Raw genomic sequence first — 280731 nt, forward strand, 5'->3', positions numbered from 1 at the left:
TGTCATTTTGTAGTGCTGGCAGCCATGGTGGGTGGGGAGTGCAGTGTCAAAAAATGGGTTCCAGGTACCGGTAAATTATCCCTTGTGCCTTTTCCAGAGTTTGAATATACAAAGCAGATACACCTTTAGTAAGGCTTGAACACTGGTGCTTGCATGGTTGTCTGGGGTGAACAAGAATTGTTTACTAGGAATGGAAACTATTATAAATTAGAAGGGAGTTTGTACTGCCCCCCCCCCACATTCCTTGGTGGTGCTGTGGTCTAAACCACTGAGCTTACCGATCAGAAGGTCGGCAGTTCAAATCCCCGCGACAGGGTGAGCTCCCGTTGTTCGGTCTCAGCTCCTGCCCACCTAGCAGTTCGAAAGCACGTCAAAGTGCAAGTAGATAAATAGGTACCGCTCTGGTGGGATGGTAAACAGCATTTCCATGCGCTGCTCTGGTTCACCAGAAGCGGCTTAGTCATGCTGGCCACATGACCCAGAAGCTGTCTGCGGACAAATGCCGGCTCCCTCGGCCTATAGAGCAAGATGAGTGTGCAATCCCAGTGGTCCGCGACTGGACCTAATGGTTAGGGGTCCCTTTACTTTTACCTTTATGTCCCTTTAACTGTTATTAGTATTTTTTGTATATTATTATTATTGTAGTTTTCTTCTTTCCATCTTCTTCTTCTTCTTCTTCTTCTTCTTCTTCTTCTTCTTCTTCTTCTTCTTCTTCTTCTTCTTCTTCTTCTTTCTTTAATCTAAATTTCTTTAATCTTTTTCTCCCCTCCCCCTTGTTAAATTAAAAACAGATGAATACAACTCCGATGAGGGTGAGGCAATATATTTTCAGGCTAGCATCTTTGGTTACTTATTTTGCACCTTAGCCGTAAGTAGCATGAAACACTTGTTAGAGAAAATGAGAAATCAACAGATCAGGCCTGCATTAGAACCCACCCAGAGTCTGAAAGCAGATTCCAGCACTATCCCATGGCTCAAATGAAGTTTCGATCCGGCAGATTTGGCAGCCCTTGGCCACAAGTGGTACAACACAACACTTCATGTTTAGGTGAGGCAAAGTTTATTTCACCAAAGGCTGATACAGTTAGGGATGAAGGTGCAGCTGCAGAGGTTGGAGGGCTGGAGTGGGATAAAGGGCAGGAGCTGCAGCAGCTTCAGGAAGGCAGCCACGCATCACACCAATAGAGGATCAGCAGCTTCATCTGTCCCTCAGCGAATCTGTGGGAAGGAAGAAGAGGGTGGGAGTTGTTCCAGTACCAGGAAGCACTGGGCACTGCTTGTAAAAACCACATGAACTGGGGCACCACTCCATAGCTAGGTCAGGTACCACAGTGGCATCTCTTTGTGCTTAGGGTGACTACAGAACAGCAGTGCCTCGTTCATTCACGATGGAATAATGCTAATGACCTAACAGACCACAGTGATAAACCACGAGTGAGGAAATTTGATGATGCAAAGGACAAGGCTATGGCCTTGTGGGTTAAGAATCATCTTTTTTGCTAGCTGCTGGGAAAGCAACATGGCAGGGAACAGATTGTGTACGAGTCATCAGTTGGATGAATCTGCAAGAGGAGGAGCTTGAATTTTAAGAATCTTTGACGCAAATATCACAGCCATACACACAAAAGAGGATGTTAAAAGCACCAAACAGCTGTCTCCTCTATTATTTGGGTACAGACAAATTAATGTTGTTTATCATCTTTTCTTGATGCTATCTTAGTACTTGCCATGCTATATTCTCCTTTAAAATTATTTGCTTGTTTGTTAATTAAATTTACATATTGCCCTTCATCCGACAATCTCAGGGCAGTTCACACATTAATAATAATAATAATAATAATAATAATAATAATAATAATAATAATAATTTATTTATACCCTGCCTATCTGGCTGGGTTTCCCCAGCCAATTTGGGCGGCTTCCAACAGAACACTAAAATGCAATAATCTATTAAACATTAAAAGCCTCCCTAAACAGGGCTGCCTTCAGATGTCTTCTAAACATCTGGTAGTTGCTTTTCTCTTTGACATCTGGTGGGAGGGCGTTCCACAGGGCGGGCGCCACTACCGAGAAGGCCCTCTGCCTGGTTCCCTGTAACTTGGCTTCTCATGGTGAGGGAGCCACCAGAAGGCACTTGGCACTGGACCTCAGTGTCCGGGCAGAACGATGGGGGTGGAGATGCTCCTTCAGGTATACTGCACTGAGGCCATTTAGGGCTTTAAAGGTCAGCACCAACACTTTGAATTGTGCTCGGAAACGTACTGGGAGCCAATGTAGGTCTTACAAGACCGGTGTTATGTGGTCTCGGCGGCCGCTCCCAGTCACCAGTCTAGCTGCCGCATTCTGGATTAGTTGTAGTTTCCGGGTCACCTTCAAAGGTAGCCCCACATAGAGCACATTGCAGTAATCAAAGTGAGAGATAACTAGAGTATGCACCACTCTGGCGAGACAGTCCACAGGAAGGTAGGGTCTCGGCCTGCGTACCAGATGGAGCTAATAGACAGCTGCCCTGGATACAGAATTAACCTGCGCCTCCATGGGCAGCTGTGAGTCCAAAATGACTCCCAGGCTATGCACCTGGTCCTTCAGGGGCACAGTTACCCCATTCAGGACCAGGGAGTCCTCCACACCTGCCCACCTCCTGTCCCCGAAAAACAGTACTTCTGTCTTGTCAGGATTCAACTTCAATCTGTTAGCTGCCATCCATCCTCCAACCGCCTCCAGACACTCACACAGGAGCTTCACTGGTTCCGATTTGAAAGAGAGGTAGAGCTGGGTACCATCCGCATACTGATGAACACCCAGCCCAAACCCCCTGATGATCTCTCCCAGCGGCTGCATGTAGATGTTGAAAAGCATGGGGGAGAGGACATAACCCTAAGGTACCCCACAAGTGAGAGCCCAGGGGTCTGAACACTCATCCCCCACCACCACTTTCTGAACACAGCCCAGGAGGAAGGAGCGGAACCACTCTATAACACTGCCCCCAGATCCCAACCCCTCTAGACTTGTGCTTGGAAACGTACTGGAAGTCAGTCCAGAAGGATGTTATGGTCGATGGTGTCAAAAGCCACCGAGAGATCCAACAGAACTAGGAAACAGCTCTCACCTTTGTCCCTAGCCCGCCGGAGATCATCGACCAGTGCGACCAAGGCAGTTTCAGTCCCATGATGAGGTCTGAATCCCGACTGGAAGGGATCCAAATGGTCCGCTTCTTCCAGGCGTGCCTGGAGTTGTTCAGCAACCACTCGCTCAATCACCTTGCCCAAGAATGGAAGATTTGAGACTGGGCGATAGTTGGCCATGTTGGCTGCATCCAAAGATGGTTTTTTTAAGAAGCGGTTTAATAACCGCCTCTTAGTGGGTCTGGGAAGGCTCCCTCGCAGAGAGAAGCATTCACCACCCCGCGAAGCCCATTGCCGAGCCCTTCCCGGCTAGCTTTTATAAGCCAGGATGGGCAAGGATCAAGGAGGCAGGTGGTTGGTTTCACATGTCCAAGCAGCCTGTCCATATCCTCGGAGGTAACAGATTGGAATTGATCCCACACAACTAGACTAGACAGGACTCTAGCACTCTCCCGCCCCAGCCCTGCTCCCACAGTGAAGTCTACGTCTTCCCAAATCTGAGTGACTTTATCTGCAAAAACCTTTGCAAAATCATGCAGATCATGTGGAACGTACTGGGCCCTGATGAAGCAGGTGGTGATCAAACCTGATCGCTTTGCAGATGTGCTAAATAACTGCAGCACAGGGTGCTCAAGATTCCAGAATGAAGGAGTGAGCAATTCGAATGGAGCACATTAGGCCAAGCTACACATTACACACAATATTGCAGCTGGTGAACCTGTGGTGGACTTCCATTTCCCATTATCCCTGACCATTTGCTATGTTGACTGGGGCTTATGGGAGTTGGGGTTTCAACAACTTCTTAAGGTCCACAGGTTCCCATTTCTGCTCTAAAGGCACTGAAACATTCTGCCCTCCTGCTTCTTCAAAACTTGAGGTGACTTATGACTATTAAAACACAATAAACAGCCCAATCCCAGCAAAAACCACTTCACAGCTATAAAAGACTGCTGCCAAAATGCCTCAAGGAATGGTGAGTTTAAAACGTTGTCTTCAACCACAAAGCAATTGCTTGGAAACTACAACTAATCGAGAACATGGCAGCTAAACTGGGAGTGGCTGCTATGACCATAGAAGACTGGTCCTGAAAGATCTACACTGACTTCCAGTACATTTCCAAGCACAATTCAAAGTGTTGGTGCTGACCTTTAAAGCCCTAAACAGCTTCAGCCCAATATATCTGAAGGAGCGCCTCCACCTCCATCGTCCAGCCTGGACACTGATGTCCACCTCTGTGGTCTTTCTGGTAGTTCCCTCACTTCGAGAAGTGGGGTTACAGAGAACCAGGCAGAAAGCCTTCTCAGCAGTGGAACGCCCTCCCACCAGATGTCAAACAGTTGACTTTTTAGAGCCTTCCAGAGTGGCTAGGGCAACCCAGTCAATTAGGCGCATAGAAATAATAAAAGTTGTTGTTATTGTTGTGGTTGTCATCATCATCATCACCAAGCAAAACCTCTCAGGTTCAGTTAGACAGAGAAGATGAAGCAGAAGATAAGATCAGAGAGCACCATCAAGAATTCCTTGGCAAGAGAGTTCCAGCAAGGGAGAACTTGTGAAGACAGACAATGTTGAGTGCTGTGTTTGTTAAGGGAATGGGGTCATGAGCTACAACATTCCCAGTTCAAATATCACCTCAGCTATATAAACTTGCTGCAAAGGTTTATGCAAGCCACTATCTCTCAATGATCCATTAGTAACAAAGGGATACTGATCGATCCTGGCCTACCTTACAGGGCAAGACATCACAGACATAGCATTTAGAGTACTCTGAAAAAAGCCCAATATAATTTCACAGGGATATACTCAAACTGCCGTAAATTAGCAAGGCAAGTCATCTGACGCTCCCAGTATCTGAGACGCCTCTCCCCTGCCGAACGCTCCCTCCTTCAGAGCTCCCCCGTCCTTATCACACCCCTCCCCCCAGCTCCCCCCACTCCCTACCGTGTATTTGTCCCACTTCTTCTCGGGGTCGTAGGGCTCCCACCGGCTTGCAGGGAAAATATGCTTGTTCTTTTCATACCAGCTGCGAAGCACCACCTTGCCGGCGTGGGACTGGAGATGGCGGACAAGAGGGGAATTGGGGTGGGGGGAGACTGTGGTCAGAAAAGCCCAACGAGCTCAGAATGGGGGTGGAAGCTTTATCGGATGACAAAGATTGTTTGAGCACGTCCCCTCCTTTCCCAATGCAGACAGCAGAGTCGGTGGGAAGGGGCTCTTTGCATCAGCCGTTCCCCAATCAAGTGTTGTCCATGTATTCTGGAGTGAAATGTACTCTATGTGGGGCTTCCCTTGCACTTGATCCAGAAGCAGCAGATGGTGCAGAATGCTGCAGCAGGATTGCCCTTCGCTTCGGAACAGTTTACCTATGAGATAGCCTGTCCCCGCATGAGCCCACCCGACCACTTCAATCAGCAGAATTGGCACTACTATAGGTGCCACCTAATACAGAACTTGATCGTTCAGTGTGGCAGCGGCTACACTTTGGAACTCCCTGCCTATTAAGACCAAGCAGACGCCTTCACTGTGTTCTTTTCAGCGCTTGCTAAAAACATCCCTGTTTAGGCAAGCCAACCATAATGCTTAGGAAGCAGAGGTAACTTAAATCTGTCTTGGTATTTTAACTTTTGTTTGTTTTAAAGTAGGGCAGTGAATTTCTTCTGATTTTACTGTTTTATCTTTTGTAAACTGCTTTGGGGTTTTTTTTTTTTGCAACCAAGCAGTGCATATATGCTATGAAATAAATAGCTCCCATCAGCCCCAGCCAGCATGGGAGGATGCTGGGAGCTGGAAGTCCATCAGCATCTGGAGGGGGCCGGGCTGGGGAAAAGAAGGAGAGGTGGGCGGGCTGCTGTGCAGGAAGCTGAGAGCCTGCGGTAAGAGACAACTGTGCTGGCTCTTATGTCAGGTGCAAGGATTTCTCAGTTGGGAGGCCTGTAAAGACCATGGACTTGGCAGTGCTGGGCCAGGTTCCCTCCTCCTCCCCCTCCTCCTTCTCACCTCATCTTTTTCCACCGTTGCATCACTCAGAAGCCGAACATCATCGTGCACATCAAAATTGAAGAGCGGCCCTGGAATGGGGAGCACCCCATGGGAGAGAAAAAAGGCTCATACTGGAGCTTATCACTCCTACCCCCACAGCCCAAACCCCTCTCTTGAACCTTCAACCTCAGCCAAGTACTTTATAACCCACAGGAAAGTCTACACCCCCTTTTCAGCCTCCCCCTTTCCGATGCTCCAGTCGCTACCCCTTTGATTGTCACCATGTCACAGGGGACAGTCTCATTGCGATTTGCCCATTGCTTCTATGTTTATGCCCCTTTGCCTATTCTCTTAGCCCAAGCAACCTTCTCTCTGCCAGCAAGCAACTGCAGCCCAACCTGACTCTGACGACCATCACATCTGTGCCACAGTAACTAGAACAGAACCTGCCCCCCGCATCTGCTTCCCCAGGTAAGACTCAGAATGGAGGAAGGCTGGCAATGGAGGGCAAAAAAACTCACCGCTTTTCCCCCGGGCCTTGGTGACAATGAAGTCATAGAAGCTGTGGTGCTAGACAGGCAGGAAGAAATGGGTTCAGGAAGGGATGTCTCAAAAATATTCCCAGCCCACACAGAGGAACCCAGCCAATGCACTTACTTTATTTGTGGCAGATGGGAACTGGGATGGAAACAAAGGGCAGTGTCCCCCACAAGAAGGAAGTGTTAACGGGGGTTTGTTTCAGTGCTTGAAGAAGAATGGGGTACCACCCCACTCAGACAGACCTATAGCTATTCCACTTCTTTCCAGGGGGGACCTAATTGAATCTGGCTTAACCATCCTACTTCACATACTGATTGAGTCAAAGGAAGATCCCATGGGACTACTGGGGGTGATGGAAGTTGGGGTCTCTTTAAATATTTCTCAAAGCCGGAAGTGGACTTCCCTAAAAGCAAGCACTGGCAGTCCCTATGTACAACAAGTAAAGTGTTTTCTCAAAACTAAGAGAAAACACTTGGCTTGTTGTACATAGGGAACTTTTGTTGGGGACGGGAGGTAGGGAGAATCCTGCTTCACACACCCCTCTAATACTCTGGAAAGTAAGTAAGGAAGTTCAGATCTTCTGACTTTTAGATCACTAGGACAAGGATGAATTAGGTACAATTTGGATTCTTTCTCCCCATGCATAAAGGGGGCAGGGTGCTGACAAGCAAAACAGGCTGGCCCAGGGCCATCCACTCACGTGTGGGATGATCAGATCCTCCTTGATGTACATAAGTTGCTCCACACCAGCTGACCTGCAAGGGGAGGGAAGGAGAGACATACTCAAAGTCTAAACCCAGCATCTTGCCCCTGCCCAATAAGCCTCATACCCTCATCAGCCAGTAACTGACTGAAACATGCTATAGAAAAGCATCCACTTTTCTCCTGCGCTCTGCTTGCTCTGTGTTTGTGTACGTGTGTATGCTGGCTGCATTACAAAGTCTGTGCTGTCAGCTCCTACTGTGACTTTCCATATTACAGATCAAGATCTAAGGCCAAGAGGTAGTGACTTTTAACTCAAATCTACCATGGCCAGATCTTACACTCCCTACTAGACCACGATGACTTGGACTCTATGATCTCTCTCTTACGCTTTGGCCTTACCATTCCCACCACCCTGGGTGAGCTACCTCAACTCTGCCAAGTCCTTTACCGGAGTTCACTGAAGTCCTTACGCAAGATCTCCAGGGCCTTTTGCAGGAACTGCTGGATGGTGTTGCCCTTCTTCATCTGCACTGCGGAGAAATGAAAGTCAGTCTGAAATGGATCTGCCTCATTTACATGCCCCAGCCCAAAAAATATAACCTGCAGAATCCTCAGAGGTTACACACACGGCTAGTATGTGTGTGTGGTGGGGGGTATTTATTACATTTACATCCTGTAATTCCTTCAAGGAGCTCAAGCCAGCACATGTGATTCTCTATGCTTTTATCCTCACCATAATCCTGTACAGGTTGAGATAGGGACTGGTTCCAAGTCACTCAGCAAGTAAGCTTCATGGCGATTTTAACCAAAAACATACACTGAGGCTCTAAACACTACAGCACACTGGTGCATGCACACCTTCTCACACTCAGTCACTCCACTATGCGTGTGTGAATATGAATGAGAGGGGATTATTTTACATATAAGATTAATGGCTTCAGGCCTTAATTGGTAGATTAGTAAACTAAAGCTGTGGGTATTTTGGTGCAAGTAGCTTTTAATTCATGGGTTAGAGAGCTAAGGGCAACATTATCAGTCCATAGGTGGTCATACACTGTGGGTCCATGCTCTGCAGGGGTGAGGATCCTCCAGCCTGTCTGCCAGCCTTTGCCTGCCAGGGGGTCCAATGTGGCCCACAAGGCCAATTTCCCCAAACTATGCTCCCCTGCCCCCCATCAGATGACATCACTGTTGACAGCAGCTGATGGGCAGGAGGACATGGTTTAATCCTGTATTGGTTGTGTGTCCTGTTCCCATTTGGGATGTTAGCTGACAGGCAGGTGTCCCCCGCCCTAGTCAGATTTGGCGTGCAGGACAAAAAGGCTCCCCACCACTGAATGGAAAAAGCCAACCATCTGGGCTCCTACCACCCCACACACTAAACCACCAACTCCTTTTCCAAAGCTAAGAACTGAGCCCAATGTCGCATGGAGCAAAGCTCACCTTGACAGTCCGGCGGTGCCCAGAGCCATCCCAGTAGCTGAAGGTGATTTCAATTTCTTCACCTGGTGGGAGAGGAAAATCGCAGAGGAGTCAAGAGAAGGACAGAATAAAAACCTCTCTCATCAGAAGAAATATGAAAAGCTACAGCATCTTCCTGTAAACAATACCCCTCCCCTGCTATGACCACATGCCAGGCCACCGAAACCACATTCCTCCACTCACTCTTTATTTTCTCCTGTTTGGCTTCCCACTCCTGGCGAAGTTCTTCTCGCAGGCGGTTTTCTTCCTCCTGGAAACCGGAGATGGGGAGGGCAAAAGCTGTCAAGGTGGTGCCTTGGTGGGGCTGGGGAAACCCAGCACCTTCCCAATGTTTTTGGACTCAAACTCCCATCAGCCCCCAGCCAACAGGGCCAGTGGGTCAAGGATGATGGGAGCTGGAGTCAGTCCAGTAACTTCAGAAGTGGCCACATGATCCTTGCTCCTGCCTTAGAGCAGAAGGGAACAATCCACAGAGGGAAAGATGGGAGCAAAGTGCCTTGCAAGATGGAGCTGGCAAGGGGCACTGGGGACCCTTCCAGGGCACTTAAGGATGGAGGTGGATGGGCGCCACAGAAGGCAGATAAGCAGCATACCTCACGGTCACGGTCAGGCAGGAAGCTGGTGTCCACATCTGGGTTCTTCCCCAGTTTCTTCTTCTTGGGGGCCAGCTCTGAGGGAGGTGGTGCAATCAGACAAGAGTGAGGAGCTACCCTGGAAACTTCACAGCCATCCCTTCATGGCCCCACCTTGCTTCCAGCATCACCACTATCCAGGCCCACCTGGGCTTCCCTCTCCACCTGGGAGCACCCAGCCTTCCAGTCCTCACCTTCCCGCTCCAGCTCCGCCTCTTCCTCTTCTTCCTCGGTGCCATCATCTTCCTCCTCCTCATCCAGGGTGAAGGACAAGCTTGAGATCTTGCGCTTCTGCTCCTGCTTGCGTTCCCGCTCCCGCATGCGCTCCAGCTTCCTATGAGGAACAAGCCAACATCAGCTTCACAGGGCATGTCCCCTCACAGGGAGGGGGAAACAAAGCATTCCAGAGGTGGCTGAGGAAAGCAGAGAGTTGAAAAACAGCAAGTGACCTGGTAGAATATCCCCAGATTGGCCATACTTCTCAGATTAGGGAGATGGGCAGGAAGGGAACTTAAGATTCACCAAGCTGCTATACTAGAAGGAAGCGATTAACATGTCCTTATTTATTTAGGATTATTTATGTTCTGCCTTTCTTTCATCTTGGAACTTAAGGCAACCTTCATGGGGTTGTCAGATCAGACCCAGACCCAGTGAGTGGCTGCATCATAAACCTTCAGGCAATACCTGTGCTTAACAATGCTCAACGTGTTTCACAAGCATTACTGCAGTAATCTTCACAACCCTGTAAGTTTGGCCAGTATTATGCTGCCTGTACTGCAGAAGGGGGCACTGAGGCTGAGAGAAAATAGTGGCTTGCTCAAGGCCCTGCTGGATCAGAGCAAGCACCCACATAGCCCAGCACCCATAGCCAGTGGTTGCCTTGGGAAGCTCACAAGAAAGGCATGAAGGCAATATTCTTCCTTGGTTTAGCTCCAGTTCTTTTTCTTAGTTTTGTGCAGATATAATGCCTCTGGACATAGAAGTTCCATTTGGTTAGCTGACCGGCTAATTACCAGACAACAGATTTATCCCTCACAAAGGCTTAGTGGATTTCAAAATTACGCAATGAATGAAGAAGCTCCTTATTCTACCTCTTCTGAACATAACTGATTACATGTCTTAGTGTTCTATGGTTTAAAATGGGATGCTCTCACTGCACAGACTACATCTGAATAGCCACCCACCAGGGATGCTGAAGGTACATTGGGCCAAGGGATAGGACCAGGTGACCTCCATGGCCCATCCAACTCTACGGTCTTAACCATTACGGTACTCCAGATCTCATACACCACCCTATAGTACAGGGGGAACATTCATGAAGGAGAGAAAAGGTATTCCCCATCCCAGTCTACCCACGACTCACAGCTGCAGCTCTTTGGACTGCTCCTTCTTTGCCAGCTGCTTCTCCCGTTCCTTTACGAGAGCCTCTTGCTTGGCCTTCATGTCGTTGAGGGTCACCAGGCCTATCAGAAGAAAATGTGCTGGGAATGAGGCCTCCCATGTGATGATTACCCAGCTCTGTGCAGGGAAGTAGAGTCTATTCATCCATTCAAGTCAAAGAATGGAGACTAGGACTCCTGCAGCTTCATGCCCCAGCACTGGGCTCCCTTCCCACACTCACCCACAGTGCTTGATTTCAGCTCAGCTTCCACTGCATCATAGTGAGCCGAGAATTTCTTGTCAATGTTTGACTTCATGATGTTCTCCTGCCGTGGGAAAGAGGAGGTAAGTTTGCTGCCGCAAGAAGCTAGAGGCTCAGCGATATTCCAGTTACTACTTCCAGCCCACCTTCTTAGACTAAATCTACAAAGATGTACAACTACCCCAAGAGGAGGAGGAACACAGATTAGGGGACATCAACCCATGTGCTATTTGGGGGAAGGGCAGCCATAGGAAAACTTCACATGCCCTTAGTGTTCTCATCTCATCCTGCCCTTGGTTAAGATAAGCACTCACACTCTGTATCCCAACTATTTTAGATTCATAAAGATAAAGGTACCCCTGACCATTAGGTCCAGTCACGGGCGACTCTGGGGTTGTGGCGCTCATCTCGCTTTATTGGCCAAGGGAGCAGGCGTACAGCTTCCGGGTCATGTGGCCAGCATGACTAAGCCACTTCTGGCGAACCAGAGCAGCACACGAAAATGCCGTTTACCTTCCCGCTGGAGTGGTACCTATTTATCTACTTGCACTTTGATGTGCTTTCGAACTGCTAGGTGGGCAGGAGCTGGGACCAAGCAACAGGAGCTCACCTTGTCGCAGGGATTTGAACCGCTGACCTTCTGATCGGCAAGCCCTAGGCTCTGTGGTTTTAACCCACAGCGCCACCTGCATGAATTTTAGATTCATAGCCCACCTTAACCCAAAGACTTGGGACAGATTATGTAAATTTTCTACTGATTTTGATTGAAAGAAGTAAAGAAAAAGAAGAAAACCCTTTTCACCAAGGAAAGAAGTCTAGTTGGGCATGGAAAAGTCCTCAACCAGAATGCTTCGCTTCACAGCCAGTGCTGCCAGGAGGAATTCAGTGTCTTTGAGGCTGAGAAGTCGGGCTCCACAAGAAAGGGCCAACACCCCAAACTGTATTTATTTTATCAACACCTTCAGCCATTGCCTTGTCAATCCAATAAGTGATCTACAGCACACCCACTACCCCAGTGTTTTTCAACCTTTTTTGGGCAAAGGCACACTTGTTTCATGAAAAAAATCACGAGGCACACCACCATTAGATAACAATAATAGTAGTAGTAGTAATAATAAAAATGATAATTCTTCTCATGTCTGAATTGAGCATGTGAAGATGGCGCACCTTGCCCCGGCCCCACCAGGCTAATAATAATAAATAACAACTATAGTACTAGTCAGGACTCTCCCCCCAGCCACAGGAACTCAGTTCTGGCACCTCTCAGGTGGGCGCCTTCGCCATTATAAGAGAACGAGGGAAGGCGTCCGTGATGAGTTCCAGGCTCCAGCACCTCTTTTTCTAGAAAAATAGCATTGGTAGCAGCAGATGCCCCAATGCTAGGTAGGCAGCAGAGGTAGGAGGCGGTGTCGTAGCGGCGGCCGCCTCGCCCCGCACGGCGCACGGGGGTCAGCCAGTTGCTCCACTCGCGCAGTGCCCAGATGTTGGGCACGCAGCTCAGGTGTCGGCACAGCTGCAAGAAGCTGCCGGGCTGCCGCTGCACCCGCAGCCGCCACTCAGCCAGTCCCGAGGACGGCGGGAGGTGCTCGGCTGGCAGCAGGCGGGCCGGGCCCGCGGTGGTAGCGGCGGCGGCGGCATCAGCCACCGGCCCGGGCAGTACCAAGAGGACTCCGGCTTCTTCGAAGGCCTCGCGGATGGCGCAGAGGCGGAAGGCCACGTCTCCCGGCAGCGGCGAGCCCAGCTCCGGGCGCTCAGCAGCGAAGAGCGGCGCCCTCGGGCACTCGCCCCGCACTGAGCCCAGTCCGCAGCGCGGCCCGCCTGCCAGCAGCTGCAGCCAGTCGGACGAGAAGTCGGCCGCGTCCGCCACGCCGCCCGCGAAGACGTGAGCACTGGGCAGGAAGGCGCTCCGCGGGCTCCGCCGCAGGAGGAGCAGCTCATAGTCAAAGGCGCCCGCCGCCGCCGTGGGCCGAGGGGGAGACGCGCCCAGCCCACCTGCCGCTAGCAGCAGCGTCGCCACCTCCCGCCAGTGCCGCAACCGCCTGCCCATGTTTTCCCACGGAACACCAGGCAACATCTCGCGGCACACTAGTGTGCCGCGGAACAGTGGTTGAAAAACACTGCACTACCCTATCTCTCTGGCGTCCTCCAGATGTTTTGGACTCCAGCTCCCACCTGTCCCAGTCAGCATGGCCAACGGTCAAGAGTGATGGAAGTTGTAATTCAAAACATCTGAAAAGTAACACACCGGGAAGGCTGATCTAAATGGTTGGGAGATGTGAGCCCAGAGAACAAAGTCCAAGGAGGAGGATCTGTAATTTTTGGAAGGAACAAGTGCCCTGCAGAAGCACAGAAAGGTCCAAGGCAAGAAGAGAGCTCAGCTGAGACTTTCAAGCACACAGCATTTTTGTATACTAAGAGGGAACCCAGGGGAAGCAAGCAAGGTGAGCTAAACATTGTCAGAAGCAGTGGTACTGTTGGCAAGACTTGTTGGGAAAAGCTCTCAAGACTGAAGTGTCATTATTATTCAGGGGGTATAGCTTGTTATAAAAACACAGGGAAAGGGAGAAAGTAGTCTATAAACTCAATGCATTGCAGAAAAAGTATACGGTCACCCATGTCCAAGATGAAGGGAATGGCAATACCTGTGAATGTATCTGGATGAAGACAGGAAAAAAGATAACACTGTGAATGTCTGCTTAGAGACCCACAAAATCAATCAGAGCCGTTGAATGAGGAATTCTCCAATAAAGAATTAGATTGTTCTCTGGCACTAAATACACACTGCACAATCTAAGCTCCACTGCTTCTAGGGAAACAGCTTTCTGTTTTGTGAGCTTAACACTACAGAAAAAAGTAGTGTTGCAGTCAAGGCACTTCATAAAAAACTTTAAATCTCCTAAAAGCAGAAGAAAAGAAGTTGTGTCTGCTCCTTCACTGGTCCTGTCATCCCTCCCCCCTCAGGTACAGCACACTTGGGATTCTTGCTTGTGACAGCAGGTAGAGGTAGGGAGATGCCAAGACTGGAGTAGGTAGAAGCAGCTATGTCATGCCCTGCTGCTCGGAGGATAGGAGGATTTCAAAGGCATGTGCTTGGTCTTCAAGTTGCAAAATGGCAAACCAATATTCAAGATCAGGTGTTTGGCCCTCCAAATGCTGCTGAACTACAACTACCAACATCCTTGGCCATTTGCCATACTGATGGGAATTGCAGTTCACTGACATCTGGAGGCCCCAATGTTTCCCACACCTGTTCAATATAATAAGGGACTAACTCGGGACTGGAAATATTTCATGTTTTGAGGCACATTTCTGAGCACCTATAATTTTTTCTAAATTTGCTGCAATGACCATATTTGTTGGAGACAGAACCTATTTAACTATGCAAGGGACCTTACACGCATTTGAGATTATTCTTTCTCTTTCAGCAGGTTAATAGACTGGTCAGAGTCTCAATTCATTTAAGGTAAATCTTAGTTCACTTTGACAGAGCAATACTAACAGACAATGTGATGGTGATGATCCTAACATGAAAGATGTGATTAGTCAAATAAAAGGAAAGAGAAAGGATAACAAAGTCAAGGTTTTAAAAGAGGTGGGGTGGAGGGAATGTACTTCACCATACTCAGACAGTTAGAAAAGTATTTTGGAAAGATATGTTATGTGACAGACAAGTTGAGGAAGATGGGCAATTTCTGACAGTAATAAAAGAAGTAAACTGCAAACCACAGTCATGCAGAAAACGAATATTCACAAAAAGGGATACAACGACACAGGAATTTTTTAATCTGGTAGCCAAAACTTACAAGAGGTGATTGAAAAGGAGTGGTTGAAAAGGATTGAAAAGGAGACGAGAATATACAGAATACATTAAGCCAGAAGAATAAAAACCTCTAAGAGAAATCTGGTGATAGAGAGATGGGGAACCTGTGACCCTCCAATTGCTTTTGGACTACCATCATTGGACTACAATCATTTCATCCCCGATCATTGGCTATGCTAGCTAGGCTGATGGGAGCTGAAGGTCAACATTTGGAAGAACAGATTTTCTCCATCCCTATGGTAAAACAACAAGTTCTGAAATCTTCCTAGAGAGGTTTGCAAGGAAAAACATTTAAGGTTGCTTAGGGCAGGGACTGAACTGACCCATAGTACCCCTTCAAATTTATAACGGAAAAGAACAGTGAGGTTAAACAAAAAACAAAAAACCATGCCAAGGGCCAACTGAAATGTAGTGGGGGAAGGAATCATGAGGAAACTATTATCCATAACTATTGCCAAAAGATAATTACATTGGTTTAAAGTATTTTTTTATTCATCATGCTCAGCTTCACCATGGGCAAAGTTTGGCTTTTATACTGTATGAACACTACAAATTGCAGAAAAATGGCTTAAAGGTGCATTTGAAAAGCATCACATATGAAAAGCATTGCAACTTTTTAGATGACTCTCGTGGTCACTTCCAACTCTACAAAATTCTATGATCATTTTGAAAATACCTTTCCTTACTGGCTCTTCCTGACAGCCTGGCAACAAAGAACAAACAATTCCATGCTGCTGCCTTCTTTCCCATTCCTTGCGTTCAGAGTCCTCCAATGCTTCTGCACCACACCTTCATGGTAATACCCCTCTCAGCAACCAAATACCCCCCCCCCAGCTTGCCCATTGGGACCTTCTGCTTCCTATCACCTCAGCAATCCGTTGCCTCATCTGTTCCATATGTTCCCGCTGCCTCTCCCTCTTCTTCATCAGCTGGAGTGCCCGGCCAGCCTCGCTGGCAGCTCCTTTGTATTGCGCCATGGCTGTAGATGGACCTGTGAGGCAAAAATAAAAATCCCCACATATACATGAATGTATGAAGCAGCAGCTTTATAACAGGCAACCATTGGCCCATCTGGCTCAGTACTGTCTGCTCTTGACTATTTATATATTATTTATTCATTTCATAAGATTTATACACCGCTTGCTTGTAAAACCAAACCAAACCAACAACCTCAAAGCGGTTTACAGGAAGACAAAACAATACAATTAAGAAAATTTTACAACACTACTTTAAAACCTACTTACGTTTAAATACCAAGAGATTAAAACTACTTTAGCCTGACTCTCCTTCCTTGAAGGTTTTTAAACAGAGGCTGGTTGACCCTCTGACATGGATGCTTTAGCTGAGATTCCTGCATTGCAGGGGGTTGGACTAGATTAGGGGTGGCCAACTCCCAAGAGACTGCTATCTACTCAGAGTTAAAAAACTGGCAGTGATCTACCCCTTTTTTGGGGTTCAGGTCAAAGTTGAGCATTTTTAGGGGAGCCAAAGTTGTTGAGCTTTTTTGGGGGGAGCCAGTGATCTACGAGTGATCTACCACAGATGTCCAGTGATCTACCAGTAGATCACAATCTACCTGTTGGACGTGCCTGGACTAGATAATAGTCCTTCCTAACTCTAAGATTCTATGGATAGCTCAGTTGGTTAGAGGGTGGAGCTGATAACGCCAAGGTTGCAGGTTCGATCCCCGTATGGGACTGCTGCACAGGAGGTTGGACTAGATGCTACTGTCTACAATATGATTCTGCTTCAACTTTCTAGCCATCTGGGCAGGGTTAGGGGATGTTTCTAAGCAGGCGCCGAAGAGAGTGCAGCGAAGGCGCCTGCTTGATCAATCGGCAGGGAGTTCCAAAGTGCAGGCGCTGCCCGCACTAACCGGCCGGGTTGTTGCGACTGCGGGCTCGCAGGGTCCCTCCTCCCGGCTCACAGGCAGGCAGAGAGATTTCCCGGCCTCATCAGCCAGAATCCTTTCAAGGGGGCTTGTGCGCTGAGGGCCCCCGCGCGCAGGGCGTGGTGGGCTGGCTCTCCCACAGACCCCCCAGCTGTGTCCCTGAAGCAGCCGCTGCACCCAGTACGGCAAAGGCTGCTGCCCGGAGAGCAGGAGCAGGCAAGGGGGATGAACCTGGACGGGCCTCGGATCTGGCCAGGGAAACAGGGGCGCGCAAATGGACGGACCCGGTGCGAGGAAGCTCTGCGGCCTTGCCTGGTCAGAAGGCAGGCAGGGGGTGATTCCGCCTCTCCTTTCTCCAGCCGCAGATCCCACCAGCTGCCTTATCTACGTCACTCGCGAGCGGAACTTCCGGCAGTGGAAAAAATGGAGCCGCCCGCTATTGGCTAAGTTCCGCTCTGGCCCGTGGCATCACTATGGTGGAAGCCCTGGGTAAACTGTCGCGATGAAGCGTCTTCCGGAAACTCTCTCGGGGAGGAGTCAGTGCGTAGGACCCATTTCCGGTTCCGTGATTCGCGACGACGCGGAGTCAGCGCCCCCTAGAGGGCCGTCGCCGAGCGGACGGAAATAGTGTGGGTTATTGATCCCTTATGTATCTCTGGAGGACTCGGAGGGAAGGAAAGCGCTTGAGACAAAGTCGTACAGTGCGAGCCTGTAAATACATCTACTCAGAAGTAAGCCCCATGGAACTCAGTGAGGCTTACTCCCAGGTGTATAAGATCGTAGCCTATATAGTCTTCCCCCACCCCACCCCCATCATCCCTGATCACTGGTCCGGCTGGCTAGGGATGAGAGAAGTTGTCCAACAACAGCTGGAACATCCTCCCTCCCCAAGGTTGGGAAAGGCTGGTTTAGGCAGTCAGCCTGCTAAAAGCCCCGTTTTCTTTTTTAGTTTGCGGGGGGGGGGGAATACAGCATCCCCCTCTCCTTGCATCTTTGTCCCCACCACCTGCAGTTATTTTATGCCCTTCAAAGTTGTCACACTATCTGTTAAACGCTTTTCTTGCTAAGATGGAAGTGACTAATATAAAAATCAATGAAAATCAACAATAAAAACACAACTCGGGACAAGCTTTCCGGGGTGTGGGGGAAGGCAACACAATGCTTCCAGTTCTTCCAGAGTACTACAGGAAAGAGGACTTGCAAATCCTGTGCAGTCAAAACGTATTACATGGTGTAGAAATTAAACAAGTTAAATCTTTCCCTGCGCATCTCAAGTCTGTTGAATTTTTGTCTTTTAAAGGTACAAACATCCCAACAGAAAAGGGATTTGAACCCTGCAGGATGTGTTATCTTACCTTCATAAAAAATAACAAAAAATGGAATGTACTTTTCAGAGTACTGCAATGAAATACTGTACCTGGAAACTATACCCTTCAGAGACTATTTCCAGCAGCACCCTAAAACTTCTGAGGATTCTTTCAGGGAAGCCATGTGCTTTAAATGTATGCTGTAGATGTGATCAGTTTTATTTAAATGTTCTGATTGCATTTAGTGATTCCTGCGTACTTCTACCACACTTGCCCAGATGTGGAGAATTCTGCAATTGGCAGCTGGGAGTGAGAGCTGTGTGGATTTCCTTTTTAAAAGATCCTAGTTTGAAACCTCTTCTGTTAAGAATTTCCCACCTTTCTAAATATTGTAAACAATATTTTCATTCTACTTGAGTTGGCTCTGCAGCTCAACAGGAAATAAATGGTGCCCTCTAAATTCTTCAGTATGTAAATTTCACAGTACCTGCCCAAAAGGTTTATCCATATATGAACTGACCCAGACCCTGCAATCATCATCTGATGAGGCTCTTTTTCATGTGCCTGCTCCACAAGAGTCAACTAGAGATTTCTTCTAGAGCCTTTAATGATCATTGCTCTAGAGGGAGAATAAAAACCAGCACTCTTACTGTAAAGAGAGGCTCTCTGAGAGCAGAATTGCAGAGAAGGCCTAAGAACTCTTCACTAATTCTCCCCTGCACGTACTGCTCCTGCCCCCATATTATCTTGGCAAACAGGGTTTCTGCTCCAAGAGGAAAGGGTCATAAACTAACTGGGCCAAAAGGTCTTAGCCCAAGGTAGATGAGAGAGAAATGCATTACACCCAACTATGCGCCACACTTCTAGATACATATTAAGGGTAGTATTTTGCTAATCCCTGCACTTATCTGCTTTCAGATCTTGGTGACACACAGGGAGACTGGGGAAAGTTTGAATAATCTGATCAATTCCAACAGTTGGCTCCCTAAAACAGCAATTCTTCATTTCCTTGCTTAACTCTAAATTCTTGAAAAAATGACACTGAGCAGTAGAAAAAAGATGTGATGAAAGTCTGTAACCAGAGTTAAGCTGTGTAGGTTAAAACAAAATTCAAGTTTCATGGTTCACATGGCACTGGGCTCTCTACATTGGAATTATTTTCCAAAAAGATTTAAGCCACCAAGGCCAGGCTGTGGGGCTTCTCCAACATTCTCATTATGCCATGCCTTACATGAGATTTTTCATCCATCTCCTGAGTTTAACATGGTCTTTCTCTAGAAAAGCCTCCCTTCTCTACTTAGGAGACAGCATAAACGTGACCTCCCCATCCCTCTCATTCCCTTGGTGGTGGTACCAGACAAGAGCCAGAGCTAGACTAAGTGAATTTATTACTTTGAGACAATTGAGCAGCTGTGGGGTGGAGGGAGGTGACCCCTCATATCCCCCTAGAGTTACAGACAGATTGTTAACCATAAAGCCAGCTTTGGCAGGAAGGAAGCCTCTGACACAAAACAGACCCCAGGCCTTTTTGCTCATGCCAGGGCCTAACCGCCCCCATCCAAACCTCGTTAATTATCAGGTGTGTCAACAAAAGTTTGACCTGCTTCATTAATAAGTTACAATAAGTTACAGCAGGTGGCAGCAAGTGGAAGGGGACAGAACCACCACCCTGTCCCTATGTCCAGCACACGAGAGAGACATACACACACACACACACGCACACACACACAAATCTTCCCCCACTTTAGGCTAAAGTAACTAAGAGGGAATTGAGGTGACAAAATGGACACAAGACAAACGGAGGCCTGTGAGAACCTGAAGTGGCAAGGTGGGGGAGGGAAGGGACTGGCCAGAGGGACAACGTGTGGAAAGAGGCGGTTCAGAGGGGCCCTTCATGCCCCGCCATCCTGTAGTGCTAGTCATTCCAGCCTCTTCTCAGCATACAGAAATGAAGATTCACACTATTATCATGATAAATATGGAAAGGAAGGAGGGCTGCATTATATGTAAGCGAGGGGACGAATGTCACAAGTGAAGCAACCAAGCCAATTCACTGGGATCAGAACTGGGGGGAAAGGGGGGGGGAAATTGTGAGGCACAGAAAATAACATGGGAGCTGAGAGTAGAGAGGAGGGCAAAGTGGAAGAGATGAGGAAAGTTTGAGATTAGCAGCAGGAACAAAGGCCAAACTGCATGCTCTACGCAATTACATGCCTTTAAACCCCTGGTGTCTGCTTCTTCTAGGAACAGATTTGTGATGGGGCAACTGGAAGTGGAAAAGTGACTAGTGTGCTTACTTCTGCCCGCTTTCAGATGTGTGTTTATCCTTACATACATGCAGAGGGAAGGAGCTGCAGCAGAAGAGTGTGCCAAATCACCCCTGCCCAAGCCTGCTTTTTCCTAGAAGTTGGTAGCCAGCAGAGGTTAAATGCATGCAATTGAATATAATACAAATCCCTGTTCTATAAGAGAATGAGTCTCCAAAGAATTTCAGTTGCACCAACTCTGATGCAAACTCAGTTGTTGGGGGACGGGGAGGGGTCTTTCTCTTGTGAGCAGAAAGATAGGGAGATGCGAGTGGAAAAATAAACTAGGAATGTCTTTTCTCTCTGCGGGTTAAGGGGATTGGTCGCAATTAGGAGAAATCAATCATAGCTGAATGAATATCTGGAAGAGCCAGTCTCAGATGAGGTGTGGGGTAAAGCCAGTCCCTAGTGGGAGTATGGTCCCTTGCATGGGGAAAACCGGGGGGGGGGGGAGGATGGGGATGGGGGGAGAGAAAGAGAAGGGGAGTAGTCACTGCTCATCCTCGCCGAAGACATCATTCTGGCGCCGTTTCATGCTCTCAAAGTCAAAGGGAGCCCCTGCCATGCGCCGGTAAATGTCTTTGATGTCATCACATGTTGTCTCAAAGTGGGTGGTGGCATCATACGACCGTGAGCAGAATACCTGCGGGGGAAACAGGCAAGAAAAACCACAGGTGCATGAGATGGGCAATGGAAGATAAAGAAGCCAGGAAGAAGAAGAAGAGTTTGGATTTGATATCCCGCTTTATCACTACCCGAAGGAGTCTCAAAGCGGCTCACATTCTCCTTTCCCTTCCTCCCCCACAACAAACACTCTGTGAGGTGAGTGGGGCTGAGAGACTTCAGAGAAGTGTGACTAGCCCAAGGTCACCCAGCAGCTGCATGTGGAGGAGCGGAGATGCGAACCCAGTTCACCAGATTACGAGTCTGCTGCTCTTAACCACTACACCACACTGGATCTTCTTTAAAGCCAGCTATGGACCATGCAGTAATGCTCTCCCTTCTCTAAAACACTTCGGAATACCAAATATATTGCGGAATCTCACCTGACTTTCAGTTCCATCATCGGTAGGCTCATATATGTCACTGATGGCCACAAACCTATTAAAAAGGAAATATGCTTATGAAAATCTTAAGGGTTTGAAATATGTTTGAGACAAGCTTCACTCCCCACACATTGGTTTTGCCATTTCTGGTCAAACAGGCTTTGAAAGTTTTTGAAATAATACAGAGTAACCTGCAAACTCTGTTTACCACAGGCAAAAATGAGATTCACACATACACCAGCAGTGATCCCTCTCTCAAAGCCGTTTCTCTGTTCCTTGCTACTGAGTTGCTGACTCAACCTTGCAGCTTGAAGAGCCATGAATTGGAGGGCCTAGTTAGCCCAAGGTCTCTACCCCCAAAGTCTTTGTTTCCAGTCTCAGCATCTTTCAGCAGGCCCTCTTCTATTAATTTATTTGAGCTTTTATCCAGCATAAACCTGTTTTAAACTTTCTATGTAATCTTGCATCTCCCTGTCTTGTTTCCTTCTATCTCATCATAGCCTCATTTATTTTTCTTTTGTTAAACTGTTTTCTTATTCTATTCTAGTGTCTTGATTGTACCATTTCAGACTGCAAGTTGGGCTTGCATGAGGGAACATGCTCATAGAAAACTAGCATGTTAGGGAGTGACTAGGCTAGAATCTTCCTGCCATCATTTTTAAGAATCTGGAACAGCAGTCACTCACCCACAGTCCAGATATTAGTGATTGCTGCATCTCTTGTCCTTGGATTTTCCTTCTTTACCCTATGTGGAAAATCTCCTAAATAACCATCTTTAGCTACCTTGAATGAAATGCAGCTGTGCCCAAGTATCTGAAGCCCCTTGTTATGTGTGTCCCCATTCCCTATCCTTTTCGATTGTGAACTGTAGGCAGGAAGTTCTGTGTCCTAAAGCAGAAATTGTGTCCTACGGCAATAATAATCCTAATCCTAATCCTAGAGACTAGTTCTGTTCCTCATGTTTTCCCCTGGCCCACTCACTTTTGGTCGACAGGCTCAAGAAGTTCGAGGGCTGGCTGCACTTCATTCTCAGGAGAATCCGTCTCCACAGTAGTGCTGACAATGGCAATGTACTTGCCCTGCGCAGCCACATTGTGGGCAGAGGAGATCAGGCAGACATAGATATCTGGGTAGGGAGGCAAAGGAAAGGGTCACAAGCCTGGTGGAAAACAGCCCAAGCTAAGCAGCCCCCCACCCCAACACATACACCGTACCAACATTATCTTATACAGGATGCCAGAGGATAAGAGTATGTGTTTTTGTAACAAAGGAAAGGACGGTAGCTCAGTGGCTGTAAAGTCCTCTGCCTGAAACCCTGGAGAGTTAGCATTAGTCATTGTTGTAATCCCGGGCCACCATGAAGTTCACTTGGACCACCCTAGTCCACAGAATTGTTACAAGATACAGAACTGGAAAAAATGTGAGCATTATAATGATCTTGGTACACTTCATATTGGGGATAGGGCAGGGGTTGGCAAAGGAAGGGCCGCAGGCCGGATCTGGCCCAATTGTCCTCTGGATCCAGCCCGCAAATGGTTCTGCAATCGCCACTTGGATCGGCACGATCACCATTTCCCCCCATTTTTTTTCGGGCGCCATTTTTTGTGATTTCCCCCCTCCCTCCCCCACTGCAGCGGCTTCTCCTCCCTCCACCCTCCCTCTTCCTGGCTTCTCCCCACCCTGTGGAGGAAGGGGGCTGGGCTGTGATAGGAAGTCTTGCCGCCCGCCCACCAGCCTCTCCCCATTGCCGGCTGTGGGCTGGAGATTGACACACCTGCTGGCCCCACGCCTGGCACCCGGGAAAGCTGGCACAAAAAGGAGAGGCGCCGCTGCCACCGCCAACTCCCAAACACAGGCAAATCGACGGAGGAGGTAGGCAGGGGGAGGGGAGGGGCTGGGGGAGAGAGGGAAGCCCCCTCCGTTGCGTGTGTACTCCCCTGTGCACAGTCCGGCCCGTCACTAGGTCTGGGGGACGGTGAACTGGTCCCCTCAAAAAAGAAAAAAAGTTTGCTGAGTCTGTGGCCCTCAAAGATGTCGCTGGACTCCCCACTCCCATCAATCCCAAATATCATGGCCAATGGTCAGGGATAATGGGCCACTGGTGCTGAAGAGCCACTGGTCCTGTCCCAACTGCATATGACACTGTGGAAGAAGCCCCCAAACATTAAATCCTGCCTCCCCTTGCCCCAACTCTACCCAGAGCCCCATATCCGCCTGTACTCACCAGATTTGCGCCCCACTTGGTTCTGGGGGATGATGATTTGACAGGAGTTAGAGTCATTGGTGCCACGGATAGGGTGGCTCAGGATGCAGATGACACGCACCACCTTCCCTGCCGGGCGCACCCGATCTGGCACATAGCTGGGGTCGCAGATCAACTGCTTGCAGCGTGCCACCTGGAGTGGGGGAGTAAACATTATGTAGAGGGACACTGGCAGCGCACAAGACCTCCTTGGATGTTACTCCATGCAGTTACAGGTTCGAAAGGCCCAAGTGTATAACTAAGAAGCTTGGCAGAAAGATGGTATATAAATTCAAAATAAATAAATAAAACAGAACAAAATGCTCCCTCCCCAAATTATACTCCTGAAATGAAAGGGGGCGGGGAACTTGAGAAGCCAGAACTGGATTTTTGTATGAAATGACTTTAAGATCAGTTCTGATGCTGAAAATAAATTCCAAGGTGCATCTTGTACGCTCACCTCTGAGGCACTATTTTGCACAGCTAGCTCTGTTTGGTGGATCTCTGGGATTCCGGTAATCTTCCAGAAACCTTATGTTTTCCCATCTCTGCCCTTGCCCATATTGCTTGTCCTGATTCGAGCTGGCAAAGTATGCAACAGAATTGCCATGCAGCACAAGTGCTTGCTAGGTTGTGCTGCCTTAGACTGCATTGGGAGGAATCACTTGTTTGAATTTGTCCCCGTATCAAAAGCAACCAGCCAAAGATAGACTAGGTTTACCTCACAAGCCACATGCTCAGGCAGGAGAAAGGATGATTCCCCATTCCAATTGCTGCCAATCCACATGGACTAACAGAATCAGCTTGCAGACAGAGAAGGTGGGGGGAAAGTGGACCCTGGATGCAGATGAACAACGGTAACTCAAGCCTCTTGAAACAGGCAGTACCTCTTTAAAAGCCAGGTACTTCACTTACGGAACAGTCTTCCGAGCACCATTGCTCCCAGGGTGTAACTTGAGACATCCCCTTCCCAGCCTTTCTACCATAGAGGGGTGAAAGGTCACCTTCCCAGTCTCACCTCGCCTTCAGATTTGACCCCGATGACCTTGCCACCTTCCATGACAATCTCATCCACTGGCTTGTTGAGCATGTAGGTGCCACCATAGATGGCGCTGAGCCTGAGGACATGAGACGGGTGGGTGAAGGGCACTGACCAAAACAGACCACGCCCTCCTCAACCCCAACACACACCTCATGCAGTTGTCCCTTATGCTTGTGAAAGCATGCAGGTGTGATCTATCAAAAAGCGATCAAGGGGTTCAAGTTTCTGTGCTCATCACATACATTTGTTTCTCCCTTGGAGTAACATTCATGTTTCCTTGTACAGAATGTAAATGGGTCCATCACCCCAGAAAACTAGAGAACTCTGCAAAATCTTAGATACCAAGTTCAGAATAAAGCATATACATTTATGCAGATTTTGCATATAACCTATTTGAACAGCTCACATGTAAGAGCTCAGAGTCTCAATATCTTGGAACAGAACTGGGTGGTGGTGGTGGTGGCGGAAATAATAACTGTGACTGGACTCCATGCCGTTTCTTTCCACTGGTCTAAGGATGAGAAGTGGATCCAAGGCAGGAGTTGCCCCACGTACTTGGTGCCCTAGGAGATGGCATACCTGGCAAAGCCCTGGGGTAGTTCACCCAGACCATAAAGTGGGTAGAGATAGGGACTCTTCCCATAGCGGGCCAGGGATTCACTGTACAGTTTGATGCGGTTGATGGTCTCCAAGCAGGGCTGATCCAAGTAGCTGTGAAAAGAGGAAACAACCTGCCTCAGTCCCACCAAGAATGAACAACAGGCAGCAGAGGACAAGACAATAAGGGAAAGATCAGGGCTGTCTTGTGGGCCTGAGGGAGCCAATGGCCACTTCCCCGTTTCTGCAGGGGAAGGGGAGAGTCCATAATTTTTCATAGGAGTTTTCCTTGGGCATCTCCCCTGGCCTGCCCTGTTTCTAACAGGCCAATGTTGGACACCAGACTGTCCTCCAGGTCACTCTCAGCTGACAAGAAGCTACTAAAATAACTACAGGACGTGGCACAGCTACATAGCCAGGGGGCATGGGAAAAGCTGCACTCCCTGTTAGCATCAGCTACTCACTCATCGGTGCGGTAGAGTGCCAGCGCATGGCCTGTGAAGTCAATGACATCCTGGCCCAGGTCAAAACGTCGATAGACCTCGCGCATTGTGGTGCCGTGAGGATCCACCCCTTCCAATGTCTTTGAGTCATTCTCATCAAAGTTTGCCACAAACACCAGGAACTTACGGAAGCGCCGCTTCTCAAACATGCCCATGAGATCTAAAGGAGGGAGATGGGTTGGAATAGAGGCAGCACACTGGAGAGTCAACATTGAATTACGAGGGCCCTGGCTCAATGGAAGAGCATGTTTTGCACTAGGAAGGTACCAAGTTGAATCCCAGGCATCTCCAGCTAAAAGGATCTCAGGTGACAGGGTGCCACCAACAGAGTACAAGTTCAACATCTTCAAGGAAGGAGAGAGGGAGAGGGTGCTTCCAAACTTGGAGAAGAGTGGTGTAAAGGTTGGCATCATGTCACTCCCTGGGCTCCAAAATTTTAGGTAACACTTAGAATGAATAAATTGTGGCAAAAATGTTCCAATTTAGGGCAAGCAATCCCATCTTGTAAACTGCATGCCAATAAATAAAGGTAAAGGTAAAGGTAAAGAGACCCCTGACCATTAGGTCCAGTCGTGTCTGACTCTGGGGTTGCGGCACTCATCTCGTATTAATGGCCGAGGGAGCTGGCATACAGCTTCTGGGTCATGTGGCCAGCATGACTAAGCCGCTTCTGGCGAACCAGAGCAACACACAGAAACGCCATTTGCCTTCCCGCCGGAGCGGTACCTATTTATCTACTTGTACTTTGACATGCTTTCGAATGGCAATAAATAATGTGGGTCAAATAATCAAAAGGCACCTGTGAGCTCAAGTCCTCACCCACAGAGAAGGCTGCCCAATAGAAATCCCTCTGCACCCTTCCTTCCTCTCAGCCTCTTCTGGGGGTGGGTAGTCCTGTTGTGTCTCTACACCGGGCGTGATTAAGATCAGTCAGTCACTCCTGATGTGGTGACGTGGTGATGCAGCAGAATTACCTGCCCCTCAAAGGATGCATGTCCATAGCAGTGACTCAGACACACAGGGCACAGGCCCCTCCAAGAGCAGGCCGTTCTCAAAGAGCAAAGTTTTTCAGGTGCAAAGACTGAACCATACCTCCAACTTTAGGGGTTTTTTGGGGGGGGGGGGCTCAGTTATTAGAAGTTTTTAAAACTCTAGAATTATCTTGCCAATGTCCTTATTATGGATTCCTTTAAATTATTTTATAGTCATTTAGCACCATAGGTGGAATTCAGCACCGACGTAAGTAATCATTCCGTCAGCACAAGCATTTTGGCTTGCTAGGTGGAATGATCCCCGCTCTTCTCCCCAGATATGCTGTTTGAAGGGTTCTCTGAAGCCCAGGGGAAGGAGATCAGGGGAAGCCCTGGTGCACAAGTGGAAGTCCTTCCACGTAGCTTTTGCTTGTGGGACTCATTAGTTCAACCCTGCCCAAAATGCTTTGTCTGCTTCCTTGAGATTCCATTATCTACTATATAGTTTGAAAAGTTGTTTGTCTGTTTGCTATGTGTTTAGATATCTCTCATGGTATTGTAACTAAATTTTGCACGATGGTTCCTGAGATCAAGGAGCAGGTTCTTGTTAGTGTCTGACTATAACTGGATGCCATTTTTAATCAAGATGGTGGACGGAAGTTTTCAAAACTACACCAATCCTTTAGTTTCTTAAATTTCTGAGCAGTATTGGCAACGAGGCTGCTAGTTGCATTATAAAGCAATTTATTTTAAAATAAAATTAATGCAGATAAGTATAGATATGAAGGTAAATGCAAACACTGAGGATCTGAGTTTGTCTCTTAATGAATGTTTCATTGCATGTTACTTTTTTGTACACCAGTAATATATATTTACCACAAAAGGAATACAAAGGTCCCTGTGAGCCAGACACAGTAGAGTTTTGCAATAAATAGGCTCACTTACTGGATGCCAGAGCCTCTGTCTCGGTCGACGGCACTTTGTAGATCTTTCCTGCCTTGTAGACAAAGCTGCCTTCCACCACTTTGAAGTCTAGATAGCGTGTCACTTCCGTATACAGCAGCATTTTCACCAGCTGGCCTGCGTTGGGGAAGGAAAGCCTCATTTAGAGCCCTTCTACCTGCCACCATAGATAAGGGATGCATTATATAGAGAGGCAGGATGAAGGTACATGAGACCCGCCACTTTCTTGATGGTAAAGAGGTTTGGGTCTGACCAGTGTTTGGACAGGGAACCTCCGAGGACTATTTGTATACCACCTTAGGTTCCATAATGAAAGAAATCCGGGACAGAAAAGTAAATAAAATGCATCCAGTACAAATGTTCACAGCAAATGATAGGTGAATAAGAGGGGAAAATGCTTGCCAGATAAATGTGTGTAGAGCATACAGGCAGAGCTGTGGGGTGTGAAGGACAGAGCTCCATCAACTGCAGAAGGCCACTTTTGGCTGCTTGTTCTTCAGTGCCCGCCAATGATATGCAAAGTCCAGGCCCATTTCAATGAGCCCAGACATCTCTCGATACTATTATGTGGGCCTGTCCTGTGCCACTATGGATTGTCCTTCTAAAGTGATTCTTCAAGCTCATCTCACCCCTTTTTGAGTAAAACAAATGACATCTCTGGCAAATAGACCAATGAGACAACAAGGGCATGGACTTACCATTGGCCATGAGGAATTTGGGGATAAGGTCAACATTCCAGTCCCGGCCACGCCCCATAGATTCAGGGGGGCCATCACAAATCTCAAAGCGCTTGTAGAGCTGGTAGTTGAGGAAAAACAGTACATCACACAAACTCATTCAGACAGGGCACTTCAATTAGAATAGACGTATTAGCCTAACATAAATGTATCAGCGCAACCAAAATGCAGGAGGAGAATCTATCTCAGCTGTATCAGTCAGAGAGGAGTAGATTCAAAAACGAGACCAGGATACTGCAGGAAGTAGCCCATCACCCCAAACCACTTCTCCTATCTTCCAGGCTCCCTAGTGCAAGTTATCAATGAAACACTAGAACTGGCATGCAAACATTTACTTTGCCTTTTCACGCAGGTGAAAGGTGTGTGGCTGGAAGGATTCTGGGATGTGAAAAGATGCCGAATAGAATAACAATGTTACTACATATTTATATCACACTTTTCCTGAGCACTGTTCAGGGTGGATTTGATTTAAATCACAATTTAAATAACAATTTAAATCACTAGTCAGTAAGACTTGATTTAAATCATTTTTTAAAAAAAGAAAGACTCATTCTTGCTGGTACAATCTTAATCTTTATAACCAGATGAAGGTTTCATTTTTGGAATAATGAATTTTCAGAGAAGTTTTCACAGTTATATCAAAAAATTACTGATTTGGTTATACTATTAGAAATACATTGACAGATAATTATGAAATTATGGTGAGGTTTAATAAGTTAACTGTTTATATTTGGACAACTTTTCTGCTGTACTTTATTGGAAGGAGAAAAATAATCATTTCCCTAACAACAACATTTTATTTAACTAAAACAATAACATTATAACATATGCATCGATGTTTGTTAACTAATGTGGTTAAACAATTTTTTAAAAAAACAACAACCTTAGACTGAGTTTTAGCACACATGAAAAACTTAAAACAAATCCTTATTTCCTGATGAATAGTCTTTGGACTATAATGTAACTTAAATAGAAAACTATCTTTATAAAGATTTTTCCTCCAAAAGCATTTTATTTTAAAAATCCAATTTACATTTAAAAAAATCTTATTTAAATCAAAAAAATTAAAAAAAATCTGATTTAAATTTTAAAATCAGATTATTTCTTTAAAAATAATAATTGATTTTTATCCACCCTGGAATTGTTCAAAGCACTTTGCATACATTATCACAGAAAGCCTTACAAGAAAGGGGGAATTACACCCTTACCACAGGTAAGGGAGTGGGATCAACAGGGAATGCCTTGGTTCAAGCTTGAGTTCAGGGCTGAAGAGAGATTTTAAATGGGAGATTTCCCACCTTAGCCATCAGAGCACACGTTCTCTTAGAACTACTCCAACAGAGGTATAAACATGCCCTATGTTCCTGGTTCCTTACCTCTTCCAAGGGAGTAATTGATGAGCTCTCGCCCCCGTAGTATGGATTCCGGTCCATGTGCAGGACCTTCTTGCCGTTCACAGACATGATTCCAGAAAGGATACATTCCTAGGACAGAAGGTGAGCAGGGTTATAGATGCCCTACAACATTTGTTCAAAGTATGTCCCCACAGCATGGTGGGGTTTCACAGTGCAGGGTTGGGGAACCTGTGGCTCTTCCAATGCTGTTGCACTCCAACTCTCAACAGCCGTAGCCAGCGCAAAAAAAAAATGTCCCAACCACACCCGGACCAAAGAGGACAAGCAACCAGATTTTATTTCTTTATTGGTGAACAGTAGGTTACATCAGCAAGAGATATCCAGGAACACTCCCTGCTAACTAGATGTCTAGGGAACCTACGACTGCAGACCTATGCTCTGTCTCAGATAGATAGCTCTTTCTTGAGCAACGGAGGGGGGGGGGGATTCCATGTGATTTCGAAGCCACGACCCCCTCTGGGAGCTTTGCAGGCTCTCTAGGCTCCAGGACCTCCTTTGGCTGTTCTCTTGTCTCCTGCTCCTTTCCCCCTTGCTCTGGGTGCCCAGTCTCCTGCTCCTGACCCCCTTCTTTCTCTTCTGCTGGCAGCTGCCTCACAGGTGCTACAGAACCCCACAACCCACTAGTCCCTTCCCCCTGGATCCTCCTCCTCCCACTCTGTCTTCTGCCTGCACATCCCCCCCCCACTCCAGTACCCATTCCTGCCACCAATGCTCAGGGATACTGGGAGATGTCCCAGAACACCAGGAGGACCACAGATTTCTCCACCCGTTTTACATATAGTCCTGGTGGATCAAAATCAACACAAAAAGCAGGTTAAGAAGTACACACGTTTATGTCAAGAAGGGGAATAAGCCTGAGGTTGTTATTTCACCATGCTGTGCCACTGTGGGCTCCAAACCAGTATTCAGGGGTGCTCAATTACAAACAGAGGAGCTGACACCAGGCAGAAACTGGTCTCAAGGAAGTTTGGGGAAATGACAAGGGTTTCTGCACAAACAGAATCCATGGCAAGACTTGTACTGGGATTTTAGGGGTAGACAGCTACGGTGAAACTTACAAGGGCTTAGGAGCCAAAGCTAAGTTCTGTAGAATGCTCTTGTTGGTTTCACCTCAGCAGCTTACAGCTGTAATAAATACTCAAGGCAAAGTCTAGTTAGTGTCTAGCTGCTGTTGGGTGGGTAGATTTATGGATGGGCGAGAGAGAACGGGAAGCTCAAAAGGGAGATTATCTACTCTCCCTGGCTGGATTCCACACCACCGCGGTAACACATGGATACCTGAATTCACCAATTCCTTTGTGAAGCACATAGGTAAAGGTAAAGGGACCCCTGATGGTTAGGTCCAGTCGCGGACGACTCTGGGGTTGCTTGGCTCATCTCGCTTTACTGGCTGAGGGAGCTGGCGTACAGCTTCCGGGTCATGTGGCCAGCATAACTAAGCTGCTTTCTGGCAAACCAGAGCAACGCACGGAAACGCCGTTTACCTTCCCGCCAGAGCAATACCTATTTATCTACTTGCACTTTGATGTGCTTTCGAACTGCTAGGTTGGAAGGAGCAGGGACCGAGCAATAGGAGCTCACCCCGTCGCGGGGATTCGAACTGCCAACCTTCTGATCGGCAAGCCCTAGGCTCTGTGGTTTAACCCACAGCGCCACCCGCGTCCCTGTGAAGCACATAGCAACATGCAAATTCCTATATAATCCATCCCACACGCATAATTTCAACCAATTAAAGTTATTTGTTTTCAGTTTTCAGAGTGGCAGGATATTTGGCCACAAGAAGGTAGCAATCATGCTGTTCCTGCCATGCAGGTGGTAGACAATCTGTGCCCTAATTTCATGCAGTAACTGGACCCTCCCCCAGCAGCCTACTGGAAGGGGGAGGGGAGAGAAAGAGAGGGGTGGGGTGGCAGAGAGGGAAAGACTGTAATGCAAGCACAAGCCTTATTATTTCAGCTCTGTGAAAGTTCCCAAAGCAATTGCATAATGCATTATGCACTATTCAATAGGCTCCTGGGAAATACATGCAACTCCATTCCACAATCATCTCTACTAGCTGTAGAAGAAATTACATTTCATTATAAGACTGAAATTCAGTGCAAGGGAAATAGTGGATGATCCCTAAAACAGAAATGCTTCCATAAATAGGATATCTGGATACCACTTCACAGATGAATACTAACTGCATGTTTGCTGTATTCTGAACTCGTCATTTGAAAATGTGCTTCTGTATTACAGACTTAAAACTGGCTGAATAGTTATTCTCTCCCTTTCAGGAAACCATAGTTCTACCAGGAGGACTAGAGACTAGTCAACAGAGAATACTTTAGGAAACACTCTCACTTAAGCTACAGCTCCATGGCAGTTAAAATAAGTTTGTGTGAATGTTAATGCATTACAAGTGGTGAAAGAGAGCAGCTTGCTTGCTACAAGAGGATGAACAGTTTCTCATGGGATATCAATTCGGATCCATCTAAGGACAAGCCTGGTTTGGGAGGCTAAGGTTGGGAGGAGGAGCGGAAAACATTTTTTCCTTAACAGATTCTGTCTTAATTGCAGCTCCATAACACAAGATAGGCTGGTTTTTTCCATAGTGAAGGCTCAGAGTTCAATGGAAGAGCATTCTTTTGCATACAAGAGGTTCTGGATTCAATCCCTGGCATCTCCACTTAAGAGCTAGAAACTAGAACTAGACAATCCAATGGTCAGGCCCATTATAGGGCTGTTTCCTATGTTCCAGAAACATGGGAAATTCAGTTTAGCCCCTACCAGATAGGGCTGCATGCAGAAGATTGAGAAAAAGCTGTGCGTGTGATGAATCAGAAAACATCATCCTTCTAAATTATAATTTCAGGGGGGAATGGAGCATGAACAGGGCAGAGCAGACAGTGCTCTCCACACTAAGGCCAGGAAATCACAAGAAAAAGAAGGGAGGGAGCTTGGAAAGACGCCAAACTGAGAGCTGCATCCCTTTGACGTTCCTGGGGAGAGGAGAGATAGAACAGAAATTAAGTTCTGCAAAACGCAATTAATCTGCAGAAATGTAGTTATTTCTGTAATTACACTGTAATGTGTAAAGAGGGACAGGTCAGTATTGGGGTGGTGATGGTTAACATTCCCCTGTCAGGAGTAGGAGCAGGGAGAAAGTTTCTTTTAACTCTGGGGAGAGAGAAAAGTTCGTTCAGTTCTACTGAAAACCATAGATGGCCCAAAGCCAAGCTGATATAGTAAGAAGACACAGGGCTGCTAAGGAGCCTTGAAAGAAAAAAGACCAGGAAAGAAACCTTAACATCATGGAGACTGCAAGCGAGAAACAATACAGTACGTGCTTCCTAGACTGCAAGGAATTGCAAGGGGAGATGCAGACTAACTACCTAAGAAAAGAAGGAGAAGCATTTCCTTTAGTGGAGCAGATTTCTTCTTTATAAATAAGCTTAAAAGTTCAGAATGGGGAAAACACTGGCAGGGGGCTGCATCCATGAAAAAAACTAGGAAACTGCATACAGTAGATGCAACGTTTACCTCTGCACTTTGACCACATCTGCAGTAGGTACAGGGGCGCTCAGGACCAGGCGTAGAACACCCTGCGCTTTAGACCCTTCAACCTTGGGCACTGAAGGGGCAGACGGTTCACATTGGGACTGCAGGATTTGGAAGTACTGTACAGTGAAAGGGCTGCACTGGAAGAGCTCGAAGGGATGCTGCTGAAGGGTTGTGGGGGGCATAAGGAGCACAGGAACTGCAGCAGCAGCACCCTCCCCCTATTGAGATGTAAAAGAGGAAAGGGTTGCTAACCGACCAGAAAACACACACAACTGGCCTGCCCCTTTGAACACCCTGTAGCTCGATCTGAACAAGTCGCAATAAATACGGTTTTCCTGCATTGTCACAAGGCACTGCTAGGTGCACAGCAGCCGAAACGAGCTGATGGCTTGGCAACCCCAGAATGAAGGAGGGGCGCTGGGTGGGATGAAGGGCCGGGAAAGGGTGCGAGCAAATGGGCGCCCATCGCTTTCACGCGTTCAGAGGGCGGCTGATGGCGACGCGTTGCATCAGATGAGTTGCAAGCGGGGGCTAAAACGCGCCTGCCGTCCAAGGCGGAGGGGATGCCGGGGGAAACGGAGCGGTGCAAAGAAGCAGCAGCAGCACGGAAGCAGAGAGAAAAGGCGCAATTATGTGCGGAAGGGGTCGGCTGCTTCTGCTTCTGGAGCTGCGTTGCTGCAACGAGAAAGGCCTCGTGGGCTGCGGGGAATTGCAAACCCCGCCCGGACATGGCAGGGATGCTGTTGCTGCTGATGGAGAGGGAGGGATGCAGGAGGCTGCAGCAGCGGGAGAGCACGGGATGCAGGAGCAGCAAGGCGAACGCGGCTGCTGCTGCTGCTGAGCGACGGCGGGGCGGGAAGGGTTGCAAAGGCGGGGGGCGGGCGGGGTGGACACTCACTGTCAGGCCGGTGCCCAGCACGATCACGTCGTAGGCCTCGTCCATGGTGCCGGGTGCGGAGCCGCCGCCGCCGCCGCCGCCCGACCCCCCCGCCCCGAGCGGAGCCAAGATGGGGCCGCAGCACTGGCAGCCCGGAGAAGGATCCCTCCGCCGAAAACGAGTTCCGGCAGAGGGATCCCTCCGCCACCGGGAACCGCCCCGCCGAGGTCCTTCTCCAAAAGCTCTATGTGTCGCGAACGGCGGGTGGGCGGGAGGGAGAGGAGTGGAGAGGCGAAAGCACCTCTCCTTTCTCAGTCCCGATAGTGCCTCCGCGAGAGAGAGGATGCACACAACAAAACGAGATCCGGCTCTGCTGCTGCTCTTTCTTTTTCTGTCATTGCAGGTGGGGGGGGGAGGAAGGAGAAGCGCGCAAACCCAGCGGACCCCCCCAATCTCTCGTCCCCATGGCAACCGTTACAGCACCATCAGGTTCTTGCATCCGCCTCAGATAAACAAAACCCCTATTGCTGAGAGGAAGCGAAAAGGAAAACTCCCTCAGTCCGCCCAGCCAGTGGAGAGTTTGTCAGTCGCGGCGTGAAAAGTCATCCTCCTCGCCCTCCCCCCGCGAAACAAGCGCCCCCCCCCGCCCTGAAACGGCCCCAGATAAAAGGAAATCCCTTCGAAACTTATTCTCGGGGCTTGGAGGGGTTACTCCCGCTAAGGCAAAGGTTGGTCAAGGTGGGAGCCCATTGCTGAGGGGGATGAAGAAGGTGCCAACTTGAGGGGGTGCCAACTTGAATAAAATATGGGGGGGGGCAGGTAAGCCTCGCCCAGTCGATCACATGACGCAATGCACGCACACTATTTGAATGGCAATGCCCATCAACTTGGGGAGGGTAAAAGGCCCCCTCAAATATTTTTTGGGGGGGCCGAGGGTCGACGCCCCTGGACCCTAGGAGTTGACTCCTATGGGTGCTATTTCAGTGTCTTATCGCTGCTATCCCTTATGATTAGGTCTAGGGAAAATCCTGTTATTAAAACGGGCCCAGCTGCTCTACTTTCCTCGCTTTGAAGGCCCGCAACCCCCCCCCCCGCCCCCGCCTCATGACGTGTGCAATGGAGAATAGAGATCTTGTTACTTTTCCACTGTATTGCTAAAAAAGGAATTTAGGGCAGGGTAGTTAGCATCGTCTCACAGCTTTGCAAAAGCGAGGAGAGTTATATTGTCATAATTCTTCCATCCGAATCAACACAAACAGAAAGGGACAACAGCCCATTCTCCTTGTCATTCAATCATTTTCTTCGTAGCCAAGTCCATCTTCAAATAAGCATCCTGGGGGCTCCAGCCCTCTACTCCCTGCCAACAGAGGCTATCACAGAGGTATTAGATAAGTGGACCTTCCTTGTAGCTCACCATGCCGTTTATTATACTGTGGAATCTTTCATTTGGAAAATAGTAAGGTACATAGACCACTTACATACCCAAAATATATTTAGGGTTACAATGATAATGATTCATAAGTCTTATGTCAATGTTGGCATTGCTTGTAAAACTGATATAGGGTTGCATTTAAATAATAATAATACACAACACTCCACTGTATATAATGAGGAGTAAACTTTATCCTTTTTTAAGATTCAGAAGATTTTGGTTTTATTCCTTAATTTTTTGTAACTTTATCCTTTCTATACTGGTAAGGAAGCTAACTTTTTCCTACCTTCTGTAAAAGCCCCCAGTCATACCTAAAGGAGCTTGCCTTGTTAGTCTAGTTCTTTACATTTATTGATACCAGTTGGGTATCATTACGATGCAAAAGTTTAGAGGCACCAAGCTTATGCTAGTTGCTGAATAATATATTTATACTTTTGAAGATCTGAAACATAGAAGATGCACACATTCTTACTGTGTGTTTGTTTGTGTGTATGCACACAAGTATGTATATATCTTAAAGTACCCCCAAAATCACTATGCCAGTGTGCCTGCCCAGTAATGTTGATCATTTATCACTGGACTACGACACTGGTTGCAGGAAGGGAGAGAAAACAGAGGAAGATTACACACTGAGTAGCAAGACATTTCTAGTGGTCAACCCCAAAAGAAAGCTGCTTCGGGATCTCTTCACTTGCAGAGTTTCCTAGAGGAGCTAGACACAGACAGACAGACACACCCACACACCAGAACTCTCATTTTTATTCACATCGTTCAAGGTGACTTAACAGCAAGGGGTCACAGGAAGGAAGCCCCCACCCACCCTGATCATGGAGTCCTAAATACTGAGTCACTGTAAACAGAATTAATCACAGATACCACATAAATAAATAAGGAGGGGAGCACTTATAATACAGCTGGAAACAAGGACTCGGGAAAGGGGGGAAGGTAAGGAAACTTTTTAACACCACCACAATGAACTTAGAGGATGTACATCAGAAAGCAAGCCTGATTCTGTCCCGCTGGACAGAACTGAAGGGGAATGGCAGTGCATCCTTGAAGATATTTACCTTCAAGCAAAGTTCAGTGCAGACAGCCATGATGCTGCAATAGACATAGGATATGCACTTCCATACAATAGTAAAACTACACCTCCCCTCTTGTTTACATCATGTCCCTTGGGATGTTTTAGGCTGGAGAAGCTAGAAAGAATCAAAGGAGAGAAAAGAAGTAACCAAGGAATGTCAGTGGAGAAGCAGTTATTGGGCAAAAGGAAGAAAGGCTAAGGGACTGGGACCAATAGGGTTTAATGCATTGTGCTGGGCAGGTGCGGGGGAAGGAGATGTGACAACAGATGGAATGAACAGAACAAACCCAGCCCTGTAAGGAAGATCCCAGGGCAGGGAGTACATGAACTGGCCCCTACTCCGTCTGGGGCACAGATATGGTAGGTCCCTTGGGGTCATCAAAACGGTCCATAGTCTTGAGACTCATGACCATGTGGAGGCCATAGGTGAAAATGGCAACAAGAAGCAGGGAGGTCAGCAACCCCATCCAGATTCCAGGAGAGAAGAAGCCGGCACAGTCACTGGCGTAAGAAAATCTTTCACCTGTCACATTATAGCTCTGGATCTAAAAGGAAAAAGATTTCATGCGTTAGTGATGGAGGCTGATTTGTGGTGTCCCCCCTCACTCAACACATTCTGTTAACACAGCATAGGACGAAACCTAGTTCTACTTTAGAGGCTGTAAGAGGGCTGTGGGAGGGGGTGTAAGAGTCCCTTAAGGTTTGCTCAGAGAAAGGAAGTGATACCCATACACCTCCCACTGCTAGAAGAGCTTGTAAAAGCCTTGATCCAAGTTTGGGATCACAAAACAGTACATCAGAAGGAGACTGTCAATGAACTGTCTTCCTAAAAAATATAAAACAGAGGGCAGTGGAAAAAACTATTGACAAAGCCTACTACAAAGCAAAGTATACGCTCCCACTGTGACATACCTGAAAATTCATCATGAAAACCCTCCACTGGCTAGCAAAACTGTTGTTGGGTATTAACATGGCTTCTGAAGAGGTTGGATGACTGGTCACATAGGTGCAGGCAAAAGAATAATCGCTGGGTGCCACAATTTGGGTGGCATTGAAGAGAGCTGGGGGGTTCTGAGGCCTGACCAGCTCCACACTGTGGAGGGTAAACCAGTACCGTGCAGAAACTGGGTACAGGATGTTCGTCATGCGGAACCTGAGGGGAGAACAGGGGTGCAAAGAAAGTGAAGACCAACAGCTGGTAAGGTCACCTGGAGCAGATCTCTAAAATCCAGTTAGACTTCCCCATCACCCCACCCCAAATCATGAAGTATTTCTCAAACCTCAATTGCAGAATCTCTTTGGAATGGCAGGGCTCTGTCATCTTACTCCCTGAAATAGTTCCCATCTCCTTTTACTGGAGACTTCTAAGACCCTCTTAAAGTTTTGACTAAATGTTGCCCACCTGGCTGCTTATGGACTTAAGACTCAAAAAGGGAGGTATAAATTGCCAAGTGATTATATACGATGTCATAAAAACAAAACTCTGAGGAGCTGTGTCCAACATACTTACGTGATTTTCAGTGGAACCCCGCCCACATTTGAGTATTTCAGTACCAACCTACAATGCAGAAAGAAAACAGAAGTGTTAAAACCCAGAATATACCCTCCCACCCATCATTTCTGTAGCCTTGCCTCAGCCCTTAACCAATTTCGTGAGAAGAGGGAGTATTTTAAGCCCAGTTTCCTAGTTTGTAAGACCACAGAGAGTCAAGTTGCAGGGAAATGCAGGCATTCTGAGATCTCATCTAGGAACCCAGAGACAGTGGTGAGCAGGACTCCTCATGGTTTAGAGACAGGGCTTCCACCCCTGCCCTCCCCGCCCCCCCCCCCCCCGGCCTCCCAACATGGCTGGAGATGCAAAACTGCACCAATCAGTAATTATATGGAGATTTGTTTGCAAGCCACCATCTGGCTGTTTGTGCAAACTGCACGTTGTCTTGTCTCTGTGTTTTATTGGCGTAACACAGAAGACAAGCCATTTTTGGCTTACAACACGCACACACTTTTGGTCCTCTTCAGTACCACTGGCAGCCAACATCCTTACTGCATCCCACACGCTTTCCCCAACTGTCCCAGCTTCTGCTTTTGCCTCAAGCCCTCTCTTCCTCATTCCTACCATCCATCATGCACCTGATCTCAGATCCCTTGCCCAGCCCTCAACTCACTCAGAAGCATTAGGCGTCCACTTGGACTCGTCCACATTGACAGAGCGTCGCTCTCCAAATGTGAGGTTAGTAAGATCATGCCATGTTGTGCCATTAAAAGCCACGGAGAAGTTGCTGGCCCAGAAGAGTATCTGTGGGGTCCCAGTGACAGGGTACCGAAGTGGTGCAGCTCCAGTTTCCTTCTGGAGCAGCTGCCGACCCAGCCTCTCAGGAACCATATCAGAGATATCTCGAACAACCTGGAAGGCACAAGGGGAGTAAAATGGGATCGAAAGGCTTCAGAGAACTGCCGGTGCTGCAACTTTAAGTGCCTCCCCCAAATGAGCCTCTCTTCCCCAGTACCTCTCGCTTTGCTACAGGGAACTAGGCAGAGGGCCTTCTCGGTAGTGGCACCCGCCCTGTGGAACGCCCTCCCATCAGGGGTCAGAGATAACTACCTGTCATTTAGAAAACACCTGAAGGCAGCCCTGTTTAGGGAAGTTTTTAATCTGTGACTTTGTATTGTATTTTGATATTTGTTGGAAGCCACCAAGAGTGGCCGGGGAGACCCAGCCAAATGAACAGGGTATAAATAAATATTATTATTATTATTATTATTATTATTATTATTATTATTATTATTATTGCTTAGACAAGCTTAGGATGCGTTGCTTTAAGAGCCATGGCTATCCGTAGCCAAACACAGCAGGGCCCACTCAATAATGGCACTAGTTCCCTGAAAAACTTGCCCCAAAATCTTACCAAGCTCCTATAGCAGGCTTCCTCAACCTCAGCCCTCCAGATGTTTTTGGCCTACAACTCCCATGATCCCTAGCTAGCAGTACCATTGTAGTCTCAAAACATCTGGAGGGCCAAGAGTGAGGAAGTCTGTCCTACAGCGCTGGCTTTCTTAGCAAAAATCATAAAACAAAACACACTTTGTTTTTAAAGAGTGTTTGGATAATCCTGCTGGTTTATCTACCTTAATGTATTTTTAGTTTACTGTGTTTTAATTGTTCTTAAATGCTTGCATCCCATGAATGTGGTGTCTGCCTTGGGAACAATGTTTGGGCAGGGCATAAATGGAAGTTAATGAGGTGAAAGGACATTCCCGGGAATGGAGGAACACTCAGAGCAGGTATCTAACCAAGGTAGGATAGGAATCTAAAGAGCCATGTACCCGTGAGGGCTGCAAAGCAGTCAGGATGGCCGTGTAGGGGATGTCCTCCGACTGAAGAGCACTCAAAACCTGACCAAGGATTTCATCTGCAAAGAAAATCTTGTTTTAGAAACTCTCTAAAGGCTAGAGACTCCAACTTACGAAAGCAGAAGCCCATGAAAAAACTTCAGTCCTAAGCTTATATCCTAAGAATCCAGCCTCATTTATAATTGCACCTAACTTCCTGGCTTTCCTATAAGACTGGTGTCCTTTCTCAGAGAACAGCAGTCACTTTACAGCTATGGCTCATTTGCATGCATTAATTCACAGAGAAATATGCAGATTGTAGTTGCTCCCCCACTCCCTATTTACTGAACTTATATCCTGCCCTTCTTCCTGAAGGAGCCCAAGACCTCCAACTGCGAGGCAACAAATACCCACCTAGAAAACTAAATGCAAAGCCAACCTTGGTGCCAGTATACCCTCTAGACGTTCCAAGTAGCAAACTCTCAACCCAAGCTCAGCCCCATCCTAAAAGCTTCCAAACAACCCTGCTCCACAATGCTCACCATTGCTGGTTAGAACTTCCTTTGGGGCCATGAGACTAGAGCTGGAAGGTGGAGGATGAGGAAAGAGAGAGAGAGAAGTAAGTTCTGTTATCTTCTGTATATAGGAAATGTCATCAATGCCATCCTAGTTGGTGGGACAGGTTTTTGTCATTGGTTCAATGGCATCTGTGACCATGTTGCCTCTCCATGTACAATAATCTGGGACAGAAGACTCCCCACAACTCTGGCAACTGAACGTACATTTTAAGACCATGCAGCAGCACTGATGGGTTTGTTTGGAACACCAGGGCAGCCATCCTTGGCTTGGTGCCCTCCAGATGTTTTAGGCTACAATCCCCATCAGCCCCAGCCAGCATGGCCAACCATCAGGCACGGTGGGAGTTGTAGTACAACAACTTCTGGAGGGCAGCAGGTTGGGGAAGGCTGTGCTAAGGGAAGTATAATATACACTTGGGAACGGGGAATTTTGAAGCAGAAAATGAGGGTTGCGTCCATATACCCTATAAGAACAGGAAAGTACAAGTGCCAAGACACAATGGCAGGCTGGAAGGACCAGGTACAGCAGAACAGGTTGAAGACATTAAGATCTTGGGGTGCCAAGGGGTGTCAACCATGAGAGCTGGAAACTTGCTTTTTCAAAGTTAAAATAAGTTAAGTTTCTCAGAATGTTAAATTTCATGCTAAATAGCATGCTCCGTTCTTTGGAAGTTAACCTCATGAATACACCAGGGCAGCTCATGCATTAGGGGAGGTAAAGCAATTTGCTTCATGGAGAGCCAGTGTGGTGTAGTGGTTAAGAGCGGTAGACTTGTAATCTGGTGAACCGGGTTCGCGTCCCCGCTCTTCCACATGCAGCTGCTGGGTGACCTTGGGCTAGTCACACTTCTCTGAAGTCTCTCAGCCCCACTCACTTCACAGAGTGTTTGTTGTGGGAGAGGAAGGGAAAGGAGAATGTTAGCCGCTTTGAGACTCCTTCGGGTGGTGATAAAGTGGGATATCAAATCCAAACTCCTCCTCCTCCTCCTCCTCTTCTTCTTCTTCTTCTTCAGTCGTAAGATCCACCCACAATGCTGTGCTGCTGCCAGCCCCACCAAGGCTTCATCTGCACTGCTAACATGGCCCCAATGCCTTCACTATTGCACCCTTACCGCTGCTGTTGCATTGTGGGAGCAACGCAGCCACGGGTACAGTTGTGGTGATGGGGCTGGCAGTAGCGCAGGCATGATAGTGGGGGCATGGAGGGGGCCCAGACCTGCGGAGGGGGGCATTGTCGTGGGGCTGGGCAGAAGATTCCACTTTGCACCCAGTGCCACGGGGCCCCTTGGCAATGTAAGGAAATGTACCATGGAGCTGGTTACAAACCCAGTGGCATATGGCAGTCGTATCAACAGCAGGGCTGGCAGGCTGGCGTTGAGCCGCAGCTCTTGCAGGGTGTTCTGATCTACGTGAAGAGGAGATATGCCCAGCTTGGCCTTCAAGAAGGCGGGGACAGCACTGGCTGCAAACCAATCCACAGATGGAAGCACCAAGGACGACGGAGCGGCACCAAGCGCATTCTGTCAGAAAGACAGGGTTAAGAGTTAGAGCCAGAGCTACAGGCACAGGATTTCCTAAGGCAAACAGCATGCCTCCCCCAGCCTGGTGCTTTCCAGATAATGTCGGACAACAACACGCATCATCAATTGTCACATGGCTGTGGTTGGAATTCAGAGCTCATTCCGAGACATGCAACTTTCGGAAAATGTACAATGTGTTGAACAAGAAAGTTGTGTGTTGAGAAGGCTTACTGTCAATGCCCCCCACTTGCAAGGCATCTAAAATTCTGTGTGGCCACTAATGAACCACAGATAGTTTGCAGTAAAGACACAGATATACGTTTGTATTGCATAAGAAATCCAGCAGCAGTTTAAATGCAGACATGTCCATCTTGCTTGATGAAAAGGGTTGGAATTTCCAGAATGAACTTAGTCCATTTCTGAACATATATAGTGGAAAGCATACACACTGCTTCTCCTTTGATCAAGCTTATGCACCCTTCTAAGAATGCTTCCAGGTGGCTTCTTCCTCCAGCAAACATAAAAACAGCAGGCAGGTTGGTAAGGGAGACAGAGGTGTTATTTCATAGAAGTAGTACATGTAGGATGAGAATTTGGCACTAACACTGCTGGCATTACATTGCAGATTTACAGTATTTTTATCCTTCTCTCCATCATAAAGGAAAAGGAAAAGAATGCTAGGGGGGCTTACATATCTCAATAATAAGACAGCCCCTGCCTTCAGGCTTACAATTTAGAAGTCACAACACAAATGGAAAAAGGGATTGGCGAGTGGGGGAAGCAAATTTAGGCACTAGTTCTTAGTTACATAATTTTTGAAACAACTAGCTAGACTGGAACGAGTTCAAGGAGAGAAGGAGCCAGAAACTACTAAGTCTTTCAGCCGAGTCAATGGAGAGGCCCTGCATTCCCATCTCTCCCTCTGCTATTGTCTGACAGAATGGCTGCTGCTAGGTAACAGTGGAGACAGGAGGCAGGTGAACTACTAAAGGCCAGCATGACAATCTACTGATTCCTAGCATAAAGTAATTTTTAAAATTGTCTCTAAGAAGAAGGTAGTGTTTGCCTGACCAATGCATGTGATGCTCAGTTCATGCACTGGCTGTTTCACTCTTTCCAAGGACATCATTCCATACGACAGTGAATCATTTCCATCTCTAGAAAGAACTTCTCTAAAGCCAGGAGTTAGGTTTTGTGCAACACACTTTTGAAGCATTTCAGAATCCTACCCTGATGAAAAATATTTAGCATCTTCAGCGGGGTATTCTATGTTTCTTTTATATTTCAATTTGTAATTTCTTTTCCAAAAATATAATTTATTTAGGTTCTCACACACCTTGGGTTCTTTGGAAGAGCCAATATCCAGCAAAGCCTCTGACAGCTTAGAAACAAGTTATTGTTGCTTTATCTTTTATTTAATTCAGAAGAGAGGTGAATGGTTCACAGAGGAAATGTACATGTACTTAATTTTTTGCCAGACCTACACCCAACTGCTGGCATCTTCCAATTCTAGCCAAGACAAAACTTGGCTTGTTAAGGTTGTAGCTAGAATAAAGTATAATCAAAGTTTCATTCCACACTTTGTCCAAGGATGCAAGTTTCTCCCCCATCCCCCAGCTCAAGTTATTTTTCTTCACTTTATCCTCTAATCCAGCCTTTCTCAACCTTGGATCCCAAGGTACTACAACCCCCATCTTCCCTGACCACTGGTCCTGCTGGCTAGGGGCGATGAGAGTTGTAGTTGGGGACCCAAGGTTGATAAAGATTGCTGCAACCCAAGGAAGTGGAACCTGCGTTCCTTAACATGTTGATGGGCTACAAAGCCCATTATCCCTCATTATTGGCCATGCTGGCTGGAGCTGATGGCACCTGGAGCCTAACGATATCTGAAGGGCCCCTATACCAACAGAGGATCAAAGAGCAGGAGTAAGATGCTCCATCTTACACTGTAGACCATGGAAAGAATGGGAAAAGCACAACCCTAGTTAGCTATACCAGAACTTGAATTTACAATTGCTCTTAAAGTTCCTCTTTTTTTTTTATTCTTGACACAGCACTGCACTGCAGTGGCCCATCAAAAGTATAGTCGTATACAGTGATACCTCGGGTTAAGAACTTAATTCATTCTGGAGGTCCATTCTTAACCTGAAACTGTTCTTAACTTGAGGTACCACTTTAGCTAATGGGGCCTCCCGCTGCTGCTGCTGCGCCAGAGCACGATTTCTGTTCTCATCCTGAAGCAAAGTTCTTAACCCAAGGTACTATTTCTGGGTTAGCGGAGTCTGTAACCTGAAGCATCTGTAACCTGAAGTGTCTGTAACCTGAGGTACCACTGTATATAAAAGCAGGGGGAGACTCCCCAAAGTATAGCTCCCCAATTCTCACTTACCTCCAGATTGGGGAAGGCACTGTCTGGCTTGTTTCCAAAAACCCCTCCATAGGCTGTGAAATCCTCAACACTGAGCTGGGAGAGAAGAATGATTTTTTTAAACTTTTTAAAAGTACAATTTTTAATGTTTCACAGTGATGCTTTTGTATTGTGTTTAAAAATATTTTTTTCATTCTGATTGCAGTTCAAACACACAGAATAAAGAAAAAACTAGGGACAGGGGAAAGCTTTTGACAGCAAGCACTGTGCAGGCTCCCAAACCCTCCAGATTAGAAGCAGCCTAGCTTCTCCAGCCTCCATCTTATATTTTCCCTCAATCATGTTAACAAACTGTAGATGCAAAAAACAGCCTAGCCACAATTAGACTTAATCATCAGAGGAACTAGCAAAGAGGGGGGGGGTGATAAATGGAATGAGGAAGTGATAAATAGAGAGTCATGAGACACCCAATTCACATGACCAGCAGAAAAAAAGTTTCTTCTTCTTTATGCTGTACAAGCTCTAAAAAGACTACAAGCACCTCTTTCTGCTCAAGCCCCAAATGGATGAAATGGATTAAAACAGCCCTTTGGACAATTATTGAATTATGCAGTTGAAAAAAAAATGCCATTTCCAGAAGATAATTCTGACCTCTGAAATGAGAACTAGATTAAGTGGGGGAGAGGGGGCTGAAGGGTATGCCTGAAGTAAAAAGTGAATAATTGAAAACTGCCAAGCCAGTTAATGGCTCCCAACCATAAAAGAGCCAAGTGTGTTTAGCTTGGAGAAGGGGCGATTAAGGGGAAACATGACAGTGGTCTCCAAATATCTGAAGGTGTGTCATGCAGAAGAAGAAGCAAACTTGTCCTCTGCTGTCAAGAGAACAGGACTAGAAGATAGGGGCGGAAATTGCAGGGAAGCAGATTTTGACTAAATAGTGGAAGAAATTTCCTATTGGTGAGAGCTATTTAGGCAGAAGCTGGACGGCCATCTGCCAGGGATGCTGCCATTGCCTCCTGCACTGCACAGCCTACACTGAGCATAGGTTTGACCTAAATGACCTCCATAATTCTACAAACTCTCAGCACTGTCACAACAAACCCCAGGGTTCCTTAGGAAGGAAAACTTTTCACTGAAGATCTGCATCCGTGGTGCATTTGTGTCCTCAGCAAAGAGCTCTGCCAGGGGCCACACTCACTTTCTCCTGAAGGAACAACAGCACATTGTGAGGTCCGCCGTCTAGTGCAGAGTCCAGTAAAGCTGCAAGCTGAGTTTCTGTCACCACATGGCCCTCATGTGGTGCTGCCAAGGGAGACCATAAGGAGCTGTATTCACAAAAGGAAGACACACACACAGTGAGAAAGGGATAGACACAGAAACAGAGGCATAAAAAGAGCAGTTGTGATTACGTAGATTGTCTTGTATTTCACAGGTGCCATCTCCCAACTCTTAGACTAGCAGATAGGAATACAGTCATACCTTGGACTTCCAAAACGTTCGAAAACCAAATCATGGCTTCTGATTGGCTGCAGGAAGCTCCTGCAGCCAATCAGAAGCAGTGGAAGCCCCATTGGACATTTGGATTCCAAAAGAATGTTCACAAACCAGAACAATCACTTCCGGGTTTGCAGCCAAAACATCCGAGTTTGGAGCCAAAACATCCAAGTTCCAGGGCGTTCGGGATCCAAGCTACGACTGTATATTTCTCTGTTTCATGAGGACTCAAGGGCTACTTCACCCATTACAAAATAAAGGGCAGAGAAACCCAATGAAGGTTTGTGTTCACTATATGGCTGCTGATGAGGCCAACTCAGGCCCCATCTACACTCTGCTATACATTTAAAGCAATATCATACTGCTTTAAACAGTCATGGCTTCCTGGCCTAAAGCATCCTAGGAAATGTTTACAGAGTTCTCTGAAAAGAGGGATTGACTACTAAACCCCTTTGAGAATTGGAGCTCTGCAAAAGAAATGGGTGTATGTGTGTGTCTCAGCATGCTTTACAAACTGCAGCTCCCAGGATGCTTCATGAGAAGCCCCAATGGTTTTGATGATGCTTGAAATGTATAGTGCAGATGGGGCCTTAGTGTTCAAAGTTATGTGCCACGTGCAGGCTGGATTCAAACCCCCAACTCAACCGTATTCTCAGTGGGGAAATCACCATTGTTGGCGTCTACAACTGAAAAATGAGAACAAACTACACAATTCTGAGGAGGAGCAAAACAGTGCAGTATCAAATATCATCTCTAAAACCTGAATTCTACTTAAACAAAAAGGGGTGGTGGTGGTGGTAGGAAAACCAAATGCCAATCCTTCTCACACCCACACCAGGTTGGTTACTAAATGTTTCAAGGACACAAACACTTCTGCATTTGCACAGTCTTAATCAGACTCTGGTCAACTGACCATGGGTTGCTCATCCCCATCCAAGTCTATTGGCTAAGGCAGCCTTCCACAGTCTAGTGCCCTCCAAATGATTTGGAGTACAATACCCATGCTGGCTGGGGCTGATAGGAGTTGTAGTCCACAATGTCTGGAGAGCACCAGACTGAGTTCAGGGCAGTCCAAAGAAGCCCTTTTAAATTCCCAATTCCACCTCCAGTACAATTTCTCACTTTAGAACTGTAGCTCCCCCTCCCCAGGGAAAAGAGAAAAGTAAAAAGTCAGAAAATATAAAATATATAGGGGTCAGAAGGAAAAAATGAAGCAAAACAGGGAGATATTAAATCAGCATAGTGTGAGATGAGGAGGGACACCAAGGAAAACAAATTTACCTTTAGGTGCTAAGTAAGAGTATTATACCAAAGCTGTAGTCCTATACCCACTTATCTGCAACTAAGCCGCACTCCACTCAATGGGACTTGCTTTCAAGTATATATAAAGCTTAGCTGTATAGTACAATTTTGGGGGAGCAAACACATCACACATGAATCAATACCCTGCCCATCCAGTGTCAAAGATGCCACAGCTCAGGCAGCCTCTTTGCCACCTTTGATGTAAGACATGATTTATGAATGACTTTCCCCAAAGATGGAATCCTGCCATTATTTCCACCTGTATGTTGCTCTTTGACAAGAAGAAATCTTTGAAATAACAAAAATCATCATCATCATCATTGTGAGCCTGCAGTGCCAAATGAAGACCAAACTGCTGCTGTTTTTCTAACTATGAGTAGCTCAATTGCCCCATTTTATAAAGCATTTGCTATATTATGCTTTTGGATTGTGTGAGGGAATAGCAATATGCTCAAGTACAATTATGATTCTTAATTACAAATGTGCTTAGAGACATTAAAAGGTGAGATTCGCTACAATCCCTGGCTACACATATTTAGAACTGGCAAACATTTTTGCCACTATAAAGCTGTTGTGAGACTGACAGCCTTCTCTAGATGGCCAAAGGATGAACTAGGGAGCAAATTAGAATTAGCTCTTTCCCCTTTTAGCATTTAATCCTTGCTTGTCCCTGTGGCTGGGCTGATAAGAACAAGGTAAAGGCAACCCAAATGGGCCACCCAAGTCCCTCACTGCCATGCCAAGAGCCCTAGAACCAGCCTTCCACCCTACCATAGGAGTGTGCATTTTTACTCTTACTCTCCAGTAGACATCACAGTACCTAGCAACCCACTGACCTCACTATACTGCTGGGCTAGTTCCATAACCCACCACATACACAGAAGAAAGCCCCACCCTGTCATTCTTGAGTTACAAACTCACACATCAACCACCCCTCTCTGTGATGAGAACTGAAGAATGTTTCATGCTGTCCAGTACCAGAAACTTTATTGTTGGCTAACTCTGGTTTTGCAATGTATTTATGTACTTAAACCTAGATTTGGGTGCAGCTCATTATGGGAAAGCGGCATATAAGTGAACCAATCCATCAGAAAAGCCACCAAACTCTGCATTCAATGCAGCTCATGAACAAACCTGCCACACAACAACACCCTTGCAAACATGCATTTGTGTTGTGTTTCTAAGTGCAGTGCAGCACACTTTCAATACCCGAAGTGTGAACAAGGGCAACCCAGAGCAACTGAAGAGACATTGGGTCTGTGGTTCTCAAGCTTTTCTTGTCTGGGCCATACTTTCAGAATAAAAATTTGCTTGTGGCACACCGAATACATTGGAAAAACAAAAGGAAACAACTCCTGGCAGTGCTTGATTTATCACACAGAACACAACTGCTTTATAAAATGACCATGGGACATCTAGAGAGTACAAAACAATACAGCTACATAAGAACAAGAATCATTACATTCAGTAGAGTATGAGGCGCTTCATCTCAGGGTTTGTGGGCTCGAGCCCCACGTTGGGCAAGAGATTCCTGCACTGCAGGAGGCTAGACTAGATTACCCTCGCGGTCCCTTCCAACTCTACAGTTCTATGATTCCCAAAATACAGTGGTTGCCCTTGATTCTCCTCCCCCCGCCCCGGAGAACCACTGCATTCAGAGGAAGAGGCTAGTTGCCCCTGCGCTTCAAGCCGTCTGCGGGTCTGCCCCCAGGCCGAGGCCAGCCTCACCGCACACCCCCCAGCCCAGGGCTACCCACGTACCTGCGGCTGGACCAAGCCACCAAGGGCACCTGCCCTGTCTGCGCGGACACCAGACCCAGCAGCGCCAGCAGAAGAAACCCAGCCGCCTCCCGCAACGCCATCTTGCCTTCCCTTCTTCCTTGCTCCTTCCAGCTGCGACCCTTCCCCTGCGCGCCCCAGCCAATCAGGACGCTTGGGGAAGCGACGCCCGGAGAGGCGGCCAGTCAGGGCGCGAGGCGGGACCAGCGGCAGCCAATGGGAGCCTCCTGCTCCGCGCTGTTTCCTCCTCCGCCACCCGGCCTCCGACTTCCTGCCCTTCTTGCCCCTGTTCTGGAAAACCCGTTCTGTTCTTCTTGCCCCTGTTCTGGAATTCCCGTCCGCTGTCGCGCGTTTGGCTCGGCGAGAGTCCCGGCCCGGCCCGCCTTCAGGCCGGCGCAGCCGCGGGGTTTCGCAGCCGGGGGAAGCCGAGCGTCGTCGCGCTTCGCCAGCTTTGGCCACAGTGACGCAGGCCTCGGCTACGGCCCATGTTAACTACTGCAGCGCACTCGATGTGGGGCTGCCCTTGGAAAGTGGGCTGGTTATCTAGGGATGCTTGGCACCTTCATTACATATATTGGGCTCATTAACATCCTATCACCTTTAATTGTCTGTGGGAGGGGGGTAGTAGAGTTGTTATTTTTTACTTCCGCTTTTTTGTATTGTTTTTTGTGTTTCCATCTGTATGAACTGTGAAATTCATTGAATCATTAAAATAATAACAATAATAGAACAGCTCCACTGCCTACTGATCTGTTTCCACTTATAATTCAAAGTGCTGGTTATGACCTATAGAGCCCCATAGCAGCTTGAAGTCCAGACTATCTGAAAGGCCGTATTCCCTCATACAAACCTGCCTAGGTTCTGAGATCTTCGGGGCAGGCCCTTCACTCTGTCCCACCACCCTCACAGACACACTTGGTGGGAATGCAGGTCCTAACCTTCTTGGTGGTGGCTGATACCGCAAGCTGACCACCGCTCCACCCACCCTTATAAAAGGAACAGTTTGCTTCTGTGGATGGGATGGCTGTTGTTAGCCAAAATGCAGCACCATATGGAAACAAGCCCACACTTCAGCAGAAAAAGAAATAAAGACTGCACTGGATTGGAAAGAGACAAAGATTTTCCAGAATCAGCCGACAAAACAGTAGTGGTACCTAAAGTGGCCACGTCATTGAGGTGCATGAGGCCAAGGGAGCTGTCTAACTGCACGAGTCTTCTGGGCAAGAATTGGTGCAGATTTTTCCAGCACTTCATGTATTAGGCCACAAATATCTGAAAGACTGTCTCCTTCCCTACAAACCCTCTCAGGTGTTAAGGTCAGCAGAGGGTCATCATGCTCAGAAGTTGTGGACTGGGTGGCGACCCGGAAGAGAGCAGTCTTTTTAGGCTGTGGAATCCCCTCCCCAGAGAGCTGCATCTGGCAGATTTCATTACAACACAGCTCTTTATCCTGGCCTTTTGACACCCGAGATATTTTTCAGGACCGGCTCTAATTGCATTTTTAAAAACTAGTTTCAATAGATTTACATTGTTGTAACCTGCCCTGAGACCTGATGGTGAAGGTCAGGTAAGAAATATTCTTATTATTACTGCTGAAAAGGGAAGGTCCATCCTGGCCAGTGTCATCAGAGTCATCTTCCCTCACTCTCCACTGCCCACAGTGCAATGGGTATGTTCCGTGTGGCACTTAAATCGCCAGAGAGAGAGAGAGATGCAAGTGAAGAGAGAAGTCCTGACAACTTTCTAGCACAATGTTTCCTCTGGTCAGCAGGAGGGAGGCATTTTCCTTGACACTGTAAACCACAGCCTTCCTCAGCCTGGCATCCTCTAAATGTTTTGCACTACAAATCCCATCAGCCACCTCGCTAGGAAAGGCTCCTATAAACAGAGGCAAACTGATATAAACAGATGAGGCATCCTTCGCATGTGTCTCTCTTTCTGAACAAAGAACAGCATGTGCAGAGAGCCAATGCCAGTCCTCCCCTCCCCCCCAGCCACCAGAAGAACTCAGCACAGGCTGCAGCAGGGTTTAAAATCATTTACTGGAAAAATTTCCAAGTATAAAATCCACATTGGGGCCAATATTCTACAAAAAAGGAGAGAACTGATGGAATCAATCACCGATCCTTTCCAGCCCCCACTAAGCAATGCAGGCTGGTGCAAAAAGGGATCACTGCAAGGAGGGGCGGAGCCTGCTTTACCGCCCCCTCCCCAACTCCTCCCCTTGGTCCTGTACATCCATCACCAATAGCTGCCAGTCTGGGCCCAAGCTCCTTCCAGCACCTGGTCACAGGGAACTCCACATTCAATAGTCTTTCTGCGTTTCTTCCCTCCCTTTGGGAGACAAGCACAACAACAGAGCGTGAGGCACACGGGTGGGGGGTGGGGCTCCATGAGGTATGTAGGGAGCCTTCATCCATCTCTACATGCAATGCCAGTCCACTTGTGGCGCGTGGCATGGGCAACAGGTGGCAAAGTGGGAACGTCAGAGGTAGTCCATGCATTGTGCCGCACAGTACTGCACAATCCATGCTTTGGTGGAAGAGCCTCTGGTGCTCATCCTGTTCACATCGCTAGCCCTGAAGCTTGAAAGTCTGATGCAGTCTCTCGGCCTGGTCCTTCAGTGCCTGGATCTCCTCCTGAATGAAATCGGTCAGTGCTTTCCGCATCTCCATCTGCAAACACAAGGAGCCATAGTCAGCAGGTCAATGAAACACACGCCGGCTCTCTGCCTATGTGCGGATGGGTACATCAAGAGCAGGTGTATCCCAAGAACTATTCCCCACCTCCATTTCAAACAAATGCACAAGCCTGGGGCCCAACCCAAGCCATCATTTGGGATCTCAAAGACTCCTGACGCATAAATCATAAAATCATCATGCAGCTAAGGTGGACCAATTTATAAATCAGCCAGGCAGGCAAAGCTTGAGCCCCCACTCCCCAGTCTCTCCCATCCCCATCAATGCCAGCCTGAACTCATCATACCTTCAACAGCTGATAAATACTTCTGCTTCTCTTAACAGATCAGTCTTACTTATTCTCATCATCGTTCTCCCACATCTAGAAACATGGCTGTCGGTTTCCAATTGTATTATAAAAAGGAATAGTCCCATGTTTCAGGGAATTATATGAGAGCCACAGTGGCTGTGTTTTGCTTCCACTGCCAGAGGTATGATGCCTCTGAATACCAGTTGCTGAGAATGGCAGGTGGGCAGAGTCCTGTTGCACTTATGGCATCTGGCCACCCACTGTGAGAACGGAATGGTGCCCTAGAAGGGCCACTGGGCTCTTTTCATGTTCTTATGAAAGGCTAACATAAGAAGCAGGCTTGGCACACAGTCTTCCCTCATTGGGGGGAAATTTGTAACTGCTCATCCCTGCAATGCCCCCTGTTTTACTAGTGACCAACTCTGTAGAGAATGAACCTTAAGTATGAATCCAGCTCTGAACCCATCAGTGAAGTATGTCAAGCCCTTAATGATCAGCCATCCTATTTCTTCCCTACTTTGCGCTCACCGCTGATTTGTTCTCTGCCCGCAGGTGCTCCAGCAGGGGACGGGCACTGAATGGCTTCCCAATTAGCACGGTGACCTTCTGTAACAAAAAGAAAAGGCAGCATGAGCAAACCGGTAACAAGGGAGGCAAATTGCTTCACCTGCACAAGTCCTCAACTTGCTGGTGACTGAGAATCCCCTGCCACTCCCGTCTGCAATGCTAGGAGCGCCTCCTTCCCATCTCCAACACTCACCTGCCCAGCACGGGGCACGTATGGGGGTGTATTGGGGAGTACATCATTCATTCCTAGGGAGATGGGAGGGGGGAGAAACAACAACACAAACAGTTATCGTTTTGATCCCAGCCCCACCAAAAGCCATATATATATTAAAAAATGACAAAATGGAATAGGATTCCTGTGTATTTAATAGCTGTACAGAAGGGATCATTTTAGCAGGAACTGAAAAAAAGCCTCCACTACTAAATTCATAGCATTCCATGTGGATTATGCAAGTAGGTTAGACATACAGCTAAAAGTAGAAATTGGCATGTGTTTTAATTATATTTTGATTTTAAAAAATACCTGGCTTTAACAGTTTTAATGTTTGTAAGATTTTACCAAAAATAAAAATCAAGTGCTAGATAAATGTTGGAATTGTGTGTGGAGCCCCAGCTCACTCAGCAGCGGCAGAGCAGAAAATTGGGAGAGGCTCCTCCCACTTCAGAGAACAAGGTTTAAATAGAGCTACCTCTGGAAGCAGAAGGGAGGAGTTACTTGTTCCAGGGTACCCTCCAGCATCAAGTGAGAAGAAGAGGTCATGCTGGTTTTTCCAAAACTCATTACTGCATCCTGAATCTCAATATTCTCACTAAATTACTTCTGAAATACAAAATGTTGGTTTGGAAAGGAAGATGGAGTGTTAGTTTGTGTCACATTCTGCCAGCCTTCCTTGTGCACACTTTGGGCATTGCCTTTGGAAGCACCCTTGGGTGGGAAATCTGGTCCCTGCCAAAATCAACCTTTCTACACAGATCTTAAATGAAGACAAGTGTCCTGTTCCACCAGAAATCTGAGAACCCTTATATCTTCTACCTATGCCATTGCCACCTGCCTAATGTCAGACCTTGTCCCTCTCCTGATTCAGGTCTCACCTACATGCCAGAGTGGCAGTATAATGGGGTGAAGGCGGCATTCAGCCAGAAGACGCCCAATGCCTGGAAGAAATAAGAGGAAGGGCAGTTAGAGAGGATGAAATGGCCCCAGAATGCTCCTCTCCTGCTAAAAAATACCTACCCCATTTGAAGCGCATGAATTCCTGAGTCATGTTTACTTTGCCTGGAAGAGGAAGATGGAGAACAGTTAGGGCAATTGGTGGGCAGTGTAGGTTAGCCTCTGAAGCAGACAATATCACCACCACACCTATATCTATCTACCTGCCACCCCCCAGCCCAGTATGCTCACAGAACCACTTCCAAGCATTGCTACCTACCTTCTGGGAACATGTGAACCCAGTCTCCATGGTTGAGCTTCTCAAGAATGTAGTCCATGCCTTTCTGATAGACTCCATCTCCTGCAGGGAGAATGAACAGATTAATGGCAGTTCAATCCCGCATGGAGGGCTTATGCAGCCCTAACCAAAACATTCTCTCACTATGCCTAGACAAGTCATACGCATTAAAAAGAAAGCAGATTTTTGCCTTTAAGAGTGATGCTTAATTAGAACCCTTTTCATTTGTAAAGTGATTAAAAATCTCTTCACAGCATCCTTGTTGATAAGCCACTATTATTCCCATTTTACAGATGTCAGCTGGAAAATAGAGGCGGGGAGAAATGGAGGCACAAGGCTTCAAACTGAGTAAGTGAATTACTTCTCAGGCGTGGATTCGGTACAGAAGTCCATGGCCCAAGCCTTGTCTGGGCAACCACCCCATTTATAACCCAAGAGCTGTTTGCCTGCCCCATGTCTATTAAGCAAACCATCCGCTTACCACGACAGACAGGTACACATCGCCCAAGGCTGAAGAAACGGGAATGCAGCTCCTTGGTGAAGCAGATGTCTGCAGCTGTTGGAGTCCTGGGAGAGCACAGAGGCTGTTAAAACCACGTGACAACATGCTCAGCCAGGTTTTCATCTGGGCTCTCCAAAACCTTGGAAGCTCAAACTGAATGTGATGGGCAGCCCTACAGACACCCAGGAGCTTTTATTTTTATTATTTCAATTTGTATACCTCCCTATCCCTGTAGATCTCAGCTCATTCCTTTCCCAATACTTACCAGCGCATTTTCTGCAAGTTCCAGACGTGCCGTAATTTCAGGATCCCTGGGGGAGGCACAACTACATTAATACAGGGAACAATCCAAATTAAATCTACCAAAGCTAATGCAGGAAAATGCTGCATGCACAGGAGTCAGGCTTGGGGTTCATCCTTAAGAAAGACAAGTCTCTTTCATGAAGGTTGCTGTGTATTGAGGTTCTCACCCTAGGCCACTAGGGGTGTGTGTATATAGTTCATTCTGCTGCTGTTTTCACTCAGGTCTGCACATGCAAATGAAGGATTGAAAAGTGACGTTCAGGGATTGGGTAACTACAGAAAGTTGTTACTGTTGCTTGTAGCTGAGTTCTATATAAGCAGGCTGCTGAGCTCTTCAACTCACTTTTGTTCCAGCCTGAGAATAAACAAGAGCTGCTTGGAAATCACTGTGTCGTCTGCTGTGTCCACCCACAACTTAACACAGGTCCTAAGGGATTGGGGTGGAGCACCCATTCTTGCCCACTGTGCTCCAGACCTCAAGAAGGTGATTGGCCTGGTCTCTCAAAAAAGAAGAAAAGAGCAATACCTTCCCCTTCCCACCCACCAGGTGGCAGCACTTCCCTTCTAGTACCCTACCCCACAGATGTGGATCATCCATGCAGGACTGGTGGTTGCAGACCGTCAAAAGAGGGGTGCCTTCCTGGCGCTTCTCAATAAGCTCATACAGCACTTCTTCGTTATGGACATTCAGCTGGTTCATATACCCTGAAAGGGGGGAGCGCAAAATGACAGCTCAGTGACAGCAAAGGTACAAAGAGAGTATAGAGAGAAAGGTTGAGGAGTCCCTAGGCTCGAATTCAGACTGGAGCAAGATAGATCGCTCTGTCTAGGTTTCCAGTGCTCTGTCTAGTCATTAATAACAATGGATAGCTGCAATAATTTGTGGCTTTCCATATTTAGCAGTCATATGGCAGTTTTGAGCAAAGCATTAGGTAAATGTAAAGGTCAAGGACCCTGGGACGGTTAAGCCCGGCCAAAGCATTACACACAGTTCACATAGGAAGCTGCCTTGGTATTGGCTACACTGACTGGCAGCGGAACGGTCTGGGTCCTGGGTTCAGGGGTCTTTCCCAGACATGCCTGGAGATGCCAAGGATTGAACGTAGAACACTCTGCATTCAAAGTGCAAGCTGCCCCACTGAGATGCACACATTGTTTTGCTGCAACCCTTGAAACAACCTTGCAAGGCCCATATTGTTACGTCCACCACTGCCAGAGTGCTAGTAGTGAATGGGTTGCCTAAAGATACCTAGCGAACTCTTGGCAGAGATGAGCTACAAGAGCTCTCATTAGGGGCATGGGATGGGGAGAAATGGGGAAAACAGGAGACCTAGCTTTATACAAGGCCTGGCTCCTGGGTTCTGGTGGCCCTCAGGCAAGACTGAGTGGCTATAAAGCAGAGGGAGAGGCCAAGATATGTAAACCAATGGAGCACATGGACAGCTCCCTCCCTCACTGGCTTTGCATTCACCAGGTCCTCTCTCTTCTCCCATAACAAGTCCAGGGCCAGATTGTGGCCTTCCAGGTCTCTCTATCTGGCCTCAAAACTCTCCTCTGGCTGCATCACTTCTTAGCCCTGCTTTTCACCCTGCTTCCTGAGAGATTTTGTCTCTTGCTTGCCTGAATGGAGAGATGCTTGTGTAGGAGCCTTTGGCTTCTGCTCAGGTGAAATGTAACCTATTACACAAAGGCAAGAGTCCTTTCTCTTGTTCCACCCACTTTTGCTTCTGGCTCCACCCACCACTGGCATATGGCCCCCAGAAGTTTCCCCAAGAGTCAATTTGGCCCTCAGGTGGAAATCGGTTCCCCCACCCACCCCTATGCCCAACCCTGTCACTAATCTAGTTCTGACCCCAAGAGCTCAGTCTCCATTTCCCTGCCCAGCAGAAGTGAGTCAAAACCTCGGGATCCCTTCCACTTCTGCATATTAAGATTCTAAGGAATCTCCACATGTCTTCCTGAGCTCCAGGCAAAGCATGAGTCTCTTGTACTGCTGCAGTCTTCCAGGGAGCCTAAATGGCAATGCCATCAAGCATTTCTGCACACCCTGCCATGAACTCTTTTTGTCCCTTTTGTGACACTAGCTGTGTAGGGGCAGAAGTTACAGGTACCGGTACTCACTGGTCCAGAAGCAGCTGTAGGTGCCCACCAAGCCCATGACCACCCTGCTGGCCAAGGTCCAGGGCAGATGCGGGGACCGGGGAAAGGGCCATTTCACCTCAAGGGGCATCTTCCCATCCCTGGCAATCCTTGAGGTAAGAGTGTCAGCTGTCCCTGCCAAAGAGAACAGCAGAATGTTTTGCAACCTATCACATTTGCCTATGGCTCTTGGTATGTAGTCCTCTCCCCTGCCAAGAAGGTTCTGTTGCAACTTGCAGGTGGCACCACCACATTCTGCCGTCTCACCTCTGCCTGAGGGCTGTCACAACATTTAAAAAAAGAAAAAAATATATGACTAGGCTAAACAACAGGATTAAGCAAAACAGTGCAATGGTGAGAAACAGGTTGTAACTGAAGTTACGTAAGCCAACCCTATAGAAATGGAGAAACTGTTGCAAGTCCACACCCAGCAAAAACTATTGCCAAAGCACCTCTGTTGCCTTGATTTACCCCAGATCATGGGTAGGCAAACTAAGGCCCGGGGGCCGGATCCGGCACAACCGCCTTCTAAATCTGGCCTGCGGACGGTCCCGGAATCAGCATGTTTTTACATGAGTAGTTTGTGCCCTTTTATTTAAAATGCATCTCTGGGTTATTTGTGGGGCCTGCCTGGTGCTTTTACATGAGTAGAATATGTGCTTTTATTTAAAACTAGTGCTTTAAACCCATTAAATTAATGGGCGCTAGAACATATGTGGTGAAACATTTTTAAAAACAGACTGCTCGCCCGCCGCCACTTGTAACGGCCGCTGCCGCTTAGAAGTACGTCCACGCGAGCGCGCACCCGCCGCATGCCCGCACACACCCGCCGCTTCAACAGCTTCGCCCGGCTGCCCAAAGTCTCTGTGTTCCAAGTCCCAACAGCTGTCCGTGGGGCACATGCGCAGTAGCACAATCCCACGGACACAGGGACTGGACGCAGAGACACTTGCACTTTATTATATGTGATGCATCTCTGGGTTATTTGTGGGGCATTGGATTTCTTTCTTTCCCCAAAATATAGTCCAGCCCCCCACAAGGACAGTGGACTGGCCCCCTGCTGAAAAAGTTTGCTGACCCCTGCCTGAGATCTAGAAAAATTAGTTTTGAGGTGGAGGTGTGAAAGGGTAGCAAAGACCACTAGTTAGTGGTGCAGGGATTTTACTAAACACATTAAATACAAATATACTGTGAATGAAAGCTTGAAGAGAAGTGGTAATTTTGAGAAGTATTTTGAGGGTATGCCTTCTTTCCACCCGTCATCCCTGATGCATCCCATTCTTTTTTAGATTGGTCCTCTAATCAGAGGAGCACTCTGAGCAACACAACAACACAAATTCAAGAAGTGGCTCTCAAATGTTTTAGGTGGATATTTATTGCACTTTTGTCTGTATTTATTTATTTCACTTCTTGGTTGTAGAAAAACCTCGAAGTGGTTTACAAAAAGAACAGTACAATAACTTTTTAAAAATAAATTAAAAAAAATAAAACATTCAAAAAATAAAAACCAGGAATAAACTAAAAACACATTAAGAATTCTAGAAATCTGGGTACAATAATTTCTTTTGTGAGCCAAATCTTCGTCCCATATGCACATACAGAGGTGTAAGGAAAGATGCGGCGAATCCCTCAGTCCTCCTCTCCCTTCCCTACTGTAATAACCTTCACCTCCTTCTCTCACAGCAAGCAGGCAGCCAGCCACCTGGTGCTCTCCATCCCCAAGCCCACCGCTCCCCACCTGCGCCCCGATACCCTGCCACATCTCTCCCATGAAAAGAGGGAAATCCTAAAGCAGGCATGTCCCAAATCTGTTTCGGGGGCCTAATGCGGCCCGCCGGTCGGTTTAATCCGGCCCCTGTGACAGTTTATCTCCTGGGGTAAAATCCTAAAAAAAAAAAAAAAGCTGAACAACTTTGGTCGGCCCTCACAATTAATCAAATCTGGCCCTCTTTGGAAAAAAGTTTGGGCACCCCTGTCCTGAGGGAACATTCCTATGGGACGTTCCGGGATGAAATCAGAAGCCCAGGCCGGCTTCTCACAACCAGGGGCGCCCCTGGAGAAGAGGGAGGGTCCCTTTCCGACCTTTGCCTTGGCGCCTCTCCCTCTCTCTCTGCCTGGGGGTGTGGGAGACCCTTTCCCTCGCCCTTCTCTGCCAAGCAGCCTCTGCCGGCTGCCGCCTGTTCTCCCCATTCAACCCCACTCACCTCCTGCTCCTGCTAGCTGCCTTCAAACTCCTCTGCTTTCTTATCGCGGCGAGAAAGAAGCAGCTCGGCCCAAAAGCGACCCAGTTTTGCAAACTCTCTTCTTCCCACGTAAATATCTTTATTTATTTATTTTAATTTTAATAGAGAGACGTAATCAGAAACAGGGAGTCGTAAAGCGTTCTCGGACACTTAGCGGGCGTGAACTGTCGCAAAAGGACACTCGAGTGACTCGCGCTTTCTGGCAAGGCCTCGGAGCCGGATGGTGGATCGTGACGCGCACGATCGGAGCTTCCGCTAAATGTTGAAGGCATTGGGCAGCAATGTCGCTCTACCCCGTGGCATCTCTATGGTGGAATCCCTATTCGCCTCGCCTTGGGAGTTAAAAGTGGGAGGTATCCTGCTTTAATTTAGTGAGGAATAATCACGAATAGTGAACCTCCTCCCGGCATTTTGAAAGACAATCAGAAACAGAAAAAGGCTTTTGTTCTTAGATTAGGAACTTACTTATGGGTTAAAAAAAAGAGAGCTGGCTGAGTTTGCTTAAAACATGCTGTCCCCCTGTCATATAAGCATATTGTATTCCTTATCTCTCTGTGTGTGATGCACATATATTTTAAACGGGAGCAAACAATATTACAAGTGCAATGTCCCTGTATTTGGCGCCCTTTAACAGCGCGATCCTATACAGCACATGTTACTCAAAGGGACTTGCTTTGTTTCAGGAGACTCACGGCGCATCCTGGTGCACGTTTTCAAAGAAGTCCTACTGAGTTTCTCCCAGAAAAGCGTGCATAGAATTGCAACCTTTATTTAATGTAATAGATCACTGAATATTACTTTGTTTTGTAAGTTGCTTATTTCAAGTCATAACTTTGACTTACTTGTATCGGGTCGGATTGTTAACAAGATGTGCGTTATGTGTTGTTGTTGTTGCTTCTTCAGCTTGTAAAGCCCCTTGATGGCGATTTTAACTGAATCTCATCTCGCCACATGCGAATCCTTTTCCCCATGGAAACGCGTTGAAGCCGAAAGCGTGACTGGATGTAGCTCGTGAGCATCCAAACGATAGCCAGTCCTAAAGCAAAGAATGGTCTCTCTTATTGTGAAGGAGAAAAACAAACGCACCGGCGTGAAACGTTTGGCAAAGGACTACATTTCCCAGCAGCCGCTTTAGGGTTGGCGCATGCCCCCGCGGGGCTAGAAGCCGTCTCCAGCTGGCCGAAGGCTCCCCCGCGCCCCGGTTCCCATTCATCAGTCCCGGAGCCGTGCACGACCTCGGGAGCCGCCGGCATGTCTTCTTCTGCAGCGGCGGAACCCGAGAGCAAAGCGCTGCCCATCGTCGTGAGGACGTACTTCTCCGAGGTCGTGGAAGACGACGGGAACTTCATCCAGGCAGTTTGCAGCCTGTGCAGGCACAAGAGGAAGACCATCCGAGGGCAGCACAAGGCGCCATCCAATTTCACCAAGCACGTGCAGGTACAGAATGGCAGCAAAGGGCCAATACGCATTCGCATGTTAGCCAGCCCGATTTGCAGATAGGTTTAAGATTAGCGATCCGGGGGCCCCGGGGGCACGACCGGCATGCAAACTCCCCGTGCAATCGTGCAAAGGGGCCGGCGGTTCAGGTGCTCCGTGTGCTTCTACGCGGCAGGGCGGCTTATTACGCTCAGGATCGCTGTGCCGTTATTAGCCACCCACCCGCGCGGTAGCATCTTGTTTCGGACCTCGATGTTGCCTGGTTCTAGTGCGCGCGCGTGTTCCAGCAACCTTGGCCTCCTCAATAGATCAGATTCAGGCCACGAGCCTCCTGCAGTTGCTAATCTCCACCCTTAGGGCTGGAACAGGGATGTGGCTCTCCAGGTGTTGTTGGTCTACTCTTTCATCTGCCCCAAGCCAACATGACCAGTGAGTGGTCAGGCATGGTGGGAGCTGTAATCCAGCAAGATCTGAAGAGCCACAAGTTTCCTACCCCCGGGCTAACTAAAGAGTACTCTGCATTGCAAGGAGTGCAGTTTGGACTCTTACATCACCTGATTCCACAAATTGTGGTTGACCTCTCCAGTCCTCAAGGATCCTAGTCTTGGACTGGAGAAGGGATAGCACGTCACGTTGGAGAACCACATCAAAATATTTTCAATGCATATTTTCATACAAATGCCAAAACTACAGCAGATAAATTTATTGCCTTTAGGATGATCTTACTTTAAAATAATAACCATGAAATAGGAGATGCTTAGAACATAAGAAGAATCTGCAGGGACAGGGAAGCTGTGGAACTCCAAGTGTTGTTGAACTATAGCTCCCATCATCCCTGACCATGATGGCTGAGGGTGATGGGAGTCCGACATCCTCTGGAGGGTCACCGGTCCCATCGGTGGCTCCAACCAAAGGTCCATAGGAAACCATCATTCTGTTTGGGAAGGCCTGCCGGGTGCTTCAGGAAAGGTCATAAGATGAGTGGGAAAGTACCCACCTCCAATTTTTTATGCCCAGCATTTGGTATTCAAAGATATACTGCCTCTGAATATGCTGGTTCTAATCGGTTGTCATAACTAAGAGACTTTGCAAAAAGCATTCCTTAAAATCAGAGGTATTATAAAAAGAATTTATTTTTACTTAAAATTAATTTTTAGCAAGGTTAGTGGATCCTTTTGCTTCTTTGCTTTTTCCGTTTAGCAATTTGGCAGCACTCCTGCAAATTTCTTTGTAAGGTTATGGAGACTGAATATTTTAAAATAAAAATAAAGGGGATGGATTCAGCTAATGAGTGGACATCCATGTAAGGACTTCTGCTAGTGCAGTGGCACTTTCCTCCCCACTGCAACCCCCATTGGCTTAGGTTGGGATTGGGAGAATCCCCAGAACAGCACATGGGGTGTGGTGGGAGGAGAGGGGAGCTGATTCCATCAAGCAAGCAGAAATGTTTGTGCTGATGAAGCAATCTCTTTAGTGCTATGTTGAATTCCTCCCAATATCTGTGAGATCCTGACTCCACAGGCCACTGAGCAATTCATCAGGTCTGTCAGTACTTTTGCATGTGACAAGCATTTTTCTATTTCTGTATGATTCCCACAATAATTTCTATATCCTATAGCACTGACTGAAATAGTTCTCCTCTGTTGTAGAGAATCCATGGAGAAAAATATCTGAAGCTGATGCACAAAAGGAAAAATATCCATTGCAAACAAAATGGTAGTGGCACGTTAAAGGTTTCTGAGAAAATTCCAAAATACTGTGAGCCTCATTGGGACCCTTACTCACAGTATCAGCTCTGTGATCGGTCTTTATCCAAAGAAAACCTGGATCAACTAATTCTCAATTTTCTCATCACTGATATGCTTCCCTTGTCGATTGTTGACGGAAGTGGCTTCCACAATTTGATTAAAGGGATTATTCCCAGTGCTGCTGTCACTTCTACAGAAACCTTACGGAACGACCTTGCAAGACAGTATGGCTTGGTTCTTGAAAAAATTAAAAGGAAATTGGACTCAGTTTCTTATGTTTGTACAACTGCAGATGTGTGGATGCATCAGGGGCAAAGTTATGTGGGTGTCACATGCCACTGGATCAATTCAGCTAACTTGACAAGAGAATCTGTTGCCTTAAGCTTCCGACGTTTTACTGGGCCATGTTCATACAGCAAGCTTGCTTCTGTGCTGACTGACATCCATTCTCAGTATGATTTGGACTCCACAAAAATAACACACATTGTCACGGACAACAGGAACCATTTCCAGAAAACCTTTCAGCTGTTCTCTGGATCCAAAGAGCAGCTGGAGGATAGCTTGGACCAGCAAGAGAAGAATGATGTGGAGAAGCAAGCAGATCCCCCAGGTGCTGATGCCTGTGTCAACGTGCGCATTTATGAAACCTTGTCAAGTGACACCATTGATTCTTCTGACCTCTTCTACCTGCCACCCCGTGTGGCCTGCTTTTCCTGCACACTCAGCTTTGTGGCTGCGACAGCTGCTTCCAGAGCGCTGGCCACCAACCCTCCATACAGGCACCTTTTCCAAAGCGTGGCAAGCAAATGCTGTGCTTTAAGGAATGTTTCCCAAGATAGCTTGAAAAATGCAGAGCTTGTTAATTACGCCCTCGGAAAGTCTCTCCCCAAACCGGCCTCCGTATGGAATTCTGAGTTTGACAGTTTTTGCCGCATATACGACATGCGTGGCACAGTGAATCTCATAATGGCCTGCCTCCAGCTTCCAAAATTTACCAACCTGGAGCTGGAGTTCTTAGGGGAATGGTTGGAGGTGATGTCTCCGATTGCTACAGCACTTGACAAACTTCAGACAGAAGAGGCCATCGAGTCTTTCTGCGGTGCTGTCCTGCCCATGGTGCTTGTGTTAAACAGCCGACTTGAGTCGGTGTCTCTAAAATACACCTCTTGCCTGGCAGATGCACTGAAGGGGGAGCTTCAGAAGCAGTTTGGGCACATGCTGACCTTTGACACAGCCGTAAATAGTAAAAATACAAAGGCACTAGTCATTGCTTCTGTGTCACATCCATTTTTTAAATTGCGTTGGCTGCAAAGTCAAGATGATAAGAAGATTGCTCAGGAGCTTTTCTTACGGGAGCTGCTCCGCTGTGACACTCTGTCGCCGAAGGCTGACAGTCAAGCAGCAGCAATGAAAGCTGCCGACGATTTTTATGGCTTTGATGATCAGGGGGTGGCGGCGGCGGCTGAGTCTGCATTAAGGAATATTGGGGTGCAGTTCCTCAACGATCCATCGCATGAGCTGAGGCAACTGAAAAGATACCCAGCCATCGCCAAGCTTTTTATCAAGTTCAACACCACTCTGCCAAATTCTGCTCCTGTAGAGAAACTGTTCTGCCACAATGGACAAATCCTGGGGCCCAAAATGGCCTCCCTTCAGGATGATGTGTTAGAGATGATGATGTTGTTGCAGAAAAATTCCCAGTTTCTTGTATGATATATGTCCATAGAGCAGTGGCCTAGAGTCAACATGGTGCCCTCCATATGTCGTTGGACGGCAACTCCCACAATCATCTCTAACCATTGGTCATACTGGCTGGAGCTGAAGGAGTCCCAACAATGTCTGGAGTGTCACAGGCCCCCATACCACTGCTCTGTATGCCAGTTTTCCCACATGTTCCACCTTCAGAAAAACTCTTTCCATGTTGCTCCTTCTGTTGAGGCACCAATGAAACTGCCACAACCTTCCTGTGCATTGCAGAGTGTTTTGGGGCATGTTCTAGGGCACATACTCAGGGATGGCTCAAGAAAGGTGCTGTCGTTGCTGCTGCTGCTGTTGCTGTATTAAGCAGCGTAGGTGTGATGGGATGCAGGGACTCACCAGTAACTTGCCAGTACCTTGCCCTTAAGTAGACCACAGTCCCTACCACCAAGCAACGACAGGGCAATGAATCCTGAGGAGGCTATGTTTGCTCTCCTTGCCTGGACGCTCCACTTGTGCTAGAAGGGGCATGGTAGCTCTCATTCACTTGCTTGATGGGAGAGAAGGAGTACCTGGAGTACCCAAAACCACAGGGAGAGGCAGTGGAAGGCCAAAGAACATGCTGGACTACCTAGGCATCTAAGAGGGCTCTCCACACAAATAAGGGTGGCTTGGCCCATACTCCCCTGCCAGATGCCATCTGAAATCTTCTGCAGTCTTGCCAAGTTTGCCCCAGACAGTTGCCCAGTGCACCTGCATGGTGAGGGTCAGACCTGTGTTCACTTAATTCATACGGAGCACTGGACAAGTTTGTTGGCTTTCATATAAACTTGGTTTGAAATTTGCTGCTTTCAACTGTATTCTTTTAATAAATACTTTACACTCTGTTTTATGTAAAGTGTCGCATTGATTAAGTGACATACATATTGTTAAAATAAAGGAAAACATTTCCATGGTCATGAACTGACAGTGCACCCCGAAGTCCCCTCTGACTGTATATTGCACAGGAAGATCATCAGCAATAAGGAAGTTACAGGTGGGTAGCCATGTTGGTCTGCCATAGTCGAAACAAAATAGAAAATTCTTTCCAGTAGCACCTTAGAGACCAACTGAGTTGGTTCTTGGTATGAAGAACACACATGCACACGAAAGCTCATACCAAGAACAAACTCAGTTGGTCTCTAAGGTGCTACTGGAAAGAATTTTCTATTTTGTTTCAGCAATAAGGAAGTTGCCTTTCACGGCAGCTTTTCCACCCTTCCTGATCTTACCAAGGACCCCTTCTGAGTGGAACTCAGAAGCTTGAGACTGTCATACAGGAGTCTGGGGGGGAATGAACGAATTCCTATGCCCCACAAATAACCCAGAGATGCATTTTAAATAAAAGGACACGTTCTACTCATGTAAAAACATGCTGATTCCCAGACCATCCGTGGGCCGGATTGAGAAGACGGTTGGGCCGCATCCAGCCCCCGGGCCTTAGGTTGTCTACCCCTGATACAGAATCTTGCCTAAGAAAGTGAGCTGGCAAATCCCCTGGTTCAAATCTTCCCTCAGTTAAGACCCCATTAGATTGCCTCAGGCAAGTCACTCTGGTAGCTCAGTTGAAGACTGCCTCTTTGCATGCAGAAGGACCCAGGTTCAATTCTTGGCCTCTCCAATTTAAAAAGCGCATTGAGTAGCAGTTACTTAATTGGAGCAGTATCCAACTAACTTGTTCCATAAGTGCAAAGATTTCACTTATCCTCTGGCACACATCTGCAGTAAAGAGGTAATAATGGTGGCCTACCTCACAGAACTGTTGTAAGGAGTATTGAGAGAATATATATCAAGAGCTTTCAACAGTTGGGTTAAGCACTCTATAAATGCTAGATATTATTGTTGGATGGTTTATATAATGTAGCAGACATGTCAGAATAACACCCACATTTTCATGGTTCGCTCTACTTTTTTTCTGTCAAAATGCGTTTATAACATTTAAATTTCAGAAAGCCACTATATATGATACTTTTTAAAAGTGCAAATGAAAAAACTGATCATTGAAATTCTTCATAACTCAATAAGCAACAGCCGAAAACCAAACTGTTTCATGTGGAGAAAGACTGTACTCAGAGCTGGCCCACCCATGAAGCAAGTTGAGGCGACTGCCTCAGGTGGCAGGATTCATCACCTGAATTAGCAGCAGATCCTAATGTTGATCTTCCTTCCCCCTCCCCTTGTTCCTGAGGGGGAGCAGGGCACCATTTTGTGGTGTGCCGCAGGTGCCAAAATGTCTTGGGCCGGCCCTGCCTATACTCAGTGAAAATCCTGCAGCATTGCACCTTCTAGCTAGGAAGTTTTGATTAAAACAATGTAAGGATGTTTAAGATTCTTTTGTGGTGTTTGCTTATCAGATTTTCCACAGAAATTGTAAATTTGGATTAAATGGAGAAATAACATGTGGTGGCATTTTGACAAGGGTGGTGTCTGAGTGCACAATAAACTGCTGTAGAAGCGCCCACAACGTGCTTCTTCAAGTATACATGGAACAGACTACTGAGGGCTGGGGTAGGTAAAAGTATATATAACTAGCATGTATGTACAGTATAACTAGCAGACCTAGAAGTTAACTGGCAACCATGAGTTTAAGCTGTCATGGTTCTTGGTGTCTGCCCCTCAACCCCCGCCATGTATATGATCTCGACCTGTTATCCTGGTATGTCCAACAAGCAGTAACACACATTGCATTGAAAATGCTTTTGCTTTCTCACATGTTGTGCTTGATACTTAATGAACTTTGATTAGTGCTGGTGAAGACATATTGCATAATGGATTGCCGTAGTATTACCACATCAGTTTTAAGCAAGTTGCCCCACACTTTCAGTGAATGTGATGACATTGTGGTTGGATGTATATTCAGCTGTTGCTGGATATAGTTTCACACATGGGCATAGCCAGGATTTTTGTTGGTGGGAGGCAGGCCTTTGTTGGGGGGGGGGCAGAACCTCAGTTAGCTATGTATTTTTATTTCATTGAATCAGAGAATCATAGAGTTGGAAGAGACCACAAGGGCCATCCAGTCCAACCCCCTGCCAAGCAGGAAACACCATCAAAGCATTCCTGACAGATGGCTGTCAAGCCTCCGCTTAAAGACCTCCAAAGAAGGAGACTCCACCACACTCCTTGGCAGCAAATTCCACTGTTGAACAGCCCTTACTGTCAGGAAGTTCTTCCTCATGTTTAGGTGGAATCTTCTTTAGGATTTATTTTTATTTGGGGGGACAGCTGCCCCTTCCTGCCCCCCTGGCTACGCCCATGGTTGCACTGACCATACATGGTTGTGATGACAAAACCAGGTGGAAGCACACTTTACTCTTCCATAAGCATGGTTTTATGAAAGCAAGTGTCTTTCTGACATTTATTTCTAAGGCACCTCTTGGTACACATTAGTGCTTAGAGCTGTGTCCTTTTTGCCTATGTGCTGAGTTGCTGTGTTCAAATGTCTATTGATTTTTTATTTCAGTGTGCTAATGTAGGCTACACGTGTTTGATTTTGAGACACTTGAGATAGGGGAATGTGCTAGGATGCCCTGGGGAACAGTGAAACCTGTGGGATTTCTGAAACAAAGAAATGTGGGGGCGGATGGAGATAGGAGTGTGGTGAGTAGTCAGTTGAACAAGAATTGCACTTGTTTTACTGGTTTGGGATCTGATCAGAGAGAGGGAGGAGAGAATGAATATGGGAATTCCTGTTTGAATTGCAAACTAGTTGCAATATAGGGCATGGGATAAGAAAGGCAAATCCTGCACCTTTCCAGACAAAAAATAATACTCGAAACTATTATTAAACTATATCCATTTTGTGCAGTATCCATCCTATCACCATTGATAGTTCGAGTTAATATGCTTGCAGGGATTATTGCTCTCTCTCTCCCTTTAGTAACAAGAAAGGGTAGTAGATGTACACCACTGTGCTAAAGGATAGGACTGCACATGTTTCAAGTGAAAAAATAATAAAATAAAAGTTTATTTAAATAAAATATTTAAATAGTTTTTCTAGATATTGCAACAGATCAACACAATATTGCCAAGCAATAGTGTTCACTATCTCTCCTGAACGAAGTGCGCAGAAGCTTTACATACATTAATTAGTGTGATGTATCTGTCCTTCCACCACAAACATGCCTTGATCATGAGAAGGAGGTGGCCCGCCCTGTGACTGCCATATGTTGTATCATAACATCATACAGTAAATAATGTTTGCTCTCTTGGTTGTTTAGATACGTGGCTAGTTTTTCTAGTAAAGTTACCAGTGCATACCGGTGTTCTAGGAATGATTTGTCTTTCCAAAATCCGACAATTACCATGCAGGCAGCAAGGTTCTGAAAACTTAAAAGTACAGAAATAAGGTGGGTCCTAAAAATATGCACCTCAAGTGGCAAAAGCCAGGGCAAAGTGGTGTCAACTTAATTTTGTTTAACTGTTTCTCTTGGCCAGCGTGGAGGAGAGATCCGGCACAAGGCAGAACCAGTGCAGAACCTGGTAGGTTGGTATGGGCGAAGCCTGACAAATAATAGAGCAGTCTGGCATAATTTTGAGCTTACTGGTTTATCAGGCTCATTTAACTGGTATGTCATGATGCAAATACTGGCAAGCAGCAACCATTTGGTTCCTTTTTAACATATCTAGGTCTGGTTCATACATTTGGAAACCTGTTTGACCACCTTAAGGAAAGGAAGCACCCAGGAGACTCATGGTCCAGGCCAGGGAGAATCAAGTGGCACCAGTCGCCTCTACTGACACCTTAATGTGGCAGCTACACAAGCCACATGATCTATGTATATCTCGGGCCAAACTAGGCATGATTCACACCAGGGGTAAGTCATGGAGTTCTGTAAGCATATTTCCACAGAAGCCCCATCACATTGAAATGCACTCAGTATATGTGTGGAATATATTAGCCATGCCAGCCACCTGCCCCTCATTGGCACGCAAACGCAGCACCCAAATGGGCTGATTTGTGGGGTACCCCGAGATGGGAGCCCATGAGTGGGTGCCCTACGAGGACGGGGAGTGGGGGGGGGAGGCAGGCAGAAAGAAGCCAGCCTCCTTTGTCCGTTTTATCCCTCTTAAAAAAGTTCTGCCCCGTTTCCTGAGGAACTTCCTCCACAAAGCGGCTTAGTTTTATTTAAAACAGAAGAGTTGCACACAACGCAATGACCAATATAGGCCAGGCGTGTTCGCAAGGGAGGCCCCCTCCCTCGAAAGCGGGCTCGGGGAGAGGTGGCGACTGGCAAGGGGGCCAAGAGCTCCCTTCTCCCGCCCAGCTGCGCCTCCGCCCTCCTCGGAGCCCGCCGGCTAGACCCGGGAGCGGGGCGGACTCGGAGGAGGCTCGCTCCCCGAGCGGCGCCTCCTTCAAGCGCGGGACTTGACTGTCCCGCCCGCTCCGTCTGGCTGTTCTGCTGTTGCCGCTCGACGGGCGGACGGAGGGGCAACGGCGCAAGGAACCGGGCACGGCGCTTTCCAGCCCGCCGCGATGCGGGTGAGAGAGGAGCGAGGCGAGGCCGTGTGGTCGGAGGGCGGGGAAGTGGGGGGGGGCTGGGGGGCGACTGAAGGGCAAATGCGGGAAACAGCCGGCCTAAGTTGCAAGGCAGGAACGGGCGCAGCGGGAGTAGCAGCAGCCGCTCCATCGGATCCGCCCTTCCCTTTTTGCGTTGACCGTGGCGGACGCGCGCCCATATGTTCGGCTGCTGGATGGCTCCTCAGCGGAGTGTCTCAGGATCGGGAGCACCCCGGCCCTTCCCGACAAATTAAAGGACAGCCCGAGACTGGGGAGGAAACTTCCTGTTCCTTGGAAATAGACACCGCATGCAGTTCTAACAGGTTAACTTGGAATTAACCCGTTTCCGGATAAGCAGGGTTGAGTGCATCAGAGCTCTCTGCCAGGCACACACCAGATCTGATTACTGATGCGGATGATGATGATGATTGAGCAGGAAGGTTGTTCTGTCAATAGATTTTGGTACCTACCTTGCACATCGCATGAATCAGGAGTAGTGGCTGGACTCAAACTCCCATCAGCCGTAGCCAACCTAGCCAACACACACCTGCCATAAACAACCGTGCAGATCTGGTTTAACTGAGAAAAATAATTTACACACAGTGGGTTCCACACCTGTTATTAATTTATGCAAATTAAAGCTTTTTCTGGTACAGTCAAACCAATTGGAAGCCGCACCTCGGTTGTTTAACATTTCGGAAGCCAAACGGGCTTCCAGAATGGGTTACGTTTGACAACCAAGGTCTGGCTGTACTAATAATTCTGCATGACATTATAACAGCTAGGAATACAGACAACTGGGTTTCTGTGTTTTTGCTTATTGCAGTAATTCTTACTCTGCATTTTGGTCCACACAATTACAGGCTGGTCCTTCTGATGTCGCAGCACACACACACTGGGCACCCACAGTTCAGCTTGTGGTCTACTAGGGACGCAGGTGGCACTGTGGTCTAAACCATTGAGCCTCTTGGGCTTGCCAATCAGAAGGTCAGCGGTTCAAATCCACGCAACGGAGTGAGCTCCCGTTGCTTGGTCCCAGCTCCTACCAACCTAGCAGTTTGAAAGCACGCCAAAAAAAATAAAATGCAAATAGATAAATAAGTACCGCTCCGGGGGGAAGGTAAACGGCGTTTCTGTGTGCCGCTGTGGTTTTGGTGTTCCATTGCACCAGAAGCGGCTTAGTCATGCTGGCCACATCACCTGGAAAAACTGAAGACAAACCCCGGCTCCCTCAGCCTGGACTTAACTGTCAGGGGTCCTTTACCTTTACCTTTTTGTGGTCTACTAAGACAAGCCAGGTGTCCTCCATCTTATATTTGTACTGCTGGTTCTTACTGCCTAAGTGTAGAACCTTACATTTGTCCCTACTGAAATTCATTTTGTTGGTTTGGGCCCAGTTTTCCAATCTGTTAAGGTCCTCTTGAATCCTAATTACCGGTATGTCTTCTGTAGCATTAGACACCCTCCCAGTTTGTTGTCATCTGCAAATATGATGAGCATCCCCTCAGTTCCTTCATGCAAGTTGTTTTTAAAGACAGTGAACAACAACAGGCCCACGACAAAACCCTGCGGTACCCCACTTGTCACTCCCCCCCCCCGAACTACAATTCCCATAATCTCCAGTCATTGGTTATGCTTGCTGGGGCTGATGAAAGTTGTAGTTTAACAGCATCTGGAGTGCCAAAGTTTCCCCACCCCAGTTGTAGACATCATGAAAGAGGAACTTAGATGTGCAGTTGCTGCTCTGGGCAGCACCCACGCAACAAGTGTGGTACTCCTGTGGTCAGACTTAGGACTGAGGAGATCCGAGTTCAAATCCCCACTCAGCCATGAAGCTTGCTGGGTGCCTATGGGGCAGTTAGGGGCAGTTAGTATCTCTCAGTCAAACCTATCTCATCAAGTTGTTGTATAGATAAAATGGGGGAAAGAAGATGAGAGAACCATAGACTAACCTGAGCAATTTAGATATCAATGTAATAATACTGTCCAAATGTAATGTCTAATTTAACCCTTAATGCAACTTGTGAAAATGCTGTTGGTCTATTCTTGGTCTGTATGAATACCTTTCATATTTCTTTGCTTGGCACTGGAGAATGAGACATTAAAAACTGAATGTATGATATCTTCTGTAAAAGCTGGGTCACTGGAAAGAAAGATAAGAGTGTGAGAAGCCTCTGTGGGCCAGTGTGGCATAGTGATTAGAGGTCCTAGGAGTCCTAGGAGGAGGAGTCTGTTGGCATAAGAATCATGAACTAACACGCTGCTGCTTTCTGCTCTTTAGTTTGTGTTGGTCTTTATTTAGTAGCACTCATCTCTATATTTAGACTCGTCCCAGAAGATTCATGAGTGGCCACTATTGTAGGACTGATTACCTCTACAGGCTCCCAGCCATTGCCACCTCCTCCATCGGCCTGCTTTTCCGTCTTTCTCTGATTCACTTTTATCTTGCACAGAATCCATCTGTAGAAGGAACCTGACTGGATTCCCAAGGATGGAGCCCTCCTGCTTTCTGCGCTTCCTGCCACTCTTGTTGCTGTGCCCAGCAGGAGCCCCCTTCCGGATCTGTGCCTTCAACACTCAGCGCTTTGCCCAAGGGAAGGCAAGCAAGGCCAGCGTCATGGACACACTTGTCAAGGTGGGGACTTCAAGGGAACCCCTGGCGGGTGCCCTGATTCTTCTGGATGCATGTACTGTAGCTTCTGTGGGTTGAATTCCTTCTTTAAACAGGATTTGCTCACATGAACACCGTGTATTGACAAGTTCTAATGAGTGTGGAAGGAGTAGGAAGGACAGGTTAGGAAGAGAAGCCACTAAAGTTAGGTGTAGGAATGGATCTGCTATGAAACCAATGAAGCTTAAGCTTCAGAGCACCTATAATTCCAGAGGAGCCCCAGAAGTGACTTTAGTCTACAATGCTTTAAAAAATTGGGTCCAGTAGACCCAATTTGAGTTGCATGACTCAAATTGATTAATTTTTTGTTGTATATATTTCGATAATCCCGAAGTTTTTGAGTAAAGCTGCTGTAAAAGTGTGGCAATCTGTTGTGGAACAACCCCACCGAAGAAGATAACAGTGGTTGGTTACCCAGACCTTTTTGCTGGTTGTGAATGGGCCCCCATGGCTGTTCAGGTTTCAGGGCCCCCAAAACTGTCTGTCACTGGTTAGGAGCTCCAGGGGAGAGCCAAAGTTCAGTGGTAAGAACACATGCTTTGCAGGCAGAAGGCTCACCTTTAAATGTGAACTGAATCAGAATTCTCCCCCATTCCCTGGGTACAGCCCAGACACAGATTTGCCACCTTGTTTAGGACTAATATGTTGGAGTCCAACAACATTTGGGCTCTCTACCCCTGATATACAGGCTAATGTGTCTTCGTCCCCCGTCCCCCCACAGATCCTCTCTCGTTGTGATATCGCTGTCCTACAAGAGGTGATGGATGCAAAGGGGAAAGCAGTTCCTGCCTTGGTAGCTGCCCTGAATCGGTGAGTGTGAGTAATATGGGAGAAATCCAACCAGAGGGAGAGGAATCCATGAAGAGATAGTGGAGCAGGAGACAACAGGGCCTTTGGAATGAATATGGATTGGGAAAGAGAAATGAATGGGAGGAAAGCCGGACAATTGCATGATGGGAGCAGAGCTGGCCCATATATTTTGGTGCTTGAGGTGGAAAAACCCTTCCCCCTAAATTGTGTCGGGCATAATTCCCCAGGCTGTTCTGCATGAGTCTCATAGGAATGAGAGTGAAATCTGTGCAAAATTAGCAATACCATTTATTTCAATGAGGCATGTGCAGGAAAATTGCCAATGTGCTGTGCTTCGTCTTATGGCAGGACTGTGTCAGAATGGGGAGGAATGTTGGATATGGTGATGGGGTGTGTGTGTATGTGTGTGTGTGTGTGTGTGTGTGTAAACTAACCCCCAGAGCCAGGCAGTCAACAGAATACAGTACAGTGGTACCTCTGATTACAAACTTAATTTGTTCTGGAGGTCCGTTCTTAACCTGAAACCGTTCTTAACCTGAGGTACCACTTTAGGTAATGGGGCCTCCTGCTGCCACCCCGCTGCTGGTGCGCGATTTCTGTTCTCATCCTGAGGTAAAGTTCTTAACCCGAGGTACTACTTCCAGGTTAGCGGAGTCTGTAACCCGAGGTGTTTGTAACCCGAGGTTCCACTGTATCAGCTAAGGAGCCCCACTGGGTTCATAGCTCTGAGGCTCGTGCTGGTAGTCAGGGGAACTATTGAACCCAACGCCAGCCAGCAGAAGCTCACTGAACCTGATGCACAGCACCAGGGCACATAAAACCAGCACCAGGACTCTCACAGGTGCCTTCCTGTGGGCCCAAAAAACAGAGTGCATCGCACAGTACCTCACCAGTCCACAGCCCAGGGAATGCATCAGGTGGGAGGCTATGGAACATGGGAGCGTGCTTGTCTTCAGAGGGGAGGATTGGCCCTTTAAGAGGGTCTTCTTTTCCATAAGGGGGCAGAGCCTAGGAGAGATGGACTAGACAGAAGACAGGTTCACTTCCAGCCTTTGTTGGAACAAGTTGCTTCCTAGAAGCTCTCCTTGGTGTTGCCCTGCTCCAAACTATGATGTGGTGAGAATAGTAAGTGCCTACCTTTTCTCATGGAAGGTAAGGCTTTCAGTGGCTACAAGCCATGGTAGCTATGTTCTTCCTCCATGGCTGGAGGCAGCAGTTTTTTTCCTGAATACCAGCTGCAGGAAGCCACAGGTTCTGCTTCTGGACTTCCCATAGGCATCTGGTTGGTCATTGTGGGGAAAGGATGCTAGACTAGACGGGCCTTTGACCTGATCCAGCTTGGTTCTTGTGTTCTCCCCTTCCAGTAGCTCCTGGAGTATCAAGGGACTGAGGTCCAAGAGTTGACACATACCTTAGGTGGTTGTAGAGGAGCAAGTCACACAGGCTAGTTGTTCTCCACAGCAGCACAGTGACCATACTGAGGGAGAACACTGGCTCTGGGAGCTTTATTGTTTGCAGCAGCAAAGGATTGGTTCTCCTGAATCACCCTACTCCCAGAACCAAGAGGATTCTGGACTGTAATGATGGTGTCCTGGCCTGAACTGCCTGAAGCTCCCTCGTCTGACCTGGGTGGTGCAGGAAGCGAGTGTCTGACTTACAAAACTCCCACATTTGACCCCCACATTGTCTTATAGTAGGGCTGGAGAACCTGTGGTCCTCCAGAAGTTGTTGGAATTAACTCCCATCAGCCCCAATCAACAAAGGCCAATGATCAGGGATGGTAGTTGTAGTTCAGTAACTGGAGGAACACAGGTTTTCCATTCCTACTTTACAGTGAGACATTTTCTCTATTGATCCACTCACTGGCTGAAGTGCTTTTTATATATCCACATTTATTTTCAATGCAACTGAATACTCTTTTCCTGTCAGGTATCATAGTTCTAGTCCCTATACCTACCTCACCAGCCCTCTGCTGGGCCGGAACAACTACCAAGAGCGCTATGTATTCATATACAGGTGAGTGTCATGAGTGTGAGTGTGCATTTAGATGATGATGGTGATGAATTAATGTTTATATAGTGATTTTTAGTACATATGATAGAGCTTTTAACTACATTATCTCAGATATCCTTTACAATGCTATAAGATATGGAGAAAATAATACTGACCTGTAAGGTCCTTGGATGGTTGCTCATGAGAAATCAGGCAAAACTCCAGCCGTTTCTTTAGTAGTTTTATTGTGCATACAGTACTATGTACAGTGCAGAGTTTAAAAGTTCATGTCTGTATTAACCGCCTGCAGAATCCGGGAGTGGCCCCTTCCGGTTCTGACCCCAACAGAAGAGTTTCAGTATATGAAATCTCCGCCTCCCCTCTTTTCATTTCACCCCTCTGCATAATTGGGGCGACGGAAATAGCGTGTCTCCCTCCTCGCCCGCTGAGCAAGAGGAGAGCAGGGTCTCTCCAACATCCCCAAGAGCCTCGGCTCTCCAGCTTCTGAGCTGCCTGCCCCTCCCCACTGGAGACCTCGCTGCTCCCTCCACTGGACAGGTGGGGCTGAGGCTCTCTGTAGCATCCTGCTGAGCCGGGGACAGTTCCCTGACATGACCTATTACAAATGTGAGATTGGAGGCTGATAGAATAAAAGCTTGGGGTATGTCACACTTTTACATTGTGTCTTACTCCCCATCTTCAGAGGATGAGGCTGTGGGTTCAGAGGAGATACCAGACTGCCCTGGAAGCTCTGGCTCAAGAGGAGCCTGTTTTTGCCAGCACCTTTCTTGCCATTATTGCCTTGTTCTACTGTGACTTACCATACCTTCCTTTGCTTTGCCACAGCCTGGACTTTGCTTTATCTTGCCTTGCTTTGCTTGACTCTGTGCTGCTTTGGCCGAACCCCGGACTTTGCCCTGCTCTGCTGGACCTTGAACTCTTGTCCTGCTTCTGCCAGAACTTTCATGCTGCTGTGGCCATCACTCGGAACAGAACCAGGTTATTTGAGGGAGTGCCTTCTCCTGTACAAACCACCCAGGTCACTGTGGTCTGTGGATGGGGCTTTCGTGAATGTGCCACATTTTTAAAATGCAGAAATAATGAGACCCTTTTATTGTGAGAAAAAAGCAATTGTTGGTGCTCTGCATCAATTTCCTGCCCCACATATTGTCCTTAATTGTAATCCCCGCAGATGCAAGGAGTCAAGTTTCTCTCTTAGCAAATATCCACTGCTTATTTCATCCTTATTAGCTAGACCACAGATAATGTGAAATAAATTGTTCTTTTTGTTGCTCACACAGCACTGTCTCTGTACAGTAGGTGCAATCTAGCCTTCAGCTTCACCCTGGGCGCTTCCAAACTGTTGTTGGGTAGGATTCAATCACATATCGGCCACTTCAAGTTGCACAGTTGCCGTTGATTGGAAAGTGTTGTACAACAAACCCACATTCCTAAAATATTTGACTCTGTGATCAGAAAACTGATATGGAAATGTACTGGAAAGTGTGCTTTAACACAATGTCATCTAATCTCCCTGTAAACAAATCAGGCTCAATTTAAAGGTCATTTGGAAGCAGCCCATGTGTTATCCCTGCTGCAAGCCTGTGTTAGGAGCCTTGCTGGCGGGTGGTGGTAACTACTACTACTACTACTGCTACTACTACTAATATTTATATTTATATGAGTACCTACTGAGACAATCCACACAAATAAAATTGTATCATAATGAATTATTGTGAAAACAAGAAATAATAATAATTTATTTATACCCTGCCCATCTGGCTGGGTTTCCCCAGCCACTCTGGACAGCTCCCAACCGAATATTAAAAACACAATACAGCATTAAGCATTAAAAACTTCCCTAAACAGGGCTGCCTTCAGATGTCTCTTAAAAGTCAGATAGTTGTTTATTTCCTTGACATCTGAGGGGAGGGCGTTCCACAGGGCGGGTGCCATTACCGAGAAGGCCCTCTGCCTTGCTCCCTGTAACTTCACTTCTCGCAGTGAGGGAACTGCCAGAAGGCCCTCAGAGCTGGACCTCGCGCGGGGTGTGTGTGTGGCCAAATGGCCAAATGTCTTTGCTCAGGGCACCACATTATTAAAGTCCACCCCTGTATACTTTCACCTCTTCCCTGGGACCAGAGTCTGCATTTTTTCTGTGTTCTCCCCTTCCCTCAGGGAACAGAAGACTCGGGTGCTGGACTCCTATTCCTATGAGGACAGTCATCCAGACCGGCCTGATGTCTTTGCTCGCGAGCCCTTCATTGCCCGCTTCAGCATTCCAAACAAAAGTAAGGGGCCCAGGACATCTTTCTGCATGTGGGAGAGTGGGGAGCTTGAACTTCGAGAGGGTGATATCTGGGTTTGAAGACTGAAAAAAATGTTGTTTTATGGAAAGTAGAAGAGTTGGATGCTATTCTGGAGCAAGAGTTTTGCATAAGTCTATGAAGCTGATTAGGTGCAGACTCAGAAGTCTTTCTTCTTTTTTTCTTTATTTCCTCTCTTTTAGTTTTTAATATTAAAAATGCTTGGTATTTGATGTTAACTTTGGTGTATTATTTTTCTCTTTTTTCCAAGCTTTAATAAAAAAACATAATAATAAAAAGAGGGCTGAGTTATTAGGAGACTCCTATTCCCCTTACAGAGCTACAGTGTTCAGAGTTCCCTGGAAAAAGAAGTGTGCATGCACACGAAAGCTCATACCAGGAACAAACTCAGTTGGTCTCTAAGGTGCTACTAGAAAGAATTTTCGATTTTGTTTTCACTCTGAGAATTGTAGCTCTGCAAGGATAATAGGGGGGGGGGTCTCCTTTCAGCACCCTTAGCAGATTACAGTTCCCAGGATGATGGCGGGGGGGGGGGGGAGTTTGAAAGCCATGACTATTTAAAGTGGCATGATACTGCTTTAAACCTATAGTGTAGATGCAGTCTAAGAGACCACTTACTTTCCTCCTGCATTTTCTCAGATCATCCAAGCTAACATCTATTGACAGTAGCATTCATACAGCACGACTAGTTTGAACATAATAGAAAACCATGGGTTTTTGTTATGTGAACAAGCTGCAGCAAACCTTGTTTTTGTGTACTCCAGAGTAGGAAATCAGAAGTATCCAAACAAATCATAGTTCCTGTGATGTATGAACTCAGGGAAATGTGATTTCTTCAAATTATGTTTAGTGAGAACAAGCCAGAATCAAAATGGTGGTTTCAGATCTTGTTTTGTTTTCAAACCATAGGGGCTATATTGAGTTGGAATTCCAAGTTGCCTAGATTACTCTGTACCTTGTGGTTACCGTTTTCTCCATTTCCATTCTCGAGAACTCAAGGAGCTGGTGTTGATCCCACAGCACACAATGCCCAAGGCAGCTGAAACTGAAATAGATGCTCTCTATGATGTTTTCCTGAGTGTGAAGGAACGCTGGGGCACAGAGGTAAGGGATGGGGACTTGCAAGGGAGCTGAGGTTTAAGAGAATGCCAGGGGAATTGCTGTCTCACCGTGCATCTACATGTGAAATTTTTCTGTTGCTTCACTGCTGCAGCTACTACTGACCATGTCCAGCCATTGTAATGTTTGCAATCTTGTTGACCATTGGTAGATATTATGGACTGTCTGGAAGCAGAGGAGTCGTAGGAGGCACCAGCTTGGGAACCCCAAGGGGAAGAAGGCTCAGAGCCAGGGGAGTGGGATGACGATTAGGGGTCAGAGGGAGCAGTCTGGGAGGTCACAGGGTTTAGTGAGCAGGAAGAGGCTGTGGCAGAGAGCAGTCCAGAATCAGAGGTATGAGTGGAAGTTGGGGAGTGGGGAGAGGCAGAGTTCAGGCAGGCTGCTGAAGAAGCCAAGGAGTTCCCCCCTCAAACTACAACCAGCCCCCCTTTCCCCTGGGAAAAAGGGCAGAGCAAAGACAGACAAGGGAAAGAAGTATCAGATTGCTTGGGAAAGATGGGGGAGGGAGGAGAGACTTAGAGAGCAGTGGGAAGGCAGGGATCTTCAGTCCTCACAACTGCCCCATTTGGGCAAGACCTAGTTGGAAGAATTGCTGTGCTCATTAGGCCTGAGGTGTTTTGTTTCTTTGAATAAAGAGTTAACTTCAATGACATCTTGTAAGTTATTGCTGACTGGCAAACGGCTTCCACCTTGACAGTAGATTCTGCCATATTGGAAATATGTCTGGATGAAGCCTGTGATGCCACCACAACCAATACAGCTTGCTTCTGAGACAGAGCACTAGGCAAGTTTTCTGATGTTGAGCCAAGTATATGGGATGGCACATATTGGAGAAGCTGGTCCTTTAGGTAACCAGGCCCCAGGCGGTTAGGTTTCCTGTCCTGTTCCTTGAAATAAAAAGTTCCTCTCCCCTAATTTGAAGGTTGAGAACCTGGCAACTGCTTATTTTCCAACCAGCGTCTCTTTTCTGCTCTCACTAATCCTGTTGCTCACTTAATGAATCTCGGCAAGCTGATTTTTTCTCTTTCTTATTCCTCCCCAGGACATGATTTTCTTGGGTGATTTCAATGCAGACTGTGGCTATGTGGCAAAGAAACGCTGGGGACAAATCCGCCTACGCCAAGACCCTGGCTTTCATTGGCTCATCGGTGACAATGCCGACACCACCGTTCGGGACACAACCCACTGTGCCTATGACAGGTGAGATCCTGGAACCAGCCTTACTGGTCAGGTGATGAATTGCATGATCCACTCTACTTTAACCCATGCCCCACTCTTCCTTACACCTAAACAGGATTGTGGTGCATGGAGAACGCTGCCTGGCTGCTGTGGTGCCTGGATCTGCTCAGCCATTCAACTTTGCCAAAGAATTTGGGCTCTCAGAAGCAGAGGTAGTTGGAAATTCCTGTTGGGAGAGGGAAATTGCTTGCTAATAAGCACATAGTACTGTATGTTTCCACATGCACTGGGCTGGTGACATGTTGGGACAGCCCCATGTTCATCTGAGGAGCTCAAGGGGCCATATACAGGTGAAACTCGAAAAATTAGAATATCATGGAAAGGTTCATTTCTTTCAGTAATTCAACTTAAAAGGTGAAACTAATATATGAGATAGACTCATGACATGCAAAGCAAGATGTGTCAAGCCTTTGTTTGTTATAATTGTGATGATTATGGCGTACAGCTGATGAGAACCCCAAATTAACAATCTCAACTTTGGGGTTTTCATCAGCTGTACGCCATAATCATCACAATTATAACAAACAAAGGCTTGACATGTCTCGCTTTGCATGTCATGAGTCTATCTCATATATTAAACTCCAGTAGCTAATGAAAACAATTGCTTACATAAATGGACTTTTCCATGATATTCTAATTTTTCGAGTTTCACCTGTATAGTTCTCCCTCTCAATCCCCTCAACATCCCTGTGAGGTCGGTTAGGCTAAGAGGCAGTGACTGACCCAGGGTCACCCAGTGAGTTTCATGGCCAAGTGGGGATTTGAACCCTGGTCTCCCAGCTCCTCGTCCGACCCTCCGTACACCACCACACCATACTAGCTATTAGTTGCTCCTCCCACTTCTGCTTCTGTCCCCACCCAGCAGCCCTCAAGCTGAAGAAGGTTCCCCACTCCTGATATAGAGGGTTGCAGGGTTGCCCATGCCTGCATTAAAGCACTGGAATCTGCTATGGAAAGGAACCCTTTTTTTGTACAGGGAATAGAACCCAGATCTCTTGTTTCCCAGCTCCTCATTTTCTCTTTATCTGCTGTTTCAGGCTTTGGAGATCAGCGACCATTATCCTGTAGAGGTGGAACTGAACAGAGCCCATTGGAGATGCCAGCAAGCCAGTCCAGCTGGCCTTGTGCTGCTGGCCTTAGTCATGCTGGCTGGCTCAGGATATGGCATCTGAAGCTGTTATGATACCAGGGGTCCAAATGCTGGTGGCTGCCTTGACCCTACAGTGACAGAAGTGTAGAACTGCCAAGAGGATTCCCTTTTTTTACATGAAGATGGATGGCTTGCCTGGGGTCAACCATGGAGTGAGCTTTGATGTGGGACTTACACAGTTCACACTTGGTCAGCCAGCATATTAGATTTTTGTTGCCCCTGCAGTCTAGTACAAGCAGATTTTAAACACTGAAGGAAGCAATATATTGATGCAGTCGGAGCACCCTCTGCAGCAGAAGGGAGCGTGGATCTTTCAGCACAACAGGACCACTTATAGGAAGGTGAATTCTCAGTGAGAGATTTTACTCTCTTGGGATCCATGATCACTGCAGATGGTGACAGCAGTCACGAACTTAAAAGATGCCTGCTTCTTGGGAGGAAAACAATGACAAACCTAGACAGCATCTTAAAAAGCAGAGACATCACCTTGCCAACAAAGGTCCATATAGTTAAAGCTATCGTTTTCCCAGTAGTGATGTATGGAAGTGAGAGCTGGACCATAAAGAAGACTGGCAACTGCACCAAAGAAGATTTGCATGGATTTCCAGTCACCCTCATTCTCTTGAAGAGTCCAGGCTTCCCAGGACCAGATCTGGTTACTGTTTCAGGCTGCTTCAGACATTCGCAAAAAGGGAATCAGCTGGAAGTCTGTGTCACTGCTCAGTTACAATCAAAGAATTGGAATGGACCTTGAAAAGGGCCAACGAATCATCTGACCTTTTGCCAGAAGGACCTATCTCTACACACAGTACAGACATGGGACTGTACCATTCTGGACTACAGGTGGGGTTCATTGAAACTGAATGCTGCTCTGTGTCAAAAACTGTCTCTCTGTGAAAAGCTGGCATATCAGAAGGAGGCCCCATCTGCACCATTTAAAGCAGGATCATAGCACCTTAATCAGCCATGGTTCCCCCCAAAGCATCCTAAGGAGAGTATTAAGTTAAGGGTGTTGAGAGTTGCTAGGAAGCTACAATTCCCAGAGTTCCCTGGGCAGAGGGATTGACTGTTAAACTACATTACTCTGAAAATTGTAGCTCTGGAAGGAGAATTCTCAGCACCCTTAAGAAACTGGAGCTCCCAGGATTATTTGAGGGAAGCCACAGTTGTTTCAAGTGGAACGATACTACTTTAAATGGGTAGTGCAGCCAGAGCCAGAAGCTGCTATCATTCTCCCTGTTGTGTTGATTCCCAGGGTGCAGGAAGGGCTTTTTTTTTTAGGAGGTGGAGCCTACCTGCATTTTGAAGTAGCACAATCCCAATAAAGCTTCACAGAGGACTTTTTCCACATGAGTAAATCTCAATACCCAACCTAAAAAAAAGTTCCAAGCAGAGGCATAGGAAGGGGGGGCGGTGGGGGCAGACCACCCCGTGTTCCATCACTGGGGGGTGACATTTGGCGCGCCGCCCGCCCACGACTCCCAAGCCTACCCTAGCCAATCGTGGTAAGGGGGGAGCTGCACTGCTTTTCCGGGGGCATTCCCCCCTCCCCCCTTCGTTTGGGAGTCATGGGCGGGCGACGTGCTGAATGTCCACCATGGACAGCTTGCTCCACCCCCATGAGTGGTTCGCTCTGCCCCTAGCTGCAGGACATGCGCACCGCTCTGGGCACCCTCCACGCCACACCCTCCTCGAGAGCGCACCCGCCCTGGGCAGCGCAGGCATATGCTCCGCCGCTGCTTCCAAGCCACAAAACATACAGCAGAACTTCGGCACCTTTCTAATCCTCCTCCTACTGCTGAAGTGCTCTTTAGGAAGTGCAGCCTAGATCTACCTCTCAGTCGTTTAAATAATTTACCGCTTGTACTTCTTCCTCACCCACAATTGATAGGGTGATCTGTCAGCAGGTGAGCGTGCTCACTGATCAGGCTTTTCCCTCCCTGACTTTTTAAAAAAATAAAAACAGGTCATATGTCCTATTCTTCCTGAAAAACAGGGCAGCCTAGGTGAAAGAGAAAATGGTAAAGGACATACAAAGAGGAACCGTGTTCTCAGAATGGGAAGTGGCACTGAAACTTCTTGCCATTTTTGACTCAGGGAACATTCTCCTAGGCAACAATATGACAAAGCTCTGAAGCTCTCTCTCTCTCTCTCTCTCTCTCTCTCTCTCTCTCTCTCTCTCTCTCTCTCTCTCTCTCTCGTGTGTGTGTGTGTGAGAGAGAGAGAGAGAGTGCATTGTTTGTGTAATCTCATCCTCTTACACTTAGGAATCAGTAGGTGCCTATTTTCTCTTGTATAAAGAGGTGCACAGTAACATAGCAAGATGATTTAATGATTACTCAAACCACTTGTCTTTCAGTCTTCTCTACATTGACTGGTTGTGGCTCTGTAGGGCTCCAGGCAGGGGTCTGTCCCAGTCCCACCTGGAGATGCTGGGGATTGAACATGGGAATTTTGCGTGTAAAGCATGTGCTCTGCCACTGAGCCACAGCCCTCCCCTATCATTCTGATTTCTGAGATGCATTAAAGGACAACTTTGAAGCTGACAAGACCAAACACGCAGTTTAGAAGGCTGTGTGTGCTATGGATATTTCTGTTGCTTTGTTTTTGGCTGTGGGTCAGTTCCTTCTCTTTCTAGGAAGAGACATATAAGGAGGGTTGGATGTGGGTTATACATGTTAGTAGAATTTTCATGCAGTAGAAACTCTAAAAGGTAAAGATAAAGTGACCCCTGACCATTAGGTCCAGTTGCGGACGACTCTGGGGTTGTGGTGCTCATCTCGCTTTACTGGCCGAGGGAGCCAGTGTACAGCTTCCGGGTCATGTGGCCAGCATGACTAAGCCGCTTCTGGCGAACCAGAGCAGTGCACGGAAATGCCGTTTACCTTCCCGCCAGAGTGGTACCTATTTATCCTATTTATCTACTTGCACTTTGACGTGTTTTCGAACTGCTAGTTTGGCAGGAGCAGGGACCGAGCAACGGGAGCTCACCCAGTCGCAGGGATTCGAACCACCGACCTTCTGATTGGCAAGCCCTAGGCTCTGTGATTTAACCCACAGCGCCACCCGCGTCCCAGCAGAAACTCTAAACTCAATGATAAAAAAGCAAATGCTTTTTGTGGTGTTCTATAATGGTTTTCTGTAACCTATAAAATCTTGCGTCACGATTCAACTAAACTTCTGAAGATAATTGGTTTAAATAAGGAACATTTTCCAGGGGGGTAGTCATGTTAGTCTGCTGCTGCAGCAGCAACAACAAAAAGACTTGTGGCACCTTAAAGATGTAATACCTTTTATTACAGCAAAACCTTTCATGGGGTGTAATCTTCAGGTATATATACACATGGGCAACAAATGTAAGGATGGAAGTGAACTGCAATGGAATACAAAAAGTACAGCCTGACAATTCCACTAGAGCTTGAATGTATGCAAAATGAGGAGCATTTAATCCATGCCAAAATGATGCAGCTTGGTTTCAGTGGTCCTCAGCAAGGTTCTTGGTTCGTAATGAGAAGCACAGGGTCTTCAGCAAAACAACTTTATGCTCTCTCCCATTCACTATTGCTCCTGTTATTATTTGTGGGTTAGCTCTCACTGCCATACTTTTTTTTAAAGCTGATTGTATTTCCTCTACCCTTTAATGCTTAGATTTGTTCAAAAAATCCATCAACAGATCAACCTTCTCACCTTGACTATTTCCAATGAAGACCCTCCAAAGGATTTGTCCTGATAGGACAATATAAAATTTAAAAGTGTATATACACATAGCAGTGCGACCTCTGTATGTCATGCACCTGTGCTTCAGTTATACCAACAGAAAAATCTGAAATGATCAATAAAATAATTAATTAATAAAAGATAACTGCTAGATGTGATTTAATCAGAGAGAAAGTACAAAAAGCAGGTATCCGGGGTTGGTCAGCAATAGATCACACGGAATAAGTGAAATCTTTCTTAGAAGAAACAAGGTCTGCTCAGGAGTTCCAGGCCCAATGGGCATAGCAAATCTTGGTAGAGCTTTCCTCTATGAGGCAGTTGTGGGACTGAAGGTCCTTGCCTCCCCCCAGCTGCCTAAGTCTCTTCCTCTCCCACAATTTGAGACTGTGCTGGCGTGCCTGCCTTTGCTTCTCCCCCTTCATCCGTCTTCTAGTCCTGGGAGGTCAGAGGAGAAGGTAGCTTGTCACACCAAGAGCAGGAGACCTCCTGGCTTCTTCACCAGTCTGACTCATCTCTGCCTCTCTGGCCTCCCCTCTTGCTTCCACTTCTGATTCTGCACTTCTCTCTGCCACGTTCTCCCTGCTCATGAAACCCTGTTACATCTTCAGCTTCAGACACATCCTCTTCCCAGGCTTCTCCCTCTGACTACTCATCATCATCCCACCACCAAACCCTAGGCTCTGAACCTTAGTTCATTGGGGGTTTCCTAGCTGGTACCTTCCACCATTCCTCTGTGTCCAGCCAATCCATGACACAGAGAGACAGGAGAGAGAGATGGGGTCATTTATGGACAATCCCTGAGGCTGCATATACTGTTCAGCTTATTCTGAATGATTGCTGGTTCCGGAAGGACAGTGGCAGCAAGTGAGGAGCGGGGAGGAGAAAGTGGGAAAATGACTTCTGGGATGCCCTTCTCTCTCAGCAAGTAATCATGCTGGTGTGGCCCAGCACTTTCTCTGCTAGGTTATCATATGTGAAAAGCAACAGTCAGTAAAAAGGCCTTTTCTCTCCCCTGCCTGGATGCTGAGGCAGCAATACAGTCCTCTGGGCTATCATCACCCTCCTGCATCAGCTCGATACATACATGAAGGAACACCAGGACTATGGGACAGAGCTTCACCCTTCTGCTCATCTTTCTGGGCGTGCAGGTTGTGGCAGGAGCCTTCAAAATCTGTGCTTTCAACATACGCAGTTTTGGGAGAGCCAAGGCAGCAAACCGGAGGGTCATGGGAGCTCTTGTCCAGGTGAGTTTGTGATTGATTTGGACCAAGGGCAATGGTGGTAACGGTGCTTCATTAGTTTAATGAGCAATTCTTGCTCTCAGCCCTGCTTGGAAACCATGAACTGTATCCCTAGCCCTAGAGATCTGGGGGCAGCTGCGGTTATGGCAGAGGTAAAAACATTGTGGGTTACAGGCTGCAAATGTATTCCTGATACAGCAATAAGCAAATAGAATCATAGAATTATAAGGGACCTGAAGGGTAGTTAGTGCAACCCTCTCCAATGCAGGAATCTCAACTAAAGCATCCATGGCAGGTGGCCATGAACAAAGAGCAGGGAGAAAAATGTACCAGCTACTCCACAAGATGGGAGATTTAAGACCATGTAACAAAAATGAATTCTGAGCAAGAGCTCTTTCAGTTGAGGCAGTCTGACAAGCAGCTAAGTTCAAAGGCCTGCTCTTGCATGTATTAAAGTTGGGTTTAATTGCAAACATAGGAGTTTTAAGAGCATGTATCTCATAACGATAGCAGTGTTAAGAAAAGGGCTCAAGCTCAGTGACAGAGCATCTGGTTTGCATGCAAAAGGTCCCATGTTCAAATCTTGGCATTGCTAAGTACAGACTGTTGTCTGAAAGCTGGAAAGCTGCTGCCAGTCAGTGTAGATACTAAGCAAGATGGTTCAGTGTCTGGCTTGGTATAAGGCATCTGTTTTGTAAGGACGTTCGGTGGTTGCTCATGAGAAATCAGCCGAACGCAGAACTTCTAAAAACTAAGTTCTTTATTGTGCAGATATTTACAGTGGAGCAAAAGTTCAAACGTCCATCTCATCCCTCTGCAGAGTCCAGGAATGAACCCTTCTAGTTCTTGGTCCAGCAGAAGAGGCGCTGGATCCTGAACCCCCGCCTCCCCCTTCCACGTCTTTCCTGTCTGCGAACTCGGGGTGCGGGAAACTGTCCCTGTTCCCCGCTTTCCCCTTGGTGCTCAGGCTCTGCCATCCCTTCACAGCCCCTGCACCGACTTCCTGCCTCTAACTCCCCCTCCCCACTGGAGGAATGGTCGCTTCCTGCAGAGGAGGGGGATGACGAACTGGTGAACAAAGGGGGCGGTTCCCTGTACTGCAAACGCTCCCGGGATGCTACCTGCCGTGGGGAGGGGGGTTTCCTGACATGTTTAATGCAAGTCATACAGCCACCCCTTGTTTTTAAGCAAAGGGATGTGTGCTTTTGACAAACATTGGCCCACTTGATTTTTTCTAATGGCAATGAAATGTGTAGAAACCACACATTGGTCAGCTTCACACTGACTGGAGTGCTTAAGCAATTCCTAATTCATCTCTAGGCAAGTCCTGAAAACCTTTGCATGGAATCTTAGAGACAGAATTGTAGAGTTGGAAGGGATCGTGATCTAGTCCAACCCTCTGCAATGCAGAAATCTCAGCTAAAGCCCTGTGCTTAAAAACCTCCAAGGAAGGAGAATTCAACACCTTCTTATGGAGTCCATTCCACTGAAAAACAGCTCTTACTGTCAGAAAGTTATTTTTGATGTTTTTTGTTCCATCTTCTATGTGACATCCCTTTCACATCCCTTTAGAGTCGGCTGTCATACCCTCCTCTTTTCCAGTCTAAACATACCCAACTCCCACAACCGTTCCACATAAGTCTTGGTTTCCAGGGCCTTGTCCATCTCCACCATGTCAACGTCCCCGGGTGTGTGCACAAACAAAAATGAATCTGATGCTAATTAATAGCTGCTGATGCAAAGCATTAGAAAGGAAAGAGGTGTGAAACACAACGGGTGGGAATAACTTCACTGCATGCTAAGGCAGTGATATGAACAAATGCTTCATGTGGTTACCTTTGATCATTCTTTCCAATCTGTTTACTTAAGAGTTTGGCGAGCTGGCAGAGGTGGCCTGGTGCCTACGTTCCTTTCTGTTACTAATTAATTCATCCCACATGTCAATGAATTTCTCCATCACTTCCTGCACCACAAACAGTCTGGTTACTGTTGTTTTTAAAAAGCGGGCGACAAAGCACTCTAATCCACTATGAAGTTCTGCAGAACAGTGACAATGTGGAAGCAACCAGGGCCAAGAGAAAGGGGGAAATATGTGTGGCAGTGACAATCCCCAGAGAACCTCATTGCCCTGACCACCCCCTCTTCTTCCGCTGCCAGATCCTCTCTCGCTGCGATATTTCTGCCATCCAAGAGGTGCGAGACTCCAAGGGTGCAGCTATTCAGACATTGCTGCGGGAGCTAAACAGGTAGTACCAGCAGAGGCTACTAATCATATACCTAGTCAAAACATGCAGAAGGCGGGGATATAATTTGAATGGTACCATTTAAGGTTACAGGTGTGTGGGGAGATTGCAGAGTTAGTTTATTTTTATTCACAGGGAGATTTTTTTTATTGTGGGGGAGCATTCTAACAAGGCTTTCCCGCCCCATCGCTCCATTCTTCATCTGAGGATCATGTATCACCCCATTCTTCTACATAAGTAGATGATCAACCCCCCCCCCAAAAAAAATCCTTCCAGTAGCACCTTAGAGACCAACTAAGTTTGTTCTTGGTATGAGGTTTTGTGTGCATGCACACTTCTTCAAATACCTTCAGATATCTGAAGTAGTGTGCATGCACACAAAACCTCATACCAAGAACAAACTTAGTTGGTCTCTAAGGTTTTAAGTGCTTATGCTCACAATGTTAAGTAAATAAACCAGAAAACAACACTTGCAACTGTAAGTATCTTATATTTCCTTCTTTTAAAAATTTCAATGTTGGGGGGGGGAGGTGACAATAAATTTTCTGCACCGGCTACTACCTGACCTTGCTACACCACTAAAAATAGGGACACTTGGAGTGGCTGTTATTAAGCAAAGTGGCATCTTGAACTCTTTCTCCCTGGCAGGTATGATCCCTCTCATCACTACAGCCGCCTGGAGAGCAAGAGGCTGGGGCGAGCCAGCTACAAGGAGCAGAATGTCTTTGTGTATCGGTAATGTCTGGGGGAGCTGGGAAGATGACTAAATCAGATACAGTGGTGCCTCGCAAGACGAAAATAATTCGTTCTGTGAGTGTTGTCGTATAGCGAATTTTTCGTCTTGCGAAGCACCAACGGGAAAATAGCGGTTTGATGGGGGGGAAAAAAATTCCGTCTTGCGAGGCAAGCCCACTGACAAATTCGTCTTGCGAGACAGCCTTCCGCTAGCAAATGCCTTTCGTCTAGCGAGTTTTTCGTCTAGCGAGGCACCACTGTAGTGCTTTACAGGGGTGGCCATTTTAAGATAAGATAAGGTAAGATTTCTTTGTTGTCATTGTAAATACAATGAAATTGGATGCTTTCCCTTAAAAACAACACAAAACATTACTTGTGCAGCGATTGATATAGCATAGAACTGAATGGTTGAAAATATCTCAATTGGTTCTCTCCTCCATTTAAAGCACCAAAGCTGAGCAGTTTGAGAATTTACCACTTAACACCCAAGTCACTAGGCAGTAAGGCTAAAAAGATAGTAAATAAGAAATCAGTTAAAACTAACCAAAAAATCAGAAAATGTAGCTAAAATGCCTGCTGGATTTTTTTAAAAAAGAAAACGTTTTCATTAGATGTCAAAACTTCAACAGGGGGAGGGGGCTATCTGATCTCAGCTGTGGGTTCCACAGAAATGGATCCACAGTACTGAACATACAATATGTCCTGAGGATATAAACCTGTGTTTGTGCTGAGACTTTGGCCTGCTGAAAGAGGCTTACCTGATTTAATCATAATAATGACCCCTTCACAAAGCAAGATTGCAAATCGGGGTGAAGGGGAGTATCAGGGTGCTGACATCTGGCTTGCTATATGTATAATTTTTTTTAAAAAAAAGGATGGAGGAACATTCACTTGTGAGAGCTTCCGCTTGCAGGCTCTGTATTGGTACAAACCCAGATACAGGTTTACTTGGATAAGAACTAGACCTGAGTTGAACTCACTCAAAGACACTGACCCAAATCTCCCAGATCCAAGTTCACCTTCATATTCAACAGTCCCGAGAGAAATTATGCATACTTAACCTTTTGAGGAATGAAGGCTCCTCTGAGGCCTACTTTTTCCCCCTTGACAGAATGGATGTTGTGTCAGTTACTGATTGGTGCCAGTTTGGGGATGAGGATGCCAGCGAATACAAGGCATTTGCCCGGGGTCCCTTTGCTGCTCGCTTTCACTCTCCATACACAGGTAACACCCGGTTTCTCCACACAGAGGTCTAAATTGTTCTGGATACTTGTCCACAGATTCTTGGCGATCCGGGAACTGTTTCCTCCAAGGCAATTATGGAAGATTACCTCGGTTTTAGGGCTGAAAGCCTGGTATTTCTTATGGACACTGCTTTCCTGCTTTCTGAAGTTGTATGAATAGTAAGGAAGAAAATAATTCACTAAATATGTGGGGAAATGTTCCTGCCATTTTGGCCAATTGCTCTCTCTTTAGAGCACCAGTTGTAGGGATCCAGTTGTAGGCAAGACTATGCATACTCTGTATTAAAAAAATTACAATTCTAAACTAAGGAAGTTCACCAACCCATATAATATATGCAAGTCAACAACATATGGGCCATTTATATTGTTTTGCTAGTTGTGGGAAGCTCATTCAGCTTCTGAAATTTCAAGAAGCATTTCTTACATGCATTTTGAGCATATATTTGCAGCCATAAGGACTAGTTCTATACTAATTGCTGCATTTTGTTGTTTTTCAGTGCTCCCGTGGCGTATGTATAGCCCTGGTTGGATGGTTCAGTGGTGCTTAGGGTAGACGAGGAAAAAGAGGAAATTAAATTTATTGAGAAGCTGAAGAAAAGGAGCTAGCTCTTGTTAAGTGTGCATGTGTGTGTGAAAACAGCCACTAAGAAAGATTAGGGAGATCAGTAGTGAAACCTCTCCCATTATCTGAACTGCTGTCATCCACCCCACAGTTATTCTAGACTTTGTGCTACTTTTACACCACACCAGTCCTCGGGAAGCTGCCCATGAGCTTGATCTGCTGTTTGGAGTGTGCACAGAACTGATGCAACGGTGGAAAACTGAGGTATATTATGGGGGCAGGAGATGTTGTAAACTCAGCAAGTCACTAAGAACATAAAAGCCCTGCTGGATCAGAAGACCCATCTAGTCCAGCATCCTGTTCACACAGTGGCTGACCAGATGCGTATAGGACATTCTCCTGCTCCTGATTCCCAGCAACTAGCTTTCAGAGGCATGTCACATCCCCTAGTGGAGAGGATACTCACATACAACCCTTTCCTTATTTATGATCTGAATAGAATGTGATGCTGTTGGGAGATCTGAATGCTGCTGGTGCCTACATCCCAGCAAGTGCTTGGGCTGGGATCCGCCTGCGCAATCACCTTGCTTTCCACTGGCTCATTGGTGACACAGAGGACACCACAGTCAGCCACCGGACCTGCTGTGCCTATGACAGGTACCAGAGGGCTTTTCAGCTCCACTCACCCATTCTAAACATGCTTCCCCCTACTCCCAAAATCAATCCAGTATTTGCCAGCCTTTCAAGCAAGCATGCCAGACAGAAAACAAGCAAGCCCTGAGGAGATTGTATCACTTACAGTATATGCCCTTTTTTGGTGTGGTTTTGCTTCTGGTCTGTTGAACTGGAAAGCAGACAGCACTAAAGGCATAGACTACTCCTGATCTGTGCCATAGCCAGGCCAAGAGCTAACCTGGCACACTAGACTCCTGCTTTGGGTCACGCAAATTGGCCATGCTCTTTTTTTGTTGGGGGCAGAGAGCAGAGACCCATCACACTCCACTTTTGTACTCTGTCCTCCCATGCTAGGATTATAGTCCATGGAGAAGAGCTGCTTGGCGCCATTGTACCCAGATCTGCCAAGCCTTTCAACTTCACACAAGCACTTGGACTATCGGAGGAAGAGGTGGGTGTAATTGGGCTCCTTTCTTAACTGGCTGCTAGTCTGAATGTGATGTAGAGACCTGAATAATCCGCACCATCTCCTTCCTACAGGCCCTAGCAGTCAGCGACCACTATCCTGTAGAGGTGAATCTTCGGCTTGCTCCTAAAGCCCAGCGAGAGCTCTAAACCGTCAACCATCCTTCTGGCTATAGAAGCAAGGGCAATGGAAGGGCAAAAAGAGACTAGCAGCAGTGGAATTCCCATACAGTAAAAGCACTCTAATGCACATACACTTCCTTCCCCTCTGCACCTTGCCTCCAGCATGAAAATCAAGGTGACAGAAGAGCTCCATCTACGTTGTATCTAGGACTTGCAAGCCTTCATGCAGGCCTATCCAGTGTGCCACAAAATTCACCACCTAAGCTTAGAGCTGGGTGAATTTAAATATCCTACATGGGTTGTAGGCATTAGGTGAAGCATTCAGCTTCCTTAGAAACTACATTTTTTATATCCCATCCTTTATCTCCAGAAACTCCCAACATTGTTTATCCTGGATAATCCCATATTTGTTTCAGTTGAACCAACCAACCCTGATGAAGCAGGATACTGCCTCAGTAAGCCATACATCTATAATGCACACACAACACAACTGTGGATGTGCAGTGCTGGGCAAGATTAGTAATAGAGGATAAGCTGTCTGAAATGGCCCCCTTCCCAATCTGCTCTGAATTACAGGGCAACCTTTTCCTGCTTACTTTGCCCTGGAAGTCTTGCAGGTTTTTTTGCCCCATCCTTAGGAATGCTTACGGGAGACCAGCCTGAGGGATTCACTACTGTGATATTCAAATTTATTACCATGTTCACTTGTTTCCAGAAGAGGGTGAACGTATGTTTGATGTTATATCAAACCCACAGTAACATTAACGTGATAGTAAACACAGCAGCTCAATAGACATTTTTTTATTTCCATTCATCTTCCTTCAAGAATTTTTGGAAAGCAGCTTGTGGATACACACCAAGCACTTATGCTGCATGCAATGCACGCCACTTGTCCAGAGGGCCTCTGTTGGGGATGTATTTCACTCCACAGCCATCAGGAATAAGGCGCTTCTCAGCCACCATGTCCTCAAACTCATCAGCATTGAATTTGGTGAAGCCCCATTTCTTGGAAATGTGGATCTGGGGGAAGATAGAAGACATCAGAAGCTTGCCTCAGACTTCCCAGCTGTTATGCATCTACTACTGAGTACCAGCCTGTCTTTGTTGAGCTGAGAAGCAACACCACAGGTCAACTGGCCTGTCCCTCTATACCAACTTACAGTCAGTCACTGTAGATGAAAGTCATATGACAAAGTTCATTCTGGGCAAAAGGTTATAAGAGCAGCAAACTAAAGCTTATAATCTCACCAGCTATACTGAGAGATTTACCGGTATCTCGTTTTGCACCCTATCTTTAGTGGTGCAATGCCTGTATACTTCTGCACTGACAGTATTCTTCCCCCACCAACACACACATTACCTTCTGGCGACCAGGGAACTTGAACTTGGCTCTGCGCAGTGCTTCAATGACATGTTCCTTGTTCTGCACCTTGGTACGGATGGACATGATGACCTGGCCGATATGCACACGGGCCACAGTGCCCTGAGGCTTACCAAAGGCTCCACGCATCCCTGTCTGGAGTCTAATAAGAAACCAAAACCAAATCATAGGGTGTTATCCTCAAGGACTATACCATGCTGTTACACCCATCACCAGTCTTGGCAAATGTAGAAGCCAAGAGCTTCAGCCAGTCATGCACCTCACCAGGACTCAAGTGTTCCCAGGGTCCCTTAAGGTGCACTGTACAAGGAACAGAGCACGTACACAACCAAGGGAGTTACTGTGCGCAGTCAGTGCACACCACCCCCCGATAGCAGCAGGGGCTGGTCGGCTTAATTGACTGCAAGGTCAATTTTAACACCAGTACTGGGTCTCTAGCCCATTCCTCACCTATCAGCTCCAGCACATGACAACATCTTGTTGATGCGGATGACATGGAAGGGGTGCAGGCGCACACGAATGTGAAAGCCATCCTTGCCACAACTTTTCACCATGTATTTGTTGGCACAGATACGGGCGGCCTCTAGAGCTGCAGAGAGAGAGACAGGGTGAATGAGGCAGACCGTAGAAGCACAGCAAAGTGAGTGGTTTGAGTGATCTGTTGGTGCTCTGTACCTTCTGATGAAAGCTGCTCATATTCATCTGACACCATGTGCCCACAGAGTGGGAACTCATCAACCTTGGCCTTCTTCCTGCCCAGGTCAAAAATCCTGATCTTGGGATCTGAAGAATAGAAAGTAATTTTATCAGCCAGTTTCATGGGGATACAGGGAAGCTCACTAAAACTCGGATTTCCTAACAGGCCAAATTAGGTGCAATCCACTCTGTCCAGGCAATTAAGTCTCATCAGGCTATCCCCTCTTGGATTAAATCCTACATTCCTATCTGAATGCCTGCAGTTCAATTTAACAGTTCCTCAGGCAAAAATATGGCATTTGTGTCAATATCTTACTTACCAGGAACACCTCTACAGAAACGGGACTTGGGGTAAGGCTTATTCTTGCAGTATCGATAACTAAAGAAAAAGACAGATAAAGTAGTCAAAAACAATTTTTTGAAATTAAAGTCACAATTGCTGAATGTTAAACCAGAAATGGGGAACCTACAGCCTTGCATAGGTTGTTGAACTACAGCTCCCATCAACCCCTGCCTTTGGCTATTCACATCTGATTGGGGGTTGGTGGGTTAGAAACTGGTCCAAGATGCAGTCCCAGATATTAGCCTTTTAAACCAATTTACTAGCCTAATGGAGTTTAGCAGTGGAAGGATGAAGAGCTCCAACCTTTCTTCAGCAGCTCATTGCATGTCTATGCTGGGCAAACATAAGGAACAGAATCCTTCTTCTATGTTGCTAGTTTGCTCACTTGCCACATTCAATTTCTTGCTGCTCTATGGCTACCAAGCAAGTGATAAATAAAAAATATGTCTTATATAATTAATAAAGAGCATGTAGACACCTATCTGTATTTATTGGCTTTTATTTTCATTCTAGTAGCGTTTCTTAACAGTAAGTGAAGTTCTGTGAACCCAAGAACTTCTACTTTCCCTATCGAATGAAAGATGATTAACAGGAATTTACATTTGTGGAAGGGGGAGAATGGAGAGAATCAAGTGTTTGGCCCAAAGAGCATTTGCTGGCTGACAGACCTGGCTCCCTTCCCAAGATCAGTAGCAATTTCTGGAGCAATGTTTACCTCAAAGTTACACTTGTCCCTAAACCTGGTATAATAGACTGATATATAAATCAGGACATCCAAGGTTTTTAGCTAAACAGCATGGTTTGGAGAATTGTTTTTTGTTCAAAACACCATGGCTTTTGAAACTTGGAATGGGCACTTGTGAGAATTATGTTTCCTATTCCTCATCAGTTTCTATGCAAAGATCTTTGCTTGTATTAAGACACAACCAGGAAATCTGGCTTTATGCTGGCCTGCTGGAGATGGTGTGTGACAGAATGGCAAAACAGGGGAATGCTCAGCCCCAATGGTACTGCCTGGCTTCATAAAAGTTTATGAGGCCTTGAATGAAAGTCTGAACCAGGCCATTAGGTTGTCTCAGACAAAGCCACTCTCAGTCTCAATTCTTTAAGCTTAGTATCTAATGCTTAGGATTGTAAGAATAAAATAAAGAATACTTATGTGAAGCACTCTGAAGACACTCACACATATTAATATCATACTGTACTCAACTACATCCAACTAAAGAGTGCATTCACGGAAATTAGTGAAGCTGTTAGTCATTCCTGCTTGCTTCAGTGGGCTTACTCTGAGTACAACTAGAAGTGACTACCCACCCAAATTAGGATATTAGGGACAAAGAACATAGGGAGGCTTTAGCCTTCATGTCCCGCTTAAGGGTTTCTGATGCATGCATGCAGCTGGCCACAGCTAGGAGGCAGGATGCAAAATTAGGCAGGCAGCCCCTTGCTCAAATCTGGCAGAAATCTCATGTTTTTACGCTAAACTCACGGGGGGATGTGCGTGTGTGTGCGGGGTGCGTGCTTGGGGTCTAATAGCCATCCCACGAAAACAACCTTGCTGCTAAGAACCACCACAAGCGGCAACGTACAAGGGTCCATGGGCCACAAGCAGGCCGTGAAAGCCAAGAGCCCCCAACGCGGGGCCCGTTTTGGTCGGCCACCCTCGTCCCCGCCAGAAGAGGAGAGCGGGAGATGCGGCTGCCAGGAGAGACCCCTTTAAGCCTCCGCCCTCTCCACTCCCGTTCCTGGCAGAGCCGCCTCACCGCGCCCTCGCCAGCCCCCAACGAAGCCGGCCACGCGGCCTCCTCCAGGCCTTGCCCGTCCTTTGGCGGACCAACTCACCAGCGCGCGGGTCGGCGGCCCATGGCTGCAGGTCTGAGAGGCAAAGAGAGAGAGAGAGAGTCAGTCAGTCAGGGGCCGCAAAGGGAAGAGGGCCGAGCGCAGGGCCTGCTTCTCGCTCTCAGGCCCAAGCCGCGCCGCAGCCGCCTCACCCGCGTACTCACCTCGCCGAGCGGAAAGAGAGGGGAGAGCGCGCCTGCGCGCTGCTTATCAACGCTGCCGCTCTAGGACGGCTGCGGACACAGAGGTTGGGCCTTGTATGGACAGGAAGCAGCGGAAGCTTAACGTATCAGGAAGGTCGGAGCGAGACATTAGCTTCCGGGTTGATTTTAGGGAAAACGTTCTTCTTACTCCATATGAGTGGACGTTTAAGCCTTTAACTGAGGGATAGAAGGGCGAAGGAGGTGCCCGTGCAATTGAACATACATTTGCGGCCGAAATTTTTTAGATGGGAGAACTTAAAAACAACAACAACCCTCATGTCAGTGCTGATCGTTATAATAGCCTCAGTATTTTGAACAGTATAACGTGTGGAATTGCCCGTGGCTTTTGAATTAGGATGGTGATAGTTTTCAAGGTCTTTATTCATGGGAAGGCGCTGCAAAGTCTCTATCGACCTCCGCTCTTACTTGGCACTTCGAAATACAGTAACATAGTTGTTCTTTTTATACATCTATATATCTTTACTGTATACTATTTTTGTTATCATTGTACACATAAATAATAAAACATGTATTGTACATGAGTGACAAAAAAATGGGTCACCGGGAGTTTAAAATGCTAAACATATTATTTTACAGTACTATAATGAGGTGATTACAGTAAACCAGTTCAATGAATTCTTCAAAAAAAATCAACTTGGGAAACACAGAGTAATAGTTGTTTTATTAAAGTGGCAGTAATAAGCAGTTGTCGAAAGTTTACAGAAAAACAAAACAAAGACTTAGTTCACATTGATGCCCAAATATGTATCATTTAACTTGGGACTTTCCGTATAGTCTCCCTCCCATCAACCCCGAAAGGAGGAGCAATTTTAAGACCTCCTTGCTTACATAGATCTACTCTTACTAAGGATGCATTGCAGCTATCGTTGCATTCAGTTGAGATCATAAATAAGTAAAAGCAATACTAAATGAAGAGCAGAATACGTTAATTAAACGAATTTCTATTAGATAACCGTTGGCGCCTACTGTGAGCCCTGCTTCCTTTGGACAATACGACCTGCTGGGTTAATAACAGCTGTGAGTTATTTATGGTTGCAAAGTACGAATGAGGATGCTAGGAATCCCGGAGAATATCCACCGGGAATTATAAGGATCTCAAGCTCTGTCGGAAGAGACAGGCTAAAGCAACTTTACTGCGCATGCGCTCCTCCCGCCGCTTGTGCAGGAAGACGCGGTTTCTTACGGGATTTCGTCACAGGTCTCGCGGTATCTGGATAAGACTCCACTTAATTCGCCCCCCTCAGAAGATTCAAGGATGGCAGCTTCGGCAATTTTGTACACTGGCAGGCAGCTTTGGAGACCAGCCTTGTTAGCGTCCCGCTCGGTAAGACGACGGTTTCGACTGCAGTTGTGGACATTGACCTTGTCCGGAGGTGGAGAAACCGGCGCCGCTACCTTGGTTTCCTCTCATGGGAGGGGGTGGGCGGGCTTGGGGGGGGCAACCGTTGCCATGTTTCCGATTGGTTAAGGAGGCAGACGGTGGGTGGTACAAAAGGAGAATGGTGCTTTCGCATTGGCTGGCCGTCCTGACGAGGGCACTTATGGAAATGTTTTTTATTGGGCGCTTCCTTTGGGACTCGTTGCATAGCAAATTTTGATTGGGCCATAGATATGAGACTAGCAGAGAAGAATTAAAGGGCTAAAAGCACAACCAAGGAAATTAAAGGAAAGGAAACAGCCCTGTTTGCACGAGATTATTATTACCGTAGTAACAGATAGGTAGCCGTGTTGGTTTGCCATAGTCAAAACAAAATAAAAAATAAAAAAATCCTTCCAGTAGCACCTTAGAGACCAACTAAGTTTGTTATTGGTATGAGCACACGAAACGCACACCAAGAGCAAACTTAGTTGGTCTCTAAGGTGCTACTGGAAGGATTTTTTATTTATTTATTTATTTATTTTATTATTATTATTAGTAGTAGTAGTAGTAAAAGGTAAAGGGACCCCTGACCATTAGATCCAGTTGCGGACGACTCTGGGATTGCGGCGCTCATCTCGTAGTAACCTCCATAGTAATGAGTCTGGAATAACTGCCACCCATTGCTTTCATACAGACTTATTTATTATGTAATTGCATTTATATCCCACCTTTCATCCAGGGAGCTCAAGGTGGTTCACACTTTTCCTGTTGTTCCCCATTTATCCTCACAACAACAACCCTGTGAGTTAGATTAGGTTGAGAGGCTGGCCCACAGTCACCCAGTGAGCTTCATGGCTGAATGTGGATTTGAACCTTTCACCGGCATTAAATACTTGATCATATTTCATGGGACAGTTGACCAAGAACGCTTTGAGAGATCAGATATCCATCTCTAGCTTCTGGCAAAGGGGAGTAAATGAAAGATCTCGCTCAAACCTGGAATTTCATGGAGCCAGGCAGGACACCTAGTGTTTCATTCCTGTCTTGTAAGAATCCTTTATTTCTGGATTCTCCAAATCACCTTCCTTAGCCTATACTGTTTTTCTCTCTCCCTCACAGGTGCAGGCTCTAACAGATGGCAGTCGCAGGAATGTGGCCTCGGTTTGTATTGCTTGTGCTTGCCATCCTTCGTCACAGAGAGATGTTAAGGGAGGCACACTTGTGTTCTATTGTACATTATTTCCCCCACAAATTCACTGACAGCTATCTATGGATAGATGGGGGATGTAAATGGTCCTGATGTGACATCTGTTTCTGTTCTCTTTACTGATTGGGCACCCGAGGAGTTGGGATTAAATCTGGTATGCAAACAAAATGTTGCAATCTAGGATAGTTTCTCCTCTTGGAGGAAGATATTCTAATGGGCACTGTCATATTGACCTGCCTTTTCCCTGTCTTCTCTCTGTTAAATTGGAGTAATAATTCTGACTTACTTAACTGTGTAGGGAAATTACAAGGTACTAACGGCCTTGTACCTTTTAAAATCAATGGTTAAAATCATTGCAGTTTTCAAAGGTTCAGTCCATTATCTTGATTCAAAATGGCATCCAACTTTATCCCAACCTAGATGAAAACCTGCTTCTTGATTCGGGAACTGTTGTGCAAAATTTGGTTATGATATCTTAAATAGGTATCCAAATGCATAGCAAACAACTAACTTTCCAAAATACATGGAAAAATTAAAAAGATCAGTGGATAACATTTCAAAGGCACCAGATATACTTTCTGGACCCCCATAAGTTTGGTCTTGTGGTCCTTAATACACTCTGGCTTCCCTGTTCACAAAAGCTGGTGTCCATGAGGGTTAGAATCATGGTCATATTTGTTTAAAAATGAAAGTTGGGAGTCCCAGAAATCCTTGACTATTGCAGCACACAGAGGAAGTCACACTCTGTAATTCGCAGTACTATAATGGCTCTAAGGACATAAGAGATTGTAAAGCACTCTGCTGGTTAATATGCTTGATGAAGGATCTTGGCAAATGTTTGGTTAACAATTTTTTTTTTTTTACACTGTGAAACTCCTGTTCTTTTTTTCCCCTTTCCCATCTCCCCGATATCTGTTCCTGATACATTGCCTACAGCAACAGACTATTGTAAGTAGTTTTCCTACCATTTCAATTTTAAACTTGGAGTTACAGCCAATGGGTTTAAGTCTCCTATTCCAATTATCAAGTAATCATCAGGCTTCAAATGTCCCAAGCTGGATGGTAACTGGCAAAGGGTGGTTGCTAAGACTGACACTACTGAGCTAGAATATATGGACCATTAGTCCTAAGTTGTTCTTTAGCCTCCTCTCCCAAGTTGGCTTAAACCTTTCTTCAATTTGGTTTTGGAAACACTGTCTCCCGAATGGGGTTTGATAAGCTAGGGTTGGGAATACTGGTGTCTATACCACTGGAAACAAGAGGTCAGAGTGGCTAAAATTCAAGGCAATTGAGAATATCATGACAATCCTTAGTGCTGGTTGAATGTATTGTAGCAAGCTAAAAGAATGAGGTGAGAACGGGGTGGTCTACTGGTTAGAACAGAGCAGCTGGTATTACCTGGCTGGGATCTAGGACTCTTGGGGTTTCATTCTTCACTTTGAACAAATAATCTATACCCTTGTTGTTTTTAAACTATCCTGATCATCAGAAGCTTGTCAGGGTTTCCTCATAGGGAAGGAAGATCCATAAGGGTGAACCAGCTTGTTTGCCTTCCACTTCCAATTTTTCCATGCTTTGTGTAGGCATAGGGAAGTGCTGAGCATGTTCTAGGATGCTCCCCCTAGTTAGCAACGGGTGACAGTGAAGCCCAGTAGGCCTGACTAAGCACTCCATGCAAACGTGAGTGGGTGACTTAGAAAATGCCCCAGAACCCTCTGCAGTAAGTGGGGTGGGGGGCATTTCATGGCAGACTCTGCATGTCAGTCAGTGTGGAAAGGGTTCTTTGGAGACTTGTCTGAAAGGCTTTGGCCCAGATGAACATGGCAGGGATGTGTAGTGACTGAGAACAAAGGCCTCCTAATATTCCTGGGCAGGGGCGTGGCCTAGCCGAAAGGATTACAATTTGCAAGATTTTGTTCTAAACTGCCTATACCTGCACCTCTTTCTCCACAGCCTCCACCAGCCAAATATGGGGGACGCCATACTGTGACAATGATTCCTGGAGATGGGATTGGGCCGGAGCTTATGCTTCATGTCAAGGAGGTGTTCAGGTACAAATTTCCTCTCTGTGTTCCTCTCCAGAGCTGTGCATAAGACCCAGAAGGCCTGCTTGTGTGCACTGACCTGTACTACTAACTAGTAGACACTTTTTGCCTCTCAAAGCCATGGCTGGAATTCACCTTGACTGCCCCACCTTTCTCTTCTCTCTACCCCAGGCATGCCTGTGTGCCTGTGGACTTTGAGGAAGTTCTGGTGAGCGCAGAGGGATCTGAAGAGGACATGAAGAATGCTCTCATGGCCATCCGGCGCAACCGTGTGGCCCTCAAAGGTGATCCTCTTTCCTTTTCACAGCATGCAGAATTGTGCCAAATTCTGCATAAAGTGAAGTCGAAAGGAGGAGAAAGGGGTGTCCTGTGTATCCTTTCAGGGGGCGGTTGGAAAGGGCAGATTTGTTATACTGGGCTGCATGGGCTTAGTAAAGGCCAGTATTTATTTTCCAAAGCCACATTTTGGATTCATCTGGTCACCTTTCCTCCTTCCCTTCTTTCTTCTTCAGTCCAAAATGAGTCTATTCTAGGTTTCTCCTTAACAGTATTTGAAGATGCTTATTTTTATTTATTTATTCCATTTATATACCACCTCTGTCTTCCAAGGAGCTCAAGATGGTGTACATGGTTCTCCTCCTCCTCCCCATTTCATCCTCACAACAACCCTGTGAGGTAGGTTAGGCTAAGAGATGGTGACTGGCCCAAGGTCACCCATTGAGCTTCATTGCTGAGTGAGGATTTGAACCCTGGTCTTTCAGGTCATAGTCCAATACTCTGCTGCATTTAAGCCTATTGCATCCTTGTGATAGCTCTGGAAAACTGGTGCTGCTTATTCCCATTTTTATGGATGGAGGAACTGAAACTAACAGCCTCTCAGTACATGTCTGACTGCTGTGGAATCTGAATCCAGATTTCCCAGGCTTGATATTTTATCCACATTTGTTTCTAACCCATCAGGAAAGAGGGCAATTTATATAGCTGCAATTTTCAGATTGCCCCATATTGGTGTGTTATGTTTACTAAGGCCAGGGAGTGGATCCTCTTATTAACTGGTTCTCTTTTCCTGGCTTTATAGGAAATATCGAGACGAACCATAACTTACCACCTTCTCACATTTCCCGGAACAACATAATGCGGTGAGTTGAGAGAGAGGCTTAGCCCACTTGCCAGGCAGAGCCTAAGAGTTGGGAGTGTGGTTTAGTCCATATACAAGCATTCATTTCCATTTCCTACCCCTGCCTAGATGCTTAAAAAAATAGCGGAAGTGGAAGAAAGTATGTAAATGAGGCCAATAGTCTTAATTTCTTTATTGCTTACCATGGTGATGCCACAAGTCACAGGACTGACGTGTTACTCTAGCATGCTACCCACACATTATATGCAGTTCTGCCCTCTGTTCCTCAGTGTGGTGGTGCTTCTGGTCTGCTGAGCTGGGAAGCACATTGGAAAAGCAATCGGCAGCATTCTTGCTGGTTGGGTGTGACCCTGCATCACAGCCAGACCCATCAGCCCTCCTGCTCGCATCCAGGTGTGCCACAGAATCTCATTTCCAATGATGTGGGTTGCTCATCATCCATAGCATATGAGGTTCATCTCTAATAGCAACACAATACTCTTGTTAAGGCAACTGGCGAAACTAGGGAGAAGGTGGATCTTGGGCAGAAGGATCAATTGTGCTTTTTGAAGTACACAGAATCACAACAATTGTTATTCTGAGTAGAATCTGTGCCGTGTGACCTTTCCCTTTCCCTCTCCGATTCCACAGCACAAATCTGGATCTGTTTGCTAATGTGATTCACTGCAAGAGCCTTCGAGGAGTGGCAACCAGGCACCATGACATCGACATACTCATAGTCCGAGAGAACACAGAGGGAGAATACAGCAGCCTGGAGCATGAGGTGCCAATTAGGAGAGGCAACCACTTTTGCTCTCTTTATTTCTCCCCATATTCCTCTCCCTCCTCAACCCTATTTGCATTGGGGCAGTGCTGTTCCTCTCCAGGTGGGCTTTTTCCCTTTCCTTCTAAAGCATACTAACTCTGCTTGTGGCATATCATGATCAGGATTGAGTGTTGATGGGATAGTCTTGCTATACGGCAAGTGACCTTTTAGTGAGGTGTCAAAGATGGTATAATGGTGGCCAGCAACTGGCTCTCATCCTTCAACTCCAGGGATTCCTTCCTGTGATTGCATACTTCCAAATGGTTCCTCCTGCACAAAAACCAAGATGCTGGCAAGTGGCTTTTTAACCCTTTCTTCCTCACCATGACCTGTCACAGGGACCAGCTCTGTAAAAGATCCTCCATACTAGAATACACACACACACACGCTTTGTCTCATATGAGTGTGATACAAACAGGCAAAGCCTGCAGCTCTTGCTCAGTTAAATACATGGCCTCTAACCAGGGTTCTATGATAAATCATAGGGGAAAACCACAAGCAGAAAGTTGGTTTCCTAAAACTGGCAACCCCTCCAAGTCAAGGAGTGCAGCAGGGGCGTAGCAAGGTAAATTGGTACCCGGGGGCAAAAACTTTTTTGTCCCCCCCCCCCGAGGCATGGGAAGGTCAGGTGGTACCCGGTGCGGAAAATTCATTGCCAACCCCCCCATTGATTCCCCCCCCCAAAAAAAACAGTTTTACGTTATTTCATATTTTCTTACAAAGGAATAATAACAAGTAATAATAATAATAAACTTTTATTTATATCCCACCCTCCCCGGCCGAAGTCGGGCTCAGGGTGGCTAACATCAGATACATAACATTGGTATAAAATCAAACAATAATTAAATTACCTCCTAAAAACATCTCAAAATCAAATTAAAGTCTAATTAGATGGCTTTCCACAGGGTTAGGGTTGGGAACAGTAAGTGTTCTCTGAACTGAAATTTCAGCCTTCATGACATAGGAAAACAGCCAAGCGAACAGCTATTTTGGTGGAAGAGGGTCAAGATATTAACCGATATGCATGAAATTTCATATATAGCTATATAATCCCTAGTATAGTAAGATAAGACCTTCGGAGCAGGCATTTTCAAAAAAAAATTCAACTTTTTTTTCAAAAAAAATTTTCCTTGGTAATTTGTCACCCCCTCCATTATGGAACACGGGGCGGCCCGCCCCGCCCCCCCCCCACTACACCCCTGGATTGCAGTAATCTTTCCGAGTAGGACATCATTTTCCACCCAGTCCCAACTGAGCTAGAGATAGAACCTAGGAGTTTTGATTTTGCCTGTTCTGCCCCTGCCCCCTCCAGAGCGTCCCTGGTGTAGTGGAGAGCCTGAAGATCATCACAAGGACCAAGTCGCTGCGCATCGCAGAATACGCCTTCAAGCTGGCGCATGAAGCTGGGCGCAAGAAGGTGACCGCCGTCCACAAGGCAAACATCATGTACGTTTGGGGACATGTAGGCCTTTCTTCAGCGTACGTGTGTGGGAGCAGGGATGGGTGTAGCTGGGGGTGATGGTTTTCTGGCTCAGTGGTGTAAAGTGTGCCACAACTTGTGCCCAGTAGGAGATGGCCTCATTCTTATTTATGAACCCTGCAAATCAGGCCATTGTGCTGTGATATTTTATTCCTAGGCTGCCAAGTCAGGGATCAGGTTTCAGTTCTGTGTGGAAGAGGTAGGCAGTACAGGCCTGATTGTACGCTAGCATCAGACACCTTTCTGCTCTGGTTCAGGAATACCACAAACTTTTGCTGCCTCTACAGTTTATGGTGCCTTTGCTGCAGCTCTGGCTGATATTTCCCCTCTTTTTCTCCCATATTAGGAAACTGGGTGATGGCCTTTTCCTGCAGTGCTGCAAAGAGGTGGCAGCTGGCTTCCCAGACATCACATTTGAGAGCATGATTGTTGACAACACTACTATGCAGGTACTTGGATGTTCTAGTTTTATGTCTAGCTGCCATTTCAAACACAGGACACCTGAGTCTTCTTTGTAGACAACTCAAATCTTTGTGTTCTTTATTCTCTTTGGCAGTGCTGTTCAGGGATTCCCACCGTAAATCCCTTTCAGATTCCCACCTTAATCCATTCACATGGATTAAACATGCACAGGAGTCAGGCCCAGTGTTTTGTGCCCACAAGCATAATTTTGGGGTTTTTTGTTTTGTTTGTTTTTTAAAATAGAATCACGAGAACTGGAAATGTCAAGTTTTGCAATAGTCAAAGCAATTGTTATAAAGGAAACGGAAGACATTTCTCAGGTTTTTCTTTGGACGGAAAAACAGGTTGGCTAATAATGTAACCTTCTGTTTAGACTTTTGCAGATCATTCAGAGAAATTGTTTAAATTAGGAGTGCTTTTATGTCAGCTTCCAGGCACACCTGAAACTACATCACCATTCTGTTGTGACTGGGATGGGTGGGGAGAGGTGGGAACATGAATCATTACTCTCACCTTTACACTCACTGCTTTCTGTGATTTTCCCAGTTGGTGTCTCGCCCACAGCAGTTTGATGTCATGGTTATGCCTAACCTCTACGGCAACATCGTCAACAACGTTTGTGCTGGACTGGTTGGGGGCCCGGGCCTGGTGCCAGGTGCCAATTACGGGCGTGATTATGCAGTTTTTGAAACGGTGAGTTTTTGAGAGTGTGGTGGATGTCAGGCTCTGGTAAAGTGGGGTTGTGACGAAGAAGCACCGAGGACAGGAACGCTACTCGACTGAATGAGAAAGGGCTTCTAAGGCAGAGGCTATGGCTTCCAGATGGGCCTGAGCACCAGGATCTCTCCAATAAGCATTGCCTGGAAGAAAACTGAGGGGGATGGAAGAGAGCAGAACACACCAGCAAAAAGAGAGGCCACTTGTATCTTTGCCTCTCCATTATTCTATGTTGGTTTCTTTCATTTTGGAAACCCTCTTGCTCCCTCAGACAATATAGCCTGCTCTCTTAATGCCTTATTTCTCTCTTCTCCCTCTTCAGGCCACGCGCAATACTGGCAAGAGCATTGCTGGCAAGAACATTGCCAACCCCACAGCCATGCTGCTCGCCAGCTGCATGATGCTGGACCACCTCAAGTACGTGCGCATACCCCTTTCCCTGTCTCAGCCGCTGCCACCTAATACAACTGCCGCAATTGTTTCCCCATTTCCCAACTATGGGAGCCAACCTGGCATAGTGGGTTAGCCTCTAGGATGGGTGTGTGGAACCTTTGGCCCTCCAGATGTTGCCCTCATCATCCCTGATGGTGCTTGCTATGGCTGATGGGAGTTGTAGTTCAGCAACATCGGGGGGGAGCGACGACACAAAGATTCTCTTCACCTGCTCTAGGCATTCCCAAGTTCAAATATCTGCTCAGCCACTAAATTATTGGGTGATACTAGGTGGAGAGATGTATCTAAAATGTGGGAGCTACTGTACTGCACTTACCTGATCTTCTTAGGGAAAGTGTGAGACAAAAATGAAATGTTTGTCTCAGTGGCAGATTCTTCCATCATAATAGGGGAGGGTGGGAGAAGAGAGACTGCATTTCTGCTGCAGTTTCTCACCACTTCACTCTGTTGTTCATTGCAGACTGCACAACCATGCATCAATTATCCGCAAGGCAGTTCTGACCTCTATGGACGTAGCAGAAGTGAGTTGCTTTTTCCCTTCCCAGGCCAATGGCCTATCAAGAGAATTAGGGATATGGGCTCTTAGCTAAGGTCACTGGGTGTTCTTCTTGGGTCTGTACATACCAGCAGAGAACTTAAAATCCATTGTAAAATATCTCAGATTGATTTCTTGTTTGTTTTGGGGGGAACCCAAAATGTGACTTGCCATTCCAAGCCATGCTTTTAGGGGGCAGGTCTAAATGATTCCTAGAGCAAGTGTGAAGGATGCAGCCATTGGGCCCATGAGTCTCTAAAGATCCCCAAGGCAAAACAAAGACGGCTTAGCAGCTACTAGTCCGTGTGCCCTACTGGAGGTGCAGTTGGATCAGAGAACATGGCCATGACTTGTACAGCAACGCAGGGACTTGTAGTGAGAAGTAAATGAAGAAGCTTGTGTCAGTTGGTACAGTGGGGGAGCAGAAGTATCAAGTTGGCGGCATTGTGGAAAGAGAGTTGGGTGGAGTAGTAGTCTATCCCTTCAATTGGTCAAGATCCACAGGTATCCAAGAGTGCACAATCATACATACACACCCACAGCATGTGGGTCTCCCTTGGTCACTGTCCTTACACTTTGAGTAGGTAGCCCATCTTCACTACAAACATCTGTTGCCTTTTTGGCATTTGTGGATCCCATGGGAAATAGTTTTTAACTTGGTGATATCTCTAGCTCTTTGGGAACTGCAGTTTCCAGTGTTTTGCTGGGACAAAGGGATGATTGCAGTGTATATACACCAAGTGCCTTTCAACAGTGTTTACAGATAAATTAACTAGTAACAAAATGAAGGTCCCAAAATGCATGTTTGGGCTGAAGGGGATTCTTGGCTCCCAAAAGTTTGAAGACTGACTGCTAGTTAACTAAATTGAGTACTGTGAAGGGGTGGTTGTGGGTGAAGGTGACTTAATACAGCTTTTTCTTTCTTTTTCCTCTCCAGACTCACACACCAGATATTGGGGGCCAGGGTACAACCTCTGTGGCTGTTCAGTCCATCCTGCAACAGATCAAAAAATCTAACCCGAACCTGGCACAGGTGAGTTGGGTAGGAAGGTGACAGGTTTGCAGCTCTCAAAAGGTGCAGGGGGGGGGGAGGGTTGAAGTGGAAGGTGAGGAAGGGAAGTGCATTCTGATGAAGTGCAGACTTCTTGAAACCTTTTTCCAAGGTTTCAAGAAATGTCATCATACCAATGTTTTTGTATGATTGTACTTGCTTGTCCTTACTGAGCAGTTCATAGCTTCTGTCTTTAGGGATTGGATGTAGGGCAAGAGAAGGAAGGGCAGCGGCTTAGTGGGCACTGGTAGCAGCAGAATTTAGGGGCTGCATGCACACGAAGGATCCTCCTGGAACTGAAGCCAAGCAGTTTTAAACTTCACTTGTCCCTGCCTTAGCCTTTGCCTCTTTGCAAAATGGGAATTTTAGTGATAAACCATAGAGTGAGGTTGGGCAGAATGGCATATAATTATTCTTAGCCTGTGTACAGTAATACCTCTGTGAACGTCCGCCCTGTCAACCGTCCATTTTGGCAAACATCCGCGGCAAACCCAGAAGTACAGGAACGGGTTACTTCCGGGTTTGCCGCTCGCGCATGCGCAGAAGCACAAACTGCTCCACGTGCATACGCAGAGCGGCGCTTTGTCGAGTGTCCCTTTCACCGAGCGTCCAGGGCTCTGGAACGGATCCTGGACTCAAAAGAAGGTACCACTGTAGATAGCTTTGCTAAGGACCATTCAATTCTTTTTACCTTTGCCTGTTGTTTTTTAGTGACATTCTGAAGCCAAAGAACCAGCCTCAATTGCCGTTTGAGCTGCAACTGAAACAGATACCCCTCCTGTCTGCCTAAAGGAGGCTGGAGCAACTCTGCTGCCTGTGACTAGAACAGACTGTTCCATTGCGAACTAGCTAAGCACAAACTCCCATCTTCTGTATATAGTGTGTAAGATGGCAATTCATATCCACCTCACTAAAGGGAAATAAATGGAAATGTGAGGCCTATCATGTATCTGTCTCCTGCTTTTAGGCTGACTAGTAGATAAGCACAGCTAAGTGGATTAATGGTGTGGTGAGAGCAGCAGGGGAGAGGGAAGTTTGGGGCTATGGAGCATGGTTTTTATCGTCGGTAAGGATCCTGGTGATTTGCACTGAAGGAACTTGCAATCAAGGACTGGCTAAAGCAGCAGCCAAATGCAAGGGCCAGACTTCCCTAGTTAGGGAAGGGAGCTGGCTGCTTCCTGTAGTATAACCTACCACCACAGCACCTGCAGATTGGAATCTAAGATTGTGCCTATTTTTAAAGAAGCAGGTTTTCCTATGGCTACAGCAGCACATCCCTTTGTTGCAACACAGTACAGAAAGACACACTTAATTTTGTGAATGCCAAAGAATGGTGACATAAAAGCTAAACTCTGCAAGCAGCATGACTTCTGCTGCTGCTAGCAATGGGGAGCACTAAAGAGCTGCAGCACACTAATTCTTTGCCCCCAATCAAGCACTGCCTAGGCTTAAAATCCTGTCTTTACAGTCAGGGTCTAGAAACATGCACTCCAGGGCAGGAGAGGCCTATACAGAAAGCAGCCTCCTGGTAAATGGTTAGATTCATGCAGACCTTGCTGAGCTGTCTTAGGTGTGTCTCATAATCTATATGATAGGAGTGGTAAATTTCAGGCCCACAGGCTGGATGTGGCACTCTAGTCCTCCAGAACTCTTCGCCAGTCTGCATCCCCTACTGGACCTGCTCTCTGTCCTTGAGTGCTTTTGCCCAGCTGGAATGTGTCCTTGGAACTGCAATAATGGCTCGTGTGTCTGGCTGTAGAGAGGTGTGTATGCAGAAACCTCTGACTTCACACAGGTGCAGTAGGTGACAGTCCAACTAAGGTAAGAGTTTGCCTCAGACTCCTTGCGCTGCTGCCAGCCCAGCCCTTGGAAGTGTGTGTGGCCCTGGGCTGGGAGAGGCTCCCCACCCCTGGTGTATTGGGGACCTTGGGGCAGGTATTTCTCAAGGTGAGTTGCGTTCTGAACTTCCATTCCATTCTGTGGCAGTGTGAACTTTTACCACCACCCTCCCTCCATAGCACTGCACACCCAAGGTATCAATCCCAGAAAGGAAGTAGAAGAACAACTTACCTTAGAGGGACTAACCCTAACCCCCTTTCCCTCGCAGACATTGAGAACCTGATCCTCAAGAGGTTCTCCTCTAGTGTCTAGTCTTCCTAAACCCAACTTTGCCCTTAGAAAGGAGGAGGAGGCAGAGGCTATTGCAAACGTTTTAATGAAAAGTCTTGAATTTAAATCCCTGGAACAGCACAAGGGCCTTCAAAACACACACTCACTCTAACACACACACACACACACACACACTCCAACATGGGCAACACCCTAAAGCAAGGGCAGGTTTCTTGTTCCAGAGACTGGAGTGCAAGGCAACAGTATTGCTTCCCTCTCCCTATGCCGTTCTCTTGCACCACAACTTTGGTTTAAAGACACCAGTCTTGGGCAGCACTGTGACCAGTTGTCTGCCATACCTAGGAGGCTTCCCCAACACCACCTCCCCATTTATAGTATGAGGCTGCAGTATGCAAGAGCCAACCACAACTTCTGGGTTCCAGTGCTATAGCCATGGGACAGGCATCAGAGCTTCGGACTTTGGGATTAAGCCTAGCTCCACACATCTTTTCCCTCCTCCTGTTCTGTGTCTTTCCTCTGGTTGTGGTTCCTCCTTTTCCGAACCCAAAATGTTTTTGGGAAATGCTACAGGGGCACTCCCACACCATTCAACCTTTCATCACGAACAGTAGATAAGCTTCTTCCTAAAGGCACAAAAGTAGCTTGGAACAGTGTCAAGCTTTTTGGAGCAGCTACACTCTGCCTTATAATAATGAAAACTGACCACAGGTAGCAAAAATGTCAGGAAACATTAAGGGGGGGGAGGGGAAGCGGGAGCTGTAGTAGCAGTTTGAGAGAGCAACAATGCCAGCCATTCCAAAATATGCATCGTGGGGAGTAGTTTGTGGGTAAAGACACACACACACACACACACACACACACACACACACAGCTAGCTTGCTTTCTCCCACCAGGTAGGGTAGTGGGTGAAATTCAGTATGATTCCCATTCACCTCAAACTGGAGTGAAAAAGGAAACTGAGGCAAAATAGGACTAAAAGACCATTAGAAATGGGGGAGAAGAGATGTCACAACATACAAAAAATCCCAGCTATTGAAAGCTGCCCAGAGACTTTCCCTTTCCCTTTGCAAAAACCTTTCCTTAGCAATGACAAGGGTTAGAAACTTGTTTAAAAAACTTCTGAGCTTCTTAGAATACCAAATTTATGAGCAACTCCTGGCTAAAGTAAAGCACGTTAAGGGCCATGATCCATGCCTAGGCAGCAGGGAAAAGGACTCTGGGGCCCATTTATTCAGCTCTTAACCACAAAGTTGCTGGCAGAAACCTGCCTGCAAATGCCTGTGAAGTGCAGAGACATCAGGTGCTGACAGCCAAGCCAGAAAAACAAATTCTTTCACCCCCACTGCCTATACATTTCTACTGCTTCCTGCATCAGCTACCTTGTCTCATTCCCTCCACACAGTGCCACTGCTAGACCTCCAGGCCACGGTAATGTCACTTTGCACACATTCATTGTCACTTTTCCTGCAATTCATTGGCATGGAAATTTGGACAGGGTAGGGGCACCAGCCAGGACCTGCAGCGTCTCTCTGCCACCACACAAAGAGCTGCCCTTCCCAGCTTTCTTTCCCATGCACTTCTTCCTTTTCATCATTCACACTCTGCTCACATATTGAGCCTCTCGCAAATCCACACATGCTGGGAGCTTCACAGCCACTCTCTTTGCCCACAAGTTAGGAACGATGGGGAGCAGGGAGAGGGGGAGAAACTGGCAAGGAAGTACCACAATGATTTTTTTAAAAGTCAAACCGCATCAGTCAAGGGTACATGGAGATGGTGGCCATGGAGACCTCCCAAGAAGGCAACTTCTAGGAAAAGAGTCAGCAAGGGATTGTGGGAATCTTCTGGCTGTGCTTCAGAAATGACCACAGAGTGAACTTGGCTCCTGGGTTCCAGTCCTGCTTTAGTTCCCTCTTCCCCACTGTGATCAGCCAGAGAGAAAAGCCTCTTCCCTCCAGTCCTGCAATGCAGTCCACTTAGGGGGGAGGAGCTGGGGGAGACAGCCTTTCCCCCTGCCCGTCAACTCCAGTGATAGGACCAGGTTCGTGCCAGGGAAATCTTGTGCAGGCTAGAAGACTGCTTCCTTCAAGCTACCTGTCCATCTGGACTTCTGCCTGGCCTTAAGAGTTGAGCCACGGATGTTCCAGGCACTGGGAGGCTGTAGTGCGTTCTTCTGGGATGTATTCCATCATGGGCAAGAGGAAGTCCGTGAACTGGGCTGCTTGCTCGAGGGGCCACTCATATTTCTCCACCAGGACCTCGTACAGGCCCCAGTGCTTGAGATTCTTAATGTGGCGCAGTTCTCCTGGGGAAGGAAGGAGGACAAAAAGGGCAAGGTTGGTGGAGATGCCCCATCTAGGGCGGTGTGTACTTTGCACTGGAGGAAAGTGAAATGAATTGAAAATTCTGCACCAAGGAAAACCAAACTTGGGCCTGGTTTATCTCTTACTTTGTGAAATTAATTCTGGGCCAGGCAAGGAGTTATTGAACACTGGGCATCATATTGAACAGGCATTGCATAAGCCCCAATCATCACATTTTACCTGTTCATATATTGTCATAGTGATGCTTGGTATGGGAAAGATTGCCCAGAGTGGTGGTAGTTATGCTATTAATCCCACCCTGCTGCCGTATAACTGACAGCACACCCATACTGCATCTCTTGGGGGGTGGCCCAGCCTCCCAGAAGTGAAAGCATCAATATGATCAAAACGGGCATTTATTATGCAATAAACTGAGAGCGTGCAGTAAACCTCTAGATTCCTTTGCGGGCCTTCATGGTGTTTCTGTGGAGCAGGAAAGGTCTGTCATTAGTAGAAGCTGGCTAACTGTAGGAGCTCCCTCCGATGTAGTGCCCATTCATTTTCCCACAGCTGCTAAAAAAAGGTGCCCCAAAGCAGGGCATGAAGGTAGCAGCCCTCTTGACTCAGCATCTTGTCCTCTGAGGTAAAGGAATCTCCATTTAGCTACTACTGATAGACCTCTCCCATCTAATGGTCGTCAACATCATCAGTGGCTGGATTCATTTAATGAGCAGCAATTGGGCAAAGAGAGAAAAAGAACAGACAGGTGGACACAGCAAAAAAGGCATGCAGAGACAACAACAGTCCCAAACCACTACCCAGACACTCTTAGTACTGATGACAAAGGTTGAGGGACCACACAGTTTCTGCAATGCAGAAAACACTGTCTTGTACCTGAATGAAGGACAAAAGACGAGCTGTTCATGACTGTTTGTAGGTGCCCCCCTGAAACCTGTGAACCTTGTCTAGCTAAAGCAGACGAGGTGAAGGGGCTGCCAGAAGTGGAAGGTGTGGGTGACAGACAGACTGAGAGTGCAGAGTACAACCCACTGAAAAGTTGGGTAAGCCCAAATGAACAAAAGTTGTTCTACATTACTTGGAACGGAGAATGTGGGCTGCAATTAAACGACCACCCACTTGTGCATGCAGGTAGCCCGATTCTGGACACCCCAGACAACAAATGCTGTGACCTTTATGACATTTACCACAGGCAGGGTAGGCAGAACCTATTAATGACCCCCCAGAAATGTTGACACGTTCCCAGCCTTAGGTTTCACCACAAACCTGGTTTTTTCCTGGCCCAAATCTCAGCTGCCTGAACGGCTTCTTTCCTTCCAGTGGTCACGATCACACAGTTCCTTCAGGTTCTTGTTGTCAACTTCTCTTAGACACATGCTCTCCCCACCCCTCACAATTCCTCCTGACAGCCTCTGAGCATGATACGGATGTGTTGTGGAAGCATCCGCTTGGAACAACATCCCCTCAACCCAGAGAGGCTACATTCCCTAACTTACCTCTCCTGTTGAAGTACTCGCGCGAATAGCGCCCGGAAAGAGCAAAGTGCGGAGGGATATCGCCTAGTAACTCAACAATGTGGGCAATATGATCTGAAAAGGAAGAGAGGAGGGAACATCAGGGCCCTGTCTCTCCCCACTCCGCACCCTTCCATCCCCTTTTTTCTTGTTGTGAAATTCTGGCATCAACAATGTCTCCATTGTTAGAGCTGAGAGAGGGATTGAAGCCCAGCCGGCTAGGCAGGCCTCATACACAGCATCCTCATTTGGCTCAACCAGCGAGAGCTCTTTACCTTCATCCCTGGTATAGTCCTCGCCCGAGTGTGGTTCAAAGAGGTAATCGCCAGTAGCCAGCTCAAATGCCTGTCAAAGAAAGAGAATCATCAGGTTATGCAGTTAAGGCAGGGGTGGCCCATCCCATTTCACCACACGAATGGGTTGCCCTCTGCCAGACCCACAAGCCCTTGCTGCTCGAGTTCTCTACCCCAAGGGGGGGGGGGAGACAAGTGGCAATGCTGTGCATGTGAACACCTCCCTCTCGTTGAAACTTGGTGAGGGGGGTGTTCCAGTGGTGACGGAAGTGGTGGGGTGGGCGAGGTGCTGCCTCTTGCGCCTTTGCCACCTAAGGCAGGTGCTGGCTCTCAGTTAAGAAATCTCTCCTCTTCCCCGTGGCCCGTTGTGACTTTTCAGATCAGTTAAATGTCAGGACCTAGGTGGTTCTGCATGCCAGTGCCAACCTCTGGCCAAAGGTGGGAACTACATGGAAGCCAGTCAGGCCAGCAAGGAAGGCCAAGCCAAAGGCCTGAAATGCTCGTGTGGCATTGCCTGACCCTCTCGTGAAGTTTTCTGAGCTGGCGTACTCACTGGTCTAAGAAGCAAAGGGAATCATCTGCTGTGCGTGCGCACACCCACCCATCCACCCACACCCCGCCATGAAAACTTGGCAGAACCAATGACTGATGTCTGAATATTTGTTCCATCATGCATCAGACTCAGGCAGGCAGAACAGAGAAGGAGCCATTCCTAGAGTGAGGATCTTGCTGGGCTGGCTTGTTCGTCACACAGAGTCATGTAGAATCTGCTTTATCAGCTTTTACCGCATGCTGATATTAAGATGTTGGTGCAAAGAAATTGTGGATTATATATATTATATAGGGATGTGGGTGGTGCTGTGGTCTAAACCACAGATCCTAGGGCTTGCCGATCGGAAGGTTGGCAGTTCAAATCCCTGCGATGGGGTGAGCTCCCGTTGCTCGGTCCCTGCTCCTGCCAACCTAGCATGTCAAGTGCAAGTAGATAAATAGGTACCACTCCGGCAGGAAGGTAAACGGCATTTTTGTGCGCTGCTGTGGTTCACCAGAAGCGGCTTTGTCATGCTGGCCACATGACCCGGAAGCTGTCTGCGGACAAATGCCGGCTCCTCGGCCTATAGAGTGAGATGAGTGCTGCGACCGCGACTGGACCTAATGGTCAGGGGTCCCTTTACCTTTACATATTATATATGTGTATATGTCTGTATACCTCAAGCAGCTTAAACTTTTTCTTTTCCGGCAATTGCACCAGCTCTGGAGGAAACTTCATTGAAAGCAATTGCACAGGAATGACTTAACTGCATGACAAAAACATCACAAGGAGCCATTTTAAAGAAGCCTCAGGGTGGATGATCTGTGAGACGGGCAAGCTGGACTTCTCCCCAAGCCTTGTCCCCCTGCCTACACTAGATGGGTTCCTCTCAGGAGCCCCAGAGCTGCTGGGTGGAGCCTGGTCCCTGCCAAAAGCCGCGCTTGAGGCCACCACTTCCTTTGCCCAGGCAGAATGATTTCAAAAGAAGCATAAAATGGCAAAGCACAGGAAGAACTTGTTTTGTGTTAGGATTTTAAATGTGCGGCTATTAGACTATAAATAGGGTTGGCAACAAAGGAAGTATATTTATAGCTCATTAACCACCTAACATTCAGCTCATCCTGGCACACAGCCACACAAGCAAAGCCTGCAAAGGAAGCGTGAGGTATCTTGACAAATAACAGTCACTACACTGACAAAAGGGAAGGCCTGCTTTTTAGTAGGGTAGGAGAGCTAAAAATAAAGCCAAAATATTTCACATCTGGCAACCTTTGGTTTCAGATAGTACCGGTACGTAGGTAGATGAGTCTAAAAAGCCTGGGACATAATTTTCATGGCCCTCTTGCGGCTATGGTGGCTCATTTACCAGAAGTAATGTATTTATAGTTAACTCTGGAAGTGTATACTCAATTCCGACAAAACAAAGCCTCGTAGAGCCAAACCAGGAGGCTGAGTTTGGTCCGAACCCAGAAAGCCACAGGGAAGAACCTTGCTGCTTTTCAGTAAAAGAGTGTGAGAAGAGCCTTGCTGGATCACACCAAAGACCCATCTGGTTCGGCATCCAGTCTCCCGCAGCAGCCCTTCAGATACCTCTGAGAAGCCCGCAAGAAGGGCATGAGTGCAGCAGCTCCCTCAGCAGCTCCCTCCTTGCTTTAGCTCCCTGGCCACAGGTATTAATTTGAGGCATGCTGCCTCTGAAGCTGGAAGTTCCATATGAACATTGTGCCTGACAGTCAAGTGGCTTTGAGATTCAGCAAGACCCCGCCAGAATAAAAGAATGTGCTTTTTTTTTTATAATGGCGAGATGGTGACCACATTTGTGGACACGTTTTTTAGTTGAAAACCCTAACCGACATCGAGCTCCGCCGCCACCACCACCACCACATGGCACAAGAAGCAGAAGGAGCCCCATGAACCTACCATGCATGCTGTGCTCCAGATATCAGCAGGAGTGCTGTAGATGGCACCAATTAGTACCTCCAGTGCCCGGTATTGGCGAGTCTGAATGTCCTCCGTGAAATGTTTGTGCTGAGGAAATTGAGAGTGTGAGGAACATCCCTGTGACATACCTATGTACGTACGGACATGCTCTCTTGCGCATATGTACACACATAGAGCCCACATCCCATGCTCTCTACAATAGCTGCCCTGTGGGCCAATCCAGTGTGTGTCTCCCACCGTGACAACCATTTCCTAAGCCTGAGCATATATGCGCTGCTCACTAAAAGCAGAGCCCTACTTAACCCCACATGTACCTTCCAAAAGGCAGACCACTGCCACCATCGCCACTCCTTACTAAATCCCATGTAATTCTTGCTCCTTGGCAGCTTCCCCCAAGATACCAATCCATGTACTCCCTATATGGAGCCCTCATTTAATTTAAGAACCTTAAAAGCTGGACATGTTGAAATGATAAACACATCAATATGTTTGCTGCCTTCCCACTGAAGCTTGAGATGCTCAGAATCTTTTCAATTGAAGAAAAGAAGGGTGTGTGTGTGGGGGGGGGAGCTCTTCTCTTTTAAATTTCCACAGCACAATAAGTAAAAATTGAAGCAAAAACTGTGTAGTGTGTAAATGCAGAAATACACATTACGTGGGAAATACAGGGTGCCCATAGCTTCAAGTCCCCGAACAGCCCACATGCTCCCAGTCTCTTCTGTGCAGCCACCACATTCCATTCCCCATGCAACAGACAGCCCCACCAGATCTGCTCCCTTCAGGTGCGAGCAACATGCGCTCCAGTAACTCACCACCCAGCAGGCGTTTCCCAGATCTGCTATCTTCACTCTGATTTTGTCTGCATTTTGAGGTTCCAAGGGGTTCACCAGGAATTCAGAGGTACCAAAAGCTGCAGAGGCAGACCAGGGCAGGGAATCAGGTGAAAAACAAACAAAACAGTCCTTCAAAGGCCACTTTTATGGGGCATCCACAGATGCTGAAAGGGGAGTAAGTAATTGGTTTAACCTAACAGCTGCGCTATTCAAATTTAACCACTTGACTGGCCAGCTAAACCAGGTGAGGGTAGTCGATGCGTCTCAAACCCCTGGTGAGTTAGGAACTTCCCCTGCATGCAAACTCAGGCTCTGGCAGATTGAGTGGACGAGACCAAGAGTGGGTCCAGTAGTCAATAAGGCAGTTTCTGCACATGCTGAAGAGGGAAGTGAGGGGCAGATGGGGCTCGTCAACATAAGAAGGTAGCCTATCTAGAAGGAATCTCTGATCCTAAACTTTCACCGGCTTGCAGGATATTTTCGGGAGAAGAAAAAGCTAAGGAGTAAAACCTACACAAATCTGGAATGGAGTCTCTAAGGTGGCTGGATGGCACCCTATACACCTCCTTCCAGCAACTCCTGCAGCCACGCTGGTGCCAAACATAGTGCTCTGCTTTCCTTTGAATCTCATCAGTGAGGCTGAGCGCAGGGTCTTGACATCTGGGCAGCCCAGGACCTCCATACATACTGTCCTGTCTTCCACCATGGAGGGGTCACTTCAGTGCTGCTAACGCAGTGTGGCAGGCAGCTTTTAAGAGTTACTGGTCTCTGCAGCCACAGCAGACTGTCAGGAGTCGGTGTCAGGAGCAGGTCAGCAATAAAACACCTGGTGTCAGTGAAGTTACCGTATTGGCCTGAATATAAGCCGCACCTTTAAAATTGATTTGGGGGGGGGGAGAGAAAAAATACCCAAATATAAGCCGCTCCATTCCTCGCTGCTCCTGGCTGCATATTGGGGGGGGGGGAGCCTCACTGCATTGCCAGCAGCCTTTCCCCTTCCTCTCTCTCTCCCTTCCTGGACTTAGGGGAGAGGGCGGGGAACTATGCATGGGGCGGGTGCTGCTTTGCCGTGCTCCTGGCGCTGTTTGCCCCGTGCTCCTGTCTGCATACCGTTAAGGTCGGAATTTGAGAAAAAAGTGAGGCTTATATTCAGGCCAATACAGTAACACTTTATTCAAAGAAACCAAAACAGCTCAGGCCTAGTGATCAGAGCCACTCTTCCCAGTAGGTCTTGCCCCAATGAGGCAGTTGAGAGGACTGAAGATCTCTGCCTTCCCACTGCTCTCTGACTCCTCCCCCAGCAACGTGAACCACCTCCATCTTGTCTCTCTTTGCTTTGCCCTCTTCCTTCCTCTTTGTGTTCTGGGAGACCAGGGGGAGGAGAGCTGGTCACAGCAGGAGGGGGAGCCCCCCTGGCTTCTTCAGCAGCCTGCCTCCACTTTGCTTCTTGACCTGCCTCTGCTTCTGGACTGCTCTCTGCCACAGCCTCTTCCTGCTCACTAAACTGTGTTGCCTCTTCAGCTCCCGACACCACCTCCTCTCAGTCTGCTCCCTCTTATCCCTCTGACCCCTCCACCACTCCCCTGGCTCTCAGCCTTCTTCCCCTGGGTGCCTCCTCTGCTTCTGGCTAGTCCCTGACACAGGCATAGTGATTCTCCAGCAGTCTGACTTCACCCCCAGAAGCACACTCCATTGTCTTGAGACAGACAGGTGCCAACAAACAAAAAAGAAGGTCCACCTGAACACCTAACTCCTGTCCACTCACTAAACCAAAAATCCTATAAGTAGCACAACTATTGCTTGAAAAATGCCAGCCCAAACATGATGAATTTATCATTTCGGTCACAGACCAGATCCAGCTCAGATACAAAATCAGGGAAGTCATGAAACACAATAGGGATACATTTAAATTAGCAGTTTGGTATAACAGGGACAGTACAGATATAGCAGCAGTTAAAATATATAAATTAGATCTTACTCATTAAATATAACCTGAAGCTGTCATTTAAAACCTTAAACATGTTGATATCACAGCTTGTTCCCTAAGTTTTATGGCAATCACACAGAATTTGGCCACCTTTAACGTGATCTCTGGATCTCTGTCCTCTACCAGAGATTTTAAACATTGGAGTTCGGACCCAATGGAAGATTTTTGCATAGCAGGGGTGATAAGTGCTGCGCATATGTCCCCGTAGAAATGACATCGTAACAAGGCAAGAGAGACAGTTTCTACCTCCATCAAGGCGCAGGGACAGACTCGTTCCACATATGGTTTACCCTCGAATCTGCCCTGCAATAAGGCAGATGGCAGAACGTTGAATCTAGCGAGGGTGAACGAACCAGCCCAAACACTTTGGTGCTCGAGGGAGAAAATACTGTATTTCACCGCATAATAGTCACATTTTATGGTAGAGCTCCCACTATAAATTCTGTGATGTCTCTTTATCAGTCTTTCAGTTACTTCCAAAGTCAGAATGACCTGAGCTCAGGAGGAGGATACGCAACAGTGACTAATACAGAAACACAGGTGATTCTCCTTAAAAGAAATTCTTTGGAGTGATAAGACGGAAGGATGCCTCCAATTTTAATTAAGAATAATGGTTTGCCTCTGCTATCACAACTTTAGAGAACTCTGGCCAAAGGGAGAGTCGGCTTTTGGGCGTTTAGGCCTACATGGCTCCTTTGTCATCCTGCCCTGTAAACTCATGAGACAAGATACTCACTGCTGGGGGAGAGCAGCCCTCCACGCTCCCGCTGGTTAGAGACACCTGACATGGCTGAGCCAGAGAAGAGGGACCCTGAGAAGCCGGAGGTTGCCGAGTCAGGGCTGAAATGGCGGCTGGCTGCGCCTGGTGGAGAGTGCCCGTTGCAGCTGTCATAGGCATTGTGTGTGTAGAAACCAGAAGACGATGTCAGACTCTGGGGGCTGCAAGCGAGAGAGCCCCCTGAGGGCTCTGTCCCCCCAGCTGTGGAGACCATGATGGGGGCTCCGCCAGGCAGGTCTACAGAAGAAGGAAGGAGAGGGTCAGGGTTTCCTGGTATCATAAAAAAGTGTGCTGTGAACGGCACTGATTGAAAAGGAGAGAGAGATGCATTATATGCTTCTGAAGGGAGAGGCATGGGTGAAAGGGCACCAAAAAGGTAAGAATCAGGAGGTGACTACATCCCATTTCAAGAGTCAGGATGTAAAATGTTCAAAAATAAACCTATCTATTGCAAGGCAGTTGGGTCCACTTTGCTGCTTCTTGCTAGCATTGGGGAGAAACAAACCATCACCCCTGGGCTTAACATTACATTTCAACCAGGGACTGAGTTGTCATTTGTTGTGCTCCAAACAAACCACCATGATAAACCAATATTTGTTCCTAGCTTACTAGTCATGGGCTGCTTAGAGTAAGATCCCTGGTTCAGACAGAACGCTAAGCCAGGGGCCTTCATTTCCTCCGTGCGCTAGGAGGGAGGAGAAAAACAGCCTAGACAGGTACATTCACAACAAAATGTTAACTATGGTTTATTCTGATGGCACATGAAATGGACCAATTTAAATGCCAGGGACAAACATCAGGCAATGTAAATGCAAGCATACAAGTGTCCAGAGGAGGGCAACCAAAATGGTCAAAGGCCTGGAAATGATGCCTTATGAGGAACGGCTTAGGGAGCTGAGTATGTTTAGCCTGGAGAAGAGAAGGTTAAGGGGTGATATGATAGCCATGTTCAAATATATAAAAGGATGTCATATAGAGGAGTTTTCTGCTGCTCCAGAGAAGCGGACACGGGGCAATGGATTCAAACTACAAGAAAGAAGATTCCACCTAAACATTAGGAAGAACTTCCTGACAGTGAGAGCTGTTGGACAGTGGAATTTGCTGCCAAGGAGTGTGGTGGAGTCTCCTTCTTTGGAGGTCTTTAAGCGGAGGCTTGACAGCCATCTGTCAGGAATGCTTTGATGGTGTTTCCTGCTTGGCAGGGGGTTGAACTGGATGGCCCTTGGGGTCTCTTCCAACTCTATGATTCTAAGTGTAGGGGAGGCAGTGAAGGGGCACAAGCTCAAATATTTTAAGCTGCACAAAAGGGTGTGAGAGCAAGTATGTAAACTGAGGGTGCCGGGGATGGGGGGGGCGCGTTGTCAAGCCTCCAGACCTGACCACACAAGAGAACCAGCTGCACCCAACAGCAGCCGACTTCCCTCTCCCAACCTCACCTGGATCTGCTGTTGGCTCGCTGGCATCTCCTGCTGCCAGGGTCGCCAGTTCCTCCAGCTGCTGAAGGTCCCGGAGCCGTTCTGCGAGGAGCTGACTTTGTCGTTTCTGCTTCCTCTTCAGTTTCTTCCGCTTGTTCTTCGAAAGCTTCCCATTCTGGGAGATGAGATGACCCCATGTCACAGCCCTGCTACTTACAATTCCAGGGCTGCATGGGAAAGTAAGCGGGGGGGAGGAAAGCATGCAAAGGAGCCACATGGCAGGTCCTGAGGTTTAGGGGAGAGAAGCGGAGGAGGAACAAACCAAGGGAATCACCAGGAAGCAACTCAAAGTGTCAGTGGGCAGCGCCAGTACCCCAAAACAGTGGGGTGCAATTTCACAGCAAAACACACAGCTTGCAAGAGAGTAATTGTGTGCAAACAGATGGGGGCGGGCAAGGGGTGAATGAGGAGAAAGATGTAGCAAAAAGAAGAGGAAAGGCATTACATATCTGTAAGAGCAGGTGCAAGAGCAAGTGAGGCCTAGTCGTCGGCCTGTTTCTGGGCTTCCCACTTCGGATTACAAATGGGGATTCTCCGAACTGAAATGCTACCCCAAACAAAACAATTTCTGCCACACAAAAACTAGCATGTCGAGGAAGAAGGCAAGATGGACAAGGCTCTCCCCCCCAAAAAAACATTAAGTTTTCTATGTGCAGTTATTTATTTGTGCAGGAACATTTTAATCAAGTGAGCACCCACCTCAGTGGTACAGCCCAAACACCTCACTGAACACTAGGCCAAAGCTACAGATATCCTACAAGGAAACAAGGACTTGTGTAAAGGCACAAGCCAAATGTTGGAGTGAGGAGGGGCTGAGGCCTGCAAGGGCTGAACCTACAAAAAAGCTGGGCCAGACCAACTGCAGAAGAGAGTGGTCCCTCACTGAATATATTTAGGGGTGTCAAGAAAATTGTGCACAATTCAAATATTGGGGCCCAACATCTGCTGTGATGCTGCAAAGCACTGGGGTGTGGGTGGGTGTGGTTGTGGCTGTGTGTGAAGGCACACTGCCTGGAGCTGCTGCTTAAGGGAGTAAGCCAGGGGTGGCTGACAGCAAACAGCCCATCAAGAGATTCTGGGTGGCTTGCAGGCATTTTGGCTCTTAAACCCCAACACCCCACCACCACCAATCAGAATCATAGAATTATAGTGTTGGAAGGGACCCTGAGGGTCATCTAGTCCAACCCCCTGCAATGCAGGAATCTCAACTAAAGCATCCATAACAGATGGCCACCCAGCCTCTACAAACCTTAACTTGACTTGGGCATTTACAACTGGGCTTCTCCAAGCACCTCACTGCTTTCTAAAGCAGTGTTTCTAGGAGCATCATTAACAGCCCTACCCACTAACAACCAATTCTCTTCTCTTCTGCGCATGGCTGATTGCATTGTTTATCCCACTGTGATGACTTCAGAAGCCAATGACTAATGATATCTCAATGTGGGAATCAATATGGGAGAAATACTGTAATACGGCCAGAAGTGAATAGAAACAACAGAAATGAAAGAAAGTCAGTGCCACCTATTAATTGCAAATGAGATGCATCTGGGAGGGAAAAGAGGGACTCTGAAGGAATAATAAGGGGGAATAAATAAACCAAACAGAATGAGTTTGGAGATTAAGGAATGGAACTGCCTGACTTTGGATGGAACACATCATCAGTTAAAAAATAAATGGAAGAAAATAAAGAAACTAGCAATGGAATGAATTTGTGAGAATAAAGGAAGGGAACAGCGTTACTCCGGATGGAAAGAAATGATTTGGCCATGCCCATTTTACCATGCAGCCCTCAGAGGGTGGCCATGGGCCACTCTGGACTTTAGCCCCCAAAGGCTTAGCCAGCCCTGTAGTAAAATGTCTTGGGTTAGGCCTGGCTGGGTTAAAGCAAAAGCAGGTGCGGGAACAAATAAATGACGTACAGAAACAAGGGTGTGCTCGGTGGCAGAAGCATGAACTCCGGAGAACACACACAAGGCATGAAGGGCGTGCAACTGGGAACGAGAAGACAAAGAAACCATAATGGGTGTGCGAGAGGACACCATCTTGCACTTCCACAAGCAAAAAGGGACGCAAATATCTCTCTCTCTCTCTCTCTCTCTCTCTGTGTGTGTGTGTGTGTGTGATGATATATGCACACTGGTGTTTTTAAGGTGGAAAAGTAAAGCAGGCAGATGGGTGGGCAAAATAAACAACTAAATGCTATGGGATGAGGATATGAATTATGACCTTCGTCTTTCCAGCAAAGCTGAGCAACAACCAATTACCTATCCAGCACTAACACAACAGAACAGCAGGGATAACACTGGGGAAGCAGCAACAGCAAGAACTGAGTCAGGAATTATGCAATCTTAAGGGAAGATTTTTACCTACATGCAAGCCCATAAACCTGTATTACCATCACATATCCTTTTAAAAGTGTTTGTTTGTTATGTTCTTGTTTTTATTATGTTTTTAATGTTTTTATCTTTTATTTTTATGCTGTGAACTCCCCTGAGATCTTTGGATGAAGAGTGGTATAAAAATTTAATAAATAATAAATTGAACAATAATTTTCTATCCCCTTCACATGTGCACATAGAAGTCATGTTACAAAATACTGGCATCATGGCACTTGGGATATGGACCAATCTGTACAGAAAATGCAAGGAGGGAACAAGTCAAAATAGGCTCTGCTGCATTAACCAAAGAACCTCTGTCTTGTAGCAGCTTTGTGTCTTGTAAGGAAGCAAGTGGTCAAGCTGCTTGCATGTCCTCTTGTCTGGCTTCTGGTGGGCTATAAAAAAAAGAACTGGCTTGGTTGATTTCTCTGTAAGATGTGGTTTCCCTGGTCCAAAACTCTCTCCTTTTTTGTGTTCACACTTGCATGGCTTCTTGTCCCCCTTACTTACAATGGCACAGGCAGAAACGAGAGGGCATTATCCCTGCTTGGGATTTGCTACATAAATGCCAAAGAGAAAAACCCAAAGAAGTGAGACAGGCAGCGCAGGCAGGCAAAGAGTGTCCACAGAAGAGAGTGCAAAGTCTCTGGAAATCATCAGATGGCTTTAAAAGTTGAAGTGCAATCTTGGAAAAGTGGACAAGACCCAGTCCTCAGCCAGTCCCAACAAGGGGACATTTCAGAAATGAGGAAATCAAATCTGGCACACTTTTCTGGGATAATCTATCTGTCTGTCTATCAAATGTGTGTGCTACATTAAAATGAAAAATGAATTTGCAATGCTGTCTCTGCCTTATTTGTGTACGTTATGTTTCCCATGAACATTTCTGCCCTTCTTTGAAGTGATACAACTTGAACCACGCAGGCACAATGACTGGAACACAGGGAGCTGCCTTGGAGCAGGTCGGACTATTTTGTGCTTCTAGCTCAGTATCAACTTTTCCGCTTGGCAGCAGCTCCCTAAACCTTTTCCATCATCTGCTAAACATTCCGTTTAATGGGAGATGCCAGGGACTGAACTGTGAGCCCTCCCAGAGAGAGGCTTAGGCCAATTCACAGGGGCATTTTCACACTGCAGGGCAGTGCCACAGTTAATTAACTGTGTGCCACACAGAACGAAGGGTACAACCCACACAACGCTGTGAAGCTCTTGCCTCTTTCTGCACTTGGTTTTTGTATCCAGTAAAGGCTGCAGACATCTTTGGCACATGTGAAAAATTGTCTGTGGCTGGGTTCTGTTCAGCCTGGACTGTTGGCAAATAGAGGTGTGACCATGAGAACCTTGTATGCGAATTGCAAAACAGGGGGCAGGGGGAGGCCCATCCATCCACACAAGGCCACAGAATACAGCAACAATAATAATAATAATTACCAATTCTAAACTTAGTTTTTCCACCACCTCTGAAAGGGGTAGTGGCACCAAGAGGAGGACTTACCAGGCTCTCCTGGGGTGCAGAGCTGACTGAGGGAAGAGGTGCACAGATGGAGTGAGGAGAGAAAAGAGGGAGAGAAAGAGACAGAAATGATTCCCAGAATCCAACAGCCAGGAAGTCTAAGGCAAACAAACAACAATCAGTAATGCTGTGAAGATAAATAGGGGAGAGGATGTGGGAGGCAGCCAAGCTCCCTAGTGAAGGTGGAATGACATTCTAGGCCATGGCTGGCAGTAAATGGCCCACAGTGACGTTGTGATTCTTGCTCTCTCCTTTCTTTCTTTCCTTCCATCAAACATCGTACTGTACAAGTCTACCCTGCTTGGCCTTGAATGTGCAGTCAGCACTTCTGGAGATCCTTAGCACAGTCTGAGTTCCTGTGCAAATACTCATTAGCACTGCTCCCTAAACCTCCGCCTCTAACCATTAGCCATGCCGAATGCGGTTGATGGGAGCTGGTGTCCAACATTATCTGGAGGGTCACAGGTTCCTCACCCATGGACTGGAGTGACACACAGCCGTGGCCATCTGTGACAAGTAGGGAGACTGGGGAGAGCTGCTCTACTCAATTATGTGCATGCACACATGCACTCTTCCTGCACTATGTTTAAGGCTGCTGTCTGGAGATCAGCAACTGCACCAGCCGGGTCCTCCATCTGCTGAGTCAGAGAGGCAAGAGTCTGGGTGGGAAAAGTGATGGCAATTCAGTTGCAAAGGGAGAGTGCAGGTTCTATCCAACTCAGTTATATTAACAGAGCTATGCTTCAGTTAGGGTCATTATTTTCAGTGGATCTACTCTTGAGTAGGATTAACATTTGAAGCAACCCTGTGCGTATGCCTGCAATCTCCGTATTAAAGTAGTAATTAAACAGTAAATAGTTGCCAACTAGGGGCCTAGTCTTTCATGAATCATTGTAGCTTCAGTTTTTCTGCACATCTCACCAGTTGACTCTCCTCTATCCCACTCCACAATTCAGTCAAACTTTTTCCTGTTTTATGCTTTGCCAAGGATTCCCTGGACAATTTGATTTATTTATCACCGCTGTGCTTGTGCTATTAGCTCTCTTCCTACTACTCTGATTCCTGCAATCAAACTTCACCCATATGTCTTGTAGGGTTGGGCAATACCTGGTTGTCAACACTGCGATATATCACCAGCCAAACATCGCAATGGACCAATAATAATCATGATGTCTGTAATAAGGTTGGAACTATGTAGAGGTGTCTTGTGTATTCACTGGGTATTTAAAATTTAGTCACAGTTCAGTAAACGCAAGCACAGGCACCACTACACTAAAATTAGTTATTAAGTCAATTGGAAAGAGATGCTTCTTTCCTTATAATAAAAATATCAATAAAAAAAGGAAAGAGATGCTTCCTTGACTTCTTGCTAAAGTCTCCAACTTTCCACTTGCCAACCCCTGGTCTTGCCTGTCTAACGTAGACGGGAGAATGGAGCCAGGGATTATCCTCTCCCTTCTAAATAAGAGATGCCACTATAAAGATTAAAAGAACATGGGGAGGATGTGACTATTTACCTGCAGAGCCAGAGGGGGGCGGGCCCCCACCTTGCTGCCAGACAGTGGCCTCAGCTGCCAGGCGCCGCACGTAACTCTCATCTACACACAGCAGGATGTTCTCTGGCTTTATGTCTGTGTGGATTATTTTGCACTTCGTGTGGAGGTAGTCGAGGCCCTGCAATACCTGGGAAGGGAAGTGCATGATCAAATGGGAGAATTCTTTTTTAAAATTTTTTTAATTGATTATTATAATTTAACACAGGGAAAAACATCGCAGTCCAACTGTTACTGTATGACATTACAAAGTAAAAATTTACATACGTTATCTTGTCTGTATTTTTTCTTTTGTATCTTAATTAATCCCCTTTCAACAAAAAAGGAAGAAAAAAAAAGAGAAAGAAAAGAAAAAGAAAAAAAGGGGGGAAGGAGAAAAAAAAACCCAGAAAAAACACCTCTCTCTATATAAACTTGCATACCTTCATATACACAAAAAAATCATTCCACGAGTCCGAATTCCTGTTAAATCCCTTTGCATCTACCTCGCTTATCCAAACAGTAAAACCTTCATATATAAATTTTCCAGTACATTCTTGACCATTATACATCCGAAATTTCCAGCACATATCTTTCATTTAACACTCAAAAGCTGGCATGGAAGCAAAGCTGTTGTTATATTTTTGCACATATCTCATATATATATCCCATTTTCCCACAAATTTCTGCTTGGAATTTCCTCTTAGGCTGTTGGTTAATAAGGCCATCTCAGCGTATTCTTGTAATTTACTCTGCCATTCTGAAATTTTTGGGAGTTCCTGGTCTTTCCAACCTTTTGCAACCAATATTCGGGCCGCTGCAATTGCATATAAAAACACTTCTTTTGACTTGGTTGGGATTTCTTGATCCACCATGCTTAATAAGAATACCTCTGGGTTTTTTTTTAATCAAATGGGAGAATTCAAGGGTTTCCGAGTACAGAGGTTGCGGTATCAGGAACTGCAGAGCTTATACTGGGAACCTCAGAGCCTGGAACTTTGTTAACTACCACGGACCGTGTGCATGTGCTCAAGATACAGACCCCTCTTCAAGAGCAGAAGGACGTGTGTGCAATATCAGCCCCTAGAGAGAGATTTGGGAATGACTGCCTTAAGCCCCAGCCTCTCTTCAACAAGTAGACTCATGCTCCTCTGTTCACCTGAATCCCCTTCCATCAAGATGGATGATTTTAGTCTAGCCTTCTCCGCAATGGTCCAGCTCAGTGCTTCCCAAACCGAGGGTTCCAGCTGTTTGTGGACTACAACTCCCATCATCCCTAACTAGCAGGACCAGCCGTCAGGGATGATGGGAATTATAGTTAGTTCAAAAACAGCTGGAGACCCAAGTTTGGGAAACACTGGTCTAGCTTTCCATATGCAGAGACTGGAGTTTTCTTTTCTTTCATGGAAAGCAATACAACATGCAATATCCCACTGGTGGTCTAAAACTATACTCCAGAAAGAACTCAACGATATGATACTCCCACCCCCAACATACAGACACCTTCACTCCTGCCCAAGTTGTGTGGCTTGCTTGATTCAACCTCCCAGTGATTTTGAATATAAGTAACCTAAATCTGAGCAGCCTAAATAAAGAAGGGTTGAAATGACCCTGATGTTACAAACAAATCCCCCCAACTGGATTTAAAACAAATCCACTTTTTACCTGGCGTAGGATGCTCTTGACGCAGGGTATAGGAAGTCCCTGGTAGTTGGACTTGATGATCCATTTCAATAGCTGGTGTCCTAAAACCTCAAGGACCATGCAGACATCTGGGCAGAGGTCGAGTCAAGGAGACACAGTAAGCTAAAATGATTTTCCTAGGTCTGAGCGATGTATCAGAACACTATGGCCACCCTCATTTCCCCCATATTACTAATGTGGTGTTTTTTTAATGTCTTAAAATCAGATTATGGGAGAGAAACTGTGCCAGTGTTCAACAAAGAGAAGAACACTGAATACAGATGTCTTGAGACATTCGCCTATTGACAACTGGCCACTGTGTGAAAACCATGCAACTTTCCAGATGACCACAAAACTGGCATTCTTTTCCGGAGCATCTCATTCAATAGCAGGAGTAGCATTATCTGCAGGGAATGACTGCATGCTTGCTGCTTTGTGTCTAATTAAATAAGGTAGATGTTGTGGACTGAAACTCCCACCATCCTTGACATGCCGGCTGAGGCTTGTGGAAGCACACAGCCAGAACACAGAAACAGAACTATTCATTAAATGGGGCAGGGAATTGTAGAGGACAGGTAGCCTTGCTGGCTTTTCCCATGTCCTTACCTATTTACCATTTATTTTTTAAGAGGCTACATGAGAACTCCTACGAAAAATGGAATAGCAAGGAGCACAGCCACCAATTTTTATTTTTAAGCTCTCAAAAAGTCAGTGTGTTCCTTCGACGCTGCACAGCTACAGTAAATGCAACATTCCAAACACCCATCATGGGGGGAGGAAAAACACCTCCCCAGCAAAAATAAATTGCAATTCATCTCAGGCCAATGTATGATTCCTTTCTGACAGTGACATGACCTAGGGGGAGGGGTAGGCTCTGCAGCCTAACAACAGTTGTGCCTCTGTTCAACAATAAAACAATCCTCTGAAGCAGACTGCAACTGTTTATGCCCATCCTCATAGGCCAGATCCAAACAGAAAGTTCATTGCTTGCTCCAACTGTCTCTGGACTGTATCACGTCACATAGCAGGAGGCAGAATGCAGGACTGAATGCTCCCCCACAGAAAAAACATTCCTGAGCATACAAAACCAGAAGTTGGGAAGAAGGTTGCAAGGTCAAATTTCGTGTGAATATGCTAACTTTTTATCTGTGTGAAGAATTTGGTACGGCTCTTTGAATGTTTCCCCAAGAAAACAACCACACCATTCTGGTCTATGAAGTAGCAGAGAAAGCTTTGTCCCGACCAAGACATTCACCCAAGAGATACTTTCAGAAACCATACTTTTGGAAGTCAATAGTGGCTCCGAACAATCTGAACAGGAGCACCTATGGTTTTCTGGCCTGCTTGTGGAAGGATACGGACACCATTGATTCCCGAGATCTTGAAGTCATCAATCAATTGGACAATGTTCTCACGCTTGGGGTCACAGGGATCAGAGTCTCGCACCTGGAGAGTAAAAAAAAGGGGGGAGGGAATGACACATCCTAGATCAGAGTCATCAACAGAAGCCCATGGGTCAAAACAGCCCACCCTCCCCAGTTGCCAACCTAGAGATAAAAAAAAATGCAGAGATGTAGCATCTGTGGTAAATAACTTGTTAGCAGGACACTCTAGCAGGCGGGTCCTTCCAAGAAACCTTGATATTGGCCAGGCTTCTGATCCAACCAGATCCCTCTAACTGAAATCCCACCACCCACCTTGAAGGAAGATGTGTGGGGCCTATGTGGCTGGAGGTGAAGTATGGCATGCTTAAATGCTCCCTAGAAATAAAAAGGCCCCACGTGTCGACCGGCACATTAGGAGAATGGGTAGGTTACAACAGAATCTCTGCTAGTACTCAAAGCATAGTGAGCTTTGAGTACTAGCAGAGAGCATAGTGGCAAGGGCTAGCAGAGCATAGTGGCAAGGGCTCCCCTACAGCCGGGCATCAGAAGTTGAACCAAATTGTCAAACCCATTATTATTTCCAAACAATATTCCACAAAGAAACACTGTTTAGAATAGGGAAATAGTGTCTTTGTGTGGGATGGGGAAGAAGAAATGTTTATTAGGAATCTGCTTGAAATGTCAGAGTAGCAAACCAAACTCTCTGCTCCGGGTAGCTGCGAGTTGGCTCTCCTGTAGACTCGCACTTTTCACCTTCCTCTAAGGCAGCCTTTCTCAACAGTGTTAGAAACTGAGATATGAAAGCTAGGAGCTAAATGGCACCTTAAACCTAAGTTATGGATGCAACAACAAAATGTCTAGGCATGCTTTTTTTAGAACAAGAATACAAAGCTGAAAATGAATGAACTGCAGCCAAAATACTATGTTCCTTTTTCACATGGTCTAGTCCTTCCCTTGCCCATCCCCTGTAATATTCTTAAGAGGATCTCTTCTCCAGTCTTCAGAGAGTAGCTGGAAGTGGGGAGGCAGAAAAAGCTCCTCCTTTCCTTCCACTCTGCAGTTTTAATCTGAAATCTTAGATGCAGTACTGCGCCCGGAGCTCAGAAAGAAGAAGAGTTTAGATTTGATATCCCGCTTTTCACTACCCGAAGGAGTCACAAAGCGGCTAACATTCTCCTTTCCCTTCCTCCCCCACAACAAACACTCTGTGAGGTGAGTGGAGCTGAGAAACTTCAGAGAAGTGTGACTAACCCAAGGTCACCCAGCAGCTGCATGTGGAGGAGCGGAGACGCAAACCCGGTTCACCAGATTACGAGACTACCGCTCTTAACCACTACACCACACTGGCTCTCTGCTTACGCTAATGAAATTCCCTGTTGCAAAATGTGCCTAGAACAATGAGAGTTTTGAACACTGTTTCCCAATCCGGGATGCCCTCCAGACATATTGGACTACAATAGGAGTCCTTACCAGCAGCCAGTGTTTGCTGGGGCTGATGGAAGTTGTGGTCCAGGTCATATGGAGAGCATCAGATTAGATTGGCTAAGGGAACAGAAGACACTGTGTCTGACAGCAAAGGGTGGGATCTAGATGGCAACCAGAGCAAACGCATCCAGGGCAGGGGTGCCTCACCTACTCAATTACTTATCCGAGCCTAGGCTCTCCAAGGGATCTGATAAAATAATAGAGTGCCGTGTTCTCCCTGTGTGCTCACATACACATGGGCACCGGTACTTTATGGCTCAGGGCCCCCAAGCAGAAGGGGTCCCAAGTATGCCAAAATCTCACAAGCTTCCTCTCCTTCTAATTAATCACTGCTCCTCAAGAGGGGACAGGGCCTCCAGAACTGGGGAACGGGGTGGGCAAGGAGGACAACTCACACATTTCAGCAGCTTTATCTCATCCACGGCCGTCTCTGTATAGTGCACAGCGCTCTTCACCACTTTGAGGGCCACAAAACGCTTCCGCCTTGCGGGGGGAGGGGGGAGACAGAGAAGGAAGGGACTGGTTAGTCCTGGCTCCCGCTTTCCACTTCTTGTTTTAAAATCCCCCCCACTTTGTCATCTCCAAAGGAGCATCAAGGCTTCTCAAAATAAAACAAGTTAGACATAGTAGTGTTTAAAAAATAATAATAACAAATTCATAAAAGCAAAGTGGGAATACTTAACAATTTACACAGTAGGAAACAGCAACTTCCTCTGCTATTAAAGACACTTGACTACCATGCCAACGCTCTCCTTGTCCCACACATACTCAGGGACACCCCCCCCCCCAATCTTCATGGGTCTTCCCAAGATCTGTGGACACAGATTAGGCAATCCCTTACACCCATCAATTATTTTGTATGTAACAATCAGCAGCCTGTTTAGAAAGGCTGAGTTTCTGCCCCCACCCCTTTGCCTCTTACTGAAGGCGCTGGCTACTTTGGAATATCTTAATTACAGGTAAAAAGCTACAATCCTGTGAATACACTCTGGATTTGTATTTCCAGACTTATTAGTCCTCCTGCTAAGGACCTAGACTGGGTAAAATGCACACAATGTGTGGTTCCAAAGGCTCAAATGGGCTTTTGTGCAAACTAATAACCACAATGACAACAAGTTTAAATTTAAGCAAGCTTCTAGCCCTCAGAGCATCAGAACAATCATGATCATATAAGCCCTCAGCGCATTCCTCTCTTTTTCTTCTCCTTGCTATGAATCTACATGGTATAAAAATCACTTCCTGAGTAATTCCATTCCCCTTAATTCTTCCTCCCTTATTTCTCGCTTCACATAGCCTCCCTTTGTTGCTCCATAATCTGACCAGTCAGAAAACACTGCCTTTTATTTTTCCATTTTTCAGGAAAGTAAAGTCCATTGTACTAGCCTTTACTCACTCCTTAATTCTCTGGTAGGGGACAGAAACTAAGCATGCCCCCTGCCTCCCCACCCCGCCATACTCACTGAATGTCCCAACAAAGCCAGACAGTCGAAAAGTGCCCCCAGCCGAGTTTCCGCACCACATGGTAGCGCCCGTTGAACAGGTCCCCAATCTTTACCGGGTAATACCCACCTAGCAAGGCAACAAGGGGAAGATAGGTTAATTATACCAGTTGCCAGAGTCACAGAGAACACCCCCGTCCTGGCCCAGCACAATTGCCACCCTGGACCATGGTGCAACTAGCGCTGGGGTGGGTTACTTCTGGCCCAACAGCATTTGGAGGACTACAGATCCCATCAGCCTCAGCCATCCTGGCCAGAGGTCAGGATCATGGGAGCTGTAGTTCAACAGCACTGGAAGGCCCACAGGTTTCTCACCCATGTTCTAGTACTGCACGTGGGCAATTTCTAAAGACATTAAACAGTTTTGTTGTTATTCTTTAGGTTCATAAAAGAGTGCTCTGCTGGACCAGACCAAGAGTCTAGCTCTCTGGGTTGTCTTGCTGGAAACAAGAGCAACTTTAGAAGCTCAACAAGCAGAGGGTACAAAGGCAATGCAGTCTTCCTTTGTTTATCTGCTCTCAGCATCTGGTACTGCCCACCTTGCTTACAATTCCCAACAGAAAGCCCCTAATCTGCCCCAGCTTGGGGGAAGAATAGCCTGCCCCACTCCCCACATCACCCAAATACCTCGGCAGTAATCTCGGGGGTCCTCTTGTTCCTCATCATCAGATCCCAGCTGCCCTCCTCCGATCACAGCAGGGAAAGGCAGGGGGGGTACCGGAGGGGTGCTTGGAGCGTCATCTGAGCAGGAGGGACTCAGTGGCCTGGAAGAGTTGGGGGGGGGCATGGGGAGAAAGAGAGACTTGTCAGGAGCATCTCAATTCCCAATGATGTCATTTACTTTTTAATTCATGTTTATCCGGCTTCTGTAAGCAGCTGTTTATGCAGACATCCCTTTGCCTGCTTCCAACCTGAGAGTCACCTCTGGAGAGGACGAACCACACGGCCATTAATTCTCACACACACCACCCCAACAGAAAGTGTAAGGAACTGTAACTTTTATTTGCTCATATTCTTAAACCTCCCATCTCCCACTCAAGTCAAAATTCAGAGAGCAAGCCCCTCAGGGCAGGGACCTCTCTTTTAGGTTTATATCATTTTGTAAAACGCCATGCACATCAATGGCACAATAAAATAAAATAACACCACCATCACCCTTTCACAATAATTTTAGACATACCTACTGCTTCCTAGTCCCTCTTGCATTGTTTCCCCCATCTCCAAAGATACACAGGGAAGCGGTTCGGAATGGCCAAGCATAAAATGAAATTAACTGGCACCCTTTTCTCTGCTGATCTTCCAGTTGTTGTCAAAGGAAGGTGTGTATTGGGGGGGAGGGCAAGGGGAGAAGACCTGCTCTGTTCCTGACGCCTTCCCCAGGGAGAAGATATTCCTCAGAGCAAAGTTCCCAGATCTGGGCGGCAGCTGCCGATTCTGGCGTGAAAGCCAGGCTGGAGTGACAGGCCCTGGGATGGAGGCCGAAGACTGCCTCAGCAAAGCATGCCGGCAGCTGAGCACCTTATCTGTCCACATGCTCCCCTCCTTAGTAAAAGAGGAATTAATACTTTGTGAGCTCAGAACCCTCCTCCCCGCCAGGGCCCAAATGTGCACAGAGACACCAGAGGCAGACGGGGGCCTAAAAATAGCCCCATGGCCCCCGGCAGCTGCCACCCAGGATGGGAATGGAATCTGGGCGAGGGGAGCGGGATGAGACCAGCCAGGGGAAGCGGGCAGCCCTGCATGGCCTGGGCCTAGCTCACCATAAGGCGACAGGCCTGAGGTCCAGGACCAAACTGCTGCAGGTGCTCTCTCTCTCTCTCTCTCTCAAGGCTGGGTGCTCTCCCATAGAAAAGAAACTAAAAACTCCCTATAAAGGGAGGAGAGTTTTAGAGGCACAGTTTTGCCGTAGCTTGCTAGCTTCCTATGTGGATATAGGCCTACTTTCTTATTTATTTATTTAATCGTGTGATCGCCGTCTGCAATCTAAATCAGCACAGCATGATGATCTAGGCCGTGGGTTCAGCATGTTCCCCACAGAACCAAACAGCTTATTTTTCTTCTTCTTCGTGGCATCTGACTCAGATTCAGAGCCAACCTTCTCCAAAGGCACCAAGAAAAAGAAACATCCACCCAGTAACCTGCAACACCATTTCCATCACCCATGGATGGGGTTTCCAGGTAGCCTCATTCCTCTAAAAAGGCCTCAGCACCACCTCTACTCCTTTAGCAGTCACACTTTTAAATGGCACTCTCCTTAAAAAGGGAAGACAATAAACTCAATTTCACAGGCATGCTTGGTGAGGACGTGGGAGAGGGCCTTGAATTCCCTCCCTAGAGAAGCTAGACTGGCTCCCTCCTTGTTGTCCTTGCATTGCCAGGTGAAGACCTCCTTGTTTCAACAGGATTTTGGGAACTGCTGTGATGTTTTTTATTGTAGTTATCTATATTTTTAAATAAATCTGTCATATAAATTGTTTTACTTTTATTAATGTTTAATAAGTTTCCCCCATATTTTTTAGCTGTTTCTATTTTATCCGTAAGTGACCTTGGGTCCCGGTTTGGGGAAAAGGCAGGATATAAATAGAATTAATAATAATAATAATAATTTCAGATGATGGCAGAAATTACCTTATCTCAGGGGAGCTTTCCCTATCCTGGTGCCCTCCAGATGTTGTTGCACTCGTAACTCCCATCAGTCCCAGCCAGTGGTAAGGGATGATGGAAGTGGAAGCCCAACAACATATTGAGGGATGGATCTAGCTTGGTTCACTTGTTTGAGTCATCTGGATTTACTAGTCTGTCATAGCCATCCTTCCTGGTGCAAAAGGCACCCAATCCACATTCATGAACTGAGTCCTCTTAAAACCCTAACACATTTATCATAGCACAGGCTTTTGTAGGCCTTAGCTCATCTGCACAGCATTCAATCTAGGCAACAACAACGAGCAACAACAGAAGCTCCTTACTCCCGGAAGCTCACAATAAAACCGTTGTTGATGGGAAGAGGTAAAGGTCCTGAAGTGAGCAAACACAGCCACTCCTACTCAGGCTTTGCCTTGAAGACTGCTGATTGAGCCTTCATCCTCAGAAAGTTTCATTACTTTCTCGACCAACTCTCCTGACTGCTTTACACATCAATGAAGTAATGTAGAAGCGCTCAGGCTGCAATCAATGTTTTAAGTTGCAACAGAAGCTTTATCATCACTCTTCCTCTTGCCAGAGAACTGGAAATCATAACCACGATTTGGTCTTCTCAACACGCAAATTACTTGTAGTCAAACTGCCTCCACTTAATTACATTTCAGATTATATATAGCATTATACCTGTGATGGACACTCACACATGCAAACTATGCCATCTTCCAGAGACAAATGTGTATTATGAAACTGACCGATTTTCTGAAATTTCCACCCTCCAAACACTGACAGTCACTTCCCACGTGCACACATGCCACTGGCGTTCTTGCAGCTTGAAGGCTGGCAGCGGAGAGCCTGAATGGGCTCCCCCGAAAAGCAGGGCGCTTTAGGCATTTATACCTGTGATGGCCCGCCCACTCAAGCCACGATTCCGAACATGCACGTGTGAATCTGCCCCGGGGAGAACCCCCCCCCCCCAATCCGAGAGCTTGCAGTTTACAGGAACAGGACCTATCATCGCCCGCATTCATTCGCACGCGCCTACCCCCGACGGGGCAGGGTTGCTCCAGCCGCTGCCCTCCCACCAAGGTAAGATGCACTCGGCGCCCCACTCACCCCGTGGGGGTCTCGCTCTCTGCCTGCGGGTGGGGGGGCGCCTTCTCTTTCTTATGCTTCTTCTTTTTGCCGCGGCCGTTGCCCGGGCCTGATGGATGCGAGGGAGAAGAATTAGCGCTCGGCCGGCGGAGGGACCGCGGCTCCGCCTGCAAAAGTTTCCTAGGCAAGCTTGCAAATGGCAGCAGCAGCAGCAGGGACCGTCCGTGCAAGAGGCAACCCCCCCCCCCTGCCGCCGCCGCCGCCTCTGCACCTGCCGCAGCCCCCTCTTTTCTCCCAATGCAACTTCCTCCCCCACCCAGAGTTTATCGGCAGCCCCCACGCACGCACCCCCAATACTTTAAGGGCAGCCGCGCGCCCCCCGCTTTACCTTTCTTGCTGCTCATGGCCCCCCCAGCCCCTGTGAGCTCCATACAAGCTCAGGGATCCCCCTTGCGCCTGCGTAGCCCGTCCCCTTCCCAACCGCACCAGCTGCTTCTGCTCCACCACGTGAGGCTGGGAGGGAGGAGACTGAGCGCCCCCTCGGCCTTCCCCTCCCCAGAAGGCGGAGAAAGACGGGGCAAATGGCAGTTAGAGAGAGAGATAAAACAAAATAAAACAAAAAAAATTCCTTCCAGTAGCACCTTAGAGACGAACTAAGTTTGTTCTTGGTATGAGCTTTCGTGTGCATGCACACTTCTTCAGATGCACTGAAACAGAAGTCACCAGACCCTTAAATATAGTGAGAGAGTGGAGATAGATAGATAAGAGTGGGTCACTATATGAATCCCACCCTGCAGATGGGAGAACGTGAAAGTTAGTTGTTCTCACAAAGCATTGAAAAAACTGCAATCCTATGTCCATTGCAGGGGGTTGGACTTGATGGCTCTTGTGATCCACTCCACAATTCCGCGATCCTATGGTTATGGGCGCGGCGATTCGAACCACCGCTACCCTGATCGGCAGGTCCTAGGCTCAGTGGTTTCGACCACTGCACCACCAGTGCCCTATGACTTACTGGAAAGCAATTCCTTGTTATGGCTTAAATCAGCATCATAATGCAGCAGCTCCGTGATTTGCATGCAGAAGTTCCCGAGTTTCAACACCTGACCGTTCCAGGAATGCTTCCCATTCGAAACCCTGGAGAGTGGCAGCTGCCAGTCAGTGCACAACACTGAGCTAGCTAGAGGTGCCTGCCATCTGGCTTGGCATAAGGCAGGTTCTGATGCTTCGTTTTTATAGCGTTCAAGATAAAGCTTGTGAAGTGCTTTGTAGTCCTGTAAGACTATAAGAATGTAGATCAGTTCTGTATTATTATCCCTTACCCTATTTTGCAGATGTGAGGGAAGGAGGCTGAGGGTCAGGGCAGGTCTAGATTTGAACCAGGGGGTTCCCATTTTAGGATGCAATCTTAACCCCAACTGAAGCCCCATTGAACTCAGTTGTGCTCACTTCTGGTTAGTATCACACTGTCCTGGTTCATTCTCTTGGCCATTGGACCTGGGCACCTTGAAAAGTGTCAGTCATTTGGGGATGTCCCAAGAAGTTACGGTAGTTAAGCAACAGGATTAGGGCAAAACAATTGGCAAAAACACATAGAAGATCATCTTGCAAGAGGTGGGTGAATTCAGGTTCTCTGCCTTGCACAGTTGCTCTGTCCCCTGATCTTCACACCCCTTGAATGCACTTCCTAAAGATGCTGCCCCATGACGACAGTTTCCCCCTGCACAGATTTGGTTTCTCTCCCTGTGTGGGGAAGATTGGTTATATGCATGACTGAATGCACATGTTAAAGCCATTGTCGCATTCTTTGAGGAGACACTGAAACTGGGACTCTAGGCATATTTATGTTCAATCTGCATTGACGGCTTCAGTTATATCTTGACAGCAGCAGTTGAACTCGCACTGCTACTTCACCAGCAAAAGATTTCAAGTCAGCAGCAATTTTGATTATTTGTATATTCTTAAGGTAACACAGATAACCCTGGTGTGTGTTTTAAACTTCCTGCTCTTCTTTTGACCCACTTTGGGCCTTCAGGGCAACTTACAAAAAATAACAGTATAGTTAACAGCAGGTTACAACAAGTAGTTTAACCACATAGACCACACAACTTAAGACTTCTGAGCAATTGCAACAGAGCAGAGCACATTAGCAGAAACTGGATTTTGAAAAATGAAGCAACCGCATAGAGTGATGTGCACCCATGATGTGCAGGGTCAAGCATACCCAATACCATGCAGTGGTACCTTGGTTCTCAAACACCTTGGTTCCCAAACGGCAAAAACCCGGAAGTAAGTGTTCCAGTTTTTGAACATTTTTCAGAAGCCAAACGTTTGATGCGGCTGTCGGCTGTTGTTTCTGGGGCACCTGCTCCAATCAGAAGCTGCGCCTTGGTTTTTGAACATTTCAGAAGTCAAACAGACTTCTGGAATGGATTAAGTTTGGCGCTTTTGTTTTTGCTATTTATTTTGTGTTTTTGTTTTCGAGGCTTTTTCGGTTAATTTGTTTTTGTGACTGTGTGGAACCCAGTTCAGCTATTTATTGATTGTGTGACTGCGGAAATGGATAAAAGCCCCCATCCAAACAATGATTATCATCAATGCAGGTAAAAAAAATATTTTTAATTTTTATCATCTACAATACTGTTTTATTTATTTTATAGTACAGTACATTGATTATTGCTTTTATTTTATGGATCAGTGGTCTCGTTAGATAGTAAAATTAATGCTAAATTGCTGTTTCAGGGGTTGTTTTTAAAAGTCTGGAACGGATCAATCCAATTTGCATTAATTTCTATGGGAAAGCGCACCTTGGTTTTGGAACGCTTTGGTTTTGGAATAGACTTCTGGAATGGATTAAGTTTGAGAACCAAGGTACCACTGTATTCCATGTATGTGTGGAATCACAGAATGCACAGCAACTTGGGTTTGGAACTCATGCAGTTTCTAATCAACTAATTCTGTGAGAAAGAGCCTGACCAAAGGAAACAAGTTCCACCCCACCTTAACTCGTGTACCGTCTTCCCAGTTTTTACTCCTTAGTTACCAAGTGGGAGTCAACTAGTAACTTGTTTAAGGCAAACCTTTCCATTCCCTTCTTCTCTTAGGTTGTGTGAATAAACCAGACAACAGTACTTTTCTGAAAAGTGTTGTTTTTTTTATTCTTCAAAATCTCATTAAAATAAATACAATCCTGGAGCAGGGAGCTCCCATATATACATAAAATGGGGGTAGGGGGAGAGAGATGGGGAAAGTTAAAAGAAAGACTAGTAGAGTCTGTTCAGAGGAAGGTGGCGTTTCCACCCCAATATTAGTGCATTACCAGCCAGGAAACTGGGGTCATAAGGGGTAGATTCCCAAAATCCCAGAGACTGCAGTGGTCAGCAGGGACCTGCCACAACCCCACTGGGAGACAATAGCTGGTACCCTTTTCAGAGAGCCACAGAAATAAATACACCCTTTTATTTACAAATCCAGTGTATTGGACTTGGAAGATTCTCTTTGCAGCTAGTTTAAAAAAAAGAGAGAGAAAGAGCACCGAGTGCGAGAGGCCCTGGCAGCTTCTATGCAGTTAAGGCACTGACTGGAGGCATGGTGTGCGCACAGACCCATGCACACAGACGGCAGGGAACTTTCAGTATGAATCAACCTTGCCCCCTTAAAAGGCTGCAACCCTAAATAGCACAGTTGCTAGGGAATTAAGCCCCATTGTACTCAGTGGGATTTTCTGCTGAGTCCACCTGTTTAGGATTGTACAGTTCCTCATGTGTGCTGAATCCGAGCAGGTAGTGGATCCAGGAGTGTCACAAGTCAGTAACTTTGTTCTCTACGAGAGCTGCAATCTGTTGCAGTCGATATGCCAGTTGCATCTTCTGACCCAGCGGGTCCTCTTCTAGTGCACTGATTATCTGCAAAGAGGCGCACAAAGTCAATATTTTGCATACCTATCCTAGCAGAAGCCTTTCTACAGCAGGGTTGGCTAACTTGTGCCAGAGCCCTCCTGATGTTGCCAGACTACAACACCCATAACCCCTGACCACTAGCCATACCGGCTGGGCCTGGTGGGAGTTGGAGTCCAACAATATCTGGAGGGCCACACGCTTCCCATCCTGGTCCTACAGGCCTTCCCTTCCCAGCAACCAACCCCTCTGCAGGGAATGGTTTAGAATAGATGGGTGCACTCCCACCCCACCCTCTCCCGCAGAAATTGGTCTGTTTATGTCCCTCCGTGTCACCCCCACCAACAGTTGGATTTATCATACCTGATCATAGTACTTGTTAATATAATTATAAAGTTCTTGCAGGGCCACCAGGCAGTTGAGGTCAGAGCAATATTTCTGCCAAAACAGGAGGGTGGAAAATGAAATGTTAGATGTTTTAATTACACATTTTCACTACAACTACATGTGGACATAGGAAGCTGCCTTATCTAGTCAGGCCATTGGTCTATCCAGCTCAGTACTGTCAACACTGACAGGCAGAGTCTCTCCAGGTTTCAGACAAGGGAGGGCTCAACCAGACCTACCAGGAATTGAATGTGGGACGTTTTGCAGGCAAAGCACACTCTCTGCCACTGAACTACGGTCCTTGTATTTTTGCATATTTCTACACATTATGCTATGTATGTATCATACTCATTGATACCCCTTCTCACCCTTCCTTATAACAATCCTAAAACAACAATTAAGACAACTTCAGAAAGGGAGCAATAATTGATGGAGGGACACTGTGTGATTGCAGACCTTGCTGATGGGATCCCAACAAGGGAGAACAATGCATGCCTGTGCACAGAGAGGTGCCCTGCCCCAGTTTTAGTGGACTGGTATATGAGGAAGTGATCTGGTAAATACAAGCAACCCCCCATTGACACATGTTCAATATGTGTGCATCTGCTTATAAAACTGCAGGTTATTACAGTGATCCTGCCAATGTTCTTATTTGTTTACAGTTTGTTTGTACATATTCAATAAACCATTTCCATTCTTTTATTTTAAAAAATTGTTATCTTCATTTATTATTTTTCCAGTAAGTTTCATCATTTCTGCATATGCCATAAGTTTTTGTTGTTATCCATTCTTCTTTTGCTGGGACTTCTTCCCAATGGTGGTTCAAATATACAGGATTTCACATACTGTATGTGCGCTGTGCCTCGGAACGTAACCCCCTCGTAAATGGGGAGTTGCTTATATAAACAATCCAAGTTTGGGCCAAGCTGCAGCAAGCAGCCCTTGTTCAACCTGTGATTTAAAGACTTTCCAAGATCTCTTGCAACATATCCTCAACATAACTTGGAATGGCACAATTGTATAACTTTTAGAAGACACCCGAAGACAGCATTGTATAGGGAAGTTTTTCATGTTTGTTGCTTTACTGTGTTATTTTGCTGGAAGTTGCTCAGAGTAGCTGGGGCAACCCAGTCACATGGACTGCATATAAATGTAATAGTACTACTACTAGTAGGGACGTGGGTGGCGCTTTGGGTTAAACCACAGAGCCTAGGGCTTGTTGATCCGAAGGTTGGCGGTTTGAATCCCCATGATGGGGTGAGCTCCCATTGCTTGGTCCCTGCTCCTGCCAACCTGGCAGTTCGAAAGCACGTCAAAGTGCAAGTAGATAAATAGGTATCTCTCTAGCGGGAAGGTAAACAGTGTTTCCGTGCGCTGCTCTGGTTCACCAGAAGTGGCTTAGTCATGCTGGCCACATGACCCGGAAGCTGTACGCCGGCTCCCTCAGCCAGTAACGTGAGATGAGTGCCGCAACCCCAGAGTCGGACACGACTGGACCTAATGGTCAGGGGTCTCTCTACCTTTTTACTAGTAGTAGTAGTAATCATCATGATCATGAAAATCCACTGAATATGTCAACTGATTTGACTTCACTATGTCGGTGGGTGGAGGGGGAGTGGCTGCTGCACAGTCCCTTGATTTTGAGGCATTTATTTGCTCTGCCACGCAACCTTTCCTTGTTTGAAAGTGGCAGATTAAATCAGTATGGGAGAGTTTTAACATTAGTGAGGCGGAGAGAGTGCTGTTTTTGAATACTATTTTTGGTTCTGGAATCATGGTAGGATTCCCTTACCCCCGAGAGTTCAGTCAGGGCTGAGTTCATCTCTTGGTAGCTGGCAGGAACAGTCTGTCGAATATCAGCATAATACCTAACCGTGGAGGAGGGTGGGGAGAGAAGAGAAACGTTAGTGGAGAGGTGCCACACTGCAATGTAAGTCTCCTTTGCTTGCCCTAAAAATGACATTCTCAAGCCAGCCAGCAACATTCATAACATCCAACACTGTCTACAACACCCTCTCCTCATTCTGTAGTATGCTGGAAGGTGTCGTTGTTTTAATGTTGTTAAGCAATACTGGGAGAAGACCACTAAGCATTTCTCTCATTCACATTGGGTAACAAAAATGGTGGGCCTTTTCATCCTTTCAATGCATTTTTGGATGTGAAATCTTTGAGCAATGTTGGTTAAGTGGGTGTGATTTTGCAGCTGTGCAGAAAACATGCAGGATTCAGTTCCCTTAGAATATCTTCATTAAATAAAAGAAATTTATGAATCTGGAATTTATGAAGATATGCTCACAAGTTTGTGGGTGCTGACTGAGAAATCTCCAAAGCCACGGAGGAAGCTAATAAGATTCCCATTAAAGATGGGCTTCAAAGCCGTGCCTAGCTCCTTACTCTTCCATCTCACTGGCAGAAGCAGAATTATGTAAAATAAGGGGGGAAATGTAAATCTGTTCTATTTGCATAATTTAGAACTCTAGCAAAATTAATCTTTCCTTTTGCATATTTTTAAACAAACGTAGAATATATGCAATCAGCACCCAGGACTCCTGGCTTCCCCAACCATGCCCACAACCTCTCATTTTCTGCAGGGCTCGGTATTCTTCTACCACAAACACCTTTATTATGTTTTTCACACTTACTTCTCCACCATCTGTTTGTAGTGTGGGATTTCCCTGGCATAGAGTAGTTTGTTGACTGGTGAATCCTGAGGAAGGAGAGAGAGAGAGAGAGAGAGAGAGAGAACAAAAGGTGATGTAAGATTTGAAGAAGTTTTGGAAATGGGACAGAAGTCAGACTCAAGAATTATGTCTCCACCTGTAGATATGGTATGGGGTGCAACTGGTTAAATTTCAGGCTGTCCAGACTGCATTTGAAAAGAGACGGAAAATGTTTATAAGACCAATTCAGCATTTAAATAGGAGCCCATTCCAAAGCATGCTCACAATGCAGTACTCTGCAAAGCTAATAGAGAGAAGGGGAAGTTCCTCTGAGCATGTGAAGAGTCAAAGCCTGCCCCCTCATCTCTGATCCATCAAGGCTGATCCATGAAAGGGTGTGACTTCCAGAGGCCTTCAGCCGTGCTGCCCCTGAAGTTTGACAAATGTAACAGCAGGGTTGCCATATGTCCTCTTTTTGCAGGCCATGTCCTCTTTTTCATGGGTAGAGTCGTCATAACAATCCATAGTTAAAAGTAAAACTCGGCAAATGTGTCCTCTTTTTCTCTTCAAAATATGGCAACCCTATTTAACTGACTTGTCATTTAGATATCTAGCAGGCTTTAAATCCAAACACATTATTTAGCAGCATTTTAAAAAAAGTTTCCTAACCACGAGGAAACAGATTGTTGCTTGTGCAAGGCCACTGGCTTACTGCCATGGATATTCTGCTGCAAGGAGGAAAAAGAGGCAAGGGAAAAAGTCTTTGCAGAGCCATGAAGCTCACTGGGTAACCACCGTGTGTCAGTCACTCATTCTCAGCCTAACCTACCTCACAGGGGTGTTGTAAGGATAAAATTGGAGTGGGGAGGAGAACTATGCATACCACCTTGAACTCCTCTGAGGTGGGGTGTAAGTGTAATAAAATAAACAGTTCTAACAGATATGGAAACCTGGCTCTGGGTTGTATTGCTTCAGACAGCACATGGCGGTTCACGTGCAGCTGGGGAAATTCTCCTATACCAAAAAAATCCTGCATCCATAAATAATAATAATAAAAAGATATTAGAGAGAAGAGTTACAGCATAGCTTTTTCTCTGACATAGTTTTCTGCATGCATAAATCTCTAATTTTCTCTGAAACCTTCTTGCAGCATAGGCAGATTTACCTCAGTAAAGCCCTCTTCAAGGACATTACTATCACGTATTAAGGAAAAAACATGGAGGGGAGAGGGGGAGAAGAGTAAAAGAACAATCAATCAATCAATCAATCAATCAATAAAATAAAATAAAATAATACACACACAAACACACACACCATACACACACACACCCTTTCATAAAACCCAAAATCAGATGCCTAATGTGATCACCTGGCTGTGTCCAATGGCAGGGCCAGCCCTGATAGGTAGATGGAACTTTCATGAACAGAGGCAGTATACATACCACCCGAGTTCCAGATTCTGGGAACAATTGGGATGGCCATCCCCTCAGTGCCCTGCTTTTGAGATTCCCAAAGGCATATGGCTGACTGCTGTTGGGAACTGATGCTGGATGAAATGAACCTTGGGCTTGATCCAGTCAGCCAGCTTCATTAATGCAGACCAGAAAACACGGAAGTGCTAATTCTAAATCCCAGCATACTTTCTATGCCAACCTATTTTTGCATCCAAACATAAATAATGATCTGTTATTTCTGAATGTGGCTTAAGGGTGAAAAGCACCAACCTCCCTACCTACTGTGCTGCTTGAAACTTCATGGCTTCCCTTCCCACCTGATCTCACAACCCTCTTTCTTTAGCAAATCTAGAATTCCAAACAAGATCTCACGAGCTGGGCATTTCTGAAAGGGCCTCCTGGCAACACACAATAGAGAGGCATGATAAGCTGCTGAGTAAGGTGGCTGAACTAAACCCCAAATTAAACATGGAAATGCCTATATTTTAAAAAACATAATCAAGTGAGCTCTTGGTCATGAAAAAAAATGATTTGAGAGAACCACCAGTCCTTGGGAATGATGCCTGAGAGGTGGCAAAAGCAGGTCTCAGTCAGGTCTGACCAGTTTGACTGGCTGTTACGAGAGATTGAGAGAGATCAACTTCTACAGGACATGCAGAAACAATCCTCCTTGTCCCCAATACTACAGGATGTTCTCCCTGCCCCCACCCTCATCTTCTAGAATTGCTGGGTTTTGCGTGGAAATGACAAAAATAAGCTGTACCTGTATTTTATTTTTAAAGGAAAGAAAAACGTGCCCTAATATATCTAAGCCACTATTTCATGTGCAACATGTTTCAGCCCTAAACGGCCTCGGTCCTGTATACCTGAAGGAGCGTCTCCACCCCCATCGTTCAGCCCGGACACTGAGATCCAGCGCTGAGGGCCTTCTGGCGGTTCTCTCACTGCGAGAAGCAAAGCTACAGGGAACCAGGCAGAGGGCCTTCTCGGTAGTGGCACCCACCCTGTGGAACGCCCTCCCATCAGAGTCCAAGGACAACTACCTGACAATCGGAAAATACCTGAAGGCAGCCCTGTTTAGGGAAGTTTTTAATCTGTGATAGTTTAATGTATTTTAATATTTGTTGGAAGCCACCCAGAGTGGCTGGGGAGACCCAGCCAGATGGGCGGGGTACAAATAATAAATTATTATTATATTATATTCAGGCCCAGCAAACCTTCTCTCAAGAAAAAAAAAAAAACAACAACCCCTGAAAATTGTTTTCAGAAATTCTGGAAAACAAAGCTGAGACCCTCAACCCATATGTTTCCAGAGAGTGACCAGAATGTGGGAAAGGCACTTGGGGCCATAAACTGGGTGTTATATATGAGCCAAAGTTCAGGTCTAGAACATATGGTGATGTGTCTAAATCTCTCTCTCTCTCTCTCTCTCTCTCTCTCTGTGTGTGTGGGTGTGTGGGTGTGTGTGAGAGAGAGAGAGAGATAAAAAAAGAAAATGCTCTTAAACTTATATCATATACATAACTTATACACCATTCTGTATATTATATATACACTAATACTTATTACTTTTGCATTTACATAACTTACACACAACTTATACAAATAAAAGAGGGGGGGGGAATCCCAAAAACATAATCCCCCCTTCGCTTCCCCCCATACTTCTTCTGTTTTATTTTGTCATCTGCTTCCACGGTTTTACACTTCTTTATTGTATTTGTCATCTGCCATCTGTTATACTCAAGTCCTATATTGTAAAACCCCCCTTCCACTTTATTTCTGTACATCTTTCCTTTCATTAATAACAATTTTCCTTTATACATAGCCGTATTGAATAGTATAATCGTGTTCTATTTGTACCCTTTAAATCTTAATCTTTTTATTCCTATATTGTATATTATTGTTTAAATTTTATGAGAAATTTAATAAAAATTATTAAAGAAAAAAGAGAGAGAGACTAAGCATGGCAGAGCATCACTCATTCACTGTTGTACAAACAAACAGGGAAAACTCCAACATTTCTATGATGAGGGTGGAGATAAGACTTTTGGATCAAAAAGGCTCTATAAGTCAAGGCTCCCTTTACATTTCACACAAACATCCTTGCAGTCTCAGATTTCATTTTAAAACACCTAAAGGCTTGATTGTGTGGGCAACACTGGGTGAATTATCACAGGGCATTAAACAGCTGAGAATTTCCAGTTTAACAGGGCAGTATTTCAATGCTCTACATAGCTCCTTGCACATCCCCAAAGGAAATACCGGTAGCTCAAGTTGAGGAAGTAGAGAGGAGCCCAGAAAAACAGGGACCAGGTGCAGCTCCCAAAATTCTGACTGACAACCGAAGTGTATGCTGGCATGCCAGAATATGGACTGCTTGTAACCACAATTTTGAACATTGTAATAATCTATGTACCCAGAAGGAGAAAATGTTAAGGTGCGGGAAATGATATGTTTTGCAGTACAGAATGTTAAGTGGAGTGATGCAACGTAATTAAATAGTTTTGACTGTTAAATGGCCTACATGGGAGAAAAGTCATTCTCACACAATCAGCAATAAGCATCTTGAAATCAGTACTTCTGGGCAAGTGTTTGAAACAGGCCAAAACCACAACAGACATATTGAAATCGAGATGATAGTTTGGTGGATTATAAGATACCACTGAACTAAGAATGGGACTCTCGCTCTTATGTCAAGACTCTTGCACTAATGAATGACTTTATATGCAAGAAGACATGAACAGCCATGCTCATACTTGCAACCAGTGATTTGTGGTGCTGGGTTTGCTCCCCCTTTGTCCAATATCTTGAAAGTTTGCTCTCCACTTCCTCTGGGACGTCAGAAATGGTCCTCAGTAGAGATGGGACAAGGTGGTTTCTGCTAGTTAGACAGACAGCTTTGCTCCCATGAAAGCCTGGTTTCATGGAGGATTTGTTTTTCAAAAAGTGTCACTTGTTTCCATTCCTTGAGCCAATATGGAGAGTTTTATTCAGCTGTTCTTTAAACAAACAGTCTGATTAAGGTCCCTCTGGTGTGTGCCATCCATTTTGTTCCTGTTCTGTTTATGGCAATATGCTAACAGTGAGGGTTAAAATATTGGCAATTATAAGATGTAGGACAAGAGATTTTGGTGCCTCAGGCAGGAAATCCAAATGGCTAATTAACATGGGAATCCCATGGGAATCTTCCACATTAAAATGAATCGGAGAGTCCCAAGGGTACTTTCCCAGTGGACTGTCTCACACATACCGGTAGGTCCTCTCTCTGTCTCCAAACCTGCTTCCCAAATGGCATCTAAAATCCATAGTTGAACAGCAGGGCACCTCCAGTGGCGCGACATGCCCCCCACATTGAGGGGGCGCAGTCATGTGACATGTCACACAACATGTCACATGATGCCACCGGGCGGAGGCGGAACATGTGGAGGGCGATCTCCATGCTTGTTTGTCCCAGCCCTCGCCCGGCTTCTGGGCTGCCAGGCTGCAGCTGGGATGAGCAAAGCAAAGATTGCCTGCGCTTGTCACAGCCGAGGCTGGGGCTGGGGCACTTGGAGGGTGACTGGTGACTGGTGACTGCGGGGGTGGCGGCCCCCTCAGTACTGGGGTGGCACTGCCCCCTGCTCAAAAATATTGGGGGAAATGAAGCCCCCTCCCCCCCTTTATCCAGTGCAACTGGCTACCTCTGTCAGTGGCAATGGGATTCATATTCAAGTTAAATGCCTGGAGTATCCCATTTCAGAACAGAGGGCAGGCCATGGTTAATCACCTGACTTCATCATTTAGGGAGATGGATCAAGGCAAGCACTACCTGTCCTCTTTTGATCCTGGTCTGATAAGGGTGTGACCTTTAGACATGTGCAGATGTATAAACTTACCCTGCCAACTTTGTGCTCAGCAGTTGTACAGGCATCAATGAATGTCTGAGCAATGACAGTCAAGTTGGCATCCACATTGTCAGAGACACGCACATCAAAAATGAACTGTGGGTTCTTGAGTGTGTTCACCCAGAAGCGCAGCAACAAACTAAGGAGGAAGGGGAAAGGCAGAAACCAAGTTAGCAACTGGCTGTCTTTAGCCCTTCTAATTGAAAATGTTTAGTCTCCACCACCCACTGTCCCAGTCTCAGCTCCTACTGCCACCATCCATTCCCAGCCATTGCTGCCTCAGCAATCCCGTGTCCACCCCACCTGTTTGTTTTCCAGATGTGCAGTGTCTCTGGCTCAGTGACCCCGTGCCGCACTGCTAGCTCATCCAACAGGTCAAACAGATACTTGACAGCGATTGGTACTGGGCGGTTCACACTCAGGACAGCCTGGAACACATCATCCACAAACTTCTGTAGCGTCCCCTTTGGAGAATAAATGGAAGAAAGAGGGGATTAGAGACTCATAGGTGCACTGCTGAGACAGCCAGGAATCAGCCACATAAATAACAGCAGCATGTTTCTACAGCATCCTGCATTGGCAACAGAGCAATCTGGTGTCCAAGTACCTTTTTTAAAAAAACAGACTGACAGAAACTGCTCCTGAAATCATAACACGGGGAGTCCCTTTTTCTTCCCTTGAAAGAACTTTAAACCAATAGCTAAGCCTATAGATCTGGGATCTCATCTCCAGTAGACCCCTCCTGCCCATTCCATTCTCAAAACAACAGCTGTCATGCTCTCAGGAGCATCTAGTCTTAAATACATTTCCAACATTACTGTACCTCTGCATTATAGCCCCAAATTGAATAGAGCATCTAGTCTTAAATACATTTCCAACATTACTGTACCTCTGCATTATAGCCCCAAATTGAATATGGATGGAAAAGTTTGACTTAAATGGAATGGAACTTGCCAAGGACAAAATAAACCCATCTGCCACCATACTAGTTTCAAAATTGTCAAATAAATTATCCTTCAGTTTAGAGGGCTGTACGAAGTATCTTTGGCAACTGCCTTAGGCTAAGAATCATCACACCCCAAACAAAGAAGATTTAACCTGTTCAACTGTTAATGTGACAAAAAATTCCTAGAGTGGTCAATATACACTTAACCCTATTCTAACCTCTTAATTTAAATTGTATGGGGTCCTTTACCTTTACCTTTTTAACTGGACCTGAGACCTCATAGTGAAAGGCAGGAAAGAAATAAAACAGCAGCAGCAGCAGCAACAAGAAGCACGACCAGAACACAGTTCTATTCTATATTGTATTACAGTAAGTATTAATCTGGGGGTACTTCCAAGAACAGTGTCTAAAACAGATCCCCTCCAGATATTGTTGGACTCCAACTCCCATCGGCTCCAGCCAGCAGTGCCAATAGTTGAGATGATGGGATTTGGAGTCCAACAGCATCTGCAGGGAAAGCCTAGTCTACAGGAACTGCAAAATACTGTATGCCTATAACCAGTGCTTTTTTTCAGAGGTGATTCAAGGGTACACAGTACCAGCACCTCTTTGTTCTTGTTGTTAAAAAGTGTGGCACTTACTGTAACAACTTTATGGTATCGGAGCCTCTTTTTTGTTGTTGTTAAAAAGTGTGATACTGTTAAAAAAACCTGTAAAAAAACTATTTTTATTTCTTCTTTTGCTTCTCCAATTGTATTTTATTGTGTTACAACTTGAACTCCGCAGAATCAATACGGAAAATCAATACAATATTGAATGTGGACATAGCACAGACCACCTGAATGAAGCTCAGAGACCACTGGTAGTCCATGGACCATGGTTTGGGAAGCACTGAGTCATGTTCACGCAGGGAAATCAGTCTGCCATTATTGATCCACTCACTGAGGAAATCCTGATTAGGCTCCGAAGAATCCCACTGCTCTAAAAGGGCTGGTATAATTGGAGAATAGCTGAGAGGGGGGGGGAATGCTTTCCCTCTTACCTTCATGGAAAGCAAGCGGGTGAGGTAGATCTCAGGAATGGCCTTGGCACGCTCCCGAAGGCTGCTGCGCCGCTCTTGCTGCTGTTTTGTGAGTTCAGGCTCTTCAGATGGCTTTACCAGGTGCCAGAGGCGAAGCCCCCCCTCCTCACCATCCTCTAGCATTGGGGTGTCTGCAATGGGTGCAATAGGATTCATTACAATGGAAAATGGGGCAGTCCACCACTTACTAGGCAGCCCTCGGGGCGCCTGCCTGTCCTGTGGACAGCTGAGACAACTGCGAGGGCCCCAGTCCTGGCTACCACCACCACCAGCAGCAGCAGCAGCAGCAGCAGCAGCAGCAGCAGCAAACAAAGGTGTGAGATAAATGATGATGCCTGCAAGAAGGAAGGAGACAGGGGCCCAGTGGGAGGCTTGGTGGAACTGACATGGCCCGTACACCCACACACCCAAGGAATAAAGGAAGCAGCGCAGAAGTTTGGGAACTTTTTATCATGGCCAAGTGCAGAATATTCTTCTGTAATGCAGAATTTAAATGGCTCCCACAAAAACTATGCTATCATTTGAAGTTTTTTTTTTTGGGGGGGGGTAAAGGGAAACCAAAGAAGTATCTAATCCTCCAGGTGACAAAGAAACCTCTAAAAAATGTTTAGTTTCTGTTAAAGGTCTACAAAAACAACAAACACACAGAGGCCTTTCCCCAACCAATGTGGCACCTCACTCTCTTAATTCCAGTACCTCCCTAAAAAGTTTCCAGTTTGTCTGCCTCTGGCCCTATGCACCTCTTGTTGCCACTCCCAGAGCATTTATAACAAATGCCAATCTGTACTCTTCTTTCCTAGACTAAAAGAAGACTAGAAAAAACTTGACTCCCTTGTTTGCAAAACAAAAGGCCTCTATATACTATACAGAAATAAAACAGGCTTATTCCCATGTGATAACTTGAATTACCATTATGTACAAAAGGAGAAGGAAGAATCATCAAAATTAGGAATCTGCAGGCAAGTAATTTTAGAGTCTCCTGGTCTGGAGCTTTTCCATGACTTTTTCAGGCTAGATAATTAAGGAACTCTTCACACACACATTACAAAAAGGGCTAAGGTGCTGTATCCTTCCCCCCACCCCATGAACAAGCAAGAGACTCCCCCACCCACCCTATGACACACACACTGCAATTGAGCTGCCCTGCTCACCATCTGTGCCCATAGTGAAAACCACATCTCTTTGCAATGTACCAGTTGCTGCCAGCTGCAGAGAGGAGGGGGAAAAGGAGGTTGCTCTACTGCATGAGAGAGCAATGGCTCAAGGAAGAGACAGACAAACAGACTCACTTTCACCAGAGAAGAAGTTCTGGCTGGTGCCTTGGGAGATGTCATTGTGAAGGCGGGGAATGAGGCCAACTGTGGCCCCATCTGGAACCTGGGGAAAATAGGAAGGACAGTAAACAAGTGAAACACCTACAAGAAGGTGAGAAATTGTTCAGGTGAGAGACGGATTCCCAGCTCCATGAATCTCCTGCCAGAAGAAAAGCGTGGAAGCCCAGCATTGCAGACACGGTCAGGGTAGCCAATGTGATGCCCTCCAGATGCTGCTGGACTACAACTCCCATCAACCCAGACCACTTGCCATTCTGTCTGGTGCTAATGGGAACTGGAGTCTGGAGGGCACCACGCTGGCTACCCGACTCCATATTCCCTCCCTCCCAACTTCTACCACTCAGCTGCATCCCACCCAACCCCATACCTTGTAATGTTGTAGAGTGTTGAGTCTCTTCCATTGGTTCTGCGTGATTGAGGTCAGATCTTCATCAGAAAGCGTCAGGTGGCCAGCAACGCCTGAGCGCCACTCTGAGGAAAGGAAGAGTGGCAGGTGAGGGTCTCCTACTTCCACCCCCTGCCCCCAAATCTCCACAGCAAGCCTAGGACAACTTCATGTGGTCCTCACTCAAAATGAACTAAACATCCTCAACAGGTTTTGGTCCTTCCTTATCCAAAGGAAGACCCACAGATTGGGGTGGGGGTGGGGAGTGGGGAATGGAGGAGACTCCTTACCCAAGTCAAGGGAGTGCACCGAGGGGCGCTGGGAGAAAGGGGTGCCTTTGTAGACCTGGTCCAAGATTTTCTCCTTCACTTGGGTGATGGTGTCTGTGTCAAGGACGCGGGCTGGGATGCGCTGAGTCTCCCCCGCACCACCTGGGCCGCCCCCCCGCACCAGGACAGTCAGGTTGAGGGGCCGATACTCCACATCTTCTCTCAGCAGCCGCCCATCGTTCAGTGTCCGTTTGGCCTTGCCTGTCACAGCATCCACTGGGCCCTTGTCCACCTGGTACTTAATGGCACGGAAGAGCATGTACAGGGGCTCACCAGCCACCTCCTTCATTGGGAAACAGAGGAGGAGGGGGGGAAGGAATGAGAAGGAAGCCTGGGTCACTACAGTCCCTGCACGGCTACCCACTTAACCCCACACCTGCACAGCTAGAAGTAGGAGCCTCAAAATCATACACCTTTCTACCGGACCCACCATCAGGGCAGTGTACATTTTTGGAAATTCCAATCAAGGTACCAAAAAAGCACAGTTAGTGGTGCTGGCCACTTAATTCAGTTCTCAAGTGAAGCTTGAGAGAAAGATCCAATCCACTGAGATGTTTTCCTATGAAAGCTGATGTAGCGTCATGGCTAGAGTGTCACACAAGACTTAATAAGACCCAGATTCCTATTTATCCACAGGCATTTACAGACTGGCCTCGGGCCAGTCACTCTCTTGCTCGGCCCAACCTCCCTCACAGGGCTGCTGAGAAGATAAAAGGGGGCAGGGAAACCACATGTGCCTTTTCAAGCAGCATAAAAATGCAGTAAATAAACATAATCACTCGCACAAGGTGGATTGCACTCCACTCTGAATTTAAGTATGTTTGGATAGGGTACTCTGCATTGTTCTGCCTTCAGCATCAAAATATCTTAGGCATGCCCTGGACTGGCTGTGGGACACGAGAGCATGGGGAAAAAAGTGTGCCCCTATGAAGCCTCAACAAGCCACAAGAACAGTAAGCAGGAGAGTGAGCACTCGTGGGAAAATGTCCCCCCACCTTCAACCAGACCTCCTCCTCCACCTCAGACGCAGAAGGCATAATCCAGACAGGCTTTACAACTTACCCTGAGATAGGAGTAGAGGCAGATGGACATCCAGTTGGTCAGCAGTTTCTCTACCATGGTCTCTGTCCTGCAGGACAGTTGAGGAGCTAAGTAGAGTTGCTAGCTCCCCCCCTCCCCCCTCATGCCAAGGTATGCTACCAGCTGCAGCATAAGATGGTGACAGCAATCCTTTGCCCACAGTTTTAAATTCAAAACTCTGTTCTGCAGAACAAATGTAGGGTTAAGTAGAGGGGTTTTGAAATAAAAACTTGTGGTACCTTAAGATGAATGCTTTTTTAAAAAACAGGTACTGAAGGCCCTTCTGATGGAAAGTGAGTTTAAGTGTTGCTCTTTATAAGAACATCAGGACAGTCTCTCAACATATAAAGAATGCTTAAACCTAGTTCAAGGAACTGCTTTCTGTTTGTAAGTATAAAAAACTTGCTGTTTTAATATAAAGCAGCAAAATTAGAGTTTTTAAAATGCTCCTCATCTCTAATTCATTTCAGCACATTTGTGGTTTGAGGCATTCCAGTTTAAGCATTAATTACCTTGTGGACGTACAACACCAGCAAAATATAACAGGTTTTTTTGGGGGGCGGGGCATTGCATTCTTCAGTTCAGCCAGGGGGATTAATTCTGGCCAGGCAAATAAAAATTCTTGCCAGTTGGCAACCCTCACCAATTGTGAAAGCATCCACCCCCCCCTCCCAGGGGAAGGAGTGGGGACTTCTTGGAACAAGGACATCTTTCCACACCTCCACAATGCCATATCCTGAACACAGCGCGGCTCTCTGCCACACCAGGGCTTACCTGCGAAGCATGAGCTTGGCATTGCGGGTGACGCAGTGGGCAGCAAGATCACTCAGCAGAGTCTGCATGATGTCTGTAAGATACTCCAGGCGACCATGAAGAGCCAATGAGAGCAGTGATGCTGCATGACATCGATCCCGCTGGGAGAAGGTAGGCTGGGCCTCCAGAGTTCGGATTAACTGGGAAAAGCAAGGGAAGACTCTCGTCACCTCTGCCAGAATCCTCACACTACAGTACAACCCATCCAGTCCTATTCCTTCCCCAGAGCAGGAAACAGAACTCGGGGCAGATGTTTTGTGTCTTCTTCATGCATTCATACAGCAAAACAAAACCCCTAAAGCATGCACAGGTACACACACCCACACACCCACACACCCACACACACCCTATGGTACTGGTAAAGTGTGGCCCTACAGGTGCTGCTGGACTACAGCTCCCATCCTTCCTGACCATTGGTCCATGCTGGCTGTGGATGATGGGAGTTGAAATCTAGTACCACTTGGAGAGTGCCAGGTTCCCCATCCCTGAACAAGGAGGTGCCAGACTGCAACCCCCAGAAGTTATCAGCGCACATTTACATGGTCTAAATGCAGGAGGAGACTTTCAGAAGCAGCTCCTCTCCATACTGTATCTCCACCTACAGTTCAGTACAACTAGAGTTGTGCTCCTTAAGGCACTTTCTCTCTCTCTCAATTTATCTGGAAATTTAAAAAGGTACACTGCTGATCTCCCATGCAATAATAATGCATTCATATGCATTCACACACACAGAAAACCCCAAAAAAACTCCACTTACAAGCAACCTCTCCCCCCCCACTCTCTATCCAAGTATGGCATGGGACTGACCCTCTAGCTCAGCCACTGTCTAGAACCTCCCCCTTATTCCCCCAGATCACCCACCGTCAGCAGGAAGACTTTGCTGTTCAGCAGATTGGAGAGCTGCCCCAGGCCCTGCTCCACTGTGGCACGGCGCCCCTCGGGCAGATCCAGCACACGCCGCAATGGCACATCCCCCTGAGCCGGGAAGAAGACGCGCTGGGTGTAGGTGTTGTAGTCCAGGAATGGGATCCCTGAACCCTCCAGCTCCCCACTCAGGTCAGTCATTTCCGTCATCAGGTCTGAAGCAAGAAGGGGGTTGTGTTGAGAGACGGGTGGGAAGGCAAGAATGGGGTGGAGAGAGGGGTGGAGAAGAAAAGAGTGAGCAACACACAGCCATTACATTAGGAGAAAAGATCCCCGTTTGACTGAATTATTTACCCAAATACGTAGCTGTTAGCGATTCTCAGCAAACATCCTTCTGCAATTCATCTCAAAACAGCTTCCTTTATGAAATTCTGGAAATGTATCCCTTCAGGAAATGCCGTTCTAACTCCCTCTCACTTAGGCTCTGTTCTTGTGCATCATCATCAATCAATCATTATACAGCCACAGACTCATTAAATCCTGCACATTTAAACTAGGGACGGGAAACCTGTGGCTTTTGGGGTGTCGTTGGTCTCCAATGCACATCAGTCCCAGCCAGCACAACCAACGGGTCAGAGATGAAGGGAGATGAAGTTCAACAACATCTGAAGGGGTACTGGCTCCCCAACTCCTGGCTTGAAACAGCCCAGCACTCAGAAATTAGGCAAGTGAAATTTGTCTCACCACCTCCCTCCATGTCACCTGCTTAATTTCTGTGCCCCAGGCTGCTGCTTATAATTACGAGTGTAGGGTTATTACAAGGGGGTGGAGGGAGTGACAACACAACCTTATTCCTAGCCCTCCGTATCATTCAGGTATCATTCAGAAAAGCATAGTTTCACTTCCCCCACCCTCCTTGAGCTGCTCCTTCATCTATTTCATGCCACTCCTCTCCTGCCTGTGGCTCAAACTCACCTCCTCCCTCCTCCATACTTGCTCCCCCCCACCATCCCATACCAGTGAATTCCTTGCGGCACTGGTCCCCAACGCTGATCTCCATGTTCTCAAGCTGCACCAGCACTTTCTTGTAGTCCCGTAGGGCTTGCTTGCTCTTTCGCCTGCCAGGATAAGGGGAGGAGCAACACAGTTTTTACAGAAGCAAGGATTTGGGGGGGGGGTTTGAAGGAAACAAGGCAACTTTTCATTCCCCCCCTTGCACACCCCTCCCCCCGAAACATCGTAATGTTGATACCTATACATGAGGATGAGCAGCAGCACTACAAAAGCCAGCACAGCTGCCCCCACCCCCAGCCCAATTTGGGCTTCCGGCGGGAAACGGGAGGGTGGCTCAGTGTCGTAGCGAACTCGGCCAAGATCCAGGCGCAAGTTTCCCATCTGCACCTGTAAAGTGACAACGACAACACAGAAAGATGAGAGGTGGCAGGATTTGTCCGTATCAGCAAAACAGCAAAGTCTTGCAAATATACTGGGGCATAAGTCTTTGTGAATCAAAGTCCAGTTGAAATGATCACCTGAAATCATTATAGAATTTGAAGACTCCTGTCTCCTTTGCTCTGTTCATCCTCCTCCTGCCAGATGTGTTTAATACTCCCCCCCCCCATCATCCGTGACCACTGGGCATGCTGACTGGGCTGATGGGAGTTGGGAGTCCAACAATATATAAGGAAGGGCCATTCCAAGCCTGCAGATCTATACAGCAGGAGATTCCATACTTTTCAAAGACAAAAAAGGTAAAGGTAAAGGGGCCCCTGACCATCAGGTCCAGTCGTGTCCGACTCTGGGGTTGCGGCGCTCATCTCGCTCTATAGGCCGAGGGAGCCAGCGTTTGTCCGCAGACAGCTTCCGGGTCATGTGGCCAGCATGACAAAGCCGTTTCTGGTGAACCAGAGCAGCGCACGGAAACGCCGTTTACCTTCCCGCTGGAGCGGTCCCTATTTATCTACTTGCACTTTGACGTGCTTTCGAACTGCTAGGTGGGCAGGAGCTGGGACCAAGCAACGGGAGCTCACCCCGTGGCAGGGATTCGAACCGCCGACCTTCTGATTGGCAAGCCCTAGACTCTGTGGTTTAACCCACAGCGCCACCTGGGTTCAAAGACAAAACCTAACCCTAAAACAGTTGCTCCTACTACTGTGAGGAAACCTCAGCTTGCACTGGTAGTTCTCTCCTTTTCATTTCCTGACAAGTCTCCCGCAATCTACTGAAAAGTTCTGACCTACTATTTAATCCAGAGGCACAGTGAAGCATAAAATTGGGGCATGATAGCCAGCAAGTTGCCACAAACTTTTAGCCTACTTAAGGGGAATGTGTTTGCTTCAGTGTGTTTTGACGTGCTAAATCCAAATCTGTCTGTATCTGACCAATGCATTTTGCTCTCTGCCCAGGGTAGCCACAAAGAGTGTAGACACCAACTCTTGCTGTTGCTGCCACACTGCTTAACCTGTTTTCATGACATTTTGAAGGCAACCCTAATCATTAACACAAAGCTTTTTAGATGCCTAAGTTTGGGGGGAGGGGTGGAATCACAAAATGGCAGCCACTTAAAAAATTACTTTGGGCAACACCAAAACTATTTACAAAATATGATATGAAACCAATTGTAGGACATTAAACGAGGCACAGTTTGGTGTGTAAACCAACTTTCTGTGACACTGAGATGTTGAGAAAATAGACATTTAAAATCCCATATGGCAGCCAAAAGCCTTACATCTAAAATAAAATTGAAATATACAGTATACTCTATTTTGTAATCTGAACAAGGAAAGGTAAAGAGCTACAAAAAACAGTGCATGATGTTACATTAAACAATTCCTTGCTGTTTTTTGTATCTGCTTTACATCAGCATGTTAAATTTTTTGAAGATATAGGAGAGCCAAAAATAAAAGGATTCCATGACCTTTTTTATAGCAACAAAAACTGTTAAGTTCCTTGAAGTTTTCAGATAATTTAAACCAGCCAAAGGGGGGTGGGAACTGAAGGTATGTTACATGCACATAAAAAATGGACAGAAACAGGTAAAAAAAATGCATTTCTGAGCACTGCTCCCACACAGGGCGTGGCCTGCAAGTGTGGGAAAGCAGCCACCGCCTCTGGGTCAGGGTTTAGCAATCCTGATCCCAATCATCAACCAAGTGACTTTTGGTTGGAGCAGGAAAAGGAAGGAGGCATAAGCAGGACCTCACAACTCCATTCACTATCTCCTTAATACCTTTGCACTCACAGTAAAGCCACATGAAGGATTTGATCTTGATCACTAAGTACATATTTACACTACATAAACCAGTTTAAGCCACTCCCTCTCCTCAGGGAATTGTTTGTTATGGGGAAGGGATCTCCAACACAGGCATAAAACCAATATAGCATTACTGTGCAGGCCTTTGATTCCTGTACACACTCTATGGGTGGAGTGGGAAACTTGACTCTGGTAGCTACTAATTTGTCATTATGCAAACTACGAGGGTGTGAGATAAACATGCACTTTAAACAAGTTACATTCTTAGTAAGAGAGAGAGGTTTGCCTGATCAAATCTAGGCCACACAGGAGGTCTTTCCAAAGTTTCAAGGGAGGAAGAACTTTCCCCATTACATGGGGAATCACAAAGAGGTTAATTCCCTGCAACCTACTCACAATGAACTCTGGGAGCACAGAGGAAGCATTAAGTGGCTGTGGGGGCTGCAGTGGGGGTTCACAGTACAAATGGGTCAGTGTTAGGGTCTTGACGGTGCAGATGCTGTTGCCAATGATGACCCTCACTTCATTCTTGCTGATGCCAAGGGTCAAGCCTTCTCCCTGCAGGGCAGCAGAAAGAGAGAAAGAGGCAAAAGGTGAATTTCCCTGGATGTACACACAAGCTGAAGCAGTGCTGCGGTCCAGCATAACCCCATATCCCCTATGCTTCCAAGTCGGACAGTGTAATACAAGCCCAATACTTTCTGATCTCAGCATCAGACATAAAGACAGACCCAGCCAATTGCCCAATAGCAGGAGAAAACAAGGCAATAGCTTCACATGCTAATAGCTAAAGAAACAACACTAGGCATTCACAATTTGTGACCCATCAAGCCAAATGCAGCCATCCAGTGATGCCATAAATCTACCCGTTTTGCTGTCTGCATAAGACTGGCCACCCCCGCCACACAAACACCATCAAAAGGAGGGGGGCTGAGCGGACAGCTGGCCACCAAGGTAGGGCTGTTGGGCTGTGCTCAATAGGTAGACTGCAGGTTGTGAATGCATGAATTGCACTAACGTTTTCTAAACTTTTGATACCTAGGGCACAATTATTTTCCAAATCAGTATAAGTAATACTTATTTATACTATATTTATAGTAATTCAGAAAATAATTGTGCCCCAGGTATCAAAAGTTTAGAAAACGTTAGTGCAATTCATGCATTCACAACCTGCAGTCTACAGGTATTAATTAGTATTAAAAATACGTATTATCCATATCTACCATACAGCAGTACCTCTGGTTATGAACGGGATCCGTTCTGGAGCCCTGTTCGTAACCCGTGATGTCCGTAACCTGAAGTGCCGCGTCTGCGCATGTGCGCGACACGATTTGGTGCTTCTGAGCATGACGTCATTTGACACATCTGCGCATGCGCGAACCACCAAACCCAGAAGTAACGTGTTCCGTTATTTCCGGGTTCGGCGCATTCGTAACCCGTGTTGTACGCATCCTGAAGCATTCGTAACAAGAAGTACGACTGTGTATACACACACATGTACACACACAAACATATACTGTACTGTACACACACACACACATATTTCTTGAACAGTTCCCATAGCAATTATTATTATTTTACTTATCAAATTTCTATACCACCCTTCATCTGAGGATCACAGGGTGGTTTACAATTTAAAAACACAATTGTACATAACACATAGGGTTGTTATATTTCAAAAAGCTGGGTTTTTAAAAAAGTTTTGCCCAAAGTTGTTGAGCCTTTTTTGGGGCAAAATCAGGTACAAAAATGAAGTTTTTGAACTTCTTTAAACGAAATTCACCAAAATCTACACTTGCCATGTGTCCGGATTTTCCCGGACATTTCAGCAATTTACACCCCAACGCTGTTTCCGACAAGTGAATCTCGGCTATGTCCGGGAAATTGCAGCTGTATGGCAACCCTATAACCGAGTAACAAAAGAACCCAATAACCCCCACCTTCATTGGAGCGGCAGAACAGCCCTATTAATGTACTGCCTCCTGGCATCCTGACTTTCTAGTCAGCTGGAGGTTGGGGATTCTAGGGCAGCATATTGATAGTTAACTTACTATACAGTGGTACCTCTGGTTATGAAATTAATTCATTCCGGAGGTCTGTTCTTAAGCTGAAACCGTTCTTATCCTGAGGCACACTTTCACTAATGGGGCCTCCGGCACACGATTTCTGTTCGCATCCTGGGGCAAAGTTTGCAACCAGGAGCAGCTACTTCCGGGTTAGCAGAGCTCGTAACGTGAAGCGTTCATAATCAGAAGCGTTCGTAACCAGAGGTACCACTGTATTGTATTTTTACTGCCGGTGGGGGGGAGAAGTCCTTGTGCAATCTTCAGCCTCAAGTGCCCTTGGGTGCGATGACCATTGACTTGGGGGGCAAGGTCACCACTTGCTGCTCTGCCTGAGATAGCAAAATACCTCGAGTGGGCCTTGATATTTGCAGACGGTGGCTTAGCTTTTCCAAGATGCAGTTCAGATCTCTCTTCTGGCACGCAGTCAATGCAAGACTGCTTCAAATCAAGACCACTCCACTGCAATTTGTGTGTTCAATAAATCCACATGAGGATTTGCAGGCCTTGGCAGCAGCAGAAAAGGGCACCAATAGCTGAGCGAGTTTTAGGGTAGGGTTTAACCCACAGTGCCACCAGGGGACCCAGGTGGCACTGTGGGTTAAACCACAGAGTCTAGGGCTAGCTGATCAGAAGGTCGGCGGTTCGAATCCCTGCCACGGGGTGAGCTCCCGTTGCTCGGTCCCAGCTCCTGCCCACCTAGCAGTTCGAAAGCACGTCAAAGTGCAAGTAGATAAATAGGGACCGCTCCGGCGGGAAGGTAAACGGCATTTCCGTGCGCTGCTCTGGTTCACCAGAAGCGGCTTTGTCATGCTGGCCACATGACCCGGAAGCTGTCTGCGGACAAACGCCGGCTCCCTCGGCCTATAGAGCGAGATGAGCGCCGCAACCCCAGAGTCGGACACGACTGGACCTGATGGTCAGGGGTCCCTTTACCTTTTTAAGAAACGTCCCACTCAGGATCACTGTGCTAGGAGGCAAAGGAGTGATTATTGCATCCTAGGGACTCCACTCCCCACTTCCAGGGCCTTCCCCCACCTTAATATGGCCACTCACCTCTATGTCCAAGACATTGCCAGGTTTAAGACTGAAAGGACGTCCAGGGGAATCCCGCCCAGGCCAGCGCAGGTGGGGATTAGGCTTGTAGGAGAAATTCTGGCCCCCACTGGCATTGCTGAAGGGGACATGGAGTCCATCCAGCTCAAAACGAAGATGTCGGAAGCGGGCATTGGGTGGCACAGCAGGTGATGGGCAGAGGAGAAGGGTGGACGAATTGGCGCAACAAGGCTCCCAGCACTGTGGAGATGTAAGAAGGGAGAGGCAGGGAGTGAGAGACCCCTGAATTGTAATTCACAAGCCAAAGCATTCCTTTCCTCCCTGCACTCACCTCCAACATGTCTCCCACCTCAGCACAGGGGTGGGGTGGAGCTGGGGTCAGTGGGATGTGGGGGCCCTGCAAGGAGTCGCAGGCTCTTTTCTCCCGGCTGCTTCCACTTGCCATCGCCTCTGGCTCCAGGATGGCTTTGATGAGTGGCTGCTGCACCACATCCAAATTAGTCCCTTTCACATAGATGATCCGTCCGCCCCTGGAGAAACACAGCATCCAGGAAGGTGAGAAGTGGCTCAAGCAGTGGAGGGTATGCCACCCATGAGTTTGACACAGGCACTACAGTCACAGGAACGTAAGAGCAGCCCTGCTGGTTCAGACCAGAGGTCCAAACAGATTCCCATGGGAAGTTCATAGCTGCAGGGGTCCACGTGTGACCCTATTTTTGCTTTGCCTCCATTTCCTCTTCAGGTGCCTGGCTCCCTTAAACATCTCTGTCCTTCCCCCTGCTGCTCCTTATGCATAATAATAAGGCTTCCAACAGAGATTAAAAATACATTAAAACAGGTCAGCAACCTTTTTCAGCCACGGACCGGTCCACCGTCCCTCAGACCATGTGGGGGGCCGGAACATATTTTGAAAAAAATTAATGAACGAATTCCTATGCCACACAAATAACCCAGAGGTGCATTTTAAATAAAAGCACATATTCTACTCATGTAAAAACACCAGGCAGGCCCTACAAATAACACAGAGATGCATTTTAAATAAAAGGACACATTCTGCTCATGTAAAAACATGCTGATTCCCAGAACGTCCGCGGGCCAGATTGAGAAGGCGATTGGGCCTTTGGTTGCCTACCCCTGCATTAAAACATCAAACTTTAAAAACTTCCCTAAACAGGGCTGCCTTCAGATGTCTTCTAAACATCAGGTGGTTGTTTATCTCTTTGACATCTGATGGGAGGGCGTTCCACAGGGTGGGCGCCACCACCGAGAAGGCCCTCAGTGCTGGATCTCAGTGTCCGGGTAGAACGATGGTATGGTATGTCACTCCCAAAACCTCTACTCACATCCAAATTTCACTCCCTTCAAAACTTAACCTTTGAGTTATTCCTTTACTGATTCCCCTCAAGTTAAAGGAAGCCCAGGGACGCATAGCAACATTTGCAAACATTCAGCCTGAAACCCCCGAAACCTCTTTCAGAATTTAGCACCAAACCAGACGGAACATCATTCACGTTTTAGCCCTTGCTTAGCTGATTACAAATAAAAAATAGCCAGCACATTCATTCATTCATGCATGCATGCATATTGATTTGCACTGGGACTGTAATGTCTCTCCCCACACTCCAATTCAATACATTTGGTTATAAAAATGAAGATGGCAAGGCCAATCACCCATCTCTCCTTGTAGAAGGGGAAGTCTTAAAGAAAAACACAGATATATGCATTGTGGTATATGCATACATCATTTAAAAACAAAGTAAGCTTGGTCTTTTTGCAGAACTACAGTTTCTAACTGCAGCAAACTCATGTAGATTTAATTGACTGATGAATCAATATTTTCTTTAACCGGGTGACAGCCCTGATCATTCCCGCTCCCCTACATTCTTTTTACCCATGGAAGCTGGTGAGTGGGGAAGCCGCAGTGAGTTGGGGGTTGGGTGCGTAATGGAAGGTCTTGCCCCGCAGCTGGCGCTCAGCCCCTTCATACTGGACCCGGACAGACACCTCTTGTGGCTTGAGGCTAGCACTGGTACGACAAACGATGGCTCCTGGTTGCACAGGCTCCTCGCTGTTGAGAGAGCAAAGATGTTAAGTGAAGGCTTGAGGCAAGACTAGTGGAGAAAAGAGGAGGAGGAGGAGGAGGAGGGTAAAGTCAGGGGGCGATGAGAAAAGCCACACCACTTACAGGATACAGGGCAGCGCCCCTATGTAGGCAGCAATCTCAGTGCCTGTCAAAAGTTCCTCCCCAGTGATGGTGACTCGAGTTCCCCCAGCCATGGGGCCGAGCTGGGGGTGCAAATCAAGAAGGGTGGGGTCCTGAGGAAAGAAGCACCCATTAGGCCTGTGGACACGGGTTAGGTTCACATATCATACTTAACTTTATGCATACAGGCAGGAAGTTGCTGCCACAAGCCTCCCCTTCACCTCCCCCCCCAAAGTGACCTGGAGGAAGACTTCAGCAGCTTTCAGTTTTGCTCTTCCAAGGCATTGTCTTGTTGCCTGAACAAGGGGACATGACTTATGACCAGCTCTGGTCAGTTTCAAAACAAGCTAACTCCCAGTTGTGATTTCTGAAGCTGGCTTGTTAAAACTAGCCAGAGTCTGGCAGGGGTGCCAACCTGAATAAAACACAGGGGGGGGGCAGGTAAGCCCCACCTCGCATAATCAATCACAAGACATGGTTCATGCACACCATTTGAATGGCAATGCCCATCCACTTTGTGGGGGCCTGGCTCCCTCAAATATTTTATTGGGGGGTGGCAAAGGGACCTAGGGCCCCCAGGAGCCAGTTCCTAAGAACCAGAGTCCTGGGTTTGGGCAACATGACAAGTCAAGATTCAGTGAAAATGGGAGAGGGGGTGGGAAGCTGCCATAATCTGCCTTCCAGCTGCAAGGGGAGAAAGGGAAGTGGGAGAGAAGCACCTGAGCTCAAGGCTCACAGGGGCCCCTTCCTGCTCATGTACATCTTGCTAAACCATGGCTTAAATGGGACATGCTTGTGTGTGTTCCCAACATGTGACTTCTCCCTCCCATTTCCCTCCGAAGTAGTTAGTGACATGGAGGAAGTTTGCACTGTTATGGAACCGCTAGAAGCAAATACGCTTATCTCTGCCCTGGTCCCCCAGTTCCAAGCTAGAGTATTTCCTTAGACCCACCCCTTGGGCATCCACCAGTCCTCTGTAAGATACTGACCTGATAAGTAAAGTGAGTCTCAGAAACCCCTGGCGGACGGTCTCCTACAGTGACCTGAACAGGGCCAGATAAGCCTCGCTTTCCAGGAGAAACTTGACATACAATCCTGTAGAGAACGGCAGAGAGGCCCTGTCATGAAGGAGCCTGCCAAAGTCCACGGCAGACATTTTGAAGAGCAAGGACAAAAGTGATAGACCCGGTGGGCCAGAAGAGGAAGAAGAAGCAAAACACGGCACTAAGGAGATCATCCCATAAACTCAACCATTTCTGCTTGCCTGATGGAATGATCTCCCCTTTTCTCCCCTATGTGATGTTCTGGGGGGTTCTCCCGACCCTGCAGAGTGAATTTGGGGGAGGTGTGGGAGAAGCCCCGTTGTGTTAGCTAGAGTCCTTGTACAGTGGATGCTCGGGTTGCGGACGTAATCCGTGACGGAGGCACGTCCGCAACCCACAGTATTCGTATCCCGCATTGCCGCTTCTGCGCATGCACAAGCGCCGAAACCTGGAAGTAACCCCTTCCGGGTTCAGCGCGGAGCGCAACCTGAAAAGACACAACCCGCAGTGTTTGCAACCTGAGGTATGACTGTACAGTGGAATGCCGGGTTACGCACACCCCGGGTTGCGGACATTCGAGTTAAGAACGCCCGCAACCTGGAAGCGTTTCCAGAGTGCGCGTGACCCCCGGATGCGCAGAACACTTCTATGCACTTCGCGCATGTGCAGAAGTGCTCAAATCGCGCTACTTCCCCCCCCCCGCCGAAAAATAGCCGCTGGAAGGGGGAAAAGGCAACATGCCCCCCCCTTCGGGTCCGCCCGGCGGGGCGGGGCAAAAGGAGCCGGGGCAAAAGTGTCACCCCCCTCCCCTTGACCTAGGGGCGGCCCCCCCCCGGTGACACCCCTGATATGAAGGCTTAAAAAGATATAGATTAGGTCAGTGTTTTTCAACCTTTTTTGGGCAAAGGCACACTTGTTTCATGAAAAAAATCACGAGGCACACCACCATTAGAAAATGTTAAAAAAAATTAACTCTGTGCCTATATTGACTATATATAAAGTAATTTTCCCACGGCACACCAGGCAACATCTCGCGGCACACTAGTGTGCCACGGAACAGTGGTTGAAAAACACTGGATTAAGTAAGGAATGTGAGCAGATAAATTTCCTCCAGCTCCCTTGTAACACTAGAATTCAGTGCCTTCCAATAAAAGTGACAGGCAACAAGTTCAGGACAGGCAACAAAATGTAAATTAATTTATGGAATTTGCTGCCACAAGATGCACTGATGGCACTACCTTGGTAGGAATTACAAGAGGATTAGAAAAAAAAAATCATAGGAGGATAGATGAATAAAGGCCTCTGTTTGAAAGCTCCCAATCCAAAAGTATCAAACCAACATGTGTCAGTTGCTAGGGAAAGGGCTCCTGCCTACATACCCTCCTGGCTGCTGTGGGAAGAAACAAGGTGCTAGACCTTGTGTTGAATTATGCTGTGTAATAAGTTGGCTTGATTCACTTTTGTACACTGTCCTGAATAAGGAAAGGAGGCTAAGAAATATTTTAAACAGATAAAGCAGGCTACTGGCTCAGACTTCTCACATTTAATGAAAATCAGTAGAATGCTACACAGTAAACATTCAATAACACATGCAACCGATATAGCTTGCCATGCATCATAGCAAATAAAACTGATATGCAAACCAGCGAAACAAAATAGGTTCCTCAACTGCAACTCTCTTGGTTGGGATTGGTCGCTCTCTGTGGCTCTTAACAAAAAGCTGCTTTTCAATGGAGAGCCATGCCCTTCTCCCAGGCCTCCTTACCTAGTAGAAACCAGATACTGAGCTCGATCAGGGATGCATGGCAATCCAGCCACAGTCACAGTTTTGGCCACATCCTCAAAGCGGCGGCCGAGGTTGGATCCCGTCACTGTGAGAGTCAGGCCCCCTTCCAAGGGTGCAGTGATGGGGTGAATCTAGATAACAGGAATATTTTATTAGCAGCATTTATGTATTGCCCAGTTCTCTGGGCAGCTTATAAATAATAAAAACCACGAGGATAAAAAACAACCAACAGATTCCAGTTTTTTACAATTCAGCATAAAAACATCTAAAAAAATAATAAAGAAAAACACAGCGCCATTATAAGTATAAAACTGACCTAAAATTCAGCGGATTCAGCAACTTACAACTGAAAAGCCTGGGGTGGAGGCTATGGGAAAGTCTTCACCCAGCACCAAAAACACCACAAGGCCTGGCAAACCTGTGTGGGGAGGGCATTTTGAGAAGGCCCCTTTTCCAGTGGTCACCCATTACACCTCATTTAGTAGTAGCACCCAGACTGGGCAGTATAGCACCAAACCAAGTCCTCCCTGCTCCAGATTGGACTAAAAGATACAAAAAGCACTGGCAGCAGACTAGAGACTAATTGGTTTACTGCAAGAATTCTCTCAGTCCAATAACTTAGTCTACCAGATATATGACAGACTGGGAAGGAAGTAGATTACACACACAAAGTACAGGCTGAGGCCTAGTTTCCGTTGAGCTGGTATTAAGTGGACAACTTCAGACTGCAGGCCAAGGGTCACATATCCGAATACTCACAGCACACACACTCTTGCTCACAGAAAACTAGATGTCAGGATAAAAGCTATACCGGAACCTTTCTCCCTGACATGTCAGTTTTCTACATTTAGAAAAAACTTTTTCTATAGAGAAGCATTCAGTGGTGTGCGCTATCAGCAATCTGAACAGGACAAGCACTGGTGCTATTTATTTCATAAATTTTATATACTGCTTGACCGTGGAAAAACAAAAACCTCAGAGTCATTTACAAAATGGTCTCAGTTTTTTGTCCAAGTTGGCAGAAGTGGGTCCTAGTCAGCTTCCTAGCTCAAGTTCTATACAAAAAACTTCCCAAGAAATGGAGCAGCAGTTAACCAGAGTAGCAGCAGGCCTAACTGTGCTGATTCTCACCGAGTGGATGACGGGGGATGGGCAAGCAGCTACGTCAGTTCTGGACGGGCACAGGTCCTCATAGATGCAGCTGGGCACCTCTCCTAGCTGGCACCAAATGCAGCGGAAATGCTGGGGAGCAGCCTTGCAGCGGCTGCAGTCAGAACGGCCGGCAGAACAGTTGTACAAAGTCACTGGAGAAGGAGGCAAGAAGGTAAGCAGTGAAGATCAGATTCAAGTCATACTGTTAATACTGCCCCTCCCAGACCAGCAACAGATCATTCCTAACCCAGGGAAGGCAAGAAAGTACAAGACTGCAGGGCCTTGAGCAACTCAAGGGTAGTGGTGCGACATATCCAGGGTTTAGTATACCCTGTGCTGATTTTTTTAAAAAAGAAATTGCACCAAGAAAACCTGAATTACGCAGCCAGTATCAACTATGCAATTTATTTGCTTGTTCTGCATAATCATTTACACTGCGTTTACTATTTTGCCTAATTTCTTCTGGTTTTGTTATGGTGAGGAAGGGCACAGTGTTGCACAGGGCACTGAAGGTGCATCTCCAACCACTGAAAATCTTACCATCCGCAGGTCAAGCTTTCAAGGCTCTGTGCATAATTGCCTAAGCATCTTTCTGCAGCTGTAAGGGTTAGAAGCCTGCATTCATGCTTTTGAAATTTAAAAAACAGGGGATTTCATGAAACTGAATCCTGTACCCAGTACCACATTCTGCACTCCCAGTTGAATTGTGGCACACACAAAGGCACAACCACAACATTATATATATATATACATATAAAATCCAACCTCCACAGGTCATGATCCCTTACCATGCAGGTCTCCATGGCTGTCAAGGCGCCGGTCTTCCCCTATCATGATGTAGAGAGGGACATGTAGCTCAGGGGCAGGCTGTGTGTAGTTATATGCCTGGGGCAGGCACTGCACACGACGGGATGTTCCCCTGTCCCCTTCTTCCAGGGATGCTGGAACCACAACTAGGGTTCCCTCCACTTCCAGTACACAGGAGAGTGTCACTGGGGCCTGAGGATGAGGACAGGGTGAGACAGGGCCCTGCACGCCACACCTGCCCCCTCCTTCCCCAGTCCTGCCACAAAGTCTGCTCACTCAGTCCTGTTCTCCCTGCCCTTTCGTTTGCCAGTCCTAACACAGAGGGGCAATGCCAACCACATTTGTCATCACAAGCTGAAGCCCCTCAGAGGACAGCGAAGGCATCACTTGCATACAAATAACTGGTACAGTATGAATGTTGCTGCAGCTACTTTTATTTTTTTATTTATTGCATTTACAGTATACCCCACCTTTTCCCTCTAAGCAGCTTCAGGTGGCATACAGAGTTCTCCCCCTCCTCATTTAATCCCCACAACAACCCTGTGAGGCAGGCCAGGCTTAAAATATTAAAATAGCACTCAAGCACACATGTCTTCAAATTCCTAGCTCATTTGCAAGACCAATCTGAGACATGTTCAAACTTCCACAGTTCCCCACAAAATCTTGGGAATAACATTCTGCAGAGGAGCTGGGGGAACAAGTGAGCCTCCAGATGTGGCTGGACTGCAGCTCCCATCATGCCTGACTATTGTCTGTGATGGCTGCAGATGATGGGAATTGTAGTGGAACAACATCTAGAAGGCCCCAGTTCCTCATCCCTGGGGTATGGGTTCCCCTAGAAGTTATGAACATGCATACAAAAATGACAATTCCTTGGGTACTTGGATGTGGCAGATTCAAGTGCATTTTAACTTTGAAATGAAGAGCCCCTTGTGTCCCAAGAGGTCTTCTCAAGCCCTGTTTTCTTTCACACAGAGACACACCAGTAGCTTCTAGGACTTTTAATCTCTTCACTTACCATCAACAAGTGCAGATTCCAGGCTACGAGGTTCAGTGGCATTTTTACACCAACAGGAATCAGGTGGGTCTCACCAACACCCCCCACACTGGGGCAGGCAGCTGGACCACGGGGCTCTTCAGAAGATAACTAGGAGACACAGAGGGCTTAGATGCAGAGACATTTCTCCCATTCTTCCCCCCCCCCCCCAACATAATTTATTCTGGAAAGTAAGGAGGGACCTGCCATACAGTTACTCACCTTCTGGTTGTACACAAGCCCCTCTCCTCCATCTGGGCAGGGCCCTCCAGGGACACAGCGGTGACTAGATGGGCACCAATGACACACCCAGGGGCTGTCCACACATGTCCCACACCTATGGGAGAAGGGGGGGGGGGTTCAAAGGAAAAGGACCTTTAACCAGGACTGTATGTGGACAGCAAGTTCAGAAAGGGAGATGAAACATATTTTTTTTTAAACAAACAAGCGAGATTCTAGCTTAAGGCAGCAAGAATGTGCTTCAAAGTGTCAGGTGAGATCTTCAAAGCTAGGGGAGAAGTTCAGTGAGACTGTTTTCAACAGAGAATGGGGCATTAGATCTCTGCTTTGCTCAGAAACAGAATAATTTATGTAAAACAAGCAATTATATGCGTGTGCTTAATTTGCATAATTCATAGGAAAGTTCCAGAATTCAGTTTTCCTTAGTGCAGAATTTCAACCTTTTAGTACAAAGAGTGAACACAGTTTTGTTTTCAACATAAAAGCTTCTTGCTAGCTATGGCAAGTTCTACTATACTGCCTCCAGCCTCCCACCCTCACAAAAAATCATACAGATGCTTCTCGATATCCAACCTGCAGCCCCTTCCACCCCACCCCACCCCAAATGCCCTCATCCCCACTCAACATTCGCTCACGGGGTGGCATCAGCAAGTTGGCTCACAGCATTACAGTCATAGAAGGAAAATCCCACGGACGTCACCACTACATCCTGGAACATCAAGGCTAACGCCACAGTCACATGATCTGAGGAGGGAAAAAGCACAGTAAGAAACTTTCCTCCCACTTACACATAATGCAAGATGAGTGGCTAACTCCATACACCCTCTGGACAGCATCAGCATGCATGCACACCAATGGCCTCTTGACTTTTCCTACTATTTAGGCGATTCTGGTGAAGACCCTTCGGAGATTATCTCTTGGTTTAGTCCAGAAGCATTCCACAGTTGGTTTTATAGTTTTGAGAATAGGCAAAGGCAACTGAAGCTAAAAAAAAAAAACCCATCAAAGGGCATGTGGCTGTGGCTGCCTTCCACTACAGTGATAAAAATATAATCAATGAACAAGTCAGAGTTCTTATCAAGATGGCAAACCTGTGTCTGGGGTGCACCACTTCGGTCAGCAAGTTGAGATTCCGTAGGAAAAAAACCCTCCACAGAGAAAACTAGAATGTCAGGGACTAGCACACTGGTCCCTGAGTTTTCTACGTGGAGCTTCTTTTGCTCCAACCTGTAGCCTGAAGTAGTAGATCCAGGCACAAGGTTACCACCTCATGTGATAACTAGGCCTTGGTCTAGGCATAAGAACTAGTCCCATGTTTGCCAAAAGGTTTTTGGGGTTGTTTTAAGCATCTAAAACTTTTTTTGGGGGGAGGGGATAGTTAATACCTATTGGATTGGTTTATAAGCCTCCATGTGAGTCCATGGATGATCCAGAAGAAGTGGAGTTTGGATTTGATATCCTGCTTTATCACTACCCGGGGGAGTCTCGAAGTGGCTAACATTCTCCTTTCCCTTCATCCCTGTCAGGGAACTGTCCCCGGCTCAGCGCAGGGTGGTGGAAGGGCTCTCGGGATGCTACAGAGAGCCCTGGCCCCACCTGACCAGCAGCACCTCCTCTTCCAGTGGAGGTGGCAGCAATGTCTCCAGCAGGGAGGGGCAGGCAGCCCCGGGTCTTGAGAGCAGAGGCTCTGGGGATGTTGGAGAGACCCTGCACTCCCCTCGCTCAGCGGGCGAGGAGGGAGACACGCCATTTCCGACGCCCCAAGTGCGCAGAGGGGTGAAACGCAAAGAGGGGAGGCGGAGATTTCGGATACCGAAACTGAACGTTGGGGTCACAGCTGGAAGGGGCCACTCCCGGATTCTGTGAGTGACTGATACAGACATGAACTTGTAGCTCTGCACTGTAAATAGCATGCACAATAAACCTCTTAAAAGACGGTTTGGAATCTTGCCTGGTTACTCACGAGCAACCACCCTACGGACCTTACACTCCCCCACAACAAACACTCTGTGAGGTGAGTGAGGCTGAGAGACTTCAAAGAAGTGTGACTAGCCCAAGGTCACCCAGCAGCTGCATGTGGAGGAGCGGGGAATCGAACCCAGTTCACCAGATTACGAGTCCACTGCTCCTAACCACTACACCACACTGGCTCTGTATGCGGAATGTGGGGCACTGTAAATACATTCACACAAGGGGAGACGCACTTCCTCCCTACAACCCCCTGGCAAAAGCAACAGGACTGGCTTTGAAGCATGGCGCTCATGGCAAAGCCTCCACATGCCTCTGGGCATGAACTCCCAGAGGTTTATTAAGGCCTTGCCAAAAGAATCAACAGTTGGGCTTGATACTTTGCAAAAGCGCAGCTCCCCCACTGCCTGCTGGAAAACAGAATAGCGCCAGGAAATAATTCCCCACAGTAATCCTACTATGACTCCTAGAGCACATGTTCAAGGTCAGTCCACATAGATTAATTACTTAAGATATTTTAGTGCACACACCCTTTTTTGCATATGAAGATACTTTTTTCTTTTTTAAAAAGGAGGGATATCAAGCAATTTCTTTCTCAGTTTTACACATGTGTGTAACTTCATAATTCTACTCTACTTTAATGATTGTCAACGCTAAGCCAAAGTAGAAACACCAAACAATAAACAAATTGCCAACTTTTCAAGTGGGGGCTACTGCTATGTTTTTAAGAGGAACTTGATCAGCAGACATTCAGCAAGTTTATCTACATACTTCAAAAAGCTTCACCTGCTAGTTGCTGAAGATCAAGCTGCTGTTTTACAGGCACAGAAGCAGGGATTGCTTGAAATGTTGACAACTCTAGTGATAGCTATTCTGGAGAAATCAGGGACAAGCTACATATTAAGCATGCTTTCCACCAAATTGGGTCAATTTTATTTTCAAAGGAAGAATAGCCACACGGGGCCCTCCCTGATCAAGGGCATGCCCTTCATCTCCATCGCAGTACTGTTATTGTTCATTAAATTTATATGCCACCCTTCATCTGAAGATGCTGTCCCACTGAAAACCATCCCTCTTCTGGGGGAAGTAATAGCTGTAAGGGGGAAGTAATAGATGTAAGCTCTTCTGGGGGAAGTAATGTATTGCAAGGTTAGAGGTCAGACATACTTTCCTGGCTCACCTTTGCCCTCTTGGGTGGGTGGCACCTGCTGGGGAACAGGTGAGAGGCAGCGAACCCAGGAGTCTTGCAGGTGTGCTTGGCTGTCTTGGCTCCCGAAGGCACAGTGGTATTGCTCTCCCTCTGCCAGTGCAGGGAGACGTGGGACCAACATGGAGACCTGGGTAAAGCAGGAGACACATCGTTTTATAGGAATGTAGCTTAACTGGCTGGGCCACTTTTCGTGGTTTAATTTTTTCTGGTCTTAATATTATATTTTCCTTAAGTTACCGGTACTTTTAGGACTGTATGAGCAGCTTTGAAAATAAAAGCAGATCACTGATCTTAAGTAAATTAATGTTTGGTGAGCCCTCTCAGTCACGGAGCGAGTGTGGTAGCAGCTAGGGATCAATCTTTGCCAGAACTTGATGAACACAAGGAAAGGAATCTCCAGGCATCATACAGGCTATGAGCAATGTGTGTTTGAGAAAAACCTGGATATAACGCAGAGATGCTTCATTCGCACATATGCTTATTAAGAGGGTAACATGTGAATAACCACCTGATCCAAATCACAATCAACCCAGGTTTCAACCTCTGACCCTCCAACATTCACCTCTGTTTGTTCTTCTCGGCTCTGATTGGCTGGTGACATCTGTTCCACTCTCAAACATTGGCTCTCAGCTCCATAGCTCCAGAGCCAGTGATTGGCCATCTCATGGCGCTCACACTCCAACTTCCGGGTACACCTGCCAATCAGCCAATTATATTAGAGACAGAGAAAAAGAGGGTGTGTCCTTTTAATTTGAAATAAAGCACACACTGCTAGCTCTCAGAGACCCACCTACTCTGCAGAACACACCAACCACAGAAGGGGTCTTGGGCACGCAGGCAGGAGGCACAGTCCTGGAAGTGAGGGCATTCAGAGACTGGGACCTTGGAGACCTGGGTTGGAAAAAGGCAAGTCATACACCATACAGTATACTCAAAAACCACCACCATCAGTAGAATCTAGGCTACTTTGCATCCATTTTTGCATCGGCCTCTATAAATGTCAGATATACTCAGAACGGAACACTTTTAGGCCAAGGGCAAGGGGGATGGTAGAGAAAAGGTATCAATAAGGAAAAAAGATGGTTAAAACAGGAGTGGAGTTTGAGGGGGCAGGATGTTTGGCACTACAGGTCACCCTTGCTGTCCTATCTTACTACTCCAGACAACAACAATGGACTAAGCTAAATATGATAAAGGAAACTAAATATCTTGTAAGTTAAAATTTCTTTCAGAGTAGCACGCAACTTTGTACTATGTGATCTGAAGAAAAACCAGAGTATGTCACCATAGGTCCTAAAAGCATAGCTGTCAACTTTCGGATCTGAAAATAAGGGATCAGCAGCCTCACCTGACAGTCACGTGGCAGTGGTGGGCGGAGCCAGAAGCAAAAGTGGGCGGAGCAGCTAGAACGCGCCTCGGCCGTCGCAACTAAACTGGTGTCGTTCCTGCATTGCAGCGGGGCGGACTAAATGACCCTTCTGCGATTCCTCCTCCGCCACGCCGGCAATTCACACACAGGCCTAAACACACGCGCTCAGTTCCTCCTCCTCCCCGCCCCATCTCAGCCTTCATTGGCGGCCTCCAAACAGGGCTGGCTCAGCCTGCGGGCAGTTGGATGCTGCTACTCCGCCCAAGACCCGGCGCGCCGTTTCCCCGCGTGCGCTCGCCGCCAGCCGCCACAGCAAGTAGCCGAGAGGCGGCAGGGCGGAGGCGGCGGAGTCCGGGTCCCTCTAGTCCCGGTTCCCGTGCTGGGGCTCGGCGCAGCGCTGGAGGAAGAGGCGGTCTGAAAGCGCTGGGCAGTCGTTGCCCGGCGAGACCGGGAGTTCGCCTCCTGCCCCCTGCACGGGCTGCAGAACAACAAGCAAGGAGGAGGCTGCTCCCGAGCAACTCCTGCCGCGCGAAGTGGGCGAGCGCTGGGGACGCCGCATTGCTTTTCCGCCACGGCGGTGGCCGCTTGAATAGCGCGGGAGGGCGAGCGCGAGGCGCCTCAGCAGCAAGTGGCGCTTTGCGTCCCCCCACCCTCACCCCCGCTGGCTGCACAGAGAGAGAGACGCCATTATTTGTGTGAGGGCGCGCAAGCGCGCGTCCGGCCTCCACTTTTGCGCCGAGGGTCGTTCGCTCTCCCTGTTGCAGAAAGAGGCACCTTTCCCAGTGGGCGGGCTGGCGGGGGTGCGCCGATGCACGAGCAAAAGGGGCTGCCCCCGCCCTAGCCGCTGGCCGCGCACCCTCCACAAACACACCCGCCTGCAGCGTGGGCCCGGGAACGGAGGGAATCCAAGGCGCTCTCCTTCACTGGGACTTTTTTTGCTGCTTGGTCTCGCCCCGCCGGCCCTCCTCCAAGGGTGAGGAAGAGGAGCGGTTTGCCAGCCAGCGAGCCGCGCCGCACACCCTTTTGTTTCCCCAGGCCCGGCAAGAAGAGTTTATGCGCTGAGAAGGGGCTGGCTCTGCCGGGCGGGAACGCCCAAGGGCCTGGCCAGCGTGCCGCGCCCCGCCCACAACCCGGGAAAATACGGGATTTTGATCCATCCGGGATAAAAGCGGGAAACGCGTATAAAAACGGGAGAATCCCGGCCAATACGGGATACTTGACAGCTATGCCTAAAAGCCATTTTCATACCTCACAATGTCCGGAGAGTTTTATCCTAAAGTATCTCCTACTATATTTTGTTAACTGTGTTGTGTTCTGATCCATGCATACGATGCACTTTTTCTATGCCAGTAAAGGAGATTGATTGTTATAAACTCTGTACCATCTCATAATCTAGTAACAGGGGCTTAGATTACCTCTGAGCACATAACAAAGTTTTTTTTTTTTTTTTGACAAGGCAGCACAGCAATGCTGCAAGTTTTCAACATGAAAAGAACTTATTGGGGGGGGGGTCTATGAAAACTCAACAATAGCAGATACAATGCAGAATTTTCCTGCATCCAAACTGAGGATGACAAACAGCAGTTCTGAACAAGTAAAGGGAGAAGGGGATTGTGCCCCATGACCACTCACACACCTGGGAGGCCGTCATCACATACAGGTGGGCCCCACTGCCATCCAGTAGCAGGTCTGGATTGACTGGGGAACGCTGGCCAGTGGGAACGGTGCTGTAGACTTCTGCCATGGTGCCATTCAGGTAAACCTAGACAAATGAGTAAAGGCTATCAGTGCCTATTAAAAAGTTGTTTAGGAAGCACCTCTGGAAATAGTTACATAGGTTAACACCCTGTGTAGGTCCTTGTATTTACATATTCTTCCTCCTCAAATTCCACCGCTGACAACAGTCAGTAAAAAAGGACCCTGTATTGGATCAACCCTCTTCACACTTTGGGGAAGTGGTTTCCAATGGGGTGTCCTACAAGTATCGCTCCCCCCACCCCGACTATTAGGCAATTAGGGAATTCGGAGTTCAGCGACATCTGGAGGGCCAGGGGTTCCCCAAAGCAGCATGTTATAAGCAACATGGGGTTACCACTGAAAACAGAAGCGCCAGGTAGAGGCTCTGGATCTTTCATGGCTGGAGAAGAGGGGGAGGGCAGCACCATGTTGCTCATCCTACGTAGCTCTGCTTTGGGTTCTGTGTGGCTTTGCTTTTTTTCTTCTATCGGTCCTGATTCCATATGCCAAGTAAGGGCATTTTGATAAGTATGGCTAACTGGAAGAAGAGATTTTATCCTGTTCTCTGGGACTAAGATGCTCTGGGGAAATGGGACAATAAACCTTTAAAATAAAAGCCATTTAAGGCAAAAATGTTCCAATGCTTATCCAAAAAGCTACTTATGCAAAACTATTTATGCACAGGTAGTTCTTTTGCATTCATTGCCTTTGTTTTCAAGGCTTGTTTTGCAGCCAGTAGCCTACCTGCTTCTGTGTTTGTGTACATAACTTAGATGTCGTAGGGAAATGGTAGAAGGGCACCTTAGAAAGGAACTGGTAGGCAGATATGAACTAAGTACAAATCCAGTTGATGCCCCTGCCCTATCCCATGGTAACAAAACCTATAAACTAAATAAAAGTTTGCTTCCCTTTAATGGCACCCCAACATCTAATGCCTCAGGCAGTTGCCTCATCCCAGGTTAGTGGGAAGACCAGTCCTTCTGGTAGCATGTGAAAGACAAAAAGCTCCACCACCACCCAGAAAGAAAGAAAGAAAGAAAGAAAGAAAGAAAGAAAGAGAAAGAAAGAAAGAAAGAAAGAAAGAAAACATGTTGTCTCTGCCTGCAGGCTTTTAAAGAGAAAGGTAAAAGTGATACCTGGAATCCAGTACTCTTAACAGAAAAAGAGGGAGCACTTGCTGGATAACATCTAATAACCAACAAAAGAACATTTAAAGGCTGTAATCTTAAATACACCTAACTAGGAATAATGCCCATTGAACACGGTTGACTTACTTCTGGGTAAACTTGCATAGGATTGACCACTAAACAAATACTAGATAGGAACGCCATGGAAAAGTCATTTATTTATTTAAAGCACTTTTCACTCTTCAGCTTGAAAGGCTCCCAGAGTTGTTTACATAAGATTGCTAACAAAAGAGACCCTGCCCTCTGACTCACAACCTAAGAGACACTGCACAAAAGAAAAGGGGAGGAGGAGGGAGGAGGAAAAAGCATATTCAGGCACTAGTTCTTTGCAAATTTCTACAAAATCAGCAATTATTATCCATCTTTTGAGTGGAAACACATTTCCACTGGAAGTGGCTTTCTAAGTCCTCCAGGATCCTTTTAACTGGTGACAGCAAAGACTGAACCCAGGAACTTAAGCATACAAGAGATTTCCATGCATAAATCCCTGGGTTCAGCTCTACTATGGAGCTACAGCCCTTCACACATTCATAGAATCATAGAATCATAGAGTTGGAAGAGACCACAAGGGCCATCCATTCTATGTCTTCATCTGGCTGCAGCCTTGCTATGGTGTAGGAATGGGGAACCTGTGTGGCCCTCCAGATGTTGTTGTCCAACCCCATCACTCAGCCAGTGTGACTCTTGATCGGGGATTATGGAACTTGCAGTAGTACAGCAACAATCTGAAGGAACACAGGTTCCCAGGGGCGTTCTTAGCCCCTTGGCTGCCGGGGGCGGGAAGCCAAGAGACACCCCTGGGGGGCGGGGCGTGCGTGCGTCATGACGTCATGATGCATGCGACGCCCCGCCCCCGGGGGTGCCGGGCGGCGGATTCAGGAGTCTTTGCGCACTGCAAAAACTCCTGAAGAAGCCTCCGCCCGGCGGCAGGCACGAGCAGCCGCGGCAAGAAGGGGTGTTGCCGCCGGGCGGAGGCTTCTTCAGGAGTTTTTGCAGCGCGCAAAGACTCCTGAATCTGCCGCCCGGGCTCCCTTGGCGCAGCGCAAGTCAGGGCAGGGAGAGGGACGGGCCACCTCGCTGGCCCGCCCCTTGCTTCCAAGCCGAGCTGCGCCGCTGCAAGGGGGGGCTATTTTCGGCGCTGCTGGGGCGGAGCCGCAGGGGCGGCCAGCGAGGGGGGGTGACACCCCTCCTCGCTGGCCGCCCCTGCGGCTCCCCCCCCCCGCAGTGCCGAAAATAACCTAATTTTTTTTATTTTTATTTTTTTAAAAAATAAAAAATCCCAGTGGGCGGGGCTGGCCCCCCATGTGTCCCCCCAACAGGGGTGCTGCCCGGGGGCCCCCCGCCCCCTCCGCCCCCCCATGCAACGCCCCTGCAGGTTCCCCAATTCTGAAGTTAGTCTGACAAATTTAGATTTACCTGCTGCAGAGTTATAGGGCTAATCATCCAGGATTCTGATCTGCAGACACTTCAAGATACAGGCGGCAAGCCCAGACGGTGGCCATAAATACAGGCTGAAGCTGAATTGGTAGGCAAATGTTGGCTATTGCTCAGCTCTGGGTCCCCACACACATTCCTGACCATAAATTTCCAGCTGTGTTAAGCATGGCAGGTGTTTCTCTTTGATTTCCAAAGAATGCTAAAGGTGTGTAGCAAGAGATACAATTGCGGAGTAATGGCTGATTTCACAGAGGTGGCAATAGTTTATAAAAGCACTGATACTCCCTGTTAATGGAGTTCTTTGAAGGAAGTGTCCTTCTGGGGTGTAAAATGGCAAATGTCAACTACTACCTTCTCCTCCCACTCAGCTTCAAGTGATAGTAATCTTACCCAAAGAGGGTTTTTTTTTTGCAGAAGGCAAACAGATTAGCAGAGATGTGGGCCATGGTTATGCAAGATGGGCCTTTGTGTAGGAAACTACGCAGCCAAGAGCTCAGGAAAGCCTATGGAGCCACAAATGTAGGCACCCCAAGCCAAGTCATATCCACTATTGACATTTGAAAGACTAACATACCAAGAGATCCCAGCAAAATTATGTTTTTTAAAAATAAATACCACGTGGAACATTAATCTTTATGTGACAGCTAACTAAGCACAGTGTGGTGGCTACAGAGTTGGACTTTGGGCTCCAGTTACCAATGAAGATCATGGTGTCCCTTCAGGTCAACCTTTCTCCACCTAACCGACTTCACAGGGTCATTATGGGATAGCTCCTTGGAGGGCAGGTGGGATAAAAATGCAATAAAATAATTTTAAGACACTTTAGAGTAATTTAGCAAAATGAAGGGTTAGATTCCACACAAGCCCAATTCAGGCTACAGCAGAATTATGCATATTCTTGTACTAAAAAGATCAAATAACCTCCAAGCTTGGCACAAAGAAACATTAGTCAGGTACTGGAATAAATCTTTACTGTATTATTATTTCTTTACTTTGCAAAACGTGTCCTACTCCTTTCAGTTATGGGGAATAATGTATTTATTTAAACAAAAGGATTTCTATACTACTCTCACAAAACATCAGCAACATAAAAAATACAATATAATCATTCAAATGACTGGCTACTCGAGATAAATTTTGAACAATTGCATTGGCCTGTTGACATAAAATAATAATGATGTGTTTATGGTGATAATTATAGACAGTAGGCACTGTAGAATAATGAAGGTTAGGAGAACAAAGACAGGCCCCTGAGGGGCTTACAATCTCAAACCAAACACAAAAACAGAACTATAAAGAAAGGAACACCAAAGAAGATTGAGAAGAGGCAGAGATCAGATGTTAAAGCCGGGTTGCATTTAAGCAATAGCTGGTAGCGTTGGTGACAAAGAACTGCATGCAGAGGAGTACATGGAATGCTGTGCAGTTGAGTGAGCAGGCTGGCAGAGGAGGGGATGGAGCAGCGCAGAAATAAAGAGGGTGAAAGAGGAGAGCGCAAAATATGTTCAACAAAAAAAAAACCCTAAGATCATGGCCACTGGTCCCATCACCTCCTGGCAAATAGAAGGGGAAGAAATGGAGGCAGTGAGAGATTCTACTTTCTTGGGCTCCATGATCACTGCAGATGGTGACAGCAGTCACAAAAGTAAAAGACACCAGCTTCTTGGGAGGAAAAAGCAATGACAAACCTAGACAGCATCTTAAAAAGCAGAGACATCACCTTGCCAACAAAAGGTCCGTATAGTTAAAGCTATGGTTTTCCAAGTAGTAATGTATGAAAGTGAGAACTGGACCATAAAGAAGACTAATCGCCAAAGAATTGATGCTTTTGAATTATGGTGCTGGAGGAGACTCTTGAGAGTCCCATGGACTGCAAAAAGATCAAATTTATCCCTCCTTAAAGAAATCAGCCCTGAGTGCTCACTGGAAGGGCAGATCCTGAAGTTGAGGCTCCAGTACTTTGGCCACCTCATGTGAAGAGAAGACTCCCTTGCCGACAATAGTTAAAGCTATGGTTTTCCGAGTAGTAATGTATGAAAGTGAGTACTGGACCATAAAGAAGACTAATCGCCGAAGAATTGATGCTTTTGAATTATGGTGCTAGAGGAGACTCTTGCAAACCTATCCATCCTTAAAGAAATCAGCCCTGAGTGCTCCCTGGAAGGACAGATCCTGAAGTTGAGGCTCCAGTATTTTGGCCACCTCATGAGAAGAGAAGACTCCCTAGAAAAGACCCTGATGTGGGGAAAGATGGAGGGCACAAGGAGAAGGGGACGACAGAGGATGAGATGGTTGGACAGTGTTCTCGAAGCTACTAACATGAGTTTGGCCAAACTGCGAGAGGCAGTGGAGGATAGGGGTGCCTGGTGTGCTCTGGTCCATGGGGTCACGAAGAGTCGGACACGAATGAACGACAACAAGCCCTTCCCAGCACACCAAGCCTAGAAATGCAGCAAGCTGCTGGAGTGAACAGAGTTCTCCATCCCTCATCTGCCAGCCCCTCGGCAGGCTAGTAATTTTTATGGGCTTATTTGCAAGGCTGGATTAAAGGCTCAGCAGAGGAGATCAGACACTTGCAAGGAGGGGGGCACAGGGAGTTCCAGAAAAAGGGGCCGGAAAGAGGGAGAAAAGGACACCAGCATGAAGTAAAAACAAGTAGCCCAGATCTGTAGAGCAAAGACAATTAAGAGGCAAATAAGGAGAGGGAAGGTAGATAAGAAAGAGCCAAAGAGCCAAACTTTTTTCTTTTTTTTAAGAAAAAACTGAATGCCACATTCAAACTGATCCATTGAGGAAACAGAAGCCGGTGAAGAGGGGGATGTAAAAAAGGAGAAACAAGGGCAAAACAGATAATGAGAAGGGGTGAGGGGTGGGGAGAAGAATGGGCGCCAGAACTGAGAATAACGGGAGAGTGAGAGGATGAAACCAGAAAAAGACAAAACAGAGAGATGAGGATCAGTCATCAAGCCAAGAAAGTCTAAGAGAATAGACAAATGTGGTTGTTGTGGACAGAGGGAGAGAAAACAAAGGGTAGCACTATTAGGAAGCGCGAGTCCAGACGTTTTTGGGAAACTTGGGTAGCCATCCAAACTCTGTGCCTGCCAGAAACCTCTTTCTGCCTCCAAGCGAGAGAGATCTTGTCTGGGAGGGTCTTGGCTGACATCATGCTACCCTGGACAGCCAGTGTGGTGTAGTGACTGATGGGGAGATCTAGGTTCAAATTCCCTGTCAGCTATGAAGTTCACTGGGTAACCTTGGGTCTGTTACTATGGTCTCTCAGCTAACTTTACCTCATTGGTTCATTGCAATGAAAAAACAGGAGATTCTTGAAGGAAGGGGAAAGGAGAAGGAGAAGGAGAAGGAGAAGAAGAAGAAGAAGAAGAAGAAGAAGAAGAAGAAGATGATTTAGTAAATTTGCACACCGCCCTTCATTCAAAAACTCCAGGGTGGTTCACAACAGAAAAAGACACCGGACACATTCTTAGGGACCCTTCAGATGTTTGCTGGGTCTATTCCACAACATGCAGAACAGTGCATTAGTGACGGATGTATGCAGGTAACAAGCACCGTACTCTGCTTTCACTTACATGATTTCAGCTTTGCACAGGTAGAGGAAAAATAAGTAAATAAATGGAGAGCAGGGTAAGCCCACCATTCCCCACCTTCCATTTATTTATTTCCCCCCAACCCAGGCACCCAGCAGGTTTTCCTTTCTTACCAAGCTTTGGGAAGGCAGTGTGAGGGCCCTGGCAGCAGCCTAGATTCCCCTCAAGGCTCCTACCCAAAACCTGATAACCAAGACGCCTCACTTACTGGGTTCTGAGAAGGTCACGGGAGGGCGCTGGTAACTGCCCTTCCCAGAGCCCAGGAAGCAGCCCCCCCCCCACCCTGCAGGGGGACAATGGCTCCTTGGCTACCTGCAATTTTACATTTACACATGGACCCCAGAACCTAACCCTCGCATAAGATAAAGTTACCTGTACTGGACCACCCACATTATTGCCATCTAGAAAGGCAGTCTTACACTGCAGCACAATTACAGTGGGACAAAACCCCTGAAACATTTGTGGTATGAGTTACAGGATTTCAGCAGGAAGCTGAAACTTTTACCAGCGCAAACAATATTGACAGCAGGATCATGTATAATTGCCCCGATAGGACAAGCTCAAGCACAAGCTAACATGAATGCACTACCAAAAGGACGTCTGGAAGAGCCTTTAGTGAAGAGCTTTCCAAACTGTGTGTTGCGACACGTTAGTGTGTCGGCTGCAATGTGTAGGGGTGTCACACGAACATTCCCCACACTTTTCCCGTGGCTGGAAAGGGGTTAGTTCAACCTCCGGTTTGCTAGTAAAACTGTTTTACAGTACTGTGTCGTGAAATGATGCATGTCTAAAAAGTGTGTCACCGACATGAAAGGTCTGGAAAGCTCTGCTTTAGTGCCTGAGAACCATGGAACAACCATAGCAACAATCCATTGCCACTACCTTCTCCTGCAGCTCAGGCTTCAGAGAGAGATACTGATGAGAAAGTTTGTGGTTCCCTTAAAAACAAGTATTTGCAGTGGCTCCAACAAAAGAAGAAAAAAGTGAAAAGGAGAACCTGTGCCCCCCACCCAATGTTGCTGGACAGCCTTCCAATGGTCCAGGATGATGGGAGTTGTAGCGCAGCAATATGTGGAGGGCCCAAGGTTCCCTACCCCCAAGTTAAAGCCCAGAAGCACTACCCAGAGTAAATAAAAAAGGGGGGGGGAACTACAGCACAACCCCTGAGCTTCAAGCAATTAATTTTAACAAAATTATAAAACACACGGTCACAAATAGCAACAAGACAGTCAGAGAGGCAGAAACCCAACAAAAGGCAGAGATAGTCACCTCTGCTTTTCATCTTCTGAGCTAACAGGCAAAAGAGAAACAGATAAAGAGAAGAGGGCCCAGCCAAGAGCCTTGAGGATCTCTTCTGAAAAGAAAAGAAGGCAACCTGCCCTGCATCCATGCTTGGTAGTCAAGCAGAGTGCCTGGGGCAGGTGTCCTGGGAGCCTACAGAGTAGGAGAGGGTCTCTACTCAAAGACAAGAGACTATCCCTTTCCCTCCCATACATTTCACCCTAAACTACTCCAGAAAAACTTATATGAGAGAAGAAAGGTGTGACAGAGGAGCAAGAACTTCATCCATACTACATGGGACCGTGAAATAGCATGAATGAAAGCTGGGGGAACAAATGGGACAGCAGGAAATAATAATAATAATAATATTTATTATTTGTACCCCACCCATCTGGCTGGATTTCCCCAGCCACTCTGGGCGGCTTCCAACAGAAATCAAATACAAAAATATCAAATATTGGGGTGGAGGACGCACCCATCACCCCTTGGCATCATCCTCACCCCAAACTGGCAGCAGGCTACTCATGTGTAGGACCCTCATGTTCCTGGAGAATATGCCCAGCAATAGCGAACGTTGTGTGGGTGCTACGCCCCTGGTCAGCTAGGACAGAGTGGTGCAGTGTAGCCAATGGCTGACTCCCTTTACTTCACTTCAGCCTCAGGAAATGGATATGGCGAACATGCACAATCTGTGCCCTGTTCTTGAGCCGCGCACACACACACACACCTTGGTACGACAAGAAGGACTGCTCCTTTGCTGCTTAGCACACAAGCAAATTCTCTTCTCCCAGCCATGGGTTTTCACAGGACCCAACCTTTGTACAGAAAAAGAACAGTCTGAAACCACTCCACAGGGCAAGGCAGGGAGGGCAAAGCATAACTGACAGGATTCTGGAAATCCTACTCAGCGTCAGGCTGACTTTGGAGACCTTCACCAGATAAATTTGTAACTATGTGGATGGCTACTTCCAGAGCTGGAACACATAATGCTGCTGCCTTATTCACTGGTCCATCTAGTAGTCAGTGGCTATTATAACGGTCAAGGCCTCAAGTCAGAAGACTTTCCTAGTATTTGCCACCCAAGTGCTACAGAGGATTGAGCCCCCAACATGCAGGGAGGTCCGCCCCTCAAACACAGGTCTGTTCCAACCTAGAAACCTGCTTTAACAAATGAAAGTTGAGATTTTCAGGATACTAAATTCTGCCAAAGTCTGTCCCTGGGCAGTGCAAAGTTATGCACTCTAGCCGAAACCTGAATAAACTGCAGTGTGGGAAAACCAACCAATGTTACTGATGCAGTTTCTCACCTGGACAGAAAACACTAGCGCACTGGGCGCCATTGATTCTAGGTTGAAGGCACATGTGTGTGTGTTTTGGGATATGAGGAGAGGTTCTACTAGAGAGGAAGAGATTGGGAACCTTGGACTACAAGCTTCAATTGGTATGAAGAGTGGATCAATCACTGCCCTAGGGCCTTATGGTGAGCAGAATTAGTAACCACAATTAATTAATTAGTTAAATCAGCAATATTAGAACAGTGGAGCTGAGAATAAAGCGTGCTCATGTTTTCAGGTTATTACTGAAAGGATCTGTCCTCACTCCTCTTCAGTGTTCAATCAGGACAAACAGCAATTTGGGTTTCCTCCAGAAACTGAATTGAAAATTGTTCTGATTTAGAGCTAACAGTGGGTTTTCCCTGAGAAAAGTGTGGAGCAAGGAGGAAACAGCATGGACCCCTGCTTTCTAAGCACAGGACAAGCAAAAGTGGAGACGACCCCTAAGAGATTATGCGTTTTCCTTCAAGAAATAAATGGCTGCCTTTGTTTACTAAAGGTAAAGTTCTGTCTAACTTTTCCTTCGTTATCCCGCCCCCCAATATGATTATACTAGGTTTGTTTTAACATACAACCTTAGGTAATAGTTTAAATCAGAAAACTGGTTAAAAGACAGATCGAGCAACTAAACATTATTTAATAAGTGGCCAGTCCTCAGGGAAAACCACATGACAGAATATGGCAAAGTCACAGACGGCAAAAACTCTAAAAGGCCGACAAGCCCTCTTAAGTCTCCAGATTCTCCTCGAATCAGTTCCAGGAATCAAGAGCAATTTTTCCAGAGCTGAAAGAGTTGCAGTAAGTACTTTATGCCTCAAAAGGATCTCCTCTCACTTTCCTTCTTAGTGAGAGAATTTTTATGGGGCTTCCTGCTCTGTGACACATTTGGAGAAACTGCTTATTATACACTTAGTTTAATTTTAAAAAATCCTCCACACTTAGCTCTTCCTCGTCACATGGCAAAAGAGAAGCAGCAATCATCCCGATGCAAGAAAATTTACAATATGCTTCCAGCATAAGCAGCACAACAGCCTTCACTCTGTGCAGTGTAGTAGGTCTCAGGTACAGACTAAGAGGGAGGGAGGGAAGGACAGCCTGTTTGGCAACAGGTGCTGGCGCAGCACACATGAAACATGCTATTTTAAATGGCTTGAAACATGCAATTAAAAGTCAAAATCAAACCCAGTCCTACCCCTACAGGCAGGATGTGCCAAATCAGCCCTCTCTGTAGAATACTCTTTTGGTCTTTAATTTGTGGGAAAGTGGAATCACAGACTCAGGAGGAGAAGGAAATATGCCAGACACACCTTGCATTTTTTTAAAAGCTAAATTTCTGCTCCAGGGTGAACTAATTCTGCACTCCAAACAGCTATACTCCATAATCTGAAAGGAATTACACAACTTAAGCCAATCTGCATGTGCTTCATTTGCCTGTACAGGTTTACAATTTGAGTCCATTACTCATGGAGAAGAGCAGTGATCAATCCTTACACTAGTTTGGTCTCCTCTCTGGTTTCAGAAGCATCACTAGGCATCAACCACCTACTGGTACTTAGGCAATTATTTCTGCACCAATATAGCTAGAGACTTGCTCTGAAGAGAGGGAGAGAGAAGGAGATTCTCAGGATGCTGAATTAGTGACCAATACCAAATTTTGCGGCTTGCAAACAGCACGAGCGGTTCCACATTTTATCTCACACATGTAGCAGGTATCTCCCAAGCCTATGCAAATAAATTATGCTGTGGTACTAAGACACAAAGATGCTAACTTATTCAGAGTCTCAAACTCGGAGCGCTTTGGAGCAAAAGAGGTCCAGACCTTGTAGAAATTATACCAAGTTCTGCACACATGTGGACCAGAGGCATAATTAGAGGTCTGAAAACTCCAAACTCCGGAAATGTATCTACTTCTGGTATGGAGTTGCCTTCCCCCTACACCTCACCCTTCTAGGATATTGAAGAAGTTAAAGACCAAAAGGCACACACAGTTTTGGGTCTAACTCTTGATTCGCTTACAGACTTAGGGACATACAGGTGAAACTCGAAAAATTAGAATATCGTGGAAAGGTTAATTTCTTTCAGTAATTCAACTTAAACGGTGAAACTAATATATGAGATAGACTTATGACATGCAAAGCGAGATATATCAAGCCTTTATTTGTTATAATGGTGGTGATTATGGCGTACAGCTGATGAGAACCCCAAATTAACAATTTCAACTTTGGGGTTTTCATCAGCTGTACGCCATAGTCATCACAATTATAACAAACAAAGGCTTGACATATCTCGCTTTGCATGTCATGAGTCTATTTCATATATTAAACTCCAGTAGCTAATGAAAACAATTGCTTACATAAATGGACTTTTCCACAATATTCTAATTTTTCGAGTTTCACCTGTAGGTCAGTAGTATAGCAACTGCTTTGCATGCAGAAGGTCTCAGGTTCAACCCTCAGCATCTCCAGCTGGGGCTGGGAGACAACCTTGCCTGAAATCCTCAAGATCAAGGCCAGTCAATGTAGAGAACATGGATCTAGATGGACCAAAGGGCCGACTCTGCATAAGGCAGTTGCCTACATTGAAGTGAGCGACCAATAAGTCAAACATGAATGAAAACATGTGAACACAAGCACACGAGTTCCCTTTTAATTTTAATTGAAGAACAGCTTTGGGAAGCAGTGATTTGGAGCACAGAAGCAGCTGCAGGTACACTTGCTCCCCACTGCTGCTGCTACTCCACTCCAAATCATCCTACGGATCCTGCCACACACAGGATGAACCCAAAATAAAAACAAAACCACCTATGCAGAAATATGGGTATAAATTTAAACAAATATATAAGGGGGGAGGAGGAAAACAGTAACACAAACACCCATTTAGCAGGTGCACACCTTGGTGGAAGCTGTCAGCGGCACAGCAGGAATACAGCACACAGCTCAGATTATTGTCACTGCATCGCCCGTTACCTTATGCAGCTGCCCAACCCCATCTCCAAGGAAGGCGATGGTATGACCTGCTTCTATCATGGCTGCCACGGCTGTCAGTCTTGGCATGGTAGTTAGAAGAGCCTCGGCCACCAGCGGCTTCCGGCTAGCAATGGGACTAGGTGTGTGCTCATCCCCACAAGGGTAAGACTCTGGCGACTCCTGGAAATCAAGAGAAAGGTTGGAATGCAGCCACCTCTGGGCTAGGGAAGCCTTTCCACTGCCCCCTGCCTCTTCCCCCATGGAAAGAAGGCAATCACTTCCATCCTCTCTCTCTCACCTTAGGCAAAAAACTGCAGCGAGAGGTCACCCCATATTCAATGGCAGCCTCCTGCTCATTTGTGGCACCCATTCCAGCCGAAGTGTAACACAGCCGCCGTGTCTGCTCCATGGCTGCGTTCACTTCGCCCAAGCTGTAGGAGCACAAAGCTGTCTGTGCTGTCGGGGAAGAAGTGGAGCCCTGCCCAGCGGCTGAAACGACAAAGAGGGTTGCCTCGTCTCCAGGGAAGCCGGATGCCAGGTGCCCAGCTTGAGCCAGATTGTAAACATGCCCTTTTGCGTCCCGGCACTCGAGGGGCAGCTCGACGTAGGAGTAGAGGTTAGTGTCGTCCACGCAGCTCCGCGATAGGTAGGGGCGATACTCCATTTGTGCCTTTGCTCCGCGCCGAGAGAACAGGAAGTAGACATAGCCCCCAGAGGCAAAGGCCGCCACGTAGCTGTTGTTGTAGTCCGAGAAGTCCCCCACCACCAGCTTGCCCATCCCTTCGTTGGAGAACGCCTGGGGTCCTTCCAGCTGCCGGATCGTGAACGGTGGGATACCCCCGGAGAGCTTTGCGGTTAGCCCACGACCCACAAAGAGCAGGTCGCGGCCATCGTGTTGCCCCACCAAGCCCACGGTCGAAACCCGCGGCTCGTTAGCTGCCACAAACTGGTTGTCACCGGGGTCCTCGGGACGGTACAGCACTTTGTTGATGTCCGCTAGGGCTCTCTTCTCGCACACTCCCTGGAAGAGCTGCCCACAGACCACCAGCTCCCCGGCCCGCTCATTGGCCAACAGCAGCTTGTTGGAGTTGTCCGTTAGCCGGGCCTGGGGGCAGTCGCGTGCATCGCGGAAAGGAAGACACTCGGGGCTGTCTTGCGCGGGCCCCGTTCGCACACGCCCTGCCAGCCTCAGCTCGGGGCTCAGCTGGTACAAGGCATTGACGGCACCCACATACAGGGCCCCTGTGTCCCGGGCTCGGGCTAGGTGGTTGAAAGTAGTGTTGGGGGCCAAGAAGGATGGGTAGGAAGGGGGCCGAGCAGCTGGGTATGACGGCAGCAGGAGTGTCAGGGCAACCACCGAGGGCAGCAGCAAGTGGCCTAGGAACATGGCCAAATCCTGGATGAAAGGAGAAAGAGAAGGCATGATTAGCACTCAGAGACACAGCAGGCAGCCTCTTTCTGTGGAAACTCCAGGCTCAAAGGAGTCATTTAATTAACTTGTTCAAATGTCTCGTGACTCATTAGCAGCTCTCATGCAGCACAGAACTGTGGCACAGCATGCCATGTGGGAATCACCATGCTGGAGATATAGTCTGGTTTCTGCACTAGATCTTTTTCCCTGGATAGGATCTGCACCACATTCCAAGAGGAGCTGCTGATCAAGGCTCCGCTGCTGGATTTTGACACTGAGAAGTGAAATGCGCCCATCAACATTCGGCAAAAAGTCTGGGCAGACACTCTCTCCTTACTGCTCCCCAGGGCTAGTAAAACCAGACTAACTTGTGCAAAACAGAGAGACGCAATGCCAATTTGATGATGTTTTGTCGGGTTTCTCTTGTCAGGGTGGGTTAATGAGGAGGCAAAAGAAGATCTCTTTCCACTCCACCAATTATACACTTACAAGTGAAGTTGGAATCCTGATCACCATTTGTGAATACAAGATAGGGACCGTCTAGACTGATCTGTAGTAAAGAGGTGCAATCTTGCATCCTCTGTGCCACCACACTTTTAAGGCAGCACCAAGAACCCAGGAGTCCTGGCACACTTCTTCTACCTCCCTGGCTTAGGATGCTTCCCAACGTCTAGTTTCAGTGCCCTTTTTCAGCATCTGGTGCTCAGTTCCGCACATTATTTCTCTCCCCCACTCTGCCCACCACATTGGATGCTGCAGAATGGTGACTCCAGTTCCTCCTTCCCACAGTGAGCCCAGGATCCCACACTTTGCCCTTTCAGACCCAAGACATTTTGCTGCCTGAAGCAGCCCGAATTCTCCCTCCCCTCCTGAAGGCCAATACTTTAAAGAGTCAAGCGCATCATTCAGACACCAGCTCCTGCCTTCATTTGTCTCCCTACATGGTGCTGCAAGCAGCCGCTCAAATTACCCCCAAGAGGAAGTGGAAGGAGTGGAGGGGGGGGGGTCAAGTCAGCTTTCACCTTGGAAATGAGTGTCCTCCCCCTCCTTTCCAACACCAACTAGGATTTAGCAGCCCAGGGAAGGCGATTAAGCCACATCCCATCGGAATTAATCCCCCTCCCTCAAGCGAGGTCACAGCTCAGACAGCAACACAGGCGGGAGACAGTGGCCAATGGGGGCATGAACAGCACAAGGATGCTCTCGGTTTCAGCACTGCCCAGCCCCTCACTCTGGCTGTGCTTCTATTTGTCATTCTTTAAATGGCCTGCAAAGGCAATGCCTACAAAAACATTCAAGACACTCAAGGCACAATGTGTGCTCGGTTGGTTGCCCAGGGGGCCTGGTAGGAGAGTTTTTTATCCGTTTGGCAAATTGGCACCAGCCTTTTGGTTTTTTCGCCTACCTCGTAGCAACTCATCACAACTTTATGGTATTGGCAGTTAGGCATTGGAATATTCATTAGGTGATGTAATATGTGTTGTGGTTGGAGGTCAGGTTGTGGCCATCACCTGCCTCCTAGGGGTATCCCTTTAAAGGGATCCGATGCCCTGCTAGTGGCTGGGGTCCGGTGACATCAGGGGAAGCTTCCACTTGAATTTGCATCCACAAGCTCCTCCCACTGGTTGTTAACCCAAAAGTGTTGCGCTCTTGTCCAATGCCTAAGCCAATACCACTCACACGCCGTAACCAATAAAGTTGTGGCCTTATTTTTCCCATTAACCTAAAAATCATGTGTCCGTGTGTTTTATTTACTCCACGCGGGTGGTGGGTCATCGACTCGCAAGTGCAGGAAGAGGAGAGAGAGAAATGGGACTACTTTTTAATTAATAGGTTGTTGTCTTTTTTTTTTTTTAAGGCAATAAGGCACTGATAGGGAGACGAGTGGGATATTGCACAGGTTTAGCAATCTCAGCTGGGAGCCAAGGCAGGAAAAAGAGAGCGCCAGTGAAGAAGAGTGTGAACTGGCAAGTCAATCTGCATGTTAGCACAGGAAGCAAACGAGTGTGCAAAGAATGTAATTCAAAACAAGGAAACTGCATAGCCTCCTCTTCACACACACACCCCTCGCAGGCCCCAGACAGATGCCATCAAGAAGATGGCACCTAAGGAGGGGGACCTCTCCCCCTTCTGCTCTGCTCCAATTCCCCTGACCCAGCTGTTGCCTAAACACACAGATGTGAAGGTGCTTTGTCCCACCCACCCCCTCTCCAGTGGAATTCCCAACCCAGCAAAGCACACACAAACACCACCCTTCCATATTATCTCATTGCCCAGCACATGGGTCCATCTGCCTGCTAGAGGAGGGGAGGGTGCAGATCCCAGATATTCAACATCCTGGCTGGAAATCAAACCTTCTGTCTCATCCCTCCATCTCCCCCTACACCCAGTCTCAGGTGGGGGTGGGCAGGCAGGAAGCACAGAGACTAGAGCTTACAGTAACCCCCACCCCTTCCCTCCTGGCAACAGCTGGAAAGGGAGCAGAGGCAGCGCATGTAGCAACACCACCAACACACACACAAAATCCCTCGGGAAGGTGAGAGAGAGACACACAGGCAGACAATGGCACAGGGGTGGGGCTGCAAAGGAGACAAAAGGAACCACACACACACTTTCAGCAATCCCGGTCTCCGTTATAGCAACCCAAGTCTGTCATCAAAGCATATCACAGGGTAGTATCTGATGATGTCGGATCCGTGACAGAAATGTGTCACACACCAGCCTAAGGTTTTCCAGCACCTATTTCAGCTCATGACATGCGCACACATGCACATCCACTCTGCCCAGGAGCTATGGCACTCCAGCACAGTTGCGCCTCCCCTGTTAAATCCCATTTTTCTCCTCTGCAATTTCCCCTTCCTACACTTCCAAGGCTTACCGTTTGGCTGCGCTGGGGGCATTTCAGCTCCCACATGGTGGCGTCAAGCAGGAGGACTCAGCAGGCATCCCTATGGGTGGAAGAATGAGATAAGACAGCGAGTGAGTTGACATGGGTGCCGGGGGGACGGAGAGGGGGAGAGGTTAGATGGCAATTCAAGGCTGCATCAATGGCTGCTGTGATAACCTTCCCCAATCAAAGCCCCCACTGTTCCCATCTCGGCTGTGCCATCACAGAGCCACACAGGGGCTAAAGGGGCCCATTATCCCCTAGAAACAGAGCTCTCACAACTTATACACAGGGCACTGGCACCCCAGAGAGAATGAAACAGGGTGGAGGGGAGAGGGGCTGTGGGCCCAGAATGAAGGGCATTGCCAGAGACAGGAGAAGGCAGCTATTGCAGGCTGGGGGGGGGGGTCCTGAGATTGCAAGAGACGGACAGGTCGGGGCTTGTGTCTGGCCCTTGGGTGGGGAACAGAGGAATCCCTTGTGATTTGTTTGCATGGAGTTATTGATTAATTGGAAGGGGCAGGGAGAGGTGGGTGGCTGTGCATGGTTTGCTGGGACCTGAGAGGGCCCTTTTTAATTTTGGGGTGGGGACAGGTCATAAAGCAGTACAAGGCTGACCCAAACCATTTAAACAAAAAGCTTAAGAAAGGCAGAACCGGTCAAGGAATATTGTCTGATAAACCCATTTCCAAATTTACAAAGCTGATTCCCAAACCTTTCTGATCATTTTGCTTACAGGGGCTTTCTAGTGCCTGAGGAAGAAGGTGGGAGAAGAAGTCAGTTAACACCCCCTAATTAACATGGGGGCCTAATCAACTGGGAAGGTCTCCTGCACACAAGACTGACCAAAGCTGTTCATTTCAGCAGAGCTGGTGCAGAACTTCTCAAGGGGGGTTGAGTCCCACAGATCAGGACTTTGCCTGTCTCCCATTCTCCTCCCCAGAATCTGCTGCTGTGTAGTTTTGGTGCTATGAGATTAGAATCCAGCTCAGTCGGGTTTAGCCCATTTCATGCCATTTCAGCCTCTATCTCTCAAAGCAGCACCCCCTCCCCTGGCTTTCCCAAGCAATTATTGTGCCCACCCCCACGCTATAGCATAATAGCAATTCCATTAGAGCCTCATTGAATCATCGATCCTCCTTTGCTGGCTCCAGGAAGCTGCAGAATGGGGACATTTGGCTTGAGCGGGGAGGGGCAGGACATTCCCCACAAGGGAGTGGGTGCAAGATTAAGCTTACAGCCAGCAGGGGGTGGGTGGGGAGAAGCAGCAGAGGGGGAAGGACAGGGAACCAGAGAGAGAGAGAGAGAAATTGTACACAAAGTACAAACAGCCAAGGTGTCAGGAGTGTGTCGGCTTCCACTAGGCCTCCCCCAGGTACCTAGGCCCTGTCACAATGGGTCCTGATTATTCTGTTCCCCTGCAAAGTTTGGTTTGGGGCAACTGAGCTCAGGCCAACCCCACCCTTGGTGCTTTTGCCACTCCCCACAATGCCACCCCCTGTGGCGCCCTGGAGTCAACAGAGGCCTCCCTGAACTGGAAGAGGCGGAGGCTGAGAAGGTGTCCGGGGTCAGCAAGAAGCTGCAGTTCCCTGGCGAGCACCCAGCGCAGCCGCCCCCACAGCGGGAAGCAGGCGTGGGGAGAGCCATGCCAGTCCAGGGGCTGCTGAATGCCCCCTTTGTCTGGCTCGGGGTAGGGGGGCAGGAACAGAGCCACCCCTGATAACAGTCCAGGGAATAATGAGAGACTCTGGCACAGGGAGTTCAGACCCAGCGTGTTTAACCCTACAAGTGCCAAAGCCCACCAGAAAAGTGGGGAAAGGAGGGGGAAATTGCAGGTACAATAACCTGGCATCTCTCCCTCTGTGCCAACACCCCCCCCCAACACCCACGGTGGCTGCATGCACACCATACATTTCAAGGACATCCTGCCTGAGCAATCCTGGGGGGTGTAATTTGCCCATCTCAGAACTACAATTCCTAGTATCCTTAACAAACTACAGTTCCCAGGATTATTTGGGGGAGGTATGTGCTTTAAATGCATGGTGTATAACCAGCCACACACTTACGCACAGGCATGGCGGGTAAGACTCCTACGGAGGAAATCAATGGGGCTTTTGAGTGCCTCCCAGGGTAACAAGCTCTGGGGCAGCAAAGCGCGCGGAAGGCTGAAAGAGGGCGTCAAAGCAAGTCAGAGCGTGAAGGGGGGAAAAGACAAGAGGAGAAAATGTGGGGCAGACGTGAAGGGACCACAGCCAAGAGGGGGGGGCTGGGGCCTCGTCATGAACCTCTCTTCGTTTCCTCAACACTTGAGGCTTCAGATGCACACCCTTCTCACTAGCATTGCCCTACCAAGCACGGCGGCACATCATGTTCCCTCAGACATACCTCAGCATATCTATGCACTTGTTATTTTCCAGCAACAGGCACCTTTACACACACAAACACACCATTCACAATCGACCATCACCCTACCCAGGGCCATCACAGGCACCGTCCCCATTCAGCCCTGTGGATTTCTTCCTTACGCGGCTTCAGGCTCCCTGCGCACACCTGCTCCAGTAGGAAAGCAGGTTCTTCCTCCTCCTGGGAAATGCCTGGCACTGCTTGCTTTTGCACAGGTTCCTACGCTGGGCAACACGGGAGCAAGCCCAGCGGCGGCAGCATCACAGGTGCCCGAAAGAGCAAACCGTGGGCGGCCTCCAGTAATCCCTCACGCAGCAGCAGCAGCAGCAAGTGGGGCTGGGAACCCCAGCAGCCCCCCTCCGCTGGAGAAAAGGATCTAAAAACAACCACAGTCAAAGTTCCTGTGCAGCAAGTGTCAGCATGTGTACTAGATATAGGGTGAGGACCGAGAAGCATCTCCACACCCACACCCACACACCTCGGCTGCTGGGGTGGATGGGGAGAGAGGGGCCATGAGCTGGGGTCTAGGAGGGGATCCCAGACTTGACCACAGCTATCCCAGTGCCCCCCCACATTCCCAAACATTACACATTATATAGGAGGAGGAAAGCAAGGGGAGGATAATCGCTATGTTTGTTATATAATCCAGGCAAACATTAAGCACTATTTGCCAGTCTATGGTAAACCGTCCCATTAAAGGAAGACAGGCACTAATCCTTCCACCCACCCCCTGCTGTGCGAGGGGAGGAGGGGGAAGAGACAGACAACACAGGATTAGAATCATGTGATTCTGAGTTCTTGGCAAATCCATTCTTCTCCCCAACCCAACCCACTGCTTAACCGTGAACTGGCTGAAGCCTCTGGGGAGGAAGGTGGTGTGTGGAGGGACAACCCTTCCCTCCCCCCCCCTTCTGCCTCACCCCCATAAATACACACCACTTTAGAAAGATGAGACAAACCAACAAACACCCATTGTGAGTTTAATAACTGTGTGACTGGCTGCAGTCAGGCCTGCTGGGACTCGCCCTGCAGTCGACAGCAAAGGGGGGAGACAGGAGAGAGAGAGAGACAGACCCCCACCCTCACCTACACGTGGCAGCTTGCCCTGCAAACCTTCCCCTCAAGACTAACACCTTCACATCTGGTTTCTCGCTCCTTTGTAACCCCAGCATATGCAAACAAACACACCTCAGCGTCAGAAACAAGGGAGTTTCACATTTAACATATCCATTTGGCTGTCCTAGCTTCAAATCACAAGGAGGAGAAGAGAATCCCACCTCTGTGTGAGGGGAGAAAACAAGTCAGCATGATACTGCCAGCAAGCCTACTCCATAAATTCAGCAAATGGTGGTGGTGGGGGGCATGGTCCTTCTTGCCTTTCCTTGTTATATATCCTTAGGAGTATTCTACGTTTTAGGTTTTTGAGGGGTGAGGTGGAGTTGGGGGCAAACACACTCAGAAATTATAACTTAAAATACTAATAATTATACATAGATACATATCATTGGTGTGCCCTTCCTTGCTATGTATAATTATTAGTATTTAAAGTTATAATTTCTGTGTGCAAATATCTGCTTAATTAACAAAAAGGAATTTAGTAGGTTCAAAGAGAAATTAGCTTTCAGCACAGGTGGGATCAAGTTAAGGTGCAAGGAGGCTGGGGGACCCACTTATTTTGGGGTGAAGGTGTCATTCCAACTAGTTTAATTTTACTTTACTTGCAAACCATGCAACAGTATTGCCTCTATGTGCAAAAGTAGAACTGTTAGCCCCACCACCACCACCACCGAAGCTCAGCTGCCTTATACCAAAACAAAATAAAAAATAAAAAAAATCCTTCCAGTAGCACCTTAGAGACCAACTAAGTTTGTTCTTGGTATGAGCTTTCAAGTGCATGCACACTTCTTCAGATACATGCACACGAAAGCTCATACCAAGAACAAACTTAGTTGGTCTCTAAGGTGCTACTGGAAGGATTTTTTTTATTTTTATTTTTTGTTTTGACTATGGCAGACCAACACGGCTACCTACCTGTAACTGCCTTATACCAAGTCAGACCATTGGTCCATCAAGCTCAGTATTGTCTACAGCAGGGGTGGGGCAATTGTGGCCCTCCAGGTGTTGTGGGACTCCATTTCCCATCAGCCCCAGTCAGCATAGCCAATGGTCTGGTTTCCAATCTCTGGTCCCCCTGATGGGGAGCAGCTGTGCTCAGTTCCTGAGAAGAGTCTTTTGCAGCCCTACCTGGAGATGCTGAGAATTGACTCTGGGACCTTCGACAGGTCAATATGTGCTCTGCCACTGAGCTACTACCCACCCCCAAGGCACACCAACTCATCTTCTTAGACTGTATGTCACTTACCAAGCTGCGATCATTCTTTCTTAATCTATCCTGAAATCATGGTATTAAGTGACCCTACTCTTGGCCAGCTCAGCTGCAGAACTTTTAAATGGGGGAAACTGAAATAAAACCCATCATATCTATCTGTGATGTGGACATGTGAAAAAGGAGCAGTGCTTGTTGCCTATTAAAAATACAACATGCAACATGGTGACAAAACGCAAGTCTGCCTGGAAACACCAATCTCTGATCTGCCAGCCCTTTCTCCTAATTCCCAATGTGTGCGGTGTCTCTGCGGTTGCCCAGTGGTACAGAAAATGCACTCTACACCTTCTCAGGGCCTGGCGATCTTCTTTTACTTTAAATATTCTGGCACTGAAAAGAGGTCAGAGCTGAGCTCTGGCACAACTCAAACAGCCTTTCTGCAAAGGAATCGGGCATGCTCTCGCAGGGACGGAGAAACAGCCCCTACTAACTTAGGCAAGGGATGAGGCAGGCATTTAGGGAGAGGCAAACGATGCCCTTCCCACATGTCACTTCTTTGAAGCTACCGGAGAAGGTGTGATGCAAGCAGAAACAAACTATGGAAATCCACCTAGGCACGGAAAACAAGCCGCCTTTCAGATTGCACATCTCCGCCAAAATCCGCGCCACCACGCTGAACCAAAGCTGGTTCTCTGAAAGGCGAGCGGCTCACCACCTCTGGGCTGCCCCATGCAAACCCCACATGGCCTCACCCATGGCTCCCACTCCTTGCGCGGCTTCACGTGGCGCGCCCAGACCGTCCGCCAACTCCCGACTTCCCAAAGAGTCCCTGCCAAAAGCACCTGTTTCGCCGCCCGGCCTGGGAATCTTCCAGCTCGTCAATTCGGGCAGAAGAAGCATCGGCAGGCAGGCAGGCACACAAAGCAGCCCGCTTGCGCAAGGGGCGCCGCTCGCTCGAGAAAGGGCTTAGTTGCAGCCCACCCGGCCGCCAGAAATCCCAGGCAACTACCAGCCGCGCCGTTTCCCTCTTTCCAAAAGCGCCTCCGCTCCCCGCTCGCCCTCGGTTTGTAGAAGGGAAAGGCGAGGGGCGGGGATCGGGACCCCGACGAGGGAGGAATGGGAAAGTGCGGGGCGTCGGGCGCGGAGAAAGGGAGAGGTCGCCCGCGGGGGGGACGGGGACAAGCAAGGCGCGGGAGCGGCTGGAGAAACCCCATTGGAGGGAAGGGGGATAAGAAAGCGAAGGAGAGGCAAGTTTCGCCCCGGCGCCGCGGGGAGGGGGGTCGCCCAAGAGGGAGGAAGGGGGAGGAGGAGGGTCCCCGCCCGGGGTGGCATCCCGGAGGGGCGAAGGGAAGCAGGCGCGCCCTGGCGAGGAGAAAGGCGCACGGAGAGGGGCGCCGGGGCAGCTGGTCGTGCTCCGTCGCAGGCAACGAGCCGCAACTGGCCGGCGACACCGAGAGAGCAGGGAAATAGGGGAGTCTCGCGCAGGGCAAGAGACTCCGCCGAGCGCCCGAAGGCGTCTCCCGCGGCCGCCATGCGCGAGCCCCGACACCGTGCGCCTTACCTGGCGAGCCCGCGCCGAGAAGAACTTGCAGGCGGACGCCGCTGCCACCCAGAGCCGCTCCCGGCAGCGCTTGTCCCGGCGGCCACTCCCCACAATGCACCGCTGCCAACTCCGGAGCGGCTCCCTTTCTCCGAGCCGCTCGCGGCGCCCAGCCTACCCGCCCCTTCCCAAAGCCCCGCGGCGGGCGAGCGCTGAGGCCCGCAGGCGCCCCCTGCCGCCCGAAGGCAGCCGGTGGAGAAGCCCGCCCGCCCGCCCGGCGCGCCTCCTTCCTTCCCCGCGCGCAGGAGTGTCTCTGGCAACCAAGGCGAGCCTGCAAGAAAGCGGCTCAAGCCGAAGGCAAAACCGGAGAGAGAGGGGTCAAACAGGGCCCGGCGCCCATGAGGCAGACTGGGGCAGCTGCCTCGGGCGGCAGAAGCCAAGGGGCGGCTCCGTAGGCGTGACCCCACTTTGCTGCCACCAGAGAAGCAGTTTCTGGGTTCCTGCGAGATCTCTCTTAAAGAATCCTACAGTAGGCAGAGCTGTCAACCTTCCTTTTTTTTTGCATTGGGAAACGGCCATAGCTGTCAACTTTCTACAACGGTGTTTTTCAACCTTTTTTGGGCAAGGGCACACTTGTTTTATGAAAAAAATCACGAGGCACACCACCATTAGAAAATTTAAAAAAATTTAACTCTGTGCCTATATTGACTATATATAAAGTAATTCTCTTGAATAGGAATCAAATAAACACAATTTTTTCCCACGGCACACCAGGCAACATCTCGCGGCACACTAGTGTGCCGCAGAACAGTGGTTGAAAAACACTGTTCTACAAGACATAGGAGCCAACTCCTCGGGGCTGAGGGGTATTCGGGCCCCTATGCTGTACTCAGCACCTAAATTATGGAAACTCCCCTGTATCTGTTAAAGAAAGTTCCCTGCTTCCTGTGACAGGCTGGGGGTGAGCCACATGTGATGCAGAAGATCAGTGACTGGATCACCTGGCTTGTTATAACTTTAAAACAGTTACAGAAAGAGTTCTGAATGTGGTATTTCCCCTAATGACAGTCTACTGCAGTTCGTCTCTAACCAGAAAAATGCAACATGGCCAATAAGGAATTGTGTGTTGCTTGATAATCAGACCTGGGGACACACACACACACACACACACACACAGAGAGAGAGAGAGAGAGAGAGAGAGTTGGACAGCCATGTGAAAGCAAAAGAGCACATGCCATCAGAATCATCCAGCTGATTGTGCTTGATCTGCAGCAGCTACTTTTTCATCCCTTGCCACATGCAGACACCCTCCATAGGGATTAAACCATTTGGCTACAAAACACACAGACAGTGAAGTATGCAAGAAAAGGTTGAAAATTGGATTGACTGAGAAGGTCACTCCCTGCATTAAAATTTACTGTTCAGTGCACTGGACTGTGCTTAGTAAAAAAATGCCTGAAATGTTGTTGTCAAGCATTAAACTAATCTCCAGACACCAGAGAAAGGACCACTAGAGAAGAGGAATGCACACATCACAACATCCTTATCAAGCCTTGAGGAAAAACTGATCTATTGGGATTGGCAAATACTTGGACAAGAGCCTTGTGGACATTTTCCTGCTGGCTCAGCCTGAGGAAAGCACAAACCACTTTATTTCTTTGGTAAATAAAACAAAAATAATAGTTGACAGTGCTGGGGCAAACGTCAGATCCCTCACACGGGTTAGAAGAACCCCTTTGCATTTCTGCCATTGGCCACTTCTACTTTGGTTGGATTTGAAATCAGCCATGTGACTGACTAGAAGCCACTCTCAACATACCATCTAGTGCTTAATGCATTTCTAACAAGTCTAGTCTAGTCTGGTGAGGAGGACAACACTGAGAATGAGCCAAGCATAGTGCTTGTGATTAGTGTGCACAGCGGTGTTTTACGCACTGTTATAGCATAAAGGCCTTTGATCAGCTTTTATAATGGCACAGATGCATCTTGGGAATGCCCTCTCATGGGTGTTATTGTACTACTCGCAGTTCTGGCCCACCCATGAGGCAGACTGAGGCAGCTGCCTCAGGTGGCAGAATCTCAAGGGACGGCACCCCATGTGTGCCCCCCCCCCAAGAAGCGAGGAGAAGCGGTGGAGGCTTCCGGTGAGATCTTGCTGCTGCCACTGTTTCTCCCATGGTCGATGTGTGTGTGTGTGCGCGCGCGTGCGCCCTGCCCGCTGCCCACCATCACTGCTGCTAGAGATGCATCTGTGGCTTCCAGGTTCTGGCAACATCTCATGGGACCTCATGCAAGATCTCACCAGAACCCAGAAGTCGTAGCTGTGCGACCCGGTAAGTGAGGTTTCAGCGATGGAGTGGCGGCACCATTCCGTCTCACCTTAGGGAGCGAAACAGGCTTGGCTGCTCTTGACTACTTGTGCTGTGGGGACTTCCCTTTCTACCCTTCTCCTGTGTGCTCCCCAAAATCTGCACCAGAGCATCCACTGACCCTCTGCAGCAGATTTGGAGGGTATGAGAGGTGCTACAGAAGAGGAGGGAGTTCTGTTACACAAGTGCGAAACCTGCTGCATGAGCAGGCCTAAACTATTGACCTAAATCCATAGTTGCTCTCCAGGTGTTATTGAAACAAAATTAAAATAAAAAAATTCCTTCCAGTAGCACCTTAGAGACCAACTAAGTTTGTTCTTGGTATGAGCTTTTGTGTGCATGCACACTTCTTCAGATACACTGAAACAGAAGTCACCAGACCCTTATATTTAGTGAGAGGGTGGGGAGGGGTATTGCTCAGAAGGGTGGTGGGAATGGGTGATTGGCTGATAGGTGTGGAAAACCTGATGATGAACTAGTTTATGGATTAGGTGGAGACACCATTTACCCCATGCTCACTTGTTTTTCATAAATAAACTGATCAATTGTGTGTCAATACAACTGCAAGCCATGGAATCTATGAATGTCCTAGACCAGATCAAAGACAGGGTCCTGAAGAATTGCCCTTAAAACAAGCAAATTCCATCATGTTCTCACTCATCCTGGGGAAGAAGGTTAGGAAGAAGCCTTCTGGATTTTCAGGTAACGGTAGATCTGCAATGTAATCAGAAACGAAGCAACAGGGAAAATCAGCAAGCTCAATGGGAATTAATGCTTATTGCATGCATTATAGCTATCAAAACATAATGCATAAATAAATGCAGATATGTATAAATGTAAAACAAATCAGTTTATGTGCACACTAATTATAAATGATGGGATCAGGGGGGGAAATCCAGCAGACAAGTTGGCACTGAGGTAGCAGCTTGTTTACCTGCTATGTTGCTGACCAGGGAATTCTTAAGCAAGATCTTTGCGTGTTGCTTCCTGCTAATGCTGGGCAAGTCTTCTGGCACATGATGCTGAACTCTGGGCTTGTCCTATCCATTCCCAGGGCCAGCCCTATCATTAGGCAGAATGAGGCAGCCACAAAGGGTTGGAGGACAGATATGCCCAGGCTGCTTCCCTCAGCTACACTGGAGGGAGGATTCCGTCAGTTGCCAGCCCCATCAGCTTCGGTACATGGAATGGTGTGGGTGGGGAGTCAGTCTTGACCACCCCGAGCATTAGAGGGAGCTCATGAAGCCCCACAGAAAGGGGCATGAGTGATTCTACGAGCAGGACCAGGGTGGCTGCTTATGTGCTGCTAAAAATTAATAAATGCATCACCAACGAGAAGTCTACAAACGTAAGTCCTTAATCTGCATAACATTTCACATCTGCTAATATATATGCAGGGTGCCAGGGCTGCCATATGTCCTCTTTTTCCAGGACACACCCTCTTTTTCAGGGGTAAAATGTGAGACAAATTGCATTCATTTGCTTTGAATGGCCTTCATAGCGTCCTCTTTTTGGCTCTTCAAAATTTGGCAACCTTAAGGGTGGCCATGTATCCTATTTTGCAGAGGATATACTCGATTCTGGAGGGTGGCTGCCAGAGGACAGTCCTCTCTTTGAAGGTGTCCTCTCTTTTGAGGGCTGCCCAAGCCAAGTCAGCTTTAAATAGAAGGAGCCGGACGAAGGGGCCTTGGAGATGCCCATCAGCAACTGCAGCACCTGGTCAGCAGAGTGAGCAGGTGCACAAGCCACCTGCTGTCTTCCTCACTATGGCAGGATGTGCTGTGTTTCTATTTAAGTTATAGTAAAGCTAAAGGTAAAGGGACCCCGACCATTAGGTCCAGTCGTGGATGACTCTGGGGTTGTGGCGCTCATCTCGTGTTACTGGCCGAGGGAGCCGGCGTAAGCTTCCGGGTCATGTGTCCAGCATCACTAAGAGCAGCGCACGGAAACGCCGTTTACCTTCCCGCTGCAGCGGTACCTATTTATCTACTTGCACTTTGACGTGCTTTCGAACTGCTAGGTGGGCAGGAGCAGGGACCAAACAACGGGAGTTCACCCCGTCGCGGTGATTTGAACAGCCGACCTTCTGATCAGCAAGCCCTAGGCTCAGTGGTTTAGACCACAGCGCCACCCGCGTCCCTAAGTTATAGTAGTTATGTCTAAATTTGGACCTAACTATAAATTACAATATGCCCATTTTGTGCAAATTCTTCTTTTCTTTCAGTGCATAACCAACCACACTAACATATATGTGGTGGAAGAGGGGGTTCAAAACCACCCCACAAGGGGGGTCAAGAAATTATACGCCAAAAGGATCAAAGACCCGGTAGAAGCTGCCACCACCCTTTTGGTTCCACCAGTAGCCCTGAGCAGAGGTAAAAGGGGTAACCCCCTGCCATTACCAGGCTACAGGTACAGACAGTAAACGCAGTGGTAGGGTCGAATGGATAGGCACCAGTTTAGCTTTGCAGTCAGAACCACAAAACATAGACAAAAGTTGTCCTTTCAAAGGTTTATTAAAAGAAAGAACAATAACTAGATAAAGGTTACACAGTTCTCAAGAAAAAGGTTACAAGCAATAAAACAAAAACATGGTATAATATGACTAACTAACTTACATACTCACGTAAGCAGAACTTAGAAAATTAAGCAACATGTCAACCCCTCTCCCTAGGGCAAGGATTGACGGAAGTCTTTAGTTCACTACAATACAGATGTGCATTTCAAAATAATTTCTGAAATCTAAATCTAAATCCCATAAAGGGGATGACTCTGACGAGGTGGCCTGTATACCTGCTTAGTCTGCTATTCAGGTACTGTCGACAGGCAGCTTCAGGGTCCCCCTTTTGCTCTCCCTTCCTAGGGTTCCTTACCATTAATCTGGACTTGACCCAGACAGACCTTTGAGGAGAGGTCGCTTTCAAACAAAGGACTGCCCTCTCTATTGCAAGACACACAACCACCCTAAGCAGAACTCAAAAGAAAGAAAACTGGTGGTGGTGGGTGGTTTAGGGTCTGGTGATGAACCTCAGCCTGCGGCCCAAATGAGGCCCTCCAAACCTCTCTGGCTCTCAGAACATTCCTGAGCCACACATCCCTCCAGCCCTACTTCGCACCCTCAATATTTTTGCCCAGCTGGGAAGTGTCATTCAATTCTGGCAATGCTCTCGCTGGTCTGGATGGAGGGGTGTACATAGAAACGGGCCTACTGTACAACAATCCTATTTACATTTGCTGCCTCACCCAATTTTGTCCCTGCCCCTGCCCCTGCCCACCACTGGCATGGAAGTTTGCTCCAAACGGAATACGGCTTGTGGGCTGATACAGATTCCCTGCCTTTGGCTTAGAACAAAATTTGAAGCCGAGGTTTTTTGGGGGGGCAGGGGGGCATTAAGGAACCATATTGAAGCACTTTGCACTTCACACAAAGGGGAGGGAAGAGCAAGCACACAGCACCACACTCACATAGCTTCTGTGGCAGGAGGTCTGCAGAAAGAGCACACAGCCCTCCTTGAGAGAAAGGTTCAAGGAGCGACTGTTGCAACTGGAACTCGTACTTCCCACCCAGGGAGGCGGGGCGCTACTAAGAGTGCAAGGACAGCTGTTCCGTTGCATGTGTGTGGGCTGTGATCCTGCAAGGGAAAAGTCCTTCTGGGTGTCTGGCCAGCAGTGGTTTGAATGCAGTGCTTAACCTTTGCTGATAAAATAGAGCTTACAGTATGTGGGGGCAAGTGTTTTCTCTGTATGGGAGACACCGCTCTTCACTGCTGTGAGTGGCACAGAATGTTACAGCGAGAGACGCAGTCATCACATATTGCAAGGAGTGGGAGGCAGTTGTGCTTTGCAGGATGACTCCCACTTCCCTTACTTCCTTGGGTGGAGTGCTGTGCCCTTGTGCGTTTGTGTCTAGAGCAGGGACAGGTAAGGAATGCACTTCAGTTTGCCTTTAAAGGCAAATCTATGTAATTCACATATTCTGAAACAAGATGCAAACCTAAGCACAGCCACCTGTCAAAATTCATCCTTCTCTGTTCTCCAGCCAAGTAATATGTAATAAAATGCATATATTGAGGTTAAAAAAGGTAAAGGGACCCCTGACCATTAGGTCCAGTTGTGTCCGACTCTGGGGTTGCGGTGCTCATCTCGCGTTACTGGCTGAGGGAGCCAGCATAAAGCTTCCGGGTCATGTGGCCAGCATGACTAAGCCGCTTCTGGCGAACCAGAGCAGCGCACAGAAACGCCGTTTACCTTCCGGCCGGAGTGGTGCCTATTTATCTACTTGCACTTTGACGTGCTTTCGAACTGCTAGGTGGGCAGGAGCAGGGAACGAGCAACGGGAGCTCACCTGGTCACGGGGATTCGAACCGCCGACCTTCTTATCAGCAAGCCCTAGGCTCTGTGGTTTAACCCACAGCGGGTGTGCATAAAAACACATTATATTAGTGAATTCGAAAAAGCATTACATGAGGGGAAACTGCTTTGTTGAAAAGTGTATATTAGGCGAAATTGTGACAAAAATGAGTATATTAAGATAAATTTGTGTTAAAACGCTGATTAATTTTCATGTAAACTGATGTGGAAATGTGGAGAACTTAATTTAAGACTGGGAAAATGAGAAGCCGAGAGAAACCAAGATTGATATATTCACCTACCCCTAGTCTAGAATCCCCAGGTGAGCTACCTGTTTGGGTTCTAGGAAGGGACATGTTAGCATGTACCCAAAGTGTTCTGGAAGGAGATAGGCTACCTTGTGTAATAGGCTCCCTTTTTCCTGCAAAGTGCCTTTGTTCCATAGTTTCCATTGCCAGTTTTCTCCCTTGTGTGCTCTAAGTGTGCACAACATCCAGCCAGAGAGAGAGAGAACCATGTTTCACACCGTATCATCTAAGTTATTGCACTTACATATAGATGCTGGTGTGTTGTGATTGGCTAAGCCTTCAGGGATAGGGAAGCAGTGGCCCTCCAGGTGTTGCTGGAATACATCTTCCATCCTCCTTATCAGCTGGGGCTGATAAGATTTGCCATCCCTACTGTACTTTTATGACATAGGCAGGGAGGCCAGGAGGGATGAGTTCAGTGGAAGGGAAACGCTTTGCACCGGTTCTGTTGTCATTATAAAATCGTGCTATTGATAGAGATAGTCTGGGGGAGGATAGGATCTGAAGAAAGATCCTTCCTTGTGTTGCCCATGTCTCTGCCTCACCTTGGCTGTTCTTCTAGTGGTGTGTTCACCTGGTGTATCTGGGCAGATGTGCTCGTGAATCTCTCTTGTTGGCCTATGCCAGCTTCTGTACAGCTCCTCATTCAGCCCATATTTAGTACAGGACTGTGCTTGGCAGATTTCTGATTTACAGTGATGTAAGCACAGTGATCAATAAACCGTGTGCTAATAAAATAAAAATAAATAAATCATTTATTACATTGATTTGGGTCTCATGTAGATTTGAAGATAAATGTATAGATGTATAAATGTCTATGTTCAGCCTCTTGTGAACTTTCTGCTGTTGGGAGTCTTTCTCTGAAACTTCAAAAGGAAGCACAAAAAAGAGAAAAACCTGAACAAATTCCCTTCCAAACTTCAATCAGCAATGACTGAACTATCAGATTAGCATATGATTAAATGTCTACCAAATGTATTTTATTAATACTCTCTTTAGACAGGAAGGTGTAATGAGAACAGCAGTCACTTCCATTACATTAAGCATTTGGCACATGAAGAAGGAACTAACAAGTTCAGCATAGTTAACAGATGCTTGCTTGCTGATCCCACTGCAACCTCATTATTTATTGCAAAATGTGCAACCATACAATATTTAGCTGCAGTCAGCTTTCAGAGAGATATGGCATTGCAACTCTGAAGAATCCAACTCCCCAAAGCTATATATCTCCAAGATTTATAGAAAACAATGCAGTCAGGTCCTTTGCATGCTGACTCAGAAGGAATTCCCACGGAGTTCAGTGGAGCTTTCCTCTAAGTAAGGGTGTGCATAGGTTTGCAGGTGGCAATGGAGGCACTCTTGAATGCAGCAGTTTACTTAGGAACGAGGGGAGTTGCCTTATACTGTACTGAGTCAGACCACCAGCTCTGTACTGTCTAGACTGAATGCCAACAGGCAGTGGCTCTACAGGCTTTCAGACAGATGTTTCTCCCAGCCCTACCTGGAGATTTCATCCAAATATTATCTTCCAACAGCAAACTGCAATCCTTCTCTTAGGTGGTTTACAGTATCAGACTGCATTGTTTTGCACTTGCAATGTGAACCTTGAGAGCAAGTCCCGTTGAACTTAACTGCATATTCGTTTGAGTAAACCTACTGTACAAGGCACCATGTTGCCAGATTGTGAATCTGTTTAGGGACACTGTCATGGGAGTCTTGATGGCTAAACCCTCCCTGCTGTTCCCCACTGCTATAATAAGGGAATTTCCTGCAAAAAAGGGGAAAGGTTGACAGCTATGTAAACGCTGTGGGTGAGTTGAGATGGTTTGTGGCCGGTGCCAGAGCCAGCTACTACTAGGAGGTTTCAGACTGCAATTCAGTCAATATGGTGCCCTCTGGATGTTGTGGGACTCCAAATCCCATCAGGCCCAGCCAGCATCACCCCCTGATTAGGGATGATGGAAGCTGAAGTCAGACAGCATGCATTGAATCCCAAACAGGCAGTTCTTTATGGCTGTGTTTGTACAGAGCTTCAATTGTGAAGCCATCACTTTTCTATGCTCACTCAAATTTGGGACATCCAAGTAGAAAATGAGTTATCTGAAAACAGCTTCACCCATTACTAGAGCAAGGCTGGCCAGCGATAGTATTGGGCAGAGTGAGGTGGGTGCCTCAGGAGGCAGGTTCTTGGGAGTGGGCCCAGGGAGAAGTGTGGGGAGATGCAGTCCCTGAGCTAGCGCATTGCCCTCAGGTGTTGCAGAAGACATTGCCCAATTGATACGGTTGAAGAAAGATCCGATTGCTAGTCGGATCACCTTCAGTGTTCCAAGTTAAATGAAAAGGACAGTCACTACTTCTTCTCTGTGTTTTTGTTTTAAATGCAAATTGCATTATTTCACCAACTTGCTCATTAAGAAGTCAATCTGGTCCTGTCTGCCGAGCTAATGAACACGAACACACACACACACACACACACACACACACACACACACACACACACACACACAAACGACCAGGCTGAGCTGACAAGTACTCTGGCACTTTTCCAATGTGATGTAGTGAATTTCATATTTAAAATGTGCTTTAAAAAAATTAAAATAAAATGGTAATTAAAACATCACACTATTAGTTAAGGTTGTTTAATCTCAGTAACTAAAACATTACTTTTATCTCCTTTTGACTCGCAATGAGCCCCTACCACTGGTTTCCCCCATTCAACGTTTCTGTTTGAATTTCTAGAATCAAAAGGGCCTCCCTCAAATTAAATAATTTTTAAAATGTTAATGACAAGGTGCAGAGACCTGTGGATAGGGTTGAGGGAGAAATTTATTTCAGTTCACATTTAAAGGTGATAGAGGGGCCTGGGACAGAGCAGTTGATGAATACTGGGGGAAAGGAAGCTGTGCCACAATGCCTTCTACCACCCCTTGGACCCCACTGAGGACCCCCACCCCAGTGCTAGGTAGGGCTGGCTCTCCCTCTCCCAATTCCAATTGCTACCATTCTTGGCAGTGGCCATGCAGAATCCCATCCCAGAATCCAGAATCACACGGACAGCTGTTTGTGATCTATAATATTTTTATTATCAGCATCTGAATAAACCTGGCTTCTGCCAGCATAAAAGGCACTGTGAGGGCAGGAGAAAGGGGGAGTGGGGTGGCAGTTTTGCACGTACATAACAGCAGAGAAAGAAAGTCTTTGTTGCATAGTTTTGTAAAATTCTGACATCAGAGCCAGCAGATGGGAACAGCCTCATTCCACTGAGAATTTTGACACATGCTCAGCCCTCCATGGCACACACTCTGGCTCTCCCCACCCCCTTGCCAGGCAATAGTATCACATTGTTTACTTGTGGGGCTTTCATACTGGGAAGGGCATGAAGTGGGTGGCAGGCTAAACAAGAAAAGGAAAAGGAAAGATGGTCCGAAGAAAATTCAGAAGTAAGTTTCAAAAACATCTTACAAAACACACATACTACAATTAAATAAATCAGTAATTTATACAATCAAGTAGAGGAGAGGAAGAAAAAGTTGAAACTCCTCACTCCAAACACCTGGGACCGACTTGGGAAGCCCCATCTCTTTGCATGTATTTATAGGGTTTCAGAGCTGTTCCAGAATGAACAGAGATTTTATTTTCTCTACAATAGGATTGTGGTGTTGCTATGCACACACCTGCAAATGGCTTGCCTTAAAATTTGGCTGGGTAGCTAAGCCAGGCAGGTCTGTGATCAGGAACGAAAGAAGAACCTATGTTGGCACTGCTCCCCTAGGCAATGGCGGCCAATACAAGGAGCTGCTCATGAGAGCGAGAGAGAAAAAACACAACAGCCCTGAACTTCCAGGCTCTCTTTTCAAGGCTTGCAGGAAGCTGCAACAACGACGAGACTTGCAAACATAAGAGAGCAAATCGGAAGCAGATATAGGAGAAACCAATGGCAACATACACACATGCAGCAGAATGTGGCAGAGTGGGCCATACTACTTCTAACTTCAGGTGGGGACACTATCCTTTGATGTTCACAAGTACACAAGCTCCCTGCAAGTATAAAACTGACACAACATGGAGAAAGTTTATTTCAGCTTTCTCTTTGCTCTGCTGTTTGCTTAAAAAAAAAATTCACAGGAAAGCATATGTGTATGTGTTTATATATTTAAGTAGATGACTGCCAGCAAACTAAAGGAGTGCACTTTTACTCTGTCAAGTTGTTACCATCTCTTTCCTTGACATGTGCAGATCCATTTGTTTTTTATGGTCAACAACAACAACAAACTTTATTTGCATAGCCTACAGGCCATTGCATCCATTTGTTTTTTGTGATGCTGGTATTTTATGTGGTTTGATGCATTTTTGTGGACTTGGCTTTCTCGTTTGTATATTTGATTGTTGTAAGCAACTTTGAATTTACTTTTGTAAAAAAGCAGAATACAGATTTTTAAAAATATTAAATAATAACCCCAGTGTGACACTTAAAAGACGCCGGGGATGGTGGTGATGTGTGGGGCATGAAATGACCTCCCCAGTGCCCAAATTGGCTGCCGACACGGGCCCTGTGCTTTGTAAAATGTCAGCAATTGCCCCCGAGGAAAGAAAAACTCATTGGACTAGTTGACTGAAATTATGTTAAGAATTTATCTGGTTCTCTGGAGATGTGAGCACACTCTGACTGAGGTGGCCTCTCTATGAACATGGCTGGACTAGGCAGCAGAGCCTGCAAAACACTGTATGAACTTGCTTCCCTTGTTAGCATCTCAAGATGATCCTCCCTGCACAATGTCCTCCCCCACCACAATGGCACGTCAAAATTTGGAAGTGGCGATTTCATGGGGCACAGGGAGCCTCAGGGAGGCTGTATGAAGCCTGCAGGCTGTGGGCTCCCAAGCTGTGGTTTTACTCCTCCAGAAGCAACATGCCATTTGAGAGCAATGCGTCTATCCCAATCAGGGATGGCTCCCCCATAGGACAAGCAGGGTTCCAGATGCCAGTCCTATGGGGGGGTGTGCCAGAGGGCCAGTTGCCAGGTGTCCCTGGGCACAGAGCTGCGGAATCAGGCCTGCCACCCAGCTTAATGCAGCCTACCAGCCTCGTTGTCAAATAAAGCCTCCTGCTCTGTTTTGTGCCCGAGGTTGCAAGAACAGAGATGTAGTCAATGCAGGTTGCAGGGCTGGTACAGCAGCTGAGCCCCCTCCCCTCTGGCTAAGGCCTTACTTGTCAGCAGCCGCTGGGTCTGAGGTGCTGCACACCATGCACAGTGCTGCTGAGCCAGGCACTCTGGGGCACTGTGGGAAAGTTAACACAGTGGGTGGTTTGCCAGACTCTGCGACTGCCAGTTAAGTCCAAGGGCCAAGCATGGCAGGCCACACAACTGCAGGCCAGTGCAAGATGTTTCACGAAGGGAGATCCGAGGGTTCATTTCCCCTAAGCAACCATGCATCTTCTTTGCTTTCTTAGGAAGATGAGGTGTGCTTGGAAGCAGCAGGATTGGGAAAGGGAGGCAAGCGGGGAGAGGAGAAAGAGGAGGAAATACCCTTGCAAAAGGGCAGAGGGGGGGGGGGAGAAACAGGCAAACCCTGATGTCCCACCATCAAAGCTGACGGCTGAAAAATTAAAAAAAATAACTGCGTGATGGCTGTAGCTAAATGTGCATTTAAAGGACATGGGAGCACACATCATTAATAGCTTGCTGGTCTGTTATTTCAGGTGGAAAACACAACTGGCAGTGAGTCTTCTAACAACAACAGTAACAACAACAACAGCAACAAGAGCAATCACCTTCATGACTAATTAAAAGAGGGCTCAGTTTTTAAGAGTAGACACATCTGTGCAGACTAACACTGGCATAAGTGAAATAGGGGACAACCACCAATCCTAGTTCCTTTGCCACACGCTCCCTCTCTCCATCGCATCACGCACATGGCAAGAGGAAAGACCCAAATTGCAGCACTCCTCCTAATGTGGATATATGCTGTGCAGTTGAAGTAATGCAGCTTTCATTGGCTGAGGCCTCGTTGTCTGTATATAAAAACATCTCTTTCTCTACATCCACCTCCCTCCTGCTTTAGAAAACGGGGGGGAAATGACCCCAGGAGAATTCCTGATATTTCAAGGAGAACAAGTCCTGAAGGATAGCTGTATGGAAATCAAGTCTCAACAAGTTCCCATAGAAAGTGCCCTAAGCAAATGCCACGGGGCTTTCTGCTGGCCTTCACGGGGAAGACCAGTCCCTCAAAATTAAGGGACGAAAGTATTAGAAGCCACGCGGACAAAGCCTCAGGGTGGGCTTTACGTTCTACAGAGTTGCACAAGGGGGTCCCGAGACAGCTGAGGACAGAGGCTTTCAAGGCTTCCCACCTCAGGGGACTCCATATTGGCTCATCTGCCGAGGACCCAATTTGTGTCTGGGACCCCCCTGCAGTGCATCTTAGGCCACACTCTCAGTTTGTAAGGGCATGAGGCAGACCTAAACTGTTGCCCCAGAAGAATGAACCAACCCCACATTCTGAAACAGCTGTGGAAGGTCGGTCAAAGAGGTTGTGGTGAGGTTTTTTGACTGCTTGCCCTGCATAACTTACCCATCTTCTCACTTGGGAGCTCTTTGTAAGTTCTGAGGAACAGCAAGGTTTCAGAGAAAACTGTTGAAAATGACTGATCTAGAGCAATGTGGATTTCCTAACTTGCTCCCTTGGCTGCCATGTCACCCACGTGGTGTCCAGGTAAGGAGGCAGGCCTTCCTCAAGCGGAGCTCAGGGGGTGAAGGTTGGAGGGGAGTGGGTTTTGGTGCTGCCCTACGCAACCAGCTTCTACAGCCCAGTTGTGGCAAAAAGGAGGCCACCAGGGAGAAAGGTGCAAGAGCTACATTCATGGCTTGGATTCATATCAAATGTTGTGCGGCTGTTTTGTGTGGAGAAAGGCGGAGACCAGTCGCGCTGAAACTCCCAGGCCTCTGAGGTGGCGGCTGATGCTGGAATCTCACTCCAAAACTTCCACAGATGAAGAGGGCAGAGGATGGCAGTGGGGCAACAAAACCCACGCTTTGGCGTTGCTATCTTGGGATATTCAGGCACTCTGTGTGTGTGAGGGGTGTGTGTGTGCATGAGAGAGAGAGGAAGAATAAACTTCAGTCACATGTCAGGACGGGGTCACCCATTCCCTCCCTCCAGCCCTAGAACAAGGCAGGCTAAGTGAGAGAAGGTGACGAAGGGCACAGTAAACAGGTGCCAGAAATAAGCGATGCCCCAGCAGAGAAAACGGGACTCTTCCTTCAGCGGCCAGGGCAACAACTGGCCTTCTTCTGCCGTTCCAAGGAGGAAAGGAAAGCAGCCGGGACCCTCTTCTTGAGCACTCAGCCGAGTGGGCCGGGACAGGAATGGTGAGGGGGCGCTTCAGGGTGCCTGGCTCTCTTGGATGTGTCCCACCGCAGGGGCCGTATCTTCACCCAAGATTTGGCAAAGTTCACTGAGTCGCTGTTGCATTTCGGGGACTCCGGCCAGCTGCTGCTGCAGGCGCTGCTTCTCTTCCCGCAGGGACAGACGGGCTGCAGGGTCCAGCTTCTCAAAACGCCAGCCCCCCTCCCCATCAAACTGCAGGAGGTGGGTGTGGTACTTCCTGAAAGGGAAAAGGGAAGGGCTGCTTGAGATGCTGGTCTGCGCTATGCTTTGCTCCGGGCCTCCCAGCAACTCCCCCCCCCCCCGTTTGCTCGGCCTGGAGCTCTTGCTGCTGCCCCTCATTCCTCGGAGTCCAGCGAGCGCCCTGTGCGTGGGTGGGGTTGGCATCCCTGCCTGCTCCTGGGGAGGGATCTTTCCGCTGAGCTGTCTCTGGGGGAGTCAGGAACAAAGCGGCTCTCAGTCTCCAGGGATGAGACTCTGATGCCCCCCTCCGCCCACACGGCTTCCTGCTGGGGACGTGACTCCCTGCTTGGGAGACAGCCAGGGACTGGAGGGGCGGTGGAAACAGGGAGAGATGCGGAAATGATAGGAAGTATTCTGGGGGGCAGGAAAGGACAAGGTGGGCAGGCCCAGATGCAGCCAGACTCTATGCAAAAACAGTCCCCTGTCCCTTTCGCAATGTGTGCAGAAAGGAATATTTTAGCAGGTGCATCCTCTGCTGTCATAAAGCTTCAGTTATTAAAGACACAGGACTTTTGGAGTCGGTGGGTTATTCTAGGTCCTCCTCCAAAACTCCTCTTTCCTGTCCCGGGTCCAGCAAAGGGGCACCAGACAGGTGATCCACTCTACGGCAGCCTCTACTGGTTACAGAGGAAATGACAGGTCCTGCCTCCAGGCTCACTAATGACACAACCCTTTCCTACCCTGTCTGGGCGGCAGTGCCAAGTGTGATGAGGTGGGAACCAAAGGAGGAAGGGGGTTCATGCAGTGGCAACTGAGGTTTGGGGGTATGATGAAAGCTGGGATGGGTAGATACTGACTCTGATACTGGGGGCGGGGTCTGGCAGGTGGGGGGGTCTGGCATTCCAGCTTCTTGGGGAGAAAGGGTGGGATATAAAAGCATGCACAATCACAAGAATAGGTAGAAGCAGGGTAGAGGGCTTGGGAGCTGGAGGCAGTGTTATATAGTTATATAGCTCCTTCCTCCTGGGCTGTGTTCAGAAAGTGGTGGTGGGGGATGAGTGTTCAGACCCCTGGGCTCTCCCTTGTGGGGTACCTCAGGGTTCTGTCCTCTCCCCCATGCTTTTCAACATCTACATGCAGCCGCTGGGAGAGATCATCAGGGGGTGTGGGCTGGGTGTTCATCAGTATGCGGATGATACCCAGCTCTACCTCTCTTTCAAATCAGAACCAGTGAAGGCTGTGAAGGTCCTGTGTGAGTGTCTGGAGGTGGTTGGAGGATGGATGGCGGCTAACAGATTGAGGATGAATCCTGACAAGACAGAAGTACTGTTTTTGGGGGACAGGAGGTGGGCAGGTGTGGAGGACTCCCTGGTCCTGAATGGGGTAACTGCACCCCTGAAGGACCAGGTGCGCAGCCTGGGAGTTGTTTTGGACTCACAGCTGTCCATGGAGGCGCACGTTAATTCTGTATCCAGGGCAGCTGTCTACCAGCTCCATCTGGTATGCAGGCTGAGACCCTACCTGCCCGCGGACTGTCTCGCCAAAGTGGTGCATGTTCTAGTTATCTCTCGCTTGGATTACTGCAATGCGCTCTATGTGGGGCTACCTTTGAAGGTAACTCAGAAACTACAACTAATCCAGAATGCGGCAGCCAGACTGGTGACTGGGAGCGGCCGCCGAGACCACATAACACTGGTCTTGAAAGATCTACATTGGCTCTCAGTACGTTTCCGAACACAATTCAAAGTGTTGGTGCTGACCTTTAAAGCCCTAAATGGCCTTGGTCCAGTATACCTGAAGGAGCATCTCCACCTCCATTGTTCTGCCCGGACACTGAGGTCCAGTGCCGAGGGCCTTCTGGTGGTTCCCTCACCACGAGAAGCCAAGTTACAGGGAACAAGGAAGAGGGCCTTCTCGGTAGTGGCACCCGCCCTGTGGAACACCCTCCCACCAGATGTCAAAGAGAAAAACAACTACCAGACTTTTAGAAGACATCTGAAGGCAGCCCTGTTTAGGGAGGCTTTTAAAGTTTAATAGATTATTGCATTTTAATGTTCTGTTGGAAGCCACCCAGAGCGGCTGGGGAAACCCAGCCAGATGGGTGGGGTATAAATTATTATTAATTATTATTATTATTAAATGGATGTAGAAGTGTGGAAGGCTCCTGGAGGCATTATAAGCCTGCCAGTCCACTTCTCATCTAATGCTCAGATGGTTCCCCACCCTCCTCCTCCAATTCCCTGTCCCTGAGAGAGAATAAGGGGTAGCCCACAGGGACTCCTGCCTGGTAAATCAGGTATGTGGAGAAACTGCTCCATTTGTGGCAGAGGTGTACCACCACGGAGCAATGTCTGACTGAGTGCCTGAGGAGGCACACTGCTGCAGGGATCTCGCCAGCCTTCCCTGCTCTCTCAAAAGCCCCACTCATGGGCCAGTGTGTGGCACAGCTGACTCCACAAATAGATGATGGGCAAGGAGGGAAAAAAGGTGTGTCCAAATGACTCCAACTAACCAACTAGCCTGGATGTCCTGGTCCTGTAGACAGGAAGCTCCCTGAGCAGGACAGGAGAGTGATCTAAGAGCACCCAGTACTGTAGAATCATTAAAGGGAAGCAGGAAGACCACTAACTTGGAGGGAAGACCATTGGGAGCCCCATGGAAGAGTGAGATAGATGTAGTCCTTAGAGCAAGGGGCCGCAAAGGAAGAACAGTCTAAAGAAACATACCAGGCAGAAGTCTGTGGGTAGAGCACAAAACATACCAGAGTGAAGGTCGGTGGGTGATCGAGAGCAATGCTATCCCAGCATCCTTTGCAGCTTGAAAGATCTTGCCTTCTACATCAATGCTGACGGCACTGGTGCATTCATCCAGGAGAGCGTACTTTGGCCTAGGGAGGAAGAGCAGCAGCCCAAATGAGACCCCAAAGTGGCTCTTTGGCCAAGCCAGTCTGTACACAGCCACTCCTACACTGCAGTCCTCCCACCATCCCCTCCACAATCCCTGATCCAATCTGTGCCTCTTCCACCTTTCAGCTGTGATCCTGGCAATATTTCCCAACATCATCCTTTCGGGCTGCCCCTGGTGTGACTTTCACTGGTCTCAGCCTTGGTTCTGCTGCCTTTCTACTGACAGAAGGACACACTGCCTTCCCATCCTCAGCTGGCAGCAGGATGAGCAAAAATCCAAGAGGGAGGGACTGCAAGCCCCATCTTCCCTGATTGTTGGCCATGCTGGCTAGGACTGATGGAAGTTGAAGTACACAATGTCTGGAAAGCACAACACTGTGGCTAGAGACAACCTGCCTTTTGAGCATTCATCCTCATTTCTTTGCGCAAAGCTTGTGGGAAGCTAATGCAATATCTGCTGCTTAAATAGCCCCCACCCCAATTTATCTGCCAAGAGGTTATACAAACATTGTGTCAAGCAATTCTTCTCTCCTACTTCCCAATGCTTTTTCCTGTCATTTTCCTTACTGAACCGCCCCCCCCTTTTTGAAGAAGTGGGTTTGTTGCACAAGACTGCCAAAGCCACTTTAATTGCTCTGTGTGAATTTGCTGGAATGCGACTGAATCCCACGCACAAAACAGCAGCAGCAGCAGCCAATAATCAGGCCTCTCACTGCATTTGTAGGCACTAACCTGTGGTAGAACATGCGGGCCATCCCCATGCGCTGCTTCTCGCCACCAGAGAGCACATCCTTCCAGTCGCTGACAGCTTCCCAGCCTGGCCCCGCCCATGGATGGAAAGAGAAGAGATTTCATTGGTCACTCAACGCAGATGGTGCAACAGACCCTCCCATGCGCCCTGCTTGCTCATTCACTTTCTGCTCCACACAGCCAGAGACAAAGGAAGCAGAAATGACCATTTCCCTCCCCATTTGTCTCCCATGAATTAAAGGTTTGTGTGTTCTCGTTCTCTCTCTCTCTCTCATGCTCACCCCACCTCTCCTGGTTGCACCCACCTCCCTCACGCTGCACAATGTAGTTCAAGTTGACAATGCCCAGGATCCGCTCCAAGTTAGCGTCCGTCTGCCCTTTCCGTGCCATGTCCTCTGCAGTGTCTGGGTAGATCACCTGGTCTCGCAGGGTTCCCACAGACATGTACGGCCTACCATGAGAACCAAGCAGACAAGTCATAACATTCATTGGTGTGCAAATACAGTGGTACCTCTGGTTGCGAACGGGATGCGTTCCAGAGCCCCATTTGCAACATGAGCAGAACGCAACATGAAGCGCTGTGTCTGCGCATGTGCGCGGCGTGATTTGGCGCTTCTGCGCATGCACAAAGCGCGATTCAGCGCTTCTGCGCATGCACAAACCACCGAACCCGGAAGTAACCTGTTCCGGTACTTCCGGGTTCGGCGCATTCGTGTCCCGTGACGAACGCAACCCACAGCTATCGTAACTAGAGGAATGACTGTATATTAATATAACAACAACAATTTATATCCCACCATTCCTCCCAAGGAAGCCAGGACGGCAAATGCACAAATGCTAAAACAACGTGGAAGATGGAGCCAGCTTGTTTTCTCCCGCTCTGAAGGGTAGGACTCAAACTAATGGATTCAAGTTACAAGAAAGGATATTCAAACTAAACATCAGAAAAAACTTTCTGAAGGCTATTTTGCAGTGCAACGCTCTCCCCTGGGAGGTTGTGGACTCTTTCTTGGAGGTTTTAAAGCAGAGGCTGGATGGTCATGGATGCTTCAGTTGAGATTCCTGCATTGCAGGGGGTTAGACTAGATGACCCTTGGGGTCCCTTCCAACTCTACAATTCTATGATTCTATTTCCTTATTTTAACACATTCAGCCCCATGAAGAGCAACCAGGAGTCTTAGGTTCTCTCTTTTTTGTTCCATTGTATCACCCGCCTTTCCCTTCCCTGCAGACATCCGAATACTGGTCCTTTGTACCTCTGTGGAATGTAGAACATACGATGTGGGGGTGGTTTGTAGAGGATGCCTTCATATGTTGGCCAGAGTCCCCCCAGGATCCGGAAGAGTGAGCTCTTCCCGCAGCCATTGGGGCCAGTGATAAGCAGGTGCATGCCCTCGTCCACCTGCAAGAGGACACCAGAGGGTAGAAGAAGAAGAAGAGTTTGGATTTGATATCCCGCTTTTCACTACCCGAAGGAGTCTCAAAGCGGCTAACATTCTCCTTTCCCTTCCTCCCCCACAACAAACACTCTGTGAGGTGAGTGGGGCTGAGAGACTTCAAAGAAGTGTGACTAGCCCAAGGTCACCCAGCAGCTGCATGTGGAGGAGCAGAGACACGAACCCGGTTCCCCAGATTACGAGTCTACCGCTCTTAACCACTACACCACACTGGCTCCGTAAGACGCACTTTTTTCCTCCTAAAAAGTAAGGGGAAATATCTGTGCGTCTTATGGGGCAAATGGTGGTCCCTGGAGCTGAATTGCCCAGGGGCCAAAAGAGGATCATGCTTTTTATTTTACAAAGAGAAAATGGGGTGTTGAAAGGACCCCACTCAGCAGCTGATCAGCAAGAGATCGGGAGAGAGATAAGAGTCCCTGGCTCCCTTTCAGCCCCGCCTTCTTGCCCAGGCCTCCATTGTTGAATGTGCTGCAGCGGGAGGTTGTTTGTTTCCCCAGCGACATGTGACTGGCTGATTAGATTATCCGTCTGGAAACTGTAGAAAAGGCTCCCTTTCCTTTAGAAGCTGCAGAAATGTGAGTTGAACCCCATAAAAATGAGGCTTTTCTTCTTTGCTTTTCCCCCTTTGCAAAAAAAAAGCCGCAAAACTTTTAGCTGATCCTTAAAAAACCATGGTTTTTCCCTTTGCAAAAAAGCTGCAAAACCTTTAGCTGATCCTCAAAAAAACCAGGGCTTTTCCCTTTGCAAAAAGAGCTGCAAAACCTTTAGCTGATCCTCAAAAAAAACAAGGCTTTTCCCTTTGCAAAAAAAGCTGCAAAACTTTTAGCTGATCCTCAAAAAAACAGGGCATTTAGAGGAGGAAAACCAGTAAAATATTTTTTTTTTGTTTCCTCCTCTAAAAACGAGGTGCGCCCTATGGTTCGGTGCATCCTATGGAGCGAAAAATACGGTATTTTATCCGAGGCTTTTCCCCATTCCAAATAAATTTAGTGAGTTCCTTTTTCCAATCCTCAAAACATTTCATACCCCCCCCAAGATTGGTATCGCTTGAAACAGAAAAATCATCTTGGGGAGTATATTCATCTTAATAACAGAAATTCTACCCCAAAGTGAGAGATGTAACTTATTCCATGTTTCCATATTTTTCTTAATTTCTCTCCATGTTTTGATATAATTATCCTCATACAGATTTATACTTTTTGGGGTTATCCAAATACCCAGATATTTTGCCTTATTTTTAATTTCTATTCCTGTTATTTGTTGAAGATCTTCTTTCTCCTTTGATTCTACTTTTTTTGTTAGTAATGTTGTTTTCCGGTAATTTATTTTCAGGCCTGCCACTTTCCCATCTTCCTTAATTATTTCTAAAGCTATTGGTATATTCTCTAATGGGTCCTGGGTAGTTATTATTATATCATCTGCAAAGGCACATACTTTATAAGCATTCTTTCCAATTGTTATTCCTTTTAATTTATTCTCATTCCTAATATTCTGTAAGAGCCTTTCCAGTATTAGTACAAACAACTATCTCTGAGCCACGTCAGGCTTGCTCTCTCTCTCTCTCCCCCCCCCCCACTCCTGTACTCCAGTTGATTTTCCAGCTCTTTCTATGCTCTTGCAAAATATAATAAAGATAAGGCAGTGATCAAGGTCTTATCAGCACCCCCCCCCAAACACCACACCCCCTGCTCCTCCTACCTGACCTTGCAAAGTCAGCAGCACTGGCAGGGACTCTCCGTCCGTCCCACCCACCCCCTTCCCCCAACTTTGCTGCTTCATATCTCCTACCTACAAAAAACGCTTGCAATCTCAGCCCTGCCTTCTCTCTGTCTCTCTTTTAACAACCCTGCTGAATCTGAAGAAGGTTCTTCCAGGGCTTCAGCACTGGAAACTTCTCAATGTTAGAACTCTGCCCTAGGGTATATCTTTCAAGCAACAATACAGAACAGAATTTCAAGCAATAACGCACAACAGGCTTAGCAACCAATAGCAAAAAAGGAAATGGGGTCTGCTCTGCTCCTGTGCCTTCATAAGCAAGGTGATCTGCAGAAATCTGCAAATGAAACTTCCCATGGCATTGGAGAGTAGGGATCAACGTTATCACATGCAAATTCCTGGATATCAGGCAACTGTTAAAGGCACAGCTATTCAGGGTAGTTCAAAAATTGGCATCCCTACTCAACAACAGTGATCCTAAGTTGTCCCCAGCATCTATGCAGAAACAGAAAAGGGCTTTCAGGTCAGAGGGCACGATGTCTAGGCAGTGTGAGCCTCTAACCTCCTTACTTTAAGCCATGCATAAATGCTGCCAACTCAGCCAAGGTCTCCAGGCTCCTGCTCCCCACTTTCAAACTTTATTTTTTTACTACTTACCCGAATATTGAGGCTGGTGACCACCACGTCTCCAGTGGGGGTGATGATGGGGATGTTTTCACAGACAATTCCATTGTCAACATCAACCACACGTCCTGTAAGCAAAATGGGGTGGGGTGGGATGGGATGGGATGGGATGTGGGGGGAAGGAAGGAAGAGACTGGATATCAAATCCACAATGAAAGACAGTGTTCCAACCCTTGCGAGAGTGAACACAGACTCAGCCAGAAGGGGGCAGCACACCCTCTCACAATCCTCCTCCTGTCTCCTCTCTTGCTCAAGCTCAAATTTAGACTTTGCCTGGGAATGGAGAAAGACTGCAGGTGCCACATCACCCTGTAGTTGGGGCCCCTATATCTGCTAAACTTTGTTCATCTCAGTCCTCAGGATGGTTTGTGGCAATCCCCTCTATGACAAGCCCCTCTATGACACTGGATCTGCAGGGAATGGCTATGGCTCGCTGGTTAGATTAAGGCAGTCTGCACATGCTCATGTGCACCCCTTCATTTGGTATTAATATGCACATGACTTTATGTTTCTGGGAACAAAGCATGGCTTTCAGAACAGGCTCCAGGACCCAAAGCCCTGCTGGTCTACTCCAGTCAGGCCAGGGAGAATGATGGGATGGAAAGGAGGGCTGCTGTACTACAGCAAACCAAATGGGAGACATAATTTTGACAGGTGCCACTTGTCATACAAAGTGAGGAACACTGTACCTGCCAAAACTCCTCCTCAGCCTTCAAGGCACAGGAGACAGTTATCCTTCCACTGCGGTCATCTTATCTGACCCAACTTACGGTCAGGTCAGAGGAGGTTCAGCTGGTATTCATTTATGGGATGAAGCCAAGATAACAGGTGAGGAGGTGTATTAGGATGATCCGTTAGCTGGTAGGGTTGCCAGAGCTGTTCCGACTTAGAGGATCCAATAATAACCAATGGACATACAAACAGCCCTGATGGATCAGACCAAAGGTCTGTCTAGTCCACCATCCCATTTCCCCAGTGACAAGCCAGATGCCCCTGAGAAGCCCACAAAAAGGACAGGAGGGAAATGGCCTACTCTCAGCAACTGGCTTGGAGAGAGACGTTGCTTCTGACCTTGGAGGTAACATTTAGGCATCATGCCTTGCAACCAGCAGCAGCCTAATCCTCCCTTATCCACCTTTAAAGAAGGTGGCTGTCCACACATCCTAAGCAAGTGAATTTTACTGCTTATGTGCTTGGGGAAGAAGCACTTCTGTCCTGAATGTCCCGTCAACCAGCTTCACGGGATGACCCCAAGTTCTAGAGTCGTGAGGAAGGGAGGAAAATGTGTCTTTCTCCATGTCAAGCAGCATTTTGTGAACCTTAGTCATGTCCTACCTTATTCACTTTTTTCCTTGAACTGAAAAGCCCCCATAGCTGTAATCTTTCCTCCTGGGCCAATTGCTTCATCCACTGATCACTCCGGATGCCCTTTTCTGCACCTTTTCCCGAACTAGCAATGCCATTGAGGCAACAGTTTTGTAGTACAAGAGTGGCGAGTCTTTTTGGCCCAGTGGGCTAAGATCTCTATTTCCTACGAGCCAGCTTTGACAGGTGTGTGGGGCCACCCATCTGCCAATCATCAGGTGCAAGGTGGGTGGAGGAGTCTGCAGGACCCAGCAGGACTGACGTCTCCATTCTCCAGCTGAAGAATGGAGGGATCAACACTGCTCTCTGCAGGGGGCTCCTTTGCCAGCGTATCCCACCCCCCATGACTAACAGAAACAGGACCTATTGTGCAATGTTGTGAATAGATTATGCAAAACATATCAGGGAAATATACTTAATTTGCATAATTTATCCATGGCACTGAATTAAGCTCAATTTAAGCAGGTTTTTTTTTTTTAAATGAACAGAATACCCACAGCCCTAGCCTTGTCGACTTGCAAATTTCAACTCTGTAAGTCACTTGAGCCATTTCTTTTGCTAGAAAGGCAAGATAAAAATCTAACAAACACGCACAAAACAGAATTACCAGCATAGACTCCGGCCTAGAACTGCACATTTTAATAATAGCCAGGGAAGCTGTTGTCAACAGAGAGCAAGGGGCAGGTACAATGCCTGCTCCCATGATGTGATGGGCTGCAGGGTGAAGAGATGAAGGGAGAGGTGTAAAATGGGAGGGCAAAGACAAGAGGAGGTAAACTTGCTTTGGGACAGATGGAGATGATGCTGGAGAAAGAGCAGGGTTCGGTGGAAGAGAGAGAAAAAGAAGAGAAGCGGGACACCAAAAAAAGAAGTAAGAGTGGACACAGAGCAGCAGAGAAACAAAACTTACAGGCACAGACTCTGGATTCACAGACTGCCGACTCCCCAAGTAGAGATGGGCAACTGACACAGCCACCAACTCGTCCAAAGTAGTTTGGGGTTGTGTTTCTGTTGTCTTTTCATTTACCCATGCTTTATAGGTTAGTTGTCCATAGCATAAAGCAGGTGTGGGGAACCCTTGGTCCTCCAGATGTTGCTGAGCTAACACTCCCACTGTCCCTGGCCATTGGTCATGCCAGCTGAGGCAGATGGCACTGGCATGGGGGGGGGCAAAGGTTCCCCATACTTTGGACCTGGAACAAAACGTTGCAGTGCAGTGCTCCCTATTCAGGATTCCTGCCACTCCATCTTTCCATTTCTACCTCCCAAGAGACAGTCAGCGTTATGCGCCCACTGAGCATGCTCAGTGTTTTCGCATGTCTTTCTCTAAAGGTTCTTTTGTAGTTTAAATGGCAGGGTTCCCCCGAGTCTGCTGATGCCTCCCTCTTGTGCACGGGTGATACTATATTGGCTACATAAGGACTGGCACTCTGAGAATTGAAATCACTACTTGTATGTACAGGATGTTGTTCAAGCATCTTTTGTGCTATAGAGCAATTGGCAATCTGCCTCTCCTTAGCAGTTACTAAGGGCTATATGTATTACCCAGGGAAGGAGAGGAAAGAAAGTAGATGCACAATCAAGCAGGCAGGAGACAATCCTGACTCGCTGGCAGAAAGGTCTAGTTCTCACCGAGGTGGTAAAACATGCACCTGGAATGTGCCACTTTAGATTGTTGGTGCAAGAGCTCCCTTGAAAAGTCCCCTCCATATTAAACATGTTTTTTAAACCTCCACATAACGCCCCCCCCCCCGGTTATTTGGGGGAAGCCTTCCTCCTGACATGCTGCCTTTATTTTGGACTGTACAAAAAAAAAAAGTAACTAAAATAAAGTACTCGCAAGTAACTCCCCTGCATGTTGTAGTAAGAAAAGGGAGGAACACAGCTGAGAGAACCCCTGGCAAGATGGCTCCTACGTGGTTTGTTTTGTAATGAAGTGCCTTCAGTCATGGGAGCCCCTGCCTGCAGTTTGAAAAAGCTACAGCCCAGGCCCAGGTTTACCAGCTCACTGAGAACTAGATCTGATGGAAGCTATGCAGCTGTCTCTGAAGAGAAGAAGAAGAAGAGTTTGGATTTGATATCCCGCTTTATCACTACCCGAAGGAGTCTCAAAGCGGCTAACAATCTCCTTTCCCTTCCTCCCCCACAACAAACACTCTGTGAGGTGAGTGGGGCTGAGAGACTTCAGAGAAGTGTGACTAGCCCAAGGTCACCCAGCAGCTGCATGTGGAGGAGAGGAGACGCGAACCCGGTTCCCCAGATTACGAGTCTACCACTCTTAACCACTGCACCACACTGGCTACCCTCTGGGTTCCTGTACCCTGATACCTATGCATGTTTACTTAGCCGAAAGTCCCATTGGGTTTTATAGGACTTCTGAATAATAAGATAACCATCTTGGTTTGATCCTTGCCACCACGTGAACATCATCTCTTGATCTAGCAGGATGCATCTCGCAGTTACCAAGGCAGCAGCAGTGCAGGTGTGCCATGTCAGCCCAATACAGTCTGGAGCTGAAGGGCCTTACCTTGGATCTTGAGTGGCCCTTCTACCCGTACGCCATGCTTCATCACTCTCCCAGCATGAGCCTGACCCTCCTCAAGTTCCCCAGGACGCCGGAAGTTGCAGGCTTTCACCTCTTCAAACACTTGGAACATCTCATGCACGCGAGCAGTGTACCCGGCCAGCTCAGTCACCTGGATTAGGAAGCAACAAGTAACATACCTTAGCGCCAGAAGGGAAACACAAAGCTTTTAGGGATGGAGTTGGGATATTCTTGGTAATAGCCAACATGAGTCTCACTGAGAGTAGATCCCATTAAGTCCACTGATATCCATTAACTCATAAACACATAGCTGTCAATGAGTGTTACCCAGAGTATCCGGCATTGGGGAATCACTCCAAGCATACAGGTAAAAACAACAACCCCATAACAATCACTAATATTAAAGACTTTCTGGCTTCGCTCCAGGCTCCTGAAACCAGCTCAGTCTGTCAAGTTTTATTATGCCTCTTTACTCAGAATTCCCATATAGCTCAATGCTCCTTACTCCCAAGCACAAACAAAACTGCATCCCACTAATGGATATAGAGAGCTGCCACATACCAGGGTCAGACTCTTGGTCTCATATAGGTAGCCCATTACTGTTCTGAGTGGCTGCAGCTCTGCAAGAGTCTTAAACCTCAGCCTTTCCCATCATCTGACCCTTTTAACTGGCAATGCCAGGGATTGAACCTGGAGCCTTCTGCATGCAAAGCATCTGTTTGACCACTGAGCCAAGGTCCATTCCCAAGGTTGCAGGGGGTTGCTTCAGCAAGCTTCCAAGAAGAAAACATTTCCTAAGGCAGAGTTCCCTAGGAAGTTCCTAAATTCTGGGCACTCAAGTCGGTTAAGGGTTGCTGGGAAATGTAGCTCTGTGAGGGATAAACTACAGTGCCCAGGATTTTTGGGAGGAGAATAAGTTCCTAATGTTCTTTAAAGGTATAGCGTGTAAAGAGCCAGAGTTTAAATCAGGTTTAAAGGTCAGTCATGTGGATATTCCCTTAGAGAGTGTGATGAAATAAAAGGAAATACAGTATGTTCTGGTCTCTCTGCTTATAGAGATGGGAGACACAGAGGCATTCCAGTAAATGAACGTGTCTGTATTAGAGGATGCCCTGAATTAGAGGACCTTACGCATTATATTTTACGTTGTCCTTTATACAGTGATGCAAGAGAACGGTTTTTGACACCTATAATGACAAGGTCCCCTGGCCAGAATCCTTCTGATAGGATTCTTTATCTCCTTGCAGACACAGATAAATATGTGACCTGGCACATAGCACTTTTTGCAACTGCCGCCAGGAAAATTAGAAAAAAATTATATTGCCGAGGTAGCTATTAACTGTACAGGAGATGAATTCACCTGACCCCATGGGCGTACCCAAGGGGGGGTAGGAGGGGGCACCTGCCCCCCCTCAGAAGCAAATAATAATAATAATTAAATGGTTATCGGCAGCCTAAAAGGAAAAAAAAGCTCTCCTAAAAAGCTCAACTACCAGTCTTTCTCCCCCTCCCAAAATCTAAATAACAATTGAGCTCTGCCCACCGGCAGCCGGCCACTGTGTGTGTGTGTGTGTTGCACCAGCTGATCGTTGCAAAGGAGCTTTGGAAACAGTTTTGCTGTTTTTTGAAGCTGTTTTTGTTTGCTGTTTACATAATATGGTCAGCAATCTAAAAACGAACTGAACCCCTAAAAAATGGGACATTCCTCATCCCCAAAAAAGGTCAAAACTTTGAGCTGAACCCCAAAAAACGGGGGTAGATCACTGCTGAAAGTGTAGCAGTGGCCCAGTACATCACAGTCTCTTGGGAGCTGGCCACCCCTGGTATAAGACATGTAACTAGAATAAAAAAAAAATCAAGCAAATAATTGTAATAACTACCGTAATAAAGCACTGCTATAATTATATATAATTTTCCTAAAATTTTGGTTTCATTCGCCTTTCCGTGCTGAAATGTCACAACCTGAATGACCATGGCTTGCCCCCACCCTAGTTTTTATCCTGGGTACACCCCTGCCTGACCCCATCCAAACCAAGATGCATTTTTCTCACCAAATGTTTACATAATTATTAATTGTATTATTTAATATTTCTTTCAATATATCAGTGGCCACATGATGAGTTTATAAATGTTATTGTTTAATGTTTTAATTAGTATATTAAAGTGTTTCCATAGCTAAGTGCTGATTAGGTCATGTTTTGATAATGTAAATGTTCTAAGTTTTGTACCAAATTTGTATATATTTTACTGAATGACATTGCACACATTGCAGCAGCCTTTGGCTATAAGCAATAAACTTGATACCGATACCGTATGTTCTGGTCCAGGAAAGGGCAGATTTGTGGAATATACTTTGCATTTCCCTAGAACCCTCAAGCTCCACCAATTGGAGCCTGGTTCGGAATACATGTGCTAAGAATTAAAGAACATGGTGCCTTTGAGCAGCTACTGAGCGCAGGGAATTGTGTTGAGTTATCAGAACTGAACTGAGTTCAGAATTCTTCCATGTAAAAAATATACTCCTCGTTACACCAGCTCTCTTCATTTTAGAAGTCTAGTTGGGAAGCAAGATAGGTCATTTTGTTGCTGTAGTTATTAAACAACTGGGAGTCACAAATCCCTGCAGAAATACCGCACTAGTTTCAGATCCACCTTATACTCATTCCTATTCTAGACCAGGGGTCAGCAAACCTTTTTAGGAGGGGGCCGGTTCACCGCCCCCCAGACCTTGTGGCAGGCCGGACTGCGCGCGCACACACACGCAGTGGAGGGGGTCTTCTCTCTCCCCCCTCTCTCCCCCAGCCCCTTCCCTCCCCTTGCTTTCCTATCTCCTCTGCCGCTTAGCCTGCGGTTGGGAGCCAGCGCCACCGCCTCTCCTTTCTTGGCCAGGCGCGGAGCCAGCAGGTGTGCCAAGCTCCAGCCAAAGCTCTGTGACACGCCTGTCACAATGCCCACAGGGCAGCCATGGACGGAGAGGCCAGCGGGTGGGTGGCGAGTCTGGGCCGTGCCTCAGCGTGCGGGTGGCAAGGCTTCGGATTGGCTGGCACCAATCAAAGCCCAGCTCCTTTCCTCCGCAGTGCGGGGAGAAGCCAGGAGGAGGGAGGGAGGAGGCGCTGCCATAGTGTGGGGTGGGGGGAAGCAAAAAAAAAAAAAAAAAGGTGCAGCCCGAACAATCACGCTGATCCAAGCAGCGATTCCAGGAATGTCCGCGGGCCGGATCCAGAGGGCAATTGGGCCTGATCCGGCCCACGGGCCCTAGTTTGCCAACCCATGTTCTAGACAGATCCCATACATAAGTCTCACCAAGTTCAAAGGGAATTACTCCCAAGAGTGTATACATAGGAAGGTAAAATTAGACGTTTGCTTTGAACCATTTGGTCTGTTGCAGATCAAAACCAATCCCACGAAGTATTACAGCACTGTACTAGGCCAAAGATCATGCATGTGGGTGTTGGAAAGCATGATCGTTTAAGGCAGAATCTAGGACACTGATATGCAACTGGGAACTGATGCCAGGACATTCTTCTCCCAGGTCTTCCAACCTTCTGGGTGTTGGCTGTGCCTTGCAGAGATGTGCAATTTTAGGATTTCCCCTCAGAGGAGAACAGAAACGATGTGGCTTATTCCCTTCCTTCATTTGATAATCAAACCAACCCAATTCCTTCTGGGTCAACCCAAGCAGCCAAGCTGCATCCATACCTCTTTGTAAGAAGAGATGACCCTCTCTGTCGCATCAGCTGCTGCATTCAGTAGACTCCGTGCTGTGGTGAAGGCTTCAGTTCTCATGCTCACCAGCTCATTCTCCTCCATGTCCAGTGCAGCTTGCTTCACTGTCTCAGGGTCTGGCATAGGAGGGGAAACCAACATGGTCAGCAGAAACTCCAAGGACATCTCTACCCCCAATTTTCTAGTTCCACAGCTGTTTTTAGGACCCGAGTTTGCCTGGAAATCACATGCTCTCACCTGGAATCCTTTCCCTCTGGCCAGGAACACTTGCCTACCAATTCCTTCCTGCATGAACGAAAACATAAGCAGGGGACTCTGAAACTCCCTCCTCCCAGCATCACTGGCATTGGTGAAACCTCTCCCGTAGGCATTTGAGGCATTTGCTTCTGGGCACAGGAAATGGCTCTTTAATTCTCTCTTGCACCCTTGTGGTTAGCAAAGATGTTCTAACAGAGTTCTTCCCTTAAATATTTCCTTTGTTTGCCAAATTTATTTATTTATTTATTATTTGGAATACTTATTACCTGCCCTTCATCATATGTCCCAGGGCAAGGTGCGTTCCAAAAATCAATAAAACAAATTAGAGCAGCACATTAAGCTAAAACTCCAGTTAAAACCATACTTGAAAACCGTATCATTAACTTAACAATGGCAAAACAGCCGCAGCAACACAGCAAAACGGGGGAAACGGTTATTCCATCTTTAACCTCCACCTCCAAAGGCCTGCAAACAGGTGTGTCTGCTGGAGGGTATGCAATGTTGGGGCCAGACACACCTCTCTTGTTCTGCCACCCCATGAGTTTCGCAGGGCTGTGGTGCTGCAAACAGGGGCTAATGTCAGGAACATATGGTGACAGAGCCTTCCCTGTTGCAAATGTGGGTGCTGGAGGAAGGAGTAGCTTAAATAGCCACTGGTCTGTCTCTTGGCTAACCTGGGAGAAAGCACCTAAGACATAATATAGGTAGGGGAGGGTCCCTTGCTAGCAGATGCTACAGCTGCAACCAGATTAGGAAATCCCTGAACAGCCTGTACTGGATCACTGGACCTTCAGTTCCTACTGTAACTGGGTAGGTTGTTCTGGAGACTAAGCTAACAAAGATCCTCTTCAGACTTCAAGGAGGAGGAGGTGTTGGCGAGGGCAGGGACAGCTCAGGCACCCACAGCTAAAACAACAAAGAAAGCATCAAAGCTTCCTGGGATGATCAGCCAGCCAGCCTTTCGGTTTCTGTAATACCTTTACATTTAATCATCAGATATCTGTATAATTAGATTTAAGCTCAGGAAGAGGAACCTGATCACCTACTGCTGATCCCGATGGGTCATTTCACCAGGACTTTGAGCCACAGGAGAGAAAAATGCCTTCTAGAAAGAAAATTGTTGCATAAGGCAGCAGGGCTCTGGCCTAGGCATTATAAAATTATCAGTTTATCAACACTTTTCGTGTCATTCTAGGTATCGTTACTCAAGAAGATATATGGAACAGGTGAGCTGCCTACCTGCCTAGCAAGTTATCATTAACTAAATCAGGATCACACACACAGGGTGAACTTATAAATACTCCATCCCATGTAAAGTTTCACTGTGTGCAACCTGTATAATCTGCTACCACTCCTCTCACTCCCACCATAAATGGAGCTCTTGCAATTAACACAAGGACACCTGCTGCCTATAAAACTAAGGAGGAAAAACAGGGTCTCCTCTGCACCTCTCCCCAGCTGCAACCGTTTCTTTCAAAACCAACATCTGTGTTCAATGCCATAGCTAGCGATTTTCATGCGCAGTGAAGGTTTCCAGTTCTGTACACACAAAAACAACGGACCTCAGGGAGAGTGAAGAACGGTTGTGGGCCTTTAAAAGCAAAGACCAAGGACTAGGAACGCAAGTATCTTCCAGAGAGGTGCAAAACAGCAAGCAAAGGGTGCAGCTCCAAACTAAGAAACAGCGGGTGTGCAGGGTGTATGCTTAACCCTTTCCTTACCTGCTACTTCAACCTTCAATCACCTCGTTATCGTCTCCTGCCCCTACCCAAGTTCAATCTAAGATTCTGCACATTCATTTACTGTGTTATTTAGTAAAACAGCTTAAATTTTCTTCCGCTACCCTAAGTTTTTTCTCTAAATCACACAGTCTTCCTGTCACTTTGAAGCTGTTTTGAATGTCCTGACCCCAGACTCTGCCAAATGTGTAATTCAACCCAGAGATTATAGCTACTTCCACATCTTCACTGCTCAGACAAGCTGTTCCTGCAAAGGAGGGGCAGGGGGACGACGACTGGAAAGATGTGGCTGAGACAGGGGCTGCCATGTCACATCTATCCTGTTTTCTTCCCCCTCTGCAATTCTGTGGTTATATGTACTTCACTGTGGCAAAACTGGCAAGCAGAGGACCAAGGAGAATCTGCAGCAATGCCACTCTGCCTAGTCTGATGCCCTGGCTAAGCCCTTTAAGCAAGCTGGCATTGGGCACTTCATCTGCCATCTTGAAAGCATTCTTAAGTATCCCCTGCCAACAAACATTTACTTTATTATTATCTCAATAAGTGCCCATATATTCGCTTTGAAACATGCTCCTGTCACCCTGTTGTTCCATCCTAATTACAAAAACTGCCTCCACTCACCTGTCTCAGAATAGCCAGTGGCGGTGATGATTGGCACAGCTACCATGACCAGCCCGGCGGCACTCCACACGTACTTCATGAGGAACTGCTCCAGCATGACATACCAGAGTCTTTCCAGGAGCAGCACATTGATCTGGGAGGCCAGCTCACGATACGAGTGCCGAAGAAGGGACAACTCCACCTGGAGGGAAGGCCAGGAGACATTATGGCATTCAGCAGGGTGATGAGATGTTTATTATTAATAATTTGTATACAGATGTATCCCCTATGAGGTTCCCAATCCAGACTGCGACCACACTCAGACCTGCTTAGCTTCAGTCAGGCAGCTGAAATCCCATGCCCTTAGACTTTGCCTTAATGCAGCTGCTGAGATGGAGGGCATTTCCACGTGGCTCTAATTTCAGAAGCACTGCTGCTTTACTTCCAATGTCTGGAGTTTAATTAAGAACCAAAGAAGAATCCTGCTGGATCAGGCCAATGGCCCACCTAGTCCCGCATCCTCACAGTGGCCAACCAGATGCCTGTGGGAAGCCTGCAGGCTGGACATGAGCACAACAGAACCTGAAATTCCCAGCAACTGGTATTCAGAAGCAGTACTGCTTCCAACTGTGGAGGCACAGCACAGCCTGATCTCTAGTAGCCATGGACAGCCCTCTCCTCCATGAATTTGTTTAATGCTCTTAGAAAGCCATCTAAGTTGGTGGCCAGCACTGCTTCCTGTGGGAGCAAGTACCATAGTTCAACTAAGAGCTCTGTGAATGAGTAATTTCTTTTATCTGTTCTGAATCTTCCGACATTCAGCTTCATTGGATGTGCATGACCTCTTGTCATCTGGGCAGCCCAGGACCCCCAGACATACTGCCCAGGCTTGTGCCGGCATGGGGAGGTCACTTTGGTGCTGCTAACACACTGGTTTGATTTCACCCCCGGAGGCACACTCCATTGTCTCAAGACACACGGATGTTCACAGCAGCTCCACTTTTCCCACGATATGCATAATTTTATAAACTTCTATCATACCACCTCTTAATCACCTTTACTTTAAAAAGTTCCGCATGCTACAAACTTTCTTTGTATACTCCCTGGAGGCCAGAGGTAGCATTACCTCTTTGTTAGAGTATCTGGCTCTTCTGTGCACATGTGATGAAAAGGTTTAATGGTTCAAAAGCAGCCACTCCCACCAGGTTCAGTGCTTTTAGCAGCAGACTGACCTGCATAAATAAGTTACAGGTAGGTAGCCGTGTTGGTCACCCATAGTCAAAACAAAATAAAAAATAAAAAAAATTCGAAAATTAATTCCAGTAGCACCTTAGAGACCAACTAAGTTTGTTCTTGGTATGAGCTTTCGTGTGCATGCACACTTCTGGATTTTTTTTTAATTTTTAATTTTGTTTTGACTGCATAAATAAGGCAGGTGGTGCTTTGCTCATTCCTTTATCTCCATGTCAGGAAAAGTTTCCTTCTTTACTGACCACCAGCCAGCTCTTAAAAGGCACTTGAGCAATTTCCCCAAGAAAGAGGCAGGACGACAGTTTGGTTCATTACATGTGTGCCTTTTTTCAGGACTACAGAATTAAGGGACGACTGACATATGCGAATGAACCATTGCAATTATCTGCTGTCACAGACAGAACTCTTAGATGAACTCTCAGACACAGTGTGGATTAGGGCTGCCCAGATTTTAACCACCCCTGTCCATTGTGTCCTTAACAGCAGCTACATCAGCAGACATTTCAGGGCAGTAGTCTCCATCCCCCATGACAAGCCTCACCTACATATATCTGCCCAGTCAAGGTGCTGTTAAAGACACAGCAGCAAGGGCAGAAAGGAAAAAAAGCTCGGTCAAGTGATAAGTACTCAAGTGATGTACCTGAATATGTGAACTGGCCCTAAGATTGTCCCTCCCTTTCTGAAAGGGAGGAGAAAAGAGGTGTAAAGTAATCCCAAGGATATAAAGTAGGGGGAAGAGTTCTAAAATTCAGTTGTTCTAATAGCACAATCCTATGCATATTTACTCAGAGGTAAGCTCCAGTGGTTGCAATGGGATTTGCTTCCCAGTAAGTGTGGCTTCCACAATCTGTGTGCCCACAGAAATAAGAAAAACACTACAGCAACACACACCCTGAATTTTGGTTTACAAACTGAAAAGCCACATTTTGAATAAGGAGTCCCGGTTCAAAAACCAGCCTTTACTAGCACTTCACTGGTGCTAAATGGTTTGTCAGGGTTTTCATCACATAGATGCAGGGATGCAGCAATACAATATTTGCATTCACAGAGTAATGGCCAATGGCAGTGAGGTGCCAGGGGGGCTATGGCTCCGGGCACAAAATTCTGAGGGGGCGCAACCAGGCGCCTCCGTACAGCCACCAGCTTCTGCAGGGATCCCTATCCTGGCACAGGTAGCAAAGCAGCCTGCCAGGGGGTTGTGCCACTGCCACCCAGGCATATCCTGGAAGGCCCCGTCCCAGGCTCCCCGTCCTTGCCTGCCTGCCACAGGGGGTTTCTAGGCCCTGGAGCCCAACCTGGCCTCACCACCATGTCCCCGGCAAAGGCTGGCAACTGAAGAGGCTCCATCCACCTTCCTCAGGTTCCTGAGGTCGCATGCCACCCTTCATTCTCCAGGCCATGCCATGCCAAGGCCTCACTGAATGGCTGCCCGGCCAGTGCTTGCTCATTCCTCACTCAGTGTGCCATGCTCCCTGGACGGCAGCAAGCGCAGCCCAGGTCCACAGTGAGTAGATGCGGATGGAGGGAGGGTGACCCCAGGGCAGCCCGTCCCAACTCTCCTCTCTGCAGGCATTGAGAGGTTTTGCCCACCAAGGGTCACGTCAGCCAGCTGGGCTCCCTCCTGTGTAGGAAGTCAGGCAGCACAGCACAGCACAGCCCCGCTTTGGTTCCAGTGGCATTGGTGGCTTGCCTGCCCCAGGCGCCAGCAACCCACGCTACACCACAGGCCAATGGCAGCTTTTAATTAACTACTGGAAGGTCAGGCTGTGGTGCTTAGTTCTCTGCAGTTGAAATTGGGAAATTGCTCTGTCCCGTCATCTCTGTGGTACAAGCCCTGTTAGCATCACAATAGCAATTTGCCTGGTGTTAAATCTGACTACAAAAGTGCTAGTTCAGCCGCACTGGGACAGGCAGCCTGGATTGCACCAAACCAAATCTACTCATGACTCCCAAATTATGGAATGCTCTCCCCAGGAAGGTTTGCCTGGCACCTCCATTATACACCTTTAGGTGCCAGGCGAAAACATTCCCCTTCAACCAGGCCTTTCGCTGATTGACATCTGATGCCCTTTTAAATGTGTTGTGGGAGGGGGGATTATTGGCTTTTTGTTGTTCTCATTTTTACTATGTATTTTTGTTTTTTATGTTGTAATTTTATGTTGTGAACCACCCTTAGATATGCAGATTAAGAGCAATATACAAATTTAATCCTGAATCCTGACAAGACAGAAGTACTGTTTTTGGGGGACAGGAGGAGGGCAGGTGTGGAGGATTCCCTGGTCCTGAATGGGGTAACTGTGCCCCTGAAGGACCAGGTGCGCAGCCTGGGAGTCATTTTGGACTCACAGCTGTCCATGGAAGCGCAGGTTAATTCTGTATCCAGGGCAGCTGTCTACCAGCTCCACCTGGTACGCAGGCTGAGACCCTACCTGCCCGCGGACTGTCTCACCAAAGTGGTGCATGCTCTGGTTATCTCCCGCTTGGACTACTGCAATGCGCTCTATGTGGGGCTGCCTTTGAAGGTGACCCGGAAACTGCAATTAATCCAAAATGCGGCAGCTAGACTGGTGACTGGGAGTGGCCGCCGAGACCACATAACACCGGTCCTGAGAGATCTGCATTGGCTCCCAGTACGTTTCCGAGCACAATTCAAAGTGTTGGTGCTGACCTTTAAAGCCCTAAACGGCCTCGGTCCTGTATACCTGAAGGAGCGTCTCTACCCCCATCATTCAGCCCGGACACTGAGATCCAGCGCCGAGGGCCTTCTGTCGGTTCCCTCACTGCGAGAAGCAAAACTACAGGGAACCAGGCAGAGGGCCTTCTCGGTAGTGGCGCCCGCCCTGTGGAACACCCTCCCATCACAGGTCAGGGAAATAAACAACTACCTGACATTCAGAAAAAACCTGAAGGCAGCCCTTTTTAGGGAAGTTTTTAATGTTTGATATTGTTGTATTTGGTTTCTGTTGGAAGCCGCCCAGAGTGGCTGGGGAAATCCAGCCAGATGGGCGGGGTACAAATAATAAATATTATTATTATTAATAAATAATAGTAATAATAACACCCTGGAAAAATACAGGAGGTGCAAAGGGGTATGAGATAATCCTGCACCAATAGCACAACTTTAATAGGGAGAGCAAAGTTAATGAGTACCAAGGCAGGGAGATCAGCATTCCCTGTTCTCCACTTACTGAAACTATTGAGGTGACAACTAACAGATCTTGTCTCATAGAGATGGGGATGGGGTGGCTACTGTATTTGAGTCACAGTCCTGCTATTCTGACAATGGCTTTCATATGGGAGTAGCATTTTTATCCTATGCTGTGTCCCCCACCCTTCCAATCTGCTGTGCCATCTTATGCTGAAGAGCCACAGGTAGGTAGACTGGTGGAGGAAGGGGGCAGCTGGGGGGCACAGCACAAATGCATCCAATAGCCCTAAGAAAACCCTGAACATTCAGAGATAATTGACTTAAACGTCACAAGTGGTGACACAATTCGAATGTCATCATGACTAATACTGGTCATACTCCTTTTTTCTAAAGGGCAACAGCTGCTATATATAGACTTTTTGTCTGAGGTGTGTGCATGTGTGCACAAATCTGCATGGTTCTAATAAATGTTTAAGCACAAAGGCTGGCCCCATTGCTGTATTTCTGTGTGTGACTGTGACCTACAATTACCCTTAATTTGGGCAGGATGCCAAAGGTAGGAGAGTTTTCGGCCTTGGAATGTTCCTGACACAGCTGGGCTGGAATGGAGAGGGGCGACTACAGCGTATATGCGATAAAAATGATGATTAAGTTCAGTCACCTTCGCCCTCAATATAAGAGCATTCCCCCCTGCCCCCCCCCACCCTCACAATGATTCAGAAAACAGGAAGAACTCAGATCCCCTGAGTCCCAGCTCTCATGGGTTACGGTTCTATGTTATCTGATCCATTGCTTTTCCAAATCTGGGGATCAGAAATGGTGTCTGATAAACACACTGCAGCTGCTGTTCAATCGCCTCCGCTAGGCAGTGCAGGAATCCTTAAGTGCCACACTTGGAAATGCCTGGGGCTGTTTTGACGGTTGCGGCAGAAGTCAAGTATGAGCAATAGAAACCAAGAAAGGTTTCTATGGAAATTTAGACTGGTGGACGGTTACTGAACATGGACAGATCTGAAGCTGGATAAATTCAGGTCAGGGCCTCAGCCTTGCCCTAGCACAAATTCAAGGAAGAAGATTACAAAGAAAAGGAAGTAAACAAGGGTGCTGGTTTCAGCTCTAGCTTGTCCCTCTCTTTAAAGCCAACTTCACTTCCACCTGGCCCAGGGCCTGGCAGGGTCAGCTAACTCCATTTCGGAGCTCAGGGGAAGAAGAGAAAGTGGAAAGACATACAGTATAACAAAAGAGGGTGGGGGTAAACTACCCTTCTCTATTTCTCCAGTTCTACTACACTATAATTGCCTGTCCGGAAACCCAGGAGTCCTGGCTTCCAGTAATCCTCCTATCAGCTGATCCCTGCTTTCCTCCCAGAGAACCACGACACATTGCCCACTTGCTTTACCTTATGGCCCCCATAGAAAGCAATCTCTTCCGAGTTGGCGACCACCCGGGAATGCATGTAGCGCAGCTCCCCTTTCCGACGTGCCTCCTCAGCCACAAGCTGGCCAAACTTTGGCGAACAGGCACGCAGCACCTTAGCAGTGATGCAGACCACCAGGCCAGCAATGACCGAGGGCCAGGCTGTGTCGGCTCCTTTCGATCTGGCCGAGCTGAGCAGGGTATAGGAAGTGACAATCACATCAAGCACCGGCTTGGTCAGGTTCGAGTAGAGGTGAGCCACGGAGTTGGCAAAGGCCACCAGATCTTCCGTGAGAGACTGGTCCGGGTTGCGCAGGCGTCCGTCCATGTTGCTGACACGGTAGTAGGTCTGGCCCTCAAAGTAGAGCCGATAGGCATGGTCCACTAAACGTCCACGGAAGGCCAGGCTCAGCTGCCCTTCTAGGTATCGAATGGCACTATTGACAAATGTGGCCGGGAGGGCAATGAGAAGCCACTGAAGAAGCTGCCACGTAAAGTCATGCGGGTTCTTGCGGACGATGCAGCGGGCCAAGCGCCCGTCCAGCTGGGCCACGTAGACCGAGAGGAAGGTGCGGCTGGCTAGGGCGGCCGAGTGCAAGGCCAGGAGCCCCGTTTCACGGCACAGTGGCCCAGGGAACAGCAACCTCAGGAGGCGCAGCAGGCGGAAGAAAAACACCCTGTTGACCCCAGGTGGAGATGCTGTCACCTCGTCGGCTGCCCCCCACTTGGATGCTGGCTCTTCAGCACTGTGGTGCCCTGCTGAGTTGGCATTCACTTGGAGGTCCGAGGAAGCCCACTGTCGTCGCAGGACTGGGTACAACTTCTTGGCTCCATATGCCGCCACCAGGAGTGCCACCGCTGCTCTTTTCGCCGTGACCCCCTGGGCCAACCTGGCTGCCACTTTGGCTGTGGCACCTGGCATGGTGTCACTTAGGGTGGGGTGGGGTGGGGGGCACTGCCCCTTGGTCTTGGCTTCCTCTCTCCCCCCACCACTCCTTCTCCTCCTCCTCCTCCAGCTCGGGTGCACTGCTCTCTGCCTGGCTGTGGCAGGGCTGGCTGTTCAGCCAGAGTCCGCTCTCATCCCACAATGCCCAACCCTCAGCCTGACTAGGTGGGAGGGGACTGAGCCATGGCCATCCCTTAGAACCATAGAGAAAGACTCAGGGCACCATAGAGAGGACGGCGACGGACGGCCGCTCCTCAAGGCAGCCACTAGGTGGCGCCTGGAAGAATCGCGCGCGTTTAGCTCTTTCTCTCGCTCGCTTGCTTTTGCTCTTCCTTTAAATCGCTCTCATTCGGAGGTTTTAGACCCCGCTAGAGTCCACTTCACCCATCGCACCCACCCAGATAGTAAATACAGTATATGTGTCTAGGCGTTCGTCTTAAATCCAGAACTTTTGGGGTTTTAAAACCTATTATTTTGGGGTTGATCTGACGCATCCATCATCGCAAGCAATGGAGCTGTGGCTTCTAAAAAAACAACGGATGATTAATTTTCTAATTAGAAGACGCGGAGGAGGAGCATGTTTAGTTTACTGCTTGCAACTCCCCGAGAGAACAGAGTTACTGCGTGCTTAATTGATAATAAGTGCATAAATGTAGATGACTTTGACAACAAAACCTGATGTAACACACTAGGTCAATAAAATATTTTTGCCATAAGGAACCTGTTTGGAGGGGGGGTGAGAAGGGGGTACTGTTGGATGTCGGTTTTGTTATTTTGAAAAACCAGTAACATATATAGAATATATTTTTAATCAAATTCTGTGTCCTGTTGGGGGATGGGGGGTGTCTATGAAAGACAGACAAGCCCTCCTGGTTCAGGGCCAAATGGCCCATCTAGTCTGGCATCTTGTTCTCACTGTGGCCAACCAGATGCCTACTCACAAGCAGGATCCAAGCACAAGAGCACTCACCTCTGCTCCAGTTTTCAGCGATTGGTACTCAGAAGCAGTGCGCCTCCAGCCATGGAGGCAGAGCACAGCCATCATGGTGTGTGGGAGAAAGGGAATTGCATTGCATTGCATTGCATTGCATTGCATTGTGTAGCGTAGAATTGTTAGATCATATCAAAAAGGCTTTCTATTTGTCCAGTTTTGGGTAATCTTCCAGATGTTGTTGGACTTTTAATTTCTATCAGCCCCAGCCAGCATGGCCAATGGTAAGAGATAATGAGATTTGTAGTCCAAGACCATCTAGAGTAGGAATGGGCAACCTGTGGCAACCCTCCAGACACCCAACTCCCATCATCTGTGGTCATTGGTCAACCAAGTTCCAATGTTTTGGAGTTGTAGTCCAAAATATATGGAGAGCACCAGTTTGGGTAGACTGTTCTAGGCAGTTACTGGGGAACCATTTCAAGCGCAGGGAGCAGCTTCCAATAGAATGGAATTTCACTTCTTCATGCCCTGGACGATGCACATTTAAGGGTGCATACTGAGGGAAAATGTTTTGGCAGCATCAATGGTTTCATGAGCTCAAGAGATAATGGACATGGTGAGTATGCTTGTGTATGAGGAGGGGATTAGATTGTTTTGCTATCTCAGTAATCCAACCCTACTCAAGTTTGAACACACCAATACTTTATGTCTTTGTGAGTTCCTAAACTATACTCTGAGGGATGTGGGTGGCGCTGATTGGCAGGTTGGCGGTTCGAATCCCCACGACTGGGTGAGCTCCCGTTGCTCCGTCCCAGCTCCTGCCAACCTAGCAGTTCGAAAGCACATCAAAGTGCAAGTAGATAAATAGGTACCACTCCGGCAGGAAGGTAAACGGCATTTTCGTGCTCTGCTCTGGTTTCACCAGAAGCGGCTTAGTCATGCTGGCCGCATGACCCGGAAAAACTGTCTGCGGACAAACGTCAGCTCCCTCAGCCAGTAAAGTGAGATGAGCGCCGCAACCCCAGAGTCGTTCACAACTGGACTTAACTGTCAGGGGTCCTTTACCTTTAAACTACCGGTATACTCTGCTCAGTATGTTACGAGTTTCTATAAGAAATAGACAGTCCAAAAGTTTTAAAAACTGCTAGAGTAGGTGTACAAAGTTCAGAGCTGACACCATAGAGATAAAAATTAGACTCTGTCCTGACTGTTATCACTGTGGGTTCTTTAATTTACCCCTCAAATGTATTTTTAATCTGAAGGAGCTAAAGGTCATAGTTCTTTTAGAGGAAGGAGCTGAAGTCCTCAAAACCCCAATGTCAGCATAGTCCTGAAGTTTTCCCACCGGCTTCATGCAGGATGCCCATGGATGAAACCCATCCCAAGGTTTGTGATTAAGCCTCAAGATCTTTCAGTTTGCATTATTATTTACGAAACAACTGCATGGGATTTCACAATAACTCAAAGGGTTTCCATGACTTCATGGCATGTATATATTTCACAAAGCAATTTTTTTTGTTGATGTCATGCTTACATCACATCCTTATATAACCAAAGGCTAGGAAGCAAGAATGCTGCTATGAGCAAGGACCCCATGACTAGTTTCACAATAACAGCCACATTAGGATCCAATAAAACATTCCTTTCAGGCTTGCTGCTAAACTGAGCTAGCCATGGTGACTGGAGGAGAGTTGGTATGTCCTTGGTGATCAGTCTGCTCCTTTGGCCGTGACACTTGCAAAGTCTGTTTGACTACTTGCATAGCTGCATCACTGCTGCAGAAGCCAAGTCCTAAATGACTGGGTACTCCGTGGTAACGCCAAGGGAAGGTGCTGCACACACAGCAAGTGCACTTCACGAGCACATATGCAAAGTGGCTGGCTGAGGTAGAAAAGGGGTGGGTAATGTGGCACCCCTCAATTGAGTGCAATACACTAAGCATGGGCATGTGCCTGCTTCTCCTCCAGAACCCAGTTCCAGTTCCTATTAGAATCCTCCCCATGGCAAGAATTGGAAACCGGTGCTTAGAAAGACAATAAAGTAAAAAAAAGGGGGGGCAAAGCTAAAATCTCCTTTTCACTGCAGTGCTTTGACATAAACATGCCTCACACCCTGCAAAACAGTGTTTGGCCAGCCAGGAGGAGTCAGAAGATTAAAAAGAACACGGGGTTGTGGAGTTTGGACTGTTGGCTACTGAATTTCTGCGTCTCTATAGTGACTGGACTTAACTGTCAGGGCTCCTTTACCTTTTTGCACGGAAGATCCTATCGCCTGCGAATAGGAACCTGAAGTCTCATTAGCCTGGAAATCATTAAGGCCACTACCCTTTGGCATTGCCGTGGCAACCAAGGTTTCCTGTAGTGTCACGACAGTTGCTCTATTTGTTCCTACAGAGATAAGAAAATGTAGAGTAACACACCATCTAAACTAAAAGTATGAAATTAAATTGGCAGCTGCCATTGGGTCAGAGGTGAAAATTCCTTTTGGTAATTAAACATTAGCAGCCAATTCTGTTTAATGAGATGATTACCAATAAACGCCCTTTTCTTTTTCAAGTACCAGAAACAGAAACCTATGACTAGAACTGCATCCCTTCCATCTGTTCCTGGTCGCCATGCCACCTTTCCTCTTTTTATCAAATAAATTAAAAAATAAAAATAAATTCGGCACTGCGGTTCTGTTGAAAGCAGGAACCAGAGAGATACAAATGAGTTTGTGTTTAAGAATTCCACTTTGTGGACCTTGCTTCCAGTTCCACTTTGAACATTGCCCTATGGGGTTAAGACAGGGGTAGGCAACCTAAGGCCTGAGGGCTGGATCAGGCCCAATCGCCTTCTCAATCCGGGCCCGTGGATGGTCTGGGAACCAGCGTGTTTTTACATGAGTAGAATGTGTCCTTTTATTTAAAATGCGCCTCTAGGTTATTTGTGGGGCATAGGAATTCGTTCATTTTTTTTCTCTTTAAAATATAGTCCGGCCCACCACATGGTCTGAGGGACGGTGGACCGGTCTATGGCTGAAAAATGTTGCTGACCCCCTGGGTCAAGAGCCTAACACGGGATGTGGGGAACTGCTCCAAGCATGATGAGCAGGGCCAGCTCAATACATTTTGGCACCTGAGGCAAACCACAAAATGGTGCCCCCTTCCTGCCAGGGAAGAAGGGGTGAGTGAAGATCTGTCTCCAGGACAAGGGGCAAATAAAGATCTATATCAGGATCTGCCGCTCCTGTGGATTCTGCCGCCTGAGGCTGGCACTTGACTTTGCCTCATGGTTGTGCCCCAGACAGTTCTCATTTTATAGTATTGTTTCCTTCTCCTTGGATCAGAGTAGACTTGTCCATTTTGCAGACCAGTCTTTCTCAGTTAACTTTTGACACTATTCCTCCACCCCCCTCAATCACCCTCCAGTTTACTGGGGCAGAAGTGAAAACAGCTGACAGGAGAAAGCAGAAAAACATAGCTATTTAGGACAGCTGTTATTTGGCAACTCCTCAGTCAAAAATAGGAAAGCAAAAGAAATAAGAGTTTGTAGTCTCGGGGACTGATTGATTTGATTAATTTACTTACATGCCACTTTTCCACCATGAGCTGCACCGAAAGAAGCTTACAGCAAACATTCCAAAACATCAAAATAAAGAGCATTGGAAATACAAATATGCAAAATACAGAACATGGCAATAAATTCAAAAATGACAAAAATCAACAATTTGGCAAACACAGAATATATTCAATATTACAAAAATAAAAGGAAATATAAATAAAATATAGGAATATATGTTGTTGTTCAGTCGTTCAGTCGTGTCCGACTCTTCGTGACCCCATGGACCAGAGCACGCCAGGCACGTCTATCTTTCACTGCCTCCCGCAGTTTGGCCAAACTCATGTTAGTAGCTTCGAGAATACTGTCCAACCATCTCATCCTTTGTCGTCCCCTTCTCCTTGTGCCCTCCATCTTTCCCAACATCAGAGTCTTTTCCAGGGAGTCTTCTCTTCTCATGAGGTGGCCAAAGTACTGGAGCCTCAACTTCAGGATCTGTCCTTCTAGTGAGCACTCAGGGCCGATTTCCTTGAGAATGGATAGGTTTGATCTTCTTGCAGTCCATGGGACTCTCAAGAGTCTCCTCCAGCACCATAATTCAAAAGCATCAATTCTTCGGCGATCAGCCTTCTTGACAAAGACAACAGGAATATATAGCGTAACAAAAAATTTTCTGTGAATTTATTTTTACTTTTTAAAAAAATGTGCTGCAGATTTAGACACAATTATTATCCCCATACTGCAGAATTGGGGAGTGAGGGAGGCTGAGGAAGGGGCTTCCTCCACAATATATAGTAGTCCAATTTTATTAGTCCCAGGTTTGTGGAGGGAGCTGAGGCTGTGACCCTAAGCACACATCACCAATTCCTAAAGCTACTTTGAAACTGTATTGTTTATTCACTCACATTAATTTTTTGCCTTCCAAATGCATGTCAAAGTGATTTACAAACATACCACAAAACAACTAACATATATTTTTAAACAGGAAAAAAATAGCTAAATATAGGTTTAAAACAATACAAAATGAGCACCCAAGTTGTTCTTTCAGTTGCAAAAGCTTGTTGAAATAAAAAAAGTCTTCAATTGTTTCTGGAAAATACTGTTATGAGTTTGGGAGGGACCCCCTAAACCCTAGAAATTAATAAATGGGAGGGTTTCATTTGGAGTATTGAAGGGAAGACTGAAGGCCAGTGGAAAAATACAGGTCAAGCTTTCTTTTCAAGCCAGAACCTCACCTGGGATAGACGTATTAACATGACAAAAAGGTGTTGATGGCTCATTTAATAGGAATATTGGGCCTGGATAGATAGAAACCTGGCAGGGTAACTGGGTGTGAGTTGAAAGGTAAAGAATGTCTTTTGCAAGATGTGCTGGGAAGGAGGAGAGAAGAGAGAGAGAGATCCATCTTGGTTAGGCTGGCTGGGAGAGATGACTCCATGGCTGCACTGCTGTGGGGAACAAGCTCTGCTTGACATGACCATGCTGTAAGATTTGGACTCCCTCCATGCAGTCTGAAGGTGTAAATATGTGAATAAATCATATTTCTTAAAGCTACAAGTCTCCACTGTGTCTTCAAGTCTCCAAAGGAGCGCCTGGAACCCCCTTGAATCTTTCTACCACTTGGCAGAGAGTGGGGGGTGGTGGTGGTACCCAACTTTTGTAACAGTACAAACTGCAGCATGTCATATCTCACAGGGATGCTGTTCCACTGCTGCAAATTTCTGTGGAGCTTTTCATCCCTGCCACTTCACCAGCTCCAAAACTGGGAGCTTAGGAGTGTTTGGCAGCTGTGTGGCCACCTGCCCTTCCTTTGGGAAAGGTGATGGTGTGCTGAATACTGGTGGTTCAAGGCACTTGTGTTGCTTTCAAGCTGCCATGCCCAACAGGCCACTCTCCCCACAATAGGCAGCAGGGTGGGCAAGGAACGAGGGGTAGCATTTTCCTTGGAAGGGATGGCTGGAGACTGCAATGTTTGCCTAGCCAGCAAGGCCAGGCAGAAACGGTACACTCCACTGCTCAGTGAAAGCAAACTTGCTTTGCATGTGCAAGGTCCCAGATTCAATTAAGTCTTTTTTTTTATTTGTTAGTTTAAAGGATCTCAAGTTGCTTATGATGGGGAAGACACCTTTGTGAGGGATGCTTGGTAAAGGTAAAGGGACCCCTGACCGTTAGGTCCAGTTGCGGACGACTCTGGGGGTTGCGGCACTCATCTCACTTTACTGGCCGAGGGAGCCGGCATACAAATTCCGGGTCATGTGGCCAGCATGACTAAGCCGCTTCTGGCAAACCAGAGCAGCGCACGGAAACGCCATTTACCTTCCTTTCGGAGTGGTACCGATTTATCTACTTGCACTTTGGCGTGCTTTCGAACTGCTAGGTTGGCAGGAACTGGGACCGAACAATGAGCTCACCCCATCGCGGGGATTCGACCCACCGACCTTCCAATCAGCAAGCCCTATGCTCAGTGTTAATAACAGAATATACTGGGGACGATGGGCTGACAATTTGTCCAGGTATAAGGCAGATCTGGCTATTCTGTAGCCAGCTTTCCCCTTATACATGCTATTCTTTTAAAGCATACTTTGAAGCACATTCTTGCCCCTGAAAATACTTGAGGGCACTGGTACCTTGGCGTTGCTGGGGATTCTAACTCTGTGAGGGGTCAAGTACAGTGCCCACTGCAGAATCACTGTCCAGAGAACGCCATCACCCCGTGGTCTTGCAGTTCACTCCTATGCAAGCTGTGCAGAAGCAAAACCCACTGAGCCAGGCTCCTTTGGGTGTAGCAAGACCAGACCACAAACTTTATTGTGGGGTAACTTTCCTTTTTGCTTTGTATTTATGTACTTAAACCTAGATTGGTGTTGGGTGGGTTGTTTGTGTGTGTGTGTGTGGGGGGTTATACTCAATTTATTCTGCTTCTTCTAAATTGCTGTTTTTTAAAAAATTTATTGGCACTCTGCAAATCTTGCACGTTTGCCTTTCCAAGGTTTATGGGCGCAGCTTAGCATGCAAAAGTGGCAAGTTAAGTAATATAATAAAATTTGGGGTTGACTTTTAAAGTCCCAACTTCCCATCAAGGCATAGCTGTCAACTTTTCCCTTTTTTTTTAAAGGGAAATTCCCTTATTCCGAATAGGATTCCTCACAAGAAAAGGGAAAAGTTGACAGCTATGCATCAAGGGACCCAGGATCCGCTGCTCGTTATTGGTCAGAGAAGGAGTGGAGGCAGGAACCAGCTGAGGAAAGCAAGGCCGATCTGTATTTTTCTGTTGCAAGAATCCTTTCTTCCCATTTTTCTAAGGAGCGTGTGCCCGCTGTATGTATGCATCTTAATTTTTTTAATAGCCTTGAAACCGACTCATCGGCTCAATGGGGCAGCCCCACATTGCAAACACCCTAAAATGGAGGTCCCTTCGAGGCGCGCATGTGCGCGCAACTCCAGCCCTTTCAAGAGTCCCAAGAAAACAACTTTTCTGCTCTTTTACGACGCCAGGGCTGGCGCTCGCTGCGGAGTTTCTCCCTTTGCATAAGAAGAAAACAAACCAAATGCTGTAATAAAATAAAAATGAAGATGCAACAGCAACGGCGAGAACGCAATGCGCGCGGCGGCAGCGGCGATGGCGAGGCGTCTTCCGCCCGGCTCGGCCGCCCTCTTCCTCCCGGCTGACGAGACCCTGAGATGCCGCGCCCACCGCCGGGAGAGGCGTGGCCTGCCAGCCTTCTAGTTCCGACTTCGGCCGCAGCTGGGCTCTGCTGGAGGGCCTGGTAAGTGGGGCGCCGCCCGGCCTTGGCCCCCGGGGGGCAGCGCGCGGGAGCGGGGCGGGGGCGCGTAAAGGGCGGCGCAGGAGCGTGCCGGGCAGCCAAGGCCGAGTCCTTCCCAGGAGTGAGGGGCTCCGGCGTGGGTTCTCGTCCCCCCCCTTCCCCGCCCACCGACAGGCTCTTCTCGGCGAGCCTTTCCCCCCCCCTTGCCCCTCTGAAATCTCGCCGGGGACCGGGGCGGGAAGCAAGAGGCGCGCGTCGCCCTGGATCCAGCTGCAGCTCCCTTAATCCCCATTCCCAGGCGCGGCCTGCCTTTCAGTGGCGTGCAATTAATTAACTCTTCCCCACGTTCCTCTTGGGCTGCGTGTCTCCCTGCCTTGTTTGTGAGTGCTGCGGGTGAGGCTCCTCGGAGGCAGCGGACGAAACCACGGTTGCTCCGTTTGCTGTCCCTCCTGGGCGTTTGTGTGGGAAGAGGCGTGCACAGACCTGTTCTGCAACAATCCTGGGAGTTCTAGAGCCCAGGAGCCCTGTTGGATACTGCGGTCGGTTCTGTTGGCTATAAAGCGTGGGAGAAAATGCATTGCCTTAATCCAGGGGGCGAAACTAGGCTTTATTTCACCCGGGTTAAAGACCCAGTCTGGCAAAAGAAAACCCATGCATTTGCCAACGCACACAGCCTGGTGCCCCTCTGGAGGCTTCACCCGGGGCAAAAAAAACCCCGGCTAGCCCCCGCCCCCCTCGTACCTACGGCTCTGCCTTATTTCTCGGACATTTCTAAAGTTTTAACAACCTAGAAGCAAGTTTTTTAAGGCCTTGGGTTTCCATAGCAAACCAAAAATTTGCTTTGCACCTTGCCTTGATAGCTGTGTTCCAGGTACATGCTGTATAGGGAATGATTTTTCTTGGCCTGCCCACGTGTTCTCTGAATGTGGCTGATGGTGCAACACTGTGGGAGGCAGAACTTTTTCTGGTGCCTTCTCTGGGCGTGGAAGTGAGGCAGGGAATGAATGTGTAAACGAAACCTCTGTTTGCTGCAAGTGTCTCTTTAAGCCCCTGGTGGTCTATTTCTGCACAAAATGCTCAGATAAAAGGAAGCGAACAGGCTGTGGCAACCCCTCTGCTGTCCTGGCAGTTATGGGCCTGTTCCAGGATTGCCTCCATGCTTGCAATTTTTTCAAGTAATATGCTGAAATATTGGAGAAGAGCTTTCTAGTCTCAAATGCAACTCAGCCATTGGGTCTTTGTAAAGGTTGCAGAGGTAGCAAAGGGTGAAATATTGCTTGCTTCTAGACACTGATGCTTGCTGTGGGGCTGGAGGCCTGCAAGTTGTTACTGAATGAACTGCCTGTTAGGTGGGGCACTATCCTGGTGTCCATGGCAGCATCACTCCCTAAATGTTTGCTCAGCAAAGATGGCACTGAGCAGAAAGCGCTACTTTTGTTTCTTTCCCTAAAATAGTTTTTCTTGGGGTGTCAGACCCTGCCCCAAGCCCCCTGCTTATTTGTGTTAGACTGTGCCTAAAGCGGGGATAGGGAACCTGTGGCCCTCGAAGTTGTTGGGCTACAAGCCTAGCCATAGGTCATTGGCTGGGGCTGATGGGAGGGAGCTGCAGTCCATTAACATCTGAAGGGTCACAGATTCGCCCAACCCTAATCTAAAGGTAAAATCAAAATGGGGGTGATATAAAGAGACAGCAGAAGATTATCATAGGGCACTTTCATTAATGGCTCTGGCTGGGAGCTCCATTAATGTATCCACCTCTGTCTGGATTGCAAACAGAGAAATCTCCCATGGAGCAAGCTGTGCTAAGAATATATTTATTTATTTAAGTCATGAATGTTTTTAAGTGGTGTACATAAAATTACAGACTAGGACCCTCCCTATTTTTTGTGATTGTGTTGTTCAGTTGTAAGTTTTTTAATTGTTGTGACTCACCCTGCAACCTTAGGGTGAAAGGCGGGTACTAAATTAAAATAACAATAATAATGATAAACTGTACAAAAATAGGAACAATAAAAATTATCATAAAACTATATAACATGTATTTTAGGCAGCTCACAAGGTACAAAAGAATAAAATGCAATGATAAAATGTGAGGATGAACCTAATTACCTAAGGAAAAAGAACAAACTTGTTCCAGTTTTTGAGCAGCTCAACGACATGTTCTGACTGTTGTGCCAAATACATTTTTTTGGGGGGGGGGGTTGATGTTGGTTTCATGAACATTACAGACTTTAAGAACATTGGAGCCCTGCTGGATCGGGCCAGAGGCCCATCTAGTCCAACTTCCCGTTCTCATAATGGCCAAACCAGATTCCTCTGGGAAGCCCATAACAAAGGCAACAGCACTTGCCCCACTTGTGAAACCCCAGCAAGATACACTGCCTCTGATCCTGCAGGCAGACCCTGCCTGAGCTTACTCAAAGGCTATCCTCTGAGATGGCAGTGAACTCGTGTGGTATATAAGCTTAGCCAGTCTTGAAAGCAGAGGGGAACAACCTGTGGTCCTCAGTCTAGATGTTGTTGTACAACTCCCATTGGTCATCCCTGACCATTGACCATGCCAGTTGGAGGTGATGGGATTTGGAGTCCATTGCCACCTGGAGGACCATAGGTTACCCAGCGTTGCCTAAATAATGTTGGATAAGGGGGAACCGATAGCTGAGGCTTCTCCCTCCTTCAGTGTGCCATGCAGGTTAAACCTTAGCTTTGGAGGTGAGCGGTTCTTGCTGCGAGGGTACAAGATAGGGGATTTTGCCCAGCAAATTGCATACTGTATTCAAGTGCCTTCTCTCTCTCTCTCTCTTCCAGCTAAGAATTGCATCCTAGCCGTGAACTCTTCAGCCTCTCCGACGTAGAGTCCCTTCCAAGCTTCTCAGGATGAGTCTCCAGTGGGCGGCTGTGGCCACCTTCCTGTATGCAGAAGTCCTCCTCGTTTTCCTCCTGTGCATACCCTTTATCTCAGCAACAAGGTGAGCTGAGGTGGGGATGGGATTGCGGGTGCACCTAGGAGCCTTTCTGGGACACAGCTGTTGTGTAACAAAATTAAGGACTCAAGCACACCCTCTCTCGGCCTTGGTTTCTAGGATGTTGCAGGAGGCGGGTGCCTGTCAATGAAACAGTGGCTTGAGCTGGGTGAGAGTGATTAGCACTTGCAGTCCGATGAGAAATTATTTTTAATATCTGGTCATACTGGAATCTGTGAGAGGAGACAAGGAGGTGGATGAAAAGTCACTCCCATTTACTTAGCTAAGTTTCTTATTGCAAACGTTTGTTAAGTAACTCAGAGGGGGGGTTGTGGCTAGGAAATGCTGCAACAGCCCTTATATAGGACATGGTTCTTGGATAGTGTTCTTAGGAACCGCCCTATTCTCTGAATGCAATTTGTTTTAACCTGATTAAAATACCTATTAAAAAGTGCTGCAACTCTGGGACTTTATAGTGAAGGGCGACTAAGTAATTTTTAAATTACTATTACAAAGGTTGATTGTAAAGCTCACCATCATGGCTGTTTGTATTCTGATGCACTAAGAAATAAAATTCTGTAGCACGCTAAGTCCAAATTTTGCAAATTCTGCAGCAAGAAAAGCTACGTTTTGCTACATAAATTTGTAAACAGTGTTCGGAATTAGGCAGTTGCCAAGTGCGGCTTGCGACTGGTGCGGGTCCAATTGTGAACACATGGAGATCTCTGGATGCCAGGCTGGTGATTGAGGAAAGCAAAATCCCGCTTAGAGAAGAATCTGATTTACTTTCCTTGAAGCCTGAATTAGTTTTATTCTGAATTGTTTTATTTGATTTTTTAATGTGTTGTAAAACACAGAGATTTGTTCTTTAAAATATAAAGGAGTATAGAAACGGAAATAATAATAATAATATTAATATTAAGAATAAGAATAATACAGTGGTCCCTCGACTTACGAAAATAATGGGTTCCGAAAGAGCTTTCGGAAGTCAAAATATTCGTAAGTCGAAGATCGCCATATAGCGTTGGAAAAAAACATCGCAAATCAAAAAAACCGCATAAAATCTTTATAAGTAGAGGTATCGTGCCGCCGCTTTCCCTTCGTAACTCGAAAATTTCGGAAGTGGCAGCCATTTTTTTAGCTCCGGAACCCGTTCGCAACTCGAAAATTACCATATTTTACGCTCCATAAGACGCACCTTTTCCCTCCTAAAAAGGAAGGGAAAATCCCTGTGCGCCTTATGGAGCGAAGGCCTTGCTCCCGCGGCCTCCCCCCATCCCCCGCCGCATTCGGCGGGAGGTGGGGGGAGGCAGCGGCGATGTTGCTGGATCGTGCCCAGCACCTCCATTCGCCGAAAGAAGCTTCTTTTGGCGAATGGAGTTGCTAACACGAGAAGGGATGTTGCTGGATCGTGCTGGCAGCTCCATGAACGGAGCTGCTGGCATGATAAAGCAACATCCCCTTCGCTTCCCGCTGCCTCCCCCCATCCCCCGCTGTGTTCAGCGGGAGGTGGGGGGAGGCAGCTGCGATGCCTGCTTTTGGGATCGGTGGGTGGCAGGGAGGTTGGTGGAGGATTTCCTCCACCACCCCACGCGTTGCCCGCCGATTCCAAAAGCAGGCTTTTGGGATCGGTGCAAGGCACGGGGGGGGGGGGAGAAAACAGCAGAGATGCTGCTGCTTTCTCCACCACCCTGCGCCCCGTGCGCCGATGCCAAAAGCAGGATCATCCCTGCTTGCTTTAAAGGGACATGGGGACAAGGGGAGAAACGGAGCCTTCTCCCCTCGTCCCCATGTCCCTTTAAAGCAAGCGGGGATGAGCCGCTGTGAATGGAGAAGGTGCTCCCCCTCCAGCGCCCCCCTCCCTGCCTTTTAGAGGAGGAAAACCAGGAAAATATTTTTTCCTGGTTTTTCCCCTTTAAAAACCAGGTGCGTCTTGTGGTCCGGAGCGCCTTGTGGACCGAAAAATACGGTGCGTAAGTCGAGTTGCTCGTAAGTCGAGGTATGGCTGTAATAATACTGTAATCATCATCATCATCCCACCGGGATGGGTCTGGAATGGTGCCTAGACATTTCATTGTGGTGACCGCAGCCTTGGTTTAAGGTGCCATTTGGCGATCTATATCTGAGTTTCTAACACTGCTTGTAAACTGAGTCAGTTTGCATAATTCAGTTAATGAGACCCGATTGTTGATGGAATCTTTCATGTGACATGATTGGAAAATGAGAGGCAACTGCTTAAAAAAAATTTTTGTGTGTGTTTGGTGCCATGTGTCACAATCCTCAGCTCTGTCTCCAGCTCCTGGTAGCCTTCCTTGGCTGCTCCTCTGGCTTTTGAGACTTTGGTAGGCATTGGTCACCTTACAAACATACCTTCCCAGTTATGAGGCCTAGAACCTTAGTTTTCTTTTTTTAAAATAATAATAATAATATATATGCAAGAATCTCAGCTGAATTCTCTTCCCAACCTTGCCTTCTGCACTTCTTTAGAATCATGGCATACACAATTCCCCCCCCCCCACCCATTCCTTCTTCTCATCTCCTTCTGGCATCTCTTCAGCTGCTGTTTAATCCAGACGGAGGAAAGTGGCTTCTTCATTAGTTGCTTGGCAATTACCGAGTTGTCTCCTGATTTCTTCCAGGAGTTACACTCCCTCCAAGCCATTGGTGCAGCCCCAAATGCCTTCTGCCTGAAAGTGGCTCCACGGTGTCAGGTTAGGCCAGGGGTCCCCAAACCTACCTCGTTTCGGGCCAGTTCCTCCGGCGCCGATTGCGCAGCGGGCCAGAGTGTGGGGGAGCCCGTGCCCACGCTTTTTCTGGCATGGCGCGGCACCGGAAATAGCTTGTGTGCATGCGCACGGCCATCCACAGACCCAGAAGTGCACCGGAAAGCTATTTCCGGTGCTGCGCCGACCTGGAGGTGGGCAGCCACACCAGTAAGAGTGGGGGTCGGTGGGGGCCAGATAATTGGCTGACGTGGGTCATATCTGGCCTACAGGCCTTTGTCTGGGGACCCCTGGGTTAGGCAGTTGGGGTCTGACCCATAAAGGTAACCGGGGGGGGGAATCCCTGGAGGTGGGGGAGGGGGAACCTAGAGCCTTCCAGATGTTGCTGAGACTCCCATCAGCCCCAGCCAGCAATACAGTGGGATGATGGGAATGTTATAGGCCAACTACGTCTGGAGGTTTACCATCCCGGTCTCGGTCGTCGCTTGTCTGCTGCCCTCTAAATAGCCCAAGAGAGGAATAACTGGGTCCTGTCTCCATTTTGCTTCCCCACCCCCAGTGGAACAAGCTGCTGCCTGTGTTGCGGTCAAGTGTGTTTGTTGCCTGCAAAGCATTGATCCCAAACTCCATCCTTCTTCCACAGATGGCAGAAAATCTTCAAGTCCCGCTTGGTGAAGATAGTGTTGGCCTATGGAAATACCTTCTTTGTTGTGCTCATAGTCATCCTGATCCTGTTGTTTCTTGGTGAGTGGAAGGATGCCAGTGTGCTTGGGGTGGGTGTTCCTCTCATCACCTGCTCATCGGAGCGTTTGCTTCTCTGCCTGTGCCTGCCAGGTTCTGGCCAGGTCCCCAGGGCCTTGGGCCACTTTCTCCTGTGCTCTCTGAGCAGCTCATAGCCCAGCACTGGGACAAAAAAGGAACAGGAACGTGACTGTGGTTCAGGGCCTTTCTCCACACCCGCTCAACTTTATCTTGGCCAGTGGTTCAGGAGAACCACCCTTTAGTCTCCCTCCATGTAGCTGGGGTCAGGCTTTGCCCAGAGTGCCGTGCTGGGTTTGGCCGTGAAGGATTTAGGTTCAAATCCTGCCCAGCCATGAATTTTCTTGGGGTCTTCCTCACAGGGTGGCTGTGAAGTCCAAAAGGCAATCAGAAGCATTTCTGTGCTCTGGAAAATCCTAGAAGAGTAAGTGTTGAAGATAAATTAGAGGGGGAAAGCAGGTGTCAAAATATTGGGGGTTGCAGGTGTGAAAGTGGTGGAGATGACAGACCCCTGCTTTATAGGTACCTTCTTTCTACTTCACCATTGCATTGAACTGCTCAGGACAGTTGAGTAGACAACTCTGCTTTGCATCAGCAGCTGGGTCAGGATGCCAAATATCTTACGTGTGGGTTATGGCAATGTAGTTCTATTCAGGTGTGTTTGGGGGGAGACCCTGGAAGCCTTGTGGAGTGAGGCTGCTCTTTTGACCCCTACCTCCACTACACCAGTTCCACATAAAGCAAACCAATTTGTTTTAAGTCCCTTGCATCAGGGCATTTAAAGAAACTGCCTCCTTCCATGTGATACTTGTCTGCCTTTTGAGGTCCTCAGCAGATGCCCTGCTCTGCCACTGTTAGAGACGCAGTCTACGTCTACACGGGGCAGAGCCTTTTGGGTTGTTTCTCCCAGATTATGGAACTCCGTGACCTGAAGGGCTCACTTGGCCCCCTCTCCCTGTTAGCATTTTGACACTTGGCACAGCCTTTATGTAGTGCCTTTGTGGACAGGCTCCCCCCTGGATTGTGTGCGTGTTGCTCTGATCCAGTTTTATGGTGCAGAATTCTATATTTTTAAAAGATAAGGTTGCCTGCACTTTGAAGGCCTTTGAGATGGAGAAACAGCTTAGATATAAATAGGATCAGAAGTTGGACACATTCTTACCTCCCCCTCCATTAAGATAGATGCTGTGGATGGGTTGTTGTCTTAGAGATGCTCAATTTCCCCTAAAGCAAGGATGGTCAACATGGTGCCCTTCAGCTGTCCCTGAACTACAGCTCCCATCATCCCTGACCATTGGTCATGCTGCCTGAGGCTGTTAGGAGTTGCAGTACACCAGCATCTGGAGGGCACAGTGTTCTTTGTCACTGCCTCTAAAATCACCTGCAGTGATGGCCCAGAATCCAGTGTTCTAGCCAGCAGCACATGCCGTGACAGGTAGCCTCCTCCCTGTGAAACATTCCTGGCTGCTCTTCAGCAGGTCTCTCTGCTTCTGGCCTCCTTTGTCAAGAGAGACCGTGCAGAGCAAGAGTGTTAAAATGGCACGTGCAAGCTGCCGTTCATGCAGAGATGGAGCTTGCAAGGTATGCAAGAAGTTGGCTTCTGCTGCCCCCTGGAGTTTTCAGTGGGACAGTGGGGGTGAGAAGTGCACTTTACCATACAAACCCCTTTCATGGACTCAGAATTGTAGAGTTGGAAGGGAACCCTGAGGGTCATCTCAGGGGAATCCCCTCTGAAACATGCGTTTTATGAGTGAGTAGAGCACCATCCATCAGTTTGTGCCATCTGGCTGTCGGGGATCCCTGTGGATGGAGCTGATGGACTTGATGAGACATGTTCATGTGGCGCCACAAGAAGGCAAGGCCAACCCATGGGCCATCAGTCAGCCGTCCTGTTTTAGGGAATGAATTCAACATAGAGCCAAGTGGATCGCTCTGTCGGCTCATTTCTGCTTTGCTGTTGAAATGAGCTGCCTTCTCCTCCACCCGCCTGCTGTCCCAGTGGTTCTCCTGACCCCCAGAGCCAATTGGAGGGGCAAGCCCCATTGCGCTAGCAGAAGAAGTTGTTGCACAGGTCTTTTCTTTTTCTTTTGAAGAGGCTTTCTTGTAAGAATTGTCTAGGGCAGGGATAGGGAACTTTTTCCTCCTGGGGGCCACAAAATGGGCATGGCTAGGGGCAAAAAAATTGGTGGAACCCCAGATATGACTCTGGCTTTCATATAGCAGGCTCCATTCAAGTCATGTAAAATCCAGAGATTCCTATGCAGACCTCTCTATTCTCAGTTCCTGTCAGGCAAAAGCCCTCGGGGAGAAAGTGGGGCAGGTGCTAGTGTGGGGTGTGTCCTGGAGAGAGTCATGTGGGCCAGATAGAGAGGTCTTGGGGGTAGGTGGGTGTGCATTTGGTCCCTGGGCCTCAGGATCCCCACACCTGGCCCAGCAGGAGAAGAAATTCAGTGCTTTAGTTCTCAGTCACTTCAAACTGTTACCGGTACAGTGGTGCCCCGCTAGACGAATGCCTCGCAAGACGAAAAACTCGCAAGACGAAGGCATTCGTCTAGCAGAAGGCTGCCCCGCAAGACGAATTTGTCTATGGGGCTGCCTCGCAAGATGAAAATTTTTCGTCTTTTTTTTTTTGTCTAGCGAAAGCGTGGCTGTCATTGCCGCTTCGCTAGACGAAAAACCCACTAGACGAAAATTTTCGCAGAACGAATTATTTTCGTCTAGCGGGGCACCACTGTAGTTACTTTTATCCAGCTAACCCCATATATTCTTGAAACGTGACTATCACAATTTACCCAGAGTGGATGAGGGAGTTGTCCCTTCTCTCCACACATTCCACCCCCTCAAAATTGCCTCCCAAGCTGTTATGTGGCAAATCACACCTTTAGGGACAAAAAGCAGAGAGAGTGGATTTCTAGTGAGAGTAGGAGTAGGGTCACCCACCCACCCCGGTCCATGCACTGTGATCCCCATCTGGATTGCACCCCTGCAATTGCTGTTGCTAAAAGAAAAAGAAGCCTGGGCGGCACAGTCATGTGACCAACGTATTGCCTGGTATTGGAGGCCCGCTGCTTTTAGAGTACTTGGCGAGGCCGAATATGTGAGGAAATAGTTTCACCTTTAGCACAGTCTCTTATGTGAGCGAGGAGCCAAAACTTTATTTTGCAATCCTGCATTGCCATGACTTAGGCTGTCAAAGTGGCTTGTAATGTTAGTACCCAAATAGCATTCGTACTGTTTCAGAATGGAACAGAATGAAGGAGGGGGTGACATTGTCTTGCATCTACACAGACCTTTCAGCTAACATTGGCTTAATTCTCAAATGTGAGAAGCAGGGCCTCCCCCCCCCCCTTTCTAACAGTACTCACCAACATGGAGTACTAGCACCTCTGTTTTTTTGATGCTCATGGCAGCCATTTTGTGCCGGCACCCACAGCACTTAGGTATAGATACTAGAACCAGCACCTCATTATCATTATTATTTTAACAACAACAAAAAACAACAACAACACCCTGAAATATATGACAGTGGAGTGGAACTGACAGATTTCTCTCAGGAGGGAATTTAACTTGGGCGCAGTGCGGAATATATCCTATTCCCGGTGACAGCTAATCTTGCCTCAGATGGTCACGATTACATGAAGTAATGTCTCATGTGTCAATCTTAATTAATGTGGTGGGTGTCAAGTATAGGAGAAAAAGCTCATTAAGTGGCTTCCTAGATCAAGGTCACTGAGGGCTTTAAAGATTGAAAGCCGACACCCTAAACTGGGCCTGAAAACAAGCTGGCAGCTAATGGTGCTCTCCTCAGAGACTGGGCTGGGGAGCTTGTGACACCCCTCCCCCAAGTAGTTGTTGAACTACAGCTCCTATCATCTCCAGTCATTGGCCATGTTGGCTGGGGCTGATGGGAGCTGGAGTCCATAAATAGCTAGAGGGCCACAGGTTCCCCAGCCCTGCTCTGGGAGGTGAGATACGCTCCTGGAGGTTAGTTCTAGACAGAAATTGTGGTACAGTGGTACCCCGCAAGACGAATGCCTCGCACAACGAAAAACTCGCAAAACGAAAGGGTTTTGCGAGTTTTAGTTGACCCGCGAGACGAATTCGTCTATGGCTGTTTTTCGCAAGACGAATTCGTCTGGCGAGGTACCACTGTAAGCCGGCACCAGACCGCACCGCACCACGTTTTAAAGCTGCAGCGAGCAAACAGCAGCGCTGCTGTTCGCCCGCTGCAGCCTTAAAACGCGATGCGCCGCGGTCCGGTGCCAGTTGGAAGGGGTGTCAGCCGATTGCGCCCGCCATCTTGGGTGGACATGCGCAGTCGACCCAAGATGGCGGGCACGATCGGCCGGCACCCTTTTCGACCGGAGCCGCGCTGCGTTTTAAAGCTGCAGCGGGCGAACAGCAGCGCTGCTGTTCGCCCGCTGCAGCTTTAAAACGCGTTGCGGCGCCATAGCTGTAAAGTCTTACCTTTTGGCTCTGATCGGCTGAGCGAACAGCAGCCTTAAAACGCGCCGCCGCGTGGCTCTGGTGCCGGTGGGAAGGGGAGCCGCGCGGCAGGCGTGTTTTAAGATGGCGGGCGTGATCGGACGGCGCCCCCAGACTTTCCCCCCCATAGGAACGCATTAATTAAATTTTAATGCGTTCCTATGGGAAACAGTGTTTCGCAAGACGAAAAGTCTTGCGGAACGAATTAATTTCGTCTTGCGAGGCACCACTGTATTATATTCTGGACCAGTGGAAATTACCCAGAGGTTCCTCATGGTAGGAGGGTAGCAAGGTGTTGCATTGTGCGGGAGCAGCTGAAAAGCTTGTTCCTGTCAGTCTGAGACCTGCTTTGGGGACCCTACCGTTGGTCAATGGGACAAGTATTCTCCTGCCCTCAAGTTGGCATGACCAAAACCTACCTCCATTTTATACCTCTATCCGGAACATAATGCCGTTGCGGCATGATGGCTTTTGGTGGTTTCTTGTCAAAGACTGCAGCTGGATTCATAGCAATACGCTGGGCTTCGGACAAAATCTCTAGAAACCAACCGGAGCTTAAGTTCAAGCAAGACTTGCAAATAAATTGTTGGTCTGCGGAGCTCTGACTTGTATATAAATTTGTGACTTGCAGATGCCATTCGTGAGATCCGGAAATACGACGATGTGACCGAGAAAGTGAACCTGCAGACCAACCCTGGGGCTGTGGAGCATTATCACATGAAACTCTTCCGAGCCCAACGGAACCTCTACATTGCTGGCTTCTCGCTGCTGATGTCCTTGTGAGTACCTCAGGGGCACTGCTGAGGCCAGATCAGGTGGCGGGCAAACTGCGTGGCCGGCCAGACTCATCACCCCTGACTATTAACCATGCTGACTGGAGCCTGATGGAAACTGGAGTCTTAACAGCATCCAGAGGCCACCATTTCTCAATCCTTGGGCCAGATGCCTGGGAATCTTGGTAGGGCTTGGGTAGTAGGTTTGAATTCAGGAGGCACTGGAAATAAGGCATTATTGAGGTGAGCATCAGCTGCAGCCAGATTGCTCACCCTTGGCACCCACTTCTTGCTAGTAAGAACCAAATTATTTACTTTGTGGCCCTTGACATAGTTCTTGCACATAGTAGCAAAGAGTTCTCTAGGGAGCATCCCTCTCCCCCTACCAAGGGTGGCCTCCATATATTCCCCTTTGCAGAGAGCCAGTGTGGTGTAGTGGTTAAGAGCGGTAGACTTGTAATCTGGGGAACCGGGTTTGCGTCTCCGCTCCTCCACATGCAGCTGCTGGGTGACCTTGGGCTAGTCACACTTCTTCGAAGTCTCTCAGCCCCACTCACCTCACAGCATGTTTGTTGTGGGGGAGGAAGGGAAAGGAGAATGTTAGCCGCTTTGACACTCCTTCGGGTAGTGATAAAGCGGGATATCAAATCCAAACTCTTCCTCTTCTTCTAGGCAGGTTTTGACATCTCCCCTTAATGACGCTTTGCCTGGTTCTCTTGCACCGTAGCTGTTGGCTGCAGAGCTGGATAGAGGATGGCAAAGCTGGAGGTGGGGAGCCTCTGGCCCATGGGCCGAACATGGCTAGCCAGGCCTGCCCACTTGGCCTACAAGGCTTTTTTGTGAATACAGGCCCACCGCCCCACATACGTGATAGCAGGTATGGGACAGGTAAGGGTGGGGTTTCAAAGCAACAACCAGGAGCTTAAAGTGGATTCCTGTCTGTTCTTTTGCTGGAGCAAGGTATGCTCCCAGTCATGCATCAAATGATGGGCAGGAGGAACACACCTTCCTTGAGGTGGGCATGTGGTTTCCATTCAGTGGAAGCTGCTTCTCCCTTTTTACAACTGCTCTTTGAAGCTGCCTGCGCTTCTCCTTTCAGCCCACAGAACATGGAAAGCACAGGGCTGGCAATGCCTCCTGCGCTGTGGCTCCAAGTTTGGGAACCCTGCACAATGAATTTGGGGTGGGTGGGACAACCCACTTGCCATTCATCTGGTGTTGTCTGCTTCAGAGCCGTAGCTATAGGGGGCGGGGGCTAGCCAGGTTTTTTGCTCAGCTGAAGCCTCCAGAGGGGCGCCATTGAGGCTCCCAGCCTCCCCCCCCCCTCTCTGTGTGTGTATGCAAATGTGCATGGGGGGGGTACCAAACTGGGTCTTTGACCCAAGTGAAATAAAGCCTAGTTTTGCCTCTGGGATGGATTGCACCACTCACCTGTCAAGGTTGGCCCACAAGGTGGACCCAAAAGTCTCCCCACCCTTGGCTTAAGCAATGCAGTTAACCTTCTGCAATGTTGTTTCCACGGTGTATGCCCAGGCTGTCTCAACAACTGTGAGATGTGCAGATTGGCAATCAAAAGCAATACTAAAAATTATTCCCTGAAGATAGATTTGAAAACCACTGCTGTACAAAAGGAGACACGGTTTGTGATGCTTCCTATTTCATCACATTTCCTTGCTCCCATTTGCGTTGCTCTGTTTAGGTCAGGGCTGGATAACAGCATCTAGAGCTGGCATCCCCAAACTTGGCCCTCCAGCAGTTTTGAGACTACAACTCCCATCATCCCTGACCGCTAGTCCTGTTAGTTATAGTCCCAAAACAGCTGGCGGGCTGAGTTTGGGGGTGCCTGATCTAGAGGGCCACACTGGTTTCCTGTTCCTGGTTTAGAGCCTCATTGGGTGCTATCTCTCTCTGTTTCTTTTCTCTCTCTTGTCTGTCTGGGTGGCTTCCATCCCATCAAAAGCTTATGCTGTAAAAAACTGTTAATCTTCAAAGCAGGGCTCCTGTTTTCAGCATCAGTCTGGCACAGTAGCCTAGCTCTGTTGAAAGCCCACTTGGAGAAGGCACAGTGTCATAATTTCTATACAGCAACACGATCTGCAAGAACTGTGTCAAGGGCCACAGAGTAAATAATTTGGCCTTACTGGCAAGAAGTGGGTGCTAAGGGTGATGCAATCTGGTTGCAACTGATGCAACTGCTCACCCATTGCCTTATTCCCAGCGCCTTCTGTATTCCTGCTTAATATCCAAGACTTGCTAAGATTCCTAAGAGGTGGCCCTCTGGATGCTGTTATACTCCAGTTCCCACAGATTGTTCTTGTTTTTTATTACGCGTATTGTGTTTTTATTACGTATTTTTATGCTGTGAACTGCCTTGAGATCTTCAGATGAAGGGCAGTATACAAATAACAATGAAGAATGGGACTATGCAGTAGCTGGGCATGCACTGCTTTGCTCCCTCTTGCCTCCACTTGACTGTGAGGACCAGGTGGTAGTGGACCAAAGACCTCCTGTTTCCAACCCCTGTTGCATATTCTGTTTGCTGCTGTTTAGACTACAGTCAAGTAGTTGCAGAGGCTGAAGCAGCCTGCTGCGCTCTCTCTGGCCACAAGGTGGCAGGCATGCATAATCTCTTACCTCTTACTGAAAATTCCTGAGGATGAGGACAGCAGCTGAGTCTACAAGCCAGCAGACTCTTCAGAGCTGGGTATTAAGCCACAAAGGTAAAGGTAAAGGGACCAGTCGCAGACAACTCTGGGGTTGCGGCGTTTATCTCACTTTATTGGCTGAGGGAGCCGGTGTACGGTCCTGTGGCCAGCATGACTAAGCCGCTTCTGGCGAACCAGAGCAGTGCACGGAAACGCCATTTACCTTCCCGCCGGAGCGGTACCTATTTATCTACTTGCACTTTGACGTGCTTTCGAACTGCTAGGTTGGCAGGAGCAGGGACCGAGCTACGGGAATTCACCCCGTCGCAGGGGGATTCGAACTGCTGACCTTCTGATCAGCAAGCCCTAGGCTCTGTGGTTTAACCCACAGCGCCACTTGTGTCCCCCATTAAGCCACAAAGTGGTCTTTTATATTATTATTAAGCACAAAGTGATGCCCTAATGAGCACATGCCGAATGCTTTCTCTGGACAGAACCACCCCTTCTGTGCACTTGGACTGTAGTGAGGGCCAGGCAGCCCTTGGCCCTTCGAGCTAAATTTTTAAAGAGGTGAAATTCCAATTCCTAAAGTTATTCTCTCTTCTCCTGCCCACACAATGTGGTTTTTATGTTTGCTATTCATTTGCAACCTGTTGAGACTCTCGGAAGAGGCTTTATGCCAAGTCAGACCATTCGCCCATCTAGCCCAGCATTGCCTGCACAGGCTGGCAGAGGCTGTGCAGGGTTTCAGCCAGGGGCTGTTCCTAGCCTACCTGGAGGTGCTGAGGACTGACCTGAGACCTTCTGCATGCAGAGCGATGCTCTACCACTGAGATGTGGCCCTTCCCCAGTGTAGGAAGATGGCCTCATGCTGAGTTAGAGCAGCTGTCCCTCTAGGTATGCCACGCTGATTGGCAGCCACGGCCCCCAGGGGTTCAGGCACCTGGAGATGCCACTTTGGGGTTGAACCTGGGACCTTCTGCATGCAGAGCAGTTGCTCCACCCCTTCCCCGTTGCCAGTGGTCCTTGCCATTGGCAGCAGCTGCTCACAGAGGCCGGCTGAACCAGGGGCTCATGTCCTCCCTGGCACTGTGAGCAGGCTGCAGGGTCTCTGTGTCATTACGGTGCCTGTCCAGCCAGCTCTGGTTTGATGAGCAGCCGCTTTTGGCCATACAAGACAGCTGGCGAAGGTGTGAACAATGCCCTGGGGCCATAAATCAGCAGCCTGGGTGCAGAGTTGCATACAAAGGGAATGTGCTTGTCTGTGCAGCTGGGGCTGGAAGCAGGATTGGGGAAGGAGGGAGCTGTGGGCCTCCATATCTTTCCTGTGTGTGAGTGTCTGGCCAGGGGGCGGGATGTTCTGGTCTTGTGGACACAGCCCTTGGCCTCCGGGCTGCAGCTTCTCGGCTCACTTTCCCTTTCATTGTTGCAAAATGTGTTTGTTGGCCCTGCTCAGAATGGCTATGCAGAGGGAACTGGGAGTCCTGGGCCAGATCTCACTCCCATAACGCTGGTCCAAGGTGGCATTGCCCTCCCCTTGCCCTTGAAAGCACGTTGACTTGCACGGCGGTTACTCAGAAAGGTAAAAAGCCTGCCCTTCCCTCTCTTGTGCCCTCGCTATTGAGAGAAGCTTTTGTCCGCTTTGTGGCCTTGCGATGGCAGCTCTTGCAGCCAGAGGAATCTGTGCTGAGGGCCATCTCTGCCTTGTGCTGAGTTTATTCCCACCTCACCCCCTTTCTCTGACCAGCATTTCGGTCTGTGGCCTCTAATAGACAGTGGTCATCTGGCGGTGGCCAAAGCCTTTTTGACATCCGGCCAAGGCTGAGCTTTGTGGCGGCACTCTTGGCCTGTGTCCTGCCACTCCCTTGTCGCGATCGATGTGCTTGGTGGCTCCTGGATGTGGCAGCCTTCCTTCCCCAAGAAGGGCTTGTGTAAGCCTCGCAATGTAGTGCCTGGCTTGTGTGGCTCTGGGGGCTGGCGCTGCATGGTTCCCTGTGCGTTAGTCTGCCTCCTACCGCTGAAAAGGAGCTGCTCCCTTGAAAGGGTGACGTGCGGTGGCTTCTTCCAAGTCCAGGAAGTGTTGCTTCATTGTTCTAGCTCCTCTGGTGGGGATGGGCAAGAAGCGATAAGGCTAAGTTGGAGGGAAGCAAGGGTGGATAGCAGGTGGAGGGTGGAGGTGGGGGGAAGAAGCTGTCTCTAAGCTGAGAGCCCTGGTGAGCAACAACCTCGTAAGAGAGGTCGTATTTTGATATAAACAGTTTGCAGAAGGGCTGGCAGAATGGGTTCTCTGTGTGGTGCCGCGCCTGCATTGGCAGCGCCCACAGCCACTTCGTGACTTGCTCCTTCCTGACTTGGGAGCAGCAAAGGCCAAGCCTCCACTCATCCTGCATTTCTGCCTTTTGCTCTCCCTCTGCCTTGGTGTGGGGAGAGAACTCCTGTGCGGTGGGCGCATTGAAGAGCCTTTGCATAGGCTTCTTGCTGCTACCACTAGCAGCTTGGCTTTCCTGTAGTGGTAAGAACGAAGCCTCCCTATGTCTGTGGGAGAGCTGGTTGGTGGAGTGGGCTAACCCCAAAAGCCTGTACATTAGCTTTGGGGGTGGCGTGGGAAGGGCCCCAAGTCAGTGGCAGAGCACATGCGTGCACGCCAAACGTCCCAGGTTCAATCCTTGGTGCCACAGGTAGGTCTGGGCAAGGCCGTTGTGCTGCAGAATCTCTGCTGGTACAGACGATAGAGGGCTTGATGGACCAATATCCTGACTCTGTATAAGGCAGGTTCTTTTATCAAAGGTTTGGGGAACCTTGACATGAAGCAGGATTGGGGATCGTAAGTAGCCCTGTGGATAATGTTGGACTCCAGGTTGTGTCAGCCCCAGCCAGCACGGCCTGTGGCCACGGATGGTGGGAGCTGGTGGTCCAGCAACATCCAGAAAGTCTCAGGTCCCCACACTTGAACTTTTGATGTGAAGCCCAGTCTTCTCTACTGCAGTTAAACCTAGTTAAACCCATGATCCTGTTGATGGCAAGACCGGCCTTCCATTTTCTTACCAGTCTTCTCTGGTCAGAGACATTGTTAGGCTTTGCTGTTCCTTTTCCCCCAAAGAGTATGCATGGCTCAGTCGTTTGATGACTGGCAGTGGGGGCTTCAGTGATCTAGCTGATAAAGCACTACTGGGTTCAGATTCAAGTCCCACCTGGTTAGCCTTGGGCAAGGCCAAGTTGTGTTCCTTGCTTGCTTGCTTGTTTGCTTTCCCCAGTATGCAGAGACAGCCTTGGTGGGTAGGGAAGCTACTGTCACCCCCAGTTTTCAGTACAAAATCCTCCTTTCCCCCAAGCCCAGTTGGGAAGCCTGTGACTGACCTGGTGCTTTATCAACTAGGTCACTCCAGTGCCCTTTACAGAAGACCCAAATCTAAAGACCTCTCTGTGGGTGTCTTAACTCTCTGTTGACTTGGTTTGCGATGCCCTCTTTGAGCCACCTTCTGCCTCTGGTCCTTGCAGCCTGCTGAGACGCCTGGTCACCCTCATCTCCCAGCACGCCACCATCCTGGCTTCGAACGAAGCCTTCAAGAAGCAGGCAGAAGGAGCTAGCGATGCGGCCAAGAAGTACATGGAGGAGAACGACAAGCTAAAGAAGGTATGGGCTCCTGCCTGGGCCAGAGGCACAGGGGAAGCTGTCGTGGGGCAGTTTGACTTGGGCAGATTGCTGCAGCGTTGTTACAAATGTGCATCTTGAGGCTCCCTCAGTTTTAGCAGCGATGCCCCTGCTGGATGCTAGTCCCTCTGCTTTTGAGGAAACACAGGTGCAGTGGCCCCTCTGGGCAGTAGGTTTGCACACTTCCATGCATCCTCAGACTTCAGAGGTCTGAGTTATGGGTGTATTGGTTGGTGTCTGTAATCCTATAAGGTCTGAGACTGTCTCTCACACGATATACCCGTCCCCTTTTATGGCAGTAACCTTACCCAAGGGTTCCAGTTACAGGTGGGTAGCCGTGTTGGTCTGCCATAGTCCAAAACAAAATCGAAAATTCTTTCTAGTAGCACTTAGAGACCAACTGAGTTTGTTCCTGGTATGAGCTTTTCGTGTGCATGCACACTTCTTCAGTACACTGAAACAGAAGTCACCAGATCCTTAAATATAGTGGGGGAGTGGGGAGGGGTATTACTCAGAAGGGTGGTGGGAATGGGTGATAGGCTGATAAGTGTGGAAAACCTGTTGACGACTAAACGGCTGCAATTAGTCTTGCAGGGAAAGGCAAAGGGGTGAGATGGTTAAAGATGGCTTGTTATGTATAATGAGATAAGAATCCAATGTTAAAACCATGGAGAAACCTGGTTTGAACAAAGACATTGGATTCTTATCTCATTATACATAACAAAGCCATCTTTAACCATCTCACCCCTTGCCTTTCCCTGCAAGACTAATTGCAGCCGTTTAGAGTCGTCAACAGGTTTTCCACACTTATCAGCCTATCACCCATTCCCACCACCCTTCTGAGTAATACCCCTCCCCACTCCCCCACTATATTTAAGGATCTGGTGACTTCTGTTTCAGTGTATCTGAAGAAGTGTGCATGCACACGAAAGCTCATACCAGGAACAAACTCAGTTGGTCTCTAAGGTGCTACTAGAAAGAATTTTCGATTTTGTTCTTACCCAAGGGGTTAATCGCCCACTGGTGCCTTGTTTTTTCAGGAATACTTGGTGGGTGACTTTGACCTACAAAGATTGCTGCACTAGCAAATGCCAAGCATTCAAAGCAGCTGGCATTGCAACCCGCTCCTCCCGATAGCCTGGTGTTGGTGAGAGGCTTGCTGGTATATATGGAGTATACCTCAAAATGGGTTCAAGGTGGTGTTGGCTAACCCTCCGGTAGCCGAGGCACCCTTTCTGAATTTAAATGAGAGGCAGGCTTTGTTCCGTCCACATTGAAGGTGTGGGGAGGAAGATGTATCCCACTGCGGCCTACCTGTGACCAGGGGCTTGGGGGCCCTTTCTTGGCACCTATCCTTGAATTGGAGACACCTGGAATCGGACCTAGGACCTTCTGCATGCAGAGCAGGTGGCCCCTCCTCCTCCTGCATTTCCTGGGCTTGCCTCCCTCCAGCGAGAGCGCAGGGGTGTTGTAGGCCAAACTCTTCTGGGCAGGGGTGTAGCGCCATTTGCCAGCACCCAGGGGGTGCAAAAGCTCACCGGTGGGAGTGGAGCGCCAGGCAGGGTAGGGGCACAGAGGGTGCTCTTTGGGCTTGGCACTTACTCAGCCCTTACTGCCGAAGCCAGGCAGGGCACAACAGAGATGCTGGTTTGCTCCCCTCCAAGATTGAGAGCCAGTGTGGTGTAGTGGTTAAGAGCGGTAGACTCGTAATCTGGGGAACTGGGTTCGTGTCTACGCTCCTCCACATGCAGCTGCTGGGTGACCTTGGGCTAGTCACACTTCTCTGAAGTCTCTCAGCCTCACTCACCTCACAGAGTGTTTGTTGTGGGGGAGGAAGGGAAAGGAGAATGTTAGCCGCTTTGAGACTCCTTCGGGTAGTGAAAAGCGGGATATCAAATCCAAACTCTTCTTCTTCTTCAGGGGCCATGCCCAGCCCCTGCTCCAGATGGCAAATAGCTTTGCTGATTTTTTTGCCTTGAGGACTCTGGGATGATCTAATGGAGGAGACAAGGGTAAAGAAGGAGCCGAGCTCCTCTGAAGCCTTACCTTCTGACCACTGGAAATCTTCCTGCTTGGTTCTTTTAAAAACAAACTCCCAAACCTTTCAGCGTCATGCATGGTGCTTGTGACAGTCTTGCAAATGGGAAACTATAACCTGCGGCCCTCCGACCTGGTGTTGGACTGCAGCCCCCATCATGCTTGACTGTGGGCCATGCTAGCTGAGGCTGATGGGAGTTTCCCCCCAGAAATATCTGGAGGATGCCAGGTTTTCCATCCCTGGAATAGGACATTGAGCTATGCAGGAGAAATATTACATGGTGGAGGTCACCAACTCGGCACCCACAAGCAAGGTGGCACCTGGAGAGGCTTTCATTGGTGCCTTTGGGCAGGGGCTCTGGACTCTGAACTTTCCTTTTTCTAAAAAATGCAAGTCTCTTGCCCCTTCTAGACAGAGAAATAGGAAGCAAAATATGCAGGTACCGCTTCTAAGAAATTTCTTTGAAACAAGCTGAACTGACTGCTCCAACCATTTTAGCCAATGAGTTGTTTGGACACCAGGCTAAAGTTATTCCTGTGGCCCTAAAGAGTTGCTGTTTCCATGTCTTCCATGTTCTTTTCCTGCTTCAGACTTATTTTCAGGTCCTTGGATTTCCTGTAGTTGCCATTCCTTTTCCCCAGCAACCAGGGCGCATTTTTCCAGTGGTCGGTTTTTATGAGATCAGGATAGTCCCTAGAAATCATTTCCTGCAAATAATACTACACAGTAAGTGTGGGTGCATGCTATGGAATCCCTCCTCCCCACCAGAGGCAAAGGTTAGAACTTTGCAAACAGGCTGCACCATGTCTCCTTCTGTGTGGGAGATAAGAATTCACTGCAGTACAATTGTGCACATGTCTACTCGGAAGTAACACAGGAGGAAAGTGTAGTTTGGCTGGCCAGTCGCTGCACCTCTCAATGGCAAACTTTCATTGAGACCAGAAACCGTTGCTCTAGGGTGGCTGGGTGTTTTTCGGTGTGTGTTTCTGAAAGCTTTTGAATTGTAGAGTTCACTGTTCATTTATTTTTTAAAAAACAAAACACCGTGCGTAAGCTGGCAGCAATGGAAAGGCAGCCTGATGAAGGAGGGTGCTCTGTAGTCTTCCACTTAAATGATAAAAGCTGTAATAACCAGTCTGCACTAGTAATTTTTCACCCTTCTACACTCATACCTCGTGTTACGTACACTGCGGGATGTGTACGTTCAGGATACACACCGCAGCGACCTGGAAATAACGGAGCAGGTTACTTCTAGGTTCGCCGTGTTGCGCATGCGCAGAAGCACACAGTGATGTCATGCGCAGAAGCGCCAAATCGCGTCGTGCACATGCGCAGACGCGGCACTTCATGATACGGATGTTGCAGGTTATGAACGGGGCTCCGGAACGGTAACCAGAGGTACCGCTGTACTGAAGGAGCACAGATGCCCAAGGCCTGTTCACACCCGCCTCGCCCTGAGGGAACAAGTACAGTGGTACCTCGGGTTACAGACACTTCTGGTTACAGACTCCGCTAACCCAGAAATAGTACCTCGGGTTAAGAACTTTGCTTCAGGATGAGAACACAAATCCTGCGGTGGCAGCAGGAGGCCCCATTAGCTAAAGTGGTACCTCAGGTTAAGAACAGTTTCAGGTTAAGAACGGACCTCCAGAACGAATTAAGTTCTTAACCTGAGGTACCACTGTAATGTCTGAAAAGTCTGTAAAACCCAAAGCAATACTTGGTTTCCATCTGCTTCCCCCTCTCCCTTGCAAAAAAGAAAAAAGAAAAGAAAAAGGTACCTGGGAGCTTCTAAGTTCGCTAAACATAAAGTAAAGGGACCCCTGACCATTAGGTCCAGTTGCGGACGACTGGGGTTGCGGCGCTCATCTCGCTTTACTGGCCGAGGGAGCCAGTGTACAGCTTCCGGGTCATGTGGCCAGCATGACTAAGCTGCTTCTGGCGAACCAAAGCAGCACACGGAAACTCTGTCTACCTTCCTGCCGGAGCGGTACCTATTTATCTACTTGCACTTCATGCTTTCAAACTGCTAGGTTGGCAGGAGCAGGGACCGAGCAACGGGAGCTCACCCAGTTGTGGGGATTCGAACCGCCAACCTTCCGATCAGCAAGCCATAAGCTTTGTGGTTTAACCCACAGCGCCACCTGCGTCCCAATTCGCTAAACATAGGCTTGCTAAATATTCCCACAATCTTTACAGCTACAAGGCCTTGAAACTTCTGAGAACCTCGGCTTTGCTTCATAAGAATCCTGAACTAGATATCAGGTCTTCCCCACCCCCTCTTCACGTGGAGAGTGCGGCTGTGAAATGCAAGCTCTGTCGCATGGCAAGTGTGTTGGAGTTTCTGGGAATCCACGGCAGCTGCAGCTTTTAATACAGAATCCAGATTTCCTTTTAAAAAAGAGAGAGAGAGCAGGCTTCCTTCCATCGCATGATGGACAAAACAGGTGAAAGTGCCCCTACATTCTCAAGTTTCAATGTTGGAGGGTGGGGCTCCAACCTGGGTGCAGCCCCTTTTCATGCACTGACTTTCCTTGCCAAGCCCTACTTTCTGTCTTCCCTAACCAATAAAACTAAGCATGGAAATTCATGGAATTTCCATTTACAGAGGGGTGAGGGGCCTCACATTTGCCTGTGTACCAAAGAGCCTTTAAGCCTTGTGTGTTTTAAACCACCACCCGCCATATGGGGCAGCCAAGCCCCACAACACTGGGTTGACATGAGGGCACTGCCTTAAATATGGCAGTAATTTTTATGGAGTCAAATAAATAAGGACTATGTATTAGCAAGACAGCCTTGACCCTTTGGATAGTAGGGTGGTGGTTGAATGTATCAAGCTTTGGTGTGTCTTCAATCTGTAGCCATAAACAGGATGCAAAGATAAAAATGCAAACCTTGATCAAGGGCGGTGATTATGACTTGTGCTTTTGATAGTGCCCTGATCCCTTTGCAGCTGTTTTTGGAGAGCTCTTCTCTCCCCAGTTCTCTGGCACTACAGACTGGCACAGCTAGAGATTGGCTTGGAATGGACTTTTCTATTCCAGTTAAAGTCATCTCTTGTGAATTTTGCTTGGGGGGGTTCTGCATCACAGGATGGAAATATCCCCCCCCTTTTCTCATTCATTTTCATAGGACCTTAGAATTGTAGAGTTGGGAGGGACCCTGAGAGTCATCTAGTCCAACCTCCTGCAATGCAGGAATCCAGAGGTAGTTTGTTGAACCACAGCTCTAGATCACCCCTGACCATTGGATGTGCTGACTGGGGCTGATGGGATTCCCTTACAGGCTTCCTTTGGACTAGCTTAACAGCATGTGAAGGGGCCACAGGGAGCCCACCCTAACCTAGAGGGAGGTGGGCAGATCACTTTCTTGAATGCTGGCCCTGTTGCAGTATGTCTTGGGAGGGGTGTGCAAAGAGGATCAAGTGAATGCAGAAGCTTCTCTAAAAACTGGCTATGTACACATGATTCCCCCCCCCCAAAAAAAGAATCCTGGGAACTGTCGGTGTTGGGAATTGTAGCTCTGTGAGGGGGTATGCTACAGTTCCCAGGATTCTGGGGGATGTCATGTGCTTTAAATGTGTAGTGTGTACTCAGCCCATATTCCTGGCTGCTTAAGGCCAGCCAAGTTGGAGGGAACTGTGTATTCTAAAGACAACGGGAACTGGTCGAACTTCTATTCTTGTTTGATTAAGGCAGTTTTATAAACAGCCCCTTCTTGGGTGTGGCAGGTCAGTCTTTTCAAGGTAACCAGGCAGGGAAGTTTTAACAAAAGATTCTGTGTCCTTCATTTCGGCCACCAATTACTTGGTACACATTGATGTGTGAACTCAAAGGCTGATACCAACAAAATCAATGACATGAGCTTCCATTGATTTCAGTGGGTTACTCTGGGCATGATTGAGGTTGGACATTGCCTATAGTAAAAGCCACTGAAGGATTTCAACTTTTTCAGATTGTGACAGGAGAGCTGGAATAGTGTGTTGTAGCTGATTGGAAGCTGGTGGGAAGCAAATACACAGCCTTTGAAGTTGGTTGGCGGAAGTAGCGTCATCCTGCAAAACACAGGCATGTGCAGATGCACACTTTCTACATCTCCATATAATGGCTGCAGAACACGAGGGAGGATATTTTTAGATTGCCATTTTGAAAGCAATTTGAATTTAAGAATCCATGCATGCTGTAACTTCTGTGAAAGTAGATTCAGTGGCCCTTGAAGTGGCAATGGAGCAGTTGTATGTGCAACACAGTTGAATATTCATTTATTTATTTGTGTATTTTTAATCTCTCTCTCTCTCTCTCTCTCTGTGTGTGTGTGTGTGTGTGTGTGTGTGTATATAGCTAGAGAGAGAGAGAGAGAGAGATGTGGTATACAACATGAGAATAAAATCAACAAAATGTCCATGAAAGCATAAACACAGATAAAACACCAGTAAACCCTGATTTGTTAAAAAAGAGAATTCATATTACAAAGATCTGGCTTAGAATGGCATGGTTTTCAAAAGACATCTGGGCTAGTTCCTGCGAAACATCTACTGGCAGGGAGTTCCAAAGGGCAGCGCCTGCACCACTAAAGGTTTGGTCCCTTTTACTTGAGCAGTGGAGAGAAGCAAGAGGTTTCCAGAAATGGAGGGCACAGGATATAAACACACTTGAGGACATTAAGAATAGCCTTGCTGGATCAGGCTACCCAGGAGGACTCCCCTGCTCAGCGCCTGAGGGCCCCCGTCCTGCCACTCACCAACTGGCCTAGGGCAGGGCCTGACAGGCTCCATAAAGGACTGCTGGTGCTGCTGCTGGGCAGAGAGGGTTCCGTTTTTGTTTTTTTAATTGCCTATGTTGTTAATTTTTACCTATGTCATTTTAAAACTGATGTTAATGCTGTATTCTTAGTGTTAGATTTTGATTTATGTGGAAATTGTTTTCCATTTGGTTGTGTATTTTTTTTGATGTGGTTTGTTTATTGTTATGACTTTTGTAATTATGTAAATCTTGTCATGTTGTAAGCCGCCTTGAGCATTGTTTTTAACTGTGGAAAGGTGGCATACAAATGAAATGACGCTGGTGATGATCTCACAACCAGATGCATTTTGGAAGTCCAAAAACAGGGCCTGGGCACAGCAGCAGTCTCTCCGGACGTGAGGCCTGGCTCACTGCCTCTGTTGGTGGAGGTGGAACGTAGACATTGTGGCTTTGATAGGCTCCATTCTCCATGAACTTGTCTTTTAAAACCACTACACCTTGTGGCAGCGGATTCCACAGTTTAACTGTTCTGTGTGAAGAAGCGCTTCATTCTGGTCTGTGCTGATTTTCCACCCAGCATCCGGCTTCAGTCGCTGGCGTGTCGTGTGCCACAGGCTTGGGCATCTCTGCTCCGAAGGTCTTGTATAACATTTTCTTCTATACATAGCATTGCTAATGTCAGGCTGTCGCTTTTGTGCCTGTCATGCCAGTGCTTCCAATCACAACTGCTTCTTCTCATATAAGACGAACCATGATTGGAGAAAGCTTGTGCAAAACCCCCTCCCCCCCCGAATGGAGGCTCAGTTTGAAGGATGAAAGATTCCCCTCTTCACACCCCCATGCCTTGTCTCTTCAGCAGCATTTCTCTCTTCCAAAATGTCAGGTTTCTCTTTGCCTAGTAAAATGACCCCTTTTTCTGCCCTGGACTTACCTAGCTCCCTTTGCACTGCCCAGAAGCATGTCTGTTGTTTTATACGCTCACAGCTGGCATTTCCGGGGTGTGTAGGCAGTATACCTATTGTTTAACTGGTTATTATGGGATACTTCCCTTCAGGGATTTTTTCCAAAGTAAGAAATGTTAGGAGAACAACAGGATTCAGGGTGGCTTTCATATGCATCAAAATAAGGGAGAAAGTGTTAGGATGGAAATGAGGTGGCTGGGAAGTTTGTGGAACATGTCAGGGCGAGTCTCTCAGCTAATCCAACCACAGGGCTGTGTGCAAGAGGCAGCCGGCTCAGTGCTCCTTGGAGGCAAAAGGATTTTGGTGGGAGCTGCTACCTGGCAATAGAAAAAGGCGAGAGCCTGAATCATCCTAGTTGCTTTGTCCTTGTACCAGTACAAGAATGAAAAACTTTTGTAAGCCACTTCTTGAGAGCATCTCCTGCCCCTGTTGGACCCCCCCACCAAATGCTACACCACTGCATCTGTGTCTGCAAACTTGATGGCTCTGCATACTTGATGACTTGGTCACTAAGCCTTGCATTACTGCAGCAGGAAGGGTCCAGTCCTTGACCTTCAGAGCATGAGAATAGGGATTTTGCCCCCTTGCCCAAGGTTCAGCCTCAGAGTAGCAGATGGGTAGGGGCATCGTCACTATAGTTCTTCTCCTCTTGGGAAGCCCAGCATCAAATGGGTACCAGTTTCTGCCAGGTTTCTAGCTCCCAGGTTAGAAAGAAACCTGGAGACTTGTCATGATCAGCAGGTGTGTATTTACCATGCCAGGGGAAATTGTAGACCCCTGAATGTCATGCTGACCATCCCTTTAGAGCAGAGGTTTCAACCTTTTTGAGTCTGCGGCTCCATTAACCAACTGCATTCTTTCTGTGGCACACCTGTGGAGCTTAGGAGCCCAGTTGGAGCCCATGTCACTCCTTGTCTGCAGTGCTGGCAGCCTCTCACCCTTTTTCTAACACCCTCCCTTGTGGAGTGTTCCCTCGGCCTCCTCTCCCGTCTCCTTGGGAGTCCTCCAGGCAGCTGCTGCTGCTGCCCCTGGTCTCTGAGCTGAAAGAGTAATCCCAAAATTACTTCCTCGGATTCTGCAATAGTGGTTTGCCTATCTAGTATTTTTGGCTGTGTCAACTGTCCTAGAAAGGGGTTGACACTGAAGTTTTGCAAGGTAGGTTAGGGAAAAGGGTCAGGAGAAAGCCAGCTGACCATGTACAGGAGAGGGGTTTTGTCTGTACACACACATTAAGTCTTGTGTCAAGCTATCTAGAAAGCCAGGGCTGCTATATAGTGTAGCCCAGGAATGCAGGGCTAAGGCTATGGGAGCCATAGCAATATTCCAGAGTAGATTGGGATTCTTCTTCTTTTGAGAAGGTCATAACACCCCCATTGATGGATTGATTTCTCCTGTGTCCTCTAACCTCCTTTCCTTCTCCTCATTCAGCAACTGCAGCAAGCAGGGTGAAGTAACAGATCTGGACACCAAAGGTGCTGGAGCTGAAGAAGAGAGCAAAGCACTGCAGGATGAAGTGAAAAAACTGAAGGATGAGCTGGCCTCCACAAAGAAAGGTGAGAGACTTGGTGGAGTATGTTTAGCGCATGCCCCCTCCAGTCCTGGCTGTGAAATGACCCTGTCTGGTAGATGCCACTGCCCAGTAACTTACAGGGAAAGGGTATGACCTATTAGAGACCCTGGACTTTCCCTCTCCCCCCACATCCAGTTGTGTACAGCTGGATCATCCGGGCTAGATGCCGACGAAAGGGTGATACACCATCTATTATACTTCTAGAACTGTACAGCCATGTGCCTTCCTCATGTACGATCTCAGAATTCTGTGTCTCTTCCCACCCCCACCCCCCGCTTAAAAATACTTCAGGGCTGGGTCCATCTATTCCCAAAGTCTGATGCCAAGTGAAGAGCTTGTTTGTAAACACTTTGGTTTCTCTGTAGTTGTGTGGATGCTGTTTCCTTGCTCGCAAAGCAATGTCCAACTTTGGAATTGGTCTCTCTAGTTATTGAAAAGGGAAATGATGATGGGGACCACTAATTGGTGCGGTCAGTTCTTCAAATCTGAGTGTTTGTTGCACTGCACCACTGATAGGTTTGGGACTTCTTTACACCTTCTTCGTCACAACTCCCAGCAGAACCACAAATTCCCCGTTCCCCTCTCTCCTGTCCCAGTTGAAATGCAGTGTAGGCTGATGTAGCGGCACTTGCTCACATTGGTCCCAGGGAGCCCTCCCGCGAAGTGGTTGATTCTGGCAGCAGCGTAGGTGATGCGGCTCTGAGCGGAGTGGAAGTTCTGCATAAGCCCCACTGGAATGGCTGGGAGATGTGTGAGTAGCACAGTCCACTTAGGGGGAGGGAATGCTGCTGTTTGGTGCTGTTGGCATCATACTCGCCACTGCTAAACCCTTCCCTCCTCTCCCTTTGTCTCATCACGGTCAAATTTGTTTGTTTGTTTGTTTGATGATTCAATTGAGAATTGCTTCCCAAAAATATATTGATCGATTTCACAGTAAAGACAATCAAACAATTCTATATGTAAACTATTTTATACTGCAAGCTCATACCCAACAATGATTAGGAATGCTAAGGAACGTCATCAAATGGTGCAAGTTTGAAATCATTGGTTAAATCCACACTGTGTTTGTAAGATTCAGCCTGGCATCTTGATTCAGATTGGCATCCGTAGACGAAAACCTGTTACTTGACCTCAAGAACCATAATGCAAAATTGGATTACGGTATCTTCACAGTGTACAGGTGCCTAGGAAACAACAACAATTTTCCAGGTGTCCTCCAGAAATTTGTTTGTATGTCTACTATATTGTTTGTATAGTAGATATGCAGACAAATTAAACCAATTCTGTGTGTGAAAACAACTCCAACTCCAATACAACTCCAAATGAACGTTGCAAGCTTTTTTAGGGTAACAGGGCAGGTTCTTTGCACGTTACTCTAAAACCTTGCAATGACCTAGTGGGATACTCTCTCTCTCCTCATGCTGCATGTGTTTGAAAAAAAGCCCCCCACACACACACATGGGGGGGGCGCTACAGTTCTCAGTTGCAGTATCAACCAGTCTGAGCAGCTTCTCCAGGGCTCATTTCCAGAGCTGGCAAACCAGAGGGGTTGACATCAGTGCTGGAGGAATCCTGGAGCTGGGAAGTTTTGGGTGTCAATTGCCCTTCTGACCTTCTCAGTTCTTGGTGGGCTTGTGCAGTGTTTTTCAACCACTGTTCCGTGGCACACTAGTGTGCCGCGAGATGTTGCCTGGTGTGCCGTGGGAAAAATTGAAAAATTACTTTATATATAGTCAATATAGGCACAGAGTTAATTTTTTTTAACATTTTCTAATGGTGGTGTGCCTCGTGATTTTTTTCATGAAACAAGTGTGCCTTTGCCCAAAATAGGTTGAAAAACACTGGGCTTGTGTAACATTCCCAGCTTCTCTTTGACTCCCCCTTCCCCATGTGAATGGCACAGTGGCCAGGCAGGACTGTAACTGGTTGTGTGGTATGCAGCACTAGGCACACAAGAAGTGCTCAATATACCTTTTAAGTTTGTTGAATTATTTAAGGTTCTTGAATTATTATTTTGTGGCTCAGATTTCTTTCTTTGGGGGGTGCAGGGGGTGTCTGGCTGTGCATGCCTGGGTTGAACTGATCTCTTGTCTCTTCTTCCAGTGTGCCCTCTTTTTTATAGCTGTTGTAGGGGGTGCTGTGCTTTGTTCCTTCTCTCCAGTCTAACACCCAAATGGTGCTAATTGTTAAGCCGCAGAAAAGCTGTCAAATTTGGCACAACTTGTTCTTCTGACCCAGAAGATCCCTGTTTCTTTAGCATGGTGGTCCTTCACAAGGGAAGTGTCCCATGTGCTGGATCAGGCCAATGATTTATTCCAGCATCCTGTTCTCTTAGTGGCCAACCAGATGCCTGTGCGAAGCCTGCAAGCAGGACCTGAGTGCAACAGCAGCCCTCTTCCCTATTGTGAATCCCAGCAACTGGCCTCTGGCAATGGAGGTGAAATGGCCATGATAGCTAGTAGTCATGGATAGTCTGATCCTCTTTTAAAGCTGTCCAAGATTGTAGCCATCACGGCTTCTCAGGGGAAAGAATTCAATAACTTAACTATGTGCTGTGTGAAGCCAGTGAGGAAAGTGAAGGAAAGAACATCTTCCCAATAGTCTCTTCAGTCTTCCTTAAGGAGCCTCAAAAGCCTTTCAGGTCTGCATCTGACAGAAACCATCCTTGGGTGTCCTTCTCTTCCAGTGATGCTAATGCTGCCATGGGACGCGCACCAGTTGCTCTGTGGCTTTCCTCATCCGGAGCCTTGAAGCGCAGGAAGTGCAGCTTGCGTTTGGCGCCAAACGCAAGCTTCAGAATGGATCCGGTCCCAGAGGGGCTCGCACTTGGCACACTAAATTTAAATTCAGCGCTGACCACGAGCTCTACTTTCGGCAGGGATTGGCTCTGCTTGGAAAACTCTGCTGTGCCGTTGATGGCCAACATGCAAAAGGCCCTGAATGCAAGCTCCTCTTGCCAAGGAGCAACTGAGAGTGCACCTTTAGGCTCCCAATTGTTCCTTTACAAATGTGGCTTTACCTGCACCACACCTGAAGTCATAGGTGTGGCTGGAAGGAAGCCACCCTGTGGGCCCAATTAGGGCCTCTGGTGGCTCTGATTTGTTGTATGGGCTGGAGGTTCCCCTCCCATGATAGGTAGTAGGAATCTTAAGAAGCAGAACTGGAAATGACTCAGGGAATTGTTTGGGTTCTGGTTCTCCGCTCCCGCAATAAAACACTGGTGGATGTTAGAGGTGATTTGGACTAGGAAGCACAGCCCTAATTCAGAACAAAAAATTGGATGAGAGCTTATTGAGAATAGTTGAAATGTGCTTGTGGTGACATGATCCAGTCGGTTATTTCAGGCTTGCCTAGTACTACAGTGAGGGGGGGGGGGGAGTATTTCATCCCCTGCTAAATTTGCCCCGTTTGCCCTCTGACAAAGAAATGACCAGTCCGCAATTTTTATGGTAGGTTTATTGTAGCTGTGAGAGACAGAATAACAACAGGAAAACCCCCAGAAACCCAGAAGACAAAAGTCAGAGATTGATGTGCATTATAATGAGTGAAATAAGTATTTGATCCTCTATCAACCAGCCAGATGTCAGGCTACCTGGTATTTAACTGTATGTAACGAGCTGAGATTAGAAGCACCTGCTGTAAGGGAGAGGTCTGTAATCCCAGCTTGTTACAGTACCTGTACAAAAGACTCTAGAACCACACCATCCATATCTTTGAGCATTACTTTGTAATTCTGTCTATGCTGGTGGTCAAGCACAAACCCTGCAGTGTGCAAACTGGCAATTGAGAAGCAGCCTAGCTTATTGTCCAGTGATCTCAACTGTGAAGACCAAGAGGGAAATAAGTGGCTAAACTTTATAGCATCCTCATTTGATAACCAGAGCTGGTGGGAACATGGCTGCAGCCACCTTAAGTATTTTGTAAACTGTCTTGTGATCTTTGGATGAAGGCAGGCATACAAATTTAAGTAAGTAAGTAAGTAAGTAAGTAAGTGCTAGAAATCAAACTACTCACCTCAGTCCTTTCATGGAGTTGGAAGTCAGAGGAGTGAACTTGGTGGAAGATCACAGCTCCTCCTCTGATCCGAAAGTCTGTGGTTTTCTATTCCTGGAAAACCAGGATTTGCAGTGATCCATTTTTTACACACAGACACACACACACATGTGACTTGGCTTGCTGTTGCCTGATTATCTGGGTCAGTTTGGATGTGCAGAGATTGCTCTAACCTGTGCTTTTCTTCCCCCTTTACCCCCCAGCCCTGGAAAAAGCAGAGAACGAGGCTCTGGCTATGCGCAAACAGGCCGAAGGACTGACCAAGGAATATGACAGATTGATGAATGAACACACCAAGCTCCAGGTGCCAGGGGAGGGAAGTGGGGTTGCAAATATCTGTTCTGAGGTGGGAGGGAGTCAAGAAGGGCCTGGCTGGCATCTGCATGAGGCCACTGTTGTGTCTGGCTGCACTGTTCCAAAACTCTAAAAATCAGTCCTCTCCTTGGCTTCTACGGGTTCCAGCTTGAGTTGGTGTCTTGCTCCAGTAAGAGCAGTGGTGTTTGTATTCTAGTGCAGGGCAAAAAGAAGGCAGTGGTGGTGGTATGATGAGGGGTTTGGGGCTCAAAAATCCTTTTAAAAAGAGAGTGTTTGTCCTACGAAGTGCTGTGGCTGCTCTGGGAATGTGAAGGTTGTCGATGCCAGCCTTCCCTAGCTTGGTGTCCTTCAGATATTGTTGGTCTACAGTGCCCATCATCCCTAACCATTTGCCAGGCTGGTTGGGGCTGGTGGGACTTAGGATCCCAACAAGATCTGGAGGACACCTGGTTGCAGAAGGCTGATATGCTTGATTTTAAGAGAAGGAAGCTTCTTGGTCTTCCTCTTTTCCCCAGCTTCAAAGGGGGAGCTCCTCACTCCATCCTTCACTCGAGGGTCCTGTAGACGTTCTTCCTCGAAAGAGAGGTGGCTTCCCAGTTACCAGAATGCATAAATAGGGAACAATGGGGTGACTCTAGAGCAGTAAGGTTTCTGATGCTGTCGGCCCTTAACAGTGGTTGAGAGGGGGCATCCCAAGTAGAAGCTTTTTTTCTTGCCCTGTGCTTTGTTCCTTGTTGGATATCAGCTGTGCGTGAGGCGGTGCGTCCAGCATGGTCACTCCCGCTAGGCAAAGCCTGTTTTGTGAACAAATCTTCCTCCAGATGAGGGCAGCTGGGGAGTCTTCTGAAGTTTCAGCTGTAACTGAAAATAAATGTGTGTCTTGCTGTTGTTCAAGCTTTCAGGAAAAGCAGGAGCTGTGTCGCCCCCCCCCCCCCGCTTATAGTCCTACAACCCATGATTACCTCATCAGGGGTGTGCTCTCTTCCCCCACCCCCATCCCTTTCACCCCAAACCTTTTGACTGTGCATCAGCTATCCTTAAAAGTTAGCAAGAGCCTTGCACAAGTTCTGGAATCTTATTGTTGACAGTCTCTACCTTCAAGAACATACATCCTTCCTGTTTCAATCCCTGTCCTAGAATGTGTCGTGGGAGGTTTCACATTTGTGCATTCAGGGGGTGCTTCTGAAACTCCCCCTTCTTAGGTTCCCCTGAAAGTGGCCACCCTTGTAGCAGGAAGAAAGCATAGTCAGTCTTTTATTTTTTGGGGTGTGTGTGAGTGTGTGTGATTATGATTATGTTGATGAGTAGCTTTGGTACATTGATGGAGGTTCTTTCTGCATTCTTAAGGGAGGGCTTTGAATCTGTTGGATTACAGTTGTCTGCTGCTGCAGACCCGCCTTCTCTCCTACCCTGTATCACTGGTTGGCTAGGTTTAAATGGCCAGCCCACAACAAACACAGCATACACACACGTATAAAAATAATCCAGCTTTCGTTGCCAGGGTAACCTAATCTGCACACAGTGGCTGAGAGAAGCTGCCCAGCCTTGGTTGCGGTTTTTTTTACTCCAGCCTCTCCCATTCGCGGAGTACCAGCAAGGGGGAGGATCTTGGCAGCGCCCGGGAATCCTTCCTGGTAAACAACCCTCCACGTTTCTGTCTGCACGTAAGCAGCAGGTCACAAGACGCTGCCTCACCTGGGAGCTGATAACAGGTGGGCGGGGAGGAACAATGCTGGGCCTGGCACCACCTCAAGGAAGTGCGGAAGGGGCTGGGCCCCTCGCTGCTCATGTTTTAAAACAATACTTGAGGCAGCACTGACTGCAAAGATGTGGAGGATGCCACGGGCTTTTCTTTTCCCCAGGCTGGACTTAAACTCAGGAGTGAAGGACTATATACAAGTTCATTTAACAGCAGTTTGGGACTGGAATAGTGATGTCTGGTTATCAGAGGTGGGAAACCTCAGGAACAGCCTCCAAACTATTGTTTTGGGACCAAATAATCTTTTCTAATAGATCTTAGGAGAAGGTTTTTGTGTGTGTGTCACTGTCCTCTCCAGAAGCTTACTGGCAATTCTTTGGAGTTGGGAAAATATTTCCCCCTTTCAGTCACAGTCTTGTGATGGCCCCCTTCCTAATTCCCACGCTTAACCAGCCCCTCTTGTTATCCAAGGCTGTGTTATCCAAGCACAAGGCTTCCCCCAAAGCGTCCTGGGGACTGTGGGTTGTCATCGGCACTGGGAATGTACCTGATCGCTTGCACAGTTCTCCCATAGCTAGTGACCGAGGACTTGTCCCTTTTGCTCTAGAATTTTGCAGTTGGGGAGGGTGGTTCTGGAAGGCTTGACTGGGCTCCAGACGATTCACATGAACCAAGT

General features: G+C 47.6%; 12 protein-coding genes, 1 long non-coding RNA gene and 1 other non-coding gene across 24 annotated transcripts in view; 5 read left to right on the top strand and 9 right to left on the bottom strand.

Moving 5' to 3' along the window:
• Nucleotides 1-1037: 1037 nt before the first annotated feature.
• FAM50A (family with sequence similarity 50 member A) lies at nucleotides 1038-17223 on the bottom strand. 3 transcript variants are annotated; one of them, XM_033174095.1, is made up of 14 exons: nucleotides 17201-17223; nucleotides 15792-15916; nucleotides 11085-11169; nucleotides 10827-10926; nucleotides 9658-9797; nucleotides 9425-9501; nucleotides 9015-9081; nucleotides 8793-8854; nucleotides 7798-7874; nucleotides 7345-7399; nucleotides 6626-6674; nucleotides 6123-6193; nucleotides 5067-5177; nucleotides 1038-1218 (listed from the first exon to the last, which is right to left on the bottom strand). In XM_033174095.1, the coding sequence occupies exons 2-14, from the start codon at nucleotides 15900-15902 to the stop codon at nucleotides 1210-1212; spliced, it is 1014 nt and encodes a 337-aa protein (XP_033029986.1). In that variant the 5' UTR covers nucleotides 15903-15916; nucleotides 17201-17223; the 3' UTR covers nucleotides 1038-1209. The 3 variants fall into 3 exon arrangements, with proteins under 3 accessions (XP_033029986.1, XP_033029984.1, XP_033029985.1); XM_033174093.1 differs by having other exon boundaries at nucleotides 17129-17207; XM_033174094.1 differs by lacking the exon at nucleotides 17201-17223 and adding an exon at nucleotides 17101-17122.
• Nucleotides 17224-17433: 210 nt separating this feature from the next.
• Nucleotides 17434-18476, top strand: LOC117061325. The gene is made up of 2 exons (XR_004428066.1): nucleotides 17434-17547; nucleotides 18369-18476. It is a non-coding gene; the product is annotated as an uncharacterized LOC117061325 (long non-coding RNA).
• A 1018-nt stretch (nucleotides 18477-19494) lies between these two features.
• On the bottom strand, nucleotides 19495-34511 carry GDI1 (GDP dissociation inhibitor 1). Its single transcript, XM_033174091.1, has 11 exons — nucleotides 34387-34511; nucleotides 29907-30014; nucleotides 28492-28591; nucleotides 27776-27910; nucleotides 25821-26019; nucleotides 25339-25470; nucleotides 24736-24835; nucleotides 23700-23871; nucleotides 22457-22601; nucleotides 21476-21530; nucleotides 19495-21072 (listed from the first exon to the last, which is right to left on the bottom strand). Exons 1-11 carry the CDS (start codon nucleotides 34429-34431, stop codon nucleotides 20920-20922), a joined length of 1344 nt encoding a protein of 447 aa, XP_033029982.1. The 5' UTR covers nucleotides 34432-34511; the 3' UTR covers nucleotides 19495-20919.
• Nucleotides 34512-36536: 2025 nt separating this feature from the next.
• Nucleotides 36537-49378, bottom strand: ATP6AP1 (ATPase H+ transporting accessory protein 1). The gene is made up of 10 exons (XM_033173107.1): nucleotides 49235-49378; nucleotides 45876-46002; nucleotides 44699-44773; nucleotides 42116-42309; nucleotides 40754-40794; nucleotides 40206-40291; nucleotides 39047-39285; nucleotides 38392-38439; nucleotides 37794-38034; nucleotides 36537-37426 (listed from the first exon to the last, which is right to left on the bottom strand). The coding sequence occupies exons 1-10, from the start codon at nucleotides 49333-49335 to the stop codon at nucleotides 37217-37219; spliced, it is 1362 nt and encodes a 453-aa protein (XP_033028998.1). The 5' UTR covers nucleotides 49336-49378; the 3' UTR covers nucleotides 36537-37216.
• A 1897-nt stretch (nucleotides 49379-51275) lies between these two features.
• TAZ (tafazzin) lies at nucleotides 51276-59511 on the bottom strand. Of its 3 annotated transcripts, none has more exons than XM_033172737.1 (11): nucleotides 59412-59511; nucleotides 57182-57336; nucleotides 55637-55765; nucleotides 55023-55068; nucleotides 54737-54822; nucleotides 54238-54318; nucleotides 54042-54083; nucleotides 53900-53962; nucleotides 53001-53053; nucleotides 52769-52846; nucleotides 51276-51927 (listed from the first exon to the last, which is right to left on the bottom strand). In XM_033172737.1, the coding sequence occupies exons 2-11, from the start codon at nucleotides 57288-57290 to the stop codon at nucleotides 51826-51828; spliced, it is 789 nt and encodes a 262-aa protein (XP_033028628.1). In that variant the 5' UTR covers nucleotides 57291-57336; nucleotides 59412-59511; the 3' UTR covers nucleotides 51276-51825. The 3 variants fall into 3 exon arrangements, with proteins under 3 accessions (XP_033028628.1, XP_033028629.1, XP_033028630.1); XM_033172738.1 differs by having other exon boundaries at nucleotides 57182-57334; nucleotides 59404-59511; XM_033172739.1 differs by lacking the exon at nucleotides 59412-59511 and adding an exon at nucleotides 59282-59299 and having other exon boundaries at nucleotides 57182-57334.
• A 911-nt stretch (nucleotides 59512-60422) lies between these two features.
• On the top strand, nucleotides 60423-81571 carry DNASE1L1 (deoxyribonuclease 1 like 1). Of its 4 annotated transcripts, none has more exons than XM_033172734.1 (10): nucleotides 60802-60879; nucleotides 72318-72499; nucleotides 73257-73345; nucleotides 75275-75361; nucleotides 76184-76336; nucleotides 77516-77628; nucleotides 78656-78768; nucleotides 79826-79983; nucleotides 80078-80174; nucleotides 81060-81571. In XM_033172734.1, exons 2-10 carry the CDS (start codon nucleotides 72356-72358, stop codon nucleotides 81192-81194), a joined length of 1089 nt encoding a protein of 362 aa, XP_033028625.1. In that variant the 5' UTR covers nucleotides 60802-60879; nucleotides 72318-72355; the 3' UTR covers nucleotides 81195-81571. The 4 variants fall into 4 exon arrangements, with proteins under 4 accessions (XP_033028623.1, XP_033028625.1, XP_033028624.1 ...); XM_033172733.1 differs by lacking the exon at nucleotides 60802-60879 and adding an exon at nucleotides 69705-69846; XM_033172735.1 differs by lacking the exons at nucleotides 60802-60879; nucleotides 76184-76336 and adding an exon at nucleotides 69705-69846 and having other exon boundaries at nucleotides 81060-81569.
• Nucleotides 81572-85761: 4190 nt separating this feature from the next.
• LOC117060490 (deoxyribonuclease-1-like) lies at nucleotides 85762-92257 on the top strand. Its single transcript, XM_033172736.1, has 8 exons — nucleotides 85762-86133; nucleotides 88288-88376; nucleotides 89022-89108; nucleotides 90220-90332; nucleotides 91066-91178; nucleotides 91414-91571; nucleotides 91944-92040; nucleotides 92130-92257. The coding sequence occupies exons 1-8, from the start codon at nucleotides 85993-85995 to the stop codon at nucleotides 92202-92204; spliced, it is 873 nt and encodes a 290-aa protein (XP_033028627.1). The 5' UTR covers nucleotides 85762-85992; the 3' UTR covers nucleotides 92205-92257.
• Nucleotides 92258-92955: 698 nt separating this feature from the next.
• RPL10 (ribosomal protein L10) lies at nucleotides 92956-96622 on the bottom strand. Its single transcript, XM_033172795.1, has 7 exons — nucleotides 96601-96622; nucleotides 96440-96472; nucleotides 94575-94633; nucleotides 94234-94341; nucleotides 94009-94147; nucleotides 93538-93700; nucleotides 92956-93197 (listed from the first exon to the last, which is right to left on the bottom strand). Exons 2-7 carry the CDS (start codon nucleotides 96460-96462, stop codon nucleotides 93042-93044), a joined length of 648 nt encoding a protein of 215 aa, XP_033028686.1. The 5' UTR covers nucleotides 96463-96472; nucleotides 96601-96622; the 3' UTR covers nucleotides 92956-93041.
• LOC117061336 lies at nucleotides 93831-93964 on the bottom strand. The gene has a single exon (XR_004428070.1). It is a non-coding gene; the product is annotated as a small nucleolar RNA SNORA70 (small nucleolar RNA).
• A 1215-nt stretch (nucleotides 96623-97837) lies between the features above and the next one.
• On the top strand, nucleotides 97838-108855 carry IDH3G (isocitrate dehydrogenase (NAD(+)) 3 non-catalytic subunit gamma). The gene is made up of 14 exons (XM_033172794.1): nucleotides 97838-97984; nucleotides 99140-99181; nucleotides 100164-100175; nucleotides 101181-101278; nucleotides 101444-101556; nucleotides 102351-102411; nucleotides 103041-103173; nucleotides 104528-104661; nucleotides 105042-105144; nucleotides 105704-105850; nucleotides 106197-106291; nucleotides 106788-106848; nucleotides 107800-107895; nucleotides 108625-108855. Exons 1-14 carry the CDS (start codon nucleotides 97916-97918, stop codon nucleotides 108625-108627), a joined length of 1167 nt encoding a protein of 388 aa, XP_033028685.1. The 5' UTR covers nucleotides 97838-97915; the 3' UTR covers nucleotides 108628-108855.
• Nucleotides 108856-111627: 2772 nt separating this feature from the next.
• Nucleotides 111628-137394, bottom strand: SRPK3 (SRSF protein kinase 3). 4 transcript variants are annotated; one of them, XM_033172890.1, is made up of 17 exons: nucleotides 137313-137394; nucleotides 136946-137033; nucleotides 133820-133956; nucleotides 133154-133262; nucleotides 132089-132176; nucleotides 130182-130269; nucleotides 128806-128912; nucleotides 127126-127291; nucleotides 125591-125616; nucleotides 123637-123708; nucleotides 121679-121832; nucleotides 120201-120479; nucleotides 117457-117554; nucleotides 116624-116731; nucleotides 114154-114223; nucleotides 113861-113953; nucleotides 111628-112348 (listed from the first exon to the last, which is right to left on the bottom strand). In XM_033172890.1, exons 1-17 carry the CDS (start codon nucleotides 137353-137355, stop codon nucleotides 112164-112166), a joined length of 1911 nt encoding a protein of 636 aa, XP_033028781.1. In that variant the 5' UTR covers nucleotides 137356-137394; the 3' UTR covers nucleotides 111628-112163. The 4 variants fall into 4 exon arrangements, with proteins under 4 accessions (XP_033028781.1, XP_033028783.1, XP_033028782.1 ...); XM_033172892.1 differs by lacking the exon at nucleotides 123637-123708 and having other exon boundaries at nucleotides 137313-137393; XM_033172891.1 differs by lacking the exons at nucleotides 136946-137033; nucleotides 137313-137394 and adding an exon at nucleotides 134373-134780.
• A 2662-nt stretch (nucleotides 137395-140056) lies between these two features.
• Nucleotides 140057-199428, bottom strand: PLXNB3 (plexin B3). Its single transcript, XM_033174075.1, has 35 exons — nucleotides 199359-199428; nucleotides 193060-193129; nucleotides 189069-190166; nucleotides 188771-188950; nucleotides 176860-176985; nucleotides 174645-174745; nucleotides 174417-174549; nucleotides 173825-173981; nucleotides 171312-171420; nucleotides 170659-170773; nucleotides 170419-170547; nucleotides 169382-169592; nucleotides 168573-168745; nucleotides 167421-167572; nucleotides 165602-165707; nucleotides 164595-164725; nucleotides 164301-164477; nucleotides 162741-162939; nucleotides 162410-162649; nucleotides 159687-159848; nucleotides 157290-157438; nucleotides 157055-157155; nucleotides 156035-156252; nucleotides 155135-155313; nucleotides 154343-154409; nucleotides 153242-153563; nucleotides 152934-153037; nucleotides 152522-152609; nucleotides 151194-151363; nucleotides 149509-149669; nucleotides 149197-149344; nucleotides 143850-143914; nucleotides 143000-143075; nucleotides 141184-141258; nucleotides 140057-140829 (listed from the first exon to the last, which is right to left on the bottom strand). The coding sequence occupies exons 2-35, from the start codon at nucleotides 193093-193095 to the stop codon at nucleotides 140725-140727; spliced, it is 5763 nt and encodes a 1920-aa protein (XP_033029966.1). The 5' UTR covers nucleotides 193096-193129; nucleotides 199359-199428; the 3' UTR covers nucleotides 140057-140724.
• Nucleotides 199429-211990: 12562 nt separating this feature from the next.
• Nucleotides 211991-238621, bottom strand: ABCD1 (ATP binding cassette subfamily D member 1). Its single transcript, XM_033172801.1, has 10 exons — nucleotides 237477-238621; nucleotides 231700-231880; nucleotides 229055-229197; nucleotides 225338-225506; nucleotides 221419-221513; nucleotides 218845-218990; nucleotides 217894-218039; nucleotides 217571-217655; nucleotides 216694-216819; nucleotides 211991-213969 (listed from the first exon to the last, which is right to left on the bottom strand). Exons 1-10 carry the CDS (start codon nucleotides 238413-238415, stop codon nucleotides 213747-213749), a joined length of 2253 nt encoding a protein of 750 aa, XP_033028692.1. The 5' UTR covers nucleotides 238416-238621; the 3' UTR covers nucleotides 211991-213746.
• A 7940-nt stretch (nucleotides 238622-246561) lies between these two features.
• The window catches only part of BCAP31 (B cell receptor associated protein 31), a 37497-nt gene continuing 3327 nt past the window's right edge, over nucleotides 246562-280731 (top strand). The window contains exons 1-8 of the mRNA XM_033172978.1: nucleotides 246562-246679; nucleotides 249485-249645; nucleotides 253006-253106; nucleotides 258238-258385; nucleotides 264523-264658; nucleotides 268481-268491; nucleotides 273856-273971; nucleotides 278245-278345. Of these exons, the coding sequence (XP_033028869.1) occupies nucleotides 249554-249645; nucleotides 253006-253106; nucleotides 258238-258385; nucleotides 264523-264658; nucleotides 268481-268491; nucleotides 273856-273971; nucleotides 278245-278345 (705 nt within the window). The 5' untranslated portion in view covers nucleotides 246562-246679; nucleotides 249485-249553. The remainder of the gene's footprint in view (nucleotides 246680-249484; nucleotides 249646-253005; nucleotides 253107-258237; nucleotides 258386-264522; nucleotides 264659-268480; nucleotides 268492-273855; nucleotides 273972-278244; nucleotides 278346-280731) is intronic.

The sequence above is a fragment of the Lacerta agilis genome, chromosome 16 (genome assembly GCF_009819535.1).
Source record: "Lacerta agilis isolate rLacAgi1 chromosome 16, rLacAgi1.pri, whole genome shotgun sequence".
Classification (NCBI taxonomy): Eukaryota; Metazoa; Chordata; class Lepidosauria; order Squamata; family Lacertidae; genus Lacerta; species Lacerta agilis.

What these genes read in the sequence shown, in the direction of transcription:
- SRPK3 (XM_033172890.1), bottom strand. Translation starts at nt 137,355, where the DNA reads ATGGAGCTCACAGGGGCTGGGGGGGCCATGAGCAGCAAGAAAG. An exon ending in AGATAAAGCTGCTGAAATGT is followed by an intron (nt 130,270 to 132,088) that starts GTGAGTTGTCCT and finishes TTTACTCTCCAG; the next exon opens with GTGCGAGACTCTGATCCCTG. An exon ending in AGGGCTGCTCTCCCCCAGCA is followed by an intron (nt 117,555 to 120,200) that starts GTGAGTATCTTG and finishes CTGCCTCTGCAG; the next exon opens with CTTTTGGTACCTCTGAATTC.
- IDH3G (XM_033172794.1), top strand. Translation starts at nt 97,916, where the DNA reads ATGGCAGCTTCGGCAATTTTGTACACTGGCAGGCAGCTTTGGAGACCA. An exon ending in CCTTGTTAGCGTCCCGCTCG is followed by an intron (nt 97,985 to 99,139) that starts GTAAGACGACGG and finishes TCTCCCTCACAG; the next exon opens with GTGCAGGCTCTAACAGATGG. An exon ending in ATGATGCTGGACCACCTCAA is followed by an intron (nt 106,292 to 106,787) that starts GTACGTGCGCAT and finishes TGTTCATTGCAG; the next exon opens with ACTGCACAACCATGCATCAA.
- GDI1 (XM_033174091.1), bottom strand. Translation starts at nt 34,431, where the DNA reads ATGGACGAGGCCTACGACGTGATCGTGCTGGGCACCGGCCTGACA. An exon ending in CAATTACTCCCTTGGAAGAG is followed by an intron (nt 28,592 to 29,906) that starts GTAAGGAACCAG and finishes CTCAACTACCAG; the next exon opens with CTCTACAAGCGCTTTGAGAT. An exon ending in CCAAGTGGGGCGCAAATCTG is followed by an intron (nt 22,602 to 23,699) that starts GTGAGTACAGGC and finishes CTCCCTACCCAG; the next exon opens with ATATCTATGTCTGCCTGATC.
- TAZ (XM_033172737.1), bottom strand. Translation starts at nt 57,290, where the DNA reads ATGCCCCTTGAGGTGAAATGGCCCTTTCCCCGGTCCCCGCATCTGCCC. An exon ending in GGATGATCCACATCTGTGGG is followed by an intron (nt 55,069 to 55,636) that starts GTAGGGTACTAG and finishes TGCCTCCCCCAG; the next exon opens with GGATCCTGAAATTACGGCAC. An exon ending in ACGTGCCCCGTGCTGGGCAG is followed by an intron (nt 52,847 to 53,000) that starts GTGAGTGTTGGA and finishes TTTTTGTTACAG; the next exon opens with AAGGTCACCGTGCTAATTGG.
- DNASE1L1 (XM_033172732.1), top strand. Translation starts at nt 60,694, where the DNA reads ATGTCTTCTTCTGCAGCGGCGGAACCCGAGAGCAAAGCGCTGCCCATC. An exon ending in ATTTCACCAAGCACGTGCAG is followed by an intron (nt 60,880 to 62,528) that starts GTACAGAATGGC and finishes CCTCTGTTGTAG; the next exon opens with AGAATCCATGGAGAAAAATA.
- RPL10 (XM_033172795.1), bottom strand. Translation starts at nt 96,462, where the DNA reads ATGGGCCGCCGACCCGCGCGCTG. An exon ending in GGCCGCCGACCCGCGCGCTG is followed by an intron (nt 94,634 to 96,439) that starts GTGAGTTGGTCC and finishes CTTTTTCTTTAG; the next exon opens with TTATCGATACTGCAAGAATA. An exon ending in AGTTCCCTGGTCGCCAGAAG is followed by an intron (nt 93,198 to 93,537) that starts GTAATGTGTGTG and finishes ATCTTCCCCCAG; the next exon opens with ATCCACATTTCCAAGAAATG.
- ATP6AP1 (XM_033173107.1), bottom strand. Translation starts at nt 49,335, where the DNA reads ATGGCGTTGCGGGAGGCGGCTGGGTTTCTTCTGCTGGCGCTGCTGGGT. An exon ending in GTGGCTTGGTCCAGCCGCAG is followed by an intron (nt 46,003 to 49,234) that starts GTACGTGGGTAG and finishes TTGTGAATACAG; the next exon opens with CTCCTTATGGTCTCCCTTGG. An exon ending in TGTTGTTCCTTCAGGAGAAA is followed by an intron (nt 44,774 to 45,875) that starts GTGAGTGTGGCC and finishes CTTCTCTCCCAG; the next exon opens with CTCAGTGTTGAGGATTTCAC.
- FAM50A (XM_033174095.1), bottom strand. Translation starts at nt 15,902, where the DNA reads ATGGCGCAATACAAAGGAGCTGCCAGCGAGGCTGGCCGGGCACTCCAG. An exon ending in GCTGAAATCAAGCACTGTGG is followed by an intron (nt 10,927 to 11,084) that starts GTGAGTGTGGGA and finishes TTCTTCTGATAG; the next exon opens with GCCTGGTGACCCTCAACGAC. An exon ending in CAGTCCAAAGAGCTGCAGCT is followed by an intron (nt 9,798 to 10,826) that starts GTGAGTCGTGGG and finishes TGTTCCTCATAG; the next exon opens with GAAGCTGGAGCGCATGCGGG.
- LOC117060490 (XM_033172736.1), top strand. Translation starts at nt 85,993, where the DNA reads ATGGGACAGAGCTTCACCCTTCTGCTCATCTTTCTGGGCGTGCAGGTT. An exon ending in CAGAATGTCTTTGTGTATCG is followed by an intron (nt 89,109 to 90,219) that starts GTAATGTCTGGG and finishes CCCCCTTGACAG; the next exon opens with AATGGATGTTGTGTCAGTTA. An exon ending in CTTTCACTCTCCATACACAG is followed by an intron (nt 90,333 to 91,065) that starts GTAACACCCGGT and finishes TCCACCCCACAG; the next exon opens with TTATTCTAGACTTTGTGCTA.
- PLXNB3 (XM_033174075.1), bottom strand. Translation starts at nt 193,095, where the DNA reads ATGTGGGAGCTGAAATGCCCCCAGCGCAGCCAAACG. An exon ending in GCCGAGAAGAACAAACAGAG is followed by an intron (nt 173,982 to 174,416) that starts GTGAATGTTGGA and finishes TGCTTTACCCAG; the next exon opens with GTCTCCATGTTGGTCCCACG. An exon ending in CACATCTGGAAAACAAACAG is followed by an intron (nt 149,345 to 149,508) that starts GTGGGGTGGACA and finishes CTTCCTCCTTAG; the next exon opens with TTTGTTGCTGCGCTTCTGGG.
- ABCD1 (XM_033172801.1), bottom strand. Translation starts at nt 238,415, where the DNA reads ATGCCAGGTGCCACAGCCAAAGTGGCAGCCAGGTTGGCCCAGGGGGTC. An exon ending in CATTGTGCAGCGTGAGGGAG is followed by an intron (nt 217,656 to 217,893) that starts GTGGGTGCAACC and finishes GGGCGGGGCCAG; the next exon opens with GCTGGGAAGCTGTCAGCGAC. An exon ending in ACCCACCGACCTTCACTCTG is followed by an intron (nt 213,970 to 216,693) that starts GTATGTTTTGTG and finishes TTTCCCTTTCAG; the next exon opens with GAAGTACCACACCCACCTCC.